Source organism: Manduca sexta, chromosome 17 (assembly GCF_014839805.1).
Source record: "Manduca sexta isolate Smith_Timp_Sample1 chromosome 17, JHU_Msex_v1.0, whole genome shotgun sequence".
Taxonomy (NCBI): Eukaryota; Metazoa; Arthropoda; class Insecta; order Lepidoptera; family Sphingidae; genus Manduca; species Manduca sexta.
This window is the reverse complement of record NC_051131.1, coordinates 4,374,535-4,653,496: the sequence shown is the minus strand read 5'-3', so window position 1 is coordinate 4,653,496 and position 278,962 is coordinate 4,374,535. Positions and strand designations below refer to the sequence as shown.

General features: G+C 35.4%; 16 protein-coding genes, 3 long non-coding RNA genes and 1 pseudogene across 65 annotated transcripts in view; 10 read left to right on the top strand and 10 right to left on the bottom strand.

Moving 5' to 3' along the window:
- The first annotated feature begins 2,517 nt into the window (after positions 1-2,517).
- Positions 2,518-18,204, top strand: LOC115445155 (receptor-type tyrosine-protein phosphatase N2). Of its 14 annotated transcripts, XM_030171319.2 has the most exons (24): positions 2,518-2,671; positions 2,793-3,018; positions 7,543-7,632; positions 8,638-8,691; positions 8,767-8,830; positions 8,976-9,110; positions 9,188-9,281; positions 9,358-9,487; positions 9,579-10,106; positions 10,174-10,320; positions 10,541-10,774; positions 11,425-11,527; positions 11,603-11,692; positions 11,794-11,873; positions 11,999-12,066; positions 12,185-12,400; positions 12,507-12,658; positions 12,856-12,910; positions 13,149-13,370; positions 14,764-14,961; positions 15,243-15,409; positions 15,932-15,985; positions 16,107-16,284; positions 16,753-18,204. In XM_030171319.2, exons 3-24 carry the CDS (start codon positions 7,548-7,550, stop codon positions 16,879-16,881), a joined length of 3,183 nt encoding a protein of 1,060 aa, XP_030027179.1. In that variant the 5' UTR covers positions 2,518-2,671; positions 2,793-3,018; positions 7,543-7,547; the 3' UTR covers positions 16,882-18,204. The 14 variants fall into 14 exon arrangements, with proteins under 14 accessions (XP_030027179.1, XP_030027181.1, XP_030027182.1 ...); XM_030171321.2 differs by having other exon boundaries at positions 2,518-3,018; positions 9,579-10,079; XM_030171322.2 differs by having other exon boundaries at positions 2,518-3,018; positions 11,425-11,482.
- A 1,227-nt stretch (positions 18,205-19,431) lies between these two features.
- On the bottom strand, positions 19,432-20,498 carry LOC119189543. The gene is made up of 2 exons (XR_005112460.1): positions 20,362-20,498; positions 19,432-19,684 (listed from the first exon to the last, which is right to left on the bottom strand). It is a non-coding gene; the product is annotated as an uncharacterized LOC119189543 (long non-coding RNA).
- On the top strand, positions 20,373-30,521 carry LOC115445167 (glyoxalase domain-containing protein 4). Its single transcript, XM_030171345.2, has 5 exons — positions 20,373-20,802; positions 21,794-21,843; positions 22,064-22,329; positions 27,503-27,658; positions 29,433-30,521. Exons 1-5 carry the CDS (start codon positions 20,713-20,715, stop codon positions 29,723-29,725), a joined length of 855 nt encoding a protein of 284 aa, XP_030027205.1. The 5' UTR covers positions 20,373-20,712; the 3' UTR covers positions 29,726-30,521.
- Positions 30,522-41,777: 11,256 nt separating this feature from the next.
- Positions 41,778-69,051, top strand: LOC115445157. The gene is given in 14 exon segments (XM_037439599.1): positions 41,778-42,101; positions 44,870-45,000; positions 45,002-45,041; positions 52,689-52,785; positions 53,447-53,503; positions 53,965-54,074; positions 54,334-54,558; positions 55,431-55,613; positions 56,439-56,614; positions 57,012-57,215; positions 57,412-57,636; positions 58,098-58,322; positions 63,341-64,642; positions 68,828-69,051. Coding segments are annotated over 14 exon segments (3,084 nt in total). The 5' UTR covers positions 41,778-42,053; the 3' UTR covers positions 68,889-69,051.
- Positions 69,052-69,109: 58 nt separating this feature from the next.
- LOC119189561 lies at positions 69,110-71,628 on the bottom strand. The gene is made up of 2 exons (XR_005112471.1): positions 71,471-71,628; positions 69,110-69,520 (listed from the first exon to the last, which is right to left on the bottom strand). It is a non-coding gene; the product is annotated as an uncharacterized LOC119189561 (long non-coding RNA).
- A 6,554-nt stretch (positions 71,629-78,182) lies between these two features.
- On the top strand, positions 78,183-103,977 carry LOC115445154. Of its 5 annotated transcripts, XM_030171312.2 has the most exons (29): positions 78,183-78,822; positions 80,045-80,106; positions 81,211-81,332; positions 83,358-83,487; positions 83,555-83,674; positions 83,755-83,848; positions 83,923-84,039; positions 84,127-84,371; positions 84,592-84,709; positions 84,779-84,911; positions 85,670-85,788; positions 85,857-85,969; positions 87,303-87,512; positions 90,209-90,320; positions 91,610-91,727; positions 92,974-93,119; positions 93,775-93,894; positions 94,340-94,444; positions 94,763-94,876; positions 95,227-95,318; positions 96,233-96,394; positions 97,047-97,205; positions 97,722-97,822; positions 98,384-98,570; positions 99,686-99,877; positions 100,276-100,381; positions 100,721-100,856; positions 102,926-103,086; positions 103,649-103,977. In XM_030171312.2, the coding sequence occupies exons 1-28, from the start codon at positions 78,655-78,657 to the stop codon at positions 103,072-103,074; spliced, it is 3,750 nt and encodes a 1,249-aa protein (XP_030027172.1). In that variant the 5' UTR covers positions 78,183-78,654; the 3' UTR covers positions 103,075-103,086; positions 103,649-103,977. The 5 variants fall into 5 exon arrangements, with proteins under 5 accessions (XP_030027172.1, XP_030027173.1, XP_030027174.1 ...); XM_030171313.2 differs by lacking the exon at positions 94,340-94,444 and having other exon boundaries at positions 78,184-78,822; XM_030171314.2 differs by lacking the exons at positions 78,183-78,822; positions 80,045-80,106 and having other exon boundaries at positions 81,224-81,346.
- A 72-nt stretch (positions 103,978-104,049) lies between these two features.
- LOC115445174 lies at positions 104,050-105,158 on the bottom strand. Its single transcript, XR_003938800.1, has 2 exons — positions 104,936-105,158; positions 104,050-104,610 (listed from the first exon to the last, which is right to left on the bottom strand). It is a non-coding gene; the product is annotated as an uncharacterized LOC115445174 (long non-coding RNA).
- Positions 105,159-107,036: 1,878 nt separating this feature from the next.
- LOC115445166 lies at positions 107,037-126,711 on the bottom strand. Of its 2 annotated transcripts, XM_037439747.1 has the most exons (4): positions 126,376-126,711; positions 125,000-125,091; positions 123,607-123,717; positions 107,820-108,589 (listed from the first exon to the last, which is right to left on the bottom strand). In XM_037439747.1, the coding sequence occupies exons 2-4, from the start codon at positions 125,044-125,046 to the stop codon at positions 107,887-107,889; spliced, it is 861 nt and encodes a 286-aa protein (XP_037295644.1). In that variant the 5' UTR covers positions 125,047-125,091; positions 126,376-126,711; the 3' UTR covers positions 107,820-107,886. The 2 variants fall into 2 exon arrangements, 1 of the variants encoding a protein (XP_037295644.1); XR_003938799.2 differs by lacking the exons at positions 107,820-108,589; positions 126,376-126,711 and adding an exon at positions 107,037-107,417 and having other exon boundaries at positions 125,000-125,044.
- On the bottom strand, positions 108,866-111,719 carry LOC115445159 (putative uncharacterized protein DDB_G0286901). The gene has a single exon (XM_030171335.2). It carries the CDS (start codon positions 111,671-111,673, stop codon positions 109,109-109,111), a length of 2,565 nt encoding a protein of 854 aa, XP_030027195.2. The 5' UTR covers positions 111,674-111,719; the 3' UTR covers positions 108,866-109,108.
- Positions 126,712-127,207: 496 nt separating the features above from the next.
- LOC115445172 lies at positions 127,208-128,102 on the top strand. The gene has a single exon (XM_030171353.2). It carries the CDS (start codon positions 127,257-127,259, stop codon positions 127,974-127,976), a length of 720 nt encoding a protein of 239 aa, XP_030027213.1. The 5' UTR covers positions 127,208-127,256; the 3' UTR covers positions 127,977-128,102.
- Positions 128,103-129,091: 989 nt separating this feature from the next.
- LOC115445162 (pescadillo homolog) lies at positions 129,092-131,915 on the top strand. Its single transcript, XM_030171337.2, has 6 exons — positions 129,092-129,297; positions 129,367-129,600; positions 129,815-130,186; positions 130,275-130,998; positions 131,157-131,368; positions 131,616-131,915. Exons 1-6 carry the CDS (start codon positions 129,274-129,276, stop codon positions 131,889-131,891), a joined length of 1,842 nt encoding a protein of 613 aa, XP_030027197.1. The 5' UTR covers positions 129,092-129,273; the 3' UTR covers positions 131,892-131,915.
- LOC115445164 (protein pelota) lies at positions 131,904-134,837 on the bottom strand. The gene is made up of 7 exons (XM_030171342.2): positions 134,601-134,837; positions 134,292-134,535; positions 133,654-133,908; positions 133,180-133,408; positions 132,877-133,069; positions 132,673-132,779; positions 131,904-132,372 (listed from the first exon to the last, which is right to left on the bottom strand). The coding sequence occupies exons 1-7, from the start codon at positions 134,639-134,641 to the stop codon at positions 132,269-132,271; spliced, it is 1,173 nt and encodes a 390-aa protein (XP_030027202.1). The 5' UTR covers positions 134,642-134,837; the 3' UTR covers positions 131,904-132,268.
- Positions 134,838-135,513: 676 nt separating this feature from the next.
- Positions 135,514-189,047, top strand: LOC115445150 (restin homolog). 23 transcript variants are annotated; one of them, XM_030171285.2, is made up of 20 exons: positions 135,515-135,747; positions 136,053-136,407; positions 168,700-168,762; positions 168,952-169,026; positions 169,904-169,993; positions 170,870-171,022; positions 171,222-171,458; positions 171,539-171,728; positions 171,802-172,021; positions 175,243-175,299; positions 180,897-181,037; positions 181,402-181,533; positions 181,858-181,878; positions 182,013-182,172; positions 182,244-182,600; positions 182,673-185,491; positions 185,575-185,714; positions 187,571-187,714; positions 187,935-188,113; positions 188,605-189,047. In XM_030171285.2, the coding sequence occupies exons 2-20, from the start codon at positions 136,179-136,181 to the stop codon at positions 188,649-188,651; spliced, it is 5,454 nt and encodes a 1,817-aa protein (XP_030027145.1). In that variant the 5' UTR covers positions 135,515-135,747; positions 136,053-136,178; the 3' UTR covers positions 188,652-189,047. The 23 variants fall into 23 exon arrangements, with proteins under 23 accessions (XP_037295510.1, XP_037295511.1, XP_030027152.1 ...); XM_037439611.1 differs by having other exon boundaries at positions 136,000-136,407; XM_030171284.2 differs by having other exon boundaries at positions 135,515-135,804.
- A 541-nt stretch (positions 189,048-189,588) lies between these two features.
- Positions 189,589-191,415, bottom strand: LOC115445173 (DNA-directed RNA polymerase II subunit RPB11). Its single transcript, XM_030171354.2, has 4 exons — positions 191,161-191,415; positions 190,996-191,085; positions 190,281-190,455; positions 189,589-189,709 (listed from the first exon to the last, which is right to left on the bottom strand). Exons 1-4 carry the CDS (start codon positions 191,211-191,213, stop codon positions 189,674-189,676), a joined length of 354 nt encoding a protein of 117 aa, XP_030027214.1. The 5' UTR covers positions 191,214-191,415; the 3' UTR covers positions 189,589-189,673.
- A 1,362-nt stretch (positions 191,416-192,777) lies between these two features.
- LOC115445168 (syntaxin-1A) lies at positions 192,778-266,249 on the bottom strand. Of its 6 annotated transcripts, XM_037439618.1 has the most exons (9): positions 266,009-266,249; positions 233,612-233,695; positions 218,337-218,436; positions 211,100-211,174; positions 205,977-206,233; positions 204,653-204,790; positions 204,174-204,284; positions 197,940-198,064; positions 192,778-196,809 (listed from the first exon to the last, which is right to left on the bottom strand). In XM_037439618.1, exons 1-8 carry the CDS (start codon positions 266,039-266,041, stop codon positions 197,981-197,983), a joined length of 882 nt encoding a protein of 293 aa, XP_037295515.1. In that variant the 5' UTR covers positions 266,042-266,249; the 3' UTR covers positions 192,778-196,809; positions 197,940-197,980. The 6 variants fall into 6 exon arrangements, with proteins under 6 accessions (XP_037295515.1, XP_037295514.1, XP_037295517.1 ...); XM_037439617.1 differs by lacking the exon at positions 197,940-198,064; XM_037439620.1 differs by lacking the exons at positions 192,778-196,809; positions 197,940-198,064 and adding an exon at positions 197,652-197,750.
- LOC119189564 lies at positions 247,344-248,399 on the top strand (annotated as a pseudogene).
- Positions 266,250-266,336: 87 nt separating the features above from the next.
- On the top strand, positions 266,337-268,383 carry LOC115442372 (GTP-binding nuclear protein Ran). Of its 2 annotated transcripts, none has more exons than XM_030167395.2 (3): positions 266,337-266,586; positions 266,952-267,401; positions 267,489-268,383. In XM_030167395.2, the coding sequence occupies exons 2-3, from the start codon at positions 266,976-266,978 to the stop codon at positions 267,702-267,704; spliced, it is 642 nt and encodes a 213-aa protein (XP_030023255.1). In that variant the 5' UTR covers positions 266,337-266,586; positions 266,952-266,975; the 3' UTR covers positions 267,705-268,383. The 2 variants fall into 2 exon arrangements, with proteins under 2 accessions (XP_030023255.1, XP_030023256.1); XM_030167396.2 differs by lacking the exon at positions 266,337-266,586 and adding an exon at positions 266,630-266,862.
- Positions 268,384-269,385: 1,002 nt separating this feature from the next.
- On the bottom strand, positions 269,386-273,080 carry LOC115442371 (elongation factor Tu, mitochondrial). The gene is made up of 7 exons (XM_030167394.2): positions 272,856-273,080; positions 272,088-272,291; positions 271,409-271,575; positions 270,851-271,094; positions 270,437-270,628; positions 269,858-270,224; positions 269,386-269,664 (listed from the first exon to the last, which is right to left on the bottom strand). Exons 1-7 carry the CDS (start codon positions 272,893-272,895, stop codon positions 269,481-269,483), a joined length of 1,398 nt encoding a protein of 465 aa, XP_030023254.1. The 5' UTR covers positions 272,896-273,080; the 3' UTR covers positions 269,386-269,480.
- A 704-nt stretch (positions 273,081-273,784) lies between these two features.
- LOC115442370 (zinc finger CW-type PWWP domain protein 1) lies at positions 273,785-276,491 on the bottom strand. Its single transcript, XM_030167392.2, has 6 exons — positions 276,370-276,491; positions 276,110-276,213; positions 275,499-275,686; positions 275,088-275,284; positions 274,388-274,961; positions 273,785-274,035 (listed from the first exon to the last, which is right to left on the bottom strand). The coding sequence occupies exons 1-6, from the start codon at positions 276,427-276,429 to the stop codon at positions 273,926-273,928; spliced, it is 1,233 nt and encodes a 410-aa protein (XP_030023252.1). The 5' UTR covers positions 276,430-276,491; the 3' UTR covers positions 273,785-273,925.
- A 416-nt stretch (positions 276,492-276,907) lies between these two features.
- The window catches only part of LOC115442368 (RING finger protein 10), a gene marked incomplete in the record, with an annotated part of 5,437 nt that continues 3,382 nt past the window's right edge, over positions 276,908-278,962 (top strand). The window contains 4 exon segments of the mRNA XM_037439610.1: positions 276,908-277,305; positions 277,606-277,783; positions 278,413-278,616; positions 278,890-278,962. The exon segment at positions 278,890-278,962 is cut by the window's right edge and continues 18 nt beyond it. Coding sequence (XP_037295507.1) covers positions 277,212-277,305; positions 277,606-277,783; positions 278,413-278,616; positions 278,890-278,962 — 549 coding nt within the window.

Sequence of the window (278,962 nt, the reverse complement as noted above, 5' to 3'; positions counted from 1 at the left end):
GTTGATTGATATCATTATGAGAAACCGAGGTAACCATGTGTTGTATCTCAACAGAATATTTTTTTTATAAATGTAGATACTTACACAAAATTTCCTTAGACCCTGACAATAATTATATTATAACTTATAAGCTGCCAATATATATGTATTCCTTGTTCCGTTTCGAGGCTCCGCACTGAGTTAACACTATAAATTGTAATGCATAACGTTTGAACTAAATAACTCAGGTAGAGAAATATATTTTAGAGGATGGGTGCCAAAAGTTGTGATATCGCAGGCTGGTAAGTGTGAGAATCATATATCGGCTTGAACAACATTGCTGTTGTAAAATTACTGGGCATTATAAGCCTATATAATACTCAATAACGTACCTGTAATATTTCATCTACCCACACACGCCAGTAAACCGCCATATTGATTTCTCATAGCATTATGAAAAGTGTAAACAATATTTCGTGGTGTGGTTGATATATGGACGATGTGCTATTGATCTGTACAAGCCTATGACTATTTATGTTATTGATAAAAACAACGAGCAAAAAATTATTCTTCATTCTTTGGAATAGACGTCCCGTTTTATACCTAAGTATTACTTATGTACTTAAACATTTTCAGAGATTGGAAATTGCAACTCACTCTCGTAATGAACAAGTGTCCGATTTCATAGAATTAAAAGTTACTTATAGGCTTTTATAGGTCACATTTATTTCACTCTTAATACTTTAAATTCTTAATTGAATCTATTTTAAGTAACGTATGCTGTATGCCCCTGTTCTGCCTTAATGCCGCGTCATGACTTTTGACCTTTAGGTGGGTGCTTCACAGTGGGCGTTTCATGCTTAAATTATAAAAAAAATTGGAAACTGAAACAGGAAAAGTAAATGTCATGTTGCATAATATTTTTTTTCTTTTCAAAATAGAATGTATATTTAACATGTTTGTAAGCATTTTACAATGATAATATTCAAGTACCATTGTGCAATAACAGATAAAATCGTAAAAAAATATTGGAAAACACAAATAACAATTATAAGCAGATAATTTTATTTAGAGATTTGTTTTTCATTCGGAATATTTTGTTTACAGATATCGGCACAGGATTTCTGAAGTAGGACGAATCGGTGGAAACTAGGACGAGTGACAGCCCTATGATCCCATAGTAGTGGGTAGACAATAAGTTCATGTTACATGTGCATTATGAAATTCTCTACATAATCTCGCCGGGGTGGTGTGTCATCTAGCTATTCTCATATTCGACGAGCGTATGTATCTAGCTGCTTAGGGCTTACGTAACTCCTTGATGCGCTCGATGCTATATAAAGATACATAGTATTTAAACGAGAACTGGATAGGACGACGGGTGGCCTAAATAGGTAATACAATTACAGCGATAGCCTAACAGGTATGCAATATTAGGTCGAGATACATACTTTTTTGCCACACATATCGACTTTTCGGATTTACGTATTCGAAACAATTATGTAGTAGAAGTATAAGTACAAGTATAGATACCTATATATTAATATTAATCGTAGCAAAACGAAGACTTTTTTTGAAAATAAATCTACATTCCTACCTAGAAGAATATGGATGAAGCTTATACCATGTTATTATTTGACGAAACGTGAGTCTTGCAATCGAACTGTTTATTGAGGGTCGATTTTAATATTACTTATCTAGCCTAGTAGTTTGTAAATAATATCGAGATACATAACAAGGGAAATTAAATGAGATTGTTTACTACCTTTTCCTATCTCATACCTATCGTACTTGATTACGAACGAGTAGAACGAACGATTTAGTTTTTTATTTTACCGCCTTATATATTAAATCTGTCTTGGCGAAGTTGGTATACCCGTGGCTCATGTAGTTTATTAAGGACCTAACATACCTCCCCAACATCCTAGGGGCTTCGCTATAACCTACTTAACGTCCTTTCAATAAGTGACCTCCGTGACCCCTGCCGCTTTATTCAGGCGACGATTATATGCCAGTAGTTTCTTCACTCTTAATGACATGTGTTAGCTATTAGGAAGTATACGTCGATACAAGATAACAATAAAAGCACTAAAATTACTTTTATAGTCAACAAGTCGCTGTAAATTTTAGATGTAAACGAAGACATAATGGAATTAGATATATTTTGTCAAGTCTGGGGAGGTCGTATTAATATCCCTCACGACGCGACGCAGGGTACCTTGGTGACAGCAGGAGTTAAAGGACTCTAGGGGATTATATTATGGAAAATTATTAATGTTTTCAATTATTATGAAGTTGTGTTTTATTAATTCCATTCCTAGTTATATAAAGCACTTTAATAATTACATAAACTATAAACCTGCTCATCAAATCAATTTCGAGTGAACAAAGCAATTCCAATTAGGAACATTTATTTGTTCACGAAAATGTAATTAGTTTATATCTAAACGTTTAATAGGTATCGACACTGTCATGGCTTCGTAACTACGTTATCGTAACAACGCCATTACAATGCAGGACGGTATACGCGATAACTTGACGCGTGGGACGAGCTTCACTACCTCGATCCTTTACAGTAACTAGTATTGTTTTACGAACATCAGTCTATATAGATCTTGCTTATAAAAGACTCTAGGCTAGAAACAGACATCGTTTAATGAATTAATATCGCGAGGAGACGGCTGTAATTGTGGTATGGCATTAAACCGTTAACGCGTTAGCTGTAATTAATGTCCGAGTGAAGTGCTTGAAGTGTGGAAGCTCTGAGAGTATTGCTAATATTGCGTTATCTAATGATGATCGCTGTATAACAGTGAGGCTCTGCGTCGAGCGTCGTTATGTAGGCGGCGAAGTGGCAGCGCGTGAATGGACGGGTTCGGGATCGATAGAGCTGAGTGCGCACGCCCGTCTGACATACAGCTGGTCGCTTCGCATCCGATATCAAAACGCCTCAACCAGTGTCTCAGTGCCTACTGTGAACGATTTTAGTGCATCTATTTGGTCACGGATATGCTCCGCTCGCAGCGACGGCACTAAACGGTTCGTACACCATTATTTTACTTAAGTTGCGAGAGGTCTGATAGTCGTACCGCAGTTTTCAGCGGCCGCCATATCTCGCCGTTAACGTGAAACCTGTTACACGACACCTAATAACAATTCATTAGTGCGGTGGAAATTTGTTTGTTTATCAAATGAAGGTGAAGGTTTTTATGATAAAATAAACTAATAAACGTTGGCGCTGTAAGCAACAATCCTGTGCTTCATATTCGTGCTGCCCCTGTATTTTATTGTTTGATGTGCTATTTATATAATCAAAATAATTGTAGATTTTCTGTGGATAGGCAGGTTTTTCTCATTTAATCCGTTGATGAAAGAATAGAGTTACCTTTAGGGTTGTCTATTTATAGATTTGTTTAAAGGTATCGTTGATTCGCATCTTAATTTATAATGGGACGAACCAATCGCGTGGGTGTAAAGGGCAGGGGTGCCTACTGCTTACGTTAGTGAATAAGCTATGCGTGCATACACTTTACATAGATTGGTACATTTCAAAGTGTATTGTAATGTTCAATGACAGCGATATTCATAAAATTTCGGACCCTGGTTTTTGGAAAAAGACTTTTCTTATTGTAGTGTCTTCAGGAAATCTTGGCAGATAATTGAAATAACAGTAACCAAAGCAAAATATTGTCTGTTGAGCATGGTATTAGAACAACAATTACAAAAAAAAAATAGGTATACGTTTTTATTGTCTTAAAATCGGAGAACGTGCCTGCCTTACTAATTACATATTTTTTTTCTATTTCTTGCCATATTTGATTCAACACTTGTATCATTTTATCTCTTTTTTCATGTTGCAGTGTTCTAGATTTTCGTATCCAGGCGTGATGTGTTAGGAACACGTTTAGAAAAATTACCTATTTTTATCCGTTTTTATGCCCGGTTACAGAAATAATTATATTATAAGGAAAAAATATGTATGTATGTAATTCTCTATTTTACATGCCTTTTTTGTCTATTTACCTAAAGTGGCTTTTAAGATTTTGATGTAAAAAGAATCTGTAATATTACAGCGGAAAAATAACATAAGGATATCTCTACACTTTTTTAGGTATTCTTATAAAATGTTAATATGCACAGTACCGTGTACGATAACGGAATCTTTGAAGGCTCAACTAATTTCTAAAATCTTCATAAAATTGTTTCATGAAATAATGTCATCATTATTAAATTGTAATATATCACTAAGTACATATTATAGAATAACGAATAAAAGAATAATAAACTGTAGCATGTTTCACACTAAAACACAAAAAATACCAAAAACATGGCGGGCCTTGTTAGGAACCGGGCTTTCTTCACACTACCTTATAGCTAATATAATAATTTTTTTTTTTTGGATATACTGAAAATCATAACAAGCTTAAGCAATACCTACTTTTCTTACTTTTTTACGTTCTGGGAAATCTATACTTAAGTATCTATAAATACATTTGATAGGTATTAATAAGATATGATAAACACCTACTAGCTTAGAGATCCTTTTCACATACGAGGTCTAAGTATATTAATATAAAGATAGCGTTATAGATAAAAATACTACGGTGTAAGAATCTTATTTATTTATTGAATTCTTTTTTCTTACCCTTAGTTTATATTTGGATAAAGGTCAGCAACTCTTAATACAATTATGTAGGTAATTCGCCCACGAGCTGTCCGCCCTCGCTGTTTATTTGTCCCGTAAATCTTCCGATAGCCTACAGTAAAGAACCGTGGAAAGAAGCCAAAATGTAGGTTGGGTCCGTATCTATGTGTAAAAATATTAACAATCAGCGTAGTTGAGATAAAACGTACAAAAAAAAGTTTATAAGGGTTTGTTATATAAAAATTAAGCAAAAAAATCTAATCCCTCATTTTGAGTATTGGTGACGAACTCGCCGAAGAACTTGGTGAAAAATTATTTGTGCGTGAATATAACCATGAATTATGAGTAATGAATACACCAGAATAAATGTACACACTTGTAACCGTAACTATTCGACTGTACTCGGGAAGTATCTAAATCAGGGATAAAAAAGCACGCACATGGAGTTCTTTGTACTCGTGCAATGGAATGCTGTTCTTGTTTCCTTTGAACTCTCCTTTTTTTGGATAATCCACTAACCAAACCAGCGTTTGGCGCTAATTTAATATACCAACCATGGGTTCTAGTGCTTCTACTACAGTTCCACCTGCATTAAAAGCAATGCGCCTGAATGCGCCTGATATCCCTTGGTCCCTTTTTTGTTTTTTATAAAGTGTATTCTTTACTACTACCGTCCAGCATGAAAGGGAAACTGACCGGTTGTATTTGGACCACTGGCTTTTCGAGCCTGCATTGAGACGCCTGGTGTAACGAAAAACGTCGTGCGGCTGCCGGGCCGAGTCTCTAACCCAGTGTTTAATCCTGTGTACTGCAATACGAACTGAAACACCGAAATTACCTTCTTTGGCGTACAATGGCGGCCTTAACCGACGCGAGGCCCCAGGCGAAAGCAAAAAAATAAATCTGAGGCAATAATTTGCCTCAGATTTATTTTTTTGCTAGTAATCCAAAATTGTAGTCTTTAAAACTATAATGACTTACACTTTGCCGCACTCAAAAAGATTGCCGGCAAGACCACTTTTGTGATCCCATGACATGACAGCCTTTTGTACATTTCTGGAACAAATATCTCCTCACAACTAAATTCTTCCTTTAGATATTTATACCTGCATTGAACATGCAAAATGCATTTAAGAAATTATACTGAGGTCCTTCATAATGCACTCCCTCTTACGTGATGGCGCATATACCTTTCAGACTCTTTTAAACTTTATAAATAAACTAATCAAACTAGAAGATGAAAAGTTACTCAACTAACTTTAAAGTATCAAATAAATTGCAGAAATTTCTTGCAAGTTAGTTTCTTCTACATAAATAACACTCTGAGCGCCCCTGTCCGTCCCTTCGGGCTAATTTATAAGAATCTAAGTAATTTATTTACTCGTAGCTCGTTCTCATTTACTTGCGAACGAAGCAGTTGCGAGATTTCCATGTAATAGAATGCAGCTATGTTCCTCCCACGCTGCCTCTTTTGTCACTTAAATTCACAAGTTCACAATCAGTTTTGAAATGGAATGGCACTTATTTAAATGAAAATTGTGCCGTTGCATTCAAAGCGTTATCATTTTTTGTCTTGATATTATCTAATTTTATTTTTTATCACGTCGTTTTCGCAACATAAAGATATCATTTCTTAATTTATTAAATACTAAAATGGGTACTAATTTTCAAATCTTATCAAGTCTTTTTGTCCTATATGAGTATATTACGCTCTTTCTATCCTTTGGTCACCCTCTATGGTCTACGGAACGCTACTACTCACCACACGTATTGAGTTATCAATTCTAAATATTACGTCGCGTGGGTCAGATTAGGAGCGTGTACAGTGTAGGGTCTAACCATAAATTTAATGTACCGTGTTATACAGTGTTTGTTAGAAATGTACTTACATCAACGGACGATGTTTATTCGATAATATTTACGTAGATAAATTATTTTAAACAATAAAATCTAAAAAGGTAATGTTTGTATGTAACTGCTATTATCATGGGCGTTGCTAGGAGAAAGTGTTGGGGTGGGTAGCGCCCAACCTAGAAACATCTTTGTCCGCTCTATGAAAAATCATACGCTTTGGGTCTTGCGTGGTGAAGGCTTTTCGTTAAATTCGCCGAGCTATTTTTTTGCTCCCGCCCCCTAGAGAAAAACTGAAGCTACGCCGATGAATATTATATCAAATAAAGTACACATACCTTCGACCTTCCTACAAATCTTTTCGTAAAAGGCAGAAGATGTTTTACGGTAGAGCGATGCCGATTTTTTTTTTATGTCTACAGTATAGATGAGACGTGTGCTATTGTTTCACTGAAAAATATCGTGAAATGCTAGTTGTTCTGTTGCGTTCCATATTACTATAGACAATGAGATAATCGAGACACAATCATGAGTTATAGATATTACGATACAGCCGTGACGCACCTACAGGATTTGTTTTTCAGACATACAAATGTTTTCATTACGGTGTAAATAGTATAAATCGCTCCTCAATAAAAAAATAATAATACCAGATACACTACATATCATTTTAGGTTATCTTTTACGGTATTTAAAAATTTTATTAATTTAAAATTAAACGCCGAATTTAAACGTGAAATGCTAAATAAATATATATTGAAACTGTTGGTTTCTAATTTTGTTACATATACTTACAGTATATAAGATTAGTCGAGGGACCTGTTAAAGGAGGGTATCCAGTATTCCATTTTTGTCCCAAATATTATAAAAGATACGACTGGGAGACATTTTCGTTATTTTTACTGTATATAGATATACTCTGCCGTGTATCATTTTTTTGCATGTATTTTGTTAGTTACATGCAAGCATAAACTGTCGAGTGTTTATAAAGGTCCCTCGTCTAAAAATACATTTTAAACAACTGTCCTGTTAGCTTCAGATGTCAATACCAGATATGATTCTTACAGATGTAATGTGCCGCCCGTCGTTGGGGCAGGCTCTATGGGCGCTGGCGCTCCTGAATGCGCTGGCGCCCTCGCACGCCGATGGGAACATAGGTATTTATGATTTAAATACAGTAGAAATCGGCTATAACGACATACCTGTTATAACAACCAAATGGCTAGGTCCTATCCAGAGCTGTATATAAACACTCTCTAACAAAACAAACGGCATATAACGATACCGGATGAATCGATATTTCGGTTTCAGCGACCAATATCGTCGGAATTTATTGGCTACAAGGACCAATGTCACTGAGCTAATATCGTTTGGATCTTTATTTTTAATTTGAGAAGCCATAATAACATAGAATGATCTAGTATTAGGTATTAGGCACGGTTTTTTTTTCCGCGTTTTGTCATCTTTAGAACCTGAGTGACTATGCAGTTTTTGCAATAAACTTTTTGTATTAGATTTTATTGTCATTTTATTTACAAACCACAAGTCCACAAGTATAATCAAATGTTTATTTCAATGTAAAAAGTATTATTTTTTATAACGACTATCGCACATTGCGATCAGATTAGGTGGTCCCTTAAATGTGTTAAGTATTTAATTATTGGACGATGAATCCAATATTTGACTATTTGATGGTTAAGTATACGGTTATGGAAAATGCCTGACTTAACTTATCTTACTCGAGTCATCTGGTACACAACTTATTCAAGGGCCTTAGTAAATTATAATATTGCCACATTTGATCGGCCCCATTGATATATCGAGGATATGGTTTTTTAAGTCGTCTTTTCGATGACTCAATTTAAATTGTGTCTGCATAAAGCATATACATTTTAGATCACACATTAGCTTCTTCGTCATCACTGTATTTTGATTTAACATCATAAATCGTAGTGAGACGTCTCGGAAACTCAATAGTCTAGATTTTCGTGAGTGCACCTCGCTAGGACAAATAGAAGGCATCCAATTATGTTGAAAGCATTTCCATTCTCGTTTCGAATTGTGTGGACGCATTCGTTTTGATAGCTCCATGTAGAGCTGTTTGCGTTTAGAAACATGATATAAACGAATGAGAGGCTTAACATTGCTATTTTTTTATACAGGTTGCTTATTCAGTGCACCATTGTGTGTAGAGGAGGTGGAATGGTGCTACGATGGTATGAATATTACTTACTAATATAATTTTCTGAGTCATTTATGTAAATATCTCTAATATAATTTATTGTCAATAGATTTTGCATTCGGGAAATGCATACCGGTATATGAGGAGGAACCTGAAGAAGGAGCACTCTATCGGTAAGCTTTTCCCTTTAAACTTCCTAAAATTTATTATACACTATTGACTAATGATTATTTGAATATAAGGGTAAGTTAAACACTCGTGATCAATAGTGACATTTTATAGCCAATTTAAAGTAGGACCTCATTACTTCCCCTTAAGGTATGACATGGGACCAGAGCAACTGCAGTGGTTCGAGGGCGAGCTCCAACGGCTTGCTACGCGTGGTTACCGATGGGAGCAGGCATACACGCAGTGCGTCTTACAAGCCATGCTCTACACGTTACGGCAAAACTTGTTAGTATCGCAATGGAATTTTTTTTTCAATATTGATTTATAGTGGGAAAAAATTTAATAATTTGTTTATATTTCAGAGATCCGTCACAAGTTAACACGAAAATATGTGAACATTTTGCTGACCCGAAATTGACCTCTAGCATATTGCAAGAGGCAAACGAAAATATTGGTGTAAGTGATAAAGTAAGTAATAAAATTGGTTTGTTAAGAAATAATTTAATACTATGTACATTTGTGTTTATTCTAGATTGAGCCAGCTGAAACAGCGTTTGTACGATTTACACCAAATTCTGCCCTCAGCGACTCTGACTTTGCGAATGAAGTTTACAATCCACCATTTTCTCCAGCAGGAAATGCACCTGTTTACGTTAGTCGAGGTATTAATTAATATTTAAATATTTAAATGATTATATCTTTTCTATTTTAACGATTAAATATCAAAATAATACTTAAATTTCATATTATCAGTGCCAGGAATTGAGGATAACGTCCCACTTGATAATGAAACTCCGAGCGATAAATTACGCGATCTGCTAATGACGGATAACGAAGACTCTCCCGTCATATTGCCCTTTGAAGGATTTAGAGAACGACTCCAAGCAGAAGAGAAAGCGATAGCTCGCAATGGCATGTCATCTCCTATAATTGAAAAAGAAAAGAAATCTACTCGTATGTCTGACATTATCACGCAAAACGATCCTAATGTCGGATATTCCGATGAAGAACGACTTGGAGCTCATTTTCGCAAACTAAAAAACAAGGTCCCTCCATATACGGCAGAGTATATAACTACGAATAGATTTTCGCCTCTTGATGAGGAAGTTCGATCAAATGCGTACAAAAATTACAAGCAAAGTTTTGCTGCCAAAAATTTCCCATTTGAATATGAAGATCCAGTCGATATTTCTGAACCAAGAATTTATTACGACGAAGACTCATCAGAAGATTTCCCTATAGATGCAGGAAGTGGTGAGCTGGATTCGTTTAACCTAAAAGGTACATTGCATTTTTTTGGTAAAATAGAATACTAAGGTAATCTTAATGAAATATATTTATGTTCCAGAAAAAAACAATGTAGAAGGAGAAGCAAAACATTCAAAAAATATGGAATACTTGATGAATTACTGGCAGGATGTAATAGATGCGAAAGCTAAATCTCAAGGTGCTCTTTACGCCGAAGGCGGTCCTCTAAGAGCTGAAGATTTGCAAGGTGAGTGACAAGCTTAGTTTTTAAAATGTTCTTAGACGGCCTTCGTGCAAAAAAGGCAATTTGTGTTGCTTCATTGCTTTATTTGCATTGTAGGTACGGTGGTAACATTATTTCGTTCATTATGTTATAAACCCAACGTACTAACATTAACATCATTCTTCTCAGTCACATTTTTCAGTTAACCAATGTTTTTTATGTTCGCCTATTTTGTTTCACATAGGCCCCTTAAATTCAAGAGATTCAGCCCGGATTCGCGACTCGCACCACAATCAAGGTGTTACAGATACCGACAATGTTTCAGGTGAAAATTACAAATTTTATCCTGAAGAGTTGCAAGATATACTTAATAACGAATGGGGCTTTAAACGTAGGGAAAGAGACGATGTTAAAAAGCCCGGGCCGCGTGTGGACGCGAAAACGTTAAAGATATTATACCACAATAAATCAGTGGCAGGTTAGTGTCGCGGCGGCCTGAGGTAGCTTTACTTAGATATCAATGTACCCTCAAACAGATACAGATGAAAGGCTAACGCTGCGTCGCAGCTTTCAAATTTTTCCTTTCTGGAATTTACACGCACTCAAAACTTTGTTTAGAACACTGCACTATATGTTTCCCTTAATAGCACATTTGGTTTCTTACACCACAATAGCATGAGGCTGTAACCCTCCAAATATATTGCCTATGTGTGATTTTTATAAATCTAAATGTCTTACTTTACAAATATTTATTTATTTTTACAGGCCTTGATTTTATGTTTATATTTTTGTAAATATCGTGATTGATGTTATTTTATTTCAAATCATATTAATGATCAGTATCATTAAATACGAGGTCATGCATTTCAATTTCTATTTATTTTCGGCTTTGTTCAATTATTGAGCATAGCTACGTATTTACTATATACATTTTTATGGATAATTATTAAAAATATTAATTATTGTCAGCAAAATGGTTTTTCTACGTGCTAAATTGTTTCGTCGACTAATTATGAATTTTGCCTATATTATAAAATAATGTGATGCATGTTCTACCTTCTCGATGTTGTGGAATGGTTTGGAACACACCTACAGCGATTAACATGAATTTTTGATCTTATATTGCAGCTCAAGGAGCCCCACACGCACAAAAAGCTGTAAAACATGGAGATCACGATCACAATGAGTACGATTATGACCCATCTTATGCTTATGTATTATTTAAAAATAGGTAAACGCTCAACATTAATTGTCATAATTACAAAAGCAACTATTTGTTTTTACACTAATTAAATTATTTTCTTAGAATTCTTACGGACTGGGACAAGGGAGTTTCCTTCATATCAAAGCTGGAAGAAATGCTCGGATTAGAGAAGAATACATTTACAAACCCAAGGTAGTAAAGATTGCGAATTTACTACTATTAATTGAATATTCAAATGAAGGTATTGATTTGAACTACTAAGTGGAAAAAATAATTAAATCTTAATCTTATAGGGTTGACCCCGGTGAAGTGACTTTTAAAGTGGAGAAAAATAAAAAAGGCTACGATGCTGTTGACGTTGCTAGACGAGTCAGTAAGTAATATTTTAATTTATTCCCAATCCTCTATCAATTACGTTGGATACACTATATCCAATGATAAGAAAAAAGCTATGATGCAAATATTTTGTGATGCAATTTATTAAATTTAACTTTTTAGATGACATAAAAGAGGCGCTGCGTATAGAGACGGGCGCGCAAATTTTATCAACGGGAGTGGGCGACAGAGTGAGTACTGAGTGCATTATATAGTTCAATATTAGAAAGGTGAAGGTGGTCTTCATTCACAGAAACAATATTTCTTATGTTCTTCAGTAAGGTACTTTCATAATATAACATTTTCCAGAGTAAACGTCCAGTTATCCGACACGCCGAATCTCCAGAAACACTAATCTTCGGTTTGGAATTGCCCGTTTTGCTAGCTCTGGTAGGGAGCTTTTCGGTCCTGGTAGTAGGCGCTGTGGTCTTTGTTATTCTGTTGAAAAGAGATATGAATGCTAAAAAGATGCGGGGATTGTCTTCTGCCGCTGAAATTGATGCAGAAGCAACCAGGGATTACCAGGTAAGATAAGAATATTTCGGACCACTTTGTTTGTAGTAATACATTGTTCCGAACATACAATAATTGCTTTATTATAATAAATAACAACACCTGATTCTAATTTGAGGAATTATGTCGCGCACGGATGTCTGGCAAGTGGTCTGGACAGCAGACAACTGCAGCACCTCCCCACCCTGCCGAGCCGGCACAACGCATCACCTCTCTGTCCCGCGACCCTGACGGCAACTCGCCTTCTACAAGATCGAGCACTTCTTCTTGGTAATACATCTCTATTCTCTAGCCATCATATGAGGCTATTGATTCATTAAATAAACTTCTCTATAAGATAAAAATTGCAATTGTATGCTAAAATAGGTTGATCGTATGAATAAATAAGTTTTGTCTGATGTTTAAGAAATCAATCTCAATATAATTAATATCGTGAATATTGCGACTAAGTACTCTTTTCATTTTAGGAGTGAAGAACCAGCCCTTACCAACATGGACATCTCTACCGGACACATGGTTTTGGTAAAAAAATATCAACAGTTTATATTAAATATTATTCACCGAAATAACTTCCTTATTATTAAAATATTCTGTAGAAAGAAATCTAGTGAGAGATACTTATCAAACTTTCTCAATATTCAAATGAAAAGATACCATTGAATATTAATAACTCCGTATTTTCCCAAGACACTTCCACGGTTAGATTTATATAATCCATATCAACGACTGTATCTACACTAATTATATTAAAATTCGCCAGGCTTACATGGAAGACCATCTCCGTAACAAGGACCGCCTAGAGCAGGAATGGCGTGCTCTATGCGCATATGAAGCTGAGCCTTGTGCCACCTCCGCCGCCTTGAAGGCAGACAACACTGGCAAGAACCGATATGCTGATGTCCTGCCCTATGACCACTCAAGGGTCACGCTGAATACGCTCTCTAACCACCTTGGATCTGACTATATTAACGCTTCTACTATCGTGAGTGTATCGATCTTTGTATTATTTTACTAGCTTCCGCCCGCAGCTTCGCCCGCGTGGATTTCGGGTTTCAAAAATGGAGAAGGTGCTCAATTTGTCGGGATGTTATTTTAATTTATGGTGGTATGCAGGTGGTCCGATTATCCGGTCAGGGTCTGATGATGGGATCCTGGTGAAATCGAAGGAACTTTTAACCATTAAGGTTGCACACGAAATGACGGAAGCTTAAAAAATGAAGTAACTTCTCCCGTTTTCCCAACATTTTCCATCACTGCTATGCTCCTATTAATTGTAGCGTGATGAAAAGTATACTATAACCAGCTCAGGAGTATGAAAAATAATTGTACCAAGTTAAGTTAAAATCCGTCGAGTAGTTTTTGTTTCTATAACGGTTATACAGACAGACAGACAAAAATTTTACTAATTGCATTTTTGGCATCAGTATCGATCCCTAATCACCCCCAGTTATTTTGGAAATATATTTCATGTACAGAATTGACCTTTCTACAGATTTATTATAAGTATAGATATGCAAAAGTAGCTCAAAAATTGTCCATACCGAAAACATGCATTTTAAAGTAAAACAAAAGAAATAATATCGTGAAGCCAACCAAATAACTAATGATATATTAAATTTTGTGACTGTTCAATTTAGTCGGGTCCGCGATATCACTTTTGTTGAGTTTCAGAACGCGACATTACATTATTATATTCTGTGCTCCAACGCACACTGCTTTGATGTTAGGAACACACTAACATTGCTTAGACAACAGTGAACTTTATGCAATAGCAATAAAGCTCAAATTGACTCTACGTATTAGTTAGAAAACGTTTGTATGGGAAATAGAAATTTGCTGTTTTGAGGATTTTCCCGGCAATTATTCGAATTTTTCTCACCTTTTAAACCTTCCCTAGACCTCCACGAATAATTCAAGACCAAGATAAGATAAATCCGTTCAGCCGTTCTCGAGTTTTAGCGAGACTAACGAACAGCAATTCATTTTTATATATATAGATTATGGGCATAATATTCATACGGTGGAGGGTAGGTTAGTGTTTGCAGTCAGCCGCTAGCTCCTGTGTTTCATTGCCTTTACAATAAGTACTGGAAATATTATAGTAAAAATTCTATTATCAAAAATAAGATTTATCTAAATATAATGACATTTTAACGCAAAAGGTATTTGGAGTTGTTCTACGTTATTTTCATTATGTACCGATGGTACAATATTATTAATAAAATACCTACTTAAGTTTTCATTTCGATTTGGCATATTTTTATTTAGGTAAATTACTTATCACAACTTGCGTTTACGTCACACAAATCCTAATAAAACAAAATAAACGATCACTAACCAATAGCATCACACTGTAATTTATCTTGTTTGTTCAGACCGACCATGACCCTCGAAACCCGGCGTACATCGCAGCAGCAGGCCCGCTGGCCCACACTGCTCCCGACTTCTGGCAGATGGTGTGGGAACAAGGCTCTGTCGTGATGGTCATGCTCACCCGCCTCACAGAGAATGGACAGCAGCTCTGCCACCGCTACTGGCCTGAGGAGGGATCTGAGCTCTACCATATCTACGAGGTAGGTTTTTATAGTCCTGTAAAAGATTATAAACACGTCTTAATTTATAGTAGTGTCAATAAAACCCAATCAACAAAAGAGCAATTGATATAAATCTGTATAATACTTGAATATACTTATTCAGAAATTATTCTACATGCTATTGACATTAAATATTAAGAAATAATGCCCACAAATTGATCTAATTTATTTTTTTATTATATTTTACTCTCGATTTCCGAGTGAAGTAATTCACTTCTTCATCAAAATTACGAATTAAGAGATACATTGGTTTTATCTAGGTTCACCTAGTGAGCGAGCACATCTGGTGCGACGACTACCTGGTCCGCAGCTTCTACCTGAAGAACCAACGCACCGGCGAAACTCGGACGGTCACCCAATTCCACTTCCTCTCGTGGCCAGAGAACGGCGTTCCATCTTCAACCAAGGCTTTGCTTGAATTCAGGAGGTATTCTAATCCTTAACTTTTATATACATACTTTGGAATGAAATTCTATCACTTTTAGTGCTGTAATGAAGAATGTGTTACGGCCAACATTTAGAGACTAAGATTTATTTTACGGAATGAGGCATAGGACAAATTTGTAACACATATACCTTACGTTTTTTTTAACATTTTAATAAATAAGTTTGTAACAGATATTCGTTAATGTGACTGACCTATAAAATACGGATCAATTATTGCCTAAAAAGTTACCCCTTGAACCCAATATGCGCAATAGCGAAGCAGTTCCGCCCGCATCAAAACTGACTCTACATTTCTTTATAAAGATTCTTTATTAAAATTACATTATATTCGTTAATGTGACTGACCTATAAAATACGGATCAATTATTGCCTAAAAAGTTACCCCTTGAACCCAATATGCGCAATAGCGAAGCAGTTCCGCCCGCATCAAAACTGACTCTACATTTCTTTATAAAGATTCTTTATTAAAATTACATCTGACTTGATTAAAAATCTTTTACAGGAAGGTGAATAAGTCGTATAGGGGAAGATCTTGCCCGATCGTAGTTCACTGCAGGTAAACAATTTTATTAATAGCGCTATATTTTTGTACTCTACTTTTTATACACGTCTTACAATTAATTTAATCAATAAAAGTAAAATAAAATATACATTTATTATATTTTCTATGCAAACAGTGACGGAGCCGGCCGAACTGGAACCTATTGCCTGATTGATATGGTACTGAACCGCATGGCTAAAGGCGCTAAGGAGATTGACATCGCTGCCACCCTGGAACACATCCGCGATCAACGACCCCGCACCGTCGCCACCAAGCAGCAATTCGAGTTTGTACTCATGGCTGTTGCTGAAGAGGTGAGTAACGAAGCACACATTGCAAAAACATGATTTTATGATGATAAATTCATAAATCTCCATGCTAATAACAATAGATGTAAATATAATATAAAAATGTAGGAAACGTGAGTGGACGTTGTTTTGAATGCGTATGTTAATAAAAAAGCCACCTTTGATAGTGCTCATGGTCAACTATCGGTGTAAAAAGGTTAGCCCAACCATTAGCAAGTCATCCTCCGTTAATTTTACTGTAGTTAGATGAACCTGTACTTCCACCTTGTTGGCCTATAGAACCGGAGATTTGGTTTCATTTCAAGTGGAAGGGCAATTCGCTATTAATAGAATAACCAGCGATCAAACTAAATTTAACCATATATTATTAACCAACTGGACAATCAGTACTCGAAAGAGGTAAAAGATATTATTATAAAACCACCAGCGGAAAATAGTATGCTTTTTATTGATAAATGTTTATTTTATTTTTAGGTACACGCGATCCTGAAGGCTCTACCTGCTCACTTACAACAACTGCAGGAAAAGAAGGACAAGGAAAAAGAAAAAGAGAAGGAAAAAGAAAAAGAAAAAGATGGCGCCGACAAGAAACCCGTTAACTGAACTACGCACCGCTTAAGCTCTCACACGAAATGTATTGAAATATTTGTGTTAAAGATAATGTTAGGCATTTAATATGGATTACGCTCCTAGTTGAGAATTTCGTTATAGGTATACTTATATCAAACATTCATGTTTCTCATTTGGATATATATTACTTTCCGCTTCGAAGTTCTTGACTCGGATTGTTTAGATTTATACGCTCTTGCATAATATATTTATGTTAGGAAAGGTAAACCGCAAAAAGAGCATTATTCATAGTAATGATCATAACTAAGTATATATGGAGTCTTTCGCAAAACTAAGCATTTATTTTTATAATAAGCTTTATCTTCATATGAGTTATTTTCATGTAATATGTAATATACATTTACAGACTATTTATATATGTATGTATAATGCAAATTGTCTAGCTTGTGTCCGAAATTGATGTAGTCAATTGTGAAGGTGTCTTTATCTTTACCGACATACCTGCATATAATATTATTTGCGGAAAACTATCTATGCACTTCATTAAGTTTAGAAGACTAAATATTTAGAATAAACAGAACCTGGGTACGGCTTGGAACTGTTCAATCGTATGTACAACGGACTTAATATCATTCATATATTCCTCCAAATGGTACTATGTTGACATTGACTTGTTATATCTTTAAAATAACAACCTTTTGAAGCATAAAATGCGCATTAGTTTATGAAATGATCTAGTCAATATTATCGTTGATTTAATTACAAAATATAATATTTTAATCGTGGTCGATGAGGCCTATTTTAGTAATTTACGTAATAGATATAGACAGCTTGTGGCATTTTAACTTCAAGATTCCATACCAAAGCAACCATAGCCATGTATAAAATATGCACCCTTGTGTTACTCTTTCTTGCTTTTTAATAATCATCTGTGTCATGTTAGATCTTGTTAAACATATGTTATACAATCAGTCTTTGTTACTTAATTATTTAGGAGTTAGCAATGTTAACTTAAATGAGCCAGGGCAAAATATTATGTCTATCCAATCATATCCTGAGATTAACGGAATACCTGAAATAAAATAATCAGCCATTATATAACGTGAAAAGGAATATTTACAGAAGCTAGTAGCAAATAATAGGGTACATACTTAATACATCTTATGTACGATATTTATATAAGATTATATTTACTGCATATTATGGGAAAATGTAAAAAAAATACCTACTTACGAAATTATAAAAGTAGATTTAGATTAAGAGAAAAATATATTTAACCGTATTTCTGTATGAAATTATATGTAGTTTTTATGTGAATGATTGAATAATGGATTTTGATTAAATTGTTTTAGGGAATGTGACAGTATCCTGATTGCCAAGACACACAAATCCTTTCTTTATCCACTCCTATGTAGCTGAGATGATATTCAAATATTCAAATGTAGGTGACAGACGTTATCAAAAATGAAATTGGCAAGATAAGATCTATAAACAAATGTGATGCTCGTGATCCTGGTAATTTCTACCGCTTATTTTGAGATATGCTCGTATGTCGATCACGTGGCGCCATCTTCCTCGCATCCTGTTGACGGATAACTATGCCAAACGTAACTGCCAATAACTGAGGTAATTACAATATTTTGCACCGGTAAGTGAAGGTTCCGTTGCATACACTATAAATGATGCATAAAGTATCATAGTGCACCATACCTTATAGTATATCATTTACAATCGTATTATTTTTAAATAACTTATCTACGTTTCACTACCAGGTAGCCAGGGGCGTAGCTACCGCCGTATCAGCCGTATCAGTGATAGGGGCCACCGAGCTTTGGGGTGCCTCTTGACCCATACCTACATTAAACTAAGCAGGCGCCCAAACAAATTTAGATATAGGGCACCTTTATGGCAAGCTACGCTACTGCAGCTAGCACTTAAATCTGTTTTTCTGTGGAAACGTATCTTGATAAATAAGTACCTACTTTTTATATCTCAAGCTTCACAAATCTAATCAAAATAAAAATATCAAAATAGTTATTAATCCAATTCCCAGTGGAAAAATGTGGATAAGTACTTTTTGGCAGAGCGTTGCTAGGGATTGACGTAAATACGGAATTTTCGAATGCGGACCGGCTGGCAGAAGCCAAATTAACGAAGGCACTACCTACATTACGCAAAGCCCAAGTAAGCACAAGACATTTTCTAGGGTTAGCAAATTAATCTTTGGGGTGGAGGCTACCTACCATACCCCCTCTCTCCATATCTACGCCCATGGACTGGTAGGTTATTCCAAGTCTCCTAAATAATGTTGCCAGGTCTGTCGAAGATAATGACCACGATATGTGGTGTATGAAATTCGGCGATCAGCCCGATTATAATACATAGAGGTTCAGGTATAAGGTACCTAATGCATAACACTGATAATGCCGATCGTTAAGATAAGTCCGCAATTAAAAGGTGAAAATATATAAGTGTAATAATAAGTATGCCGTATGATTAATAATGTATAAGAGAAGTCAGGACCAATATGGATGATGAGGATGGATATGGTGATTTCAGATGGATATCATAAGTAAAATCATCTTCAGTTTTTAAGTTACTATTTAATTTTGAAGCAATCAATCAAACAATTATAATATTTGTTATTAATAATGATCTATACTTATATTATTGATAACTCCCAAAGTAACTCTGTTACGCGTACACGACTAAACCACTGAACTGATTTTAGAAAATTTTAATACGAAGTAAGCTTTTTTTTCTTTATTTGAGGATCTTGGTCCTATTTTCACGGCCATGTTGCTCCGCACGTTCGCTTTCACGGGGGTTCACTCACCTGAAGTAAGATTAAACGATAAGAAAGGATTCCTCAAAATCAGATGATCTAGGTACCTACTTATTAATTTGCTTGCATATTTTGGCATGACTACGTTTGTGTAGCGTGACAAGGGTTGGCTAATACAAACACATCAGAATTTTGTGTGAGCGCTTTAGGCGCTCGCAACCCTTCTGCCATAAAAAGAAATAAACACTGTTCCCTTTTGGTACCGCTTTACCATTGAGGATTACTTGCAGTCCACCTCTCGCCAGCAAATGAATAATACCTACCTAATAAATGTGTGAATTTGCGACGCTCTTTGTAAGGTGTTAAAAAACAATTATAATTATAATTCTTTTTGACCTCACGCAAGGCAACTCAAACCTCTGTATTCATAAGCTTATTTTACTCATTGCTTGTACATGTGGACCAAAGAATAATAATATAAGTATATAATATAAAAAGTGTGAATATTTGCCGACATATAGCTAGAATATAAACCTAGCATTGTAATTTATATTCTTTGTTTGTCATTATCTTAGCAATATTATTGTTAATGCCATGGAACCAAGTTAATTATCAGTTCAGTCATGTGATAAGTACGTAATATGTAGGTACATAACAAAACAATATAACCACTTAAAAAACATAAAAAATCCATGGTACAGTCTATATTCTTGATGCATTCAACTTACAAGTTACAATACTCGCTCACCAATCACGATTCACCATTGAGTTTGTAAGTTGTCAGTTGAGGTTGACAGTTTCCAGTTGTTATCAAGCAAGGTCTTAGCCTCAGTCCTCAGTCTTAGCAAAGTTTGTCACTTGTCAGCTTCTCACCAGTTGTCACTGCTGACGTTTGATTTGACCGCTGACGTTTTTTATAAAAAAGTTTTATCTTCGGCACTTACTTGATAATTTTATTTATATTCGTCTGTGCTGTGTAACGTGTTAAAAATATTGTTCATAAATTAGCGCTGGCATAAACATTCGTGCAAAAATTTATTCAGTTTTGTAATCTCAGTAGAAGTATTTAACTAATTAAAATGGTTACTGGACGCGCCCTGCATTTTGTCTTCAAAGTTGCCGATAGAACCCTCACGGCCAAATTCTACAGAGAAATATTGGGTATGAAGGTAAGGTGGTTTTACCTGATCTATTTTACTTTTTTTTTAATATTATTTTTATGAAGGCCAAGGTCGCCTTGTCCATTCACTAGCAGTTATATTTTACAGTGTGAATCGACTAGGTACCTACTTAAAATAATTATTATGGCAGTAATAATTGACAAGAACTAATCTTGTATTCTGAATTCGTTTATTGTGTTTCGGTTACTTAGCAATTCAAATCTATGAGAAATACAATTGTTAAATAAATGATAACTAAAATGTGTACAGGTAGGTTAAAATACATTTTTACAATGCTTACGTAAAAGACAAAATTGGCACAAAAAAAGGATTCATTTTGCACCTAGATTTGCTAGATAAAATTTTATGAAAGAAAATATGAATACCTTTTAGTGATAGGAGTTTACGACTATTCTTATTAATGAAATCAAAATCCACTTATGTTGAAGTTTTCACACATAATGTGACCCTATATACAAATAAAGGGTAATAAGGTTAAAGATTAATTTATTTGGAATGTCGTATTTTGTTTCAATAAAACTTTTTTTTATTTACACAAAATATTTAGAGATAGATATCCTTATGCCTCATCTGTTTGTTTATGAGAACACGATAAACTCAAAAACTACCAAACAAATTTAAAAAAAATTTGGTTTGAAGATGAAATTTTCTGCTATATATTACTCATCATTTAGCATCTCGGTGCTAAATTTCATCAAGGTCTGTTCAGCTGTTCTGGTGTGATTTAGTTAAAATATTTTAATTATTATATTAATATAGATTAATTATCTATGCCTAAATTTTAAAACAATTTACAAGTCGGTTTTTCAAGCCCGATATTTTTAAAAAGAAAATACCTATTTCTGTAAATTTTTAGGTTTAACCATTCAACATAGATTTATTATAAAATGGAAACAAGAAAGTATTTATAAAATAATATGTGAAAATCATAATTTTAATAAATACAACCTTCTTTAGTAATTGAAATACTCTTTTATAGGTTCTCCGTCATGAGGAATTCAGTGAAGGCTGTGAGGCAGCTTGTAATGGGTAAGATAGAAATGTGATTTCATGATCTTCTAAATATAAATTTAAAAATTAATTACATCAGTTTCCGTTATTTTAATAATATTTATTATTAGGTTATGAAACAAATTCAAAGTAGCCAACAGAAATGTGAAACATTGATTTTTATTAAAAAATTGGTACTAAAAAGGCTCTATAAAGGGTAATTTTTTTATGAATATAACATCAAAATATTTTTTTCCAGACCCTATGCAAACAGATGGAGCAAGACCATGATTGGCTATGGGCCCGAGGACACACATTTTGTTGTTGAACTTACATACAACTATGGAATAACAGAATATGAACAAGGCAATGATTTCCTTGGTCTCACAATCCAGTCAAGTGAGAGTTTGAAGAGGGCTGCAGCTAACAACTGGCCCGTAAAGGAGCACAATGGTTTGAAATATGTTGAAGCGCCTGGTGGCTACAAATTCTACATAGTAGATAAACCACAACCAGCTAACAGAGGTGAGTTGGATTTAAAAAAAAAAAATTGTTTATCCTCGGAAATAACCCGGAAGCCTTCAACCCAAGATGCCTTTCTACAATTGTTAATGCTTACGTAATGGAAGAGAAAGACATATCCTAGGAATAAAATTACCATTAGGACACATTATTCTCATATTTTATCATACTTTTTTTTCCTATTAGCATCAACAATTGTAGGAAGGCATCTAGGCTTCAGCCTCAGGTCTGCTTAAAATTATTTAATATCAGAGTTTAGTTTTAAAATGAGCTGCAAAACTTATTGACTGTTTCATGATTTCTAATAATTTTGAACTAAAAATGATTTAACAGTTTTATGCACATTTTAGAGGTTGTTTAGTATATTGGCTTTAGTATAATATGTAATATTAACATTTGGTCCGATTTTTTTACTTTTTTTTTTACTAATAAATCTAATAGGCATTCTCCACCAAAATAGAAAAAAACTTTTTTTGATACGGAGACAATAGTCTAAAGGCGAGAACTATGTGTCAAATAGCGGAACCTCGCCCCCCAAATGCGAAACACTGTTCACATATTCGACTTCAATTAAAAACTACTTTATTGATTTATTTGAAAAAAAAAAAGATTTGAAATTTTGAATTTGTTAAGTTATTTTTATGACTGTATGTCTTCAGAATATGTGTTGTCATTATCCTTGTGTCTGACCACAAATGTTTGCACTTTATACATCTAAGTATATATTCCATTGAATTTGTCTGACATATATTGCAAATAGCAAGTCATGGTTAGAAGCATGTTATTTTTTTCTACTAAGCTGACAAAGCATTATGAAAAACACTCATAAAGATATTAATATGGTAAAATCTTATGACATTGTCTTTTCTACGTAGTAGTCCAAAGTAACCGGAATGCACAGAAACGGTATTCCGGTTCATGAAATGTCTTTAGTGTTGCGTAAAAGTAATCTTGTCGTATTCTAGATTGTAAAAATATACATATCTTTATTATTTCATATAAAAAAAATGTCCGATGTCTGCACACTATAGATATTGAAGGAAAGAAAAATATATAGGGGGTCTTTATTAGAACAACAGATTTTTTGTCTGTCTGTATGTTTGTACATTTATCACGTAAAAACTACTGCATGGAATCCAAGGCAGTTTTCACCCAAGTATTGGCAGGGGTCTAAATTAAAATATAGCTAGCTAGCTCTATTTTATCCCGAGAAAATAAACCGGGGCTTTTATCCCGGAAAAATATCTTTACGCGGGCGTAGCTGCGAGAAAGAGCTTATAATATTATATATTTTTTATGCATTTTAGTCTGAAAAAAATGTTATGATATTTATTTATTTCATTATACATATTTAAGGTGGAAAAATCGTTCCCATTCGTAAATATATAATAATATGCAACCACTGAATCTACCGCAAACAATTTCGCACATTGGCGATTATTAACCAAAAAGGGCATGCAGACGTTATGACTAGGTACTATTTATTAAGATTAAGATAACGAATATTTTTTAGGGACTCTGTCCAATGCTCACTCTGATTATGTTATACTCCCGAGTGTCGACATTGGGCCGTAAAACCGGTGAAACCAACATAACCATTCCACTGACTCCTGACTCCAAGTCGTGGTAGAGAAAACGCGTTTTTTCCCCGCAAAAAAAGTCACTTAAACGTGCCATGATGAAATCTATTTTGAACCGACTTCAAAGGAAGTTACAAAATTTTTCATAATTTTTTGGATGTTTGTTTAGCAATAATGTTTTACCTCGTGGTCTTAATTCTTTGTTTATAATCTCATAGTAAAGGAGTTTAAGATATTTCCCACGGTCCAATAGGTGGGAAGGTCACATAAAAGAATACACCAAATGCACGCCCATGCATCGGGGCACATTTGCCGCGACCCTGGGCACACAGTTCAGTGTTTGTACCTCATGGTTGCTAAATACACATTGAAGCCTCTAAGGGCTTGCAAACATTTCCCCTCCCTCTCTGATCTGCTGAGAGGGCTCCTTCTCCTTCCTCTTCTCTTCCTTCCCTGTATCCCCTCCCTTCTTCCTCCCGGGCCCTGTGACCGGATAGCTATGGGTCGCCAACGCACCGTCCGCTGGCACCCTTAGTGATAACGATAGGGCCTACTAAATCTGGATCTGGATCTGCACTGCCGTGATTGCTAAGCCGGGTGATCGCCTGTACCCCGTTAGCAGGGTACTCCCGGTGATAACCATGACAGCTCTGCAACAAAAAGAATATACTAAGTATTGTAGTCCCGCTAATGAAGACTTACGTCATCGTTTGACAATATAAATTAAATATTGAGGTGCGATAAGATCATCTCTCATGCTTTGATAAATAAACATTTCTATCTTTGATGATGTTTATCGCATACAGTGGTGTGTAGCCACTTGACTAGCAGGTTGCTAAGTATGATTGTGTCTGTCATGTGATCTCAGAGTGATTGTTGTATTGTTATTGTAAGATATCGCTGTTACAATGTAACATCTGTATGAAAATAGAAATGAAGTTGCTATTCTGCTACACGTGTCATTAGCCCTTTTCTTTTGTTGTGCACTCACTAAAAAAAAAGTTACGAAGTCCTCGAAAGTGAAGACAAATGCAACCAGGACACGCATTTAAGCCATATTCCGTCCCATAATGTGATAGAGGGCGAGCCCATCGTCATTCGGACACAAATTCCAAACTCCGGACTGATACCGAGCAGAAACACCTAATATCATATAGCCCGAATCGGGAATCGAATCCGCACCTGAGCGGTATCATACCGCCCACGCAATACAAGACGCCCTAGGCAGCCCCCTCGTATAGAGAGGCGTCGCAATGTGGCATTGCGCAGGGCAGTCGCACGCACCTATTTTAGTGTAACAAGAAACCGACTGTCTCGTATGAGTTGAAGGCCACCGCGGGTTTGGTGTAGAGTATACATAGGGTTAGGGACTCAGTCCAGTGTTCTCTCAGATGATGCTTACGAGAGTCGACATTAGGCCATACGACCGTTCCGCCCTGTGGATTGGGGGCGTTTGGAGAATTTCACCACGGTATCCCCTGCCTGTCGTAAAAGGCGACTAATAGGGGCCACGATGGGGGTCGTCGGCGGGCAGCAGGGAGCTGTCCGTCCTAGTGCATTTTTGTGCGGATGGACGGCAGTGTGCAATAGGCCTCATGCTGCCGTAGACGCCGAGGGCGTCCTTCGGTGCGCGGGGGCTCCTGAGCCCCTCCCTCCACAGGAGACTGGCCGCACTAGGCGGCACCGCGCAGGGGCGGCTGTGGAAGTAGACTTAGACATTTCCGTCAGAGGAAGCTCGCAGTCGTCCCTAATGCGCCGAAGAGGGCCACCGCGGAGTTTTAGTTGGTATGCGGTGCGTTGTACATATATAGGTTAGGGACTCGGCCCGGCGGTCGCCTGAAGGTCGACATCAAATCCGGGCGGCGCAATGCCGGGTCCGTAAGCCACGGTGACCCCAAAATAACCGCTCAGTCGCCCCCCACGAAAGCTGAGCGGTAGTCATAAGACACTTTCTCCGCGAAAAAAAAAAGGCCATACGACCGTTCAGACCAAAATAACCGTTCAACAGACCTCACAATATTGAAAGCGAAAACGTATTTACCCCAAGAAAAAAGTATTTTCTTTTTATTACTTTGTATGAGGAGACAGGTTGCTTTTCGCCTGATTGTAAGCGATACGACTGCCTATAAACAGTAGAAATACCATCCAACACCATGAATTACAAAAACACAACAGTAAAAGTAGACTGAATCAATTATTATTTTGATAGACCAAACATTTCTTCAATACTGGTAGTGTCTATTCTCCCTCTAATTCATTTACCTACATGGTTTTTCAAACAAAGCAAAAATGTTAGACTGACACGTTCAAATAAAAAGAAGCATAAACCTCAGATAAATCTACTACAAACATATACACGCGTTAATATCTATACAAAATATAGGTACTGACTAAATTGTTTCAATATTTATTTGCGTGCGTGTTGTGATATTAATGTAGACCTAATTCGGATTTTCTTTTATTATTCGTATGTTATTCCAAAAACAAATAGCAAAGGCATCCATTACACATTCAATTTATTAAGTAAATTGAAGGTGCGGAACCTATCAATTCCCTTTTGAGTACAGAATATAATTAATTTAGTAATTGTGTAGTTGAATTATTACTTTCAATACCCTTTGGATATCCCTACTTACATCATAATTACTATATTGCCGATAAGATTACATATGATTGATCCTTAATTGAACTATTTAAATATTGTAATCATAAAGAAATAACATCAAAAAGATTTTTTTTATGATAGTAAATGACTATCGTGGCTATAACGCGTTAATTGTGGAGCGCATATCTATGTTTTTAACACAACACTAATCCTATGTTTTGACACACGCCAGGAGAATGATATTCACGAGTAAAGATTTATGTCTTAACGACACAGTGCCGGATATATTAAATATATTTGTACGACAGATATCATTTTATTACGACATAATATTTAGTATTAGAATTCAATCTCTTCACGTGAGAATCACCTCCAGTCGTGTTAAAAAAAATCTACGTACTTCTGAAGGCACACGCACACACTACGTGTAAAACTGAGCAACAGCAAAGCGGCAAATCTCATTGCCTATAGCAAATAACAGAGGGTGTACTTCGAAAAACGAACGTCAAAACGTCATTCTGAAACGAAGAAATGACGAACTTCGAATTTAACTTCACTACCAAATTACTTCGGATCTGTCACCGTTCTGTAGCTTACCTTAGTGGTAGGATTAATTCCCCGTATATTTTTTTCTGAGAAAGCAGTGGAACTTTATCCTCGCAGATGATTTTAAAAAAAAGATGGCGAAACTCTATAAGTTCTTAAAAATTCCACGCCTGAAATATTGCGATGAACGGATCGGATTCGTCGTCGAATCCGGCATCGGATATGTAACACTTTGTAGTAACAAAACGTGTGATCCGTCATCCGAAACGACAGATTTCGGTTTTCGAAATAGACCCTCTGGTGTTCCAGAAAATGCGCCATAATAAATATTACTGTGGTAGCTGTTCCGACATTAGTCATATATCATCATAGTGCTATTTGATCATGTCCTAAATAATCTTAAATCGACATAGTGCTAATTTGTACTCTATTTCTTTGTTTTCAGACCCAGTATTAAAAGTGTCTCTAGCAAGCTCAAACTTGGCGAGATCTATTGCCTACTGGAACGGTCTATTGACACTGAAGGTGTACGAACAAAAACAGAAATCAGTGCTGCTTGGTTTCGCCGATGATCAAGCGAAACTTGAATTAATTGATATTGGTAAGTACAGTTTCGATGATATGTAGATTTTAATGCAGATTGTGCTGTGTATGGCGTTTATTTAAGAAAACGTTTGTTTCATTTTTATGGAATTAACATATTATAGATAAGGCAATGTAGGTAGTGTGGCTAAATTGATTGGGTACATTTTTGGCGCATCAGATCTTAAAATCTTTAGCTTATATCTGATTGGATAACTTATCTTATCTTATCTTTATATCATGTTATTTGTAAAGCATATAAAATTTTACTTATGATCGGACTACTAAGAAACAAATAAAAACTCATTGACCTTACAGACACATAGTTGACATAATTTTAAATTAACATTCCCAAAATAGTATACACAGTTTACTATCATTTTTTCACCATGTCTACTTACATAAGATTTATTATAATGAATAACCATGCGATTTGCGCGGGTTTCTTCCTAAAGAATAACCACTTGTGAGATAAGATAAACGTTTCAAACATCAATATGCAACGTGACAGACATACGATAATACCAGGGCATCGTTTTTAAATACTTATTTGAATATGTTAAAAATGTTTTGCACATGCGACAATAGACCGTCTCAAATTTGTTCGTTATTGTTAGATGTTTTATTTACTGCTGGTTGAATAGCAAATTTAAACGTTTTTAGATTTTGTCAAGCACAATAGAACACACAATTCACCATTCTACGTATTTGTTACTTTTATATGAGTTTCTAGATAAGACTTAGACAAAACAAGAGTAATAAATATATAGTACAAGGTGTTGCAGAATAAGGGTATCAACAATAACCCAACTACAATGTGTATTATTGGTTTTTAAGTCTAGAGAAAAAGTGTAAACAAATATTAATTTCTCTTAAATTAACGTTTAAATATTCATAACGTACTTTTGCAGTGCCTTAATATGTATACTACTTCCAATTTAGGAGAAACGAGTACACAGATACTCATTTCTGTATACTCATAACTGCAGAGTAATATTTCAAAAATAATCCAATATTCTTTTTGTAATTCTTTTTGTAGCTATGTAAATCATGCACCCATGTCAAGTTATTATTGATACCCACTTTTAACAACACATTGTATAATAGCAATCTTCTAATAGTGAAGGCATTGAGTAAAGGACTTCCTACTAATGTAGGACGCAACGTGAAATATGGTAATCAATTCAATTTCACGTTGCGTCGTATGCTAAATCATAATTTCTCTCTTATTTAACTATAAATTTTGGTTTAATAATTTCATTGGAATGTATCCATTAAAAATAATACAAAAGTATATATTTTTGGAAACTTATATTATTTATTGGCTGTATATTATGCAGTACATAGGCACTAAACATCAATTATAACAAAAGTCAAGCCAAAGAGCAAGAAACAAAACCTCTTAGTGATATTGTTGATATCGAAGACCGAAGTTTAGGGAAATCTTGAGAGACCTTAGTTTTATAATAAATGTAATAAATTAACGAGTTTGTCACCTGGTAAGTTAGCGAAGATATTGAATATACAAAAAAGAATCCGCGTGTGTTCTGCTGAAGTTTACTTTTGGCGAACTAAGTTTTGAATACAAGTTAGAAGAGAGAACATTTAGCCAAGCTAGAACGTCATAGTTATGCCCACCAAGTCGGTTTGCGTGCTGCACATAAAAGTAGCTGTACTGCAACTCTACTACGAAATATAAAAGCAAGTTGTTTTTACTCGTAACAGATTAATTACGAAGAATAAATGAAAAATTTTAAATACATAATTTCAATAAAATATTTATGCATTTCCAGGCGAGCCAGTGAACCACGCCAAGGCATATGGCCGCATTGCATTCTCATGCCCCTTCGACGAGCAGCCGATAATAGACAACAAGATCCAAGAAGCGAAGGGGACTATCCTGACGCCTCTCATTTCCCTGGACACGCCAGGCAAGGCGACGGTGCGCGTCATTATCCTGGCAGACCCTGACGGTCACGAGATCTGCTTCGTGGACGATGAGAGTTTCAGGCAACTGTCTCAAGTCGACCCGGCGAGTGATGCCGAGTTGGACAAGTTCATCAAATCGGACAAGTCGAGGGCTTAAACTTGTCACGTTATATCGCTTTGGTCAAGGGTACTTAGCTATATTCTTTGGTTTATGTCTTAAAATGTTTATACCCAGGTACAACCTGGTTGAGTTTCTGCTCAGTACTAATGCACATTTTGTTAACATATTTTTACTTTTATCACACGAAGACTATTCTACTTTTATATTCTTGAATTAAAAGCTCTTAATGTTTTTGTTAACTGCTTTATGTATTTTGAAAGTATTTTAATAGTAATTGTTGCTTATAAGTTATACCAGTCAAATACTCCATTATATCCCATTTATTTTTACCAGCAGCTCTTTAAGGGCGACCTTACTGGCATGAAATTAAGTCTAATTTTATAAATTATTTTTTTGACAGCCTTAATAATACATGGGTTTATTCCACGCTATTCATTAAATCCCAATAATGTGGCTAGTAAGCTAGTAGCCATAACTAAGCTAGTATTGTTATATCGGAGATCTTAAAATAAATTTAAAATTGAAAGGCTTCAAATAAATAGGTGGCATTGCATAACGAAATTTCAGAAATTTATTATAATTAATTTAATAAAAACTGAATATGGCGGAATTCCTTTGTAATTCGATTATTGGTAAATAATATTACTCCGTAGAACATACTAATCGAACCACGCAATATAACGAATTTATAGACCATTCCAGTAGACAAATAGTGGAGATTACCATAATTTTTATATTTTATGCATAATGTTATTTATGTGAAACTTATATTGTTCACGTGTATTGCAAATGCTGTACGTTTGTATATCACAATAAATTATATGATGTACAATAGACTTGTTTCATTTATTAAACAATAAATACGACAATAAAAATGATTTGTATTTTTGAAATGAGAACATAAAAAATTTAGCAATGGACAAGGAAAATCCAGTCCACATACTCGGCGAAACTATTAGGCTTATCGAATTGAAAGGGTAGACGTAAATTCTTTTGTATTTGTACTAAGTCGTCCATTGTCTCAAGTCATGTAAATCGTATCTGTTCCGTGTCAGTAGCAGCCCCGGATCTTGAACTTTTTCGAGGCAGAGAAAATTTTGGAAAGTGCCGCTTTCGCCTACCTATATTTTTACCTTTTTCATCAATTCGCGCCCCGCGGAAAATAATTTATGTGTTTAATGTACTGGACGTCTCAGAAGTCCAACTTGCGTTAGTGAGTTGTGTATTTGTCTGCCGAGTTTCAATTTGCCGCCCTCTGAATTCGTCGCCTGGGGTATGGACCACGGCTTGTCCTCTCCTAGATGTGATATATATGACAGATGTTTTGTGATTATAGAAAACTAAATAATTATTTATTATAATAATGGAGATTTTTAAGTGTTCTTACCAGAAATCCAAATTATTTACAATGAATCTGCCAGTCAAGAGTGTAGAGTTGCCCTCTTCTCGGCAAGATACTTGCAAATATTATGTTCCCGTCGGATCCTTTCGCGAAAATTTTGAACCAAATTCAGGGGACTAAAGTTTGAAAATAATCAGGTTAAAAGAGAGTCGGACCATAGTTTGTGTTTTGGTTCTTTTCCGTAAGTTCCAATTTGAATAATGATAATACTAGCCCTGTATTATATACTACCCACTGCTGAGCACAAGCCTCTTCTACTCAGAATCCGATCTAAGGGTGACAGGCGGGAAATTGCGCAGAGCGTCAAGGGGCGGCAAAATTTTGGGCGCCAGTCCTAAGCATAGGTCTCAAGGCGACGCAAAGCACTTTTGCCTTTTTTTTGTTTTCGTACAGAAAGTGATCTACCACTACCACTCAACCTGCATGGGGGCGGCTGGCTTCAGTGTGTTGTTTTTTTTTTTAAGTACAGACCCCGCTGTCAACACCGAGGGAAACTTACGAACGGTATACTGGTTCCCCTCGACGACTGCGGGACCCTGGAGGAAGAGGAGAAATAGGGGAGGAAAGAAGGGGAAGGAAGAGGAAGTGTTAGGAGAGGCGGAGTGAAGTGGAGCGGAAATGTTCACTAGTCCCTCATAGGCTCCTATGTGTTATTACAACCTTGGGGAATACACACTTAACTATTTACCTAGGGCCGCGACAAATTGCCGCGGGGGGGGGGGGGTGCAGTATGTTGAGTTTGCCGGACTTAGGAATGGCTGACCGGCAAACATAATTTAGATATTCACTAATTAAACCTAAATTCTACCGATATATAGGCTAAGGCAGTGACATATTATTAAAATATCAGGTGCAGTGAAGCCGCTTTGCCGAGCTCTGATATAAAAAAACAATTTATTGAGTTACCTCTGTGTATAAGCTGTTATTTCAATATGAGTGAATCGTGATAATTCATAAGTAGTCAAGTGTAAGTCTCTTGAAATACACGCCAAGTTGTTCTGTCCAGGGCTTGATATTATATATTATGTTAACAAATATTAATTAGGCGTGTTATTTATTTTGGTTCTCCAAAGAATTATACATCGCAATACTTTAATTGATAGATGAAGATTTTCACAAAAAAATTTAATGCACACGTACTTATATACACACATACTTTACACACACATTCTATATAAAAAATATAAAACGCTAAAATTAGTTATTAAGTTATTAAATAAATTAAACAAAGGCAAAATAAATCAGGTGAATTTTTCCTTATAATAATAAATGCACAATATTGTAGTTCGATATCTACTCGACTACTATCCAGGTAGTCACATATAGCGAATTGTTAATCAGATAGCATCTATTTGTTAACCAACGTTACGTAATTTTTCGTAATTGTCGATAGAGTATTCGTCAAATTAGTTCCAATAAAATCATCGTACATTTCCAAAAGTATTTACTTTGCGTGCAAAGCTACGAAACTGATATTCATTCATAAAATTAAATTAAAACCCAAGTGTTTACCGTCCGTGTTTGTATAAAACTCAAAGTCAAGGATTCGTAAATATTTTCACCGCAGGTACGTAAACACGATACTATAAATCGTAGTTTAGGTTTTGCGGCACCGATCGGTTACTAGTCAGCCACAACATCTAAATATAAAACTGGCGAATGTAGTAAGCGTCTGCCGAGGCGAATGACTCCGTATCGATCAAGACAGCCGGATTGCGTGACATCGGCTCCATTTGCTCAGGTTTTAGGAAACACCTCTGTACGACGGGCGTTTCAAGACACGCGAGAGTCAAGTTTAAGCATTTTTATGAGTTTCTTAGAAATCATTACCTTTTTCCATGTTATATTTGCTGGTCAACGTTCAATTTTTAGATTTTCCCAATTTATTAGAGGGTTATATTTCATTCGGGTACGCTGTTTTACTTTTTTTTAAATATACCTCTGTTGTCTGGGATTAAGATTTGTGCTCAATGTAAAATCTGTCGACATACGTATGTGTAGTTACTTATATACCATAATATGTTGCACAGGATATATGCTTGCATTAGTGGCCATTCTACCTACCTAAACGTTCAAGGATATAGACATAAATAACATAGAAACTGATTTCTCAATAAATATTAGTCATAAACTGTCAATGGATATAATCGAGGTAATAGCGTTTTCGCAACACTGCTAAGCCAATGTTAATATTATTATCCACAAATAGGCACTTAATTTACTACCACTGCAAAATTACCCCCAACAAACTTGTCTGTAGAGATATTTAATTATATTGACAATCATTCCCATCTGATGCGTTAAATAATCACTAAAGCTTCAACGTATTTCCCAGCATCGTTGAGTTCTTACAACTAAATTATAAAGCAAAACTATAACTTATCTAGTGTAGTCGGCGAATGTTATGTTTACTATCGTGTTTACAATGCTCATTGCTGTGAATTACTACGCGAATACGTGCTAATGTTTATCTTTTAATTGCAGATCTGTGAATAATGAACACGAATTGTATGCTAGCTTACCTACAAATCGGCTAACTAACGGTGGGTTGTTTTGATCGTTGTTATTTTATTGCTTACTAACTTTAACTCGCGACTCCGTCCGATAAATATTTCGACGGTCCCTACGTATGCTATCGAATCTGCAAAATTGCATTTTGCAGATTCAATACTTTGCGTATACTAATAGCACTCAGGAGTAATGTAGCTTCCTAATGTAAAAAAAATCGAAATCGGTTCAGTAGTTCCAGAAATTAGCCTGTACAAAAAATCCTCTTTATAATATTATATAGATTATGTATTGTCGCATTTTGCTATTGCTAGAATTAGGATGTTGACATATTAATTATTTGGTGTGGCTCGCACCTAGATTGGTGTGATTTTTTCCCGAATAAAACTATTTCAATCCAGAACATGATTTATCCATGTGCCAAATTAAAGCTTTGCACGCAGTTTGCGCATGAAAGAACTTTTTCAGACTCAAAGACTGTATTATTCCTTAAAAAGGAGGCGATTATATAGAAATAAGTAAATCAACACGAAGTTAAGGGACTATTTTATATAAAACTGAATTCCATTTCGTTATAATTAACGGGGACTCTTAAAAAAATTATGTGAATGCAGTAAGCAGCGAGCTATGTCTCTGTGAACCTCTTTCGCTTTGTCAGCAAATCTAAAAAGGAGTATTAAGAATTCCTATATTTTAATGTATCCAGCAGTAAAGGGTCCTTATTATACGCTTTTTTCTTTACAAAGTTTCCAAATAAGTACTATGAGTTATAACTATTAATCAATTGTGATATTGTCGACTTTTTTTTTAATTTTTAATAAGTCGCTACGGTTATCCGCGGACTTTAAGTTGTATCTGTTGTTATTGAGTCAAATCGAGAAATTGTTTTACGTAATATTTGAATTATAAGTTTGTTATCTGAATCTTATAAAAAAATTATCCACGATTTAATTGCAATTGCAACCTGTTTTCAGCGATGATACGTATAAGTCATTTACGTTATACTGCGTGTAGTTGTCTCTAAATTTCTTTAATATTGATTGGGTTTGCCCACTATATCTAAGACATTACAGTAATACCAAATGTCGGAATATCCTGTGACATTTTGTCATCGCAATTGTGACAGTGTGCATCCGCGGGAGCTTATATAATTTAATTCCGTCTATTTTTGTAATGATAGAGCTGTATTCTGTTACTGCATAAAATGGGCATGCATAGGAATGGACATTAAAATAGGTCATAAAGGTGTCCCGCATGTTATTTTTCCACTATGAGTTATGAAACTCCAAAGTTTTGCAACCGGCCAAAAACGATACCAACCATAGACAAGTAGACCTGATTCAATGCAAGTAGATACTTAACTTCAATTCTTTTAGTACACTGCAGCATAAAGACGACGGTAATTAAATATTAGGGGCCGTTCAAGTATTACGTAACGCAGTTTAGGGGGGAGGGGGCCTTGTAAAACGTGACGATGCGTTACAGGGGCGGGAGGGAGGTCTCTTGTTTGTAGGAACAAAGCGTTATGTAACATTTTTTTTTTTTATTTTAAAACAATAACAAAGGTTTTTTAGAGACTTTCCGGTATTTTGCGTAAAATAATTGTGAATATTACAAAAATATGGTCACTTTACAGATACATAACTTTTGAAGGGGGGAGGGGGATACAGGAAAACGCTTCGGTTTGAAAAATCTTCAAAATTTGCGTTACGTAATACTTGAAAGGCCCCGTACTTATAATAAGATTTTTGCAAAATGTCATAAAGAAAAATAGTTTAAATTAAATTTATATTCAATAATGATAAGCATATAAGTATTTGGGCGTCATGTCCAAAAGTTTGTTAATACTACCTCATGCCCGCGGTTCCACCAGTGTGAAAAAGTTTTAAAATGGAGCATATATTTTAAATTAGACCTCTAGCAATACAATGGTGGAAACTGCATTAAATTCCATGCAACAGTTTTTGCGTGATTCATTTAAAAATATGCAGATAGACTAATATTAAAAAAAAAATTGTTTTCGTTTCTATAGCTTTTATAAAGACCTCACACATTAGCATTTCTTCAATATCTATAATATACAAACATCTGCCTGTTACAAATTTATATATGTAGGTATACATATTTGGTTCCGGGATATGAATATACCATTTCTGAGATTTATCGTTGCCAATAACTGTTTCAGTGCCAAAATTATTTAGGTAAGTATAGTTTTAGCTTTCTCGATGCCAAATCAATATGAAGACTTCGACGATAGGTGTATTATTATAGGAAAATTTTATGCAGTTTTTTTTCTTAATCTAAATGGGAAACAGAATCCACCAGATACCCAAAGCACAGGAAGTGTACCATTTTTATGTATTTTAATATAATTTTTATATAACGCAATACCTATCAGTGCTGATGGGTGAATTTTTTCGAATGGAAGCTGACATAATATATACTTAGATACTTATATGCATTTGCAACTCAAGACGCATTTATTATTAGAAAATGATAATTAGATTTCACAAAAATTACGAAAGGAAAGCCGACAGGAATCGGAGTATATGGACTTTTCGCCACTGATACCTATTAATCGTTAAATTAATGTTAAAGTTTGTGAAAATTTTAGTAAATAATGATTTCTTGTGTTAACACGAATGTTAGCCTTCGTGGTCATGGCTGCAAAGTCTACGAAACGTCGGGAGAAAATTAAATACAGAAACCGCGATAAAATTCGAAAAATAGTTTAATTTGAATAAACTGTTTAATCTGCTATACACCAATTGATTACATCTTGATCATATCTTGGAATAATATAGGTTACTTTTACCGCGAAACGATGCATAATTAGAGTAGTTTAAAATACGTTTAGCAACAGAACAGATGTTGGTGTAAACCATTGGTGTAAACGATTTATCACGATTTGCACTAGTGCAATATTTCTTCTACGATTCTTGGGTCAAGCATTCTTAACACAGTTTTGATTTATCAATTTTTATAAATTGATAATAGTTTAAGCTCATTAACATTTTATATCAATGCGGTCATATCTTACAGTAGTATATTTTGAATAGAAATAGGTAATAGGTATTACAAATCGGATTGCTCAGCCGGCATGAACAATGTAACGGCTTGCATAAATTGCCCGACGCGATCCGCTGCGAGCTGATGTCTATCATTTGTGTGTATATTGCTCGTGAAACCATACCTTATACAACATCTGTTTGCAGTTAGGGATACTACCTCGCAAAAGTGCTTGCGGTTAGCTAGCAATTATGTTATTAAAGTTCGTTCTTAACGAATACTCCAACAATTAAGAGCGTGATGAATGGTCGGTAATTTCATGAAAGCTAGTTTTAGAATTATTTTTTGTTCGGTAGATAATATCTTGATAGCCAGTACGATATGCACACGTATGTAACGTGTTTACGCTAAAAGCACGCAAGTACGAGAAGTTTCGTATCATGTCTGCTTTATGTTAATGGTGTGTGAAATAAATCGCATCGACTGCATGATTTAACCGACTGCATCTGATAAGCCGTTTCAAAATCTAATTATCACGTTAACACTGCGTGCTTATCATACAAAGCCAATTAACATCGATAGGAAAACGGGAAAGTAATTCACTTCCAATTACGAAATCTGAGCCTTTATCGACTCTCGGGCCAATTATGATCCGCGGCTTCGATGGTATCACGTCGATAATAGATCCACGACCTGTCATAAATTTCATTGCAATCGAGGATCCGGCTGATCAATTCGCTCGGTGGCGCTGGGCGGGCGGTCGGGTGGCCGGGCGGCGCGCGGCGGCGATGCAGCGCGCGTGCGCGGGCGGGTGTGCGGCGGCGGGCGCGGCAGGCCGGCGCCGCGGCGGCAGTGCGCGAGTCGTCGCCGCCTGCCGCGCCGCCGTCATGGCCGCGCCGCGCCGCGACCGCTGACCGCAGCTCGACCGCGCCCGACGCCCGCGCCCGACCGCGCCGCGCCTCGCGCACCGACGCGCACCGCCGCTCGCCTCACGCGACTCACGCTAGGTAAAGTATCCGGCCCGGAACCGCGCCGAGCCGCGCCGCGCTGAGCTCCGCCGAGCCCCGCCGGTCCGGTGCTGGCGCGCGCTTTGTCTGCGGCGCTAGGGAGCCGGCTCGGGCCGCGCGCGCCGCGCCTCGCGCCCCGCGTTATCCGCCCGCCCTCTGCCCCACGTTCATGACGATACATAGGTAACGTTATCACACTCGAAACGGTCGCTATAATCCGGCCGGGATCTGTCTCACCACTCACCACACCTTTGATTTTCTGGACTCTATCCCGATTGGAAATTCTACCTCGGTGTCTACCCGTAACCGACGGTCGTGTGTTGCGCGTCCGACTGCTCCGATGCTCTGTCGGTTAGTCATTAAAACGTTCTATATTCTTAGGTGTACTAGAATGTAATTGCTTAATGAGTTTAAAGATTATTTTCCTAGTCGCCAGCTAGCCGTTGCGAGTTAGTGCTTAGATAGCGGTTCTCGGTTGTTACATAATGGAACATCGGGCCGTCTCATCGAGCGGCTGCTCGTTACCCGGGCACCTACGTTACGACACAACACTCTCTGTTCCTTATGTAGTTCGTTGGGTTCCTTCTTACCATTTTGCTTAGATTCTTTTTTTCTGTTTTTATTTGCTGTAATATTTTGCGCTGAAGTTTAAATACAACGAAACTAGCTTTGACCTTGTGAATGTTGAAAAACCTATTAAGCATACAGATACAATATAGTTCGGTAAAGTCCAAAGATGGAGAGAAGCAATCAATTGTGGAGGTCGAGCTGATAGTAATGAGTGTTAATTGAGTCAAAGCGAGCGAACGCAGAGCGCGCCCGGGTGGCGGGGGCCAACTTTCGACTGATTTGTGTCTGTGTTCATGGAAAGAGACGTCTCACTGGTGAGGCGCCTGTCCTTATGTGGGATTGTCGGAAAACCACCAAAATGTGAGGTATACTTCTTTTAACATTATAATCAATATTTTTCTAATTCACAGACTAATAAGATAAAGCTTTATTAATACGGCAATTACCTTTTTAATTAATAAAAATCATACAACAAATTTTCCTAAGCTTTGTTGATTTATTAGATTTGCTAAAGTATGATATAACCCAAGGTCGCCAAATTTAAACTAAATACTGCGTTCCTAGATACAGAAGTGCGCAGTTGCTACATCAACACTAATTAAGCAGATTACTTGGCTGGCACAGCTTTATTCATTAGTAAAACAAATTATAAGTAAACATAACGAGTTATGATTGAATTTCTTACAAAGTGTTACTTTATTTTCTTTTTACTTTATAGGTGATATTGGTTGCCGTTTCGTAATTCTGACCTTACATCCTTTTATGGAATCGAAATAACATGTCGTTGTACTACAAGTTATAGTTAATCTTGCAGTCAATATACCTTAATGGAACCCCCAAAAAAATCTTTAATTCCAGCACGAGGTTTAGCTGATATGGTATAAAACATGGACCTTGTTATTCACGGCCAATGCAAACGGCTTTTAGGCTTGCAATAATATTAATATATACAGTTATTGAAATGCAACTGATACGATCCAAAAAAGCAAGTCAGGTTTATCGATTGATTAACGATGTCAATAAAAATATCATTATTTTTAAAAGTATACCGCTAGAAGCACCTAGGTGTACTACAAACAATAAACATACGTTATCCGTCTACTGTTCAGCAATTCTCTTTCTGCTACTTTATCAGCCGTTATACTGATCTTTTCTTCTGATGCAAATAATATAGCTACAACTAAACGGCAATTAACTCTAAATTATCCCCGGACCACCGCTAAGGAAGAAAAGTTATATGCTCTTATTTTAAAAATAGTAAGTAATTCTAGAAGTTAGAATGTTTATAATGTATAGAGCAAAAGACAGCAATTTTGAAACCGCCATGAAATCTTTCCATTCTTAAGGAAATTATTCCGTTACACTAAGATAATTAAACATTAAAAACATTAAAATGTAACATTAAAAACTCTACACTATCGTTTCCTTTGGCAAGATTTTACGATTGTTATATCTTTTCTTTTTACAGCGGCGCAGAGATTTCCGGTTACTTTTGATGTTGCTAAATAGCTGCCGGACTCGTGTTCATGTACTTGCATCTTCTTATTTATTTACTCTCCATTTAGGACGCTGTTTTAACGTACACCTTTGTGAATGAAATGATGTAATATAGAATAGTCACGGTGTCGGCTGTTATTAAACCAAAGAAAAATATTTAATAGATCAAATTTTATATCATATTAAAAGTATATTTTAATATAATCACATCGTTTGAAAATGTCGTTTAAATCGTTGAAAGTGTATGAGCAAAATCTCATATATATACTTTTGCTTTGTTAATTGACTTCAAAGTATTCAACATCAATAATTCAGATTATTTCTGCAGAGACGCTATCGCATGATCTTAATGATTGGATTATTCATTGGTGCATTTTGTATTCTCATAGGGCAATGACTTGTCGGGAAGTCGCACATTCATTACTGTACCTAGTCGTAATATAACTTCAATGATTTTACAATATTTTCATGACGTGTAATTTTTTAACGGTATATGTAGCCATGCATTAGTATAATATTAAGTTTACGTTTACATCATCCTTCGATTAAACCTTAACGATTTTGTTCGATGTGCTCAAGTTATTTAGGTTTTTTGAATTAATAAGCTTCCACTAAACAAAATTAGAATTCAGTAATTTGATTAACAAGTATCGATCGGAGTAGGCGCATACCTTATAAAATACATGTACCCCGTTCAATTAAAAGTCTCGTCTTTTCTTAAGTCGGTTAAAAATAAACTTTGGCGCTGAACTGTTAAATAAATCGTTTTTCTTTCTTTCTATGCAGTAGAAATTTATTTTCCTTAAATAGGCCATACTGTTGTAAATCTTGGTGGTTACCCAATTTTGAATATGTTAAAGAAATAACAATGCCACACTAAAGTTGATTCGATTCATGGGTGAGTTCATCATTCCATTCGTAAATCTGTTATTATGAGTATTTGTTATGGTCAGTGACCTTCTACAGTAAAGTTCCCGTTTGAAGTGTATCCGACGAGTTAGTAACAGTAGCATTTTTTTCAAGTTGAGCAATTCTCAGTTCATTTTTGAGAAAATCAAGTCGGAATAATTTTAATATTCTAATTCATTCTTTTAAGCTGCTATTTGATATTGTAAGCCTATAATACTTCTAATTTTATGTCAGCAAACGGGATGCTCGATCAATGAGTGACAGCTTGTTGATCCTTCCAAGGACCTATAGCTGAGAAGCTGTATGTCCAAAACTAGCATAAATTCGAAGATCAAATGCAACTTCGATCTAAATAAGTGGGGTTTGGATATTGCATCGTAGTCGACAACATCCATTTGAAATCTTAGTCATTGAAAGTGTGTGAGCATTATTACTGGTAAATTAATTAAATATTCAAATTAATGTCGTTTAATTGTATGTTTGTATTCATACAAAACAAAACTGAATGGAAAATATTGTGGGCCAAAGGCATTAACATAAATCAGGGCTTTACATTCTACATGCTTGATACCTACATTTATCAAACAGCTGACAAGCAATTATTTACTTTATGATAATTATTCTTAACTAGTCTTTCCAATCACATCATAAACGCCTCCCCTTTACGTCGGCCCTATCTCATGTAGATCGTCTTTACATCTACTTTCCGGTACTCGCTGCGCCGAAGAAACTCATCGCCAGTATCTATTGTGTTAGTATTATGATTACTCGCCCTTCGTAGCACCTCGCAAAGCATTCCTACTAGAGTTTTACACTAAAGGGTGCTTGCTCTAGTAAACCCAACTGACCAGCAACATCTTCAGTAATCTACTGCACCTTAATTACTTCAACGTCGCAAATGCTCTTGAAAAGCTAATGATTTGCAGTAATAATTTGTTCTAAGATCTTTGAATTCATTATCGTTTCCTTATTTTCAGATCGTATACTCAAACTCACAATATAGCATGCTAGTTTATAATCAAGTCCATCTAAAACCTCTGTTAATAACCACTCAGGCCTCATACGACGCGCCCGATTTATCTCACTTATCTTAAGGTGCTTAAGCCTCCCAAAATTCTCCCATGACTGAAATTTACGACTAGAAGATTTTAGCGAACGCTGTCTTATCTGTTTTATCAGAGTATATTGTGAGTTGGTGCGCGTCTGTCGTTTGACAATAGCAATTTGTCTAGTGCACGCGCTACTTTGGCTGACTCTGTCCGAAACCGTGAATGTGTCGTGTTGTTCCTATTTGTGTCGTGTTTAATGATTTGCAGATTTATTGATATCTGTATTTAGAGTGATTTTGCGATGGTCATCAATGAGACGTGTAATTTGTGAGTCACGTATGATTAGTACGTTGTGTTAAATTGAAATGGTGACTTTAGTATTTTAAATAGTTGAGTTTAAAATAACCTCAGGAATGTCTTCTGTGGATGAGTTTGTCATCTCACCTGCGTGGTTGGCTAAGGTACATAGGGCTTAGCATTTTTTATTTACTATTACCATATTTAAAGTCGAGGCGTATCGGTTAAAGCTTATCCATGAAAAGTTGCATGCTTTATGCCCCTAAAAAGAATATAAAACTATCAAAGTATGTTAATATTTTGTAAAAATTATTAATCTCACTAACTGTAATATTTTCTTGTGTTTGTATCAGAATGAATTTTGCTGACCGAATAATCGTTTCAATGGAGTAATTATAATAAAATATAACGAAATTTTGTAATTTTTTTATGTATATGTTTATTTTTATATGAGTGATTACAAAGTATACATAATATTAATTCTAAAGTATATAAGTCACTTTATAGCGTTTACTCTCGACTTTGTACACATAAAACATGAGTTACCTATACTAATATATGAAGCTGAAGAATATTTGTTTTTTATCCCGGAAAATCTTTACTACGCGGAAGGAGCCGCGAGCAAAAGCTAGTGTTCAGTATAAACACAAACCTACCTCAAGAACTTTAAATGATACTAATGCAACATGCAAATTCATCAACCTAGTTTAAAACAAATATCTACACAGACCAACGATCTTAGCATACAAAGATGACATCTTGTGATGATTCATGAACAAATATATGCAATAAAATTTAAATCTAAAAACACTTATTTTTAACTGACTTCAAAAAAATTAAGGTTTAATTTCTGCATGTATGGTTTTTAAAATTTAAATACGTCGGATTATAGCTATACAAAAAATGAATTCCAAAAACCTGACCTAATATTCACATCAAAACTTATTCGGCTGTTCAAGTTTTAATAACCATGGAAAAGCAAAAACAAACACGCATTTTAAGCCAGTATTTAACATTGTAATAAATTATCATGATACATCGTGTCAACTATCGTTCATAAACTTTGATTTGACATTTATTTATGTTAATTAAAATTCCCCGGACGTATAGTAAAGTCGTCTCTAATTGTAGAATAGTTAAATGTTTAATTGCATGTAACCGATTATTGTAATATTTATTACGAACATTTTTGTGATGTAGTAAGTCACTTGCCTCGCAATTTTTTCGATCTGGAACTATCATAGCTTGGTGCCAAAGCCAGTGTCCTCTATGTTCTTTATGCCACAGCTTGGGTAGAGCCGTGCAAATGGCGGGTGATCAACTGGTTATAGCAGTAAATCGATTACTTCTCTTTTAGTGCCCTGGCCATAGAAAGTAGATGCCTTATGGGCCATTACGTTTGGTTACAAAGAACGAACGCTCTGAGAAAATACTGTTTGCTGGAATTAATAAGCTGAGAGAAAATTATACAAGTTTTGAGACCCCTTTTCTAACTTCTTATAATGAGTTGTTACATATTCGTGTTGAGAGTACCTTTAGATCACTTACCGCTTTTCTATGAGCGACCCCAATCACTTACTTCGATACATCGCGCAAATAGACTAATCGGAACTAGGCTTATTGGCATGCTTACAAATGACTACTTTTGATTAGTTTATTCTCAGGATCGACTTGAAGGTTTCGATTAGCAATGTTATTGGAAACGGCTTTGGTTTCTTTTTGCCAATTTTGATACTCAATGCGAATTACAATAATCAAAATAACTAAGATTTGCTACTCTTTGACATGCGATTGTATCTCAAAGATAGCAGTCCAAGCCGTTTCATTGCACTATGTTGCAAGTTTAATATCTAACCCGTTGATTAAACTAGATCTCTTGTCTACAATCTAAAATAGTTTGCCGTCGAAGATATTAGACTAGGTTGTTTATTTTGTGTTGATAATACAACTGTATACGTTGTCTTGAAATCAAAAAAATCATTCCTGGACCTTACTTCCTAACACAAATGTAATGATATCAATAGTTCATTAAAAAGGTCCATCTGGTCGTGGTGAGATCACCGTCATATTGTACATCTATGATGTCATAATGTTTTTTATTGAGCTATTGTAAACCCCATTCGTATTAGAATTGTTTGAGGCCTGTTCACACATGTACGCATTGTCGCCGCTAATGACATATTATTAACTACCTTTTGTTTTTTTTATAAGCAGTGAGCAAAAATTGTTGTAGTCCAGTTTGTCCAAAATCAAGCCAGTGATATTTAATATCGTAAAGTGACGCGCGCAGTAAAATGCCAGTAGCACTTTGTCTTTCAACACTTTGAGTGCATTTCCGAAACTGCATTATAAGTGTCACGTTTATTGCGTGCCTGCTTCTCTCCCGATATAGTTGGAAAAAAATCTCTCTACTATAAATCAGGCCTTGTATAACATCACAATATTACTAATGACTACTTCTAATGTATCCTTACATTAAAATGTACTCGGCAATATTGACCTTAGACACTTAATTAACACAATATCTTGATGTTTATAGTATTGTTAGCGAGCAACATAGGAAAAGCATTCTTAGTTACATAAAAACGAGCAAATGAGCATTAATGAAAGTTGTATATAAAATGCAACATTTATTGAATTATAAAACTTCGCGGTTTACTGCGCCGGAGCGATTAAACCACCAATTACTCATGCTCTCACAATGTTCTAGCATCAACGGTAACTTCCTATTGCATTTACTTACGCAGTACATGCATAATTAATTAAATGCATTTACGCTTAACTGTTTTACGGGCTGATCTCGTAAACGGACAGACGTGTTCACACAGGGAAAGCTAGTTTCGTTTTTATGAATTATTTATCATAGTTGTGTAGTAGACGTATGTGGTTTGGTTGTTGACTGATGTACGGCGCTCGATGCGCGGCGGCGCAGGTGTCGGGGGCGCAGCGCGGGCGCGAGCGGCATGCGGCCCCGGCGGCAGACGCCCATGGAGGTCGGCTAGCGGCGCGCGCGCAGCCCCCGCGCCCGCAACCCCCGCCCCGCCCCACCGAAGCCCATGGAACTCGCTGACGTGCCTCGACACCGACCCCTCGCCTTCGATAAGGTAAGTAAATCACCATCTCCCATATTATTATACAAAACAACTTCATCAAATATATTGAACTTCTAAATGTTTAACAACTCAAAACTATTCAATACTATAATTAAATCGTGGTGTATGATCTAATCAAGATGCGATTCCCACCATTCTCGTATCCATACAACTTTATTCTAAAGAAAATTAAATTAAAAACTACACTCCTTATATGTATTTTAACCATGTAAAGAATCCGATACTTCCCATAGTCATAACAAAGACAAATATTTATAAGAATGTAATCAGATTTAATTTGTCTGCGCCGGAATTCCATCTGCCGTGCCAGAAAATATCTAAAGCAATAATTGTAACAACTGTTTAAACCTTATTCGCACGCAGTTCGTCGCAAATTACCCAAACTCCTAAAATACTCAGTGCGATCTGTCTAATTTCTCTTCTGTATTTATGTTATTGAAGCACTTTACCTGCTCTTTTTACGAGTACGCCCACGTTTTGTGGAACGCTACTGAAATAGCTCTTCTGATAAAATATCCATCTGTCACTGTGTATACAAGTTGTTTTGAACTGTTTAATTATACGGCCCGCGTGGAAATCGGAAGTAAACAATATGTTGCAATAAGTAAATATAAACGCACAAACTTTGAGAAACTTGAAAAATGGTACTTATATTGGAAATATATTATGAAATGTTTAGCTGTGGTTCTAATTTAAATCGGTGCACGTTGTAATTCCTAAACTGGCATACTCAACCTCAATTACTCATGAGAAATGCATATATCATCTGAAAAAAATTAATAAATACTAAGGTGGAATAAATTACTACTTCAAATAACTACCTATTCCATAGTCACCTCATTAAAATTTTCTACAATTGTTAATGTTACTCTGTCCATCTGTTAAACTTTCATAGCGAAACAACTACACCGATTTCTATGAAATTTGATTCGACGTAAGATTCAAGCTCAAGCAAGAATATAACCAAATGTTTTCTTAGTTCCAAACAAAATTCCACGTGAACAAAGCCATGCGCAAAACTATTCAATAAACATGAATTAGTCTACATAGTGTGTCATGCCTGTCGAGTTAAGGTTTACTTTCCTGCTCAGTGGACTCAACTTTGACTGATTTTATGTGTTCTATGGTAATTGACATGTGTCGGCTCTGACACGAGCCAGTGGTCTTTGGCATAATTTACCGCGCTTGAGAGCCTAGCCGATAGTCTCAGAACAATGACAAGGTGGATGGAAATGGCGATCTCGATTATTGGCAAAATCACCGATAAATAAACGGTGGCAGCCACAATATAAAAGAAGAAGAACAATGACAAGTAGATAGACTGTCCATTTTATTGTTTGCATACAGATTTTCTCATCACTCTTTGCTGCTTCAGATATTTTGATGTTCTTTTTGGTGATAATCAAAACTTAAATATCTTGAAATATACTATTAAAATTCAAAATTAAAATAAAATGTTACATTTAAATGTTATTGCACGTTGACGATTTTTTTTAATAAATGTACTTGTTTACGTATAATAGGATTCAAGGACTTGACTGGGAAGATCTTGGATCTTCGAAAATTATACTAATTACCTACTTTAAACACAAAACACAAACTTATTTATTATTTCGTGTCAGTTATCAGTAAACATTGGTAATTATTCATCATCAAGGTCCTATTTCGCCTGGATGGGGCAGATGGGCAGGCTTCAACAGTGAGTCTCCATTTCAAACAGTCTTGGACATCGCGTTTGCTTTTGCTCTAATTCAGTGTTGGTTATCAATATTGTGGTACTCATTACGATCTAGTTTATCCATATTATTCGCTATAGACAAAACTGCAGCCTAGAATCTTATGATTACTATACAGCAGCAATGGGTATCGTTGAACCGTGCTTTCAGATTGCTGAACAGCTCGATGCTTTTAATTATTTATTTTTACACTCCGATGCCAGCCCCTTCTACTCGCGTCTAAAAATCAATAAGGTTCGGTTCCCCGACTGCTATCCTCGCATTTAACTAGTCTGTAAAGCATTCTGCTATAAATAATTCAGCTCGCTTTAGAATTGTCTGAAAAGCAGGTTCAGTGAAGTCACTTTTTTATGTCAGAATTAGAAAATGTGCTTATCATAAATCTTAACGAATGTGAAAATAATTAAATAAACTTATTATTAGGAATGTAGGATTTTTTAAAGCAAATAATTAATAAATAGACAATAGAGTTAAGTAGGAGCCTATGATCGGCACTCCTTATCAGTAATCACTATTGCCATAGAGGTTTTCAGTGAGTTGCCAAGCTTTAAAAGAAACGGGGACTCAGAAGAAAAGTCATACTTATTTTCTGTGAGACAAGCAGTGGCATCATCCACCTGGTTAAGACTTCAGACTACAGCATGACTGCACTTTGAATAATTAATTATCGTTCTGTTTCTGACAAAAAGTAAAATATCCGAGATAGACTTATGACACCAGTGATTCAATAGCATATTTTTTTATTAATATTCTATCATATTTACGACCTTTTTGACTTGGGGTCTAATTTCAATAGGGGTTATTATACTAAATAAATAGAGACCTTCAGATTTTCATCATTCATTATTAATTCCCAACTCACAATAATTTCCCAAATAGATTTTTTCAGATCCCGATTTTAAAATTGCCAAAAGCTAATATTTTAATGGATTCTGTTTTCAAAATTATCAAGGCTTATCCCGCTGAGCGGGTAAATGGTAATGCACAGATTCCTACGTGTAGATTTTCTCCTGGAATTCCCGGTTTTCACAGAATAGAATTTGGCGAAATAGGGAGGTTGTCTCGACTATCGACGGCTCGCCCACATTATCTAGTTGGTTCGGAAATAACTTTCTACATCGCCTTTAGATTCCAATAATGGTGTTTTATTTTGATGAATGTGAATGAATAATGCGGCTTCTAATTAAGATAGTGCTTTAATACATCTACAAATTCATAGTGAGACTGTGCAGATACGGACAAACAAAAAAATAATAGTAAAAGTGTGGTTATAGTTCATTTTCAGTGCATTTTTATCGGTAACGTACATTTTAATCCTTTTCAAAGGCATATTTCTGACTATCCTGTTTTCGTTTTTCATTTCGTTTCATTGAGGTTACAAAACGACGCAGCAAACTCAGAATCCCTTGCCAAGTAGCATATTTTATTTTCAATCTTAATCAACCATAGCCGTATGCACTGTATATGTATGAACTAAACAAACAATCTTTGGGTGTAATGAATCGTAAGGTGAAGGGTGCTGAGGGACGCGGGTGGTGCGGTAGAGGTGAGGGAGGCGGAGGGAGAGGGCGAAGACGCTCAGATGCGAGATGTGACTTACCCCCGCCCGGCGGCGATCGATTGTGCCCGTGACGTCACCGCCTTAGCCTTCAGCCCTGCTTCCACTACGAGGACGAACGAATCGTGGACACGATATGTACCTTTATATAACTAACATGAAGCCTGAGATAAGATATTATATTATTACAATTTTAGAATAACATTCTCGTGAAATTAAAATTAAAGAAAATTTGTGTCGTAAAATCAATTCTCCAATGCAGAAAACCTTGAGAATATGTCTTTTAAAACCAATCCGACTACGAGTCTTTCAATTCCCTCTCATCACAACCCACTTATTAACAGAAAAAATCACAATAATATTGCAGCGCACTCAATTTTATCTCGACTAAGTAGCAGATCAGCGTTCGATGGTTAGGCCTTCTTTATTGGCTCGAGGGTACTCCGCTGACAACCGCTGGGCCGGCCACTTGGGTCGACCCTCCACTGTCGACACTCGCCGAGATCTCGACACTCTCCCCGAGATCTTGAGAGCATGTTGACCTAAAAGGACATTGACGTCATAAGCAATCGATAGAATCTGAAGCTACCGATGGAAGCATTAAGTCACTTAACATTGATGAGCTTATGTAATCACTGCTGAGATTGCCGTGGCGATTGGAGGAGCGTAGTAAACGAATAAGGTTTAGATTAAATCAAATTTTATCGTCACGTTTGATTTTTATACAAAATTATTTTAATTACGGTCTGTAATTAATTAGATAGTATAATTTGGTTTGGGAGATAACATCTCCAAATATTATTGACAATTAATTGTTGTCTTCTTAACTGACCTCAGTTTACAATTAATTATGATTATAATAATTATTTTAATTAATTTTCTTGTTATCAATTTCCGTGCATCTTTCAGTTTTCAAAATGATAATTTTTCTCATTTAAATCAAGGTAAATTTTATTTCAATAATTTGATAAAGGTATAATGCGGTAAAAGAATAATGAAAGCGTCAGTGTTGATAAAATGCGAACGAGACACACGAGAATACTATTTCAATGGAAAATTTGATTTCATTCTAATTTTTCACTTCCTACACATTCCTTATCAAATAATCCCTATTTACTAAGATTAAAATAGCTTAACATAAATGTTTTTATAACATTTAAAACACATTATAACAAGATTCGGGCTCTTGGATATTACGTATATTAGCAAATAGAATGAGTATATTCATGTAAATTTTAAAATATTTCGTAGCTGTAAACAATTTGTGCTTGCTATTTATAAAATGTTTAAAATACTTTATGTAACAGAAAAATTATCACACAATTTACTAATATTCTTTATGTCGCTAAATCCTTTATTAAATATTATAAACATACAAAATAGTACATGAATACAAAATAGAGCTGACGTAGTTACCTGTCAATTGTACAACTTCAATGTTATCTATCTATATCTATCTATACTTATAATAAATCTGTAGAGAGGTCAATTCTGTACATGAAATATATTTCCAAAATAACTATCAGGGGGTGATTAGGGCGATCCCTAATCACATCGATATACTGATGCCAAAAATGCAATTAGTAAAATTTTTGTCTGTCTGTCTGTCTGTCTGTATAACCGGTATAGAAACAAAAACTACTCGACGGATTTTAACGAAACTTGGTACAATTATTTGTCATACTCCTGTGCTGGTTATAGTATACTTTTCATCACGCTACAATTAATAGGAGCAGAGCAGTGAAGGGAAATGTTGGGAAAACGGGAGAAGTTACTCCATTTTTAAGCTTCCGTCGCGTGTGCAACCTTAATGGTTAAAGCTACACAGAAATCATGTATGACGGAAATGTTCTCCTTAAAATTATGTAAAAAAATATCCCACGACAGCATATGTCTATCTTTTATGGTTGACTCACAATAACACGTGTAATTCCCGATAGCTTAGCAGTTCGAAGCTTTCTCATTATATTTGTCTACTCTTACGTTTATAACACTCTTAGTCATCCCTAATTAAAAAAAGTTAACATTATTAAATATTCCATAAAAAGAATCATAGAAATCGGTATAGAAACACCAAAGTTATACATGAAATACGCTAATAATAAGCCATCATGCGTGAATACTGAATCATGCTATAAGGATTATTTTTGTATAAATATAAGGTCGCGAACGCACAGGCAGGCGGCTTGCTTGGCACCTAGAGGCTAGCGAATCACCTAGCGAGTAGCTTCGTAAAACGAACATTCTCGAACGTTCGCGACCGGCTCCATTTTTGAAGTCCGAAATCCACGCGGGCGAAGCTGCGAGCGGAAGCTAGTTAAAAATATTACTCTGCCTGCCCTGTATAGAGCCACAAATAAAATAAATAATTTGCTTTACGGGAGCTACTTTTGCTTCTACGTTTTAATGCGTTGTCAGTATAAGGAATTATTGCCACATTTTACCGCAAAATGGCAAGTTTTATTTTATTGGTCAGCCTATACAAAGCTTCTACCACCTCGAACATTTTTCTCATAGAAAACTAAAATTAAGTAATAGAATTTCTGCATTATGTTGTATGTAAGCTTAATGCTGATATATATTAGGAGTTGCCCATTCCGTTCTTGGCATATTGGCAAAGGACCTATAATTCTGTCATTGCCTAAACTTACAGGTAATAATTATAATTTCCCACCAGGGGCCTTATTCTCTATCCCGCACGTTATTTTGACAGTGCGTAACAAGCACGTAACACAACGCATCATGTTTAGGACTATAGAAATTTGGCTTACAGAACATCATTCCACGCACATTTCTCGAAGATAACATGACACGGCCGCGTTACGCGTTTACACTATCTTACAGAATAAGGGCCCAGGCGACCCCCTTACGCGGTTGCCAGTGTAAGGCAAAATTTTCAATGAACAATATTGTAAACATAATTCCATTTCACGGCCATAAGCTATTTCAAATGAAAATTCATAACATTCTCACTGGGAATGTAATTAAACCAATGAAATTACACACGCACCCGACTCCATAGTGCCATTTTTCTTCAATTTCAAACACTTAGCGTAATTATTTGTTTCGTGAGTTGATTTGAAATATTTTACGTAAACTTGTATTTTCGTGGCTATACAATCTCGAAACCACCAAATACCACCAGATATCATGTACCTTGTCTTAATTTATGGCTTATCTCGTATTGGAACTAATGGAAATTAGTAATGACTACTTGGTTTTCATTTACCGTCATTTTCAATAAAGACGCCAATCGCTTTTTCTATCTATCTTAAATATTGACCAATCGGAACAGAGGTTTTTTTAACATGCTTGCAAATGAGTTATTTTGATTGGTTCGTTCTCGGAATCGGATTGAAGATTGAGATTGGGATCGTTTATTGAATAAGGTTAGTAGTATGTAATAATATAACCTCGGTCAAATATTCTCAAAGGCAATATTAATGCAACAATTTTTCAGAAATTACCTCTATTTTCTCCCCTTTGTGGTAAGGCTTGTGTTTATATTTATTCATTTATTATTCATTGGAGCATCAACAGTTTACGCATAGCAAACATTGATTAATTTTTTAAGTACAGTACTATTCTTATATGCTTACCAAATAAAAATGTACTAACATCATAAATACACTTATTACGAACAAACAGTAATATGACAGTATGATACTTAGAAGATTAGTGTTTAGGTTATTGTATGAAGATTTACAGCAAGATATACGAATAACTAAGACAAATCTGTGCCACAGAACTTAAAAATAGATCTTAACAACACTCATCTGCAGAGTGAGGCCTCCTCATATCTGAGAAGCCTTGGACGACGATGACATAACAACTTTAAATCTCTTCGTTAGAATGTAGCGAGAAACTCAACCTTATTTTTTTATAACTCTCAGCTGCAATAGTGTCTACCTACGTAACGTAAGCGGGATATTAAGTATTGGATATTAGAGTCGTACTTTCAAAAGCTATTTAGATTAAATTGTACAAATCAATTATAATAGCAAGTTGTTGAAGTATTAATAGAGAAGAATTATGCTTAAATATAAGAGTATCAAATTGGAGAATATAACTTATCTTAGGAAACGTAACCTAAAACTAGCTACCTAAACATTTATCTCCAATAGTTATTTCGAATGCATCAATGCGTATAATTTTTATATATTTTATTTTGTGTATTTTTCTGTCGTTTGTGAATAAATAAATTTTATAAAATTGCATAGTATCTTTTAATTCTACATCTTTTAGATTATTGAAATGATTTTAAAAGCGAAATCGCTAACAGAATTTAGGAAGACATAGAAATTTTGATAATGTAGAGATTATCTAGAGATGTTTGTTTTTCAGATGGAAAGTTTGATAAAGGAAATGCAAGACCCAGAAACAGGTGTACCCGTAAGAAGTCAAAAACTTTTTCTCAGCGTGATACCATCTGCTTTTATGGGTAAGGGAAGAAATAATATATAAATCTATAATCTAATCATGTACAAAGTAATCTATTTCTAGATATGCACAATTTACATCGTAATAAAACCATGGAACTAGTAAGCGGTTAGTTGTTACGAACATTCCTTATGCAGCCTGTCTGAAGAAGTTGATTGAAAAATCAATATCGTGTACATTCTAAGGTATTTACGTGTTCCACTACGAACAATCATCCGATAGGTTATTCAGGTTCACTATTCAGTTGTTCATTTGTATATTTTAAAAGAAATGAAATGAACTTCCTTTATTTAATAGACAAATTTTATTACGTAGGCAATTTTATAAAGAATTCTTATGACAATAAAAACTACTTAAAAATCTGATTGGTTCTGTTTGTTGCTAGAAAGAGATTAATTTCGTATACTCCGTAAAAATATATGAACTAAAATTTTAATCGAAAGTAGAAAACCTTAGAGCAAAAGATGTGATAATAAGACAGATGGTAATTTACCTTCGCCATCACCATTTCCATTGTCATAGACAACAGATCTACTGCTCACATATACTAAGATGTTACTTCAGTATTTTAATTTCCTAGACAATAGTAACAGGATGTTTAATCAACCAGCAACAATGTAATTGTATATGTATATTGCGTTTGACTACCGTTCATGTTTCAGGTTACGATCTTGTCGAATGGCTTATGGAACGGTTTAATCTTGACGAGACTAGCAATGGTGAGTGTTGCGTAGTGGGTGGCGGCGCGTGGGCCTGGTCCCGCCGGCGCACCCCAGTAGATTCTAGCTATAACGAGAAGCCCAAGTACCCTCAGGTGTTGATATGTAGGTAGTGCCATCACACTCGTTCGCATGTTTGTGTACGCTCTGACGTGTGCTATTCGCGGGATTATCTTGTGTGATGCCGTCAGACTCGATATGACCGCATTAATGTGATCAGATATTTTTGTATCCTCTGCACTTGCCGAATTATTGGTGCTTTGCACAACCTATGCTAAATAACAATACTACGGGTATACGACTTCTGTATTGAGACCACGTCAAAATTAAGAATTTGCTTGTTGTTTGGTCATACACAACCTCTGCTTCTCAGTCTATGTCGTAATATTCCACGCCTTTGGTGTTTCTATATATTTTAGTGTAAGTGATTAGATTTAATAATGTAATATTTTTCATTTCAGTTGAAGCAATAAACTTAGCCAATCAGCTATGCCAGTATGGCTACTTCTTTCCTGTGAACGATTTGAAAAATCTTGTCTTAAAAGATGACTCTTCTCTCTATAGATTTCAAGTAAGTATTTTACACCTGATATTAAAAATTACATACTTAAGTATTTAGAAAAAAAAATATTAATGTATCCCTACATCGATTACTCAGTTTTGTCTTAGCTAGTGTCAAATCCATTTGAAAAGCATTAAAGAACACAACTTAAAATGTATACTAAACTATAATGAACAATACCGAACAGTGCGGCATAATTATAACGACTGGCGAGGAATGAAAATCTGTCATTAATTGAATTCCTAAATAAATCTTGTCCTTGTTTCAGAGTCCATACTACTGGCCATGGCAAGCACCACGTGTGGCCGGCAGTGGGTCTGGCGCGCCCACCCTCGGCCCTGACAACGTGGAGTACGCCATCTACCTGGTGAAGCGCACGCTGCGCAACAAGCAGCGGCATGGACTCGACGAGTACGAGCAGGAGGCTCTCGCCAACCTCAGGAAGAACCTCTCCGCCAAGTGGGACTTCATTACCATGCAGGCGGAGGAACAAGTTAGTCGATAACATTTGTTTTCAGACCAGTACAAGAACATCATAATTGGGAAGTCATTAAAGAAACTATAAGAACTAAACCATTTAGGAAATAAAATAAACTATATCCCAACAATATATTTTACTAAACCGAATAAAGGCGTTATTTAAATGTTTCATTTTTGTTTTTCGAATTTGGCACAGGGGTAAGATTTCTTTAAGCAAAAGTTCGTCTGCTATCATTGTATTCTTTTTCCGCCGCCAATGGCATAGGCAGTGTATTATATCTAATTGAGGAGCATCATGATATTAACATTTTAACATGTCAAAACGCGATGCTGAGTCGATTACCGAAAATGATGCACACATACATAATCTGAGTACACAAAAGGTTCTTTCGTAGGGGATTGTTCCATTAGTCACTGTCCAGCTAAACTTTATTGAATGCCGAATACTGTGAAGATGCGTCTTAAAGCAGGTCAAGGCGATTTCGAACCATTCGCGGTGCATGTTTATTGTTTATATTATAAATTGCAACGTACAACTTTTTATTAAAGTTATGGGTTACAGCCAATCTCCATGTAGGAACTCAAATATTTGAACGAGTATTTTCTATATATTCATAATTTTCAAATATAAAATGGCTCTTAATAATACGTCTATTACATTTTTATGCAACTGATTTTTTTAATGCGTATTTTGGAAATCGTGGTGAACATAAAAATACTAGTTTTAACATTTTCAATTGATAATAATGAATTAACATTCATAGTGGACAGATCGATCGATCAAAGTTCTATATATCTTTACGCTTCATTCAGCATTCATATAACTTTGATATTACCTATTTATCTCGACTTTTGAAGAAATAAAACTAAAATCTGCTCATGCAGGTTCGCCTAGCCAAAGAGCGTAAGAAAGGCGACAAAATCGTGAGCGACAGTCAGGAGCGTGCGTACTGGCGCGTGGCGCGGCCGCCGCCCGGCGTGCCCAGCGCGCTGGAGCCGTGCCCCGTGCCCGTCCGCTCCAGGCAACCCAAGCCCAAGAAGCGGACTGTGCAGCAGCTCACGAGAGAGGTACTTCCAAACTAAACTCATTTTCTGACTTTTGTTTATGTTTAATACCGATGTTCCGAAGGCTTTTTTATCTTAATGGGCATGGGGCAGACTGAGGAGTCCCGTTATTTGATTCTACACACACACACATACACACAACATCACGCATTTATCCCCGAAGGGGTATGCTGAGGCGCAACCAGGGCACCTACTTTTCGCCAAGTGTGTTCCGTCCCACATATGTGATAGGGGCGAGCCTATCGCTATATCGGGCACAAATTCCAGACTCCGGGCTTACTGAGCAGAAAAACCCAAATATCGTTTTGCCCGACCCAGGATTCGAACCCAGGACCTCAGAGCGCTGTTGCACCGCGCATGCAATACAACTACGCCACCGAGGCAGTTATTTGATTCTAGGGAGTATTTCATCAATTTCTGCTAGCTTCTTCAATGTGCGGACGGAGCAACATGGTTTTCTATGTTGCAGCATCAGCTTGGTTCAGTTTATACGATCGGTTGCCTGTCTGATATAATTAATCTTATAAAAAATCTTTGTATGTTCCGACCAGAGACTAAGACTATTAACTATATTACCAGAAAAAATCTTAGTTACATAATACATTTTCTACTTTTATCTCTTGTATATCGTAATACCCACATTAGACTATCCTTTTACATATAATATATACTTGTATAACATTATAAACTGACTGCACAGCTGTATAACAAATAAATAATTCATTGTTATATTTCATGTAGCTGCATACACAATATTCAAAACTAAATTAAGTAGTATAATATCATACATTCCATACAAAGTTTCACATACGTTTGTAACTCTTCTAGATCGAACATCTAAAAGCGAGCCTGGACCGTACGCGAGTGAAGACTTCAATTGCCCTTGAAGCCCTTTTGGCCTACTCGGAGACCTTCGCTCCCTACGATCCCTGGCTCACTCCGCCGCAGCCCTCCAACCCGTGGGTCAGCGACGACACCCTATTCTGGCAAATTAATAGCCCTCTGTGAGTTGAACCTTCTTTTTCCTTACTTTTTTTACCCGTGTAATGTATATGTTAGTTCCTGCATTGTATTTTGTGTTAGCACTTAAAGAGTGAAACTGTATAATACATCTTATATACGCACTTAAATCCAAAATAGTAGTTTTTGTAGCCTGTATTGTTCCAAAAGCCACTTCGCACTTTGATATCTATAATTATGCTTGTTTGTATATTAGGTGTTCTTTATCCATTTATGATATTATTCTTACATACATATTAACATCTACGATTATATTTATCTTAATTTTATTGTAACGAATTTTAATTATCCGTGCTCTAAATCCAAAGAAAAACAATCTATTTTGAATTTTATCAAAGCCATTTGGAACAAGCCTGTTCATATTATCTTTTATATGCACAGAGTGGAGGTGCCAAGTGAAAAGCGGGTCCAGCGATGGGCTCTGTCTATCGAGGAACTAGTGTCCGACCCGACGGGTCTGCAAGAGTTCACGAGTTTCCTTCGAAAAGAGTATTCGCACGAGAACATTCGGTTTTGGTTGGCGGTGATGGATCTGCGCCGGAGCAGCACCAAACAAATACCGAAGAAATTGGAGGAAATATGCGAGTAAGTGTACATCAGTGACTGTGACCTATGGCGTGGTTAAACATTTGTATAAAAAACGTTATCAGACTCCGTAAGATGAGCCAAGTTCAGTCAAATTATTATTTTGACTTAGTATGGCATTATCTCTTTCTAGTGGCAGGTTATGCCTTTCTACCTTTACACCTCTATTTAAAGTTGAATTTGTCGGTGTTTCTAGAGAATTTCTGAAGCCGGGAGCTCCGTGCGAGATCAACATCGACGGCGCCACGGCGGAGCGCGTGGCGGAGGGGCTGCGCACCGGCTCGCGGTACGCGCTGGACCACGCCGCCGACCACGTGTACGGGCTGCTGCTCAAGAAGGACTGCTACCCGCGCTTCATCCGCTCCGATCACTTCCAACGGCTCCTTGCCGAGGGCAGAAACGTTCATCAGAAGAAAGCCAAGTACGTGTTCATTTACTTTTGTTTACTTAATACAACTCAACACAAGATCCGGATGAGTGCGAGTTGGTCTCGCGCATCAAGGGTTGCGTATAAACTAGTATTTTTTGTTATTAAAGTACATATTAACGGTTGTCTGATTTTACCAAATATTACGATTCTTAGTCAACGGGAAGTTAGTTTTGATTCCCTTGTAACAACACAGCATAATATGCGACATGAACGGTCATATCTTTTGATCGCGTTGACTTTCAAGTTTTTTTTTTTAACAACTGAAGGAACCCGAGTATATCATATAAATTTGAACTTGAAACCTCTACGGGTTGCTGAGAAAAAGTTTCTTGACACACCGACAGATGGACAACAAAGTGAGCCTATTGTTTGAGTTGGTATTGATTGATTACTGATATTGAAGCACGTAACCGTAAAAAGTAAAGTAACTATATTACAAAAAAAAATTGTAGATTTTTCAACTTCGGCGGTCAAGTGAAGAAGAAGCCGGGCTCGACGAGCGGTTCAGGCGGGTCGGGCGGGTCGAGCGGCGCCGGCCTGTCGCGCCGGCGCGGCTCGGACCGCTCGCTGTCGGGCTCCGCGCACGAGCTGGCGCTGTGCGCCGCGCAGCCGCCGCGCGCGCCCGACCCGCCCGCGCACAGCCACAGCCAGTCCAACCTCACCGACATACCCTTCAGGTACATACATAACACTTAGCTGCCTCGGCGCCGCTCTGTCGCGCCGGCGCGGCTCGGACCGCTTCGCTGTCGGGCTCCGCGCACGAGCTGGCGCTGTGCGCCGCGCAGCCGCCGCGCGCGCCCGACCCGCCCGCGCACAGCCACAGCCAGTCCAACCTCACCGACATACCCTTCAGGTACATACATAACACTTAGCTGCCTCGGCGCCGCTCTGTCGCGCCGGCGCGGCTCGGACCGCTCGCTGTCGGGCTCCGCGCACGAGCTGGCGCTGTGCGCCGCGCAGCCGCCGCGCGCGCCCGACCCGCCCGCGCACAGCCACAGCCAGTCCAACCTCACCGACATACCCTTCAGGTACATACATAACACTTAGCTGCCTCGGCGCCGCTCTGTCGCGCCGGCGCGGCTCGGACCGCTTCGCTGTCGGGCTCCGCGCACGAGCTGGCGCTGTGCGCCGCGCAGCCGCCGCGCGCGCCCGACCCGCCCGCGCACAGCCACAGCCAGTCCAACCTCACCGACATACCCTTCAGGTACATACATAACACTTAGCTGCCTCGGCGCCGCTCTGTCGCGCCGGCGCGGCTCGGACCGCTCGCTGTCGGGCTCCGCGCACGAGCTGGCGCTGTGCGCCGCGCAGCCGCCGCGCGCGCCCGACCCGCCCGCGCACAGCCACAGCCAGTCCAACCTCACCGACATACCCTTCAGGTACATACATAACACTTAGCTGCCTCGGCGCCGCTCTGTCGCGCCGGCGCGGCTCGGACCGCTCGCTGTCGGGCTCCGCGCACGAGCTGGCGCTGTGCGCCGCGCAGCCGCCGCGCGCGCCCGACCCGCCCGCGCACAGCCACAGCCAGTCCAACCTCACCGACATACCCTTCAGGTACATACATAACACTTAGCTGCCTCGGCGCCGCTCTGTCGCGCCGGCGCGGCTCGGACCGCTCGCTGTCGGGCTCCGCGCACGAGCTGGCGCTGTGCGCCGCGCAGCCGCCGCGCGCGCCCGACCCGCCCGCGCACAGCCACAGCCAGTCCAACCTCACCGACATACCCTTCAGGTACATACATAACACTTAGCTGCCTCGGCGCCGCTCTGTCGCGCCGGCGCGGCTCGGACCGCTCGCTGTCGGGCTCCGCGCACGAGCTGGCGCTGTGCGCCGCGCAGCCGCCGCGCGCGCCCGACCCGCCCGCGCACAGCCACAGCCAGTCCAACCTCACCGACATACCCTTCAGGTACATACATAACACTTAGCTGCCTCGGCGCCGCTCTGTCGCGCCGGCGCGGCTCGGACCGCTCGCTGTCGGGCTCCGCGCACGAGCTGGCGCTGTGCGCCGCGCAGCCGCCGCGCGCGCCCGACCCGCCCGCGCACAGCCACAGCCAGTCCAACCTCACCGACATACCCTTCAGGTACATACATAACACTTAGCTGCCTCGGCGCCGCTCTGTCGCGCCGGCGCGGCTCGGACCGCTCGCTGTCGGGCTCCGCGCACGAGCTGGCGCTGTGCGCCGCGCAGCCGCCGCGCGCGCCCGACCCGCCCGCGCACAGCCACAGCCAGTCCAACCTCACCGACATACCCTTCAGGTACATACATAACACTTAGCTGCCTCGGCGCCGCTCTGTCGCGCCGGCGCGGCTCGGACCGCTCGCTGTCGGGCTCCGCGCACGAGCTGGCGCTGTGCGCCGCGCAGCCGCCGCGCGCGCCCGACCCGCCCGCGCACAGCCACAGCCAGTCCAACCTCACCGACATACCCTTCAGGTACATACATAACACTTAGCTGCCTCGGCGCCGCTCTGTCGCGCCGGCGCGGCTCGGACCGCTCGCTGTCGGGCTCCGCGCACGAGCTGGCGCTGTGCGCCGCGCAGCCGCCGCGCGCGCCCGACCCGCCCGCGCACAGCCACAGCCAGTCCAACCTCACCGACATACCCTTCAGGTACATACATAACACTTAGCTGCCTCGGCGCCGCTCTGTCGCGCCGGCGCGGCTCGGACCGCTCGCTGTCGGGCTCCGCGCACGAGCTGGCGCTGTGCGCCGCGCAGCCGCCGCGCGCGCCCGACCCGCCCGCGCACAGCCACAGCCAGTCCAACCTCACCGACATACCCTTCAGGTACATACATAACACTTAGCTGCCTCGGCGCCGCTCTGTCGCGCCGGCGCGGCTCGGACCGAGGGCTGTCGGGCTCCGCGCACGAGCTGGCGCTGTGCGCCGCGCAGCCGCCGCGCGCGCCCGACCCGCCCGCGCACAGCCACAGCCAGTCCAACCTCACCGACATACCCTTCAGGTACATACATAACACTTAGCTGCCTCGGCGCCGCTCTGTCGCGCCGGCGCGGCTCGGACCGCTCGCTGTCGGGCTCCGCGCACGAGCTGGCGCTGTGCGCCGCGCAGCCGCCGCGCGCGCCCGACCCGCCCGCGCACAGCCACAGCCAGTCCAACCTCACCGACATACCCTTCAGGTACATACATAACACTTAGCTGCCTCGGCGCCGCTCTGTCGCGCCGGCGCGGCTCGGACCGCTCGCTGTCGGGCTCCGCGCACGAGCTGGCGCTGTGCGCCGCGCAGCCGCCGCGCGCGCCCGACCCGCCCGCGCACAGCCACAGCCAGTCCAACCTCACCGACATACCCTTCAGGTACATACATAACACTTAGCTGCCTCGGCGCCGCTCTGTCGCGCCGGCGCGGCTCGGACCGCTTCGCTGTCGGGCTCCGCGCACGAGCTGGCGCTGTGCGCCGCGCAGCCGCCGCGCGCGCCCGACCCGCCCGCGCACAGCCACAGCCAGTCCAACCTCACCGACATACCCTTCAGGTACATACATAACACTTAGCTGCCTCGGCGCCGCTCTGTCGCGCCGGCGCGGCTCGGACCGCTCGCTGTCGGGCTCCGCGCACGAGCTGGCGCTGTGCGCCGCGCAGCCGCCGCGCGCGCCCGACCCGCCCGCGCACAGCCACAGCCAGTCCAACCTCACCGACATACCCTTCAGGTACATACATAACACTTAGCTGCCTCGGCGCCGCTCTGTCGCGCCGGCGCGGCTCGGACCGCTTCGCTGTCGGGCTCCGCGCACGAGCTGGCGCTGTGCGCCGCGCAGCCGCCGCGCGCGCCCGACCCGCCCGCGCACAGCCACAGCCAGTCCAACCTCACCGACATACCCTTCAGGTACATACATAACACTTAGCTGCCTCGGCGCCGCTCTGTCGCGCCGGCGCGGCTCGGACCGCTCGCTGTCGGGCTCCGCGCACGAGCTGGCGCTGTGCGCCGCGCAGCCGCCGCGCGCGCCCGACCCGCCCGCGCACAGCCACAGCCAGTCCAACCTCACCGACATACCCTTCAGGTACATACATAACACTTAGCTGCCTCGGCGCCGCTCTGTCGCGCCGGCGCGGCTCGGACCGCTTCGCTGTCGGGCTCCGCGCACGAGCTGGCGCTGTGCGCCGCGCAGCCGCCGCGCGCGCCCGACCCGCCCGCGCACAGCCACAGCCAGTCCAACCTCACCGACATACCCTTCAGGTACATACATAACACTTAGCTGCCTCGGCGCCGCTCTGTCGCGCCGGCGCGGCTCGGACCGCTCGCTGTCGGGCTCCGCGCACGAGCTGGCGCTGTGCGCCGCGCAGCCGCCGCGCGCGCCCGACCCGCCCGCGCACAGCCACAGCCAGTCCAACCTCACCGACATACCCTTCAGGTACATACACACTTGCTCCGACTCAATAGCACTTTGCCTGATATTTGAATTCATAGCCTCACAGCGGTGTCTTACCACGCAAGCCATATGACTACGCCACCGAGGCAGTCAAAGTTGGACAAATCTATACTATTATATAAAGCTGAAGAGTTTGTTTGTTTGTTTGTTTGTTTGTTTGTTTGTTTGTTTGTTTGTTTGTTTGAACGCGCTAATCTCAGGAACTACCGGTCCAAACTGAAAAATTCTTTTTGCGTTGGATAGCCCTTTGTTCGTGGAGTGCTATAGGCTATATATCATCACGCTATACCCAATAGGAGCGGGGCAGTAATGGCTAATCTCAGGAACTACCGGTCCAAACTGAAAAATTCTTTTTGCGTTGGATAGCTCTTTGTTCGTGGAGAGCTATAGGCTATATATCATCACGCTATATTCAATAGGAGCGGAGCAGTAATGGCTAATCTCAGGAACTACCGATTCGAACTGAAAAATATTTTTGTGTTGCATAGTCCTTTGTGGAGTGCTCAAAGTTATATGTCATCACGCTATGACCAATAGGAGCGGAGCAGTAATGGCTAATCTCAGGAACTACCGGTTTCAACTGAAAAATTCGTTTTGTGTTGGATAGCCCTTTATTTGTGGACCGCTATAAGCTATATATCATCACGCTATGACCAATAGGAGCGGAGCAGTAATGGCTAATCTCAGGAACTACCGGTTTGAACTGAAAAATCTTTTTGTGTTGGATAGCCCTTTGTTTCTGGAGTGCTATAGGCTATATATCATCATGCTATAACCAATAGGAGCGGAGCAGTAATGAAACATGTTGCAAAAACGGGGAAAATTATGAGTTTTGAGAGCTTCCGTTGCCTGCGCTGCGTAAACGGTTAAAGTTATGCAACAACGATGTATGACGGGATTGTTTCACTTAAAAAAGTTCTAAATAATATAACAAAGTCCCCGCTGCATCTGTCTGCCTTAACGTGTTAAACTCAAAAACTACCTAACGTATTAAGATGAAATTTGGTATGGAGACAGTTTGAGACCCTGGGAAGAACATAGGCTCCCGGGAAACTACTATTTTTATAACGGAAAACTTTAGCCTGAAAAACTTTATAACGCGGGCGGAGCCGCGAGCAAAAGCTAGTTAAATTATATTATATCTCGAAAGATAAATAAAGGGGGAACCAACAATTGTCTTTTAACATTTTTACATATATAAAAATTTTAAGTTTAATCTATTTCAAAGGGCTTACTTATGAAATGAGTTATTAAAAAAACAAACCTTCTATACTGTTGCCACATATAAAATGTTTAAAGAAAGCAACAATATTTTTGCAGAGATCCCCTCGACGATGATACTGCGGACGTGCTGCCGTGGGAATGTTCCTCTCGTGAAGGAGCGTACGGCGCGCGACGGCGTCAGGACTCGGCCGCGGATTCCGGGAGCTCTTCATCGGACGTCAGCGCGGCCGTGTGCGTCGCGGAGCGGACGCGCCGTCTGCCGCAACAGAGCACGCTGGACGGCGGGCTGCGCGGCGCTCCGCCCCCCTTGCGGCGACTATCGGCGGTGGAGCCGAGGCACCTGGCGCCGCTGGCGTCTCCACCGCATTCTCCTCGTCCACCGCGCCCCGCCCCCGCCCCTCGCCCCGCCCCGCAGGCGCCTCCGCATCCGACACCTACTATCAGCGTCAGTTCCGCACCCGATGACGAGTCTGCTGATTCCCCGCCGTGCACCGGCTCGCCTGAGGAGCCGCGCTCGGTGGCGCATTCTGACGAGCCGTCTTCAGTGTTTGCGTCGGCTGACGCCACACCCACGGAGCCGTCTCGTCCGCCGATGAGACTCGTCGACGGATGTTTTTCCCCTCCAGAGGTCACCTATGAAGAAACAGCCAACGTGAGTGCTGCGGCAGACGTACGCTCACAGGCGGCAAACGAGTCCGCAACTGTTGTGCCGTCGGAGGACTCTTGCGACGACTCGACGGCCTCCGCAGCAGTATCTGACCGGCGAGAGTCTGACCGCACTAGATCGTCCGAAGATGAAGTCGACTCGTTGCGACGGACTGTATCGCGAGAAGCATCTATCACGAAGGAAGTCGCACCGCTAGCCAAACTGGCAATCAGTGATAAGGTTAACGATAACGCAACGAATGTTGATACTGAAGACACTGCTTCGCATTTGATCCAAGCCCCCGAGCAGGTGGCCGCTTCAGAAAATGTAGCGATTGAAGTGGTGGCGGTGAGTGAGAACGTGCAGAGCGTCCCGGCAGCGACGTGCGCGGCGGCGGAGTGTGAGCCCGCTCCGGCCGCGCCGTCGCTCGCCGACTGTGTTGCCTGGAAGCTGCCGGTGGTGCCGCTAGTGCCGGCGATGCCGGTGATGCCGGTGGTGCCGGCGGTGCCGCTGGTGCCGGTGGCGCCGCTCGCCGTGTGCGAGGACATCGGCGTCGACGACGACCACGTAGACAAAGTGCCTTCGACGCCCCCGCAGCGGGTGTCGGAGAGCGGCGCGCCGGCCGCGACGCAAACTATTGCTCACAGTGACGAACTCACGTCGGGCTCGCACTCCGACATTGTTAAGCGTGATAATAAAAGTGGCATCGGTGAACGCAAGCAGCGGAACGACATATGTCCGTGGGAGGACGAGTAAGTACTCGTGAGTTTAGTTTGTGCGTTCAGTAGTTCGCGCTGCGTACTTGTACATGCACCTTGCTCCTAGTGCCTCGTGTTACTTTTGCCTGCTTTACATCGAAAATAAGTCACTCGATGATTTTTTACACATTATTTTATATTTTTCATAATAATTTGAACATTATAGTTAATATCATAAAATTATTAACGCCGTACGGCCATTTAATCACGGTATATTAGAAACTTTAACATGGTTACGAAATTACTTGACTATACAAAAATATTCGTAAAATTTTTAAGCTGTGTCTATAGACAATTTAATTTAACTTTTTGTTTTGTTTTTATTTATTTATGAGTTGTTTTGTATATAAAGAATAAATATGTAGATAGGTTATAACATTTTCATAATATAATATTCATTATGGATTTTTTCTTTTTATTTTGTCACCGCACATTAGCAAGAATGGTAGTAGGTATGATTATTATTTTGTGCTAGTCACACATAACCTAATTTGCAATGGAGTGCTATCGAACAGCGCCGCAATATTTAATTTTCATAAGAATGTTTGATGGCATGGCATTTGTCAGGGAATGAAAGCTTCAAGGCATTTTGGCATCAATTACATTTTTTTCCTAAAGGACCCCTATAATCAGAATGAGAATGAATAATATTAAGAATCAGTTAAAAGTCATCACGAGCGACACAAAAAATATATATTTTTGATTTTATAATAAAATGATGTAAGTATTTTGCACGAGCAGTAAGTAGATACGAGGACAAAATGTAGAGTCAAAAAAATTAAGCCCAACTATCTGAGTAATCCGACATGAAGAGTCGACGAAATAATTGTAGGTATCGAATGCCGATACAATATCGATACTGTCAAAATACCGACGATAATAATAACGCTAGGCAATACAAATATCAAAAAACACGATTATAAATTTTAAGGGGTGATTCTTATTGAATAATATAAAAAAGCCAAATCTAAAATATTCGGAATATTTATTTAAATTGCAACACATTAATGATCAAAGAAATATGCAATATTTTTGTATGATTTTGCATTAGAACACATGATTTTTTTTTTTGTAAACATGGACGGTGAGCCATGTTAGAGGCCGTTCAAATATTACGTAATGCAATTTTTGAAGATTTTTGTCCCCCCCTCCCCCATGTAACGCGCCGAAACGTGTTCCTGTACGCCCCCACCCCCCTTCCAAAAGTTATGTAACTCGAAAGTGTCAATTTTTTTTATAATATTCACAATTATTTTACGCGAAATACCGGAAAGTCGCTAAAATACCTTCGGTATTGTTTTAAAATAAAAAAAAACATTTTACATAACGCTCTGTACGAAAGTCCCCTCCCGCCTTTGTAACACATCGTAACATTTTACAAGACCCCCCTTCCCCCCCCAAATTGCGTTACGTAATAGTTGAACGGCCCCTTAGGAACGTGGGTGCAACATTTCCCGTAATATTATTTTACGTAAGTATGTATCGACATTTAGCTATTATTTTTTCTTATAAAATACTATTAACAGACAGTTATATTTATAAATGAATAAATCAATTAAAGCCTTGGCGGTGGCCCAATTAGTATGGGTGCAAAAATAACTCACCGAATTAAAAACAAAATTGGATAGGTTACGGCGACACAGGCCATACTCAGCCTTTTTTCCCCGCAGTATAATCTATGTAATGTATGCCATTGAATTTGGGGAGCAGAAGAATGGTTATGTAGGAGTCTCCGGTCTTCCGACCTAGGTGACATGTAAATGCCCTCTGGGTTGGGTCTCTACCAATTTTATGTCTGCATACCGATTAGATCTGCGGTGGCCTGCTTCTGCGCGCATGAGACGGTTCCGGAGGTTGAGATACATCCGAATTCACCGGAGCCGCTTCCGCACAATGCAGCTTTGTGGCTCAACTCATTTGGGGCTCAGAAGTCCCCTTCCTTAATGGCGGCAACATTCGTTGAACTCAGGCCGCACTTACGCAGTCATGACTCCTAATAGCCCCGTTTTAGTCACCTCTTACGACAGGAAGGGGGGTAGCATGGCGCCATGCTATCACAGGTAGGTGATAGCATGGCGAAAATCTTTAAATGCCCCCATAACCCAGGATAAGATACAGGCTCAACCTAGTAGTTACATTAACGTTAACCTATGTAATTTGTTAGATATAATATAGGATAAAATAATTTCTAAAAAAAAATGAAATTAGCATATTTAGGAACATTATATTAATAAATATGATCAATATTACATGGTTGATTTCTTGTTTGAAAGATTTACATTGGTGGGCCATAACTGTATTACTGCACCTAAGTACAGTAAAATCTTGTGAAAACTTTACTATCAGTCGCAGATGCGACGCACGTAGTTTAACATGGTTTGGTAAAGTTTTATTAGGATTTTTGAAAACTGGACAACGTTAGGAAGCAAGCTATATTCCTACTACCTTCTGAATAGCGAAAGTATGTTGCATTAAATTATATGAAATTATAATTTTAATAATAGATCTAACCTAACACGGCATGACTCAATCAAAGGAAACATAAGGGGGACTAGGTATAAACTTCTAATGTTAATACATTGCTTGTTTAGCAACAAAAATCCAGCACAAATGAGCCGATATAACGAAGGCGGTATTAAGTACTGTCTGACAAAAAAAAAGCGTGTAGCAAAATTCTGTTCAGTCATGTCCGTAAATCCCGGAGGTCCAACGAATTTATCACCACTTTCCAATACACATACCCCCTCCTTAATGTAATGCACGGAGTTTGATTAAAAAAATGGTTAGCGTGCCGTTTTACTGAGGACACTACCCTGAATAGTTCTATGAAAATACCTATGCTGCGGCATTATTTATCATCGGAAATTCGCAAGTACTATAATAGCATATAGGTATATAATATTGAGATCCCCATATGATTTCATATAAGTAGATAGTAGACAACAAAAATAAAATTTTCTTCAGAAAATACGAAAATTTACGACACTCAGTAATCAGTACTGACATTAGCGACGGACGAGCTGGTCGGTCCCTTGGGGCGTCGAGATCTACGTGTGCCACAGGCTTTGACTTGAACGTCATCATGAACATAATAAGGCCAGCTGGCCTTATTAGGACCTAAAAAAGGTCACTGCCAGAAGAAGGGGTGCCGAATTTTTTTCGCCTAGGGCACCCAAATATGGCCGACACATTCATTTAATTATATTCTACGCTCTTCTACGCAGCTACTGGTTTCTTATTTGACGTGTTTGATATCAATCTATTGCGGTAAACCAATTGCGGTTTGATCAGTTTTCATTTATTTTTTATTTGTTTTTATACTATTATGGACTTCAAATATAGATATTTTGAATCGTTTTTACCTAACTGCGCCAACAGGAAGGTAAAGTTTGCCTAATACTGTGTGCATGATATTTTTGTTTTTCTGACAAACCTGTAACCAATATATATTTTATGCAATTTTATTTATTCCCGCTTGAAATACCTAAAACTGTTATAAACATTTAATTTGTAGTTAGTTAATTATATTCTACGCAGTCAGATTTATAATTTATAATTATTTAATTTATTATTGACATATATTAACAGAAAGTAATATCTCAGAAGCTTAATAATATTCCGAAATAATATCCATACGATGACGTATTGGGGTCATATCCTGTTTTATAAATAACTTAAAAGATTTGGCAGACATAGAGATCGCACGTGTTTTGTTCGAGGTAAAAACACAAACTGTGTATACTGCCATCAATCAAATGCCTGTTATTTGTATATTAATATCAAGGCCATCTAGGTTAGAAATACCGTGCAGTCTCATACAATCTTCCATGTGTTCGTGTATAGCTTTTATTAGAACTGTAATACAATGTTAACACATATTGTCTAGTGTTTTTCCTAGCTCTTTCATAAAACATACGTTATACTGACGTGACTTTTACGTGATATTTACAATCATTAAAATCTTGGTTAAGTAAACTCTGGCTGCAAATCTAAAAACAAAACAAGATATATCTAACAATTTTATAATTCATGGTACTATTTATTTAAAAAAAAACTTGTATTTGATATGGAAATAAATATCTGATATGGATTTATATGATTAATAGGGACCCTAAAATAAACCTGTTTGCCGATGGTATATCTGTTATTAGAAATGTGACGTTTATTTTTCTGTTTCAGGAATTCGTGTGAAAGTGATGCTCCATTTGTTAAAACTTACGCTACACTCGGTTATTTATAATTTTGTAGACGAATATCAACAATATTTTATTACACAGTGAATATAGCAACAGAAGTATTTAATTTTTTAACTTAGCTCTTGTGTTTTCATTATGACAGATTTAGGTGATTATTATGTAATTATAATGAATATTTTAAAGTAAATGATCGTTAATTATTAGAAATATTATGTGTTTTTATTCTTAAAACTCATATTTGCCATTAACACGATTAAAACGAATATTTTACATCAATAATAGTATATTTCCATACAACACAATAAATGTCAAAAGAAACCAATTAGTACACTATAATACTGTTTGTATAACTCACACAATGACCACACTCACACAACGTTTAAAATTAAAAGCATACATTAAAGACTGGGATATAAATTATGGTTTTAAAAGTAAGAATTAATTAAAGACTACTCGGCACACTCCATCTGAGCCCATTTGTTGTCCTGGCGGGCAGTTTGGTGGCACTACGATCATATTCCGTAGTGCCACTTCCGGTAGCGGCTGCGCGGGTTCCGCAGGAGCCTCCTCAACGGTGTTGCTGTCTCCGTTTTCTACTTTTACTTCGGCTTTAGCGGCTTCCTTCGCCGCTTCAACCTCATCAGGAAACACAATAGCGTTACTGTCAGCCATTATTCTGTAAACAAAATGTAAATTTTTATATATAATTGCCTAATTAATTTCTATTACCCTTCGTCATGTCATAACATTAGAACGACATAGCTGATTTCTTCCAACTTTTTATAAATTTTCTTATACTTCGTATAAGGTTCTTGCGGAAAGCATTAAGAAAACTGGGCGCGTTTGATGAATTTGAATTTAGCGGACAGCTGTTATTTTTTTGGATAAATATATAAAACATATTTAAAATTTCTTTGTGAATGTGTTACAGATTTCTCCTAAACCGTTGGACCGATATTTACGAAAATTTTCTATGTGCTTTCAGATAGGTCCCTGAATAGTTTAGATTCACAGTTGGATCCGACCGAAGAGCATGAACCCTCCGGACCATCGTAGTTACATACTTATAATATATCTACATTTGCTTGCTTGTCGCAAGACCTGTAAATTCCCTATAATAATATATGTCTACATATGCTAATATTTTCCTCGTCCTTGTACAGCGTCTGATTAACATTGATTTGATAAATAATGCCCGATAATTTGATCATTCAATAACAAAGCAATAACGTATATTAAGACCTTTATGAAAATTAAGTGCGGTATACTGCACTTAATTTTCATACTTCATTTTCATCTTTTTCATTTTCATACTTTATTTAGCATAAGCATTCTTTTGGATTTTTCCAATAAGTAACTCCTACATTCTGTATAAAACATATTCTTGGCTAAAACCTGCGTTAAGTTATAAAACTACTCATTTAAAACTTATTTTGAAACTGACACTAACATTTATGAATTCATTAATTTTGTAAAACAATAAATCAACAAGTGAAAAATCACGATAGAAAATGTGGAAAATATTAAAACATATACATTTTTTAACGATTATCAGCAATAATGAAAGTCCTGCATTATTATTAATCCAAAGAAACAATTATGGTTTTTATTGCCTGATTATAAATACAACATAGGTAGATTTCATAAAACAAAAATCATTGAAGAATTAAAATAGCAATAAGCAATAATGTTCTGTTAGCGAAAAAATATAAAAAAGAACTTAATCGGAAGCAGCAATGTTCACAAAAAATTACTCTGTTTACAATTCACAAAAACTAAATATTTTATCACGATAGATGAAGGTCGGCCTCGCCAGGGTCAATGACATTTATTTTTTTGTATTATAAATTATTTCCTTGTTACGCCTAAGTCACATGTACGTAATAATTCAATGATGTTACAATAATTGTTAATAACGTAACACAATTTGTGCAATTCTCAATGATAAATTATTGAGCTAAATACTTGATTGTATACCAAAAAAGATTATGCGTGATTAGAATTTATTTTGCCATTATTTTGTTTATTAACACGTATTTTCGTTATCGATATAGTTAAGTAGAGATAACAAATACAAATAAAACAAAATCCGGGTGGTAGTATGTATTATCATTCTCTCACAATAGTTTGATCTAAAATGAATATTACTTTGTTGCATTTTCTACTTACGATCAGTTATGGAAAGATGCCATTACTCATGGACAAATTTCTCTACATTCCCAAAATTTTTTTAAGACCAGTACAATATTTATGAAAACTGAACTTATAATCCAATAATATATTTGTTTACAATATAATTTGTATACTAAAATATTGCACATGCTTTTAATGGTGAATTCTGGAATATAGATAACGAAATATATTTAGGTATCTGCCATAACACACTGCCACACATAATTATATCCATAATGAAGTAGGTAAAGTGCACTTCGCTTCGTAGAACCTATTCTATCCTATGACGTGATAAAAGATAATACTTTGATCAAATTAAATTCTAATCCAGGTTAACTTACGTGAAGGGTTTATGATCTTGGGAATCAAACCAAGGGATCTAATCTTAATATAATCACTAAGTCGATGAATCAGGCATCTATTAAAGCCAACTGTAATAATAAAATGTACTCACATTTAATACGTTAAAATCACAATTTTGTTGCACGCACGTTCGACTCGCGCTCGCGTTGTACTGATGCAGACACCGGCCGGTTTTACTTTATATACTAACAATACCCCTTTGGTTTTATCGAACCTTTGACGTCTTACTGACTCATGTTAAATTATAGATAGATTTATCAACAATTCTGAAATCATAATGATAATTCCATATTGTAGCACCGACGCCAATCGTCCACACACCCCATTGATAAAAATATTTTTCTGTGACACATTTACTACTTCATAATCTTAATGGAGCTGATATGACTTCCTGGTAAAGCACGGATAAGTTAAATCAATCAATGACCTAATTTCACACAAGTTTGTAACAATTTCTGATGCATACAGAGTTTCTTTTGTATCACTAAATGCATATTTTAATACAATTATTAAATAGATTAAGTAGGTAAAAATTATTTTTTTATAATACTACTTATTAAGGATCATGTATCGTACAATTTTGAAGTATCACAATTTTTTTCATATTATTAGATCGTCGGTAGCATTACCTAAAATCAGTAGCGACAATACGAGTTGTGTTACTATGCTACACCAAATTAACTCAAAGTCACAGCTTTTTCTTGTGTTTCGTATAGTAAGAAATTTCCGGAAACCCAAACATACACTTAACATACCTACATACGTACGTAGTACATTACCTACCTATCTACTTTTCTTAATATCAACTTATTCTTGTCCTATAAGGCCGGCAGCGCATTAACGATTTTTCTGTTATTTCTTTTGTATGGGCAGTTAAAATCAGGTAACAGATGATCTGCTCATTGTTTGCCGGTCTATGCTATAAAAATATAAAATTATGGAACCCTTCTAGGTCCATGTAATTTTGAAATGTCCATAAAATCGTTTCATGAAAACATATACAGTAAAACTTCTGAATGAAATACAACACATAACAACATATACATATAATATTTAATAATATAACAAACAAGAAGTCGTAGTATATTTTTGCACTACAACTCAACAAAAATAGAAAAAAATAATATGCATGGAAGCCCCTGTTAGAGCCGGGCTTTCTTCGGCCACTCTACCTACTACACAGGCATTTTGAGATTGCTTTAATAAATGAAACCATGCGATTGCCTTCTTGAAAATAAAATTTACTTTCAGTCAGAAAAATACTTATACACATGCAATATTTAATGAGCTACAAAATGAAAAAAAAAAGAAAACTAAAACTGTGATTTTTGGCCAAAATATTTGTTATTCATGGATGATTTTTGGCACAATGTTAACAGGGGTAAAGACGAATATGTGGTTTCATTTAGTAACACAATATAAAAATGACCCTGTATATTGATTCTCGCTAAAAACTCTAAAGATAGGACATACCGACTTCAAAGTCTCACAACGAAATTTACAAAAAAAAGATAATTTATTAGAATTACCTATTTAGCGATCATCTGCTTAGGCCGTAGAGTAAATGTTGATCTGAAAAGTAATAATAAAATAATAAAAAACAGTATCAAAATCGGTCCATTCACCCGGGAGCTACTATGCCATCACAGAAACATACTTATAACACCCCTCTTTTTCCACCAGAAGTTAGAAAATAAGTCTTATTATAAGATTAGATAATAATAATAAAGGTTAAATAGACAAAAATCGTAACTAAACCCACCAGAAGTTCCCTTTATTAACGCTAAGTTAATTTCAACCAATACACTACATACTATTATAATTACATTTTAGTTCGTTTCATCTTTGCGTTACTTTTTCAAAGGAAACATAGAGTTATGTTGTATATTACCTATTATTAGAATGTTTATGCGGACACTTTGAAATAGACGCTTAGTGAACAACTCCTATGAGCCGGTCTTTAGGGCTTGCCATATTATCAGGTAAGTAGGTACCTAACCCGAAATCTAAAGTTATCTGCTAGGTATATCTATGTTTGGGAACATTTTTATTTATTGCTTCGAATGATGAGCCGAGCTTGCCGTTGGCCTGATGATGAGTGATACGACCGCCGATTAATAGTAGAAACACCTTCTAACACCTTGAATTACAAAGAATTGTTTGGTATTCCACTGCGCTCGCCATTCAGAAACATGAGATGTTGAGTCTTATTGTGTCTAGTAGTAACACTGGCTACAATTGGTAAACCACGAAATTATACTTTTGGTTATTACTTCTTGGAATGCAAACTGCGTACAATATGCTATCGGACTCGTTTTATTTAAATAATACAAATTGTCGTAAAGTAATTCGTTTAACAAATTTCTTTCAAACGGACACCGTGATCGGTAAACATGAAATTATGTGGAATACTAAAGAATCCCGTTTACACTCCGTATGCTTAATATAAACAGGATGTCACGTTAAAATATTCCAGACTACGCTCACTCGATATCTAAGCGTGGTTTATTGGAAAGATAACAAATCTATATACAGTTATGCAAATGAGGGTGTTTAAGGACACACAAGTCACATTTTACTTGAGTTCATATTAGGTTAAATATAACCGTTAGAACTGCGGATGTGGTAACGTGACAATGACGTGTCGGATCCGGATTCTAAAACGGGTTTAAGTTTAGTAAATGGAGGCGGAGAAAAAAAATTGAAGCTTTAATAGGACAGTCATAGGTCCGGTTTGTAGCGGCGTATTACCGCTAAATATCAGTTGGTTAAATAAAATATAATTAAAATTAAGAATCTAGTATATTTTTATCAGCTTGCATGGCCAATCCACACACGACGTGTAAAACGCACTATAGTTATCCCCAAAGGCTTCGGCTTCCGGGATCAGTCTGTGTACACTCATTTACGGATAAGTAGACCTAATGATGTCAACTGGTAAGGGACAGTAATCTCTCATCAATTTATATTTTCTTTTATCGGACACGACAGTGCTACCCAACTGCACCTGATGGTAAGTGGAGTGTGGTCCAATAGAATGTCAACTAACGAGAGAATTATGACTGTCGACACAATTATGCAGGCCTGTAGGAACCGGACATACACAGGCTGAACCCGGAACGCAACACACTTCCATGGGCCACTATAGCAGGTTTCAACACCTTGTATACGCTGGTCGCGATCCGGCCGGATATGAAATATATATCATTACCAACAAAACTATGACGCACTTAAACTTTACCAAGCCCGTACATTCATAAAATAAACCCGGTTTGAGAATCAAAATTATAGTCAGGTGATACGAAGCGGGACTTTATGTCTAATAATTATAATCAGTAATAATTGCACCTAAAAATATCCGTCAAGATATTATGGATTAAGACGTCTGTATATAGAGGTGTGGATTAATTTATAAAGTAAACAAACTTCTTGTTAATAAAAAGTATTTTTTTATATAGTAACATGTCTGAAAATAACACATGTCCTAATAGAAAATTAAATAAATGATAAATAAAGAATATAATGTATTAATATCATTACATACATACATTACTTACATTAATCAAGCTTATATTAGGCCATTGATGGGCCCTAAACGAAAGAATATTAACCCCCTCCCGAAACAATCAACTTTGAGCAATTGCACACTTTCCACACTTAGAGACGCGCAAGTTACGGGCGGGGTATCATGCAAAGATTTACGAATAATATCTTTAAAAAAAATAAATGTAGGTCGTTTAAAAAAAATAATCTACCAAATTATCCATATTAAATTGTTTTTTTTAATAGTGTTGGTAGCATAGATGTTTACTTTAGGTGGAGATGCACGAAATCGACAACTTTAATGGCAATTTTTTAACGAACTAATATCCACATTATAAAAAAAAAAACACAACCAAAGTATCATATATTTCTGAAATATGTTGTTTTTTTTTTCTATATGAATTATAAATTTTTAATAGATGAGTTCTAATAATACAGTTAGTGTGCCGTTTTAGGCCACCGTTGCGGGTAGTGCTTTAAGCTTTCAACTTCACTACCCGCGAAGTATGTCATTTTTGCTCAAGCAAAAATCGTATGCCACAGTTAATTTCTATCCATTAGACTAGTACTTAGATATTTTTGGTCAATCCTTAATTAGAATCTTATAATACAGGAGCTGAAGTAAGTTCCACCTGCAACCATATGCTTGCCAGGTGATTTTTTTATTAATTATTATATTATTTTGTATTCTGTTTGGTCGTATCAATAATTAAAATTGGCTTTGAGTTTTTTGTCTACTCGACCTAAGCTCGACTGGGGGCCCGAATTGAGATAGGGAAAGCGAGTCTAACCCTAGCCCAGTTTCGACTTAATTAAATATGGAGTCCCCTAGTACTTTCCTCTATACCTCTATTAATAAAAAATCATTGACTACCACAATAATTATAATTGATAGTCAAAATAGTTTTTGATGATTATAGTATGTTTTATTTTTTACACAATTACATATAAGTCTTCTCTCACACCGAACTGAATTGACAACAAGCAAAGAGGACAGTATAATTTGATATAAAAACAGTTTTACCAAAAAAGTAAACCGACTTCAAAAACCATTACAAACAAAAAAATAATTATCTTTAACGTGTCTATATGCACATTAAAAATGTATTTTTGTTTCATATTGATATTACATTTAAATCATTTAAAATATTTATATTGATTTGATGGTCATTGAACCACAATATAAGATGTTATAGAAATGCATAACGATTTAAAAATAAATTAATTAAGTACTACATATTTTCTATCGAAAGATGTATGTACGAAATCACATATTATGCTTTATTCATTTTGTATAAATATATACTCGTACTCTCATTTCATTCAAATAAAGAAACTGACAAAATTACTAATTATTTCATGCCGTGTGCTTGTAATGACTTGTCCATTGGCATTACACGATAATATATAGAGATATATAGCCTTGTATATATCTATGTTTCTACGCTATTTGAAAATGGCGAGTCAAAGTTGGTTTTAAAGAAAACTGCATAGCTTGGTGCGTATTCAATTTATTGGCAAGTTTTAACCGTAGAAAAAATCACGAATTCAAAGTAAACCGTTTATTCGAATACTTCGCGACACACTCCGTCTGCCGCCATTTGATATCCTGGAGGACAGTTATCAGGTACGATGATCACATTTGTAAAGATGTGTTGCTCACTTTGATCAGACGTGTTGGAGGTTTCCAAGCCTGTATGTGCGGGAGGCGCTGCGTATTGCATCGAATCAGCTGGACTCGCCAAGGTGAATGTCTGAAAAAAGGTAAGTTTTATTTACATCGGTGTTAGAGAAATAAAGGAGAATAGGGAAATTAAGGTCCTCAATGCAATTCTCTCGAAAGTTCCTTGTTTATTAAATGTACTGTTGCAAGTTATCGGATTTGGAAATATTAGGCACATTTTCTTTAATTAGTCTATTATAATTTTTATAAGACAATATGCGGAGGTAATTTTTCCGTCACCCTACAGGCGATTTTTGGGTTTACCTTGATCTATTACACTACCTCCAATTCCTCAGATAAGTTTATGCATCGTCTTATTATGGGAACGTCTATTCATTTTAGGACGGACGTTAGTTTAAAACTTAACTAGTCTTTACCGTCGATATTTTACCACACAAATAACTAGTTTTTACCATCGATATTTTACCGTACAAATAATAAACCGTGTCCCATAACAATATTCCTGTATTGCCAACTTTTTTTCCCATCCTTTTTTCCGTTTCAAAAAAAAATACTGCTTCAGTCGCAAGGTACGATACGATGCGACTCCCGTGTTGAGAACTCGGGTTCGATCCCGGCGCGGGTAAACTGATATTGGATTTTTGTATCAGTTCGAAATCTTCAATTGGTGTTCGATATAGCTATGAGCTAGACGTGATGAGTCTAGCTTATAGCGAATCATGGGACGGAATACCGAAAAGTTGGTGCACCGTGCACTAGTCGCACCTCTGCCTACTTTTTCGAAGAAAGTGGGTTAGGTAGGGTCTCATTTTTCACAATGAAGTCGTAATATACAGTATATTGTATACTTGATTAGTCATTAAACGTAAATAATATGTCGATGGGTGAAAGGTTCATTGATTTAAGCGACATTCTATTCGAAAATTATTACATAAGTTCAAAAAACACAGAAAACAGTGCTGCTTCTAAATATATCGGCCTGATTGCTGAATTTAGATGACCGATATTACCTAGTTCGTTCCTTTAGACTGTCTTCAGGCAAAATACTAACACGGTATTAAATGCAATCAATAACATGTAAGAACTGAGAATAAATCCAATAAGTACTAGTTGTAACCATAATATTATATTTAGTTAAGCATCCAAAGATATTTCGAGGATTTTCAGTCATAAATATACACATAAAACTACGCATTGGTTTTAATGGACATTAAATTCTGGATATTTTCCTTCCTTCCACACTAATATACCTAGTATACGCTTGGCCGAACGCAGCGTTAGTCAGATACTGACAATGATACATAATATTTGCCCATCTTTTACGTGTTGAAGCACAGGAATTTATCAATTAGAGTACTATGAGCTGCTGGCGTTGCAAAACGCAGTGTGAGAGAATTCACAACACTTTCAGCCTTGCCCAAATTTAGTTGCATTTGAATAGTAAGCAGCTATTGTGATTGCATTTGTAAAGATATGAAAAATTACGGTTTTATTAAATACGATGGATGCTTCTTCTACCTACCTGTGCGGGAGGAACAACGTATTGCTTCGGACCAGCTGGAATTGCCATGGTAAATGTCTGAAAAAGAACATGTTTATCGATTGAAAGGACTTAAAAACAAGTTACGAGACTATTCCGCCCTCACACCCACTATTACAAATTCTGCAAGTCAGAATCCACATCGACAGTCATTTATAACAACAAGTGGTGAAGTGTGAAGGGTTGACGGAAGTCAATCATGTATCAATATAAACGAATATTGACGCCATAATTCATAATATTGAGCAAATGAATGCTCTAAGATTTTGGGGTTTCATGCATCAGTTCATACATTATTCCACAATAAATCTTACTTCATTCACTTTTTGAATTGATAGTCAGTCAAGGTAGGTGATGGAACTATTATGAACTGAAGTTAGATTGATAGTGTAAAGGTACCGAAAGAACTTGGCGGCAAAAAGTAACGTTTATTTTGATAAAAAAGACAATATTATGCAATGACAATTATTTACCTTTCATTATCATTTCATTGTTTGGAATAATTTTGATGTTGACAAATTTTATATCGCGACACAAACATCAACTGTCAAAAATTTTATACGAGTCTTGGGAATTTATAATAAACTTAAAACCATTTATTTTTACAATATGGAATATGTTCCTATTTTATTGTTTCAGTGAATTTGAAATGCAGAAGAGTTTAAGTTTGGAAAAAGTAAGTCAATAATTTTAGTACGTGTTTCTAAAAAATATCACGTGCATATAACACCAGAATTGATTCCTTATAATTGGACAAATTCCCAGAAATTATTGATATGATTCCTAGAAATTCGTATTTATCGTCTTTCACTATCTGCTATTATTAATCGACATTGGCGGAATCACCGCGGTGGAAGCTACAATATGAAATAAGATCAAAAAGATTTACAAATAAATTAATGCGAATGTTGTACAAAAAATACTAGGAAGATCACTTCTTGTGTCAGTGTAGTCTGGACGAGAGTTTGTTGGAGCATATATTTTTTTCATGGCCCAATGCCATGGCCATGGTCAACTTTTTATGAGACCAACTGTACGCCATAATTAATAAATATTTTCAAGTTGTATCTCAATATTAGCCAATCACAACGGCCGTATGTCTACGCACTGCGAAGGCTGCCATGCCGTCAGCACCGATAAACAGACTTGTTATCACAGCAATGCTCCCTCCTTAGATAAATAACGTCTATGAATAAGAGGGTTAATCTTTAATCATAAATTTTCACCAGAGATAGGGCTGCGCCTAATTCAGTTTTATCACAACATGAATGGTCCGCCCCCGCCAGGGTAGTAGTATTATTTCAAAGAAATCTGCCGACTAGCAACAGTTTGCACTGTCACGTTTCGTGTGTATTACAGTCATCGATGTTACCAAAAGCTCTTCATAGTTGTATAAACCTAAGAGAGCTACTTACTCGCAGGTTAAATAGCTTTAATACTCTTAAATCATATAGAGGGACATATGTTGGCACTGGTCATAGAGAATGGACGAAGCGATATAGTTCACAAAGTTCCTTAATTAGAAATTTTATAAAAATCATAAGGAATTGTTGAAAAGGAAATACTGGAAATATATTTTAACTAAAAATGTATTCAAATGTTCCTAATATACAGACGATGTTTTATAATGGTATCGTAAATTTTTAAGGTTTCTCTGGAGTCTCTAGAATCCCCTAGTACCTACTTTACTGAATATTGTTGTTGTAAATAGATGCTTGTTTCCGATTGATAATATTATACGTATTCGGCAACATAATAACTACTATTAACTTTCAAGTAATCGCTATTTACTTACCACCAAAAGAAGAGAGAAGAACGAAACTGCGAACACTTTATTCATTTTGATGTTTTTTTGTGTGTAAATTTTAAAAAAGACTGTTCTTTTCGCCTCCCTTCAGGTTAATAATATAGAAGCGCTATCAAATGCAAGGAATAACACAAGCACTAATAATAAAACCGAGTAAGTGTCCATTGTTTAAATACTTACTAGTTGTAACCATGTCTTTGCTCATAAAACAAAATTATTACGAGGAAGTATTACTAGAAATATGGATATTGGTATATAGAAAATTACGCATGGGTTTTAATAGGTATTAATTGTGGATATTTTGTTTACAATCTTAAGCCAATTCTGGTAACTCTCGACGTGGACTTGTATGGCTATTTATTTAAAGTACTATTTTGTAAAACAAATAAACAAACTGACAAAATTACTCAATTTTCGACGTCATATATTGTAATGACATTTATTGGGATTTTACAGTAGTACTTAGGTAATTGATATAGGCTACTTAATAGTCGTGTACTCTAGGCTACTTGATAATAATCATGGTTAAAGAATGCAATATATTTTGAAACAGAAATTGTCATAATTTCTGTGTATGACTTAATCAGTTTTGAAGAAAATTGGTGTGCCTACACTTGACATGCGGCATGAATAAGTATAAAACTCAACAAATAAATTCCATTGAAAATTACAGCCGCGTTTGATGTTTTGCCGATGAATTCCTTATCATGTGTTGCAAAATTATATGATTCCCGAATATTAGTCATGTTTTGTATATTTTTTAGAGAAAAAAGACAATAAGGTACAGTTGATCAATAACTTTAGAGCTTCCTACAGAAAATTAAATATCAACTCTATAAATGTCAAGTTTTCCTGAAACATTAAATAGCCGGTACAACCGGCGAGGCGCCACGGTTTCACAGAAAATCAGAGTGACGTGGTTTCGCTGTCGCATATTTTACGATCAATGTCATATCCGCATTTTTTTAAAAGTTAGCAAGATACCATGGTAAATCTACCCTTAGTATGGGTTTTGGGGGTAGCTATCACCACTACGCAACCCACTTACTACCGCAATGAATAAACTATGTTTTATATAAAAAAAATCGTTTATTACTTTCAACGCATATCTACAAATTTATCCTGATAATAATTCGATCTAAATAAGTTTAAAGTGAGTGCGACGAATAAACTTTATTCTGATTATACAAGATCGATCCGGAGATTCGGATTAAGATCGTTTTTTTGACAAAAAAATAATACAGTACTTTATTTCAGTATACCGAAAAGACGGTACAGGCCTTATGGTAACATCTTCGAACAATATTATATAACTATAAAGCCTAAACTGTACAGAAGCAGCTCGTTGTCGGACCTAAACACGAATACAAGCGATATCCGTGAGTGACTATTTGTTAGTATGTTTTGTGGATTTTATTCGATATCGTTAAATGTATTTATAAAATCGGCTGTATAGTTTACAGTAAGATACATTTTAACAAGACTTTCCCGCCCTCACACCCACCACTACAACTCCTGTAAGCCAGGATCAGCAGAGGCACGCATTTTATGACACCGAGCAGTGAAGCTCGGCGAGTCTCAGGGAAATCTAATATGTCATTATCCCGCGAAGAAATGAATCAAATAGAAAGATAGGGAGCAGTTGGAAATATTAATTGTCCACTTCCCTCCATAGCAATGCGGGTGACAAAATCATGATCTAAGGAGGCGTTTTAACCTCAAAGATCATCATCACATTTACAACTAGATAAGCTAGTTATAAAGAACCACGCATAAAATTAAAAGAAAGAGTCGTCCTATCACATGAGCTGTTAGATTTGATTATAATAGGCATGGCAAAAACGCCGGAAAGCACAGAAATTCCGTCTTGTCTCTACAAGGTCCATGTAGTATACAACTCCAGATGTTGTTTGCATACTGTTTAACATGATGTTGCGCTCTTCATGCCAGAGATTACACTCCCAAAGTACGTGATGAGCAGATTGTTCAACTTCGTATCCAGGTGTAGAGCATGGGCACGCAGGAGAATCAACCAATCTAAATGAGAATAGTTTACCCTTAAAACTACCATGGCCGGTAAGGAATTGCGATACACAGTGGTCTATTTCTAGCCAAGTTTTAGTTAGGCGAGTAAGATACATTTGTTGGATATTTGATTCCGCCCGGATACCGACCACCAAACACAAGGCGTTAATTCGACTTAGTGGCCTACAAAACTGTCACGTTGCGGGATCAGTCTGTGTATATCCGAATTAAAAAATCGAGCCCCTTTTGCATGTGCCAAAAATCACGACACGAGGATAGGTATCGTTTCATTGTTATTGGCGGAGAGACTAGCACGTGACCCAGACGCTACTCTCTCGACCAACCACAATCATTATTAACGACGCGGACCTTTTTATCGTGTTGTTATCTTATTGTTTACACTAGTTAGGGCTTATTATCTCTTGTCAATCGATAATTACATTATCTATCTGGGCGCCTCTCTATTATCATCATTATTTTGTCTCCCGCTTTGCTATGGAGGGAAGTGGACAATTAATATTTCTAACTCCGTATCTTTCTATTTGATTAATTTCGTTGCGGGATACTGACCAATTAGATTTCCCTGAGACTCGCCGAGCTTCACTGCTCGGTGTCATAAAATGCATGCTACTGCTGATCCTGGCTTACAGGAGTTGTAGTTGTGGGTGTGAGGGCTGGAAAGTCTCTGGGCGCCGCTCTACTTACTATCAGGTACAGAGGGATCACTTTACCCTACGCGTATTTAAAAAAATGTGTGCGTAAATAACTACGAAAATTTTTATAAAGCAACTATGTATAATAATCGTGGACTGCTACCGAGGGCTTGTCACAAGTACATGTATGTGTTATTAATTATGTTGTATATGTTATTAATCTTTATGGCTTATGTATTAAATATAATTTTAAAGCACAGCGAAAAGGTTTATCTGGGTGGAGGTGGACGACATTTTTATTTATTTATATTTATTAATAAATAAACTTGGCCTGCTAAACTGTCGACAGCCTCTGATCATAAATCTATGTTCGTTTAATTTTCAATAACACAATTATTACGTTTATTGATACTTGGTTAAAATAAAACTTTTTTGCGGATTTTATGGCTGTTTTTATATTATATGCTCATTCTGCGTAGATCGGATCACCAACAGCTAAAATTAAAAATAAATATAATTGTAAAATGTAAACTTCGACTTTTAGGGTGACCAACACCTTAGTCCGCCCCATGACCACGAAGGCTACAAAGTCTAACAACTCTGAAAAAAAAAATCGCTATAAAATCCGCAAAATAGTTTTATTTTAATGTCATAACGTTCGCTTAAACAGAAGAAATTATGACACTTGGTTGTTAGAAAACCTTGTAAAGTATAATTTATTTTCAGATTTCGATTTTACTAAATACCCTTATCTATCTACCCACGAAAGAAAATTATTATCCAAAGCTTCAGGGGATGCGTATCACACTAATAAATTGACCCACAATAGATACATGTCTTGTAATTATAGACGAAAGTAAGTAACAATCCTATTGGAATGTAACTTTCGTATTCTTTCCGAAATAATATAATCGTATTTAAAGGTCAAAGAAAGAAGAAATGGCGCCAGAAACCTACGCTTCAAAGCTTGCTTCCGATTACATTCATAACATTCAAAGGAGTACTTTAGACCCAAATCTTTCCTCCGGTGTAGATAATTCAAGGTATAAGATCTATATTCGCTATTATCCTCAGCAGTTCAAGTTTTGATTCAAATAAATAATCTTAGTGAAATATATTGTAGTATCAGCAGTGGAGACCAATTAAATTTTCCTAGAGGCGCAACATTTCCTTTCAAGTCTACACCAAGCGGTAACCTGAAAGTCCAGTCAAATCAAGTAACATGATTCTTGATAAATAAATAATGTACAATTAAATAACTTGAGGCCCTCATCACTAATTTCAATTTCAGGTTGTATTCCAATCATCTACAGTTGGTGTTTTGTTAGCTGACCCCACACAGGCAAAAGTAAAAGTGAAGTTTGAAGGTAAAACAGCTGACGACCCTGACGATGAACTGTCGCAAAATGTTTGTAGTCCATTAATATAATTATATTATAATTGTTTAAGTTTATAACACTAATTTAACTATTTCATTATGTATATGCATTATAAGGATAATGAAAACTCTGATCCAAGAATACAATGTGGTGTGAAAGATACAATTAATTACCAAGCTAAGAATATATTAGGCAATGATCGCAGCCAGAAAACTAAAGTGCCTAGTTCAAGAGAAGACAAAGGGAAAGATCTCGTGAGTCTCGGATACACCTCAGCGGGACCGATAGACTGGATGCGCGTGCAGCTGCCGAAGAAACAAGACATGTTCCAAGAGTTCTACAGACGAATACACAATCACGTGTACGTGTACATTAGATCATATCTAAATCGACAACAATACGTTTAGTTTCGTTATCAATAATTTATCGCCAATATCATGTACCTAGTAGTAAACATAAATATAGTTATATCGGGTAGAGGTAATAAAAATGTCCCCTTTGTTATATTTTATCTGATAAGTACTATTCGATATCAGGGCTAGCTATGCTTAGTTATGAAATAATGAGTCCGTCTTTTACAGCAACACAGACACGATAATCCATATCGGAAACGAAGAATTTCACTGTCATCACATGGTCTTGCAAGTTTACTCTACATTTTTTGATATGAACACTTACAGAGAGATTGAATTGCCTCCCGTAAGCATAATAACTAGCATTATGATAATCTTAATTAAGAACGATGCTATATCGATGTTAATTCCATAGACTAGCGTGACACCAGAAGCCTTTCAAACATTGTACGAGTGGATGATCTTCAATGGTACTGAGAGCAATAAGGTTTTGAAGAGGGAAAACATTCTTGATTTGTTCGGCGCTGCGCAATATTTGTCCATTAAAGGTAATGTCAGCTGCTATACGCCGAAATATTTTTGCGCAATGGGACGAGCCCCGCAACGTTTGAACGTGTGTAAATATTTGCCGATTTTACAACAGCCGGTCGTGCAACGTATTTTTTCTTAGAACTATGTCCATCGATGCTCAATCGTTCTTTACATATGGCCATATGTAAAAAACTATTTCCAGGATACGAAGGAACGAGTTCCAGGATAAACGATGCATGTGTTTAAACTATTTCCTTTTTTAATCTTTTTGTTTGTGTCTGCGAAAAGTCTTATTTTCAATTTTATTTTCATCATTGTATATGTAGATATATCATAAGTGAACTCTAATTTGGTTTTAACATTTCAACAATAATTCAGGACTTCCCCGATTTTACAGTCTATGTACTCTACCACTACAATATATGAGTGATGAGGTGACCTTCATTTTAACATCGTAAACTTGTTCTGGATATAAAATGACAAAACAATAAGGTAGAACAATAACAAAGTCAAACTTATATACTGTTATTCCTAGTAATCTTTTATATCGTATGTTAGGATATCTTTTAGAAATAGAAGTAAACACCTATTATGATTATTGGATTTGAATGAAATTTGCTACACGTAAAACGAAGTCTTACTTGAAAGACTACTTTAAGTTCCTGAAAAATTTGCGATAAAACTTTAATTACAAGAAGAGATATGTACACGATCGGAGTAACAAGCAACAGCTTCTGTTGATATAAAATAATTAATTACAAAACATTCCCTTCAGACTTAGAAGATCAATGCTGGTCCTTCATCGTGAATGAAGATCTGTTTACAGAAGACACAGCTTTTGCGTTGTTCAAAGAAGCCAGATCGAAGGGTATTACCCCCGTTATGGATTTGATGGTGGGATACTTTCCCTATAACTACATTCGATGAAGAAACATTCATTCAAGAATACGATATGGTTACAGGTTCCTCGTGTGATGCGTTTCTTTCTGCCTCTGGTGGCGTCAAAAGATTTCCTTGAACTGGAGCCGGAGGAAGTTATGACGTTTTTAAAGTCTAACTACATATCAGTTACAAGGTTACTTCCTTGTTTACTTTTGACAGATCCATTATTTAGCTGTTATTGAAATATTTTAACGTAAATGACCTGGTATGTGGTCTTAGATTCACATTTCTGGACACGTGCAAAAACGGTTTTGCACACAATGTAAGTTAGTGATTCGAATCCTCCATAAAACACCACATTAGCTGAGCCTTAATGAATTCTGCAATAGCATTTAAGTGCTGTTATCATCCATTTGACGTGTATATGAAAACCATTGATCAATCACGATAATTACTCAGTTTCTGTTGATAACTCCAGTACAATTTGTAGTGCTATCGACGCAATTACTGCTTGCTCATTTTGATTTTACTACTAATAGTTAGGTATACCTGTAACGCCACTTTTGAAATGCAAATCAGCCTTTCTAAGCTATTATGTCTAAGTATCCAACGACAAAACACTATTTATACTATTGCAATTGGTAGGATCCATTTTTGTTTAGTACTTATGTTATTACGCCCGTTTAAAATATGACCATGTACATCACTTTCAATAAATTTATTTTTAATAAATTATTTCATTTGGATTTTTACACACATGAAGGTTGAAATTCTGTTTACTTTTGTTTCAAAATTACGGAAGATTGAAAACTTCGAATTTCACTATTAAATACAATATATTAAACTACTCGACAATACTATAAGTAAAGCATTCGAAATCCACTTTGGTTTCTCCAAATTCAATGCGTTTTCCTGGGAAAGACCTACGCACGTTTGTAAATCCTTAAGATAATATTGTATGAAATAAGTTGGAATAGGTAACATCCCTCATACGAGGCTATACTAAATGATTGGTATTTTATATATTATGTCCTTGATGAATGTTTATTCCATAATTAGGTACGTCTTTTAATGTACTTGTTTGCGAACAAGATTAATCGATAAACGAATTTTATGTTGCAAGTCGCTGCAATTTTTATTATAATATAATTTAATCAGTCGGCATTTATTATGGTGTACATTTTTCTTGTATATAAAACCTTATCACTTCCGTTACATCACTGCCGTGGTAATCAAGAGGGCAGTAGTCAAAGGCGGTGAATGTTTTATAACTGATTTGGATCATATACTTAAACTTATAACCTTGAACTTTCTTCCTATTTAGGTTTTATACATCTACGTAAATTAGAAATGCATTTTCTTATTTGATAAATAGCATTAAGAACGATAAAATAGTTAACCACGGAATAAAGCAGAACCGCCTTTACTGACTTACTGCCTTCTCGATTACCACGGCAGAATCACGGGAATTTCCATTTACGATGACCATAGACATCTCCATGTATACGTGCGATTCATTTTTCTAGCGAGATAGAAGTCCTCATGGCTGGAGTCAGATGGTTGTACGGAGACTGGCCCGCGCGCCGCCGGTTGGCTGTAGAAGTGATGCGCTGCGTGCGTTTTGGACTCATATCGCCATGGCAACTTGTCGACATAAAACGTAACCCTGATAACTCTGAAATATTGGAGATCGTCAACGAAACCGAAGTACAACAGATGGTGGACGACGGACTCGCGTGAGTATACATTATCTGAAGAGAAGTTTTTTTTTCATGACTGAAGGTCGTATCTGCTTCGGCAAGCCTTGATGGTGGTGCTGACGAGCTGCTTCCACTCCACCCTGTCATGTGGCTGCTGCAGAGTATTCATTATAATTGTAATAAATTGACGGTTAAGGAAATTATTCAAACCACAAGATATTATCTTCATCATGCGTGATTACAGTTCGCATGTGCAGTAATTATAGGTCACGAGCTTAGTTCTCGAGTCCTGATTCCCGAAACTGATCGATCCTGTACAGATATAATACACATATAATGTATTATACCTGTACATCTTTGCCAACATCAATAACCGCCTGGAAGATATGCGTTCGTCGTGTGACGTCAAAGTATACACATATGATGAACAATCCCAAATCACGCTGCCATCAAGAATGACGAAGCTTTGTATCCGCTTATTGATCGATTATAGGCAGGTTTTTCCTACGTTTTATAGATATTAATGTACGTAATTATGTTCTAGACTGTTTTACTTTATTCTATGTTGTCCTAAAAGAACTACGTAGAAATTATGTAGTAATTATGTATTGGACTTGTTTATACACTACTCGCGTGAAAATCGGGCAAAACCGAGGTCGTAGGATTTTTTTGTTTTTTTTTAAATTATAATCGATAACATACGTCTGGCTGTCGCATTTGTATTACGGTATGATTGCAGACATTGTATCTGTATGAGATCTCGGGTTGGATCCCTGGTTCGGGCAAAGTGATATTATATTGGGTTTTTCTACTCAATGTTAGCTCGGAATCTGGAATTTGTGCCCGATATGACGATAGGTTCGCTCCCTATAACATCATGGGATGGAATATGCGCAGCACAAAATGGGTGCAATAGTTGCGCCTCTGCCTAGACCTTGGGGATAAAAAGCGTGTGTATTACTGTGCACCATGCCTGTTATAGTCTATATACTTACCAATTATATTTCTTAAATTAAAATACCTAAGTGCATGGAATTATTTGAATGGGACATCCTAAGTAATAATAAAAAAAAGTAAAATAAATTTGGATCCGTTAAATATTCAAAATTTTCCACGCGATGGTCATGAAATAACTCCTTTACCGCGCAGTCAAATGTCTTCACTATAAACTTAATTTCGTTGTTAAGTTAAGTTAAGTTAACTTAAGTTTGTCGCAACTCATAATAATAATAAATCATTTCCTCTGAATATAATAATATTTTAATATTTACTTTATTATGCCAAAATAACTATAACATATGACTAGACCTATTACAAAACTTGGCACTCAGCTTCATAACATATTGTAGTTATTAGAAATGAGATAAATATTATTTCATATGACTTAAATAGATCTATAAGTATCATCATTCTTACATAATATTATTTTATAGACAATTGTTAATAGAAGGTCGCTCAGATGACGGTTAATGAATAATGACTATTAATTAATACCAACGTCATTCAAAATCCAAATATATTATAAAACAAAGTCTCCCGCCGCATCTGTCTGTCTGTCTAAACGCGAATAACTCAAAAACTATCAAACTGATTTTAATGAAATTTTGTATGGACATAGTTTAAGACCCTGGAAAGCACATGGGCTACTCTTAACCCGGAAAAATATATAGAGGAATTTTTATCCAGAAAAAAGTACTTGCCGCGAGCGTAGCCTCGAGTAAGCTAGTACAATAATTTATTATTAAATAATAACAAAGCTCTGCAATGTGTTCAACTACGCTCGTCGTCATGTCATGAGACATTAAATGTTATTTTTATTCCTAAACAAAACAATGTTTACATTCTGGATTAGTGAAAGAAATAGACAAGGTGGCGTTTATCCAGACATTCACATAAAATGTCTAGTCCACCTTGCTGACAGTGAAAGCTGATTTCATTAACGTCAATGAATAATGTGTAACAGATTAAATCAATGGCCTTGCAATAAAATGTAGCCTACACCTGTTTCGTGGTATACAGGTAATATTGGTTTAATAAATAAGTCGGAAATCTTTCGGATTCTTTCTGGAACGTCATAGTGCGACGTTTTATAAATCCAATACTTCCCCGGCCGAGAAAGACCTGTATATGACTACAAAGTGTCTACAATTTTTCCCGCGTTTTCGACAAATGACAATATTAAAGTGAAACACTTGGACTTTTTCCTCAAACGAACATAAACCCCACAATAACTAAATCCCACAGGTTGAAGTGATATAAATACAAAGAAATTTTATTACGTTATATGAATATTAGCAAATAAGGTAAAATGATGTTATATTTGAACAGCGGGTCTGCGTTCCTAGAGGAAGATATTATAAGTGTCATTGACCTAACTTTATCCTCCACGGTTTATATGCATTTTCTTACACTTATCTCCGAAAGGGTAGGCAGAGATGATTCCAGGGCACCCAATTTTCACGTTGTGTGCTCCGTCCCATAATGTGATGGGCAAGCCTATTGATAATTATCGGGTATAGATTCCGGTCTTCGGGCTGAGCTGAAAACGACAATATAATTTTGCCCGAGTCGGGATTCGATCCCAGGACCTCAAAACGGTGTTGTACCGCGGAACCAATAGAACTACTACACCGAAGCATTACAGTCAGTCTCAAATAAATGTATACGTTGACAGGAACACGTTCTATAATTTATATTTTGTAATTCATACATTGTGCACGTACTATTTTCAGCTACGTGATCATAAAGTATTGGTACGGCAACAATTCGAAGAATTATTATCATTGGATAGACGTTCTTGGACTCTCCGAGCCCGCTGAGAGGAATTGGATTGGGGAAGAGAAGGTCAGTAATTGTAACTGTCACTGTGTTTTATTTTACCTCTTTTTGTGAAAACGTATCCCAAAATGCATCAATATTAAAATTAGAAAATGCTACAAACGTGAAAAAAGAATGTCTTATGTTTTTTTATATTTCTATCTTGATGATGATGAAACACAACCAAATTTTGCCAAATATAATAAATTATATTGTGTCTTATGACGTACTTATCTTAAAATATTAGCTAAACCTATCGCTATGGCGGGAACAATTCTCAATTCTGGAAATTCTAATGTTATGTCTACTAAATAAGGTAAACATTTTTTTATTTTCTCCCACACATGCAGGTGTTACAACCTATACCGCCAGCAATAGACAAAAAGCTGATAAATGTAACATCAGTTATGAAAAAGTTTAATTAATATATTTTTCAAATTTTCGTACCTAGGAAATATCGATCAAAAGCAATAATCAAAGGTGGATAATTAATTGTATTATCTCATTGTTAGATTATTCAAAAATGCTCTACACTAATTAAAAGGGATTTTATAATTTATCAGTTAATCAAACATCCGATATCTTTGTTCGCTCAGATTTGTTTTTTGTATTTAGGTATTTATTTATGTACGTGTATTTTTTTTTATTGTTTTGAATGACGATACGCGCTAGCCTTTCACCCTATGGTAAGCGATACGACCTCCCATAAAGAGTAGAAACACCATCCAACACCTTGAATTACAAAATATTGTTTGGTTTTCCACTGCGCTCGCCATCCTGAGGCGAGATCTTAAGTCTCATTATGTCAAGTAGTTACAATTACTGCCTACAATGTCCTTGAAACCGGAACATAACAGTGATTACACACTGCTGCGTGGCAACAGAAATAGACATTGCAGTGGTACCTGCCCGGGCGAACTCTCACATATGAGCGACCAGTATATAACCAGTGCAATTACATGCGATTAAAGTAAATATAAATATCACCCGTTATTACTTATTAACACCCCACTGGGCTATATCTAACACCTGTTAAAAACAATGTTCGTAAATAATTAATGTACCTTTTCTTGTGTAAAATTCCTACTACGCAATTACTTTTTTAAAAAGTTGCCTATAGCATTAATCCAGGACATGATCTATCTGTGTACGAAATTTCATTCCAAACCGTTCATTGGTTACCGCGTTTACTTTTACTTTCGCATAATTAACATATAACATTAATGTGATATTAAATTTCGTTTTCTCTAGTCAAAATACATAACATGGTACGTTGGGCGACAGAAATAAACTGCGAATGTGTTTGTAATTTACAGAACCACGTGACGTACAAAGATTTCCTCAAATATTTGGAACAGTTTATGGTACCGAGAGACCAGATGTACCAGCAAATGGCGATGATGCAACCGCCTCGAAGAAATGATGACTTGCCCGGTAAATAGTGTTATACGATCGCATTAATCTATTGTTTTCTATATGCGTCATTTCCACTTAAAATATTCGTTGAATCGTCTTAAATAAACAATGTGTTAAACGCATTATTGCCAAGGAAAAATGTTTCTCATGTCATCGAACGTTGTTTACTGCACGTATTCTTGTTTTGGTTGATAAAATTTTTGTTGTAATTTTTGTTTTGTTATAATAACTGTAGAAATTATAAATTGTTAGATTTCCTGGACTGTTTAAACAATAGTCATAATAAATACTCGTAAATATCTGTGTCGTAACTTCATTGCGACACTGAAGGTTTTTTTTTTATTTTTGTGTCTTATTACATGATTTTTATTCCATTACTAAAAATGTTTTGAACGAACGAAAACCGAACTTTTGAGAAAGTTCCTTTGTACAGACGCACAGAAGTCGAACCTCATTAATTAATTATTGATGTGAAAATACTGGACTTCTGTTATTCAATTATTCTTTTATTTTATTCCTAATTATCTTTAAAACAACCTTAAATTTCACGATTGATAAATAATGAATGTTAAGGAAATAGTGAAAACAACGGTACATTAATAATTCCTGTTATAAGATAAAGCCCTTAAGTACAGGTCATTGACATGTTTGTAGTTTGAATTTGTTGCGCCACTTCTCCTTGACAGTAATAATATTTTCCGGAACGTTCAGCCTGTTTGACAGTAGTAATATTTTCCGGAATGTTCAGCCTCTTAACCAAATAAAAAGTGTTAACAATTCCTGTAAAGAAGTAAGGTTGAACTAAAAAACTAATAACATAGTTTTGTGAACATCCGTGGCAAAAGGTGAAATTTTCCGAAAAGGAACCCGACACAACCTGTATATACTAATGAGCACAAATGCCCTCTGCTAAGCGTTCTAATGATAATTAGATTCTACACAAATTCCTTTATTTTATTATAAATAGAGATGTATAATTGGAACATTATATATGAGCGATTAAGTCGCACATTGTTGAAACTTTGTTTTATACAAGTAAATTAAACTGAGTCTGGAAGGATGCTGACACTTATAGCTTAGGTCTTCCTATTTTAAGTACCAGATCATTAATTTAATAAACGTGTATTTAAATATACTTGTAATATAAATAAAATAAATAGCAAAAAATTCTACATACGCGTGACAAGTAAAAAAGGTAAAAAAATAAATTATAATTACAGATATAACTATCGTAATATTTTGTACATATTGCATTATATTTCAGGTAGTTTACGCGGGATAGACATGGACAAAATGGATATGCGGAGACCTAAAATGGACTTTCCTCTACCGGCCACATTAAAGGGTCTTACGGGAGATAAGGACAAATCATTTCCTACTATGAGTGAATTCTTTGAGAGCAGAAGAAAGGTGATTTTTTTTGCCTTTTGTATTCTCAATGTAAATTCTTGTTCTAAATAGTATATAAGAAGTTCTAATTAAATGGTTCTTATAAGGCCGGCATGATTATGTCAAATGACATGAGATAGCTACCTGGTACGATTCGTTATCATTCATTTAAATTTCATTGAATTTGAGGCACTAGAATATACAGGTAATGAGAAAAATTACCTTTTCCCTTTGTCACAAACTGGTAAAGTAAAAATATATACAAATCAAATTAAGAAACTCTTCTTTTTAATATTCGTATATTATTTTTTGTATATTTTTCTATTAGGTGATCTAAGTTTCATGATAAGTGTGGAAATTAAATAAGTTTTACGAATTTTATTATTTTATTTCTATTAAGAATTTTATCGCGATTTTTTATTTAATCTCCGGACTTTTCGAAAGCTTTGCAACACTTCATGGGCACGGGGCGGACTGAGGTGTTGGTGGTTCTAAAAGTGAATGTCACAATTCTACCATCAATTTTGAACCATATTTTAAAATAAAAAAGAAAAAAAAAGTATAATTAGTTGTTGTTTACGTTCTTCTTGATCTACGAAAAGAGAGCTCACTGTAAATGTTTAAAAGTAAATACGAATGGAGTATTGAGATAAAAAGATTAATCATTACATAACAGACGAAGGAAGGTACTCAATCACCATCGCCAATTAGATCTCCGCCAGTAGAGATGGAAATGCCCTTGATATGCGACCGTAGAAGAAGCCCTGAAATCAATAAGCATCAGAATCATTTTGAGGTAAACAAAATTATTCCTTATTAATAAAAAATCCTCTAAATCAAAAAATAAAAAATAATGTTATAATTCTTTTCTGGGATAGGTTTATTCAAGACGTTTTTCTACAATCACTAATACTAATAGAAAACAGAAAGTGTATAGAAAAAACATATCCAATCGATAATACTGTCGATAGGATACTCATACATATTTTTGGTTTCTCTTAACGTAAAGGATCGTAGAAAGGGGTCTTGGCTTGGCTTGTCTTGGACTGTCCCGAAGGGACCCTACTCCGTCTTCAAATAGGTAAAAGAGAAATGCTCATTCACCCGTACGGCTATCATAGCTTTCCTTTGATTAGAACGCCTATACTTGTAAAAATAGAATTCGTCTCCTTAGACGGAACAGGGCCCCCAGACCTAATCTATTTTAATATTAAATTCGTTTTGTTACTTTTTAAAAATAGGAGCAAAGAAGACAATTAGAACTACAGAAACAACAATTACAAAACCTTCAGGCGCAGCGTCGGAAAATTCAACAAATCCACATGTGCACTGTAGAGCCGGAAGCTGTAATTTATTTTTAATTATTTATTTACTTTCAATTTTATTGCGTAACTTCTTGGTCATTTTAGTAGATAGATTGACTGATTTCTGAAAACGTTTCCAATAGCTTTGTTCGATCCATCGCAAAAATTTACCAATCAGGACAAAGTTTTATTGACATATTGAAAAATAACTTATTTTCATTATTTTATATTCGGAATCGGATCGAAAATTTAGATTGAGGTCATATATTGACGGCCATTAAACGACAATCTTATTTAAGGTTTCAACGAAAAAACAAATTGAGATCATTTATTAATAACTGCCATTAAATCTTATTATAGGTCGCAACGAAGAAACAAGATCCAATGTTTGATTTACCTGAAAAAGATTCTGATTTAAATACAACGAACAGTGAAACCAGCAGTGGCAGTGCTGATACTAGTGTAACAGAGAAGGTAATCACCATTATTTACCATTGTTATGTTTATGACTCAGACAAAGAAACCTTAGTAACAAAAACATAGCTCTTTAGCTAGTAAGATTTTTATATAGAGACTAAACTTATTGGGGTTAGAGTATAATTTCTTTCGCCAATTTATTTGACAACTTTAAAATTGTCATTCGCCTGTTTTCTTCAATGTTATCGAAATACTAAAGTTTGTAATAAAAAGTTTGTAATCGGTGCTAAGAAAATAAGATTAGGCGCAGACACCTATAATGCTTTCTTTGCGAAATCTTGACATTTTGAAAATGTAAATGAAAAGTAGAAATAAATATAAGTTGCTGTAAAACACACGCTTTACAGAATCAATACCCTGTAAAAACAGAAGAAAGAAGGCATAGTGTAGCGGCTTCGTATTTGGCAGCTGCCACAGCCGCTTTGGCGGAATGTCAAAGGTTTTGTAATATTTTTATTTCGTAAAACTACAATTGTCTTTTTTCCCACTTGCTGTCGGTAAGAGCGCTGATAATTACACTGTGTACGATATTATGCATGTTCCTCTCTAATATTATTGAGAAAAAATTCCCGCAGTTGTTTCAGTAACACTTTCCTAATAATAAATCTCACGAAAAAATATTCAAAAACTTGTGCTAGCAATATACGATGCGTATGGGTACAACGCATATTTAATTCTTTTCAAAAATATTAATAACTCCATAATATTGTTACCTTTTCTAAAAATATTGCAATATTATCTATTACATTGTAATAGAACACTCAACTAACAAAAGGTCTTAAACTCCAAAAAGTCAATATATTTTAATAATATATCTGCAATATCCATATCCATACCCTTAGAATTACGAAGTAATTTGGGACAAGTAATTACAATATTTAGTTGTCGAATCATAGTTACCCTTTGTTTATAGTCGCAGTTACTCATATATTATATAAAAGAATAGTAAAATCTGCATTTAATATTTATGAATCTGGAAAAAGTATTTACGAATCAGTTATTAGAACGTCCTACGTTGTGGTAATTGATTCAGTTAGCTATATATTTTGTGCAAACTAGATAAATACATCTACCAAATTTCGAAATATATATATACCACTTAACTGACCGTTACAATGTTCTTCGAAAATCTGTATTAATTACCTACCTATTCCAAATTTGAAAAAGGTAGCTTCGTTTTTGAAGAAGTTATTATATTTTCGCATTAGAAATGCTGTTCTGAAATGTAGAATGCGTAGATAGCCTTGTATTCTTTGCTGCCCTCGCGTCGGTACATAAAATCACAATGCCTGATGCTATTAGCATTTAAATAGCAAATAATTCAATGATGACAACATCTATGGTATTCATCAGATCACCGCAAGCATCGTCAGCGCCTCGTCCCCAAACGACGAGCAACGCGTCCCGCGCGGAGCCGGCCCCGCGCGCTCCAGCCCCCATGTCACAGAACAATTTCCACAGCCCCAGGATATCGCTCTTCAATCAGTCGAAGGAGTCACTGGCCAGAATGAACATGTAATTTTTTTTTTGTTTCACAATCTGTTCCTAATAGTAATTGCGAGCAATATCTCCAGCAGCGGCATTTGACTTTACATCAGAAAAATCTTGCACCGCAGTAACATTTTTAAAACAATTTATTTGTCGTAGATGGGTAAAAGACGTGGCAAGGTTATTACCTTGCAACGTCTGTATAAAAAATTAATAGTTATAATAATATTAGTAAATATTTTTAAAAATTTTACAATATTTTGTAAAATTTTTAAAAATATTTGCTAATAATTACAATTGAAATTATTTTTTTATTGAAGTTTTTTCTTCATATCTATAACTAACTGTCCCCGCAACATCTTACGCCTGTATAACTTTTCCTTGTATCGATATTAATGAAACAAATATAGGTTTGTTTAGGAATATAGATTCTGCTCTCAATTATAATATCTGTCAATAATGAAAACAGTATGAAAATTCGTTCAGTAGTTTCGAAGATGTATGCTAACAAACAGAGAGAGACAGACAGAAATGAATGTCAAAATCGCTGATTTGTACTCTTCTTTTATCAACCCATTTCTTTTTTATTAATTGGCTTTAGACTACAGGCACACTGAGTTTTGCTTATCTATTATATTTATAGAAGTTATAAATTAAATTTCGTACATTTTTGCTTCAGGAATAAGTTGTCCACATCCATTCTCGGGCCGTCGAATAAGAAGTATATAGCGGAGGGTTCATTGTTCAATTGGGATCGCGAGACTGTATTAGTGTTTGGTGGTATCGACCCACACACAGATTATGGAGTAGGGCGGAACACTGGCAAAGATATATACAGGTATTTACAAACACTTTTTGTCTATTCGCGGTAATGGTGAAGCTCTATATATAGGAAATAGGTTAATTCTCTCTTCATCATAGCTGATATGTTATTTTCACAAAGCATTATGTCAATCTGCCTTGGTCGGGTCGTTGTATTACGGTATAATACCGCTTTGAGGTTCCGGATTCAAACCCTATCGGGCAAAATTATATTGGGTTTTTCTGTTTAGTATCAGCCTGGAATCTGGAATTTATGCTCGATATGGCGATAGACTCGCCCTCTAACCCATCATGGAACGGAACATATTTGGTCAAACGGTTGCACCTCTGCCTGCCATCTTCGGATATAAAGGCGTAAACTGCATGTGTGCTAACTAGTTAAAATTTCCCCCTGAATACATTTATATAGTTGAGTACAATTAAAATGATTACATATTTAGAATTATTATAGTTCAATAGTACGCACAATCGCACGCATACCGCTTGCTAGCCTTATACTTAGCATCATAGTATTTATGTTTTCACGTCACAGATTCGATCCGGTCACGAACGTGTGGGAGTACGTGGGGGATCTTCCCGAGCCGAGACATCACCACTCCGTCGCGTTTCTTAGAGGAAGAGTATATTTAGTTGGTAAATAAGATTTTTATAATTATTAAAGTGAAGGGAAAACGGGCTGATTGATGTAACTAAAGACTTATACCTGTGAAAACCACCAAAGTCAAAAGAAATATGCGTGCGTTGCTTATGAATAAAGAAAAATAAATTTGCTGACCGCTGCACAAGTTTAATTACTTTGACCAATATGACTTTGTAAATTCCGTTTAATGACTTTTTTTGCCGTGTGATACGTTTGTAAGCCTGACAAGGGTCGGATTATACAAACACAATGGACTTTCAGGTGAGTGCTTTTGACGCTCGCAACCCTTGCAAAATAAGCGACCATGCTGAAGGAAACCCAATAACGGGTTACCTCGTAACAATAACGGGAACCTAGGCTCAGGATGACCACTGGGAGAGAATGTAGACATCAGCAATTAGGAATTTATGGCTTAATATGATCTCTGATCAAAGAAAGAATTCTATATTTCGTTATACGACTAACCAATCCATCAACAATCACATAAGGCCAAAACTGTACTGAAAATTAGAGATGAACTAGCTCTAAATGATAAATATCATTACTTTATAAAGGGGGTGCCGATCCTCGAGAAGACGACGTGCGCGGAAAATCGGTAGTGGTATCCACGGTTTGGAGTTATGAACCAGTCACCAGATCGTGGTACAGCGAATCTGGACTAGCAATTCCAAGGAAGAACTTTGGATTAGTTGTTCACAAGATGGCGCTATACGCAATCGGTGGACAAGACAAGAAGGGCAAGTAAGAGAAAAAATTATAATGCAATACTCCGCAGGAAATATAGGCCTTAGAAAAAGTTTCGTTTTTGTGGGACGTTGCCATATCATAATAGTTGTTCTCTGGTCGTCTCACAGCCGTTTTCAATAAAGGATCTCAATCTTAATCTTCAATCCGATTCTGAGAATGAACCAATCAAAATAACTCATTTACAAGCATGTCAAATAAAATTTTATTCTGATTCGTCCATTTTTAAGATAGATCGAAAAAAGCAAATAGGTTCATTTAGTGAAAATGGCGGTTAATCACTCACATCAAGGTAGAGTTATGTTGCTGAGTAATCGACGGTCTTTCTATAGTTCGGTTTTATTTACAGTACGTTATTCCTGCTGCTGACCACGTAGCTGGTTTTTCCCGGCTCATGTGACAATATTGATTAGTTCAACAAAAATAAGTTTTGTTTTACGTCACGACATGTGATTCATTAGGAATTTTATTTTGCCATCATACGAATAGAATGAATTTACTATAACTACTGTCGCATACTTGAATATTAATGGGACTCTCTAATGTAGTTTTCATGTTTTAAGTATCTATTATACCCTCATGATAAAGTAAAATGTTATTAAAGATAAAATATAGTACCCAGATCGCTTTGCCCTATGTTATTCGATAAACTAATTTTATTGATTAACACTTTATCATTTGTACATACGCTCAACCACGTATTTTTCTGATTTATTTTATTTAGACAGTAAATCAATTTTTTCAACTACAATTCGTAAATCTAATTTCCTTCAGATTAATATTATGGAAAATTGGAAATGGAAGAACGCAGTGCTTTTTCTGTTTAAATGCATCGAAAAAGAGAACGACCCAATGGTGGCCTTGGGGGATGTGGGGAGGGGACGAGGGGTAAGGAACCGGGCAATTACCCAGAGCCTCACGCTATATGAAAGGCCTTGTGCAGTCGCTTAGCTGAAGACCTTTTTAGGTCATCACCCTTTCCACTTAAATAAAAAATATATTCAAATCGGGGACCGTTTTTTGTACCCAACCGGAGCGTCGCGTTGGGTAAGGTTCTGGTCAGTTTGAAAATAATTATTCAAACTTAAATAATCAGTTAACTTGAATACCAGGGTATTACGATCAGTAGAGAGGTTTGACCCGAAATCTGGTTCGTGGAGCGAGGTGAGATCGATGGGCGTCGCGCGCATGGCGGTCGCGTGCGCCAAGTACCGCGACTACATCTGGGTGGCGGGCGGCATGACCGGCGAGAAAAGACGGCCTGTCTGCAAGATCGTTGAGTGCTACAACTCTAAAACTAACGAGTGAGTGAATACAGGCATTCTAGTACATACGAATATACCTAATATGACTGCTTCGTTGCGAAGTGGTATGCGCGGTACGGCAACGCTCGGATATCCTGAGTTCGAATCCCGGGTCGGGCAAAGTGATATTTGGATTTTTCTGCTCAGTATAAGCCCGGAGTCTTGAATTCGTGCCTGATTTGACGATAGGCTCGCCCCTATCACATCATGGGACGGCACATACTTGGCGAAAATGGGTGCCCTGGTTGCGACACTGCATACCCCTATTTTTTTTCATTTATATATCAGACTCTACTATGTTTATATTTTTAGTTTACAAGTAATTACTAACGAATGTTTGTATTTCATACAAATAATCTTAATAGATTTCATTAAAAATCGTCTTTGACATTGCCCAGATGGACCGAAATACACAGTTTACGTTTCCCGAGGTGTTTCGCCACGTTGTTCGCTATGAACGACAAGTTATACATTATCGGTGGCGCCGGTAAAGTATCCGAGAAGGTAAATTAATTTGATAAACGAATGTATTAATACGTGTACTTACTAGGGTAATATACTTCATTACATAAATCTAGTAAATAGTCTATTTTCAAAGGGTCTCGACCTGGACACTAAACAATGGTCTTCCATGTTGTCATTATAATTGTAAAGGTAATTTGTAGGTTAGGAAAAAGTGTTGCACATTTTTTTTTATATTGTGTCTCAACATCCTGGGCTGAGCACGGCCTCTGCCACAAACAAATTTCGAGTAATGATTCTTCATCAATAAAACCAGAAAATGGGACAAAACTGAATCCTTCTTTTATTCATATTTGAAATCAACTTCTTCTCTTGAAACAGGAGAAGACAGCAAGCAGCGTGGGAGCAATAGACGCGTGGGACTGGAAAGACCGTCAGTGGAAGCTTGAGACAGAGATGTCGATGCCGCGGCACGGGCATGCGCTGGCGTATCTTGGAACACAGCTTATCATCATTGGTGAGGCGACTTTTCGAGCACTATCAAAGGGTATGATATGTATTGGTGGTAGGTCTCTCATATGTGAGAGTCCGCCTAGGTAGGTACCACCGCAATGTCTATTACTGCCGCAGTGTGTGAACACTGCTGTGTTCCTGTTTGAAGAACATTGTAGCTAGTGTATTTACTGGACATAATAAGACTTACATCTCATGTCTCAGGATAGCAAGCGAAGTGAAATAACAAAAAAAACTTTACTTTAATATTTAATTCAAGGTGTTAGATGGTGTTTCTACTGTTTATGGGCGGTCGTACGCTTACTATCAGGCGTACACCAAGCTCGTCTCGCCATTCAAAGCAATAAAATAAAAACTACCACATTAGACATTTCCAAGGCATCGTAATTACGTGATAAGTCGATTAAACACTAATTAATCCAGTATCAATTGTAGGCCATTACCTTGAATTGAATACTTAACAGAGTCCTACATACACCTTACCATGAACTTCAGTTACTTAGAGGATAATATATCCGAACACCAAATCATTACACTAGAATGGCTTAAAACATCTCCTATTAACTCCTGTCTACCGTATTATATCATTTGTCATAAGGAATTAAGACGAATTTAACTCGGTGATTTGATACTTGTATAAACACGCGAAGGCGTTGCAAATTTATACACTACAAAATCATTTGTGTAGATACAAAATTTATAAAAACTGCTGTCAGTAGTACAGGAGACCTTATAGTGGACAAATAACTATATAATACAGAAATGGTATTATTATTTTATTGTGACTAAATTGATCTTGCAATACAACAGTCTGCGCCATAATCATAACACCGATAATCCAAACAATGAAGATATCAGATTGATTCCGCTGGCGCCCGTAATTTTGAGAAGGTTACATATTTTATTAGATAAAACAATTGCACGTCGAGATTAGAACATGATCCATTGTATTTGAAAGTTTTCTTTATACAAATGATAAGGAAACGAATAATTTTCCTTGGTGTAAAACTTTAAAGTACATGTTTTTTTTTTACTTTTGACTGTTTAGACATTAAAAATATGAACATAAAATATTAAACGACATAACATAATATACAGATAACTTGTACTTAATGAATGTTTTGTTTTTCACGCGACTCCGCCTTCATGAATTAAACCACTTTTCAATTTCTATTGCACTGAATTAATGATGAGTTTTTGTAAATCCTTCTGTAGCCGATTCTTTATTCTTTACTACCTTGTAAGGAACCCGTGTCAAATAGGTTCCAATGATTTAACTTCTAATACTACTTGAGTTATTAATACTTACACATTTATTGTCATATAATTTAGAAAATAATTTAAAAGGGAATTTATAAAAAAAATTCAAATACAAGCTGCAGTATGCTCCTCTAGTTATGTCAATCATACAAATACATATGTATAAGTCTATAAAGAATATGTCATTACAATTCGCGAACGTGCCATAAATGTCGTTGATATAAAACAACATTTTTAATTGTTCTCTGAAATACATATTGTTTGTAAAAACATATCTATTGAACTGTCGCACTCTGAGCAAACAACTTGTTTACTATATTTGACCTTTTCATATAATGTACTTGATCATGATCGTATAGTATATATTCTTAATACAATACGAGAATACTTATCATGGAAAATTTGAAAGTTTAGTTAATGATTATTATTATTCTTTCATTTTTAATACCTTATAGATAATCAGTGAAAAGATCGTTATGTCTGTCTATTAAAAGAGCTTATAACGCATGAGCAATTTATAAATATAATGTGCAGTTAATCCATATAACAAAATTAAATACATTTTGAAATTCATCATTGATATTTGTACGCGACGCAGGCCACACATGATAGGACGCGTTAGATATATATTTGATCAACTTGCATATCTTGTATATATGTTTTACATATAAAGAAATTTTAAATTTGAGATAGTTATATTGTAAAACTATGCTATTATCAGCACGAGCAAGACTGCCACTTTCCACACACCAGCTTCCAATTACTTTAAACACAGACCTTCACCTAAAACAATCATGTTAATATTGTGTCCAGGTGGTGTAACCACGATATACATGCGTGCATTGAACAACGTAGAGTCCTTCTGCTGCGAGCGAGGAGCTTGGATCCGAGGAGTCGCCACGCTGCCTTCACCACTCTCAGGGCACGGTGCTGTCACTTTACCCCCGGCTTCCCTCATGTAACAGGATGTTTAGGTAAGACTGAAAGAATTGGACAGACCTAGACCTTCTAGAAAAGGACGCCCCATGTGCTTATATCCACGAAATAAATTATCTCTTTCAATGTAACTACTATATAGAATTTTTTTGTGTGGTTATGAACGCCCATAAAAATAAATCTTAAACACTTGTCTATTTTATCTATGCTACATTTTTTATAAATCTTTGCATGAGTCCTTGATCTTATATTTGGGTAGAAAGAAAAGATCATGCAAAGAGCGTTATATAAAAAAGTTATCCATCGGTTTAAACCGATGGATAACTTTGACAATACAATGAAACAGTGGTAGTATCTGCCTTTTTGTTCGCTGTATATAAAGTAGACCAATGTATCTATATTCAAGGCAGAAGGAGTAAATACTGTGCAGGGGTAAATATGTATCTCAGTTTTTCGTTTCTCCCTGTTGAATCTTATTTAGCCTTCGGTTATTGTCATTTGCACCTTAGACGTAATCTTTAGATTTAAGATCACAGCATAAAGATTATACTCGTTGTCATATTTTGTTTTATTTTATCATTTCAATTTTATATTCGACAGTTCACAATATCATCAACTAGACTCTTCTCTGTGGAGGAAAGGAATTTGGATAAACAAGCTCCAAATAGATTACCGAAAACTGAATATAAAGTTTTTAAATTATTATAATTCGTAGTATTTTAAATGATAAGTAAAGATATGTAAACGTTGTAGTTTATAAATTTTTGATGTCATGTTAAAGAAAGTAAATTGTGGTGTACATGTATTGTCTGTTGTTAGAGTTCTTTGTGCTTAATTCTTTATTCGTGTGAAAAAAGTATTGGAAAATTGCATTAATGTAAATATTTGTATAATTTATCAAAAGATAAAAATAAAGTTGTACGTCAGAACAGTTCGTTTTAATTTTCAAAAAAGATATTAATGTGGTTGTATATAATGTAAGTTAAAAAAAAAACAATATATCAGCAATGAGTTCACGTTTATTTTGTGTAACTTATAAATATCCCTTATAAATAAAACTCTCACTCTTCTTTACATAAAATGAAACACTGGCTAACATTCACACTAAGCTTATACAATTAAAAGTGGGTCTTACGCTAATATCACTGCACAATTTTAAATCACATTATAATATTACAAATACGAAGGATATGCTTTGTCCAAAACGCTGTTGAGATAAAATTTTGTTGTTAACAAATATATCTTATTCCTTTATATAAGTTCACATCATTAAATAACTTTTTACTATCGAATAAATATAATACCGAAATAGACATATTAATATCCAATAATTTTTAACAGTCTGATTATCTCACGTAGAAGGCTTTTGAAAACCTATATTATCATAGTTTTTAACTCGAGACGTTGATATTGCTTATAGAGACTTCTTATCAGTCCCATACTTCTCTGCAAACTCCAATTAGATCCCTTTCAAATCCAGGTTCGCAGGGTGGATAAGACTTGAAAAACAGCACGCTGTTTATCGGAACGAACCGCGTCGGCTTTAGATTACGAAGAACGTCCTGGAAATTAATAAAAACCATTGAATTGTACGTCAGAACTCAGGTATCTACTCTATACTCGAAGAAAAGAATATATTTTCATAATTTAAACATATTAAGATAGACTTTGAGGAAATGGTAGCACGGCTTGTCTTAAACAAATAAGATTATTTTTTTATTGGGGAAGATGCAAGAGGTGAAACAGGGTCGTGGATTGTGACACTCAGTGGTCTCTGCGGTCTCTGCCTACACCAGTGGGATAAGGCGTGCGCACAATTAAGTGGGATAAGGACTAGGAGATATTAAAATGTATCTATAATATAAAAGATATAAACACTGAACTCACAATGGGTATTCCATCATCCGAGGTGACCGGCTCTCTCATTTCATCATGCGTCATTTCGCCTTCCGTATGAACTGCGCCCCTTGGGTGGATGTGCATCCCGCAACACATCACACCACACAACAACACCAACAATAAAACAATTTTCGACATTGTTCACGACTTGAGATGCACACGTTTGCGTATCGGTATCTGAATGATGCTCGAAACATGCACGGCCGCTTTTTAAATGTAGAACTTATCTCTGGAGTACGCAGTCTTGACGTCACGACTTCTCAGTACGGGACGGCTTAGGTGCCAAGCCGACTGCCGAACATATGGCATGATGTGCATAATCTTATACGTCATCTATGTGTACGTATTTTCGATTTCCCAGGATTTGATGCAATATTATCAAACATTGCTAGGATTTTTAGAAAACGTTGACGATGTCTGGTTACGTAGTTTTGACGTAACTCTTACAGAGAAACTTTGTCCTCGAAAATATTCCTCTTAACGTTGAATTTAATAAAAAGTGTGCGTATTATAAATGGTAGTTAAATATAATTCATGCTTTCGAATTACCGTTTCTAAGACAAGGTGCTTTGAAGTTGATGTGCTGATGAAATGTAAAATGTTTTGAAAAAGTTGGTTATTCACTTTTTACTATATACAGAGAGGAAAATACTAAATAAACAGCACCGTCTTTTCAACTCTTTTTATGGACCTGTCAATAACACTAAACACTACAGAGATAATTGAAACCGGAGATATAAATGTCTAAACATATATATTTTGTTTCCTTGAATGTGTTATTCTGCACGTGTTTGTCTATAGCTTCAATGTATCGAAACGAAACATACGCAACCTAATTCTTCCTATTTTCCCATCTAGAATCTACACTCCATTGGAGATGGCTACATGGAATACCATGGGGTATTCCATGTAGCCATCTCCAATGGCGGTGTCAAATTACTCATGTTCTTTAGTTAATTTTAAATTTATCGGAATAAGTAAAAAATTTTAATCACCACCATTAAAAAATTTGATCTTGTTAGAATCGTGTCAACAGGAGTCAAAACTAGTGGTATAGATGTCAGTAAATATTTGAACACCTGGATATAAGACTTAAGTTTATCTAATTAATTATATAAATTAGAAACAAATAAAATAATCCATATTCTCTGAATCTGATTTCTGACCCCGTCCGACGGGATACGCGAGGGTAAATCCCATAACCCACAACAAAATATTGAAAGTAAACAAAGTTGATGACTCGAGCATTTGCAATTGCATATTCATTATTACAATTTAGCCATCATTTCAATCTAAAAGTTAGTTAAAATGTGAATAATTTCGTAATTTAGTTACATACAATTATCTCAAATATTTATATATTTTTACTTTTATAAAATGTACAATTATTTTGTTGCCAAATAAATAAAATAAAAATTAAATCTACAGACTCCTCCTACCCAGCATATCAATTTCATAAATAATAAGAACATCCGTAAGAATTACATAATGTACATTTATTTATACAATGTACTAACATTATTGTCTAACGATATTGATATCTAATCAATCGTATTATAGCATATAGTTACAAGTCTAACACGAATTCGTTGAATCAAGTGTTTACTTTGCTTACCCTGTCGCATGGAAGGAAACATGGTTTTGTTTGCCGGCATCGCTTCTAAGAATTAAAATCACGCCATTCGATTTTATCGTTACAAACTTCGAATACTGCATCTAACACGTCTGGTAACATTGACCTATTTTGCCACATTCCCAGATAGCAATTCGGCAAATTCTGCAATCTTTACCTTGGGTAAATAGGCCATTATTAATATCTTTTAATTTTTTAGTCACTATATAAATATTATCTATATCTTGTAAATGGGATAAGAAAAATATTGTCATCAATTACTTGACCGTTATAATTATTGCTTGTAATAGAAAAACTGCTTAAATGGTTGAAATATTAACAAGACTCGTGTACATATTATTAATCAGGATTACAGAATATCGGTAAATATTAACACATCGCTTCTAGACATATCTAAATTAGAATAATAATTTTTTTAATCATTATTTTATCAAAAACTCGTGTAATAAGACGACACTTGGAACAAACACATTTTTATTTATTTATTTTTAAGGAACAAACACATTATTAACTTTCTTACATATACAGAAAAACAAAGATTGACGTCTTACGTTTATTAACATGCCAAACTTGAAATAGTTATCTGATAATTTCCGATTATGATTTATTCTGACATTTGAAGATTTTGTACTACTCGATATATTGTAAAAATAAATCAATACGAACAATAATCTTTGTGAATTTTATCAAACAATTGTGCGTTTTATGATGTGAAAAAACAGTATTATCAATCATCGTAGTGTTCCCAATGAGATTCATTTGTTTTGGTTGTTCGTCGTCTCGTTATGCATTGTAGATTTGATCCCATAACTTCACCGGGTGGGCACGTTGACATAGCTGTTTGTACCAAAAAAATATTACGTACGTTATTTAAGCTACAGTTAGCATTCAAATATCGTAAAAACGAAAAGTGGTGACAGATGAGAAAGCTGTGAGATATTAAAAAGTCTGTGTGGTTTAAGATAATAATCATGTATACAGATAAAATTTATATGGAATCCCTTGGATATCACATAAATGGGATAAGAAAAATATCATCAATTACCAATAAATAGTAATTAAATGGATAACGTTGTGGGTTACACAGTTACTATTCACTGTATTAACTGTATTGTATTTGATTTAATACATATTGTGTAACTCTTTGTTATCCCAATATTAATAAATAAATACATATAGGTATTATGTAGGAATACACACATATAAATATCTACATACACTGGTAAGATAAAAACAAAGTCAAATTCACAATGGTTTTATTTAGAACACTTCACTAATACATTTTTACAAAAACATAAATGCAAAACTAAACGTCTCTAGAAAGTTCCATTTGAGGACTTTTAATTGAAAGTGTGCTTGTCATATCGGTTTGCGTTTCTTTATTCAAAGATTCCGTTAGTTTTTCGTGTACATTGTAGTGGTATTGTTGAGGAAAGATATTGATTTCCATAGTACCTTCTGTTATTGTCGGAGTGCAACCCAATAACAATGGTATAGAATTATAATCAGTAGTTATTCCTGACCGGAACAAAGCCATAAAAGGGTTGCTGCCAGAATGATGCGATATGGGTGCGGGATAAGACCTCTGGCTTTCACGAAAAAAAGGAAATGGCATTGTTGGTAAAATGTTATTCATTATGGCATCATGTTCTAATTGCTCAATAAAATCTTCTTCACTCGATCGAGTCACTCTGTCATTGGGAAGTAATATTCTTTCCTCTTCCGACATATCCGTATGGGATCTGAAGTTAGCTTCCTGCCTGGGTAAGACACTGGAAAAATGCGTTAGATGAACTGGAGGCAGAGAATTCATCATAGATACAGGCAGCTTGGAATACAAAGGGTGTACGTAAGGATAAATATCCACATCAGATCGTGATTGTTGCGTATATGGCGTCCATTGGCTGTACCATATAGTCGGCACTGGTATGTTCTTGCTCGATGGAATCGGATATTCATTATATAAAACGTTTTGCGGCTCCTCAGGCAATGTTGAATCATGTGAATACCTGTACGGCAATATAATATCGTTTAAGACTCCTTTTTTATGTAAATTACTCGAGGGTCCATTGACTTGAAGTGTCGTTGGGGCATCAGATGTTAGTTTATGAGCTTGTTTACCATTATCCTCTACGTTCGTTGTATCCTTTTTTTGCAAACTGACTAATTCTGTACACCGTCCAGAATCGAATAAAGTTAAAAAACTAATGATTACAATTATAGACACTAAAATTGCACTACATTCCATGATTAGTTTAGCACAAGTGATATAAATAAAATGTCAATTTCGAATAATGTCGTTTATTTTGCAATTCGCCTCATATTACTCTGTTCAGCAGTATGTTGGGTCAATTCAAATACAATCGCTTTATTATAAAGGTACGCATTCAGTAAATCGAAAGTCTACAAAAATGTAATTCATGAAATGTTTTACACTATTGTATCGTACAATATAATATTTAAATATTTAGTTTGTGATGTCTTACAGCATAAAATATATAAATAATTTTAATAGAAAACTGAATAAATTATAAAATCGTCAAGCTATAGTATAATCTTCCCGTTATCCGTTCCAAATCCATTACTGTTTGGTGTCCGAAATTTGTTTTGATTTTCTGTTTCGTGTTTGTTGGTGTTTTAATATTTGTGGTGTCCGAAATTTCATTCATTTTTTTCACCTCCCTCTTGTTGGGGAAGAAACTAAACTCGTCTTCGGTTCTGTATGCTGGCGAAGCGTATCCTGCAGGCAATGCTTTCGCCAAACTACCTGAAGTCACTGATGGAGAACAGCTCAGCAATAACGGGATACTACAGCCCCCTACATTGGCATTTGGGAAAAGCCCAACCGCGCTTGGAGACGCGACAGAACCAGCTACCGGTGCGAGTGGACCGTAGGCAGTTCTAGCACTTTCATGTGTCGGTTTCCAATGCATCATATTATTATCAGGACCGAAATTGACTCCTGCGTCTCTCATATTCATATGAAAATTAGGTTGTGCCATGCTATCCATATCTTGCGATTTTCCATGAGTCAAAGGACCATGAATTCTATTCATATGTGATGTATGGATGTGCGCGTGAGTGCTTGATGCATCAAAATTACTCGAAGATGTCATTGAAGGCATCATATGAGGCCCATTCATAAAGTGCGTGTTTAAAGATGGAGCCCTATTTTGAACGTCCGATGGAAAATCATCCATTCCATTGGATAACTTATGTTCATTGTTTGTCTTCTGATCAGAGGACCAACGCATATTAAATGCATGTTTTGAGGGTTGTTTCGGTGTATTATCATTATCAGACGATTTCATTCCTGTATGTAATTCTTTGTGTAGTGGTTGAAAATCTTGTCCTTGGATAGTCAATTGAGATTTAGGCATCATCTGTTCGTTTTGTCCCATTTTTCCCTGGAACTGGTTTATTTCCGTATCACCAAAAGGTTTGGCGATTGCATGCTGCACGTGTTGAGTTTCGCCTGTCATTGCATCATCATTATTACTCCTGGTTTGATGCAAAAGCTGATTTGATGGAGTAGTATCTAAAGTGTCAACAGATTTACCATGTTCTGCTTGTAATTGATTATTCTCATGAGTATCTAAACTATCATTATTTGTTGCGGATTTAGTCAATGTGTTCATATCCTCGGGTTTGTTTGTGTTGGTTTTATCATCATTGAAAGTTTTTACGACATCCTTGTCCAAGCAGTCGGCAGCATTTCTTGTTTTATCTGGTTCTGTTGATTTCATATGAATCTCTGGTACAATTGAATTAGGAGTCAAGATATCTCCATCAGTGGTCATCGTTTCACTGTTATTAATATGAAGGTCTTTTCCAGAACCCTGTTCCACATTTCTCATAGAATTAATTTTACTCTGTTCTGAGTCAGCGGTGTCAAATTGCTTTTTTCCATCAAAATGAATATCAGAACTTTTGCTTCGTTGGATATGACTGTCATCTTCATTTAAAGATCCAATCATCGTATTTGTAGTAGGGTTCTCATGAAAATTTGTTTCTCCATTATTATTTCTACCAAGGTTATCGTTGTTTGCATTTACGTGTGATTCTACGATGGTAGAAGCAAAACTATTCATATCATCGGTAGAATCTTTTCTTTCACCTTGATTGTTGGCCTCTTTTGCATCAAGCAATTTACTGTCGCATTGCTTGGGCTTATCTTGAGTTTTGTCGATCAATTCAATATTTCCTGCACGCATTTCATGAAATATTGGATGGCTATCGATATTGTCATTCATGTTAGGAGTTTGTGTCATTTGAAAATCATTGAAAGATTTAAAACTGTCTTCGATATTCCTTGCAATTTCTGAATTTTTTTGAATATTTTTCATAGCTTCTTTCCATTGAGCCATTCTTTCTTCTTCAGTTTTTGCTATCGTAACGTGAACATTGTGCAGTGAATCTGAATCTTTTGCCGTTGTTGTATGAATACTCATTGTTTCCATATCACCAAAATTTTTATGAATATGTTCAAGAACTTGTCTTGCAGCATCAATATCTTCATGGATGTGAGCATCAACGTCATCGTGTTCTCTCTGAGTTAATTTTGTTTCAGGTTTTTGTTCCATCTTCCTTAAATCCCTTTCTAAGTTTGCTATGGCTTCCTTAGCCATTTTCAGACTGTGCTTCATTTCATCTTCTGACATAACATGATCACCGATATCTTCAATTGTCGTGGTCCTCATTAAATCTGAAGATTTTGGTAAGATTTTCTCGTCACACAGTTTCACTTTGACTCTTTCCTTGCAGCTTTCACGTGAATTGGCCTGTTCTTTTTCCTCGTCAGAATCCCGATACAAATGATATCCAACTTTCTTTTTGACAATAATAGGCTTCTTAAAATTTAAACTTCGAGCTGTTTCAGGAAATGAATCCAATTCGAAAGCATGACTTGGTGATGTGTCGATATTAGAAAATTCAGTAAATCCATGATTACCGGCCGGAGACTTCTTCTCACGTAGCGTCAAATCTTCCGAAAAATCTTGTGTTGTCTTGAATTCTTGAAAGCCTTGTTCGTGTAGTGCTGGGGCTGCTATGGCGCCACACACCAAAGCAGTGAGCACCACTAGTGTCTCCATCGTGTTGACGATGGTTCGTTTGATGTTGAGATGAGTCTTACGCGGCTTTTATATGAATTTAATAAACGTTTCATACGAGTAAGTACAACATTACGTGCCCTTTCATACAGTAATTTTACGAATGCTGAGCCGACACATTTGATTCACAGCACATCGGAGAAATATTTGTGCCAAAATGAATTCCTAAAACGTGATTGTGTAGTATCGTTACTCACATAAATGTTCGAGAATTATTAAAAAAATAAATCATATACTTCTATCATTACTTGTACTTACATACTAGAATATTGATATGCCTATGTTAGTATAGATCGTAATTTACAGTAAATTTATTATTATACTCTACTTTATTATTTTTAACTTCCTTAAAAAATAAAGCGAAAAGTAATATGTATGACAATATGACATACCATTTAAACAATTATTATAATCTATATACTATTATATAAAGCTGAAGAGTTTGTTTGTTTGTTTGTTTGTTTGTTTGTTTGTTTGTTTGTTTGTTTGTTTGAACGCGCTAATCTCAGGAACTACCGGTCCAAACTGAAAAATTATTTTTGCGTTGGATAGCCCTTTGTTCGTGGAGTGCTATAGGCTATATATCATCACGCTATACCCAATAGGAGCGGAGCAGTAATGGCTAATCTCAGGAACTACCGATTCGAACTGAAAAATTCTTTTTGTGTTGAATAGCCCTTTGTTTGTGGAGTGCCCTAAGTTATATATCATCACGCTATGACCAATAGGAGCGGAGCAGTAATGGCTAATCTCAGGAACTATCAGTTTGAACTGAAAAATTTGTTTTGTGTTGGATAGCCCTTTATTTGTGGAGTGATATAAGCTATATATCATCACGCTATGACCAATAGGAGCGGAGCAGTAATGAAACATGTTGCAAAAACGGGGACAATTTATTATTTTTGAGAGCTTCCGTTGCGTGCGCTGCGTAAACGGTTAAAGTTATGCAACAATGATGTATGACGGGATTGTTCCTCTTAAAAAGTTCTAAAAAATATATTATAAAACAAAAGTCCCCCGCTGCATCTGTCTGCCTGAACGTGTTAAACTCAAAAACTACCCAACATATTAAGAGGAAATTTGTTATGGAGACAGTTTGGGACCCTGGGAAGAACATAGGCTCCCGGGAAACTACTACTTTTATAACGGTAAACTTTAGCCTGAAAAACTTTATAACGCGAGCGGAGCCGCGGGCAAAAGCTAGTAAATAAATATACAAAAACATGTATAGGATCACGTCTTTGTTCGTGCCATTCTACAATTTTATCAGGAAAGTATTTCCTAATTAAACGGCGAAGTAATATAATTAAAATGGGATGCATATTCACTATTTAAATGCATGTTCTGCTATTAAAATATGGAAATACGATACTTCCAATCGTATTTTCTGTTCTTGGCAATGATTTTATGAATACTATTTCTTAATTAACTAACTTTTGCCTCTGGCTCCGTCCACGTGCAAGCGTGTATGTATGGTTGAATACAAACCATCAGAGATTCGGATGAGCAGGGCGGTGTCGCCACCAGAAATTGGATAAGGACCAGCGGCTTTTCTGTGATTAATTTAATAGGTCCAAATATTAGACTAATTTTTATTCCATCTTTTAAGTTCATTAACGCACCGGCTTCACTAATTGCGTTGTGCGTATCAATAAGCCCTGGTTATTCCTGGTCAAATGATCCATTTCTAGATTTGCTGGCACACTAATAAAATATTTATGCTGGCGTTAGAATATATTTTATATCCGCCCTGATATCGGCCAGCGTACACGAGGTATTAAAACCCGTTACATTGGTCCACGTAAGTGTGTCGCGTTCCGGGATCAGCCTGTGTAGGGGAGACCGAGGAGGTTTGTGACAGAGGAGAGTTGTGACAAAGACGATTTCTCAGAACCTCCGACCGTTAGGGAACTGGCTACAGCGCACGATTGTTTCTTTAGAGACACACTACTCGATACTGTGAGCGCCAGTGGCGCACGGCCAGCGGTTTCGTAAGTACGACGTCCGCATGGAAAAAAAACTGAAAAGTAAGTTTTATATCAAAATTTTGATTGTATTTATATCGATACATGTTATGTCCAGGTGGATTTGCAATTTTTTCTTATATTTTGCGGTTTATGAAGTTTCAAAGCATGGCACTGTATTTTTGTGTTTGGATCTTGTTTCGAAATTAAGCAATATTATTTTGACCAGGTCACGATTTCTGGCACCTAGGAAAGTTGTGACAGCGTGTCACAACTCTCCTAGGCTAAGTTCATTTTCTGATTACCTTGTTTTTACATGCTATTTGCAATGTTTGTTTTCTATTTATGTGTATAAATTCGTTTGTTTTAATTAATTCTTACACCCTACTTTGACTTTAAAGTATGCGATAATTAAAATTCGTCTTTAAAATGATTTTTTTGTTAGGAACTTGTTTGGGTATGCGGTTTAATGTTGAATGCTGAATTATCTATTTATTGTTTTAGAATGCCGAATAATTACACGCAAAAGACTGATAGGGGCCTCGTTAGTGTCAATATTTATGAATTGGCCTTTGAAGAAGTTGCTAATAAGAGGTCAAAGTCTTCCAAATGCCGCATCCTCTTGCAATCTCAACTACATGTCTTTACATAGGTTTATTAAGAAGAAAAAGGCTTTTCAAGATAATGCAACTGATGTGGCTGCGTCTATGAGTTATGTCAGTCCTACGGTATTTACAGAAGACGGAGAAAATATATTATGCGATTATTTATTGACATGTGCAGCATTCAATGATGGGCTGACAACAAAAGAAACGAGAAGTATTTAAGTATTTTGCCTTTATGTTGGCAAAAAAATGAGAAGGCAGGAGAAGTGTAGCTCAGTACCAGATCAAATGCAAAGTGGGTCCAGTGTCTGAAATGCAGAGGCTTGTCTCACGAAGATTGCATTGGGGGCGAGCTGCGATGTCTGTCATTTATTTATTTTTGCTTATCAGACTAGATTAAGATTTTTGACTGATTTTAAAACGACTGATCTCATAAATATGCCATAAATACTTATAAAAGATTTAATGCTTGTTATGTTAATGTTTCATGTTATTGTAGTACTTATAATTCTGTCAAAAAATAAGTAAAGTATTTTTATGCAAAAAAAAGTTTATTTTGTTTATATTACATACAGGGTCATTTTGACATTGCGTTACTAAATGAAACCATGTGGTTTCAGACGAGTTTCATGAAGACGAGTATGTACTCGTCTTCATCTTTGTTGACATTGTGCCAAAAATCACCCATTAATAACTAATATTTTCACGAGTAATCCTGGTTTTAGTTATCTGATTTTTTGATCATTTTGTACTTTAATGCGAATATGGCGTGTATGGGGGTGTATTTCTGACTGGAAGTATGATGTTGCCGCTGCAACAAATTCTCTTAGAGTAGTAGTAGTGGCTTTAGGACGTGTAAAATTGGAATTGCTTTTTATTAATATTTATTTTGTTCGAAACTTATACTTTTTTTATTTTTACATCTACGGCTCAAGTAACTTATTGTAAAGTGTTATTTCCAAGTAGATGAGTATGTGGTTTCATTTAGTAAAGCGTTGTCAAAATGACCATGTATGTAAATGTACTTGTCTATCAAATATAATCCAGATACACAGCTGTCACAACTTACCTTTGTACCTGTCACAACTTACCTCGGTATTAGGAGAGTTGTGACAAAGGGAGTAGTTTCAGTTTTCATGGATTTTCTCAGAAATCATATACCTTTTATTTACTTTAATGACTGTTTTTAAAACGGTAAGGACTGAGCTATAATGAGGCATACAGTTCATAATCGTGGTATATTTCTTTCTTGAGATATGTTCATTTAAGTAAAATTTGTCACAACCTTCCTAGGTCTCCCCTATATCCGGTTCTAATAGGCCGGCATAAATGTGTCGACTGCCGAGGGGTGATCATCTCTCATCAATCAACATTGTATTGGACGCCACTCCATTTACCTTCAGGTCCAGTGGGATTAATTTGTCGTGCCCGCATAACAAAAAATATAATGAGCATTGTACAAATTGTTTTATGATTAAGGTGGTAGCTCAAGGTCCATTTTCATACATTTTGTTTCGGCTTTAATCTGGGTAACTAAACAAGTATTGGCAAGTAAAGAATTTAAATTCACGTCTAGTTAGTGATTAGTTCTCGCAGTTGAAGAAAAACGTAAAATAATTAATAATCATGGATATTTCGGCCTTTAAAATTTAATATGACGAAATTTTAAAGGCAGAAATATCCATGATTATTAATTATTTTTACATTTTTCTTTCAACTGCGAGAACTAATCACTAACTAGACGTGAATTTAAATTCTTTACTTGCCAATACTTGTTTAGTTACCCAGATTAAAGCCGAAACAAAATGTATGAAAATGGACCTTGAGCTACCACCTTAAGCTATTATACATAAAAATATAGACTGTTTGTTTGTATGTCGGAGAATGTAAAATAGTCACTTACAGTCGGAAGAGCGTTCCGGTATCATCCGGACAGTCAGTAGGACAGGTCAGCATAATTATTGTGAGTAATCACCGTAGAAGTATGCATGTCACTATTTATATACAATATAGCGTTATTTACTTTACGGGGTAGGCAGGATTATAACCATACCCACATTACGCCACATATATTAAATCCATATAATTATAATTATAAGTATATATTAAACTCGTTTCATTTTAACTTTAATTTTTACGGTGGTTGCTATCCGGGCGGTTATAAAATAAATCCTACCATCAGCAAGAAAAGAATATTCTGTCATTGTTTTCATCCAACAAAAATATAAAAGGCAAACCTGGCGCAATAACGAGAATAGAATTGCGCAATTATATTTTTATTAATTCACATTCTAGATAGCGGAAAGCGATCTTTCATAAATTTGTTGGTGTCTTCTTGATAAATTAATCGAACCCACTACATCTAGATTCTCAACTTGATTACAAACTCAAGATAAACAATTAGGATTCGCAGCTCTACCTATCTCTTAAGGACAGTGTGTGTGTTTGTGCGTGTTATTTAATTCAAAAACATTTATTATCACTATATAATAGTATGGTGAAGGTATATGTTAGAGATGTGACTATCAAAGAATCAAAATGTCCATAAAATAAAATACTATAAGGCTAGACAATGCAATGAGCCAGCAAAATAGATATTGAGTCGATACACAATACAACTCATTAAACAATATTTTGTTTGCTCGACAAATAAATATTAATATCCATAATTTTAGTAGGTTAAAAAAAATCGAATAATTGCCTTGTTTGTTAAATTTTATGATAGCATTTTAAGCTAGCGTGTTCACGGAAATTCAAAGACGCTAAATAGTAATTAATATGGTTTTTTTCGCAAAAAATACTTTTGACATCTCACAGGCCTCAAAGATCATTTCTGGTTTACCGGCAAACTAGACTAGTAGACTAAAATCTTGCAGTGGACCTCTGTGACCATTAAGAGATGGTTCTGGATATTGTGAAGACATATTTCTTTTTTTATTCTCCAACTCCTCCCTATTTTTCTATTTGACTAATTTCGTTGCGGGATAAAGACAAATTAGTGTTCCCTGAGACTCGCCGAGCTTCACCGCTCGGTTTTATAAATTGCGTGCCACTGCTGATCCTGGCTTACAGGAGTTGTAATGGAAGGTGTGAGGGCAGGAAAGTCTATTTATTAAGGATAGCAAACGGTAATACATTATAAATCTGTTTCATATATATTGTTATGGTATATGGTTATGCAATACCAGTATGTTTTAATGATCTATTTGACTCTTTCTAGTCAATCTCAGTCATGTTATGATAATTATAGATTTATAATTAAACAGTGAAACGGATACAGCATTTAGACATAATTATTGTCTACATAAAAATAAATTATTGGAAACGATATGTAGTAATTTTTTTTCTTGTTTCAGGATATAGTATGATGCAACTTTTTGATGAATAAAATATGTATTTACATAATTATTTATTGTTTTAAAACAAAGAAGTAACAAAATACTTATCATATAAGTAGTATGAATTTAAACATTGTCATGTCGTTAATATATTTTATTGCTCAGTTTTTTACAACCATTCAATTCCCGCAATGGTATTCGGGGATTCTAATCTGTTAAAAATAAAAGTATATAGATGGTAAATAATTTAATGGGTACTTATTTAACAAATTACCTTAGATATTAAATAAACTACACAATACATCTATTTAATATTTATGCAAACTAATGTGACTGGGCTCGTGCGTGGCTCCTGTATGATCGTGGGCAGCTTCCTCTTGACCATTCTCGTGGGCTCCCATGTGAGGATCCATGACAACTCGGTACAGGTTCGCTGATGCGTCGAACGGCGATGATACATGCTGATGCGGCTGGGCTTGCACTATCCGACCCTGGACTATAGATGGTGAACAGCTGAATAGCAGCGGGACGTTACACCCGCCTGAATTCGCGTTGGGGAAGACTCCGTACGCTGCAGGACCGGGCGCTGGTATCGGCATGGGGCCTATATGTGCAGGTGCGGTGCCATACGCTCCATATCGTGCCATCGGCATGTGATCTTGCGTAATGTGGTCCACGTCCGAAAATCCATGTAGTTCTTGCTCTTCTAAGGGTTCCACTGAGCGGTAGTGCGGTCCACCGTAGCCGTAGTGTGGGACGACGTATCCACCGTGTATCGGTACGTCGTGGTGGTAGGGTGGCCCGAATGGTGGCAGCGACGCGGCCGCGGCGGCAGCGGCGCACGGAGAAACATACTGGATGCCGTATTCAGAGCGCTTATCTCGAAACAAATCCTGTTTGTATTGTTGATTTGTCCGAGCTTCGTGTTCTGTAGGTGTAGAGGCTACCACTGCAGCCAGAGCCACGATTACAAACGATGTTAACAACTTCATCACAAATGATTTACTAACGTGCCCACTAAAGTTGACCTAACAACAATATTTATACAAATGTAGCAACTGTCGTTACGATCAACAATAAGTACTTATGTTGCAAACCTACTTTTATAAAACACAACTTGACCGACATAATTCCGCAAACTCATGTGCATCTGCGATGATTTTTATTACATGTTTGGATGATTCTATAAGGTCCAAAGTGCACACAGGTGGTGATTTACTGCATCCAAATACGGTATACTTTAATCAACATAATACAATTCTTAATACAGAGTGAACTCCTCAGTGTTTTTGAAAGATTTGTAATTTTTTTTATAGCTGACAGAAAACAAAGGCGAGTAAACTATGTAACCACACAGCTTAGACCTATGGTTATAGCACTTTGAAATTGTTCAACGAGACCCATAAATACAGTTGCAAAAACTCAGAAAACAAATTGTCAATTTATCCCTTAAGGATGCTAAATTCCATTGGACTCAAGTCTAAGAAAAATACTACGAAATATGTACCTAGTACATATTTTGTAGTATTTTTTTTCTTCACTAATAACATTGTCTAAAGAACCTAACGGGATAGCTCTCATTTTTGCACTTATAATTTTGTCTAATGCATTATGAATTTTACTCAATTTAATAGGGCTAATTTTCTTCATACAAACAGACAAAGGTTGGGACCCGGTTAAATGACCTGGCATTTTGATTTATGCTAAATTCTAAGACATTAATGTTTCAAAATCCTTTTTGAAAAAAAATATTTCGTTTTTTTATTTAATGGTCGCTAAGACCTGTAACCACCCAGGTCTACACGCCTGCCTTATCGTATTCAGGTATAACTAGAAAATGTTTTTATTAAAGTTTACATTGCCTCAAACACCTTCTCCAGAATGTCTATCCGCTATTAAACTGTTGTGTTTCTGACCGATTGACGTTAATTACTTATAGAACATCAAGTTCCTGACGAAGCGTTTTAGAAAAACCCAAAAAGTGCTCCTCCACCTGAAAATCGAACCCAAAACAAAACAATCAAAGTGCATAACAAATATAAGTACATAAATATATTCTCATAACAACGATCACTGTCCGTAAAGCATACAGGAAAAGTTATTAACTTTTTCCTTTCTTATTCTATCTGTACGCAAGAAAGACATTATATTTTATTATAAAATAATTAGAAACACATTTAAAAAATATTCCATCTCCAACAAAATTAAACTTGGAAGTATTATTATACGTCATATGTGTAGGTACGCACACAGCTGAAGAAAATACCTCGTTAACTTACATAGAATCACGTATTTATTACTCAGTACTTGAAATTGCTGTAATATTATTATAATACTAGCTTTTGCTCGCGGCTCCGCCCGCGTTATAAAGTTTTTCAGGCTAAGGTTTTCCGTTATAAAAATAGTAGTTTCACGGGAGCCTATGTTCTTCCCAGGGTCTCAAACTGTCTCCATACCAAATTTCATCTTAATACGTTAGGTAGTTTTTGAGTTTAACACGTTAAGGCAGACAGATGCAGCGGGGGACTTTGTTATATTATTTAGAACTTTTTAAGTGAAACAATCCCGTCATACATCATTGTTGCATAACTTTAACCGTTTACGCAGCACAGGCAACGGAAGCTCTCAAAACTCATAATTTTCCCCGTTTTTGCAACATGTTTCATTACTGCTCCGCTCCTATTGGTTATAGCATGATGATATATAGCCTATAGCACTCCAGGAACAAAGGGCTATCCAACACAAAAAGATTTTTTCAGTTCAAACCGGTAGTTCCTGAGATTAGGCCATTACTGCTCCGCTCCTATTGGTCATAGCGTGATGATATATAGCTTATAGCGGTCCACAAATAAAGGGCTATCCAACACAAAATGAATTTTTCAGTTGAAACCGGTAGTTCCTGAGATTAGCCATTACTGCTCCGCTCCTATTGGTCATAGCGTGATGATATATAACTTTAGCACTCCACAAAGGACTATTCAACACAAAAATATTTTTTCAGTTCGAATCAGTAGTTCCTGAGATTAGCCATTACTGCTCCGCTCCTATTGAATATAGCGTGATGATATATAGCCTATAGCTCTCCACGAACAAAGAGCTATCCAACGCAAAAAGAATTTTTCAGTTTGGACCTGTAGTTCCTGAGATTAACCATTACTGCCCCGCTCCTATTGGGTATAGCGTGATGATATATAGCCTATAGCACTCCACGAATAAAGGGCTATCCAACGCAAAAAGAATTTTTCAGTTTGGACCGGTAGTTCCTGAGATTAGCCATTACTGCCCCGCTCCTATTGGGTATAGCGTGATGATATATAGCCTATAGCACTCCACGAACAAAGGGCTATCCAACGCAAAAAGAATTTTTCAGTTTGGACCGGTAGTTCCTGAGATTAGCGCGTTCAAACAAACAAACAAACAAACAAACAAACTCTTCAGCTTTATATAATAGTATAGATTTTTCAAATTTATACAATCGTGTACTAGTGACTATGGAACTTAGTTAAAAGAAGCGGTTTTAAATTTGAGTCTTGCATCGCGTATAATGTTTACACGCGCCAATTAATTTTTTTACGGGTTAGATGATGCTGAGGAAAATTGCTTCGTATTATAGAGATTATCTTTCTCGAGTTCGTTCTGTAAAACAAGAGTGTTGTACAGAACGAACTCGAGAAAGACAGACATTCATAAATTAATAATATGTTAATAGCGTTGATTTTGCTTAGCGAAATCTTACAGTATCAATATGATAACATTTTTCTTTCAAAACTTATAAAAATAACTATATTACTGGTGGTAGGATATACATTATACCCGCCCAGATAGCGTAGGTGTTAAAACCCGCCATAATGGCCCACGTAAATATGTCGCTTACTGGGATCGGTCTTTGTATATCCGGTTCCAACAGGCCGGCATAATTGTATCAACTGCCGAGGGGTAATCATCTCTCGTCAGTTGTCATTCTATTGATTCCACTCCACTCACCATCAGGTGCAGTGAGGTCACTTTGTCGTGAACGTATCAAAAAAACTAAATAAATTTAAGTGTACTCATTTTTGAGTTAAGTATGTAATTCATAATTATTGGCACGTTTATAAAATCGTTATTTTGCTTACTTACTAATGTAAACAAAGGTCATGAGAAACAGCATACGTTACAAAATTATAATTCGTATAATTTCTCATACTTTACAATGACCTAGATAATCAAAATTGAACTCAAAATTTACATTCATAACATCTAATAATAATATTTCCGTATCGTACATTCGTGCAGGAAATAAGTATTATTGTGGTTGACAAATATTCACAGTAACACGACCTTTAGAAATGTGGCAGACGTCGTTTGTGATCAGAGCGGGCTCTAGCTCATGTGCCGCCCGTGTGCAGTCAATTTCTTCGCGACCCCTAGCAGTCAAAGTAATCCTTGATAAATTTGATACTTAAGGTTAAATCAAAAGTTATTGTATAAGGTAAAAAAGCTGCTCGCCGGCCTTAGCACGGGCGCAGGTTGTTTGATAGAGCCAGTGTAGCGAGCGATGTCTCTTTGAAGGTGTCGTGTCTAGCGCTCCCTAACAGACTGCGCCCGTGTGCAGAGCACACCCTGCACAATAGGTAAAGCCGCCTCTGCGTGTGATGCAATGTATTAAAATAATAAAGTAGGTAGGTACTTCGTACACATAAGTGGCACCAGACTCAATCACCTACCGCTATGTTCAATAAACGATCCCAATCGCTTTTTTCGATCTATCTCAAAAATTTACCAATCAGAATAAAGATTTTTTGGCATGACTACATTTATACGATTTATTATGATTGGTTCATTCTTGCAATTGGATTAAAAACGTAGATTGGGATCGTTTATTGAAAATGGTGGTTCTAGATAGTACCAAGATAGCTAGCTTACTAAAAATTAATAGTTAAATCCACTTTAAACAAGTACAAAGATTGTTGTATGTCTTTATAGTGTGTACACAATTGATATTTTTTGTCAATACACATCGTCATCACCATCGTCAAGTATAGGAAGTCTACTGCTGAATATAGCCCTGGCTTAAAGATTTTCAGGTCAGTCTGTTAGAAGAGGCCTGCATGCAATGATGCTGTTCATAATATTTTGCACGTGTGGAAGGCCGACTGTACGCAAGAGTGTAAGACGACTGCATCATACGCCGCACCGCGCGGAGGTCGCCACATGTTCTGAAAAAAGTCGGCAGAAAAAGAGGCCAACAAATTTTTTGTATCCTTTTATAGGCAAGGACGCAGGCTGATTTGCACAGCCCGGCTCTTGTATTTTGACTAAGACGGCTTAGTAGGTTGGTTACAAAATATTGCATAGATACACGTGTGGCGAACGTATTAACGAACAAAACCAAAACAATAGTGTAATTAAACAGTACGCATTGTTTTATCACCACTTTGGATGAGCTTAACTTTCATCGTAAATAACATAATTAAAGATTCAGTTATCGCTAACTGCTAATCTTTGACAAAAAATTTCTTCGTAAAGATAGTATAAAGTTTGATTTATTGTTAATAAATCATTTCTTAGAAATGTATATGGTATATTTTAATACGTAATTCAATATGTATTGCATAAAATATTTTTGTAAACGGGCACAACATTGACGACGAGACGCAAGGCGAAGCGGCGCTCCACCTAGTAAAAGGTAAAAGGTGCGGTATCGCGGTAGAGTATCAGTTGAGGAGATGATTATCATCGAAATAATACTATTTTTCGGATTTAAACGCGGTTTTCTATATTTTGATTTACTGATAACAATTATGCCGACCTGTTAGAAACAGGACATACACAGGCTGATTGAGGAACACGACACTTCATGATGCACTATTGCAAGTTTTATGCCATTTGTACGGTGGTCGATATGTCGCAAATAGATACAAAATAATCTACGATCATTTGTATATGGCATCTGAATTCGATTGAGCAAAAGGTTAAAGGCTATGATTGATGATGATGATGATGATATGATGGATGGGTTATCATACCTGGACATTGCTGCACTAATACACATCTCTTGGAATATTCGTCTCGTACGTACCCGGCAGCACACCGACAGCCAACGCGGCAGTCCCATAATGAGGCACATTGCACATCGCCTATATAGGTTTTTTTTAATTAGTGAAATGTGGAAAACGTTTTTTTTTTAAGGCTTAGACTAACTAACCTTGCAAAGCTCTAATATTTAAAAAAAATATTGAAAGATGATAAAACGACAACTGAATGTATGGTTTAATGAAAATTAAGGAAACAGCAAAATGTGTAATTATTTTTCTGTTACCAAGATTAATTACATCAAAGTTATTTCATACTAATTAAATTAACCAGTCACAAACTTTCCCTCCCTACCCTTTTACGTCTACTGTACTAGTATAACAATTTGCTTTGGTAAATAAAAATCTTTACGTTATACTTACTTAGTTATGACAAATTTAGTAAACATACATAAATATCTCAATATTTTTTAGACATCTATGTTTTTCATTGCGTTTATTTTTAAAATAATACTTATAAGAACTTGTAAACATTTCACCTAAGCCTAATGATAAAGCATTAGATAAAGTAAATCTTTGTATAGTATATAACATTATGTCGATACAATTTTTCAGAGAATTATTGTATAATCGGATCAGATACCGCGCAATACGCAACTTCAGGTTATTTCCAATCAAAAACATAAACAAAATGATTCTCTATAACACATTATCACTTACAGTTAAAATTACAAAGACAAAAACAATTATGATAAGTTGCTAAATACTAACCCCCTTATTCATAGACGTTTTTTATCTAATGACCGAGTAAGGCTGTGATAACAAGTCTGTTTCTCAGTACTGACGGCATGGCAGTCTTCGCAGTGCGTAGACGTAGGGCCGTTGTGATTGGCTAATATTGAAATACAACAATAATAACCAATCACAACGGCCCTATGTCTATTTCTCAGTGCCGTTGGGCACTGAGAAACAGGCTTGTTATCACAGCTTTACTTCGTCCTTAGATAAAAAACATTTATGAATAAGGGGGTTACTTTTTAATAATTTCTAGAGAAATTCTGTATAGGAGTTTTGAGGGTGTGTGAAGTCTATCAATCCGCTCTAGACCAGCTTGGTGGACTAAGGTCTAATCCTTCTCGATAATAGAGGAGGCCCGTGCACAGCAGTGGGACCAGTACACAAGGTTAATATTTTTATTTACTTAATTATTAATTTAAATAACTAAATGAATTTTCATAGTAGGTATATGAACCGCTGCGCCGTGAACTTTCGTAATAATTAAATTTTTGTATCTATGAATAAATAAATAAATAAAAATATAAATCTATAATGTATAATGGGTCTATAATATATTATTTCAAAATATACTGGTATGTTTAACTCTCACCTGAAGTTAGAAATATTAAATTCACGCAAGTAGGCGGACACTTCCATCCACACAATGAAAATTGTTCATGGTCTCTTAAACACATTGATGTTCTGTAATCCACAACGTTTTTCACGTAAAATAATAACAAAACATAGTGCCGCAGCATGTTCAAATAGAAATTAATATGAATTATTTATTGTGGTTTGTGTAATAAAACTGCAAACGGAATTGATTCATTTCTTTAACGTGTATTGTATAACAATAAATTGTATTAAGTTGAAACTTTTTTATTTGAAGATACTTTTATACCTTATAGTTTAGTTTACTAATATCAATACAATGTAATCTATACTATTATATAAAGCTGAAGAGTTTGTTTGTTTGTTTGTTTGTTTGTTTGAACGCGCTAATCTCAGGAACTACCAGTCCAAACTGAAAAATTCTTTTTGCGTTGGATAGCCCTTTGTTCGCGGAGTGCTATAGGCTATATATCATCACGCTATACCCAATAGGAGCGGAGCAGTAATGGCTAATCTCAGGAACTACCGGTCCATACTGAAAAATTCTTTTTGCGTTGGATAGCCCTTTGTTCGTGGAGTGCTATAGGCTATATATCATCACGCTATACCCAATAGGAGCGGAGCAGTAATGGCTAATCTCAGGAACTACCGGTCCAAACTGAAAAATTCTTTTTGCGTTGGATAGCCCTTTGTTCGTGGAGTGCTATAGGCTATATATCATCACGCTATACCCAAAAGGAGCGGAGCAGTAATAGCTAATCTTAGGAACTACAGGTTCGAACTAAAAAATTCTTTTTGTGTTGAATGGCCCTTTGTTTTTGGAGTGCTCTAAGTTATATATCATCACGCTATGACCAATAGGAGCGGAGCAGTAATGGCTAATCTCAGGAACTACCGGTTCGAACTGAAAATTTCTTTTTGTGTTGAATAGCCCTTTGTTTTTGGAGTGCTCTAAGTTATATATCATCACGCTATGACCAATAGGAGCGGAGCAGTAATGAAACATGTTGCAAACACGGGGACAATTTATTAGTTTTGAGAGCTACCGTTGCGTGCGCTGCGTAAACGGTTAAAGTTATGCAACAATGATGTATGACGGGATTGTTCCTCTTAAAAAGTTGTAAAAAATATATTATAAAACATAGTCCCCCGCTGCATCTGTCTGCCTAAACGTGTTAAACTCAAAAATTACCCAACGTATTAAGATGAAATTTGGTATGGAGTCAGTTTGAGACCCTGGGAAGAACATAGGCTCCCGGGAAACCACTACTTTTATAACAGAAAACTTTAGCCTGAAAAACTTTATAACGCGTGCGGAGCCGCGGGCAAAAGCTAGTTATTAATAAGTTAGGTAAATACTTTATAAGTACTCACATGAGGCATTTTCAGATGCAGAGACTAATTAAGAGTTCCGGATATGGCAGCTGTACCTATCTACTTTTCCGCAATAAGTATCAGTACTCATTAGAGGGCATTTTGAGACTTAATTATAAGCTTCCAGGGGTCGAGCATGCCACGGATATCTAACCTTATTTCTATATGAGTTATGCAAAACGATCCTACTTACTATGTACATGCAGATGCAGCGCTTAGCGTCCTTAATAGCGCCTAAGATTTCAAGAATTCTATAAGAAAGAAATCAATACCTTACTTTATTCCCCTTTTTTACTTCTTCAAAAGTCAAAGGTTACTAAATATGAGGGTAGTTACTCATTACCACTCTGCAAGTCTCGATATCTTTTTTAAAAGGTGCAGTCTAATCGATAAACATTTTAGTTATATTTTTTAAACATACCTACATATAATTCGTAAGTATACATATGTATTAAAATATTGTGTATATTACGTATTCATTTTTGAAATTCGTCAGGCTCTTTAGTTTCTATATATCAAAATAATGTTTTTTTCATTATTTAACTTTACGAAATCCTGGCTAACAAACAAACAGATTCATGTAACGTTTATCATTCAACTTCAGTTCCTGTTCATTCCGATAAAGTTTCTTGGATATAAATGCAATCAATGTTCGAGAATGCATCTATCTCAAGATATCAGTTAGACATGTCCAAATGATATCTGAAGATAAAAAGATTTTCCGTACACCAAAACGTGATCTTTCCTCAAAATATCCATCTGCCAATTTTATCAAGAGCATGCATCTTATCTCCTCCCAGATTGACCGCTTAATTACTCGCTGGTATAAAATACACGGGCACTTCCTTTAATGAATCATTGCAATAACAAATCATTCAACCATGTCAAAAATAATAAGTTTATTTACCTGCATCTGCCTAGCAGCAGCAGTAGAAAGTCATGTAGCGCACTGGAATACACCCAACCAACTCCATCCAGTTCACGGACTTTTTGTGAAACCATCATCGGACGGAACAACTGGAGATTTGTACGTAGCAGCGACGGAAGACACCGGAGTGAAGTCTCAATGGCTGACGGACCAGCCAGTCAACTTCCTACCAACAGCTGCCGCCTCCCAATCTCACCAGTCAGCTCTTCCTGTACCTTTTACAGGGTACCCTCATGAAGAAAGTTTTAACCAAAAACGAGCTGTGGTGAACCCTCCAGTTCAATATGCTTACGCGTTGCCGGTTCCCTCGGGCAGTGAAAGCGGCGCAGTGGCTCCGTATCCCTACGCCTTACCGACTGCAGCAATGACGTCAAGCTCCTCTGAGAGTTCTACTTCAACCTGCACGATGGATCCAGCTAAAGCCAACATTCAACAATACCCATTTCAATATTTCTATCCACAAATGATGTCCGCTTACGCGAATGCGCTAAGCATCCTAAAAGATGCTGGTCTAAGCGATGACACCGCCAGTTCAGTAATGTCCCAAACGTCGCCAATGTGGCCACCATACGGCTACCCCATGTATGTGATGGTTGATCCTAGTGCGTGGGCTCAAAGCCAAGCTACACCATCCAGCTCGACAACTTCAACCACCAACAGTGACAACGCTTAATAAAATTTTTGCTCATGTATTTATTCATATTATTATGTATTAATTTATTATAATATAATAAAAACAAATATACGTACTGCGAAAAGGGATATGGTTGTGTATGTTTATTTTAAAATGTTTTATAGGTGGCAATAATTTTAATATTATAATGATCGTTATTTAAGTAAGTGACTATCTTGTTAATACTACCCATGCTCACATTACACGGCCAAAGTTATAGATATAGTTTTATACCACGTCCACTCAGGTTTTGTCATGTGCTGGTCAGTGAAATGTCCCTGACCCTAGCGTGCATCATCCTTGTTGGGGGAGCTGCTCCCGACGCACCCTTGAATCCGGATCATCAGGAGTTTGTGGCACGTGTGAAAGACTCGGGCTGTTCCAAAATGAAGTGGTACAAAATTACAGCTATGTAAGTACCTAATATATTTTACCTTGCGATATATAAATTAGCAACATAACATATTTCTCCGCCTCATTATACAGTAACACCGCACAAGTACTAGATACATCATATAGTAAATATAGCGTGCACATACAATATCGCATACAAAATAAAACTTTGTTACTGTATTCATATGATTATAGTTACATGAAGCAGTTACCTAAGTGTCTGCAGCTTATTAGTGGGAAACAATTACTTACCCTGCCGCGCCGTACTTAGGAATTATCGATCAGGAATCAAACTCAAAAACTTACTGTGGTAACAGGTGTCGACCCAAGTTGTATCAGTGGCGGTGTGAATCGAGATGATAATAAATGTTGGAATATTAATTATCACAAATCATCGAGGCTGGGACCCGCTAAATAAATAATTAAATAACATAAGTGCTTAAAAAGGTCTTCAATGGCCCAAGTTGAAGAGCCGAAATCGTTAGATATATATCTATTTCAGCTCTTCAATGTTTTCTTCTCTTCTCTTCGTACATACGAAGACGTGCAATATTAAAAATATACTATGTAAAAATGGGACGGGATTTGAAGAAATAAAATCATTGGGGATAAGAAATTAATCGTTCCAGAGCAAAACGAGCGGCTTTTTCTTATTATTTTTTTTGCGGCTTGAAAACCCAAAACTTTGGTAACTACTTAACCTAATTTGAGGATAATACAAAACATCATCTGGCAACAATTAATATTTTATGTCATTTTTGTTAAATGTCAAATAAACTCTTGTCAAAATGATAGCTGTGTAAAAATGCGTGTTTCTATTGCGTAGATTTATAAAAATTACAATCAATAAGTAAAAAACATAGTAATTAGTTTAAAGTGCTTTAAAGAAACAAATTAACGCAAAATGGTTTCAAAAAAGAAGAAGAAGGTAAACTTTTCCACATTACATTTAACAACACGTGTTATGAGTTGGTTATAACCAAAGTTTTGTCCATAGTATTCGTCCGGAGAAGGAGCGCAATTTATGACACGAAAGGCTGCACTGAAGAAACTACAGCTAACCTTAAAAGATTTTAGACGTATTTGCATATTGAAAGGAATATATCCTCGCGAGCCACGAAACCGTAAACGAGCGCAGAAAGGTGCTGGCGGCATCAAAACTTTATATCACACAAAAGATATAAAATTCCTGTTACACGAGCCTATAATATGGAAACTACGCGAACTGAAGGTAAACAATTCTATTTTCCTTAACTCTTCATTTTTTATTGCATAATTGTCCTAGTGGTGTTAGTGGTATACTTGGTTTGTGAATTGTTAAATTCTAAGGTTGAAGCACATCAAGAACCACAAAAAAAACAGAATTAATGCTAGCGCAACTCTATTTACTACTTAAGAACAAAAATGTGTAATGCTGTTTATTTAAATTTATAATTAAATTCTAGGTTTACCAACAAAAAATTCGGCGCGCTCGTGCCATGAAGGAATATGGAAAAATGAGAAAATATTTCCGTGACTATCCAGACATTAACATTGACCACATCGTGAAGGAAAGATATCCAACATTTGTGGATGCACTGAGAGACTTGGATGACTGTCTTACCCTTTGCTTCTTGTTCAGCACTTTTCCATCCTTAAAAAGAGTTCCAAGAGACCAATCTATGTTGTGCAGAAGGCTCACTGTTGAGTTCATGCATGCTGTAATCACTGCAAAGGCACTGCGTAAAGTATTTGTCTCTGTCAAAGGATTCTATTATCAAGTAGAATTGGAAGGCCAAACTATAACATGGATTGTGCCACATCACTTTTCATTCCAGGTAAATTTAATATAAATTGATTCTTTTACATTAAACCAATTTAATATAATTCACTGTATATATTAACATCTAATATGTATAATTTCAGCCACAAAACAAAAATGATGTTGATTTTAAAATCATGTCAACATTTGTTGAATTCTACACAATGATGTTGGGTTTTGTGAATTTCAAATTATTTCACACTTTGAATTTGGTTTATCCACCAAAATTGCCAGCAAGTTTCTCTGCTGAAAAAGACAAGGATTTGATTGATGAACATACCTATGTAGCAGAGAGAATAGCTGCCATGAACTTGTCGTTAGCAAGAGTAGAAGGTGCAAATGAAGCAGAGGAACTCCCTGAAATTGATGTATTCCCCACTGAAGATGAAGACCCCAAAAAACTTGAAGAGGCAAAACTTGAAGCAGAAAAAGTTAAAAAATTAAAAACACTATTCAAAGGCCTCAAATTCTTCATAAACAGAGAAGTGCCAAGAGAACCAATGGTCTTCATTATACGCTGTTTTGGAGGTGAATGCTCCTGGGACAAAGATCACTTTGTTGGTGCTACATTTGACGAATCTGATGAGACAATTGCATATCAAATTGTAGATAGACCAAGTATGGAAAAACAGTACCTTTCACGGTATTATGTACAACCACAATGGGTATTTGATAGTGTTAATGCAAGAACACTTTTGCCTATCAACAAATATTTGATGGGTGCAGTATTACCTCCCCATTTATCACCATTTGTGGACAAGATTAAGGACCAAGTTTACATACCACCTGAAGTTGCACAGATGAACAATCCTGACTTCAAACCACTTGGTAAGTAAAATTTGGACTTTATTACTTCATAACACATAATATCATACTAAAGAATAGAATTTACTCTGAATGAAAAGAAATCAATTTATAATATCAAAAATATCCATGAAGCCTATTAGAAGGTGCTCATTCTCATTCACCTTATTATTTTATTACAGATGATGATCAATCTGGTACTGACATAGAAGAAGCCAGCGATGAGGACAAGGAGGAGGAAAGTGAAGAAGATTCAGAAGGTGATGCTGATGAGGCTCTAGCCAAGCAATACAGAGATGAAGTGGCTGAGGATTCCCCATCAGGAGAAGACAATGATGATGAAGATGATAATGATGATATGGATCCGCAGAAAAAGAAATTGGCCAAGGAAAAGGTATAGGTTTTATTTTTAAAAAATCTATGCATAGATTTTTCTATAACACGAAACAAAAAAGGATGTTTGAGATACAAAACAAAACAAGTATCATATTCTATTAAGACTGAAATCATAAAGTATTTATTCAATATTAACATTTTGAAAGAAAATCTTTTTAATTCCAGGATATTTCTTGCTAAAGAGAAGTTGTAAATTTTTTAAATGCATATTTCACTTGTCATTTTATAACTTTGTTTAATTTCAGAAAAAATCAATGGCTGTCACTACCGGCGTCACATACAAGGAGCATCCTTATCAAAAGGAGATTGAAGACAAACAAGCATTCAGATTACGTGAAAAGCTTGTTCGCAAGAAACACAAGAAACTATACAAGAGCATGAAGGCTGGTCAGGAAGAACGAAAGAAGGAAATATGGTTGCTGAGGAAAAAGAGGCGCCTACATGACGAGAAGGTCAAGGAAGAAAAGAAAGCAGAAAAAAAGAAGCAAAGGATGCAAGCATTTGAAGCAGCTACTGCCTGAAATTAAATAAAATTTGTAACAAAATAGTATTTTATTTGAGCTATTGCATATACATTGTATTTACATAATCGCAACAAATACATATTCAATACAACAGTAACTGACAGGGCATTACAACACAAAAACAACGAGGATCAAATGTAGCATTTGTCAATCATGAATAATTAATTGTATTATTTTTACTTAAGCAACTTACATAAAAGTTATCAAAAATAATAAAAGAAATCTAATTGAAGTTATAAATAGTCTTATAGAGCAACTTTGCTATGAGTATAGTAACAATATCTGTGTAATTAATAACGATTACAGTATACAGATCAAATATAATTACTACAGTATGTAACTTAAATTGTCATTTTAAATAATATTATATTTTACTAATCGGAATCACTTTCACTATCTCCATCCTCAGCGTCACTGTCTTCGAGCTCCGGCATAGGAAACCGCAGCACAGCTGCAATCCCCGTAAGTTGGTCTAATTCTGAAAACAACATGTAAAAATGTAATTAAAAACAATGCTTCAGTCAACTAAAACTATAGCCATGTAAGTGTAGTGACCATCCATTCTGAAGCCATTTTATTTTATTAATTTATCTAAACAGGTATAACCCCGAATGATGTTATTCAAACTTCAACTTATCATGGGCTAAAGAGTCTGGCCTTACTTAATCTTGCTTTAACAATTATATTTTTAGAGCCTTCATCACAGAAATAATTGAATAACCATTATTTATATCTGCTGTGTACTAAGAACTTGATACATATATCAATTACAACTTACGTTCACCAGACACATGCATACTGGAAAAAATCCTGACATCTCCACCATTCTCTCTGACACTATCTACTATTGCTACATACTCTTTCCTTTTCTGAATGTCTTGACATCTGCAAAAATCGGAATTATAAAATAATATGTCACATTTGAAGGACCTGGTGCAAAAAATAAAAATTACAAAAATGTAAGAAGTGTGAAAAATATTACCTGAATAGTTTATCAGAAATCATCAGAGTCTCAATGGCTTGTGCCTCATTAGCTTTATCTATATGCTTTTTTCCATAAAAAGCTTTAGCAGGTTCCAACTGTAACATAGTGTAGAAACTTTCCAATAATTTCACTTCTCCCGCTGCTTTTGTGTCTGAAATCTTGGCTAATACTGCAGGCTCTTGTAAGACTTCTGCAAACAAAATCATACACTATTGTCTTAAGCTTTACCAAAATAGATTTAGTGCAAAAAAATTCTTCTAACAGAAATTGTGTCATTGATTAAACATGTGCATAACAGACCTTTCAAAGAATGTTTAAAACCAGATGCTGCCTTAACTAATAAAAACTTTCCTCTGTTATCCAATAAAAGTTTGTTATCAGTTTTGATGGCCTGCTGGATCATGTAGTCAAAAAATTGATCTTTGACAAAGCCAGGTGATGCTATGATCACACACTTTACAATGTTGAAATCCACATTTTTTGGTCTCAGTATTGCCTGCATAACTGCATCATAGAATTTGTTTAGACCCTGAAAAACCCAAAAATAATATATCTATGTTATACATTCAAAACATAGTTTAAGTATGCAGTGTTTCTTTTACATACTTTACGTACCAATACCCTTTGATATGCAAAGAGAACGGTAATAAAAACACAAATTATTATTATTTTAATTATAACTCATTTGGATATTTAGTATTACAAATACCAATAATTATCAAAATGCTAATTGAAATTGGAATACAAAAAAACAAAAAGATAATGATCAATTACTTTCTCATGTTGTTGCACAAATCCTTTTCGTTTTCTTGGTATGTTCATATCAATCTTCGACCGCACTAATGTCATTGATGGTGTGATCAGACAGACATGTGCAAGCCCTTCCTGCATCACTACAGCAGCCACATCAGCATTTGTTGCGGGATCACAGGCTGTGTCGACTCTCTCCAATGCCACAGAATCCCATAGTGCCTTCTTTAATGTGAATTTTCTATTTAATTCCAAATCTAATGTATGATATGCCCCCATCTGTAAGGTAAATAAGTCATTAATATTTTTTTAATGGTTTGTTTTCAATTTATGTCTGAAAGCCCAGTTTTGATAAAAATTATACCACAATATACTAAGATAGAAATTATTAAGCCAAAACAAATATCTACTACACACTTCAATAATATTATTATATTCATATAATGATTAAAACCCACACACTTAAAACCTATTTGGATTTTCCAGTCATAAACACATTGTTCTGTAATAAATTATAACTTGGGTAAAGGAATATTAAAATAAATTATGATACAAAGGATGCAATATACAACTAACTACGCCTTTTAGTATTGATTGTGTTATGTTCAAACTACGTTGATTTCAAATAACCAATACACCAAACATGAAAAACCATTTCATACCTTGACATACTGATTCTCCACAATATTGCGACCTTTTAGTCGCAAAACACATGCTTGCGTGTCAAAATCAATGTTTTCGACGGTGATTGTAAGAGTGGTTCTCACTCTGTTGCTTGTTGAGGAGCCAGTCGAGGATTCCGTCTGGACCTTACGAACTGTCGATGCAGTTACAGCGTCTCCTTCAGCGATCAGGTTGAACGCGTGCCACATGTCCTCCGGCTCTTCCGGGATGAGCCCGATACTCCTAAATAAATAACAAAGATATAACATATTGTACAGAGATAATAATCTTTGTGAAAGAGAACTTACCCGCATCCATCTTTTTCAATGCTTTTAAAAATGAGCTTCATGTTGTATGATATATTATACCATAAGTTATTCCATTATATCTGTTAATTCATGAAAGACACTTGGTTTATCACAGTCTATTGCATGATGAAAACATTTGACCGTAGACCGCCGCGCCGCTTTGACTTTTTCACGCGTATTTTTCCTTTCATGAAATTTCGTGACTGGTGACATTTGAAGTGACAACTGACAAATGACATATTAAGTGACGTCATACATGTAGAATAAAAAAATGTACTTTTAATCCGGCAAGTCGAAAAAATAATCATAGTTGAAATTTATTTATTTATTTATTATTATAATTCAATGAAAGTTTACAGCACTTAGCCAAAACACTTACATCTAACAATATAATCTAACTCTAAATCTAACAATATTATGACAGCGATAACAATAAAATAAAATTCAAACAAAATAACTAAAATTATTTCCAACACTTAACTTACTAAGGAACATTTTAAAGCGTTTCTAAATATAACTTAATACTATTGTAAACTAAATAAAGTTGAAATAAAGTTGAAACTTAAAACTGCAACGTTTAACAATACTATTACAATGAATAATACTAGTGGTCAGTGGTCGCCCAGTGGTCAATATTCGACAGCAATTCATAAATTTTATTTTTCTACACTCCTCTATACGACTAATATTTTACTTTGGTGGCGCCCTCTGGGACTAGTTTTACACGTGTGCAAAATCCCACACTAATTTGATTTATACATTCCCAAAATTACAGAATTAAATTTATATTCAAATACATTTGAACACAAATTCTCTCTTCAAATAATTTTATTACGTGTTTTCTTTAAAAATAAAAAAAAAATAATGTCGAATTTTTTATAAAATAAAAGAAACAAGTAACGAAACGAAACGTAATTTTGAAGTTTTGAACGTAATGAGAGGACGGTCGCCTTCCAGTTTCTTGTGTATTTGTGATTGTTTTATGTTTCGTTTATAATTATATAGCGGGCTTGTTATTTTACGTACTACGTATATCGTATCGAATAATTTAAAATAGTGTTTAAATATAAATTTATGTACTGTAAATAATACGTGTGCAGTGATAGTGATAACGTCAACGGTCAAGCTCAGCTGGTATCAACGAGCGGTAAAATCTCTCGAGTTTTTCTTTGAAGCAGCACTTTTCGTGCTCTATTTCTTCAAGGTATGCCGTTAAATATTGCATTATGACACGCTTGTTTTAAGTATACACACAGTTTTATATGTGGAAAGGGAGCATTGCATGTGCTGATTTATTAACACATGTGATGAAATTAAAAACGAACATATGATACGCGCGACTTTTGCAATTTTTGTTTATCATTGTCCACAATAATAACACGAACTGGCCGTGATCCAGATTTTCCATCGTGTTATTGCGCGGGAACTTGAGATATTTTCGTACTCTATTAGTCGTACGATGATTTGAGACGCGACGTTTTTTAAAATATATCGCTATAAGTATAATTTGGTATAAATAATGTAAAACGCACGTAACGGGTCGGAACGGTTATTAAGTGTTAAAAAAGTGAATATAAAATGAGTGATACGCAAGATGTGCCGGATTCTGGACCGCCACTGCCAGCTCCGGCCTCCGTGGCGTCCTCCGACACCACGTCGACAACAAGCACAGCTACCACGAACAAGGCTGACTCCACAAGACCTTCCTCTCTGCCGAAACCCTCAGGGTTAAAACCACCAACGAAAATTGGAAGATTATGTTCAAACTCTGCACCGAAGCCAGCCGTGCCTATCTCTCCTAGAACTGGTGAGTCAATCTTCTCATTGTACTTGAATAAATGTTACATTGCATTTTTAGAACACTGGATAAGGTTATTTAGGTTCTAAACTCATATTACAATATTTTTATTAATAATACAAACTGCACTTGATTTTACATTTGAGTTAAGCTAGTGTATTATACTTTGTTGGGTGTTTTTCAAACTTTCAGACTTTATAAATAGCTATATTGTTGTGCTACATGCATCAATTAAATCATCTATGTTGAATACTATAAATGTTTCTTCCATATTATTTTTGTTGGGATTGTTTGCAATTTTAATAGCTTTCATATTGACTGCTATTGGATAAATGAACTAAATTTATCTCTTTAAAAAAATTCTGCACTAGTAATTTTACATATTAAATTTGCTAAATGATTTGTTCATTTCTAAATTACATTTATTAATTTAAAGGATCTATAATGCTAAATGAACTTAGTTCATCTATAGTATTATAAGAAGATCTAATGTTCCTGCACTCATATTTGTTGATCTTATTATTTTGTGGGATGATCCACTTTGAACAGATGTATATAAATGGGTTAAGAAGGAACGTAAACTATTCTTAGATCACATTGCATTGATGATTTTATATCGGATATATATACTGTAATCTTTTGGTGCTTACAATATTATTTCTATTCATTGTGCCATAAATACAAATAATTTTCATTCATTCTTGCTACTAGATCTATTTCATTGCCAAACTACAATTACATAAGTTACAATGAATAGACATTCTAATTTCTTGAGGAAGAAATCTATTCCCTAGATATGAGGCAATAAAAAATCTATTCTATTATACTATCATTTTATAAGCAGATTAAATATGTACCGAAAATATTATTGTAACAAAATGAAACTGTAACATTTTATTACTGATGTTACACAAATATGAAACAGTTGAGTTGTATTGCAATTGAGGATGTGTTACATCACGCAAACCAAAAAAGGTTGTTTGTGAATGCATTATGTTGCACTTTGCATGCTAAGTACGTAATTCCCCTATGTGTTAACATATTTTGAAGATAAGGAAAGTAACAAAGCAACTTTAGGAATATATGCGCGCCGCGTTAGGTCATCGCGGCTTATTATATCGATGAGGTGCTCAAGTCGCGTGACCTCAGTTGAGCCCGTTTTATTGGATTATGTGCCAGATATACGAAAATATTGGACCTTGGATGTATTCAAACTAGTTTTAGACTAATTAAAACTATGTTTCATTAAATACCTAGAGGTGTCCACTTAGTATAGTAGGCTCGTTTCCAGAAATGGGCCAGTACTTATATTATACCGATTCTAGGGTTATTATTATTATTATTAAGTATATCAACTAAGTGCTTAGTTGAATAAACGTAGCATTCGTCGATGCCATGATTTCTAACGTTTGTTTGGTAACGTTTATATTTTATTTTTATTGCGGAAACATTGAAGCGTTTCGAATGAAAGTAACCAAAACATTTTGTCGTATTCTTTACTTTTATTCTTGTGCCTTGGACAAGTTTCACCTGAAACTGTGTCTGATGGTTGATTCGTGTCGACCCGTGACTGTAGACTATCTATTGTCGGTGTCCAATTCATTGCAATGATCATCGTTTTCACTTTACCTTGCGTGATATAGCACATTTAATGTGCCATAAGTGTGTGTGTTTAGTTAAAAAGCGAATCAATCTAATCAAACACATTTCGACGAATGAACACTCGCCTATTCTGATGCACACGTGCGGGACTCTTGACTGGCAAAATTATAATTTTATAGCACTCAGTAATTTAATGACTACTTATGTGCTAAATTATACAAATATTCCTTAGTAGATAACGAAATTCCGCTTAATTTATGTACCTTGGTACGCCGGCGAACGAATACAGAATATTTAAAAAGACTTCCAATTGTGATGCAAATGGTAAACGGCTAATGTTATTTTCAGTCGCGGCGTAAAACGCGGCAGTTGTGACAAAAGGAAAAGTTGTCGGACGGGTGGGTATCACATACATAACTACTGAATACCGCTGTAAGTGTAGTATGTATGTAACAAAACACACATGCGTAGTGTTTGACAACATTGCAAAGCATGTTTGCCTAATCCCTCTTCTTAGAATTGCGTTATCTCTTATCAGTTACACCAGAGCTGACCCTGACATGTTTAATATAGTATGTGTGTCGGCATTGGCCACAGGTCCTCTCGCAAAAAATTAATAACCCAAGATCCAGTTTTGAAAAGTAAACATTGTTTATTGTTTTTACGAGTGATCATAACGTCGGCAAAAACTCGACTCCTGTTACTTGGTTACGTTGTATACCGGTTCTCGATCGAACTTCGAATCGAACTGTTTTAAAATACAATAACTTTTACATACCTTTGCTATATATTCACTTGAACACAAACTTTAAACATAGATAGCGTATATACGATTAGATAAAAAAATTGGTTTAGAAATTAAAAATTATATTTAATTTAAAGTTTTAATTGTTTATTTTTTCATTGGTCTAATCCTGACCTATCGAATCTAGAGTCTCATTGGCTATACTTACACTATTTAGCCAATGAGACCCTAGGTTCGACAACCAAGACATGGAGGCCCAAGTGCGGATTATTCAACTTCACATACGTGCATTGACCAAGAGTTCGCATTTAATCTTAATTTAATGCTCGTCCTCTTTAGTATCAAGGTACGGAAATAAATCAGCTGAAGTGTGGGTGCACCATGTACTGGATTTATCTGAAGCAACATTTTGGTTAAATCGTATATTCTACAATATTTGCTGTTGCAAGTTCTACAATCAAAAGAAGAACGCCTTGAATTTGCAATTTGTTTTGATAGTTATTTATTACCGGTTATCAAACCAATAAAATAATCCTAGCCGGATTTGACCTTATCAACACGAATCTTTGGAATATATTTACGCAGAGATTTATCTTTCCTTCAGCATTGCGGTCGCGCTAGGCAATGCTCGCAGTCTCTCAGTTTTAACAAGCAATTTCCGCATAGCTGCGATGCAATTGTTTCTTGGCCTTTACAAATCAATAGAGAAATAGCGAATGCTCAGGTATCGTTGATTTGCATCAAAATATTTTGAAAATCGTCGTGACGATGGTGTCGCTTAGATGTAAATCTATAAAATGATTGTTCATTATTAGATTTTTGAAACCAGCATCTAAATCCTATGCATGGTCGCTTCTTGGTTCATTATTTTTAATATACCTACCTGAGAATATTACAGGATGTATCTATTTATAATTGTAACACGAAATTAACAAACAGTTACCCAGCATTTACAAGCAATTAAATGCTAAGCAATTTCCCTTGAGGTTTCAAGGGTGCGCAGTTTAAAGTTTCGACAGCGTGTAACATTGCGGAATTTACTTTACGTGACTCAAAAATCGCATTTTCGTGTATTGTTTTCTGGGCTAACGAATGCGTTTAACCATTGTTAGCAATTCACTTTCTCCGTAGAGCGCGCGTGACGTACAACCGCGGTTTGGCGCCATTGGTCTTTCTGCCCCGTCGATTAAAACCGTCTTACTGTAATAATTTTTTCAAAATAACAGCAAAAAATAACGACTATCACGATGATAGAAGCGCGCGGTTATTATTTTTTATGATAGGTAATTTTTTCGGTTCTAATATTACACAACACACAATTACTCGAAAGAAATGAATGTGCCGATTAAACGCGAGTGCTCACGTAATGTATGTTCAATAGTATCGACATTTCGTAATCCTGTTAAAACACCCTATAAAGTTCTAATCGGTTGTCTAGTCGCGTCTGGGCTTAGTGCTTTAATGGCTTCATAATAGATGTAAACTTGCATATAGGTATAAAAATGTTCCCTATAGAAGTACTCTGTACAGCTAATAGGCAATCCTAACACGATGTAGGCCCATCGGCGATCAATCTAAACTGCCATTTCCTCTATGGAAGCGGTGCCGTTACCTTTGCGACCTCATTCGCTTCCCGTGACCACGGGTCATAAAGAGCGACGTTTGCCAATTTGCAATATTGTCCGTTTACGTAGTCAATTTTATGATGCAATCTTTTATCGCTTTTTATTTTATTACGCGTATCCGGTAAATGGGATTAAACGCCGCAAACGTAATTGAGTCATCAACTTTCATCAGTTCATTATGACATTAAATAGATAGGTGGTTCAGAACACTCGATATTTATAATTACTTTATCAAGAGAGTTAAGTTGCGTAGGTAATATGCCTTTCAAAACTTACGTAAATATTGATAATAGATTTTGATCATAATTTCCATGTTATAATAATTACAAACGGTAAGCATTATGTAATCGTTATCGGAATTTCATTGGGTGCTCTACATTAGCCTATTATCGCACGAACTGGTTGTGAAGACTGAACGTTAGCTCTTATTGTCGGCGGATGCCCACGTGCGAACGACAATTTCCAAACGTGTAATTTGAGCCCCACTTAATGACAAGTTCAGCGGCCATGTTTTGAATTCATCGCGACGAAAATTGGCTTGACACCCACCTATGTGCACCCACTGAATTAAAGATAAACAAGTATAAACAAAACTTTGAGTATTTCTAGAATGTACCGTAAGATAAGTAAGAGCATTGCAACTGGAGAGTGGTGAACAATATTGAAACTATTACGGATAAAGATATTTTGCAATTTGTATTATTTGTTGACATCGTTGTTATCGCGATATAGTATAGATAAATGTATCGCGTGTCAATTGTTACTTTATAAACAAGTAACATTCTTCGGATATCACGATGCAGACTGCACGCTCGACTCCGAACAATCTAATCTCAAAACTCATCACGTTCTATAAACCAGCCTTAACTTGGCATAGTCTTTCGTAACTGTTAAACAATGTTTATAGACAAAATTGTTTAATGAAATATCTTACAATTGTAAATTAAAACAATATGAACCACACGGGTTACAGACTAATCGTGATAAAGGCTGAAGTACTCCTCATAACTCCAGCAACAAATCAGTACTCGCATAACTTCTATACGAAATTCATCATAAATGTGGAATATTTGAAAAGAATTATTTGTGCATTAAATTTTTTCTTAATTTCCTTTCATTCGTGAGAGTACCTACTATAGTCGGCCGCATCGATCAATTCCCGTGAATGACATTTGGGGGTCAGGGTGGCACCGGCCATTTGCGTTATTGTGCCGTGGATGCAAAGTGCGTGATGAAAACACATTCCATTTGCGAGTAAAAGTTAACTCTTTTAGCGTGCAATCAATCACTTGTACGATTTATAGGTGTTGCATTTAGGTTTGTCAACTGTTAGATTGCTGTTATAAAGAAATATTCGAAAGTTACCCACGCATGCCTTTGCTTTATACTGTTAAAATTATTTGTATAATTTGTTTTTATTTTGTTTTATATACGTACGTAAATATAAAAAAGCTGAATAACGGGTAAGTGGCTCACTTGACAGTAAACGAAGATCTCTGTCCTATAACCCAAAGAAGACTCTTAGATGGTGGGTTTAGGGAAAGGGGGTATTTTTGCGCCTTTGTTTATTACTGATGTATGAAATACAATTGTTCAAGTTTGTCATTTAAAAATGATAAATGAATTACTTACACTCGGTACGTCTATGTAAACATTGTGGTTTCGAGATGTGGTCATAACTATTCTAATAATAATTGCTTGCTCATAGCTTTAGGTTTGTAGTCTAATTAGAAGTCAAATTACACGGCGACACAATTTTCTAAATGAGGACATTTAAAACTTTTTAAAATTTGAATTACTATAAATCCTTCAAAGTTGATGGAGTGACTCTGGACAATTTAAAACTGTGTCTAAAACATTAAAAAATTGCAACAATTCCTCATTCGTTTCTCATTCCTTATAATTATCTCAAACCAGCTAAATCGGATCAAGCGTACTGTTAATTGATAATAAATTAGTTCAATAATTGCGGTTAACTGCCATTGTATCGGTTTCAACGGTACCATATCTTACAAATGACAACGTTGAGAAACCCTATCCATCCAGAATCTAGATGGCGGATGGTACTTGCAGTCAGTACTCCAATCACTACTGACCACTCATACTAATATGCCTCCGAGTTTCGCCAAGTGTAGAATCCTGCAACAGGTTGTCGGCCTTGCTTCCATCGTAAACATTCTAAGTTGTGATAGGAAAACGTTTACACACGTTGTTTTACCGGCTAGTAAAATGTCAATATTATACAGTCGCACTTGAACAAATCGTTTGGTTACGTGCCACTCGCGTTATATTGTTTTAAATGTGAGTGGAAACATCGTATAAATATTGTTCTAGATGTAACTCGTGGCCCAATTCGAATACTGTTATAACACTAAATTCTATAAGGTGTGGATACTCTACAGTTTGCGTCTTCGTGTATAGGACAGATAGTCTTTTATGGACTTTAGATTTACTTGTATGAAGGCTTTTCAGTTTAATGTTATGTATGATTTGAGAATCAAATTGACTTAAGACAATTCTGATTTAAGGCCTCCCTTTAATGTGAGAAATTTATGCTGGCGTAGCCGCAAGGTAAAGGTAATTAAATTTATAATAAAAAGGAGCTTTTGTACACAAATTAGTCCAAAAATATTACTTTGGACAACAATAAAAAAGGAACATTATCGTAACTTAAAATAAAATGGAAAACGTTATGCTCGAGTAAACAATTACTCATTTGTGCTATTATTTCATTACAACGGTAGCAACAAATATCAGCGCTCGGTCAGTAAAAGGCATTTGCGAAATCCTTTCAAATAGCTATTTATCTATTAACATCTAGACATAATTAAGTCATAAGATAATTGTTACATAACCATCACAGTTGTGTCACGCTATCGGATTTAACCAGAAACAACAAGGTGAGATCATAACAGTGACATAATTTCGTCACTGCCTCGTGTTTAATGTGAATCGCGTTGCTTAATTAAACAAACAATGTGAACTTGATGCGGGGACAAATTAAGCAGTTTTGGTGTGAAAATATATTTTTTATGTGTTTCACGAGTTTGTTTTTTTGTGTGAATTAAAAATGTCACTCTACAATCTCAACATTTTATCGCTCTCTATACTGTCACGGAATTGTGATATTATCATTGGCTTGGGTTTTTTTTACAGGCATCACAAAGTTTCCTCACTTCACGTGATGGTGAACGGAGTATTGATATAGAGCAGCTATACTCTAAGTGTGTTCCGCGGAACCCTAGGGTTCCGTGATATCTCTGTCGGGGTTCCGCAAGAATTTAGAAAAAAAAATCAAAACACCTCTCTCTGGTCGCTCCGCGGCCGCGCGGAGACAAGACGCTATGAACGTTATTTATTTATTGATTTGTATTTGTAGAAACATGTGTTACAATAGCTGCTACAATATCTTATAAGTTTCGTATCAACTATTTTATACTTGTACAACCCGTTCGCTCTAAGTTTGCCGGTCTGTGGAATGCGCGTACTCTCCCCCACGTGACAACAAAACTTATAATGTGTCATAGTTTTACCCAAATATGCACGTACACAATTTTTATTGTTACAATTAAATAAAAAATATTTTTATATTATATTTTGCTGACGCTACTTTTCGAACATCATACCTATCGCCAGCGCCAAACTTAAAACGAGCGGGTAGTATACTTGTGAGCGCGCATATAAAAACAATTGTTTTATTGTAGGGTTCCATCAAGTATTTTGCTTCCCAAAAGGGTTCCGTCATTTAAAAAGTTTGAGAACCACTGATATAGAGTGTCTACTGACGAGAGATGATTATCCCTCGTCAGTTGACAGAATTATGCCGGCCGTCCTGTATAGTCGTAATCTACACCAGTAACAATTCTCTCGATGCAACTGAAATAGAGTTCAAAGACTTGACAAGTTGACGTGTAGAGCTGGTCACATGAGTAAGGATTTTGTGCAACGAAGGTCCAACTCCGAGTTTGTCCTTAGTTTCCTTTCCTTGAAAGAACAATATTGTTATCGCTTTTTTAAACAACTTTCGGAGTAAATCATCCATATTATAATTTAGCATTCTACGTCTCGGTACCATATCATCATATTACATATTAAGACAAACATAAACAATATTGCAAATGATATGGTATGTGTGTATGTATAGAGACTCTTGGGAACATTAAATGAATTCATTAAGACTAATTTATGTTCATTACTTTACGACGTATAATTCGTAATTGTTTTAAGTTACAAAACATATGTAATAAAGGACAACTTGTTTAATGAAGTAATTGTATTAAAATATTTCAAAATTTATTGCAGAAGTACGAATTTATCGAGTTGTGACTTAACACATTAGTACGGATTTCCTTTTTCTTTTTTCAATTCCGCTTATCACACTCGGATATGGAATTCAGGGTTTGGCAACTGAGATACAAATTTAATTAATAACATTAATTAAATAGGAGAGTTCATTAAAGCAATTAGATGATTGGAATAATTTATTTACAAATTTTCTCGGGAATTTCACATTATTTTCCATTGTTATAGAAAAATAAAACAACGATTTTATCGTTTATGTTTGATGTTTACATTTTATTCCAGTTTGTTTGCAGGCGTCCGATGATTTTCGCTGATAATACAATGGAATTCCCAGATGTGTTTGAATGCAGCGGATTCTTTATTCGTTTGTTTTAATTTTCATGCTGGCTGAATGTTATTAAATGATGAATGCGTGTTTACCATCCTTGAAGTTTCTAGAATTACGCAGTTGAGTATAATTACCTACCCGTAGGTAGATGGGTTACTAAGGTTCAGTTAAAGAAAATCGTGACGTACATTGGTCTCAACAATTCAAGGTCGCTGTTGCATTATTAATGTCCGCTAGTGATATCATTCTTGTACCTACACTGTTTTCATTCCCAGAACGAAGTATTAAAACGCCAACGGAATTAGGCTTTTAACACAGTTTGGTATCGATTTGTAATGTTAATTCATAACAATTTATCCAGTAAAATGTCGAATATAGAAAATACCTCATTGACGACGCTCAGTATTTGCTCTATTGTCAACATGCATAAATATTGAATATACCTACTAATACTGATGTGCAGGATACTTGGCTAGCAAGCGACTATCTTATATAGTGAAATCGACATCATAAAGACTAAATATGTATGTAAATACAAGAATACATGCCAGCATAATCCAAGCGACCACTACAAAAGCCAAGTCTCTCTTAAATTATACTGCGCTTCTTCCTCCCGCGCTCCCTTACCAGGGAAAAGGCAGCGCAAAATGACTACGTGTTCAGTTAATGTAACAAGGAAAGAAAGGTTCCATTATCTCTAGACACATAGTCTTTAATTTTCATCATTTTATGCCTCATCTGTTGAAGAATTTACTATTTATTTTGTTTTGTAACTAACTTTCGATTACGTTACGTCAGTTGCATTTCTAATCCAAAGTATTTGAATGCAATCTATTCTTAAGGTGCCAAGCCTACTAACGATCGTGTTTTAAACGTGACCCGAGTTTCCATTACTTGAGAAGGTCAGGCACAACCGCCGCACACAATCCTAGAATATTTACCGTTAAGTACACAAGATAGTTAAACAATCCAAGTCATGTAATATTAGGGCTGACGCATATTAGTTATTTATCCAAGTGCCAGATATAACAAGAGCGAAAGTTGTTTCCTGCTTATAATCATTTAAAATTAAAAACTTTATCTAATTAACATACGTATCTCCAATAGATATTGTGTAATCTCTATGCGCTTTCGAGTGGAAAGCAATTTTATCCCTTATTATAATAATAATTAAAACTGTTTGACTGATAAAATTACTCATAAGTTATGCTTAATCCCTCTCCTATTTCTTCCGATCCCAGATGAGACAATTGTGGAACGTCTAATCGTTATTATATGTAATGGAACCCATGATAATTAACTTACTGTCCCTGATTTTAGAATTCAGTCACACTAAATATTAGTATACCTAACCAGGCTATAATCGCATTCTTACCCTCATGAATCACTTGAAGTCGCTCTATTTCTATGGCAGTAGACGGAAACGCTCTACATCCACAACGTATAATAGAACAGAAAACCATTACGCGGTTTCCTGTCTGCCTCCCTGCGATGGCTAGACTGTAGACGCTTGTCGGGTTTCCACCCTGATAGTGGATATCCCACGTACGCGAACAAAGCGTTGCGCTCCTACATTTATAATGCCAGTTGCCTACGAATGGAATTCCCCGGCGGCTGGTGTGTTTCCCGTTTACGATAACTTTGATGTTTCAGACTAGAGACGACAAACATTCTAGGCTTGGTTGGCATAGTTACTTTGTATTCTGATGAAGTGGTTATGAAATAGACTATTCAGAATAAAAATGTGCAATGAGAGAGTAAAAGTATTTTAGAAATAAGGAAACTAAGAAAATTGTCTATTCACTGTCAACTCTTTGTGGCTGCAATCTTCAAAGTCATAAGTCCAGTTAGATAGAATGTTTTTGTGTTTGCATTGAAACTTAATTGTTGCAACAACCTCTTGTCCCTTTACCGCTTTTTTTGCAACCATTCTCCTTTTCGCGGAAGAACATTCCTAACAAGGAAATGAGTAGTGAAATAAAAAGTTTGTTAAAAGGAACCAAAATTCGATGCAAATCACGTTCTGATGTAACTCAATTCTGCGTTACATTGCTAACATCCTGGTCTTTCACCTGAGTGTTACCTGCCTTGTGATCCGATATTCCTGTAACTCTAGTATGTTGAAATCATTACTGGAAAGTGTTCCGGTCTGGTGGGTCCGCGCAGCTGTGGAAAAATTCTTAGATGTAATATCCAGTGTTATTTTTACAATGTGATTTATTGCAATTTTTGTATATACGCATGTTTTAAAAACTCTGCCCTTTAAATGCTATAAGTTATTGATATTTTGTAAATTTATCTCTAACTATTGTACGTCAAGCAAGTTTATAGCAAAGCTAAGCTTTTTAATGAATACATGTTTAGATAATATTTAAGTTACTGTAGCTATCTATCAGACTTTAACGGCTTTTGCGTGATTACTGCCCGTGTTTTCCTTTCATTCAAAGTCTAGAAACTTGTCCTTAAATGGCAATAAAAAGGTCATTGCAACACAAGGTTTGAGCAAATGGCAGATATTACTTTGTATCGTTCTGTTTTTAACATATTATAATGCTATTTTAAAATAACTGATAAGGAAATAATCAAAACATTTAATTAACAATTGTTTAATATAATACATGAATGTAATAGGTGTTGAAAAGTAAATAACATTTGGCCGTGAAACAAGCAGGATTCCAACGGTCACACTTCGCTGGACCGCGCTTAAATGTCGAGACAAAATAAAAATATCACTGCCCAATCGTGATCTTTGATAAGCTTTTATTAATAAATGTTGTTTTATAATTCGAATGTTTGCTATTGAGCAATGATTGAAGTGGACAATAAAATCTATTGTAAATTAAATCATTGCCACTTGTCTAAGAAACCTAATACAATGAAGAGTTAACAAAATAGGATCCAAATAGATATTTTGAGATTGCGTACAGACATAACACATAACTAATATTGGAAATTAAAAGTGCCAATTATTATAATTTGAACTTTTAATGTCTTAACAATAAGACTATTTTCCAACTGTGATATCAGAACTTTGCAGTTTATCATTTCCACGTCAAATGTTGAATGGAATGCGAAGTTATTGGAGATTTCAGCACAATGACCAGCTGCACTGGATTCTCCTATTGACCCTTTTATCTTAGGTTGGGCTGGACCGCTTTTGTTAACTATTAGATATGCCTACTTGTTTATATATTTCGTAGAATAGCAGTACCTTCAACATTTAGCAAGCTTTTGACCTTCTAAGTCATATTAACATTTTAGCATTTATAACTTTTGATTAATACCAGTTTAGTGTGTTTTTATTTATTCATTAACATGTTCGTATCTATCGTCAGTTTTCATCTCTTCAATATATACCTTAATGTTAATCTGCCCATAAACGTTCATCATTAAGAAATATTTTACAGTTAAATATATCTGATTCCAAGTAATGTTTGCATTTAAGTGCGATTTATTTATTCCTAATGACTGCTGGTTTATATATATTGATTAATAGTTCTTACGAATTGACTATAATTATTTATAATACGATGCAATCATTTCAAACGGCAAATCGATTATTTTTTACAACGTTATCTTTATTTCTGGAGTATGATTTATTGTATTTGCATGACGGTGTGCTAATATTAACTCCCGTGGCCCGTATCTAGCGTGCTCTGTTTAATGATTACTCAATGTATAAGCGTGATATAATGCAATATGCATTTTATTATGGTTTATAGATTCTTCATCGGTAATAAAATCTTCTATTTCCACCTTATACGTTGATTTGTCAGTTCCAGATCAGACCAAATAAACTTTAAACCGCTCTTTTATGACTTACTTTAAGCATTGATTCTGCGAAAGGCTGTTTGATAATTTCATATCACTTATATAAGGTAAGTTATTTTACGATATTCAAGTTGGTGGGTTGTCTCGGGGATTTCTCGATGACTCATGATGTTTTTTTACGTAACATTACTCATGGCATGTACTATATTTAGATTGTTTTTAAAATGGTTCCAGCGCGTAAATCAGTCGTCATCGTTGCAACAGCACGAACTTTACTGTATACGTGCCTTCACTTGTAAACACGAATGGTGGATCATGATTCCTTTGTGTTTCAAAATGCTACCACGATTGAAATTTTCGCAATTCTTAAATGAATAAAAAACCTCAAATTTGAATTTGTGAAAAGTAAAAAAATTAAGCAAAGGAACTTAAATTATTATTGAAATTACAATCTCATTGATTTTGATGAAAATAACGCCCTCTTGTGGAATTATCTGAGACGAAAGCTTAACTGTGCGTCAAAGTTTTCGAAATTTGACAGGACATTTGTCAATTTCTTTTAGAAAATATATCGGGGAAGCTCCCTGTCGCCCTAATGATAAATTGTGACGGTGTAACTTTGGCGTAGGTATTATCATTTGGTTTTATCACGTATAGGAAGTGGAGATATAGCATGTTTAGTTATTACTGGCTAGTCTATCGCAACTTTGATTCTGGTCACTGAAATTTCAGCTATAATATTATACTGTTAGGGTTTATTACTAATTTATTATTATAATTTATTTTACATCTGAAAATCCCTTAACAGTGCCGCGTGGAACAAGAAACTATTATTAATATTTGTCACGTGACAAGCGACAGAGATGCTAATGGTACCATATACATACTCGGATGTAAATTTGCCCATCCATAAGTAAATGTTGGATATTTGCCCATAATCACGGCATTTAATAGTTCAAATAGAGCGTATACTTTTGTTGTAATTATTCATATAAACGTACTTGTACGGAATGTGATAAATATTAAAGACCTAGTGACGCTACCGTGATTTGTGTATGAGAATACGCTACAAGTAAAGCAGAAATGTGTTTTATAATGTATTCATAATATACAGTAAATAATAAACGTATACATATTTTTCTTTTGGTTAAAATACCTTTTTATATCACGAAGCATTTTTATTTTTGCAAAACAATATTTTATTGATAGGTTGTTGGATATAAAACCATATAAGTAAATAATTTTATTTGGCGAAGGAGTTTTGGTGCCGCCAGAAATGCTTAAATGTAAGGTCAAAGCCTTGCCAAAATATGAACGCCAACTCTACTTTTGTAAAAATATGATTGTTTTACGCTTTTTTGTTATCTTAGGCGTAGGTAGATTTATTTTTTTATTGATTTGTTGTATACATGTTCTTTTTTAAGGTATCGTTCAATTCTTCCCCAGTAATGCACATTAGTGAAGTAAGAGGTAAATTAAGTTGATCTTGGCAACCAGACTATCATAAAATGCCGCAGAATGCCATCCTCTTCCAAAAGTCTTATTATATTTTTGTCGTGTCCTGGACTAATAAATGTATTGTAAAACCGGGCTAATAAACTTATAAGGCAATTTATCCCATTTATTTCTACGAAAACCTTTCAGATTTTCATGTCGTGAGAAAATAACTTGGAATATAAAAAAAGGTTGTTAACTTTCTACTTATAAATGATAACTGTCATGTGTTTTTTAATTATTATGCTTACCAGTGAAAACATTCATAAAAATTAAACACAGATTATATCTGTACCCCGCATAGATGCGTTGCGCAATAAAACTGTAAAGTGTCTCTGAAACTGCATATACACAAATTCTCACTCACCGCAAAGAGTTGCGCAAGGCAAAATGAATTTGATTTATATGCGAACCGTGATCATAACATAGTATTTTTACACATTGTGCTTTCACAAGAACATTCAGTGGTCACGGTTATTCTTTACATCTGTATTTCGCACTACAACAGCGTATTAAGTGTAATTCATTCCACTTTCAGCCGAGGCATGACTAACGCGTGGTAAAATTACTAAAAATAGCGATATTTAAAAAGTTTTGATACTGGTATAAAAATATACGAGCGTATTGTTATAATGCCTTCCTGTAATAATTTTTAATCTATATAAAGATTTTATTCATAATAAAAAAAAATCTCAATTTAATGTATGAGAAAAAAAATATAATGTTAGTCCTAGTTTCTTTATGCTCACAAATTGTTCATCTCTAAGTGATGAGAACTAATACACAAAAAACCTATTTTATGAATTAAAAATAATGAATACAAACTTCAAAACTTGATTAATGATCACTTGTACGTGAAAATGTAAATCTAGAGCAATATTCGCTTCAAACATCGCTCTATTATATTTACATCACACCGTGGCTTATTTACCCAGAGACCCAAGTACTTAAAAACGGTCTTATTCAAAGTCTCTTCAAGAGGATGCTTTACAGTGGAGTGGATTTTTCAAAAGCCCCCTACGTGCCTGGAGGGACTCCGTTTGACTTCATTCTCGCTGAAAAAGCTTCCCTCAGTCGCTGGGAACGATCCTGTAGGTAGGTAGAGAGAGCAATATCCTCCCGTCGGCGAATTCCTGCGCCCGTCGATAGTATATCTTATGAATAAATCTACGACAAACTCGCATTCTATTGGATATATTGCATAGCGTTATTGATTTTGTCGTATTTAGATTCTCAGAATGTTTTATGAAACCAGTTGTTTTTAAACATGCTTATATCATTGTTAAAGGTCATTTTAAAATTAACTTTATCATTTGTGTACAAATTGGCAGTAGATCTTTCGTATGCGAGAGTGTCTCTACCATTGTTAAATATATTTATAATGGTGAACAGCGGTGTGGAGGCAGTGTAGTATTAAGATTCGAAGCACTTGTCATTAGTAGCCATTACTGGGCATCAGGGGATTTACAATCGAATGTCTCAGAATCTAGATGACAATATACAAAGTTCAGTAACACGTACAGTTTTAAAATTCTAATTCTAGACAGTTTTGTTGCCATTTATAGCCCGTCTTGAAATTCAATTGCATAAAAATAAAATAAAAAGTCTGTCGAAAATTAATTTCCTTTGAATGTGTACATCGTACATGTTTTTAAAAGTACACCACAATGTTATTTGAAAAAGCAATTAAGAGATAAGGTTCACAATTTTGTTATCTCTTTCTAGTATACTTGTATCTAAATTAAATTTCTGTTTTTTTATTACCGTGTTAAAATGTTGACTCACAACTGCCATGTATATTTTCGACAAAATGTCATTACTTATAAGTTATAAGATTCCCAAATCATTGCTTGCGTTCTCGTGGCTAAAAGCCGTTTTGACTCCTGCGTACCGTCAGTATCAATAGTACTCGTAATCTTAAATCTATATGCCGACCCTTATGATGACAACGTTGTACATAGATAAAAATAACTATACAATCATGAAGCCAAGAAATTAAATAATGTTAAATGATTTCTTATGTTTACGCTAATGTCTGACGTGGAAATAAAACTATTTTTTCGGATTTTAACGCGGTTTTTTATATTATAATGAACCTGTGACCATGAAGGCTGCAGTATTCGAAACTTTGGGAGAAAAACATGATATAAAAATCGCGATAAAATCCAAAAAAATAGTTTTATTTCAATGTTAAACAATGTTGTAGACAAACATTATATGTTTGAACTACATAAAACGAATACAATCAACTCCGATATAATACAAACTAAACAGTTCATAAACAAAATGTATCGCTGTTTTATACGAACCTATCCTAGACAAAAAAATGGAAAAAATATCGGTGAAGTATTCCGCTATAACGGAAATAAACGTTTCCATTTGTAATAGAGTTCATTGTCGCGGCTTTTAAAAGCTTTTCTTGACCATTTTCAAACTTCGAACATTATATATTTTCGTGCTCGAAACTAATTTAAGATGTCTATGATATATTTAGAGAGTACTAAAGCTAATTATTGCTAGAATAATTATTATGTAAAATAAGTATGATTTTTTTGTGACACGATATACCTACACACATAATTTAATTTTTACTGTCTTTCAAAATTCCCTTATAATGCGTGTATTATATTATATATCATGTATGATAATTATGACGTCACTTCTGACTAAGATTGATTGTAAAATTAATTTTAACCAGTTTAATATTTATGTAAACAACATTTACTAACTTTATTTAAATATTAACGCATTTTGATATCAACTCTAATTAAATGTAAATTTATTTAATAATATTGTCCAATAAATTTATTGTATTCTCATTTATATCCAAAATCCTAAAACGTAGCCTCTCCTCTTTAATGTATGCACTCGTGGCATTTAGTTTAAAGTAACGACTTAGGTGCAAGCTTTATGGCCCTTTAAATTTAAGATGATATTTTGAGCAAAAACGTGATATTAGTTTACAGACGCTTCACTCGTTCGGAATTCACATAACTTAGACGCACCTTAGTGAAAGGAAGCTTGAACTTTATTGTCTGCCGTTGCATAAGCGTACTGACCGTTCGGAACTAAAACATGGATGCTTGTTCCTCCGTTGTGTCCAAGCTCGCTTTCCGTTTGTAAATTAACTTATTGTTAGGTCTATTGGACTCTTGGTCTATGGAGTGAAAGGTACTTGGATGCGTACTTGTTTGTCACATTCAGTTGTTTCCGACAGGCCCCTTGTAAGGTACAAAACGCCCGCCGGCAATGTAATGTCTTTCTTGACATAAACAATTATCTTCGCATGCCAGATAGCGGCAGCAGAATTATTTCGCCCAATTTTTCAAGGCTCAGCATTATCGTACATCATGATTTAATGATCGTAGAAAGGTCACGGGTGGATTGTTATATCTTTGGAATAAATTCTTACGTTCCATTTATTCCCGACTATAATGCCTAAGGGCCACATCCCGCCGGAGTCTGCCCTTTTGTAAGATAAAGTATGTGCGTATTAACAAAGGAGTTGAAATATTTCGCATGAGAATACATCGCGGCGATGTGACTCACTCGCATTTTAAAACGATACACAACTCGCTTTCTTTGACCGGTTTAGGAATCGTGCCCCGTTCAACCATGACAGTTGTTGCCGTCACGAAACAAACTAAGCGTATTAATTTGCTATATTTAACGTTCTACGTAATACCTATAAAGTGATAAAGTACACTGTCCTACGTTCATGTAAGAATTCGCAGCACGCACCTTATCGCTGTTATCTTATCACTATTTATAGAAAAGACAAGCAAATTCATTGTCTCTTGTGTTTTGTTGATAAGTTAAGTCAACTAAGTGATGTCAATATTTCTTAGTAAAATACACATTTAAGGGATAACACCAAGTAAATGTGTGTAAGGCCTGAGCGCAAATAGTTTCATTTTAACTTTGACGTAGTTGTCTGTTTTAAGCGTTACTAAAGTACTTACTGTCACTATTAGTTTACTGTCTTGAAAGTATATTGCAATTGTGGTAAACCTATTAAAAGATACATAAACGCCTTTAAGTCGAAACCGTGAGAAGCGCAACATTTGTTTGAGTCGCATTATGTGGCACTCCAAAAGCTATTAGTTCAATTTTATTATTGCCTACATCCCATCATAAACTCTACCTCCTTTCTTGTATTACGTAAAACTTTTTCATAATACTATTAATTTAAGTACACATTAATCAAAAGTACCATTAACTCATTTGGGTACTTATCTAACATAATTAAATTTCAGCATAAAATTCATATTTTCGCAATGCGGGATGATTTATAAATAACATTAACTCTGAAATAAACATACACAATAACGTCGCACTGCGAGCTTAATTTTGAATTTGGCGTTGTGCGAAGCCGGCGAGGGTTGGGGTGGCAGCCGCCGCGCACAAAACAAAAACAAAGTAGAGCCTTAGCCTTATCGAGGGCTCGGTGCGCCACCGAGGGCGGAGGCGCGGGCTCGGAGCAACCGTCGCCGCCCGCCGCACGCCGGCCGCCACTTCCACCAGGCGCCAGTGCACGTCCGGCGAGCGAGTCAATCGCGCGTTTCAACACACTGCCGTGCATCTGCATCACGCTACCACTACTGGCATACGCATTCCACTAAACTCAACTGGATTATTATTATATTCAAATCGGGAGAGGCTGCATTTTTGAAGACTAAGCGTTTGATCCTATAAATATGCCGGTCGAGACGAGAATTAGCTTCTCCGGTAAGTACAAACCCTACGTTGAAATTCCCTATATTCCACCCGTAAAATTTATTAGCACATTACAATGTTTAATTAAATTAACGAAAGTTTACTAATGTGCGTTATTTACCAAGTGTGTTTGTTCTTGTGAATCATTTTTAATGTAGGTTTAGTGATAACATGATATCGCAAACAATAGTCATAGTCTTCCCTTATTGTTTCATACAAATAGTAGTTTAAATTTAATAAATGAGATCGAAATAATTTAGTTCATTCATCAATCAATCCATAAAATAGGACGATACATTTTTAGTTAAGAAATAATTGGCTTTAACGTAGTGTCATAATTTTGGTCCTATGACCTATTCCAAAAGATTTTATACTTAGAAGGCATCTTCATTTAACTAACCGCAATATCTCGAACACAATATTGATAATAGAAAGACTAAATTAAATGTTCATATAATATTTTACTACAGTGCTTATATTCTAGACCTAATTTAAGTGCTATCGTAAACAAGTTTATATATTAGTGCTAACCGACCAGACGTGCTATGTGATCTAGATGTACAATACGTACCGAATACCCGATATAAGGTTATTGTGTTAAAACAATTTGCTGTATTTTGCATTACACTTGTTTACATTATCATCGAGTGTTTCGAATGTAGAGTATTGCGGCGAAATTGTAATTATGTCGCTGTAGTTTATACATATGTTTTTATTTTATAGTATGTCACACTTGTTTAATAATCGAAGTGGGTAAGTAGATAGCCTTTATAAACATCGATAATATTTCTATTAATTGATTTTGCAATAATACATACATACAATTTATTAATGTGTTGGTTCCAAATTTATAATTTCCCTGAGAAGATTAAACCAGAATATGCTATTATTACCATATGATTATTTTTCCTGTTCAGTAAATTTGTTCCAAAACTAATGATGGATATATAGTATATATAGGGATAGTTCATTTAAACCTATTTACTCAGTTTAATTTGTTATCTGGTTAGATGATGTATTCAAAATTTAAAAAATGCAGTTAGAATTCTAACGTATAAAGTTGATTTAATAGTTTTTCAATTTAAACATATCACATATATATTTTTATAATGTATGTATACTGTATTTATGACTTACTCGAATGTTTAGCAATATTAGTTTAAACACTACAGTGCGGCGTAGTAAAGTAATCTCATGGCTCTACATTGCCTTCGCAAAATTACGCCGCGGCAAGAGGCTTTTGCGTGTCTACTTAATACTGAATCTTACTCGAGTCTTATAAAAAGCCTGTTTATAGTAACAAGATATATGAGCATAAGGGATTTTACCTTATTTACGTATTTCAAGGTTGCTCTATCTCATATCAAACTTAAGCATTACTTACAAAATGTAAAAGCTATGAAATACATAAAATAACATCGTAATATATTTTGTATTCATAACATATGCAGAATATTTTTTACACATAAAGAAAATATAAACACGTTTATTAACAACATTAGGCATGTGATATTAATTCATTTTGGCTATCATGTACACCTAAATATATTTCTAAATTACATAAAATATTTTGCCATCGTTTTTCGAAGTTTCGCATTTTGTGGGTTTTTAATTATTTATCATCCATAAAAGGCAAAGAAATATTGTTTTATGCATCACGTTCAACTTCAATGTTTCCATTCACCTAATGCCTAGTATGGTAAATGGAAACCCTGCATGAAATCACTGCTATTGATCTGCGGTCACGGTGACGTCTCCTCATTCTATTTCAGAAACCGAACAAGTGGACGATTTTGTATGGACTTCGCCACAATTGTAGTTTCACGTTTAAATATAGACTATGTACATAATGTTCGTGACTGTCGCGTGATCTCACGAAGTTCTAAGTGCTGCTAAACATACATGTTCAAAACTACGACTCATGTAAAGTCTTGTAATGAACATTTCGAGTTAGTGTTACGGATCTGTGTTGATCACAATGATAATACTGAAAATGTAAAAGGTTAAAGATAAAATATATATTGAGAAATGACTTTGATATTTATAAATCAATTAAATGTTTTACAAAAGCAAATATTGCTTTAACGGTGAAGGAAAATATCGTGAGGAAACCTGCATACGTGAGAAATTCTCTATAGGAATTTTGAGGGTGTGTGAAGTCTACCAATCCGCACTAGGCCAGCGTGGTGGACTAAAGCCTAATCACTCTCAGTAGTAGAGAAGGTATGTGTCCAGCAGTGGGACAGTGTATAAATATTGCGTGTTTCAATAATGGTATTTTACCAATATAAACTGGAATTTCCAAAGGCACGCAGAGTATATCAGTGAAACTAAAACATTATATTATTGTAGTTCACTAGAGTCTTAACTATTTTCATGACGTATAACGTTTAAAGTCGTGTACATGAATTTTGATGAGTCCGAATTTTTTTGTTGTGGCGACGACGTTAATGTTGCTAAATTGTATATTTTTTCTCAATTATATTGTCGTTTCCAAACATAACTTTCTCTTATATGCAAACAAAATGAAGCATAATTTCGTGGCAATAGCCTAGATTTAAATTTTCAGTTGAGCTTTCTCGCGTAAGCCGCATTAAGCCAGCGTGGAGTGGTAAAGGAAATGCTTAATCCGGCTCATCCTCACAGGAGTAATAAAATTTCATATTCGTAAAGAGAATACATAAATAGTATTATATATGCATTACATACTATTTATATGTTTTAGAACGTACCTATATCAATAACAAACATAACTATATTATCGCAGTCGACTGCGTGATCTTTACTCGATGGTCTCTAAAACAGTTAACATAGATTAATAAAAAATTATATCAATATTAATATTATTGTAAAATGCTAATATCCATGAATTGTTTGGTTGTACTGCCTACAATTACATAATTTTACCTACATAGGTATATGCATTCTGATATGTGTCCAATTTTAAAAGACCTCGATTAGGGAAATTGCGTAACATCCACATAAGAATAAGCACATGGCTTCCATCGCAAACCACCCGCCGGAGGAGCGGCATCTCTCCCTGTGAGACTCGATTTGGGAGGCCAAATCGAACCCCTGTCATGCCTCCATGGAACGTCTGAGAACAGCAGTTTAATCAGTTTAACCATATTTAAATTCATTTATTCACCGTACGCGTGTAAAACTAGCAGTGCCGTTAGCCGTATATGCATTTTAATGCAGTCTTCGATGATTGACGCTTTATTATTAGATCGGTGTTGGTGGCCGACATTAGTTCTCGAAGCCATTTTATTGTGAGAGGTTCACCGTGACCGTCGAGGGCCGGTGCACTTGCGTATTCCTTAATAACGTAATATACCAACCATTACCGTGCTCAACGTACTTAGCCTTGTTTGGATCAACATGACATGGCACATCGCAAACCATAAGTGCATCATGCCCTTGATGAGGCCCCCATACAGACGTACTGACACGCACACGCTCATAATTCCATTTATTACCTAAACTAAGCTGCGTTAATGCTCTAACAAAAAACATATTACGTCGCACGTTAAAAATATATCCGTATCAACGACACGCCAGCTTTTGTTAGGCAAATTTGTAGTTAAACGAGCCTTCTGTTCATATCCAGTGTGTATTTACATTGTCGCTAGTTAGTGGTGCCTAGTTGCATAATAACTCAGCTTCTTTATTGTTACCATACTTCATAGCGTGACACACGTCATGCAAGTCTAACGTAGGTAATAAATAGTGGCTATGTTTTACCTACAGCTATTTAATTATTAACCGTGCGGTGCGATGAAAATATTACCTACGTAATGTACAAGGTCACCTCCCATAACAACTGAAAAGCAAAGAAACCGCAAAAAGTAATTCTTTTGGTTTGTCTTTTTACAGTCGGCCTCATCGCTAACTTGTTATTGTCAACTGGTTGTAACGTAAACGTATGTATTTGTTTTTCTCGAACATTCCGCCTTTAAAATACGAATATCACTGCGTCATGTTGAATAATAATCTGTGTCCTGCAGATAAGGTTAGCGCAATATGTAAAGTCTCATAAGTTCCGCCCATGAAGGATATGTACAGGCGAAAATAGACCAACTTCCCGCCTCTTATCCTTATCGGATATGTGCTCTACACGTTGGAATTGCTCAATTACTCGAGTTGGCATTGTTGTCGGTCAACCGTGGAAAAATTACTGAACAGGTGCGACCCGAGCAAGTTTGACGTGACTTCCTTGCACAACAAACGAATGCATCATCTGACAACGTTTGCCATTACAACAATTAGTTTCGCTTTTTGTCCTCTCGGCGTAATCGAATCCGTATGAGACGAGTTTTTTGAACAACAACAAATCATTAATTACATTGCCACCTTGAACCAGGGTTTTGATTTCACGTCGATAGCGATTCTTCTCGAGCGTATCAGACCGAACCAAACATGTCTAGGTAATCAATCGTCAGTCGGCAGCTTGTCTTACAAGTTATTTTTATTACAAAATTGAGATGTAACTTTGATCGAAGTTGATCGAATCCGGAGGTGCCACTCACGCCCACTGCCGACGTCTCGGAGACCTAATATCGCGACGTTATTGCACGTCTCTACTTATATGTTACATATATAATACAATTATGAGTATACGTGCATGTACTTAGTCGTGCTCCCTTTATCTAAGAATTTAATCTCAGCTCATAAAGAGGCGATCCGTGTCACGACGCCGTATCTCAGAGAATCCTTAGCATTAATGGCTGTATACCTCCTATTTCCATCCATCTCACGTGGCAATCTCGGCCATACACCTGTACGCAAAAGCAATGTTGGTTATTTTAAATGACTTCGCCCGGGAGCGTACTCATGTCAATCACTTGACCAGTTTTTGCTCTCGCGCGGCGCCATTTAATAAGTCGCCTAACTTAGTCATACGCAACGATCACGCGTAAAACTTGTTTTGAAGTAAGATTTTAATTTAACTTTTGATTTCCTGATATGCGTTTGACGGTAAATAAATCTGGAAATTTGCATATTTGAGGATATCTGAGTGGTTTATCGTGGGTTGTTTATACCAACCACGTTCGTTCGTACACCGCGTTGGCCTATGCGAAGTCACGTCTCGTTTGCAGTTTATCTTTCCTCCTGGCCGATGACTCTCACAGACTTAAGATTACTTGAATTTTATTATCGACAGTTGTATAGTGATCGCTTGAATTCTAATGTAGGGTGTACTTTTACAATATTAGATAATCAAGAGTGATGTAAACAATATTTATTGCACTGACTGAACTACAACTATGATATTTGTATATTATTATGCTATTAGGATTATAATATTATAATATGATTATGATTTGATATTAGTATTACTAAAAAGGATAACTTTTTGTAGACTCAAAACGTATTCATGGAAATCTATTGTATCTTAAGGGGTATGAAGTAGATATTATCCGGAGAATTCAGCCAAATGCGTATGAATTTCGACACATGTATATAGGTTGTACGAGTCGAAGACGTTTCATTTATTTATAGCCGTCGGCAGCCGGCGCCGTCTAGTCTACAAGGCGCTTATTGAATGATTCCCTTTGACCCGCCCGCTTCCTGCTATTGCACACCGCGTGCCAGGAACAAAGCATTTAACTTTTATAACCAACCACATTTATACTGAAGAAATTACTGGCATCTGTTTGCTTTAAACTTTCATTAGGCAATTTAGTGGCTTTCACGTTTAAACTCGTAAGTTCCACTCAACAAACGATAACCCAATAGCGTCAAAGTAAAACGCTATCTAGCGAGATTTATAACGCCTTCTTCGTACTCACGAGACCTTTTATTATCTAGGGCTGTACTTATTACTGGAAACTGAGTAATTGTTAGCTTTGCGTGTGATCAAACTTGCACAGTGATAAGCGTGAAATCGTGAAGTACAAGATATATTTTTATTAAATTTATCGAACGTATTATATTATTATTTTTATTATGTTGTCATATTGTACGATTTTTATGATATTGAAACAAATATTTTTATAATAAAGTCCGAATGGATTTTTATACCTCCGCATTTTTTTGGGCTTAGTGGAAAATATTGGCATGTTTTATTCAGGCATGCAAACAATCTCAATACTCCACATTGTATCTCATGAAAATATATTTCAAAAATAATACAATCGATGTCATACAATATGTATTTATGGCAACGTACCGGAATACGTTGTCTAGTTTTATTATCACTTGTATTTTATATTCCACATTTTCGAAAAAACTAGTTTTACCAATTATGAACGTGTTCAGTAGTCGAAAGTCCCCAATATCGATCTTGTTTGCTATTTAAATGCGGAGGCGTTATCGCCTTATTAATATTTTCAATCAACGATTGTTGCACACGTTCACCTTAGCGAAGCATGATGACCATTTATAAACGTGATAGTATCGCCTACGTTACTTCTCTTCTTTACTTAATCGCGTCCGGCCATTTTCAACTTGTTTATTTCAATTTTTTCCGTCATGTATGTACATGTTATTACATGTAAAAACTCTGAGATCTGATTCATTGTTTGTGATAATATGACTAAAGCTCCGGCAGACGTTTCGAGAAACAAATGCCCCCGAGCTCATAACTACTTGCTTAACTCTTAATATTGATTCTAGTCAGGCAATAAAAGTCCTTAAGTCTTGATAGGCACTATAATTGAGTTAATATTCTATCAACAGTCTGACCTTTCGTTGGTGGCGCAAATATAATGTAAGAGAAGGTCTTTGCCCTTCTGTTGGTCATGTAGGAAAGATGAATATGCAATGTTTAACATAACTGTTACGTCACTATGCTGGCAGCACTCCAAAATCTCATTATTCATTAAATATTATCAATAAGAATTAGTTTATTCACCTTTGATGTACTTTGCCAGTTTGAAATTTTGAAGACAAATATGATGTTGATTTGGAAAGGATTGCAGTTTCATCGTTTTGAATAACATCGATTCCACGAACGAAAAATATTATATTATCAAGTATAATGTTTGTGCTCGTCGGCTTACATGAAGTACTCAAGGTGTCCCGTCTACAACGTCTCTCTAAAAAAAATATTATTAAGGCTAGTTGACCCGACAGACGTTCTCCCGTCTTAACTATGAATTTGCAGCGCGCATTCTGTCAATCGCTGATAGTTATTTCAAACAATTGACAGTTATATAAAATTAATATTTTCGTTAAGTTTTCCTAATTTTTTTAATTTTCAGGGCAATTTTTTTAATTTTTTCTTTCATAAAAACCTTCTCCTGACAACAAACACAAAAAAAAATTAAATCGATCCAGCTGTTCACGCGTGATGGCGTGTCCAAGGGAAACAGGGATTCATTTTTATATATATAGATATTCCAAAAATATTTTATAACTAAATAATGTACATTAGGATGTTAATGACTTTAGAAACACTTTTTGGTACATTTATCGTTGTTTACACTCATAATGTAAGAAAACATTTGCATAATGATAAATTATTATCGTTTTATATTGCCAGACTGCTTGTTTGTCGACCTAAAATTAATTAGGCAATCTTGTAATCAATAATGACGTTGTTTTATTATTTTTGTGTCTTTATTATTCATAGCATAAGTATGACTAAGTACGCTATAACGATCGGTATCTTGATTATCGATAATATACCATTAATAAAGTAATGTGGTTTATCATTTCTAATAGGTAAAATATGTTAGAAATTTGTTCATACTCGGATACGTTCATTCTTAATCGTTGTCATATTTTATGGAAGCTATATAATTGCAGGATTACTTAGAAAAATGATATATAATCACTGGCATTGTTTACTACATTCCTTGAAAATTTAATATCATTTTTTCCATTGTATTAATCGTTGATATTTCACTCAAAATTATACAAAAAATATATAATTTGAAGCAGTATTCATTATGCATGTAGAACCATAACGTGAAATTATGAATATATTAGATATTTTATTAACATGATGTGTTTTCTAACTTTTATATTTTATAGATATTTTCAATTTGTTACTAGACTAGTTACGTGTTTGAGTCGCATACCAATACCGAACACAAGATTATGATCAAAATGCTCATACATAATATTATTAATGTTTAAAATATCGATTTGTTGTTGGAATATAGACAGATGCGTAATAAATGTAGGTTTAAAGTAGTAAATAGCAATCATTTGCAATTTTGACGACGATTTTATGCAGCGTTTTGGTGTAGGCAGTAGTCACTTAGTCGGCCAATGTAAATTGATTTATTGACAAAACACTTGCGTCAGGCCGCGTTAGTTTGTTTTAGTGGCACTCAAGTTCAAGGCGATGCTGTTGAACAACTTGGAAGTGTTAGATAATATCTAGTACGTGGAATTCGTACCAGGATCCTTTTGTTTATGATTAACACGCCAACAGAGATCTACAGACGTAAATAATGTTTAATTGTCTATTTTCTTGTCTTCGAATGCAAGTATTTAGATGGCACGTTTCTTACAACACATATCGAATGGAAAAAATTACGTCGATATTTGTCGACTATTTAGATTAAAAAACGCGTGGCCCTACGAAGTACGAACTTCAACGGTGCGTAAGTTGTGCACTGTATAAAATGTTCACATTTGACCAGTACAGGTATGTGACCATACCAAGACCCATGTGCAACACCGCTGAATCACCTTGTTTACTTAACTATGTAAGACGTGGTCGGCGCTTAAAGGGCTTGCCCCAGAATCTTGTACGTGTTTTCATCACGTCTCAGCAATGTTGATGTCATCATCTCGAATAGCCATTAGCATCGGCTTGACAGTATATTGTGTACGCCCGCTGTAGTCATTAGCGTGTGTATAATAAAATATGCAGGTAGAGTTAGCTTATGTGACTTCATTCGCCGAGCCGGCTTCTGTGGAATAATTTAGCGAGCAAGTAACTACGTAAATTGTTATTGATTTACCAAATGTTACATATTCTATTAGTACTCGTAGAATCACTGTCTCTGTTTTGAGAGATATTTCTTTATCTAGTAGTGTCAAAGAAAAAGTTATATCGAAAATTCCTCTTGAATTAAGTCAAAATTTAAATGGCATAGGAAAATATAGAATTGTGACAACGGTACACACTCGCTTTGTCCAACAAACTTGCCGCCAGGTGCTGCCTTTAAACAGCAAGTGAACCATATTACTGAATGCATTTGTCAGTGATAACGATCTGAGCTATAAACGTAGCATTGAGAACCAGCATACACGTTGCAGTGTTCAGTTTTAGCTTCGTGACTGGCTCCCCTTCTAACAACTCTCCTTGTAATGTCAATGCCATTTTAGTATTATCGTATTTGATAATACCACCAGTTTTTTGAGAACTCACATTACCGAATTTGCATTTTATTCTTCCAATTGTATTTTTCCTGTCTGATAGTGAAAGCTAAATAAATGCTTGTACGGAAATACAGTTTGATATTCATATTTGAAAACGTTTTAAAGCATTTGGCGTTTTGTTGATTAGTATTGTAAGGTGTATCATAAATTATATATCATTTGAATTATTCAAAACTTTTTTGAAAAAATAATATTGAATTAATTTTAGTTTAAAGTGGATTATTTGCCACCACTTAATTTTATTTTATTCAAGCATTGACCTGCTATAAATTTAGACTGTCGCGTCGAGAATTTTTAGTCAAACAAAAACAGTTTATTTAAATTTTATACCCTCTTATTTATTCTGTTTAGACAAATACTACGTTGTTTTTATGTTATTTGCGAATCTGGCTGGAAGCACGAATAAATTTGTTCTTGCTTCTCTATTCAATATTCCATCTGAATCCATTTGCAAGTTGCCGCAATTTCACTTCTAACTTTAGGTTGGCACTGTTATTACTCTACGAATTCAATTACTATAGAAACCGTTTATAACGACGATCGGATATAACATTCAGATTAGTTCTCTTCAATGCCGTTATAACCGGTGTTCTCTGCATATGATTGTTTCTGTTATATGATGTTGAACTCGTGTACAATTTACAAGTGATCATACTTTCTATATGTCAATTGGAAAGTTATGGCTTGATCTTCTCCATTCTTCGGCATGTATTGTACGCTTCTTTTGGATTAATTATTACCCTTTAAAGTAAGTGTTGACCTGTAATTAGCATTCCGTATGTAGTAGTGGCGCGGCTCATTAGGGCCCATTATCGTAGCGGGAGCGAACGTGTCCTGATTGGCAAACAAATTTCATACCATATGCGGCCCTACAGGACGACGTTGTCCGACCAATCAATTCAATTGAATTATTCATCCGTTCAGTGTATTGTATTGGGCATCATCGTCATATGTTGTATCAAATTGAACTAATTATACATTCATCAATTAATAACAGTATCTTAATGATTATTGAGTCATAACTGTTATTTATGGCCATGAACGTTCATAAATGAATTGACTATTTTAATGAAGTTATATTGTTTTAAGGATTGGAATCTCAATCGGTTTTTACGTATGATGAATCTTAATAAACGTATGCGAATGACATACGTGATTATACCCATATTATGTTTTGTTACCTCCGTTTCAAAAAAATATTTTGTTATAAAACAATCAGAAATTACAAAAAAATATATAGTTTCTCCAAATTTATGATGCGATGTGTGTTGCAAAACATAATGGTGTTTTTTTGCCGTATATGGATACGGTCCAGTCGTTCTTTACAGTTATTTTCCACAGAATACAAAATGCCATATACCATCTTGCAGCTCTGACGACATATAACATGAATAACATTTCAATAACATGCATATCAATAAACATAATAATATATACATAATCAACATGTCTCGTCAAAATTTTACTTACGATGATATTTCGACCAGCCAAATCGTTCGATGTAAGAACATGAATGTTATGCACACTATAATGGTCTTCATACCTGCTGCTGTTATATAGAGCAGCTGTTGCGGCCAAGTCGGCCAGTTTATTCCGATTTAAACTTTCAGTGCACCGCCTCGATCCACTTCCTCATTACGCGACTCAATTAGCCCGTTGATCTAGGTCTATGCCTTACTAAATTCATTTCATAGTTTCCAAATAGTTTCTCACAAATGAGTATAGTCGACCATTATGAAACTATTTCATGCATTAATTTCAGTCGTAACCTCTTGTGTATAACGATTAATCTCTTACGACAAAAAACCTAATCCAATCAATTACATGCGCGGAAAAAGTTCAGGAAATACGAAACTTCACGCCACGTCTCAACATCTAACCTTAATTGCTGTAAAATCATTTAACGAAGCTTTGGATCCACTAGTACTATTAGTTAAACTGTGTAATTGCCATTGAGAATTGCATCTGTCTTGCAACATGTGTTCGTTGCATCAATTTACTAGCATAACATGAGAGCGCTCCGCAAAATTGCCCTTAATTGATGAATTAGTGTTGCGGCTGGGAAAGTGATACCTCATTACTAGGTCCAATGGGAACGCAACGTAAAAGCGGTGGGTCAAGCCGACTTTATTTCTCGATATACGAAAATACCGGAACGTGTTTTCGAAGCACTCTTGAACTTGACCACAAAAAGCAATGTCATTAAAAATTCTTTGTACACGGTTCGTTGGCAAGCATCGTCCGCCATGCGTTAATAAAATGTACAAACAATGTTCGTGTTTGTTGTTCAATTACATCATTTTTGCGAATCGTGTAATTTTTCTCGTCCCCACGCGCGCTAAAAAGTTTTGTGTGGTTTTCTTATAGCTATTAGAAATCGTGTCAACACGGGCAAGTTTATTGCGATGAATTAGAGCGAGGTCAGAGTTACGTGTTATAGGCAAATAAATTCATGACATACATAATAAGTATAGATGACAACTGAAATTCATAACCCAATATACAAACACATAATGTTACTAGAAATAATAATATAAAGCCAAGACGGACCGGTTAGGAGAAAAGCATACAAGAATGAATGTGTTTTTAATGAAATAATTAATTTGATTCATGCACATCAAAACAAACGTCTTATGGCTTCTATATCCGTTTCCGGTTGTACTGGTTCCGATATAAGTACAACCATTACGTCAATGGATTCCGAACAGGAGTTATCGCCACTACATTCGATCGCCCCCACATAAAAAGGTATTTATGACTAGTGCAGATCAGTGTTATTGGCGTGGGATCACTTGTCTTGTACACCTGTTCGAACAAAATATGAATACATTATGTTTTTCAATACATTATCACTAAAGTTACCGCGTTCATATTTTTTTTGCCACTAGAGGCATTGTATTACACGATAGCTGTAATTTGTCTCCGTCGATAATATTAAAAACATCTTGTATGAATAAGTAAGAAGTTGTTCATAAAATAAATGTTGAATGTCGTTTTACCATGACAATGGAAGTCAGACGTTTAACTTGCAAACAGAATATGATTCTAATACATTTTATTAAAAATAGATTTACACGTTCAATACTGTTGTATAGAAGAACGTTTGATGTTTCTTTATAAAACACCAGTCTCAAAGCAAATTGAAGACAACGGTTTGTATTCGAATAAGTTCAATAATAGAGTGGGAGAGCGCAGATGTCAATTTAATCGATAGTAGGTATATAGCGCTTACAATCAATTGTAGTTATTAATAATTTATTCACGTCTATTCACGATAATTCGCGTAATAATTTTAATTCGACACACCTGACTCCAATTATTTTTATTGTTTATTAAATTGATGTCTTTGTTGAAGATCTTTAAGTAATGCGGTTGTGTCAAAGCGTAAGATATAAACGTAACCTACGCGGAAAATCTTCATTGTTATACGACGCAATGCGATCATATGGGAATTTTTATTATAGCATTGTGAGATGATGAATTAAAGTTAATTCTAATATTATGGCACGTTTTATCAACATCGTCAATTAATCATTATTCTTGTGAATCTTAAAATTCATTGCTTACGAAGCAAAGGCCCTATGTGGACTGTACACGAACAACATTTTAAGATTTAATTTTTGAACAGGAAAAAAACATTATAATTCGCGAAACAAACATTGCAGCAAAGAAGTGTGCATCAACGTTAAATATAGCCGTCATTATTCGCCCCGTGTAGGTGTCATAGGGTCTGTGTGAAACTCTTCATAGAACTTGAATTATGATGTGGAGTCCCACGCGCGGCGGCAAGGCCGGCGTGCGGCGTGCTGCGCAGTTGTCACACTGTTCGATGATTAATCAGCCTCCGGTCAAAAGTGCCGGACACGCTATGGGCCTGTATTAGCCGCCAGCCTCCGCCGACCTCCGCACGTCTCCACAGACGTGTCAATTTATATCTAGTGCTAACCAGTGCTATGAGTGTATACATGTTCCTTACAAGTCGTTAATGCAATTGGTTATCTTGTTCGGCCGAGTTTAGTATCGATCACTATTGTTTATTGCCAATAATTGCTGCAATTGATTGATCACAAGTGCTTATAATTGGTATTATAACGTTGTAACTCATGTGTAATGTTTTGAGATAATCCGATGTTATTTATTACGGTCTTCTGTAGTGCGTGAAAGTAATGTAATTTGAAATGTCGTTTTGTTTAACAATTTATTCTCACGTATCGACTATTGCAAACAATCTCAAGCAGACAATATTCATTTCTTCCATATTTTATGTATTTTCATACGAATGTGTCCATCTGTATCAACACAAAGTAAATGTTGATTCTGTCAGCATGTTTCTTTCTTTATTTTTTGCTTTATGTGTCATGTTTTTGTTGTCGTAGACGGCAGCTCCTCGGATACGCTGAGAAAGCTCAGTGACGACTTGTCCAGAAAACATTTGTCTGGTGAGTGTTCCGTTATACAGTGATCCATACCGCATGTAAGGAGAGAGCGAGCATGATACGTGCTTCCTGTCATACCTTTAGTACTGCACGCGCTGTCTATATATGCAATCAGAATCACCACAGTTTATGTCTAATGGTGCACATGGTCACTTGTTCATAATGTCGTTCTTGTACAATCCCACGGAGCAGATTTAATCGAAGCCGAGGAGGACGAGGTGTCTAGCAGTCAGCCGGACAAGCCGCGAACATATCGCAAGGCGTCCAGTAAGTCCATCATCACTTGTGGCGGAATGACCCATTATACTGGTGGAGGTTTATAGAAACTAAGTCATTAGGTGACGGTCACATAACGCAAGCCACTAAAAGCAACCTACTACGTTGAATGCTCTAGCGTGAGAAAAAAATAATTCCGTTAATACGTAACATTATGCAACATTTTTTAACTATGCTGTGAGAGAAATAGGTATTTTGGAGCATGACCGAAAGTGATGTATTAACGTGGTATAACAATAATAACATGAGATAACATTGTTAGTCGGTGTAATAAGTAATTATAGAACAGCATGTAATTAAAGTGAATATATTGATTTTGTAACTTCTAAAATTCGCTTTTAATATTACCAAGTAACTTTTTTAACAGGTTGTATACATAATGACAGTAAAAACGCATGCCATAAATAATCGCCTACGACTAATTAGATGCATTGTCTTTAAATCTAATAGTAATCATCGGTTATTGTTTTGTTTTGTGTCGTTGCTGAATAAACGTAGCCTATTCACGAGTAATGGCTTTTCTGTCGTATAATTGTTAAAGTCGTAAGAAGGCGTTCCATGCGTGTGCAAAATAGAATAACAATGAATTTGTATAGCCTGGAATGGATGTAAAAACTAATATGGACGTCATAACAGAGTATTTCCATTCTGATGTTAGTATTATATCTAATAACCGTACAGAACTCGGTAAAAGTTGGTTATAAATCATAACTCAAGTTTGCGCTGTACAACACTCGGAAACACGGCCAGTGAAACGTAAACTAAACCGTAAAAAATTAAGTAGCGAGCACGAAAGTTTGTTACGTTTGAGTAGCGTTGCTTGTGTTGTGGCTAATGTGCGTGTGTGTCGCTTTTTGTGTGGTCACAGCTAGCAGTAACTACAGCGGCACCTCGATGGACGTACTCTGGGAGAAACATCCGCGGCGGCTCAGCGAGGCCGGCCTCAGGAGGTCCTCAGGTAACCCAGCACCATCCGACATGATACTCTATCACTATCCACAATAAAGTGCATTCTTGTACAGTTGGGACTTTATTGTGGACATAATTTTGTCTAAACACGTAGTGTATCACCACTTCTTAGGGGTTGCCACATTTTATGCGTAATTTAATGCATCAATACTTTTTTCAACAATTAAATGAGACCGAAGTGAATAGTTCAACTATTGTTTTGAAGCATTATAATTGGCAACCCTATCACTGCTGATTATAGTATCAGCAGCTACACCGACCAGCACCCGGCCACTGGCTCTAGATACACCCAGCAATCGTATTGCGTTGTGCTTGTTGTGGCGCTTATGCACTGGTTGAAAGCAAAGCATGACTTCAGCTTGAATGTTATCGTTTATTACAGTTATCGTGTCGGAAGTCAAATGCAGTTTGTTGAATGAAGCGAAAGTTAATTCCGATGTAACGCGGTGATATGAATACAGGATAGCGCGTGGTCCTCCTCGAGGGCCGTTGCACTTGCATATAACGGTGCATATTCATGTGTTTGCACGCATGTCGTGCGCACAGAATAGCTAATGTGACGGCTCGATGCATATTCAAATGTCTTGAAATTTCTGTCCCCGTCGTTGCACTTTCTTAAGATGTTTTCACTTGATACATGAGAATTGATATTATGTTATATCATTTTCTCTACTTCTTATTCATGTTAGTTCTTTCATATTTAATATTAAAAACATATTGTCTTCAGTTCAATTTATTTATGAAGATTCAAGTCAAAGATATTTCTAACTAGCTTTTCGGTAATTTTGACAATAATATATCTTTATACTCTATTACGAATTCTTCATATACTGAGGAATTATAATGTACTCACTTGTAATTACAGATCACAGTGTCATTTTGACAGAAGACACTGACAGTTTCATAATCGGCGAACGCGTTTGGGTGGGCGGCACTAAGCCCGGCCAAATCGCCTACATCGGAGAAACACAGTTCGCCCCTGGAGAATGGGCAGGCATTGTGCTCGACGAACCTATTGGTGAGAACCTGTTCTCATTTATAATTAGTATTATTTTCCTTTGAAGTCTTTATCTAACATTATTGGTGAAATCGGTTTTATGTTAATTTATTTCATTATAATTAATGCAAAAATATTTTTTTCACTCCTTTTCATTTATTTTGTTTCGTTGTTCCGGTTATTTGCTCGTTGCTACATTTTGATTTAATTTCCCCCACAGGTAAAAACGACGGATCGGTAGCGGGCGTGCGTTATTTTCAGTGTCCTGAAAAGCGTGGTGTATTTTCTCGGCTTACTCGCTTGACGCGAGTGCCGCTCATATCGGCCACGCCGCACGATGCCTCGCCAGTGTCCGACGCGGGCAGCGTGTTCGAACGACCGCCGTCTGGCGCCGCCAGGCCTAGGCGCACACTCTCACCGAACGGAAGTATCCGCAGCATTGTCAGCAGCAAGATGAGTCAGTATATCACAACTATACATATTATTTAATGAGATCTACTCCCTGCTAAATAAAAGTCTTATCTCATAAATTTTTAGATGCTTCTATATCCACAACGACCAACGGAGAAGTTCGCACGGGTGATCGCGTCATAGTATCGAGTAGTCGAGGCAGCAAAGCTGGAACCCTTCGTTTTGTCGGGCCGACAGAGTTCGCTCCGGGTGTCTGGGCCGGTGTGGAGCTGGATGATCCGCTTGGCAAAAATGACGGATCTGTCGACGGGAAGAGGTAACCGAAGGTGCCATGTGACTGTCATGACAATGTATTCTCGGGAAACTGATTAGTTGGATTCATTTTTCAGATACTTTGAGTGCGCACCTCGCTTCGGGCTATTTGCGCCCGTGTCGAAAGTGTCGCGGTCGCCGTCCAACCGCAAGCCGGGCGCGTGCGCCATCCACAGCAACGGCAGGATGACACCGCTGCGTCGGTCCAACTCGCGCGAGTCGCTCACGTCGCTGGGCACGTCGATCGCGTCGTCGCGCGCGGGGGTGAGGCTCGGGGTGACGTCGCTGGGCGCACAGGTAGGCTAGCCGCGCGCGCGCTCGGCCTCGCCGCGCTCGCCGCGCTCCCCGCCGGCCGCGCCGCGCAACCACCGCAGCGCGCCCAGCCTGCTCGACAAGACGCTGCTCGTCAAGCACGTCGAGTACGACCGCTGCGCCATCATCGCTCTGCCGCAACCGCGCGTTTATTACGATATCGTGTTTCGATCGGACTCTAAATGCAAAGAGCTGAACCCGCGCCGCTGGGCGAGCGAGACATTGCCCAAGTCGTGGCGATGCTCGGAGAGCGTGCTCAGTTTCGAGACGCGTTCGTCGGGGCGGTCAGCGGTGTCGGGTTCGGGCGCGTCGGGTGTGTCGGGTGCGTCGGAGCGGTCGCGGCGCAGCGAGTCGAGCGGCGCGAGTGGCGCTAGTGGCGCTAGTGGGGCGGCGGTGTGGCGGTCGCGCGGCGCGGGCGGCGAGGTGGTGCGGTGGGGCGGGCGGCCGGCCGCCGTGACGCGAGCCAGCCGCGGGGTCGCGCCACCTACCGACATATTCGTTGAGATGCCGCCGCCGCGCACTCACTTCTCGGGCTTCGGGAAGAGCTACCATTTCTCTTGCGTGTCGCCCTTTCAGTTCACTTACCCATATGTTGTATACATTTAAATGTTTCTATCGTATAATCATACTTACTCGTATATTTACGTATTGTGATATTGTTTTGACTTGATGCAGACTGCACTTACTGAATTTTTGATATTTTTTAAGGAATGATACGATATGACTCACTTTCATGTATTATTATATGGAACTAAAGGTGTGACATGCAATAGAGAAGGAGGCTCTTGTAGAAAGCTTATCGTTGCATGGTTCAGTTTGAGTTTTATTTGTCTGTAGTTGGCACCCCCTTGGTTTGGCCCTTGTGTTTATATGTATATATTATATTTTTTTATTCGTTTTTGTTTTATCGATTATTATCGATTATGTTGACCATTCACTACTATTTTTAATCGCCCACTTGTGAATGGTCGCTCTCAGATTATTCATCTCATTAAGGTATCGGTTGTTAGATGCTTGTATCTTCATTTAGTTTCGTTTTAGTTTTTTAAAGACTGCAATAGCTATACATATCTATATTATATATTTTACACTGTGATATTATTTTTAAGGTTCTTATGGGACTGAATAGTTTTGAGATGTGTTTTGTGAAAATTAACATTTAATCGTTTTTGCGCATACTAATTCTTTATTACATAGGGTGTTGCAGATTGGCTTTCATTATTTACGCCGCGTAATATCAGGGATGACTTGTAACTTACTAGTAAAGTGGGTAAATTTTACGACTCTTAAAGAATCTCTGCCTATTCCGAGTATTTTTCCTTAAGTAGGTACACAGATATGTAATAATATGTTGATACATGTCCATTTATAGAATACTTATTCCAATTTCGAAAATTAAAAAAACAATTCAAATGTTATACTATCAAGATACAAATACGCTTTCCTACTTGTGACGTAAATATTGAATCCACATTTTGGGACACCCTGTATATTACACTTTTAAGTTTCATCAGGCATGGTGCTGTGATTTTAGGTATTCAACTATAAAAACAAACCATAGTATTTTTTTTTCATGAAAACACGTCATTGATCATTATGCATACAGAAGGCAAATATTAGATTTGTTTTAATTCTTTTAAACACAATTTCAAAATTAGTCCACTCACCATACACAAGGGTTTTTTCAAATGACTTAAATGGCGAAATACGATATTTTATAAGAGTTATTAATAAGATTTTGTACTCAATAAAAATAAGTTTCGGGAAGGCTATAAGGTTTTATAAAGGACTTTATGGCTTATAAGATAAGGTGTATAATATAAAGAATTAATAAACATTCACCAGTAATTTATATATTATGCATGAGGAATAATCATCAGGGTTCAAAATGAGTAAAAACGTAAGCTCATATCTCCTTGTATTTAATGCGACGATCTAAGTTGTGAGTCTGTGACCTTGCTTTTCTTGAGTTCTTGTCCACTGCGACACAGAGGTCGTCAAACTTGGGCAGACGCCTCGCGCGTCACGTTTTACTTTAAACTTAAAAATGTTTTATAATCACATATATTGTATGTATAATTTACATCCCGGACACTTAAAGATTCATTATTAAAATATCGTATTTACCGAATCAGTTAAGTCATTTGATATTAATCCTGCGAAAGCATTTCAATACCTAGGTTAATAGTTCAACAGCCTTATGTCTCAAAATTATTCTTTAGTATTAAAAAAATATAAAAAATGTCCACTTTGCAAAAAACATTCATTTATGAATTTTGCAAGGGGCCGTATCGCATATATTTTTTTAAAAAAAATACATGTAATATTTATCATATATTGTTTTAATCACGCTAAATTATAACGATTTCTTATGTTTACGCGTATGTTACACAAATACAACTACTTACCGAATTTTATCGCGATTTCTTATATTTGAATTTTCTCCCGACGTTTCGATTTTTTTACTCCGGCTCGTAAGTATGAATGCCGCAGTCTTCAGAAAAAAATTGAATTTAAAAAAATCGCGATAAAGTCCAAAAACTAATTGTATTTAGATTACGCCAATTTGCTAAACCCTGATATTGTTGCACTTTGAAACTAAGGTATTGAATTGTGAACATTTAATTAATACGTACATATGCCATAAGCACAGTTTACATTAGTTATACATACTTATATGCATAATTTTAGTGTTGGTTGTTTTTAGCTTCCTTTTTTGCATTTACAACAGATGACGTCACGCGTCACCTGTCGTAACTTTTTATATTCCGCTAGATGGGAAAAAAATGAGTTATTTACGGGCGGGTTTAAATAAAAATAAAATGGGAGATGATTAATGAGCAAGAATCTCTTACATACACACTATGTTGCGGATAGTAGAGGAATTTGATATTAAAATTCCTTGGAAATATAACGCCATAATATTATGCTAGGTAACTTTTTTTTGATCTCAGGTGTTATATTTCTCAACAGTTTTTGACTATACATTTTTTTGTCATAAAAAAACTACAATTTAAGTGCACAACCAAGCATCCAACAATCGATATCGATGAACATCGATTATCGATGTTTAATATCGCTAATCGATACAGTACATTATATATATGTATGTCAATAGTGTACCATATAGCGGAATAAGTTTGCAATAACGCGTGTTTTTTTCCTTTTGTTCGTTTTTCGCACTGTCACTAACGGCACGGCGGCAGCGTGTCGGCGGTCCGCGCGCCTCGTCCACGCCCGTATCGGCGAAGAACGCCCTGCAGGTACAGTACCCCACTATCGCGGCGCGGTAGACGCCACACCAACCCGGACGTGTGGTATACATCAAAATATTTTCCACTTTACAAGCATGTTCGTCTGTTTAGTGCTGTGAGTTGGATAGCGGCAGCTCGATTTCATTTTTGATTGTAGTATGTAATTTATTAAACTGTTGTTGGGTGAAGTTGGAATGGCGTCTCTGATATTTTACGTTCTGTATACTTCTATATTTCCAAATTATCGATATCAATACTCTCTTGCCACAACCCTAACAGGCCAATATATGTTTGCAACGTGGAAATGTGATTTTGAAGTTTAGCACACGTGTGGTGCTAGTGAGAACTCTACCGCGGGCCCGATATCGGGTAATCCATTATTTATAAACATCAAGCAGCTTAGCTTAAGTGATTTTTTTTTACTAATTGAATCAAACAACGAATTATTTTTCTTTTTGAATTGAATTGTAACAAACTAAACTTGACAGAGTTTTGTCTATGTTAATATAATTTGAACCGTGTGTTTACAAGTAATTTTATTAACAGACAATATTTGTCAATTATAACGCACTTAATAGTACAAAGAGAATATTTTTTTTACACGATCATGTTCCGATACGCCAGTACAAGCTTAGTTGTCAGCGAGACTGTGATATTGTTTCATTCTATTCGATTTTCGAAATTCATTTCTTTTTTTATTTCATGTTTAATTTTAACGACCAGTGCCTGTAAGTGTTGATGATATTCATTACAATAAAGACTCATTCGTCACGAGCATTCCTCTAGGTTAATGTCACGTAATATCTAATTAATGTAGCGTAACATAGGTATAGAATAGACGCTAATTGTTGTATTTGTACGAATGGTACATTAATATAGCGGGATATGAATATAAATAAAAATGTTTTGTATCTGATGTTTATTATTCCCTCCTGCGTCCTGTGAATAAACTTTATAATTAACTCGTTGTTTTATTGCGTTAATGGTGCTGTATTGGATGAGGCTTGAGTGATGCATGGTAGTTTAGCATGGTGTGAATTGTGATTAATATGAAACTATGAAAACAAATTTATCAACTATTAATCATTAAGACAAACCTTTGAATTATGCCCTTCCTTTCCTCTTTAATACGATATTATTTATTCAAAAGATTATAAGAAATTATACATCATTTTAGTAATATTCGGACGTTGTGCCACTTTCGAAGTTTTATTGAGATGTGAAGAAACGTCAACGAACTCGGAGGAGATCGTTGATATTGACACACATTCGTTATTACATAAAATGTGTTTATAAGTGTTGAGCGCATTAAATAACCTGAATGTGCCAATCATATATCAATTCAATTTATCAATAAGTAATCCAAATATATTTAAGTTTCGTTCTTTCTGGTAATTATTGAAATATAAAATTCATATCTTATTCAGTGAGTCTTGTTTTGTTTTGATCAAATTTACTTAACTATATGAATAAAGATAACTATGCAATATGTTGCAATACTTATTTTTTTTTACGTTTGGTACATAATTAATTATTATGAAAAGAATGACTTTTTCTCGGCAACATTGATTGTTAGCCTTTACTTATTTGTTTTTTTAAAGATTCTTCTTACGAAATTTTCCTCTTTCTGTAAAGTCTTGTATCCATCGACCTCTAGCTTCTATTAATCTCTATACCCTTATAGATAAGTTGGATGAATAATGATCAAGGAAATTAAACTATCAGCCTAATTAGCTTTAGGATTATTTAGATGAATCTAAGTAGTTTCATATTAATACAAGAGAATTTATGGTATGAGGTTTATAATATAATATTTTTACGGTGTATTACAAAGCTGGAATATCGCTTGGATTGCAATAAGGTGTTGGTGAGTGCATGCAAATTGTAAATATGTAAAATGGGAATACGATATTTCTTCTACTCCAGTACAACATTCTTTTAGGTGCCTTATTATTTAAAAAATCAAAATTTATTATACTTATATTTTGAAAAACTAAATAGATTCGATATTAATATAATGTTTCGTAAAATATAGTCTCCTTTTATATGGTCTTTCTCGCTGTTGTGGGATCGGGATAAGGCCTTTGCAGGCATGTTGCAGAAAATTTTGGATGTAGTTTTTACGATGAGCCGCCAGCCTAATATCAATCTCTACAAACTAATTACAGTCCAATCTTATAAAAAAACCAACACAAACTGCTTTGAAAGCTGAGACATGAATATACGGGGTGACGGTCCCGCAGTCCAATTATTTCATAAAATTCATATATCTTAATTAAATTTGGCTTAATTAATTTTAAAACAATATTGATCCAACATTAGTCCTAAGTTCTGGGATTACGCGTCTTTACAATAATTAATTCCAAAAAATAACATTTTAAAAGCTTCCATTAAAATACAAATTACAACATGACCTACAATAACATTAAATAATTCTAGAATAACATAAATTTATTGTAATGTTCTCATTCGCCCTATTCAAGGTCAATTAAGTACTTAATGGAGTTTCCCCATAAATTTCAATACCCATTCTTCTCTCAGTTATAATTAATCTATACTATAATATAATATCTAATTATTATATAACTAAAATCGATTTTGCAACATGCTCAAAAAGTTTGTGTCGCCGACCTCACAGTAGGCTCAGCGCAGGTGGAAGATGATTAGGTATACCTACTATTTACTATCTAAGTATCAGTGGCAAAGTGTGTAATTTTCCGAAAGGAAAGCCGACACAAAATATACGTACTAATTATAATTACATTTTAGGCCACTATGCTATAAGTATTAATTATTTATTTAATAACATAATTTATTTTGTACTTGCTTACAAAAGGGAAGATGGAATCGGTTTATATGGACGCTTCGCCACTACTAAGTATAACCGGTAGCAAAGACTTAAGCGGATCTTAATTATTACCTAATAATGCAGATTCTGTAGTCTATACAATATGTTTGGGAATTTAAACGCGGTTTCCGTATTTTTCTATATATCCAACCATAAATTTGAATAGTCTCGTGCAGATTGGAGAGCACCGTGTCGGTCACTGACAGAGTTAATTAGCAAAAAACAACTACAGAATACTTAAGTCATGTATACAATATAATGCACTTAATTTTTTGCTTGTATTATAATTAGCAGTTTGAGCTTCCCGCATAAGTTTAAGTCTATAATTCTGACATTGCAAGACTGAATTCTGAGGTAACTGAATTTTGGCGAAGTACTTAACTTATAAACTAATGAATATTATCAATTAAACTTTAAAATGCTAATTTTCTAATCAAAACATCAAAGGCAAGGACCTTAATATGTTCTTACTGTTAATGACTACTAATGCGAGGATTTAGATATTACATATATCGGGCCTCGAAGGTTTTGTTCAACACATAAAAAGCAATCACCAAAAATATCGTAATCATTTATGGAGCAACTCCAGGGTTGGCAAATGAATAAAAAAAACTTGTGGATTGAGGGTAATAAATACTTATATTGTAATAAAAGTATGTTCGTTCTAGAAAATCTTCAGATTCCTGTTTTAATTAAGAGATTGACTTGGATCTCTGACTGCTATCTGAATAGCTTCCCTTTGTATTTTTATATATCTTCTGGCATTATAGGTAACGCCTTTTCCCATCTGATATTTTTAAAATAACCCTCAGCCAAATTACCCTATGACTAATTAACTTTAAACTAATTATACGTATGTATTATCCTTGAAAACATTTTCACACAATTCTCATTTGGCCTATAAATAGCTTGTAGGTATATTTTCATACAAGGCGAGTATTACGACATGCCCGTCAAAACACCTAACTCATAAACTTAGGTGCGGCGCTTACGATAACCAATTTAGGTAAAGACTTAATGCACGATGTAATGAATCATTGTGGATGTGCTAAGTGGTCTAATGAACGCTAAAATCGATACTTATTGGATGCCCGCATGACGCTTAATGCCTTTGCCTTATCTTCAACAATGCTTTTCAGTTGTAACGCGGGCTACAGACGGGCTAATTTAATTTTGTGACTAGTAGTTATAAAATCAGAAAAGGCAAAAAAATAAAACGTGGTTAAATAATTATTAATGGTCAATTAACGCGAGATTTGTTTTTGAAATTGCGCACATACAGACGATATGTTAGGCGATGGATACTATATAACTTAATACTAAAGACTCCTATTGCTTATTTTATTAGCATGATCTATATTTGTTTATGGTGTAGGTAGGCAACGCACGTATTCATTTGCTTATGTTAACAATTAACATGTTACAATCTCTTTTAGGCTATGCGTCTTTTGAAACCATTATTTTTGTATTTAATAATAATATAATGTCGAAATATCTCATACGTGGTACGGATTGTGTTATTATTTGTTCTTATTATTCTTATTCTTATATTATTTCTTCAAACCTAGTCCTGGCCCATAAAATGTACTTACGAAACTATATTTTGGGGCACTATTAGAGATATCTCGATTTATCCCATTTTAATTAAAATATGGACTATACCGTATTTGAACTCTGGCCCTTTTTTACTTAAGTATATCTGCGAAATTTATATCATTTGAAAGTAATTACCGAATCTACAACATAAATATTTTAATTTATGTGTTATATATTATTTTTTTATATTGGCTCTATGATAATGCTGCATGTATGACTGCATGATAGCATAATAAGCAGTGCGGCGTTCATAGTTTTTAACACGCTTTTATTAGCTTGGGTTGTTAAAATTATAGAGATATTTTATACTACTTAATAAATGTTTAGTCGACTCTCAAAATCAATACTAACTCATTAAAATGTATTAGTAAATATTACTTATAACTCATGAATGTATTTATTTAATGACGCATTGTTATCGACTTTGACAGAATACCTAACCTAATCTAATCCTATAGAATGCATAATATACAATACCTAATTTATACATAATAAGATACCGGATATTTGCATATGCAAATGCACAAAACGCTAATTATACTGTGTATCGAGTTTACTATCGGAAAGTCAATGGAAAATAAATGTTCTATTATACAAAAACTAGGGTCATGAGAAACTAAATATATGAAAACATTTACCAACCGCAACGTCCAAACTCTGCCTCAAGGGGTTTCTGTGGAAATGGCGCCAATTTCAAACCCTGGCCAGTCAGTTCATGTGTTTTCCATCTACAAATTAATATTCATAGACAAACTTCACAAGTTTGTTTTAGGAATTAATGAAAAATATATTGTAATTTTATTGTAACAAAAATTACAATTGATTATTGTTAAAATAAACGTAACTTATAATCAATAGTATTTTGATTATGCATATTTTAAGTTTTAGTGGATATTTCGGCTTTTTCATATTGTATATAATACAATGTCTATACATCATTTTATCTAGGTATTCATTGTTAGTTCATAGTGTTAGAACTTATAACTGGTGTATTATGGAACATAATTCGTTGTTTGCATTCAAATTTTACCAAAATACAGCAAATTTTGTACAGGCATGTTTTGTTATAGATAAGTACTTAAATGAACGAATTAGCTACTTTTAGCAAATTTTATTCAGACAAATATAACTTTTAAATCAAAAAATATATTAAATAAAACAGGAATTGCTGAGAGAAAAGCAGCAACATCTGGAGCGGTTGATGCGCGAACGGGAACTTGAGCGTGCTGAAGTGGCGAAGGTCTCGCTGCAAGTGGACAGAGCCGAGACCGCACTCTCACAGCTTAAGAAGGAGGCAACACAAGTACGTTCCATTCCACGCTAAATGTATTTATAAAATGTTATTGTTCGCTTCATGATTTATTCATTAGGTACGAAAAAAAAGTTTTAATTATAAAATAATTTATCGTCTAATTCGTTGTGCGATGGTTAAAGGTTTATTACCTATATTTACCACGTGTGGTTGTAAAATATTAATTAATTTGGTTCCGGTCAATTTAATAAATACTTGTATTTATTTTAAATTGTCATTAATAATTACTTATAATCATTAATGGTTTCAATTAAGATACAAATATAGCACCTAATATTTGTTGTCAGCTCCGGAGTCAGTTTGAAATATATTATTGTACTAAAAACTGATATTCGATGCCTACGTATATTTCTAGGCTAACAACGAGAATGCTAAGCTCAAGGCGGAGCTGGACAAGCTCAACAAACTGCTGGACGACGAACGACAGAAGGTGGAGGATCTCATGTTCAGGAACGAAGAGGAGAACATCAATAAAGAAGATTACAATGTACGGTACATTCTATACAGCCCATTTTCACGTTAAGGAATGTTTAATACTTTTGCATGTCACTGTTCAAGCCCGGCAAAAGCTCTCAGATTATATATACAATACATCCTCTTTGATTTAATCAGAAACATTCCAAGACCTAAAAGTGGGCACGCATTGACTGGTCTAAACAGTCCTCACTGATTGTTAAGCATATAACACAGCTCTGAAGTTAAGCATATAACGATATACCTAGGTTTTAATTATCTATTTCCTGGGTATGTGATGTAGGTATTTACATTTTCAACTTTTTTAATGAATAAAATTACTTTGTATTTGTTACAGAAATATAAAGAAGCGATGGAGGTGAGTACATGACCGAGTTTTTTTTAATTTTATTATATCAACTTCTTTCTATCTATTAAACTCCTTATACAAAATATTTTTTAAATAAATAAATAACACACAGTAAGTACTCACCTATTTTAATTAATGTCTAGAACGAAAAAATCAGTCGAGAGCAGCGCATTCGTGAGCTGGAAGCGGAGGCGGCGCTCCAGAAGGCGCGCGCCGAGGCGCTGGAGGAGCAGCGCGGCGCCGAGGCCGCCGCCGCCACCGCCGCCGCCGAACAACACAAGGAAGAGCTAACCGCCGCTCAAAGTACGCACACTTACTCATAAAACATTATTTTAATCTATTATCAATAACATTAATACAATGTAACTTTTCAGCGTTGTCATCAGAACTTCAAAAATTATTAGATGAAGCTTACGCTCTTCTAAAAGAAAAGGAAAACGAAAAAGATTCGTTAGGTAAAAGTATGTCCGATGAACTAGCACGGGTCAAAACAGAATCGGAAAAGGCATTGAATGAGAGCAAGACTAAATTGGCAATAGCGCAAACGGAATTCGAAACTCAAATTTCTGTGCTGACGGCCAAATTACAACTAGCCGAATCAAAACTGGAAACCGAGAAGCAAACGTTGGAGAGAATAAATAAAGAAAATAGTCAAACTATCATCGACCTTAATACCAAATTGACACAATTACAGGCTACTGTTGATGATAAAACCCTTGAATTGAACAAAGGTAAGCTAATTAACCATATTTTAGACATTAAATAATTTAATTTACAACAATTAAAATACTATTATATTTTAGTAATCGCTGTCAATAAGGAACATGAAGTCCATCTTAATAAGGAAATAACTAAGCTAAAAATGGAACTAAGTGCCAAAGTGTTGGATTATGAACAACTTGAAGATTCCAAGAAAAAACAAGAGACAGCTTGTAAAACTCTGCAAGATGAAATCACACGCGTAAAAGAAGAATATTCAACAAAAATTAATGAATATGAAAGTTTGTTAAATGAAGTCACACAACAAAATGAAAAGAGTAAATCCGAGATTTTAGAATTACAACAAAATCTAAGCGCAAAAATTAAAGACTACGAGAAGTTACTTGCCGAATCCAACACAAATTCAACGTCCACTGAGAAACTAGTCAATGAATACAAAGAAACAATTCATGAAAGAGATAAAGAAATCATAAAACTCAAAGATGATTACGAACAAGCAACAGCTAACTTTAATATCAAGCATAGCAAGATCGCTGAAGAACATAAAAAAGAAATAGATGAACGTAATACAAAAATAGAACAACTTCTCAAAGAAATCGAAAGTCACAAACAGAACCTTGATCAGAGCAAACTAGAGTTCGATAAACTAAATTCACAATTTAATTTGAATGCCGATGAATTAAAAATTCTCAAAGAGGAAAATGATAAACTTAAAGAATTAGTTAATAAATTGACTCAGGACAATAATGACCTTAAAACAAAAATGTCTGCAATGGAATTGGAAATTGGAGAATTGAACCGACAACATAGCAGCGTGTTAGAAAAATGTGAAGAATTACAAAAGTCAAAAGAAAAAGTAGAAGCGGAATATTTGAACCTAACTGGACAAACTACAGATTCTAACGAACAATTTAATCAACTATCATTGCATTTAAAAGAAACAGAAAAAGAACTTCAAGACTTTAAAGATAAACACAGGGAGACTGTTAATAACTATGCTAGAACTGAACAAGAATTAAAACAAAAGTTATTCAAATTGCAAGAAGAGTCTTCTCTGGAGCAAAATCAACTTGTACGCTCAATAAGTGAAAATGTTGAAAAACTTCAAGAAGCTGAAAATAAGATCAAAGAATTTGAAACACAAGCAATTGAAATCAACAATCGCTTTAGAGATGTTCAAGTAATGAACGAAAACTTAAACGATGAAAATACCATTCTAAAAGAAGAAGTTGAAAGACTTAAATTAAAAGAACAAGAACTAGCTATTGAATATGAAGCAAAGTGTAAAAAACTTGAGATAGATATAGATAAGCATAAAGAAGAAATATCACTGTTAAAAGCTGAGGGTGCCACATCAGAAGTGAAACTTATGGAAAAAGTGGATCAATTAACTATAGCACAAAATGATTTAAACAACAAGCTTGAAGAAGCTAGAAAACACGAAGACTCCTTGCAAAAAATTCTAGAAGATATGACAACTCAATTGAATAATCAGAAAAGTCAACATGAGATAGAGTTAACACAAGTTAAAACACAGCTATTATCTTTTACCGAAGAGTCAAAGAATCAAAAAGAAGAAGAAGCACGATTGAAAGAATCACTTGAAGAAAAGCAGGTTCTTATCAAAGATCTAACTTTAAAATTAGAAATGCTAGAGGTTGATTTAAAATCTAATATGGAAATAGTGATTGAAAAAGATCGCCAAATAACACAAGTGAACGAGGAACTTGGGAAAGCCGTAGAAAGCAGGCAACATTTAGAAGAAACTTTCAATAAAGCTCAAATGGAGATTTCATGCTTAAAACAAAAATATGAGAGTCTTATAGCAAATTCTTCTACCGAAGAATCGCTACTTAAGGAACAGCTCGGCCAATTTGAGTCTTTAAAAAAAGAAAACACAGTTTTAACCCAAGAAAAGAGCTCCTTAGAAGCAAAATGCAATGAAATTCTAGGAGAATTCAATAAATTAAAAGAAGAATACGAGACGACTGTAAAAAATTTGGTGGAAAATGTGCGACTGAATGATGAACTTAAAAAAGAGTGTCAAGAAAAAGAAAACATTGTCAAATCTCAGGACAATATCAACAAGACTGAATCAAAGAAGTTAAGTGTATTAGAAGAAGAAATGCTTAAATTAAAAGAGCAGTTACTTTCAAAGGAAACCGCTTTGCAAGAAAAAGAAGCACAGATAAATTTGCTTAACGAAACATTAAAATCAGGTTCTAATGACATGCAACATATAGTAGCGGAAGCTCATGCGAAATATAATGAATTAAATGTAAAATATTCCGGTGAAGTGGAATCTCTAAATAAAACTATTAAGACATTGCAGAGCCAAATAGCCAACAGTGAAATACAGATGGAAGAATTAAAATTATCTAAGGAGAAAGTGACTGAATTACAACAGTTATTGGACAAATCTGATCAGGACATAAAACAATTGACTAATATTAATGAAGCACAAAAATTAAATTATGAAGATTTAAATAAACAGCTGCAATCTCAATATGATGAATATAAAAAAGAAAGTAAACACGTTAAACATGAACTAAAAGCTAAGTTAAACGATTATGAAAAAGAACTACAAGAATCTAAAGAGAAAATTAAAACTGAGACAGATAAACAAAGTGAATTGCAGCAAAAACTGAGCGACGCTGAAAATAGAATAACAGAATTGTCACAAAAACTAGAATTAATTGTAGTTCAACAAAGTTCTGATGCAGAAAAAGATAGCAAATTGGAAAAGCTATCGACTGAATTACAGTCTTCACGACAATCTTTAGCAGAGCATTTAAAAAATAATGAAGCATTAGTAAATAATCTAAAGGCTGACATTGAACGCAAACTTAAGGATTTGAAACAGAAAGATGATTTACTAACGAAGTTGCAAGAAGAAGTCAATGTAAGTCATTAAATTTTGTATGCACGATAATATTTAGGAGATAATCATGAAGTAGTCGTGTCACGTATTTTATTTCTTTACAGACCCAAAAAGCCAAATTAGAGATAGCTGAAAGAGAAAAGGTTATGTTGCAAAAGGAACTTGCAAAAGGCAAGGATGTTAAGGACAAAAATGACAATAATGCTGTGGGTATACTGGGAGAAGGTGATACTGCATCACAAAAGTAAGTACAGTTTTGAAAGAATTAATGAGTCAATATCAATGATTAAAGAGTATAGAGGATGGGTAATATGGTCACGTGACATGCGGCACATTTAATGCATAAAATGGCGCCGACTCCGCCCCTTACAATAGTGATATGCTAGTACCGAAAATTTTGTATCGACATCGAAGAATTAAAAGAGAGACAAACAAGCCCAAAAAGATCAAATACGAAAAGGGTTAGGTTCTACCATAATATAAATATAACGAACCATAATATAAACAAACAAACTGAAACTTATTTATAAGTAACAATTGTTAAAGAAAGCAGTACCTGTTGTGACAAACATCCAGTTGTGTTTGATCTATATTTGTATGTTGCACTATTCCTTGCTAAAAATTTAAGTTACAGATTAACATATTTACTTAATACATGATAAATGGAATAAGATAGCGTAGTCAGCAATTATTTGGTTGGTTTTATTTTATTTTATTATTATGCTCTTTGATCGAGAAACATAACCATGTTTCAGCAAACTAAAATCAATGAGCGTAAAGATGGTGGTTAAGATAATCAATTATAATAATTATTTGCAATAACAACAATATGATTATGTATCTATTTCCGTGCATGCAAAGGTTGCTCGAAACATAAGACCGCCAATTGTAAAAATATATCTTGCATTTCATCTTTATGTTGTTTCTTTTATGTTTATCTATTCTTTTATGTAACAATTCTAATTTTATTCATAGCAATATATTAAAGTAATATTACTATTAGGTGAAGTATAATAATCATTACTATTTTACTTATCGGGAATATTGTTGGAAAACAGTTATCTTTACTCGCGTTAATTAAACGTGTGGTTTATGCATATCTTCTCAAAATGTAAAGAAATATGTATTTGGTGTAGGATTCCAATCACGTCGCTCAATATTCTCAATTCATTTTGCCTTGGTTTTTAAATTTTTTGGTTATCTTAAAAAATATTCTAATTTCACTTAGTTTGTCGTTCTGGATAATACAATATTGATGTGTGCTCTAACATTCTTTCCAAAGACAAAAACCGTAACTGATAAACGGGCGTCTGTTAAAATATCGATATCAATAATTTCTAAACAAATCCACCCACCCATCCCTAAGCTCGTGTGTAAACAAACATAATGATTTTAATGTGTATAAATCACGCCTAAAAGGGTCCAAAGCTTAACAAACCAGATCCACATATCTTTTTAATTGATAAAAACAAATCCAAAAAGTAAATATACAAAGATATTTGCTAATTTTCGGTAAAAACAGTTACTAACCTATGAAAAGATATTTCGGGGTCTTTCTTGCGTGAATTCGATTTGCATCCTTTCACACAACACTGAGTCATTTTCGAAACTTAACAAATACACTAATAAACACACTGAACAATTGAGAATATGATTATATTACTTTAAATTCAATGTTTATGAAGATTTGTTTACATCGTCTGACACTACATGTACTTGCTGACTCGCCTGCAACAAATGGCGTTTCTGCCGCAAGGCGGTCCCAGTGTGTTGAAGTAAACGAAATAGTCCCATATGCGAAGAAAGCAATTATTTTTGTCTTTTTTGTTGCGTTACAAGTAAGCTTTGAGTAAAAGAGATAGACATATATATTGACAATTCTGCGTCGATTTGCCTAACATAAATATAACTTATTCATATAGCTAATTTTTGAGGCCTGTCCTCTTTATATTTAGTCATTGGTCAATATATTCTAAGGCAAAGTGACAAAACATCATTAAAGATACAAACAACTAAAGTAGGAATTTATAAACTCTGACCGTTGTCTACCCCAAATAAGAAGTGAGTTTTTGAGTTCTGACACACATTTATATTTTACAGGACGTTAGAAGAAAAAGAAATGTTAGACGGCCAAGTGAGTTTCCTGAACTCTGTGATTGTGGACATGCAACGAAAAAATGAGCAGCTAATGGCGCGGGTGCAGGCATTGGAAGGCAGTTCCGTTGTCAACGAGCCACCACTGTTGTATGTCTTTTTCCTTTGAGAATATTTAAAATTTCGTACTTGAGTCTTTTAAATAGCAGTAACACCACAAGAAATGTCTTACATCCTTTGGAACCACTAGATTTAATTATTTTTTCTATTTAAAATGTTTAGTTACATTTATTTATACATTAAAGGAAAAGGCTCAAATTCATGTGTGCGATACAATAGTGTATAGGTATAATGGTATTATACAAATCAGCAGTAACGGTCGTAGCAGACGCGCGGTGGCGCCGCGGCTGTTCTGCGACATCTGCGACGTGTTCGACGCGCACGACACGGAGGAGTGTCCGCGGCAGGCGGCCGAGCCCGACGCGCCCGCGCCCGCGCGCAGCAAGCGCTCGCCGCCCGCGCCGCGACCTTACTGCGATATTTGTGAAGGTAGGTAGGGTACGCTACTGACCCATGCTAAAATTATTTTTTTATCCAAATTAAGATAAAAATATTTAAAAGTACATTTTTAGTGAAACTGGTACTAATGCATAGTATCCCTAAGTGTTCCTGGTTACAATTGCTCAAGATTATTCGTTTTACAGCTGTTTTCAATAAACGATCCTAATCTCAATCTTTAATCCGATTCCGAGATGAACCAATCAAAATATCTCATATGTAAGCATATTATAAGAAAACTTTGTTTTGATTGATCCGTTTTTGAAATAGGTAAAAAAAATTGGGATCGTTTATTTAAAATGGCGGTTAGTAAAGTAACGTGTGTACCAATAATTATTCATCTAATATTTTTTTCTGTAATTATGATAAAGATAAGCAAATACAAATAACCATAATATCTAATCCGAATCGACTAGATAAGGTTGCATATTGATAAAAATTTTCTAAAACATGTTTTAACAAATTACCTTTGATTGTTGCAGTGTTTGGCCACGCTACAGAAAACTGTGATGAAGAAGAAACATTTTAATGTCTATTTATTGTTTATTTTGTTTTAATGTTACCGTTATTGTTGTTGACGTTTTGCCTGGGTATTATTTATTATTGTTTACCATGGATATGGTATCACTTGTTTATTAGTCAAATTCTTAGGCAATTATTATGTGTAAATAAGAACTATTTGTTCTCTTTTCTATTGAGTAAGTCAATTATGCACGTTATTTTATCAATAAATTAGGTGAATGGTATTATTTTTCGTTTGCATTATCTGGATATAATGCATATTTGAGAAATCACTTCTTGTAGTGCACAAATTGATTAATTTCCATCACAATCATGATTTTAAACATCTCTTATTGCATATTAATCAACTAAATAAACACCAAAATATTACAGTTTTATAAACAATAAATTAATTGGATAACAATTGTATTTTATTTCTTCTGTCATTTTACCCCCTTTTCATAAAATTGATTTAAATGCGTGTGTTTCATTTTTCCTTATGTTTAGTTCTGTAAGTATGTAAACATTAGTTTTGTCTCTCCAATGAGATTATAACCTTTCAAAGGGATAAATATGCAATGACATGCACAGTCGAATCGCCTTTAAACTTTTGTCTTATCTTGGATATTAGAAAAATATTTATATTTAGAGTTTCGAATTAGTACAGCCAATGTTGTGGTTGACCATACAAAGAGCCGTTGAGCAAAATTTTAAATTTCTTTTGAGTCTTGCAATCATTTTAAAATCTAAGCTATATATCAATCTTTCAAAATTAAGATTTCATTTGAGCACATTTTTTTTAAAATTATCCCCTAAACCACTGCGCCACTCGAGGGGTGGCTTTACATATAATTTAAACCGACAAGATCATAAAAGATTTTATCCTCCAGCAAAAAAACTCATTTGAAACCTAAGTTGTAAGAATATGTTTCCAATATTTTCATATTGTTGAATTAAAACACAAGTGCTATTTAAAAAGAATTTATAATGTACTTATAATGTAAAAATCTTTATGAACTATCTTAAATTTTTGTTCCATTTCCAACAAATTTAATCCAAGCCTTCCTTCTTCTCCTTTATTGCTTCCTGAAACATACAAAATATACCATATAAATAAATAAATTTAAACACATCTATGAAATATGTGTCATAAGGCAACCTTAAATCCCATTCTATCCTTATTCTTAAAGGTAAATAGTGTAGTATATTAAATTCCATAATTATAGGGATATTGGGGAAAAATATTAGTCATTCAACTTTAATATAATCTGTTACTCAATAAGTAAAGGACCATATTAGTGTATGCACACTTGCTGTTGCTAAAATATTATGACTATAAAAAAATAGCACACAACATATCATATAGTGTTAATACTATGACTGCAGCTCAAGTAGCAATTGTGTTTTTCATGCAATGGCTTATTGCCACACAACATGATTTTGTTATATTATTGCAAAAATATATATTTCTAAGTAGCCTTTTTGAACAGTTCCTATTAAGTGCAACTGATAGTGAATAGAACTTAATGTTATGCAGAAGTTTCATTTATTAAGCTGGTAACTCTTGAGTGAATCTTGGAGTGAGACTTGCAAAGGCTTAAAATTAACAAATGGTGAAAATTCATGTGTGGCATCCCTACTAATCTTGTACACTTACCTTAAATCTTTCTTCAAACAGGGACAACTCAGATGTTAAATCAGTTATAGCATTCATGAATGCTTCTTGTGGAGTATAGTCCGATGTTGTTTGTATTCTCAATACAAACTTATGTTCCAAGGGATGCGGTAATTTGTAGCCTGCAAACAACACCTTTGGGTCTTTCAGTAGTTGGCTGAAATAAATACATTTTATTATTCAACAAGACCTAATGAGTGAGAGGTTCATAAAACAAAAAAAAATTACAAGTTCAAATAATCATGTCATCACAAAATTCATCCTAATAATATACATGCAAAAGTATGTAAAGATGTTAGGAAAATAAAAAGTCATTCGATTTGGATAAAACCCAGTACACAGATGGGCCAAGTGTTTAGATTTTACCTCATGAAAGTGCAGTAAATTTCTTAACACACGAGAGATCTTGTATGTGAGCAGAGCTCATGAACTGATACAAATTCATCAGTTTTGTTGTATTTAATACATACTAGCTTTTGCTCATGGGTGTCTTAATATTAAAAAAATCACTTAAAGATTAAATGTCTTAGTCATAAGACATTTTTGTTAAACACAATGTTTTCATTATTTACCATCACAATAACAATTATTGTAATAGTCTTGTTTTATAATCCCTTGATATTTAACCTAAATCAAAGGGATAGTATTGAAAGATGAAGTACTGATGATATTAAAGTTGCAAATATACAAAACTTACTGTCTGATCATGTTTCCAAGTGTGTGGTCTTCTTTGTTGACTGTAAATATTGCCGCATTGGTCACTTTAGTGTCGTCTTCTTTCTGAACCCTAAAATAGTATGTAAATGTAAATAAAACTCATTAATCGATACCTTACCCTAATGAAAATTAGTGACAAACTTACTTTTTCTCTCCATCGTATAGTAAAAATGATTCGAATGTTGGCGGAGCGTTCATTTTATTTACTTATTTATTAATCCAGGATTATTAGTAAGTACCTTTGAAATGTACTTCCTACTAAACGTGCTGCGTAATATATTAGAAAGGTATTGTTTAACGTTTACTGAGACAAAACAATCTAAACCAAAATATAAACGCTGAACAACCGCAAATGAGGCATGAATAATGACAGTAATTGACATTAGAATTTTGACACTTTACAGCAAGATACAAAGATTATACAAACGTTGTAGATATCGAGTTGAACATCAAGTGTGGATGTTATAGTCTAAGATCCCGCTGCAGAATTAGTGCGCTCATCGAGTATATGTTAAAAACTACATTCTTACACATATTTATGCTTAGAAGAATATATAGGTATCTACTAGGTTGCCTATTAAAACTTGGCCGCAAATATTTTTAATTAAATTATTGTTAATTGATTTTTCGGAAAACATTTCATTCATTTGTTTTTCAAATAAAATATCGTCCACTTCATGACAATACACATAAAGACTCTGAAAAACCACGGTTGCCGTTGCGCACTTGGCCGCACCTCTTCGCAGCCAGGTGTAAGCAGGTATGACTATGATACATTTACTCGTTCATAATGTATATTTATTTGCTATACATCAAATTAAAGCTGATTTTTTTCTGTTGATCATGATACACGGTTGCCTAATTAAATCTGGCCGCAAATAAGGGTTGCCGACTCTTAAAAATGATAAATATTGAAGGTAGAGTGAAAGAGAGCTAGCGCGTTATATTACTAGTCACCTGGCTGCGAAGAGGTGCGGCCAAGTGCGCAACGGCAACCGTGGTTTTTCAGTCTTAATGTGTATTGTCATGAAGTGGACGCTATTTTATTTGAAAAACAAATGAATGAAATGTTTTCCGAAAAATCAATTAACAATAATTAAAAATATTTGCGGCCAAGTTTTAATAGGCAACCTAGTAGATATATATTCTTCTAAGCATAAATATGTGTAAGTATGTAGTTTTTAACATGTACTCGATGAGTGCACTAATTCTGCAATGGGATCTCGTACTATTAGGTATTTTCATAATATCAAAATTAGTAATTACCGTTATTATTCGAAATAGTAAAAGGTAAACCAATATTTTGTCCTTTATTTTTATTTCCTATTATACTAAAGTCATTTCCCGGATTATAAATTCGACAGAAACGACCTACGTATCAGTATAAAAACTGAATAAATTGCATTTATTTCCTTGATGTAGAATAAGTATAATACACCCACATTGTGCTAGCTAGTTATTTTAAGTCTTTATCACTGAGGATGATTTTTTATCTTTTTTCAAAAGGAACTCCAGTTATGCCATCGAAGCAGTTGCGGTGCAGGCGTGTTCTAAACCTTTGAAGAAAACCTTGCGTGAAGGTGGAGACAAGATTTTCTCGTAATTGACATGCAAAGTCCCTTTCCTCCTATTTGGACTCGCTAGTTAGCCTGGTGATAAGATGTTTGTATCCGACCGAACAGCGACAATGGTATATAAAGTGTAAAACCCATCATAGTCGCCGTAAAGATCAGCGGTACTTTTTGAATGCAATAAAACACAATTACAGCAGAAAACACCGTTTATTTTATAATTATGAGAGAATTTCAGATTGATAACCTACGTATAGAATAATATGACTATAAAACCAACCTAACTTCAATTTTACAATGTGTTCAGAATCTCACTGTAATCAATAATATAAGTATATAATAGCATAACAATGGTTGTATGTAATCAGTGTTCCTTTACAAGAAGATTACAAGACAATTTATTATAGAAGGAATACAATTTTTATATAAATTATGAAATATTTATGGGTACAACATCGTTTTATTAGAACGGCACTAAACTATGTATTTCAACATTTTCATCTAAACTAAACAGTAAAAAATAACACGATTTAAAATAAGTTAGAAACTCTAAAGTTTATTCCATATCATTCAACGTCAAGCAACATCAAAGACTCCGAAAGAACAAAGCACAAATTGTGGAAATTTGATAAATTACGAACATTTAACTACAAATCGAAGTCTAGCGACTCTACTCGTAAACAATATGTAAATATAGTGGAACATTAGAGTATCAGTGGGGTTTCACTTGTTAGCATCATTCGTCGACTTCTGTGCTTTACCGTACTGGAAATACAATCAAACTGGAGTGCTTGGGGCTCTATTGTGTGACACTGTAAACTGTTTTAAGTATAATTGCGTCAATCCTAAAGGAGCAACCAGAATTTTATTTTTATTATCCGTTAGCTATTATTATTATTAAACGAGATAGAGCGTGCCGGTATACACTACGCGACATTTTTGAAAGAGCACATTTGTTAATGAAATCTATTTAAAGAATCTAAGATTTAGAATTCAATCGTCAAAACAGTAAAACTGGTGTAAATTATTGTTTCAACTTTAGATCATGGAGATTCTTATAATTACATTTCGATTGTTCGTTGTTCCATAAATTCACCGAGACTATACTCAATTCAATCGTATCTGAGGGGAGATTAAATAGGTAATATAGATACTCTACGCCTGAACTACAAACTTGGATGTCTTTAATTGCTGAATATATATTTTCTTACTTGTAACAACGGTTATACAGAGATTTTTAAATTGAACATTAGGAGAGTTCATAAAACGTCATTCATTCAATATTGAATGAAAAATAGTCGAATAAGCTTAATGAAACAGCATTGCGATTAGTTTTGGATTATTTTTAACACTTACTAGCTATCGTCTGTTTATGTAATAAAACGCTATAAGAATTGACACATAAGTATATAAACTATACTAATTGTGTACTTATACAAAATTTGCAATCCAATCAACAATATGCATACTATTGATTATGAAAATATCTATGTATAATACGATACTATTGAGATCTGCAGACGCGCGTGCGCTTGCGCCGCGTCGCTCGTCTAAAGCGCGCCGACGAGCTCGCAGCGGCCGTCAGCGCCGCTTGAACACGTGAACTTCACTTATATGTACACTATAAACGTAAAATACGATTGCGATACAAGATTGATATTATTTGAACAACAAAGATCTTTAAAAGCTGACTAGAAGTTCGGTTACACCTACTCTAACAACTTATTTTACTTGCGGAGTGCGGTCCGCTGCGTCGCCGAGCGGTGGCACATTCGCGCTCCACGCATACGCATCTCTTGTGCGAAGGTGCTTCCGGTGAGTGACAACACAGAACGACGCAGTAAGCACACCACTGCCGGTCACTACTATTAACGATAAATTGGTGTCAGGTACGCGGCCTCGCCTCGAGAGACCAATTATTATACTTATATTAAACATGAGCCAAGATGCATCTAGCTAGTCAGCGCGATGAGTATGCGCGATGAATGCGCGACTGTTGCAGGCGGATGACACACGGGGAGGACGCAGGCCGCCCGCTCGCGTAACACAAGCGAAATACGGCCGCTGGCGATTGTGAACATGCATGACGATGTGGAAGGTCATAATGAAGCTATCGCGAGAAAAGGTATCACCTAATTTCTCTACTGTTACGAAGGCAACTAGATGAACTCCTACTCTTAGAGATAAAAATCTAATTATACTATAAATTTTTAAAATTAACATTGCTTCATGTTGTTTCATACTCGAGTGCCACCGAGGGAACGAGTAGTTAGTACAACACATACACGAGGAGACTGGGGCACACACCGCGGTCCACGACTCACGAGGGACTGGAGATTTAGTGCCGTTATCCACTCGCGCCTCTGTCCTCGATACCCACTCCTCAACAATATATCGTTGACGACACAATCTCTAAGAATAATTTTAATGTTATTTTCTTATAAGAAAAATGCTAATATATGTTGGTGCTCGAATTTTCACGTGATTTTTCTCTACAATTTAAAATTACAAACTGAAAATACTGTTCTATTCTTATATTGCTGAAGACTCTGTACTTCAAATTTATTAAAAAAGTTAACCTAGCTAAGAGGGCTACATTAAGTATTACTGTACAACGAAGAACATCTTAAAAGGTATCAAATTAAAATTTTAACATTCACGCAATTATTAATCTGATCGAAAAAGCGCCAAATTTTTGTTGTTATGACTCGTTTACACTATTATATTGAAAAGTACTCTTACTATTTAAAAATTACACTCACGATAACAATTTTATCATTATTATTATAAAGTTAACTAAACAACAACTGCATCTACTATCACACATTCGAAAGTTTAACACAATTTTACAATTGTAAATCGAACTTTATTATTGCTTCGGCGACGACACGCCGGCACGATATGCTTCGTGTGGGGCGGTGCGGGGCGGCGGGGGGAAGGGGGAAGGGGCGTCGTCTCACGACCAAACCCGGCCCGAACCGAGGCTGCAGGGGCGAGGCAACTGGACATCCAGCACCGTCAATACTCACCACTGACGTCGACTACACTCAATGAACAAGGAATCCCGTGAATTTAGACTGCTTGAATTTGTGTATATAACGACTTTACGTAGCTGCTAAGCCCAATAAAGGATAATTCCTTTGACGTATGATACCGTACATGGCCTAGTGTTTGGAACGCTCCCACACCACCTCACATCTCTACACTTCATTACATCCACCGAGTACTCCCCGGTCACGGCATACGACTCGAACCGGTATACACCAGCTTATAGTCGGTACAGTCACCCATCTAATTGTGAGGTAGAACCCAATGCCTTCACCATAATTCAAAATACTGTATACAGTTTCACTTCACTGATTGCTACGTCGCCTATAAGGTAGATACAACCAATCCCTCTTACTTATTAACGTTTTTAAAATATGAAATAACACAAGTGTAGGTAGGTTGATAAAATTAAAATTACAAGTTTAAAGCTAAATATATAGAGGAATAATTACAATTTAAACAACGTTAATATGAAAGGGAGAATTGCGTCAAAGTATATTAAATTAAGATAGACTAGAAACTAAAACTGAATACAATAAAGCGCATTGCTTGCGACAATTGCAATCTCTCTGTGCCACCGAGATTTTAGTTTCTAGCCTCAGCCCACTTAATATTAAATATAGCTATAATCACAGATATGGCATCACATCGATTCCATATCATGATGCTAAACAACGATCCTTAGTTAGATGAGACAGGTGATCGTGTTTAGGCATTGCATACACATGTAAGTTAGGAATGATTCAGTGGTTATGAAATATTTATTATTACACAGCTTAAATAGATGTTGCAAATGCATGAAGATACTATTTATAACAAATGATTTAACTAATGTATATAGATTATTGCTCACTATTTCCGTTCGTCTGTTTATTATATATTTCATATAATTCAGTTACGATGTAGCTGACTGCTAAGTAAATAAGACTACATTTCAGCTAATGCTTTGATAATATTGAAATTAACGATATAATTAACAATATTAATATTTAACATTTGCCCGAGAGTATAGATTTCGTATGAGGAATACTTGAGTACAATTTGAACGCTTGAGACAAAGTTCTAAAGATGAGTATAATGTATTGATAGATGATTCGCTCCATTGCTTCATGTCGGTTATCGCCAGGCGGAATGCAGGCACCAAAATATACGCGACTTGTTTCTGCGTGACGGTTCTGCAAATTTCAAACATCTATGAGTTTAAATTGCAAACATAATAATAATTGAACAGAGAAAATGTAACTTAATTTTTTAGCAAATATAATATTAGTAATCGACATTATCAATTTAGTTGCAAAATCTGTTTTTTTATTAAACACTGATTTTTTTGTTTTGCCTGACTAGATTATTGTTAGTGTAAAAAAGTTTTAAAACTGCACATTATTAATATATTCTTAATGTTGTTTTATTCTGTAACTACCTAGATTTATACATTTAAATATAATATAAGACAAAATATGTAATTGTAACCTAAGTTTAAGAAAAGTAATATAATTAAAAAGGTGCAAAATAACGAAAAGTGCAAGGATTATAAAAAAAGTGATAAAATATTATAATTTCCACAGACATTAATTTCTGCATAAGCTACAAATATGTGCGAGATTATATGAAAACGAAAAATAAAATAAATATCTATTGAACAATAAGAATTAAAATGTTTCATTGTTATTGTAAGCAGGCACGATCTACTACAGTATGCAAATGTAGATGTTTTAAAAATGTTATATGTGTATGCGACATGGTATACTGCTATAACTTTTCTTCTAATTTGTAAAAAATGTTCACTTAAGATTTTTAATAAAAAACAATTTTAAACCGCTGCAAAGAAAACAATACATATATCCTGCAATGGGTTCATGCAAATTTATAACCCCAATATTTTTTTTTTAATCTGGGCTTAATAAAGACTCTTTTTTTTATCCGAATCACTAATGAACTCTTGTCTAATGAGCTCGTTCGATGCATACACAATGCTAACTATGGATGCTTACTATGAAGCCCAGTAAGATTGCGCGTCAAACCTGCCCCCATGAACCGTTTAGAAGAAAGTGCTATACACGTAGCCGGTCGCAATGAGTCCGAGCACGAGCAGGCACAGCATTATCATTATCTTCTTCTGCACATTGGACAAACACAACAAGTATTAGTGACTAGAAGTGTCCGGCGGGCGTGTGCGGATCCGGATCCGGCCGCGCGTCACGTGTCCGACACGTGAGCGGCACGTGACCGGCACGTGGCCGGTTCGTGACCGGCCCGTGACCGGCACCGGCTCCGTCGCCGCCCGCCGCGGCGCCGAACCAATTACCTTTGAGCATTTGGCGAACAGACAGCGCGGTCGCGGTCCGCTCACACATTAGTAAAGTAGCTGGACACGTAGCCCACGACGACCAGGCCCAGTATGAGCAGACACACTAGGATCATGATCTTCTTCTGTGGTGGCGAGGTCGAGTGACGACGCGCGTTGGCGAGCATGCAACAGTACGCTATACACATGTCTTCGTGGCCAAGCGCCGCACTTGACTATCGACTTCTTTCACTCTACTCTTTAAATCTTACAATATTATAAATATGAATGATATCAGGTGATTCAGTTCAGGCTTCGTTAAGTACTTAGTGGGTGCGTCATTTGCCATGAATACTTGGGTAAAAAAAAAAATGAAATAAAATAAATAAATGTAATTTTCAAATTATAAACATATTTACAACATGAGTAGATTTTTCATTTACATGAATAATAAAAACAACATTTCAACTGTGCCCTTCGTTGTGAGGGTAACTAAATTACTTACATATTAAAATTTATGAAAATGAAAACATAACTCTCTATTAGAACTTTAACATAATTAAGTAATATGTCATCACTAACTATGATGACGATGGCAATAAATTTATGTCTCACAGTCTTTTTTAAATACATGAGTGCGTAATCTTATGGAACCTAAATATTTTGCAGATATTGTGTGCGTTTAATACATGTTATTTTGAGATATAAATATTTGCACATTGCATAACGTAATTTAATTTAAAGTCAATAATGAATACAATATTTTCTATAATTTTAGTAATATTATGACATCAAGATTTGAAAATGCTTATTTAAATGCAATTATTGTGAACAAGACGTAATGCAGGGCGGAACAGTATTGTGTGACTAGCACTGGATTTGGATATTATTTTAATATACATATATTATAAAATTGTAAAATGATTAAATCAAAATCATTTAATTAGTCAAAAGATAAATCATTTTAGAAGAAATACATACAATAAATAAGTTTCTATGTTGTATTAAATACTGGAAAAAAAGGAATTAACCTTTCTATAAATGTAGTTTCTCAAAAATTCTTTCTTAAATTTCCAAGGACATTCAAATGAGCATTTTGGACAAGTTAACACTGCACTGTTCGCCCCGTTTTTTTTTTAAATCTGGCAACATCGAATTTTCAAGAACCATAAGGTCAACAGTATTTTTTTTTATTTATTATTTGTATACTAAGTAACTCATTCGAACTTTTACGAATACAGATAAATTAAAAAATAAACATAATATGTTTACAGGGTACGCTAAACATTATAGTAATAATAATCAGTTAAATTGTGATATAGTTAAAGTTGTTTTACAACCGTTTTCATTACAAGAAATTAGAATAATTATTTGTAACATGAATAATTTTTACCGACGTGATCTACAGGAGGGTGTAGTTTTGAGATAAAGCATTAATAGCGACAACCTAAATAGCAGTGGTTACAGGAAAATTTTGGGAAAAACTCGTATAGTTTCTACATTGTTAATAATCTGAAGAAACACGATCGATTTGCATATAAAAAGATTTAAAAGATTTAGCATTAACTTGTCCCAAATTTGTAAATACGAGACATTTATTTAAAAAAATGAAGGAGTTTATATGTGAGTTCTTAAGAATGTTTTCCTTTAACTGTAGAAGTAAGTCACTGCCTTTAATGCCTCATCTCAAATATCTACTCTATATAGGAAATATTAAGACATAGTTTTATATCTTCTAGAACCCCACTGTCAACTAACGTTAAAAGCATTTCTTTTTATACAATATTTCAATTATTATAATTATAGATTTCATTTTCAAGTTTCTGCTAAAACATACATTAGAACATTTGATGATGCTTATAATGCAGCTTTAGAGTGTATTTGAAATGGAAAATACAGAAATCAATGAATCATATTAAAAAATATAGTTTAACGTAAGAATTAAACTTACACTAAGAATAAATACTGTTCAAAGAATTATTGTGAAGTAGTTGTATTGAATTACTAAAGATGGTTGCTCATAATCATTAAAAACTAGCTTCCGCCCGCAGCTTCGCCCGCGTGGATTTCGGGTTTCAAAAATGGAGAAGGTGCTCAATTTGTCGGGATGTTTTTTTAATTTATGGTGGTATGCAGGTGGTCCGATTGTCCGGTCAGGGTCTGATGATGGGATCCTGGTGAAATCGAAGGAACTTTTAACCATTAAGGTTGCACACGAAATGACGGAAGCTTAAAAATGGAGTAACTTCTCCCGTTTTCCCAACATTTTCCATCACTGCTATGCTCCTATTAATTGTAGCGTGATGAAAAGTATACTATAACCAGCTCAGGAGTATGAAAAATAATTGTACCAAGTTAAGTTAAAATCCGTCGAGTAGTTTTTGTTTCTATAACGGTTATACAGACAGACAAAAATTTTACTAATTGCATTTTTGGCATCAGTATCGATCCCTAATCACCCCCAGTTATTTTGGAAATATATTTTATGTACAGAATTGACCTCTCTACAGATTTATTATAAGTATAGATATGCAAAAGTAGCTCAAAAATTGTCCATAACGAAAACATGCATTTTAAAGTAAAACAAAAGAAATAATATCGTGAAGCCAACCAAATAATAACTAATGATATATAAAATTTTGTGACTGTTCAATTTAGTCGGGTCCGCGATATCACTTTTGTTGAGTTTCAGAACGCGACATTACATTATTATATTCTGTGCTCCAACGCACACTGCTTTGATGTTAGGAACACACCTACATTGCTTAGACAACAGTGAACTTTATACAATAGCAATAAAGCTCAAATTGACTCTACGTATTAGTTAGAAAACGTTTGTATGGGAAATAGAAAAATGCTGTTTTGAGGATTTTCCCGGCAATTATTCGAATTTTTCTCACCTTTTAAATCTTCCCTAGACCTCCACGAATAATTCAAGACCAAGATAAGATAAATCCGTTCAGCCGTTCTCGAGTTTTAGCGAGACTAACGAACAGCAATTCATTTTTATATATATAGATATAATCTAATTCCACAGAAAATAATAAAAAAAATAGCTTCAAAGCCTTGTTTTGTTCATTCATTATAATTTTATTTTTATTATGAGCAACTGCCTCTTAAAGTAATAATGACTAAGTAACAGCTCTTAGTTAAAGACGACTTAATTATCATATGTATTAAGACAGCAATGTATGATAATGGCGAAAGGTGAACTCATCCGAAAGGGAACGCAATATATAGCTACTAATATGTATAAATGCAGTTTGCATGCTGTTCTGATGATAATTAGATTCTACATAAAGGAAATCCGGCAGGAATCGCGTTAGACCTTTCGCCACTGTGTGAATGAAATTTATATTCAATTGATAGATACAGAAGAGTTTTATATAACTTGAATTTCAATCATATTTAAATATTTTAATTACACATTCAATAAGGTATTATTTACACAGATTTTGGTTTTTTATATCTGGTAACACCAGCGAAGCTAAACTTTATAATTAAATAACTTATGTACCTAACCTAAAGCACAATCTATGTTATTGCACTTTTCACATATTGTCTTCAAACTCTACCATAGAGGTATAGAAATAGACTTGTATATGAAACGGGAGACAACATTTATATAAAGTAATATTTGTGCTACAAGGTATCACGAGGTCCGTAATACTTGCTTGACATATTTCTCTCTAGGACTAGTCTGTTTGTCCGTCTGGCTTCGGTCTGTAGTGCCACCTCAACCCTAGGATAAACATGTCATACAAGTTGGTCTTTGTGTTGCATTGTATCATCATGTATTATGTACCGTGATTGGAATACTTACATATGCCACATAATGTTAGATCGAGGACAATTATCATGTATATTTGGCGCATTATGTGAACGCAAGCGAATACATTAAGATACATAATATTAAAAACGTAGTGTATACAAACGAATATCAATGTTGGATGCTTGTGAGAAACCAACTGAATTCATGTGTCCGTATCATCGGTGAGGGCTGACTGTGTGACGTCACTAGCCGGCGACGCCCGCGCCGCTTAGCTCAGCATGATTGCGAGAACTATTATTAATATTATCAGCGTAACAGACAGGCATATTATGATGAAGATTTTTTTCTGCAATGACAAAAGAAAAACAAACACAAAATAAAATATTTGCCGTAAATGAATATTTGCTATTGGTCACAAGCGGTTATATGATGTTAAAAAAAATATGGACTATATTTTGTCATTGCCTGATTTTTAAAGGCAAATTTGAATTTCAAATATTATAAGTGTTAAAAATTTGCAATTGTTTTTTTCTATAACTATATAAACATGCTTCTTTGAGTTGAGAAAAATATTGTTCTGACAAAACTGTATTGTGAGAAATTTTATTTAATATATTCTTGCTTTCAATACGTAGTAATGTAGTACAGTTTAATTAACAATTTTACAATAAGCTGTCTTGCCATCACCATGCCATCACAATCAGCGTCTAAACATCGAGTGCGAAAAGCACAGAAATGCTAACGAACGTATGCATAATGTGATTTTACGTTTCGTTCTATTATTATATTGAATTTTTGACTTAGACGATTTTTGGAATGTCGAAATTTGGACAAATTCCTTTACAAAATATAATAATGAACGAAACTAGCGAAATAGTGGAAATAACGTATTCTGATCAAGGAAAATATAATATAGAAGATACAATCGATTTTGTATATAAAATGGAATTTTGTAACTTCATGGCTTATAAATATAGTCAGAGAGCCCTATTCCGTCTACGTGGGAAAATCCGCCTTTTTGGAATGACAGCTGTTCTAATTGAAAGACGGCTCTCATAGCTATATAGATATTTCAGAGATTTTCCACTCTCATCTATATGGCTATCAAAGCTGTCCTCTCATTAGAACGATTGTAATTGCAAAAAGACGGAAGCCCCCGTAGACAGAATATGGCCCCTTGACTACACTGTCAGAGAAATGTAAGCAAGAGTTCGTTGATCAGCATACAATAATGTGCAAGTAAAGCTTATGTGACAATCAATACTGCCTCGTAGAGGAGTCATAAAATTATCACCTACATTCGAATACGTATTTTGTTACCTTAAAATAACATTCATAATTAACATTTTCGTTCCGGCATTTAATCCATGCAACGTGCACATAAAAGAATGTATGCGAAGAAATCAGTGCAAAATTATTTTGAAGAATCCAAAAGAACATTACGAGCCCTCGTGGGAACTCGATGTCGTTTAAGAGTATAGTGATAGAGATTATTATATTGTCGAGTGGGACTGTGACGCCTCATCCCCGTGTTAAGTTTGTTACATTGGATAGTAATTGTATTGGTCTGGCGGCGTTACCTTTCGCGCTTTGATCATGTATTGGCGTGCTTTACTGATCTCTTGGCGGCCGGTGTCGACGTAGTCGGTGGTTTGCGTGACGTGGTACTCGATGCGGTCGACGAGCTCGCCCTGCTCGGCTAAGGGCAACGCTGGGAGGGACGAGGACCGCGAGTGGACCAGACCAGTGCTTACGCCCGATTGGTTCATACGTATATTTGATACAATAACACCCCACAGCAATATATGTTACAGGAACCGACGATATAGAGGCTGAAGTGGAAGGTTAGATTGTTACGAGGATGTTGAGAACACGAAAACCGCAAAATAAAATAGCCACAAGAAATTTCCTAATCATTACATAAAAATAAACAGCAAACCGACACACGTGATTAACATATAGTGTTATTACAATTAGTACATAACTCATCAATATGTATATATAATATATATATGTATACGTAATACATAATACAACAAGAATTTGTTACAAAATACATGTTACAACATATGAAAACCAATGTTATATGCGTTAGTAACAAAAAGGCAAATTACGCACACACCAATGAAGTCATAAATTAGTGAAACACACAATCAAAACGTTAGGTTCAGAAGCCCATTGTAACCCAGTGTTATTTTGAGCATTATCAACAGTAAGAACACAACAGTCAAAGCGTATTTGTGTGAGTACATACAGGGAGTAAAACGAAAACAAAACATAGTGTGAACCAATCACCGGATAATCGACATGAACAAATGCATAATTTTATCGAACCAAATCATTCACAACATAATGTGACACGGGCGGGCAACGGAACGGACACGGAGTAGGGACAGGTCGAGGGGGGCGGCGGGACGGGACGGGGACAAACAAAAAAAACACTGATTAATAATGAATGAATCGACATCGGAATGACCACTCACCCGTCGAGCTTTGCTCTGATATTTTAGGGCCTTCTTCGTGTCTTGTGTGGCGGTTTGGACATAGTCCACAGCGTGTTCTACATGATATTCAATGCGGTCGATCATTTCACCCTGTATCCATAGGGAGAGATTTAGTGATTCACTACTTATATGCGTGCACTTACTCTTCTGAACTGTTTTGCACGCCCTTTGATACATCAATACTACATGCCCTTTGAATTATTTTTACCATCAGCGGAAACTCTTAGCTATAACAGCTTTACCATAGGCAGCTAGTTCATGGGTTTTTGGTACTTCCATCAGTTCATGAGCTATTAGAGCCGGCAATCAACTGAGCACACTATTACGTAGTAGGAGACTTTTTTGCACATAATTGAACCCACATTTGCGTACAAAAAAATCCACCACGTAGTATGCTCAAATTTTTCCAGCTCTGATATATATGTATATATGTTGTTAGTAATATAATGTGTGTTGACCTGGCTCTCGACGAGCATCGCCATGTCCATGAACATGTCGTGCAGCTCGCGGATGGATGTCTCCAGTTTGATGATGTCGGCGTGTCGCGCCTCGATGTCGGCTAGCGTCTGCTTCGCTTGCTGCGTCTCCATTATTATCTGTAATCATTGCATATCCGTATATTAATACGTGAAGGGTGTATTCTACAGCTGCTTTTTTAGTTTAGTTGTAAAGAGGGAAATGTTATTCGAGTAATTTTAAACGTCATATATATGTAATTAAGTGCAAGATTATTCTATAGAAATAGTTTTGATCATTGAAATTATTTTAATCACTTTCATGTTCACGAATTAAATTTTTTGGTCTTCTTTGTCAGGGATATAACATTTTAATTGGTACAATTACAACCACCAAAGCTTGTCAACTTCTCCAGGTCGCGAGTACTATGGCTCGCACTTGACCGGTTTTTTAATAACTATAAAACAAAAGAAAACATATTTCATTATTTTAACGAGACCCACGTTTATCGTTACAACAATGGAGCATTTAGTCAAGACCTTGTAATTACTCGGTTGTTAAAATATATTATAGATAAACAATTTATAGTTTATTACAATATAACAGTATTATCTCTACAACGTGACACTATTGTGTAATTAATTAAATAAATAGTTAATTTGTATTTATGTATTCCATTCCGAAAATTCCGACCCAGGGCTCGAACCCGAGACCCCGACACTGCAGTCGTGCGCAACACAACTACGAGACAGTCATTATTACACTTATCTTTACCATTCACTTCAATGAAACATACACATTTTTCCAGATATATTAATCGTATACTATTTGAAAATAGTGTTCACTGTTTACAGAGCCGTTTTAATTAACGGCTCAATACCGTAAGCAAAGCTTTGTATACAGCCAGCGGGAATGTAAATGACATGTATGCGTCGCTAACTATCTAGTTGACGCAGGAAGGTTCTTGTAATATGCAAGAGTTAATTTATAGCAAAAACATATCTGCTAACTAACGGTACTATATTACCTCTCGGGGTTCGTAATTAAGCAAAAACGTATAATAGGACGTCTGCCGGATGAGTGAACTGACCTCGTTGAGAAATTCTTATATAAAAAATAATGTGATGATTTTATATTAGTGACATTAAGGGATAAGCGTATTTTTTTTAACACTAATATTGAATGCAGATAATCGTATTCGAAAGATACACCACGTAGTAAAAAGATGACACACGTTAAAACGACCTGCAATTTCAGCTGAATAGAACTTCAGCTTCAATGCATTTAAGGTTGCTTTTCAATTGCTATAATAAAAGACCCACTGACCCCTTGAGTGAATACAGCGGAGTTGCCCTGTTCGAGCATCTCCTCGAGCTCGTCGTCGGTGGTGGCGCGGCCCGTGATCTCGAGCTGCCGCTGTATCCTGCTTTTGCACCGGTCCCTGTAGTCGGTCTGCGTGCGGTTGTACTCTGTCATCACCTCGACGAACTTGCGCGACAGCGTCGAGTGCTGTGTCTTTCTTATCCTCAAATCGGCTGACGATTTGTTAGAATGCTCCTCTTGTTCGATGTTCTGCTCTATGTCTGTGAATTTATTATTATTTTATTAATAAACACCATCACAGATGAACAATAGGGTATTTGATTATGTTTGATTTTGTGCATTTTTTAATATGTAACAGAAATTAGTATAAAAAAAGAAATCCTATGAAGACAGCATTAAAATTCGATAAGAAATGAGACAGTAATTTAAATTTCAAATAATGCTACGTGCAGGAGTGGGCGTGGAGTGGGCACATCACTCTATCTCTTTCTTTCGCACGGATCGTAATGCCTGCGGACGTCACATGCAAGTATTTCGTTTCTGTTTTTTCACACTAACGTTTAAGGTTTAAGAATCATTTATTTCTCATAAGATTATAAATTAATCACTTATTGAGAAAACTACTTAACATAGTTATTCTATACAGGCGAGCATTTTATAAAGATATACTATTGCAATGACAAGTAAATTATTAATAACAATGATAACTAAATTTACAAATAACAATTTCATAGACATGAATATACATTTTGTTAAATCAACATCAAAAATTATTCATAACACCCATCAATATAAATACACTTCAAATACAATTACAAACAGCAGAATCACATTTTGTGCAAGTCTAATAGTGTTTTGGTGGGTAATTTTGTGTAGGGTTACCCACCCGAAGCAGCGCGGCGGCAAAATTCCAATAACTCGGAATAACAATCTACATCGTAACTGGGCCAGTTAGACGAAACAATTAGTCAGTTAATTACTGATTATACTTCTAAAGTAAAATTATAACTACTGTATTTGTATATATTTTTTTTTTAGTTTAACTGTATAACATGTGTTTAATTTAGGTTTAAAACGTGACGCCTTAGGGCTTTTTTAAAAGAAGCCGTAAATCGTATTTCCATTATGTCTTTTGGCAATTTATTATATAATTTCGCTCCCTCAAACAAAATACTCTTGCCATAGTGAGTCCTGGGTGTACGAAGAACAATATTGTTGGTTTGCCTTGTTTTAATTTTTGTATATCCGTTCTTCTTGTGAATGTGATGCGACAATGAAGATCATTTGTTAATATTTTTCTTACTAATATTTATAGTAAGTGCTATATATGTGATTTTGTTTTAGGTTCAATAATTTAGTCTCTTTGTAAATTAAGTTGATACGTGTAAAGTATTTGTATCTGAACAGATTTTTTATTAATTTGTTTTGGGCTGTTTGTACGGTACTTAAATTTGTTTTATGGGCAGAACCCCATATTTCTGGAAGATAGTCGAGATTCGGTTTTATTAAGGAATTGTGTATAGTGTATCGTGTTTTTAAAAGAATGCAGTGGATTATATTTTTGAGTGCACCAGTGAGAGAAATAAGTTTCGACCGATTTTTTTCTAGTTTGGACTTCCATGTCAGTTTGCTATCTAATATCAAGCCGACGTATTTTTCATTTTCTGAAGTATCTAGTTTCACACCATTGATAGTCAGTGGTGGGTGTTCATTTATTCTCTTATTTAATGCCGAAAAGACCAGATACTTTGTTTTAGATTCGTTTATAGTAAGTTACGTAGAAACCAGTTTTGAACTGTGTTTAAATCGGCTTGTGCTTGTTGTACTAAAGTGTCTATGTTTGGACCAAAGTAAAATAGGCATGTGTCATCTGCATAAAGTGTTAGGTTTCCCTTTAATTCTATCTCATCCAAGTTATTGATGTAAGCTAAAAACAAAATTGGCCCTAGGATCGATCCTTGTGGGACGCCACACGTTATTAATTTGGTGTTGCTTTTATACTGTACAATTTGGTACCGATTATCCAGATATGATCTAAACATAGCCAAAGCATTGCCTTTTATCCCTGCATGTTTATGAAGTTTTTCAATTAGTATTTTGTGGCTAACGGTATCAAAGGTCTTTTTCAGGTCAATGAAAATACCCAATACAATATCTTTTTTGTCGATAGCGACCTTAATGTCAGTTATCAGATCGATTGTAAGAGATAATGTAATTAGATTTGGGTCTGAAACCGTACTGGCATTTGCTAAGAAAATGTATAGAATCTAAATGTTCAGATAGTCTCTTATGTATCACTTTTTCAAAAATCTTTGAAATAACCGGGAGTACTGAAATAGGTCTATAATTATTAGGGTCTTGTTTGTCGCCACATTTGTATATCGGGCTAACTTTTGCTATCTTGAGAGAGTTAGGAAACACCCCTTCTGCTAAACACTTGTTAATACATCTACTCAGGAGTTTCGATATAATATTATTTATACTTTTAAGTATTTTAGCAATTATGCCATCTACACCTGAACTAGTGTTAGATTTAAGATTTTTAATTATTTTATGGATTTCTTATTCAGATGTCATCCTTAGTTTTGTAAGTTCACTGGTATTTTTATGTTGCATATTATTTATAACATGGTGTTTTTGTGATATTTCATTAGCTAATTGAGCACCAACGGTAGCAAAGAAATCGTTGAAATATTCACATATTATGTACTCCTTAGTAACTAGTTCCGTACCAATTTTTAATTTAGGTACTGTATTTTGTTCTCTAATTTTGTTATTACTAAGTTCATTTATTAAGTTCCAGATTTTAATAGGTTTTACCATTACAATTTCTAAAGGCGACGTGGTAATATTCAGATTTTGCTGTTTGTATATATTTAAATGTTTTGCTTCTTAGTTCCTTTAATTTTAGCTTTATTACTGCGTTTACCAGATCACTTATAGATTTCTTCCACGTTGCATTCCTATTTTCAATTGCATTTATAATGTCACTGTTAATCCAGTCTTTCTTGGGTAAGTTTAAGATTTTTGTTCTATTGGATTTCTTGTGTTGTATTGTTCTTATTAACAGTTTTTCAAGAGTATTGTAATCACTATCAAAATTCGTAAACGAATCAGCAATAGACTTATGCAGGTTTTCATAGTTTACTTTCACATAATCAACTTTTCGGACAGGAATTGGATGGATTCTGTGTTTCTCAAAGTATATTTGTTTATGATCAGATATTGATGTTTCTAGTATAGTCAGATGGAAAGGATGATTTTGAAGATTAGTGACTATGTGATCCAGAATAGTATTTGTATCTGCTGTTTCTCTTGTACAATGTTGTTTATCTATTTTGTTCAATATATAATATCCATTTTGACGAAGAGTATTCTTATATTGTGCTATTTTTTTCTTCTTTTCTAACAGGTTCAGATTAAAGTCACCAAGTTTATATATAACACAGACATCCAGAAAAAATTTTCTTTACATGTACCCAAAGGTAATGATTATCATCTTTACAGTGATCTTCTACTAAGCTGTGCTTGATGTCGTTATGTATATAAATGGAAACGCGTACCCCCGACTTTTTGTTCTATAATTAAAATAGTGTGTATAATTTGGTATATGTAGTTTAAGGCTTCACGTTCCGATTTTATCCATGTTTCAGTTATTACTCCAATATGAATTTTGTATATAGCATGTAATGCACATTTCAGCTCATCCAACTTACCCCTTTTTAACGAGACTTCTTTTGTTTGTATACAAGATGCACAAGGACTTTTTATTTCTATGGATAGCTTTATAACTCCTTACCACTTGTTACGTTATAGGTTCATTACGGTAATTTAATTTGCTAGTTTTTATTAGTTTTTTGGCTTTGATTCTAATATATTCGGTAATCCGTTTATGTATTTTATAATAATATACATTATTTTTACGAGACTTAAGTTCCTCTTGGATCAATTTTAAGTATTTTTGTTGCTGTTCTGTACTGTCCGAGTAAATTTATATATTATTCAAGTTATATCTGATATCTTACGTAAGATATTTTTACACTCTTTTGACTTGCAAATATAGCCTTAATAGGTCTAGGTTTTCCCAATTGATGTCTACCTTTTCGTTTACAAAATTCAGGTGGGGGGCTGTTCGTATCAACAAGTTTGATGATTTTAATCGTTTCTTCAGTGTCGTATTTTTTCTTTCCTCCGTGTTAGTGGACTTTATTTCAGGTATACCAGTTACTATGAGGTTCTTTTCTTTTATAGCTCGTTCTTGTACTTCAGCCATAATACTTTCGTAATGTGCTACGATTTTATCACATGTTTTTCTTTCCAATTCTTTAAATCCTTTGATATCATTCTCTAAGGAGCTGATCTTCATTTCCGCTTCAGTATATTTTGTTTTTAGTTCAGATATTTCCAATTTAAGATTGCTCTGTTCTAGTAATATATTATCCGTTTTAAGTTTAATACTTTGTACTTGCTGTTTGATGGTAGTTGTATTATCTGATATTTTCGTTATATTGCTGTTTTGTGTTGTTGTAAAGTCTTGGAGAATAGATAAAACTTCCTTCCTGAAACCCTCAAAATCCATTTTCATGCTCCGATCATCTTCTGGCTGCTTTCGTTTTCAAAATGTTATTCGCGGTGTGTAGGACTCTTTTGGAAAACTGGGTTGTGTTTCCGAAGTTCCACTCGGTGTTTTAGGTGGGCTACATTGTAAACTCATTTTTTTAAATTTAATCTTTGGTTAGATTGTTAATGTCACCAGTCTGAAATATTCGTTGTGGTAAGAGTGAGATAGCCTGTTTGAATCTGTTGTAACTACTCCTACGATGCCATCCCCACGCCGTGCGGACAGTTGTTTGCAACCGAGAATCTTCGCTATTGTTGTTAGCTTTAGGTTGGTTTCGAATTAGCACTAATTTAATTTATTTGCAAGAAAATTGCGCACACGTCTACTTCGTACGCTCGCCACGGACGAACTCGCCTCTACTACGCAATTTCAATGGCCTATAGCTTGTAGATATTGCATCAGATTTCAATAATTTTTCTGTTTTAGAATTTATACGACGTACATATTTTATAAAAGTTAGAAAAAAACTCAAACACCCCATTCAGCTGATATAACGTTAACTTACGTTTTAATTTTCCTCTAACTTTGTTGGCAGTTTTCTTGACATCAGCCATGAGATCTTCTAGTTCATGCTTTGTTTCTGAAAATAGACAAATACATTGAGCGTTTTATGATACACATCTAATCACGTACATCCATCAAACAACAATAGAGCTAAGTACAGAGATCGTTTCATCTTAATTGTATTGCGAGGAGCAGGCTGAAATAATTACCACTATTACAACAATCGACCAAGACTTTGTCAGTACAAAAGCGGGAGTAAAAGTTACGCAATTACGTTACGAGTTGGCGTCTTTCTCACTTCTCTCAGTAGTGTACATGACCGAAACTTACTCGGCGACAAGTAATCGCCCTAATGAAGGCACCGAATGTTTCCTTGTTATATCGCTCTTCGTAATGCAATTACAACGTACGAAATATAATGTGATTAAAATCGGTTATTTCTAAAATGTAAGAGATGTTAAGGAACCGAAATAAATACATTAAAATAAATTACACACATTAATTTTAATATATTTGCTGCTCCATGAATTTGCTAGACATCTCTTATAGGTATGCATATTATGTATAGCTGGATTAAACTTAATTGTAAAAAGCTTTGAAAAAAAACTTTCTTAGTTCAAACAGCTAGACAGAAATGGTATCAGTCTTACAGAAAACAGACAAAGTAACGACTTTATAGTTGTATTTACTGCGGTCAGAGCAGCTAGAAGATGGCGCATTTCAATGCTAGTTTTTTTTTTTAGATAATAAAAAAAAGATAAACTAATTTATCATCGTTTAAATAGCTTATCCGCTTTCGTTTCCTTTATTTGTATCTATATTATTAACAATCTCTTATAAGAATCGTTCAAAATCTATAGTTCCTATAAAATATTCAATCACTTCCGTAGTATCAAATAAGTTGAAAATAGCCGACGTGAGTTTTGATCGACAACGGCACGAGATGAAAAGAAAATCATCTCGTTGCACAAATCTCCACGGCTTTGCCGATAAGTGCGGCCTCTCGCGGCGGACTCAAGAGCACGTCTCATAAAAGATTCGCGAACTTATCCATGTTCGAAAGTAACCCATGATTGTGTTGACTCCTTAACACGGGAGAGCTTTTATAAATATTCCGTTTTACTTTCACTTGTGATCGTGTATGTATTTGTGAATTCGAATAATTTTTTGACCAACCGTACATTTTTTATACAATAGACAATGACTTACTTGTCTGATTAGCACCTATTTATGAACAGTTGTTAAGTACTACCCAGAAACACAAAAAAAAACAAAAAAAGAACTTAACTGCTCCGATTATCCTTACACATTGTCACTCATGTTATTAATGTATGATCATAGATTACCTATTACTGATTACATTTGTATCTATCAATAATTAAATTTTTCATTAACAATACAAGAAAGTCAATTATCAATTTGAATAGTGGCTTAAACTTATCACAATCTTTATGAAAAAAGTGATTTACAGTTTTATTCGATAAACTAATCACGTTTTTCTATTTAAAAAATACAAAGCTGTGTCACGCAATATTTCGCTTAAGATAGGCGGTTTTAAAGCTTCAGTTGACTTGGTCACTGAAGTCACTCGCAACAAGTAAACCGTTTTAAGCCTTCATAAATAAATACCATGGAGATATCGCTTTGTTTCACAATGTCCAAGTAAATGTGTTACCGTAAAATATTATACCTACAGCTGACTCCTAACCAAGTAAGATGGTACTCAATTATAATATAAATAATAATTGATTATTCAATTGATTACCATTTATTTCAGAGCACAATTGGCAATGTCATTTTTGTATTTGATCATCCAATATTACATTTGACAAGTGTAAAGCGTTTACTGATACCTCGTAAAATAGGTGGTAACTAAAACCTGCCACATGAAGCCACGTTTTTATCAAAAACACTAGATGACAAAAATAAGGTATTGCCGGTGTTCGTTACACCATTTCCAGCTATGTTCCATAATTGTTCGGGAGAACAGTTTACCGACAATAATGCCGGTGAACTAAAGCCCAACTATTCGCTGGCTATTTTGTACGCTTTCAATACACATCAGTGGAATCCGTGCGATCGAGTCCAGTTTGATTCGCTACAGATTTGCATAACTTATTGGTCGTGTCTGCAGCCAAACACGCGCTTAAATTGACGATGAACATCCATATGTTCACTTATTGAGTTTGCTGTGGACAGTCGACACATTTTTATTTTCTGTACGGTTATCTGTTTTATAACCATAAAATAAGTCCCTTTTAAATTATACTAATATTGTTTTTTGATTAAATCATTGTTATAACAAATACAGGGCGGATATACAGCATCGAACAATAATTGAATTGTTGAAAAATGAGCTTCGATAAACACAAAACCGCATAGTGGTAAGAATTTCCCTATAATAGTATGCATAAATATTTATTATTTAATGTAAAGTTTATGATATATAGTAATTAATTATGTAACATTTTACATTTGTTTCGCTTAGCAAAACAGCAAAAACAAATATATTTCTGTAAATTTTCCTCAACTTCATAGCTCACCCTGGCCTGTACTAGATGTGAGCACTTCAGGGTACACGCGTAAATTCTTAGTTCTAAAGCCCCTTATGTCGTGTGTTGCGTGCGTAGCTAGAGCACACTCCCAACACAGTTGTTTCGAAGGACATTCCCCGGGGCGATATTATCCCCATAAAGTTCCAACATTTGAGAGTTAACATACGCTTGGTCGACTCAGTTTGTGCCATTAATGCGTGGTTTTGAGTATTCTTAAGGAACGATTAACAGTACGTGAAAATCACACGTATTACATTTTATATGCAGATATAAAACCGTGCGAAATCGAGTATCAAGACGAGGAACCAAGTATGTTATTTGCAGAATTTAGTGTTCTTTTAGTACCTTGTTTATCGTGAGCTTCGTTTGTGAAAAATAAAAATAAATTTCATACAACAGCAAACCCTCGGGTACCTGCGAGCACAGGATGTTACATTTTTGTAACAAGATATTTTATAATACGTTGTAAAAAAACAATAATTTTGTGTATAAAATTAACTGTAACCTATATCTAGAAAGTGTATCGTGAATGTTTGGTTTAATAACATTTTATACCTTAATAAGTAGCCACACAACTAAAATTAAGGGTTGAATAAATTTACATAGGGCCGGCTGATTATGAAACTTTATTAGGTCGTACAGAGGCGAAGTTAAATAATAATAATACAATGTGAGGGATACGCAGGATTTTAACTATTATCGTAGGGTTTTAGAAATTCATTTTTTTTTAATACTGAGCATATTTTGTACAAAGCTAATTGATTACGTACCTCCTTTTACGTAATAGACAAAAATATTATTGCGTACTTTTAGGTGCATGATATATCAAAAATGTAAGTCTCGCTTTAAATCACAAAATCTTAAAACCATAATCCTCAATCAACTGAGGAACTGACCGTGACAGAATATTTCAAAGATAAAGTTTTATCGTTAAAATCGTTAAATATTCAATAAGGGATTTTATAATTCAAAGAAAATTGTTCAGGAATAATTAATCAAAATTTTGTATAGTCGCTGAGAGAAAAGAAATCCAATATCCTGAATCGTTTCAACTTGATCCATTCTGTTTGATTATTTACAAGAAAAACGCTATATCAGTTTCGTCGAAATTTATAAAAATATGTCTGGAATAAACAAGATATTTTTAGCATAGGATAATATAATTCACCTGTTTTAAGAAAAGGTTTTAACTTAAATAGAAATACGCAAAAAATAAGTAGAATGTTATAGTAATCTTTATTAATAATATTTTTATATGTATCATGACAATCATTCATCAAGGATAACTACTAATAAAAAACACCCTTTGTAAATAGCAATCTTATTAACAGCCTAATTCAAATCAAAAGTGTGGCATAACATGCACATATGCGTTTTCCTATGAAAGTTTAACAAGAACGAGTGAACGAATAGAAAGCAGGACTATCGATATTCGATAGAGAACGTCACGAAAAAGCAACTTCAACGTTACATACTCGTAGCCAATCATCTTTCACTGTCCGTCGAGTCGAATCGATTCATTGAACACGATTCATTCATGACTATGAAAATACTATCATCTATTCGATAGCTGAAAGTTATGAAAGTTCCATTAATATTTAAATTTCTGTAGAAGTTACTGATATTGTTAGCTGTAGATAGTTCTTACAAATTATGACTGAAGTGTGCATATAATTTTTTTTTTTACGAATCAAACTTGTTCTTTTATTGTAATATCATCACCATCCCTTTGTAACAACATTCTGCTACTAGAAGCGGATTGTAGATACGACTCTACTAATGTAATGCTTAGGCTTTTCATCAATCACGCTAGCTGTTGACACATGTACCAACATGTCAGTAATTTGGTTTCTTTTTGTTTTTAACATAGCATAAAGATAACTTGGAAAAGGGTGAAGTTATATATTGGAGGCTGGATAATGAATTGAAGTTCTAACTTCTCCCGGCATTCTATTCCAGTCCAATATAGATTAAGGTGGCCTTTATAATAGTTTTTGAAATACTCTGTATTAAAATCTGAAAGACCTCTACATGGACACAGATAATTTCTAATATAAAATTAATATTAAAGATAACACAATACTCTTCTTTACAAAGAATTATAGGTACAATTATTTCAAGTACAAGATTTTTATATAATAAAATGTTTTTGTTTCATCATGACATACAAATTAACTACAAACGCTAAGAATTATGGCTCTTTAAGATACATCTCATGCTTGTGCAATTTACATTTCCAAGTCTATATAATTTCACAAACGACGAACAAAACCCAAAGCAAACGTCCCATTGTCATCGCGTCCAAAAATAAAACGCACAAGCCCTCTCCCGGGAGAAAGTAAAATCTGATGTTTATTTTTCAAGTCACGTACGAATTTTCACTAATACAATCTAATCCATACGCGATACAAGTATAAAAATATTTTAAGAAAATATAGGGCGGATTAATACAAAAAGAAATGATGTACTATGACTATAAGGGCACAAAGCCGAGCAGTTGTTTAACTTAATAAAGTGTTATCACGAGTTGGTACGCTATTAACGACCGAAACGATGGCTTATTCGAAGCTATTTGGGTCGGGTCGACCGCTAATCGAGACCATTCGTGACGTCGCTGCTCACTAAATACACTTTTGTATGTACTTCAACATGTCTGAGGGCTCAAGGTATTAGATTAAGTGACAGTATAGGAATACTGCACGTAAGAATAAACATGAGTGGCTGACCAGACATTAAGATAATGCATCATATCATCACGTTTATTAACAATTTGAGAGCAGTATTAACAAAAATAAAAAGCTGGAGTATGACGGCAAAGTTAATAAATTTTGAGAATTGGTTTAACATTTGCCGATTACCATTTATTATGCCACGATGCTAATTTCATTGTAAGAGTTATAAAATGTATTTTTAGCTAAAAATAACGTTTTGTGGAAAACGTTCGATACAAAGTCTTGTACCATAAAAAGTAAATTACACAAGGTCGGCAAAATAACATTTGTTGCGTCCAAACCAAGGAAGCATGCCGGCCGCCGCGCCGCGCGGTCGCGACGTTAGGTCAGTTAATTCGAACTAATCTCGGGTTAAAATCAACTACAAACAAGGCTAGCTAATAACTCGTCCGTCGGCAAATATACGACAGCCATATTTCAGCATTTTACCGTCAACTTTTAAAAATGCGATTTCTAAAATACCCAACCTCGGACCACGCATGGTCTAAGTTTGGAATCAGTGAATTTTTTCTTGATTGAAAGCTGCATTTTTTAATCGAAAAGTTATTATATCCATCATTCCATTATTTGTAAAGCCAGCAAAGTAACGTGTCGTAAAATATTGAAAAATAAAATAATATTAATTCTTTTGAAATAGAATGTGTAATCCCATAAAGATTTGGCTTTAAACGCTGTTCCCACGTGGGTGCTACGTATTAAATGTTATTGCAATAGAATGTGCAAGAAATAGAACACCATCCCGAGACATTAGAGTGAAAGTCAGACGGACGCCCCCACGTCTACGTAAATGCCACCAACTTCGCCCTTTAATTTACTGTGTGGGTTATTTTGCGAACTAAGTTGGACCAGCCCACGCTGTCCACGCCATGCGACACCAATACCAATAAATTTCCATGAACGTGGCCCACGAAGATGCCAAGATATATTTTTAGCTGAACAATATGATCAAAATAGAAGATTCTACAGAGTTAAAGTAGACGAAGCTCTCAGACACTGAAGAACTAAATATTTATAACTTTGAGTATATAATACAAGTAATATGTGTAATATACACATTCCTACATGCATTCAAAAAATAGTCGAATCTTATGCTAATGACAGTAAAATAAGGGCAAATATCAAAAATGGTCTTGGAACGAAGAAACTGATATTGTTAGTACCTATACTGTAAGTCCTATAGAATTGAATATACTTCCCGTTTACGAAACCCAAGGCGTGGAAATTTAATTAATATTTTATTTAAGAAAACATTTTCCTCTATACTATTTAGCTGTTGCTGGTAAGATTAATTATTTTCTCGCAGGTCACGCAACAATCTCATGGCTACTCGGCGATTTTAGTACTACGGGCTGCCGCTACGAAAATAGAAGGACCTATTACTTATTTCGGGAGCATTTCGTAGATTGTCATACTAGACACAAATCGCTATTTGCAAGTACATTAACTAGTATATATACATGTAAAAGTAAATAATATAAAGCGTTATATAACACTCATCTAATCAAAACTTGCTTAGGAGCAACTATACTAAGTATATTTTTAATGATTGTCGGAATAATAATAATACACAATTCCAGTTATAATGATTATTAAGTAATAAAAGATAACAATTTATTCTTATGTCTAATTTTAAGCTTGCTCTGACCACATGGCTACGTCTAAACCCAGCGTTAAGGTTAACATAATGCATTGAAATAAAAGTATATGATTGGGTTCACTTGGGTACATACTAGATATTTCACGTCATAATCTAATTTTATACTTCCAGAATATAGGCCGAGATGCGGCCACCCTCATACTTGAATAGCTAAAAAGAGTTGTTTTAGTGAAAATTATTTTCATATCCAATACATATGTCTTGTCTATTGTCTATGTTATAACTTAAGTTATACTGTGTGTTAATTGTAGCCTAAATAAACTTTTTTATCTATCTATCATATGTATGACTTACTCTCATCTGATTGCGGCGCTGATAGGATGGCACTATGCTTCTTCTTCACTTCTTCCACATTGGCTTGAATCTTGTCTATCATCTCTCGTATCTCTTCCACCTGCACAACAAACAAATTATTATGTAAATATACAATTCATTATGTAAACAATCTGACCTTTCGTCTAGAGAGGAAATAATTTTAATTTATAATTCATTCAACTCCATATTTGATAATACACTGAAGACGTTTTCGAATTTAATATAAGAAATAATATTGATTTAAGGATTCGTTGTGGATTCTTAGTTAGTTAATTGTGGGACTATCACGATGGGTATACGTAAATTTAAAACCTAATCGAGTATCAACAGGGTAATTGACGTCTTTTTATTTCAATACATATTAATATATCCAAAGTGTATGTCATCCAAAAATCTAAGGAAAAAAAAAAACGAAAATCACGTAACAAAAATGCCAAGACGAATGTCCGAAGGGCACACACCTCTGATTTTCTAAAAAATCATGTGTGTATTCTTTGTGAATTTATCGTTCGCTTTAACGGTGAAGGCAAACATCGTGAAGAAACCTGCACATCTGAGAAGTTCTCTATAGGAATTTCGAAGGTGTGTGAAGTCTACCAATCCGCACTAGGCCAGCGTGGTGGACTAAGGCCTAATCCCTCTCAGTAGTAGAGGAGGCCCGTGCTCAGCAGTGGGCAAGTATATAATACAGGGCTGATATTATTATTATACGTAACAAAAATTGATTTATAATATAAAGGTTTCAAATTTGGTAGAAGGGGTACGTGCCAAATAACAGTAATAGCAAACTGTGACGTCATCGTATGTCGCCGCCACCAATGCTGGCATAAGTTTATGTTTCTATGTATTCAGGAGAGGTTGGAAACAAAAACAACTCCGGTTGTTAAAGGATGCCAAATACAAAATCAGAAAGCATCAAAATTACAAACCTTATAGATGTTTTTTTTTATTTATTTAAAGCTCCCACAGGGTAACACGACAAAGGACATGTATGTAAATATTCCTTAATATTAATATACTCAGTATTCACGAATGATTTTTATAAATAACCTATTTCAATTGTATACATAACGTATAATATAAAAATAACAATGTTGCCTCCGATCTAGATACAAATATAATATTATATTTCTGTCTCAGCAGTTATGATATGGCGCCTTTACTTTGTCATCGATTTTTTCTTTTCATTACCGGACTACGAAGTCCGGTAATGAAAAGAGGTTTGATATTAAGACCCTCCCTGGAGCAGTCATGAACATTCGTTCCACACTTATAAGGCGCATGAATTATGGTCTGAAATATGCAGTTTTACAAATTATTCGTACAAAAAATTTATACAAGGTATTTATTAAAATATCAACTACCAAAATATTCCATATTAATTTGTCTGTAGTGCTGGTTGCTATTTGAAATAATAAATAATGTGTACTTTAGAAGATGCACGAATACGTCAATTTTAGTTACATTTTCATTGCGAAATTAATGAAACAATATTCTATAAAAAAAATCAACAATCAAAGTAAATATGTTTAAATTTTATCTGCATGTATAATATATTTCGAATAGATAGCTTCTAAAAATACGATTAGTGCGCCGTTTTCCTGGAGTGGATCCGCTCATATATGTATATAAAATCATAAATATGATAACTGGTTTTATAATTTATAATGAGACTAATATAATATTCAATTAATTACTTTTAAATAAACCAGTGCATTTCCTGTAGTCTAACCTAAAGTATAAAAAGACTAGTCGTTTAAAATTTGCATTAAATACTCCACGTGGGTGATATTTAACAGCAAACTCGTCTGATGAGATTAGTTTTTTATATCAGCCAATATTAATGTGGGCGATACATTATAAAAGTGATAATTGGAGTGGCTGTGGAAATATACACTCGTAAATGGATCATTAGAGTGAAACACGTATTAAAACTTTATGTGGAACATGACTGGAGCGAACGCCGGCCGTCCGCTGTATCTAAACTCATTAATAATTCCTGAAACTTCAGAAACTTGACCGCGAACTTCAGCTTGCTGGTTAATTAATCATTCGTATTTAATTTTTTAACGTTGCAGTGCAGTGGGCAGGCAGTACGTAAGCCGTTTATCTTTGTATCGGGCTCAAGTTAAAGAGCGCCTGTGAGTCTAGGCCGCGCGGCGACGGGCGCTGGCAGCCAGCCAACCAAACCTACAATCCGCCGTCGCCGTCGCGTTTTATAGGAAACTTTAAAATAAGGCCGACAGCCTTATCTTAAAACTTCGCCAGCCTTAAGTTTCACACACATTTTTTTATATGAGGCTCGACGCGACGTTCTCTTCCTGAAGTGCTTGTTTTATTTAACTATATAGTAGTGCAAGAAGCATTAATCTTATTATTCAGTAGACAATTTGTTGCGCGGCAAGTGTTGCTCGACATGCCTGATATCACGAACAGCAGCACGCGATGACCAGAAAAGCTAAATATGTGTCAGAAACCAAAATCACCTATTGCGTAAGACAGCCGAGTCATATTTGTATTCAACGTGTAATCTTTGAAGCAACATTAATTTCACGTAAACCGTTTCATTTCCTTTACAAAGTCATCACAAAATGTGAATAATCCTTTCAACAAAGGAAGGATATGAGGCGGCGCTCGCAAAACATCCGTACGACGCAGGCACGAACACCACATAACAAATCCACGGTTGCAATATTTATTCTGACGGTAGCCGCACGGTTTAATTCCGCCGGCAGATGAGTCCGCTTTTCCTCTCTGTGTCGAACGCAAAACTCGGTTTAAGGGATCACTGGCAGCAATCCAACCGCAGAACAAATGCCACTCAGCCCAACTAACACCGGTTTATCGACATGGTGCAACGTATTTTTATAATAGCTAGTATTTGTTTATTGAAAACTAAATATTACACGAAAATGATACGTATTATAACATATTTCATCAACGTCAATGCTTTTATTAAGCACTCATTATAAAAGGAAATTATTTGACCACAGCTAAATATTATTAAAATCAGTGAATTAGTAATACATATTTTCATTAAGTGCACTAAAAAACAAACATTTTATTAATCATATGTTATAACGTCACAAAACTCAGTGATTCACCGGTAAAAACGTTTATACAAACAACAAAGAAGCCCATTATCAGCAAAATATTTGCAACCACTTATTTACGTTTATCTTTGGAGACAGGTGCTAGCTGTTCTCAATTTACTCAACCAATTACGACAATAGATTCGGTAATGTTGTTACGTCACATTATTACGTACTAAACAATACATATTAGCTTTCGTATAAAATATTTAGTAACATTTTGGTATATTATATGGATTGTCGTATGTCGTTGCTTTTATAGTGATAAAAACGAACATATTTTGTATACAAATGTGTTATCTAAACGTGCACGCCTACATGAAAACTATATCATAATATAAGCTATAATTACCTACATAATTAATCATTATGAAGTATTAAGTAATACACATAAGATTTGATCATAAAAGATATCAATAGAAAGTCCGCAAATCGTTTTGATTACAGACCGAACGCGAAGTTCACGGCCGACATCCGTCGGTACGCGGTCGGCCCGGGTCGATAATATGAAAGCGGAATTCGGTTCAGCCGCGCGACACTCCACATGACTCACCAATTAATCAGATTACCGCGATAACCGATATCGGCGACACGCCAGCCGATAACCGTCCGTTTACCACACCGATATTAATAACAGTTTCTAAACTAACTACGCTAATGGCGATACGTTTCGTCTAGTGACGATGTACCGGTGGCGATGGTGAAATTTTTCAAAAGGTAACCCAATGCAAAATATATGCCTTAGTCAACATACTACGGTCATTTAAAAAAAAAATTAACACAAATCTAAATAAACCAAAAAGGGAAGCCGATAGGAATCGGATTGTATGGACGCATCGCCACTGCGGTGTACGTTAAGAAATAAGAACGAAAGACGTTTATTGTTGGAACAAAGATAAAAAATTAAAAACACTAAATCCTACATATAACAATAAGAATCAAGGTATTATATTTCTATGTCCAAAATGATTATTGATAAAAAAACTATTTGATTATGCTCGTAAGTTCAAACTGTTGTTTGTTGTATTTTATATGATGGATGATTTATGAAATGCTCCTTGAGAAATCAGCTATTGCTTTGTCCCTCCGAAGTGTCCGATAGCGCGATACGATCTCGTATTTGTATTAAAACTGTCCAACAATCATACAGAGCATAATATTTCAAACTTGGGCACTAACGTGTATTTTCCAAATCAGAAAACTCGTATAAATTTTGATTTCCCCGCGGAACACTGGATTTCATCCATTTCACATGCTACAACGAGAAAAATGAGGAAAATATTCTTCATAAAGGTTACCTCGTGTCGTCTGACAATTACAAGACTCGGCAAGTGTTAACTAAACACATGGTAAAACATTCATACAAGAGAAATCGCGATATCTACATGTCCAATTTTATGAAATTAAAATTAAATATACTGATTACTATGATGTGATTAGTGAGGTTAATCAGGACTTTTGAGCACCTGGCAATATTACCGGTGAACAATGTTTTGTTGGTTGTTAGTATTATTGGTTGGTGAACCACCAATACTGCTACTCTCAGACTGTTATGACAAGATAGTTGTATAACCATCGCAATCAAACACATCTGTTTATGCTGCAGATGAACACGACACATTGAGGTTCTACAAAATCCTTTTTTTGAATCTTCATTCAAGGAGCTTGATTGTTTCACTAGTAGGTCACTCCGTACGTACGCTTTCTGTAAAATGATATGTTTAATTATAAACATTGCTTCCCTAACACTCAAACTGTTACTCGTTAAACAGCTCAACTCAAAGCAAGATTACAGCACATTTACTAGTGAAACGGGTGTGTTTAACCCTAATGGTGTGCCGGTACACATGCCCGGAGTAGCTGAACCATTCTGATAACACTATCGAGTATGCGAGCGTGTGTGGCTGAGTATTTATTTATGCATGCATTATGCAGTTGTCGGGCCCATGGTTACACAAGCCACATTACGGCACGTCAGATAGCGGTTTAATCAAATTAAGCGCTTAAGTAAATGTGCGTACTAATGAAATAAGATGACGTACTGTGGTTCAGTATGGTCGCGTGGCGTCAATCGCACTGGATGTAAAGTATAATTATATCGAAATCTTGCTATTTGATTGGTACTATTGTTCGTTACCTGTATGTGTAAATAGATTGAACAAATTAAGCCTATTTAGAGCATTCAACGCATTTTCGACGAGTATTCCATCTACACATTAACCTTTAAAGGTTACAATACTAGACTTCTAAAACCTCAATATTGTGATGCAACAGTACGTAAGTTGATTTGCGTTCACAGACCGTACAAAACTACATTGAAAATTAGTAAAGAGTATGTGGAATAATTCAACCGCATCGCACCAGAGGCGTGCGGCGCATTACGTAGCCCGGCGGCTGTGCGCATGTGATGGGTAACAACAATGGACTTACTGCGTCCGCAAGCACGGTGCCTTTATGGCAGAGAGCTTGGCTCATGCACTGTAACTCCTATTCACTGACAGTAATTAATTGACAGACTCGCATAATTAATTCAGTGTTTGGACAGTTTAATGCGTAGGGATGTACACAATGACAAGAGTATAATGGAGCAGGTATGATATTAGTAAAACGAAATCAGAGCTTGTTTTAAATTTCAACGGCTATAAATATGCACTTATGGCAGGAAACAGACACATACCAAGGAGTGGCGTCATCAATACCATTACGGAGTTGATTCATCCAGTTGCTTAACTGAAACGCGCTTATTGTAAGCCAAGCTAATCCCTTTTTAGGAACTCCCCTGGGGTGAATGTAGCTCATAATTATCCAGCGAATCAAACGCTTACATGGATTAATTGAAAACGCTTACAAAATTACATTCAAGCACTCTCTTTAGAGTTCCAAGTGGTCTACGCGACTGATGTCATACATCTGTATGACGTAAGCGAAATCCCCATCGCGCTGTGAGCCGTCGGACGTCGGACGGCGGTCGTCGGGCGTCGGTCGAGTCGCCGCGCCGGTCGCCTGGACACGTCACCGCTCGAGTACATCTCCTACATACACACGCGATAATAACATGTAAATGAATCGTACGATTATGATGAATACCGAACACAGTCTGAATATTTATGTCATTCGTGAGTGTGTTGCGGATTAAATGGAAATGTATGTAAAATTCAAGTCACGAGTGGAAGCTGGCGACGAGGCGTGTATCTTTTTTTTGACGGAAATTTACTGACTTACATATAAAACACATCTTGAATACCCAGTGTTTATTATATGCAAACATTAAACGGATTTCCTCGCATTACAACTTAACATAATAAGGCTCGTTCCCACAATTTATCTAGAGTGCAATACACGATAATATCAAATGCATTAATGGATGCAGTAATGCTTCAAGCCTTTGTGAAGTATAATGTGGGAGTTTGTGTATAAATGGGACATTATAATATTGAACGTTTAAATAATAGCTACGACGGAAAGTTAATGAACTATAAATGTATAATACAAAGCAATTATATCATTATAATCTACCTATACTGTATAAACTATATCAAGTAAGTAAACGAACTAACAACATCCAAGATCATTCATCACGACACAGAAGAATCTGTCAGGCTAGCCGAATAACGAGTTCTTAGTTAAATTACGCGGCATAGACAATAGTGTAGTTGACTACGTTTTTTAAATTACATTTATCAAAAATGTATGTCATACAAAATATAACGGTTTTTTTCTAAATCCAGGCATTTATGAAAAAAGTTATAGAGCTTTGAATTTACTGAAAGGGGTAGCTGTCAATAACAGTAATAGCAAACTGTGTAGTCACCGTATGTCATCGGCCATAATGCTGCGTGCGTGAGAAAGAGCGCGATAAGCCCATCACGCCCCCACTTTTGATCAGAACATTTTTAATCTAAATAACAGTTTTACTTTCAACCAATTATGACGCTGATTTATCAAAAGAATTTGGTTTTCGCATTATTTTCTGTTACTTATAAAAATGTACGAAATCAGACATAGAAGAATACCCAATTAGACAAGAACCTACATCCCTCATTAAATGAAGTGGATGAATAAATATGAATGTATAAGGAAAATAAACTCTTAAATTAGGTTGAGGTGAATTAGAAAAAGAAACATAGCCAATAAGCTTCCCTAGTGTTCAAATCCAATTGACTTATGAGATCCGGAAAATGGAACATTAAGCATATACATGTGTGTTGTAATTTGTATGATATTAAATAAATCTCTATGAACTCTCATTTTCCATTTTTAACAATGTTGCGGGAATCCAAATAATGTACAAGAGAATGTCAAATTATGTTGGTTTAATTCCGAGGACAGCCTGTAAAGTGCTGAATTTGTAAGAAATTTCAACCTGAAGCCGGTCACGCAGAGACAACGCAAAATAGAATCGCGAAATCTAACATCAGACGGGTCAACGTCCGATATTAACTTGTGCCAAAACGTCACAGCTGTAAAGGTTTCTCTATAAAATAATTTATAAAGAACTTGTCCAACCTTTTTTAATACACTTTATTTCAACATGAGTAAAAATATACGAGGCCATTACCATTTTTAGACGTATAATATAAAAATGTTAAGTTTTTTGTATTAGACTATAGGTATATAGACTATAGGTACTTATCGTAAAACCTACTTATAATTATCTGCGAGACAAAGCAATGAATAATCATTTTTTTTCCTAGAAACTAGTCAGAAAGGTAGTGACTAAACCATTGAGATCACTCAAGCAAACGTCGACACTATACACTATTTATATCCGTGTATTTAGAAAAAAAAGAAACTGTACATACGATGCCGATACCTTTTCTACAGAAATTCGTAATAAATACCATAACTAATCTACACAAATTTAATATGCATCTACTTATCAGTGAATAAGAAAATATTTCGAGGGCCTGATATAGATAAAAGTACTCCAAAATATTATATCATTTCGTAACATGAATGCTGGTTATTTAGGGCGGTATTTTTTTCCAATGCCGCAATAGAACCCGCATTATTTATCCTGGTATAAGTCAACTATGTCGAGGAAATCGAAGAACGAAAATGATGAAATCTTGAGTCATATTTTCCTTACAAAAACAACAATATATATCATACTAATCAACAACGTGTTATCAGATATAACAAAAATGTAACTTTAAATTCTTTTTAGTTGTAAATAAATATTATTGTACGCACATGCTTAATTCGGTAGAATTTCGGTGCGGCAGGGCTCTTGTCTCTACCCGCCTACAATCAATTTCGACTAACGTCTCTGTTGTTGCATTTAATGCGGTAACTAAAAGGACATACAAGTCAATTTACAAGAAAAATTGTGGACAACAAGAACGCGACAATAAAACAACATAATTACCTATTTTTATAATATCCTTTATTATAAAGCACTATTTTATATTTATTACCATCTATTATAATAAACTCTATTTATAATTAAAGAGCTTTGAAAATATGCGCCAGAAGCTCCTGTCGTCGTCGCGTTTAATGTTAATAAGATTTTTCTCGTAATATTTATTATGGTCTCGTTTATTTATTAATACGTTGATACCACTTAACGCTTACTTCAATATAATCACAAAGACGGTGTCTTTAAGACTGTGTTGAGTGGCTCAAAGCTTTTAAATATAAACACTTGATGCAAATGAACCGGGGCAATTCTCCAGGTGAGACTCTAAATAGATGGAAGAATAAATTTCAATCAGTCATGCGGCGAATACTTTATGAATACAAAATTATATAACATAGCATCACGCCATTTTTCCTCTTCAAGACCTGGCTGATATGTATCTATAATTCGACAGCTTAGTAATTTTACTAATTGTTCTTTTATAGTCAGTTTTTGATTTGACAGTAACACTTGCTGTTACCGTTACTTATGTTTAAATTATGACGTCAGTATTGTGGCAACTCTTATGGCTTATATTTTAGCGACGTATGTGTTGTGGGCAACCCATGCCTTTTACTTTGGACATAACGTTTACAGTTCAAAAACAAACTGCGTGTAAAACTGCTTTGGTGAAAGCCTATTCGCACGACATCTAAAACAGGACAGATTCAAAATGCACTTAGCTCGAGATTGCTTCCATACAGCACTTTCATGCGCTTTAAGTAATATTTAGTACATTATTACCTACATACGACTTGTTGACTCTATTTCACCGAAACAGAATTTTAAATGCCTCCGGGCAGGGCTTAAAAGGGCACTTTAGAAGATGTGAATAAAAATGCTGTTATTTTACCAGATCATGACAGAAGAGGTGTACGGTTGTCACTGACATATCTAGTTTATAAATGTACTATGCATATTTGAGACTTTGTAACTTCTAAAAGACCAAAAAATAACCAAATCGATTGGAAAAAAAGAGATATCGTTATAAATTACTCTTGATTCATAACTCGTTTTAATTTTCCATACAATCACATATAAAATCGTATATAATTCAGTGCATCCAAAAGTACGATTCTAAAACACTTAGAAACACTTTTTAACGTCAACATTATTAACTTACACATCGAATCCACGTAGAGTCGCGGCTTCGGCACCATCCAACACGACACATATAGGTCGGCAGTAAATAGGAAAACTTTAAATTGTTTTTCGCTGTCGTCACCACCAAACTTTTATTTGAAACGTCAACAGCATTTATTTTGAAGAATAGTGAGTTGTTATTTAAAGTTCCGCACGTTACAAGTTACAATTTGTAACAAGAATGCTTTCATTTACAAAGACGTAGCTTTTACTCTGCAATATCGTGAGTATTGCAAATTAATTCCAGTATACAGCTGAAACGATCACAATGATATTCACAACTGGTCATGCCTGCGGGCCTTTTACTTTCGCCAGATTAATTCTTATAACGCAATAACTTATCCGTCAAATAAATCATAACCAACACAACAATAACGGTCATGAATACCGTCTCGAGATCGGGGTCGCTGTATTAATACACCAGCCGCCTAATTGAGGCATGTATTGTGATATTTGGCAATAGAATTCCGGGCTTGGACCCTAACAGAAATGAATTCGCCCGTTTCGCCCAATTAATTCTAATAACAAAACAGTCGTCGTGCGGATTTATTAAACGTGTACCTTTGCACGTTACGTTTCGCCGTGGTTGCGGTGGTGGGTATGTTTTGCTAGTGACATCAAAAATCATTTTACAATGACTGAGGGTGATTGGGCGTATTCATTTATGACATCAATGAAGATGATGATTCCTAAAAGCGGTGGGACTAAACGTATACGTACTGGCTTCTATATTATAGGTGACGACAGAAACTTTAATACGATGTTTAATTGATTTTTTTTTAAGTAAAACAATTTTACGGCGTTTTTTTTTTATTAAACCGATCTACGCAGAACGAGCTCACATTCAACTGCTAAAAATGTAAAAATAAAAAATATATCATTGTAAAATGTAGGTAGATATTGTAACTGACTTTTCGGGCGACCAACCTCTCAGACCCCCATGATCATGAAGGTTGCAAAGCCTTCGAAAAGTCGAGAGAAAATCATAATAAAAAAACTGCGATAAAATCCGAAAAAAGTTTTATTTCAATGTCTTAATAAATTATTATACCATTTTTGTATTATACTTTATCACACATGGCGGCGTCACAGCGCTACCATCGACTATAAATGAACTCTATATTGTCACACATTACGAAATCTGTACTTCACCAGGTCTCGACGAACACCTAGCATTATCCACGTTCCTTGAACAAGTATCTTTTCATGTATTACGTTATGAATTTTATATTACACTAACTTTATTCACGGTTAAACAAAAACATGAACATTTTACAATAAATTATGTTAGTACCTCACATCATGTTTACTATTTGTCATCAGTATTCATATTTTTAGTCGAAGCAATAATTAAAGCGCAAAAAGTCTTTTTAAATTTGTAATTAAATGTTGGTTATAAGTTACGTAGCACAAAATTAAACCAAAAATTTGCAGTATCCCAATTATGAGGACTGTTCTAAATATCCACAGTTGTAAAACTATCAGAATTTTAATAAAACGCTTTCGTATTCAAATATTCCAGTTATGACAACTACTACTATCGACTTAAATGAGGTGAATGAAACTTTAAGGATGAAATGAAACGAAACGTAGATTGAGTTTATAACACAAAAAACCGACTTAAACATAAAATTCACAAAACCTCCATACATTTTCAACAAATAAATGATTCATATTGTATTTTCTTTTCACCCCGATATAGAGTATTTTAAATATAAAATACGAAATTTATAAAGGAAAATAAATACTACATTATTATTGATCCATATCTGAACATAAAATTTCATGCAGTTAATCTATCATAGCGGTGGACTTTTAACATTAATAAATATTTAAAGATGGGTTTTGCTTCATGAGTGCAAAATGCAAATCCTCCTCTTGGCCGGCGACAATATGTTAATTAGTATTACCTCACGAGTTGTAAACATGCTGGCGTGAACCGCTTTTCATTTTTGCTCTGGAAATATTTATAATAGTACAATAAAAAATTATATTAATGTTGTTTAAATGCCTCTATATTTAATTCTCTAGGCACAATACTCGTTTGCCTCTAGTCATGAATATAGCAGAAAATTTTATGCGATCACAAAGATCTTAATAATCATAATTTTGATACAATAGGATTGCGAATTGATTTTCTAGTAAGAATACTTAAAACATTAACTTCTCGTCAATAACAACATTTACGACGTAATTCTGATTCTCGTTTCACCCAACATTAAGCATGATCAACACACGCGTATGCACATCACAATCGCACATAAAAGACTTGACTTGAAAGGTCGCGCTCGTTACTTCATTATTTAATTGGCCTAGTACAATTAAATTCTATTAAAGTGTGCCATTTTGCCAGAACACAACGGCATAATAGTGAAGGTGGCACAATGGGAAAACAATACCTGAGCAACAACGGACTGAAAGTTTTATGCGACCGACTGTGTAGATTGGAAAACTCATAGAAACGAGCCGCTTCCAGTAATGTTCATTAAACTCGCAGCCGTGCCTCCGCACCAAGTCGTCCCAACTTTTATAAAACAAATATTTTTATGTAAATAATTTTGCAGTACAAGTTTTACGAGTGTAATGAAAAAAATAAACTATTTCACGGCACGGTAGCTTTGCAGTTTAATCCGTTGGGATAACGCCAAATCTGACGGTAAATCTTTCAGTGAATAAATGTAGGTCGAAATCCGACGTTTTCTAGCCTGGGAAGGAACGGGGTGAGTTTCGTGTAATAGCTCGTATCGAATATTTATTTTTATGAGGCTGGTGCGGCGATGCTCTAAGTGACTGAATAAAACATTGTAATAAGTAGTGGTAGGTTTGATTAAGATTCACAGGAATATTTGATAGCCGTATGAGCTTTAAAATAGGTCATTTAGTGAAAAAAAAAAATGTTAAAAAAAAGAATAAATACTACATAATTAATTGAAACAAACGTACTGAAGAATAATACATACATAATCAGAAAAAGAAAAGCTAAAAGTGAACAAATATTATAGGTATAAATATTATCTTTTGTGATTTAAATTACATCAATTCACTGTAATAACCTACAACAAAAGAGGATTAAAAACAAGACTGTTCTACATATTATCTATTTACTTTTAAATTTTCCTTCCTTGAATGCTACATATTGGAAAAACATCCTGGTTTATTCCACAGTTTCGATATTTTAATAATACTTCTTTCGCAGGAAACAATAAGTTAACATGGTTCGATAAATTTCAACGTTTTACAGTTGATTTGTATTTGAAAATGACGATATCTTTTTTGTACTCGATTTATAAGATATAATAGATTTATGTCGAATAGATTTGTACAATTTTTTTAACAAATAATAGAGATTTATGTCAAATCGTTTAGTATTTCACGGCAACATCGTGACTCACAAGAAACAGGTATCCATCCAGACAATGCAAATAATTGAATACAATTCTTTGTTCCAAATTGGAGAGTGAAGCATGCCTCGGCATTTGAATTTAGTACTGCGACAGAATAAAGTTCCGTAAAACTGGAACGAATGTTACAAAACAGTCTAGTCGTAATGTCAAAGTTTCATCTGTGCTCTGGAGACTCCAAAAACTGAACTGAATTTTCTTGTCTAAACTGCATTTCGTGTCAAAATTATATATGAAGTAACTATTTTTATCCTGCAGACTTGCAGTCAACACAGAGGTCGTTCCATTTTACTGGTACAAAAATCACCTTATGTAATTCCCAGTGAGGTTTGACGCCAACAGAGCGCTGATTGTAAGGGAAACTTGGCTGCAACTTTGTGCAAATGCGTTACGTGAATGTCGTAAAGAGGAACAAATTGCAACAACAAAAGTCGTAGGTTATTCTTGCAAGGCTGTATTTTTATTATCCTCGCAGACTAGAGATGGTAAGTGATCAATCCTGAACGTTCAACCGACGGCCTACTGCAAAGTGATCATAATTTGGTAACGATATGTAGACAAGCCATGAATGCAATGCCATATACAAAATAAGTACTTTTTAGGACAATAAAGTAAGCCTATTAGAGGACTGACGTTGACGGATGCGGTTGATCGAAACCGAACGAAGCCGAAACGATCGAAACATCGAAATACACGTGAAGACTCATGAGTCTACGTATATTTCGACGTCTATCACGTTCACTCAATTCACGAATGTGTAATCGATAATTCGTTTGAGTAAATAAGAGGACACCACCCACTGAGACCGCCATCGGTCTCGTTACATCTAGATGGGTCAGAGACAGTGACGTCATATAGTCGCCTTTTACAGACGTGGATATCGAACGAACATAGCATCCAAGTTCGAGACACATTATGCCCATACAACTACAATATAACAAAGCAATTAATAGTCGTGCGCCGCTGTTGGCACATTTATTTTTTAGGTTATGTTGGCAATAAATCTGTTTCGAGTGCGCGCTGGGTTACAGAAAAAAATCTACATTTTCCTTTCAGAAATTATTGCATAGAGAACGACCCCGCAACTACGCTTTTAACCAGTTTAAAGGTATTGAAAACTGTGAGTAATTTATACCTCTAATATTTATAGTAAGATTTATAATTGCAGACTTACAGTAAACGCAAATGATTTGCTACAGTTCGTAAAACCTGACGCAAAATCATATATTTTTAGCGACAGTAAAATATACGATGGCGGCTATATCAGGCTATAAAAAATAAGTGTTCACATCGGACGCCATTTTGGGTTCAACATAATGATAATAAAAGTTACTTAGCAGAGTATGTAACTACTGAAACTCACAAAATATTAATTCACATAATTTTTTAGCCCATAAATATACCATGATTTATTTAATTAATAATAATAATTTATTTAATTAGGTCGTTACGACCACGAGCTTCTAATCCGTCTGTATATTTTTTATAAGTAATACAGATTTTTTATTGCAATAATTATGTAGGCACGCAACAGTGTTTTCAAAGTTTACGTGTATGTCAGTCAGTGTTAATAATTAAAAACAATTTTGAACTTATCGCGTCGTCTATATAAATGAGGTATCTAATGTATGTTTTTGCAATTATTCACAACCTTTGTTGCAAAATACTTAGCTTATACATTTTTAACTGAACTTTGTATTCATAAAATGTAAAGTGCTCAGGTAGAATGGTTAGAGCCAAGGAGCAATCCACCGCGGCAGTCAGGATCCTAGAGTGAAGAACCTCTCCACAATGCGTGTCGCGACTCGCGCCCAATGTCGTGTCAAGTAACACTGCTTTCCGCACTCATCCCTGCACTCGACACGACAATATTTCATTATGATCTTTATGGATTTTTAAAACATATTTTGTACTTAATTATTTTGTTATTTTCAGTAATTTTAGCGAGTCATATAAAAAATAGTAATACCTATGCGGGAACTATTTTTTGTAACGTGTTAAGATAAAAAAAATTGTCATCTCTTGAGTACTTAGCAATTTGTTTATTCATTGAGAGTAACAATGGAAGCAACCGTTACCTTTGCGTAAATAACGACGCTTATACTGCGGCAACTTTTATAGTTTTTACTTTAACAGATACTTTTACACGAACAAACCGGCTATAAATCAGTATCGGGTAAAGAATAGTAAGTCAAGGCGACGTGAACAAAGAACACTGACCTCACTGAAGAACTCATCCATGAAGCCGCCTTCGACGGCGACGTTGACGTCGTCCGGGCCGACATCGTCGTCGTCGCTTTGCGCCTGCGAACAATACAAATTTTAATTAACAACACAGCTTTTCAATTTACAACATGATTAAAATTATTTTGCTTTGTGAGTAGTTGATTTATGTGTTACCGGGGTATGTGTTGCACCAATATGTTCCGTGGTTAAATCTTTGTACAATATGTATTTCCATAATTAATCATACCCTAATTACTTTTTATACTTCATCAACTATTATTGCGTCTGTCACTATGAATCTGAAGCCAGTTATTATTGTGTATCCACAGTGTTTTATTCTATGTAAGTATATTAAAATGCCAATCATGTGCGGTATTGGGAAAATTCCTTATCCATTCATTAGAAAATAATGTTTAGTCCTATTATGTTTATAATTGTAAATATATAATTGTATAATTGATGGCGCTAATTTTGAGGTGCTTCTGTACTATTATAACGAAAATGTAATTTAAAATCATCAAAACAAATCTAGCTTAAAATAAATGATCTGACATCGTCATGCATTTTATATTGATCATTATGGATTTATACACATATTTAAGAATTTTATCTCCGAAAAGGCAGAGGTGTAACTATTCCACCTACTTTTCGCCATGTGCGTTCCGTCTCATAGTATAATGGGCGGCCAACTTATCCACATCGACCCGAGACTCCACGTAGTCGTAGTGTTATATAACGCCGCTGAGGCAGTATAGAGTCCCTTTAGACAAATATAATCTACAGCTAACAAGACAATAAACGGAACCTGTTCAAACTCATAAACACAATAGAATTTAAGTATTCGTATCGCATCCAGCTCTCGGAACCCATAAATACAAAATGTAATAAAAGAAAAGAATGTGCCATTTTTATATGTGTAATTTATTTTTTTTATTAGAAAATTGGTATACATGCGGCAGATGGTATCTAAATGATAACGGCAAATTTCTCCAGTTTTTGTCGGTCCATTATAAGACATTGGTTTCAAATCGGTTCAGCTAATCCCTAATGTGACTCTATAGCTACGAAAATTAATGACATAATAAGAACTGTCCACCTTTCACATTCATAAATAGTCTGTCTCGACTTAGCACTAAAGCAACTTTAGTTTCTAGTAATTAGCGTAACAGCCTCTGAGTTCTAAAACATTAACATTTTAAGTAAAAAGTAGCAAACGTATAAAATAAAAACATCCGCACGTCCAAAAAACGCAATTCCTTTCATAACTGGCAAAGGCTAACATAGAACGGAGCACGTAAAGCAAAATAGGATCCACTTAGTTGAGGCGAGCTGGCCATTATTCAATTTTGTTAGATATATATTAATTAACTACGTAATAAGTATAACATAGACTAGGATTTAATCATTAATAAAGTAACTTATTTGATTAGACAATTACCCTCTTACACATTTTGTGATTAATGCGAGATATAAATATTATTATTATTGTATAATTACTGTATGACTATGTATAAAGTCATTATGATTATTGTATAATTATTGTTTATATTAATTTATATAAAATTGTACGTTATTTGTGATCTATTATTATCAATAAGTAGATAACTTCCTGTTTCGTTTCCCCACTACTAAATTTTGTATAAAAGTAGTGACGAAAGCAAGATGGGGACATTAGTAGACAAACAGTGAAGACGGAAACTCTGCAGGAAACCGATTATAATCAGTTAAGCAATAAAGTGTTAGTAGAACAACCAAATAGTATTCTTTGGCGTCACATTTACTGAACAATCTCAGAAGTGGGATGCCTAAGCGCGCTCGCACAAAAACTGTCCGGCGGTATAAATCCACCAATAAACCGCGACATAAAAGATGGCGCCCGTGGAGGCAGCAAGACACGTCACCGGAAAATAGTTCGTCAGAAAGTTCTTGTGAAGAAATAAAATATAAATCAGGAAAGGCACCTACACCTTTTATCATGGAAAACATAATTACTGCCAAAGCCGATATTATACCATTATTTGATCCTGAAAATGAAATGTTTGTCTCCCAGTGGATCAATAAAATTGAACAACTTGCTTCCATTCATAATTGGACGGATACAATAAAATCTTACTTTATGCAATCGCGGTTGACCGGTATGGCTAAGGTTTGGCATTCTTCACTACAACATTATGATATGACATGGGAAGAATGGAAAAAACAACTCCTAGAAGCATTTCCTAGGAATATCGACTTCGTGGAATCTCTTAGAGAAATGCTGGCTAAACGGAAAACGCCGATAGAAAGTATGACCCAATATTTTTATAACAAAAATGCCATGTTAACACGTTTAGAGATCTCCGGTGAAAAGGCTGTAGCATGTCTTATAGATGGATTACCCATGCACATGCGACCACCGGCTCGTGCAGGAAATTACAGCAATCCGAGTGAGTTATACTCTAAATTTCTGTCCGTCATGGAGGAAATAAAACCAAAAAGCACACAAACGAGTCGTCAAGCAAGCTTTAATCCAACTATAGATCAACAATCTGAGTTGAAAGAAGTCAGGAAACCTATTCTATGTTTCCTGTGTCAAGGAACTGGTCACACAGTAAGAAGATGTCCTAAGAATTCCTATAACAACAAATCACCCTGTCCACATTGCGGCAAACACGGTCACCTCCCGGAAAGATGCTGGTACAAGCCTGGAACTTCACAATCAGCAACAGTGTCGACGAGCACGTTGAATGAAAAGCAAGAGACTGTAAACTTATTGAGTGAGGTAAATGATATATATTTTAAAACTATTATGGTAAATAACATATCGGCCCGTGCTTATTTTGATTCTGGGGCCAAAATTAATGTAGTTAATCGTGAGTTTGCGTTAAAAATCGACGTTCCAATACATGATTGTGACATGTTTATTGCGGGATTTGGCGGAACCTCTATTCCAGCGAGAGGATATATTTGTGTGACATTAACTATTGAGGATATAAATTTTGACACTAGATGTATAATAACGGATTGGCACATGACAGCTATGGATTTCATACTGGGCCAGCCTATAATAAACGACCCAAATATTGAATTCATTATAAGTAGTACTACGGTTAAAATTAAGAAAATAGATAAATCGATGCCTGAATTATTAAATAGGGATGTGCTTGAGCAAGATACAAAAATTTCCCTCATATGCATGGAGCACACAATCATACCTCCTAGTCATGTTATGATGGTGAGTGTGTCTTGTGATGCAACAGTAGATGAATTCGTTTATATAGACCCTTGTAGAAGATTTTTTAATACTACTGACTATACTATACCCTCGTGTTTGATAACTGGGGGGTTCCAAAAGCTCAATTGAAATATTAAATACATCTGCTAATCCACTAAGGCTATTGCAAGGACAGTTATTAGTTAGGGGGTCAAAGTGCATAGAATTCAAAACTAGTTCGTTTCAACAAAATGACCGAACAAGAATTGATATGTTATCAATAGATATCAACAAGATTCGTTGTGGGGTTCATAACCAAACAATCAAGTTAAAGTTACATGAACTTCTATCTGAATATAGAGATTGTTTTTCGGCAAACACTAGTGAATTGGGCTGTACTGATAAAATGAGTATGTTTATAGAGCTAAATTCAGACACACCCGTCTGCTATAGGCCTTATAGATTATCAATGCCCGAAAAATCCATAGTCAGAGACAAGATTGACGATTTGTTAAAGAACAATATAATAAGAGAATCGTCATCCGCTTACGCAAGTCCAATCATATTGGTTAGAAAGAAAGGGGGTGACTATCGACTATGTGTCGATTACAGAAAACTAAATAGCATGACTGTGAAGGACAAGTATCCATTACCTGTAATCGAGGAGCAAGTAGAAAAATTATCGGGCAAGCGATTTTTTAGTACCTTAGACCTTTCCCAAGGTTTCTATCAAATACCACTACATAAAGATTCCATACCTAAAACCGGTTTTGTCACCCCAGAGGGACATTATGAATTCATTCGTATGCCTTTTGGCCTAGCAAATTCCCCCTGCGTTTTTCAACGTCTCATGGATAAAATATTAGGAGCTTTAAGATTTGAGACTGTATTGCCTTATATAGACGACATATTAATACCTAGTGTTACTGAAGAACAAGGTTTGGAAACTCTCAAAATAGTTTTAGAAATAATAAGGGATGCAAAATTAACTTTAAATATAGAAAAATGTACATTTCTGGAATCTGAAATAGAGTATTTAGGATATGAGATTAGTGAGAAGGGAATAAGACCAGGACACAAGAAAATTGAAGCAGTAACCAAATACAAAGAGCCATGTAATATACATGAATTAAGAATGTTTCTAGGCCTCACCAGTTATTTTCGGAAATTTGTGAAAAATTATGCTATTTTATCTCATGACCTTTATCAATTACTGAAAAAGAATCGTCCTTGGGAGTGGGGACCACAGCAACAAACCACTTTCGATCTACTAAAGCGAATTCTTACCGACAGACCTTTACTAGCTCTTTACAATCCCAAAGCTAAAACTGAAGTACACACAGATGCTTCAAGCAAAGGAATAGCTGGGATATTATTGCAGAAGAGCAACGGTGTCTTAAGACCTGTCGCTTATTACAGTCGGAAAACGACTAAAGAAGAAGCTTTATACCATTCCTTTGAACTTGAGACATTGGCTGTTGTTGACTCCTGAAAAGATTCAGGATTTATCTAGCCGGAATTCAATTCAAAGTAATTACTGATTGCGTAGCAGTGCGTCAGACCTTTGAGAAAAAAGACCTACTGCCAAGGGTGGCTAGATGGTGGCTTAGTATTCAGGAGTACAATATGGATATTGAACACAAGCCTGGACTTTCTCACAAACATGTAGATGCTCTTAGCAGAACGCCTGTAAATACGATTGAAGTACTGGTACTAGATATATTGGATTGGGTTGTTTGTTTGCAAAACCGCGATAGTACCATTGGAGTAATAAAACACAAATTAGAAAACAATGTAACCGACCCTGATATAGCAAATAATTACGTGTTACAAGATAATAAATTGTATAGAAAAATTATAAACGACCAATTGAGGTTAGTTATACCAAAAGCAGCACGATGGAATATTATGCGGAAATATCATGATGATATCGGACATCCAGGACTAAAAAGATGTGATGAAATAGTAAAAGACAATTGTTGGTTCCCACGGATGACCAGGTTCATAAAAAAATACGTCAATGCTTGTATAGACTGCTTATATAAACGAGGACAATACGGTAAACCAGAAGGAAATTTACACCCTATACAGAAGATAGCGGAACCAATGGACACCGTACATATTGACCACTTAGGACCATTTTGTAAGAGTAGTAAAGGCTTTTCTTATCTTCTTGTTATGGTAGATTCATATACCAAATTTGTTTGGGCCAAACCTACTAGAACGACAAAGTCCTTGGAGGCAGAAGAAAAGTTATGTGAAATTTTTTGTTATTTTGGTTACCCGAGACGGTTAATATCTGACAGCGGAACAGCCTTTACAAGCAAAAGGTTCAAACAATTTTGTACCACTAACCAAATTAAACATATTGTTAATGCCATTGCATCTCCTCGATCGAATGGGCAAGTGGAAAGATTTAATAGAACCATACTGGAAGCCATTAACAAAAGCACATCTGATGAACGAGAATGGGTAAAATGTTTAGATAGGGTAATATGGGGAATAAATAACACTGTGAACTCATCAACTGGTTTTGCGGCTTATCGACTCATGTTTCACGCTAAGCGATCCAAATTTCAAGGTATATCGTCAAATCATTACGATAATGAATCGACAGCATCTCAAATTAAAGAAAAAGCTACACGAAATATAGAAAAAACATCAGCTTACATGAAGAAAAGGTTTGATGAAAAGCGAAGGAAACCAACGGAATACAAAATTGGAGATCTTGTGTTGTGGAAAGGAGCCCAGGGTAAAAACAAAGAATCCGTTCGAAAATTAAAAGAAAAATTCAGTGGTCCATATAAAATTAAAAAGGTACTAGGAAATGATCGATATTTGATAGTGTCAATTAAGGGTCTAAAAGGATATAAGAATTATCAAGCAACTGTAGCATCAGATGCTTTAAGGCGTTTTGTAGAAGACAACGGTAGTGATACTGACTCCAGCGAGTCACAGGTAGATAGCACTGAAGAACTTATAGATCTACTGGAAGGATAATATAGGAGGTATATTTAGTAAGGGTTAGTGTTTTACACCAACTAAATTATATTATAAAACACCAAATTTTATGGGCCGTCAGTCCAGACGATGATAAAAAGGACAGTCATATAATTAGGATAAATATGGGCCGTCAGTCCAGACGATGATAAAAAGGACAGTTATATAACTAGGATAAATATGGGCCGTCAGTCCAGACGATGATAAAAAGGATTAATATAATTAGGATAAATATGGGCCGTCAGTTCTGACGATGATAAAAAGGAATCATATAATTGGTATAATATGGGCCGTTAATCCTGACGATGATAAAAAGGATAACCATATAAATATAACAATGGACCGTCAATCCTGATGAGTAGGATTATTGTAATGAACAGATATGTAGTTGTAAACATGTATCAGTTGATTACGTATTACGATTCTTCTTTATGTCATAAAATTTACTTATATTTTATTATATACAGGGCAAACAATTTAAAGGCGGCTAAGAGCATATTATTAGCTCACATAGTTTAATTTGCGTGGAAGCAAATTTGGTCAGGATGGACGATCTGTTAGATATATATTAATTAACTACGTAATAAGTATAACATAGACTAGGATTTAATCATTAATAAAGTAACTTATTTGATTAGACAATTACCCTCTTACACATTTTGTGATTAATGCGAGATATAAATATTATTATTATTGTATAATTACTGTATGACTATGTATAAAGTCATTATGATTATTGTATAATTATTGTTTATATTAATTTATATAAAATTGTACGTTATTTGTGATCTATTATTATCAATAAGTAGATAACTTCCTGTTTCGTTTCCCCACTACTAAATTTTGTATAAAAGTAGTGACGAAAGCAAGATGGGGACATTAGTAGACAAACAGTGAAGACGGAAACTCTGCAGGAAACCGATTATAATCAGTTAAGCAATAAAGTGTTAGTAGAACAACCAAATAGTATTCTTTGGCGTCACATTTACTGAACAATTTATATGGAGGCAGGGCCGCCGGTGTGCGCTCGCAAAGGTCCGTTTGATGTGAGATCATGGGATTTTGGAGCTAACATTATTCATGTGATAGTTTGGAAAATATCACTTGATCCTCTGTATACATTGAATAACTTGAGCTGGTAGGTAATATATGTGAGTTAATGGCTTTAGTGAGCAGATGAATGTATCTTGAAGTCCCTTTTCTCAGATAAAGTCTATTGGAACACCTGATGTCGATAGTAAACACAATCTCGGCTCGGCATCGGCTCGGAGTGGAGTTCGCTAACTTCAATTAGTTGTTGCTACAGTTTGGTATAAATGTAGAGAAAAAAAGGAGAAACTATAAATTATAACGTTGCATTTCCTACAAGATAAAAAGATAACATTATCTTATCATAAAAGACTGATAAGTATAATCGAAAGATACCAACATAGTTTCCTAGCCTAATTAGAGTTCATTGTCGCAGTCTTGGCAAAAGGATATAAGCAAATTATCACGCTATCAAAAATGATAAGAACCAACCAATCGGGGGAAGAGCCGGTCCCGCGCAACAATGTCAGGACCTAATAAAGGACGTCGACCACCTATGAACATTAAAGTGGTTTACGATGTGTCCATTAGCTGACCCAATTACCAGCGTGTTTCGTAGTAAAATTATGAAAGCCGCGCCATTATTCGCGTGTGAAAGAGCAGGAAAGTATGCAAACCTCGTCTATTAAAAGCCGGACGCCCGGGTCGCAGCTTTATGCAGCGGTCAGGCGATGAATCATCGGCAATTAGAATTAAACTCATTTTAGTAATTAACGTTCATTTAACAGATTGTTGGATGAATAGCACTTTTGAATATAATGTTAGTATTAAACAAGGTATTTAATTAAATGTCAAAGTGTCGAAGAGTTTATTACAACAATTTAATTTTAGCTTACATAGCCATGATAAGATAGGCGAACGTCTGATCTTTATGTTACCGTTATAGAGACGTGTATTTATAGATGACCTTATAACGGTGGTAAAAGCATTGCCTATACTCGTATGCTGCACGTGTGGAAGATATCAACACCCACGTCATTATATCACAGCGTATAAATGTGACCAAGTACGCTTCCAATTTACGATATATCACCTACATATATTGAATCCTCGACGCCCACGCAGCTATCCTGATTTAACTTAATGTCATAGGAACGAAACGACTGATTGTTTTTATGAAACTTCCGTTTATAGGGTCCCGACTCCCGGTTTAAATTGCGACTCGACAATAAACCGTTATTGCTTGTCGGAATGGAAATGTGCGATGTCATATTTTAAATTACCTTCGCGTGGGAGGCGTGTATGAACCTTATACAAACAAATACATGCTATTACGTGATGAAACAGTTCGGGCAAAATATTATACCGCAATTAGCATACCTTTGTAATAACGATGTGTGGAAATGGATAACGTACATTTTTATTAAAAACTACATTCATCAATTTATTAAATGCCTTAATGCGATACTGTTGAAAATGAAAACAACATTACAATAAGCGCTAAATATTTATAGTTCACTTAAATACCGGCCTCATATAAAAATAATGAGCGTCTACTTAGTCGTTCATTTCGTACTAGTAATGTTATTGGAATAGCCACAGTATTATAATACTATACGTAACCGTTAAAATTTTCCCTGTGTTTCACACTAGCTGCAACACGACATTGAGATAAAAAGGCAATTTCGTTGATACGCAACGGTCGCACTATAAAAAGGACTCATCCAATTTGCTTGGAAACAATCTTTTTGTATCCAGGCAGTCTGTTAATTCCAAAACTAGACGGTCACGGCCGCTGGGCCAGACGAAGGGCTCTGACGATTACCATATCTCAGTTTTAGTCCGGTCAATTTAGACCAAAAAATGAGAGTGAAGTTACATAAAGTCCCAACAAGCTGAATTTCAGTGAAATTGTTCAAAATATAATTATAAACAATGTCTAGAAGTTCCCCATCATTCCCCTGTAAGGAAAAAATTTAATTCAAGGTCAAAGGTCAAAAAAATGAGTTTTTCGCGATTTTCAGCAAAACGGTAAGTTTTATCATAAAAGTACTTCAGACAAAAATTGTAGATCATAAAATTATCTATAAAAATGTATCAATACTTTTTTTCTTACGAGCCACCGTTTCTGAGATATAACGATTCAAAAAGTTATAAAAGTTGTTATCGTCATAATATGCATGAGTACGCCACGTATATACATCTAGAGTTGTAATATTTTATATAATATATATATATATATATATATATATATATATATATATATATATATATATATATATATATATATATATATATATATATATATATATATTAAATGTTTAAATATTTTTCTATCGGTCATTGTAACTTATACTTACAATATAAAATATACATAAGTTTTAACTACAAGAATATCAGGTAAAATGAAACCCAGTCCCTTAATCTTTAAGCCAGTGTAACTTCGAGACATCTGTCTTTTGTTCTATTGTGTGCGTGGCTAGGGTCTTATACCTGTTATAATAAATGAAATACTGTTAGTCTTGAGCGTCACTCTGTAGTGAAAACACGTGTTTATCCAAACCTATATTGTGCTGTTTTGAGTTTTATATTAAAAATGTCTGAATATTGTTTTATTTGTGCTAAACTTTTAACTGAAAGTGAAGTTGTTACTGTTGAACGTGGTATGAAGACATTAATTAATGCAAGTATCGAAAGAGCTGATGATTTTTCGGAATATCTCAAAAATCAGAAATCTGTGACAATACATGAAAATTGCCGTAAAATTATACTCGAAAGTCTTCTATTGCTGCAGCTAATAAAAGACAACGTGAAGAACAAGAAGCCAGTACATCCACAGCAAGTCCTCCTCGTACTAGATCACGTATCAGTGAATCAGCTTTTTGTTTCAAAGAACTATGCTTATTTTGTGGCGAGAAATTAAATGAAGAGAGTGAAAGAAGAAAATCCTCAGATTTTCGGCGTCGAATCAGCCAAGTAAGTACACTTCAATTTAAAGATTCAATTCTGGAAACAGCTCGGGCTCGTGACGATGCTTTAGCAAAAGCTGTTCTTGCTCGAGTCGAATTTGAATATGATTTAGTTGCTGCTGAAGCTAAGTATCATCGAGATTGCTATGCTAATTTTTAAAACCTTCCACTGGAGCTAAAATGGGTCGTCCTAAAGACGAAGCTATGAATTTGGCAATGGAGGAAATATTTACTTACATTGAAAATAGCGATGACTGTCAGTTCACTTTGAACGAATTACAAAAGGTTTGCAAAACTACGACTCTAGATAACAGAACGATTAAGCTACGACTAAAAGTAAAATATGGTGATAAACTTATTATCACTGAGAAATCGGGAGCATCAACATTCATATGCTTAGTGGATAATCATCATGATATTTTGAATCAAGCCTGGTACGAAAGAAAAAAATGAATAAAACAGAAGAACGATTGAGAGTCCTAGACGCAGCTGCAGCTATTATTCGCGAAGATATTCAAACCGCAGTATTTGATAATTCTAACTACCCTCCACCAAGTCGCATGTTTGAAGATTTAAATAATGAAATCCCAGAATCATTGACATTTCTTGTGGAACGAGTGATTTTAAAAAATAAACGATCAAATTTAGATCATTTAAAATTAATATGCACAAATATTTGCCATTGTATCATGACTGCTGTTCGACCAAGGTCTTTTAAATCTAAATTACAATTAGGCCTCGCAGTTTTTTCATCGAAGGTTCGGGTCTAAACGTCTTATACAAATCTTTTCGGCTTTTGGTTTATGTGCTTCTTATAATGATACAATAATGTACGAGGCAGCAGCAGTTTTCCATCGTCCTCCTCATGTCCTACCACCAGAAAGTGGCACTCTTATTCAATACGTTGCAGATAATGCTGATATTAATGTAAATACGCTAGACGGCAATAACACGCTCCACATAATGGGTATTATTCAAATTGTTACTCCAAAACATTCAGTTTTACTAGAAGAACCTATGCCACGAATAAAAGAAACTCTTTCAGCAAATGATTTCAAGGCAAAAGCTCATGTGCCGATACAGACTTATACAAATGACGGTGTAGTAGGCTACAGTAAAATAAATGTTAAAGATTTTGTTTATGGAACTGAAACAGTATCGTTGCTCAAAAAAGTTGATGTAGTATGGTTTTATGGAAAATGGAAAAATGAGTCTTTACCCGGTTGGAATGGTTTTATTGAACGTTTAACAAATAATCATACGAATTATTCTAAATCTCAAATTTCATTTTTACCATTTATTCACCAACCAGCCAGTAACTATAATACTATCTATACGACTTTACTTTGTGCATTAGAGAATGCAAAACGGTATGGCCACACTGTATGCATCGTGACTTTCGACCAGCCCCTGTATGCTAAAGCTCGAGAAATTGTATCAGCCGCACCTCAGGGCTCTGAATTATCAAAAATCATCATCAGACTTGGAGGATTTCATTTACTGATGTCTTTTATGGGAGCAATTGGTCATATTATGCAAGGAAGCGGCATGAAAGAAGTACTAGCAGAGATCTATGCGTCAAAAATCATTAGAAAAAATGCTGAATGGTCATGCTTACGCAAGAGCTGTTCGAGCTCATACACTACTTCAGCTTACTTTGGCAATTATAATATTAAAAGAAGTTGAAATGAATGACATAATGGATGCAGATCTAATCGTAAATATCGAGCATATATTAGGTAATACTCTTTCATACAATGATATTGAAAATGACGATGAAGTATCTGGAGCTTTACTTGATAAATTTAATCAAAAACTAAAAGAATATGAGGAACGAGGACCAACTGCAAAACTTTGGATTCAATATTTTTGTATGGTTTCCATTGCTAAAGAATTCCTAAGAGCTGAGCGTATGGGGGATTGGAAAGCTCATTTAAACTGCGTCAAAGAAATGCTTCCTTATTTTCACGCGTCTGGACATTTTCCTTATGCTAAATCTGCACACCTTTACTTGCAGGATATGGAACAATTACAGAATTTGATTGATCCTGAAGTTTACGAAAAGTTTTCAGGAGGATTTTTTACAGTTAGACGTTCAGACAAATTAAGTTGTGGAACTTCAACGGACATGGTAATCGAGCAGTCTATGATGAAAGCTATGAAGACAGATGGAGGTATTGCTCGAGGGAGAAGTACAAAAGAGAGCGTCATCAGTAAATGGGTTTATAGTATGCATGCTATGAATACAGTTTGTGACAAATTAGAAGATATCGCTAATGTTAGGGATGGATACGACCGAGCAGCATGTTGATGCAAGTGATTCACGAGTAAAAAAAGATGCTAGAGACATACGAAGACTTTTAGAGTGGTTCTCAACGCATGATCCTTTTCCAGAGGTTAACAAAATTGTTTCTATTGCGAGTGGTGTCGTTGGTGACGATAAAATTAATTGTTATAAAGCTCGTGAAGTTGGACTTGCTTCTATGGCAAAAATGACAGGACTGACATTCAATAATATTAAATTAAAACACGCTGATAAAGTTGTTCCTCTCTTAACTATGACTAGTTCCATAAAAGTTCATGAAGAAAAAGTACCTATTGACCCTGTATTATTGTTCCAACGCATGAGTATTACTGCAGCATTTCAAGATGAAATTGAAAAATATTTTGAATATGAATTAGCTCCCTACCCTTTATCGTTATTTGATGACATCGGGATGCGTAAAACACAGAAATCTACCATTTACGATTGTTTTGAAAAAGTAAATATTGATATTAACAACACTAATGCGACATACATCATTGACGGAGGATACTTACTACACCGCGTTGTGTGGGATAGCGAAGAAACATTCAACGTTATCTTAGATAAATACGTTCAATATGTACGTAGACATTTTGGTTCCAGAGTTACTGTCGTATTTGATGGCTATGATGATTGCACGAGAAATATCAAAGCTGCAGAACAACGTCGTCGAACTTTAGCAACATCTTCATCTTCTGATATTTTATTTGATGAACTTATGACAGTCCCAACCAGTCAACAGAAATTTCTTACAAATACCCACAACAAGTCTCGGTTCATTTCAATGTTGAAAGAAAAGTTTACGGCTGAAAATATATTGGTAAAACAAGCTAATAATGATGCTGATGTATTGATTATTGAAACAGCAATAGAGCAATTCAATTTGACAAATACAACTATTGTTGTTGGTGAAGATGTTGACTTACTTGTATTACTCACTGCTCGAACGCCAACTGAAAAACTATTTTTTCTTAAAACCAGGAAAAGCTCAGCATCAATCAGATATATATTCATCAAAAGTTTATTTACTTTAGTAAAGTGTAAAGATCATGTACTATTTTTACACGCAATAACTGGCTGTGATACGACATCTGCATTTTACAGGAGGGGTAAAACAGCAGTTTTCAAAATGTTTGAAAAACAAGATTTAATTCAATGTGCTGAAGTTTTTAAAAGAGTAATTCAACTCAACAAGAAGTTATTACCAACGGCATCCGCTTTCTTCTTTCTATGTACGGAGCTCCTAAAAAACTACCTGTTTAGATAAGCATCGATATGCATGTTTCGTTAAAAATACTAAAAATAAAAACAAGTTCAATTAGCTTGTCTTCCTCCAACCTCAGTTGCTGCTCACCAACATCTTTTTTCGAGTATATTACCAAGTTCAAGTGTGGCTTGGTTATCAGCTAGACCCTACAGACTGGGGTTGGAAGTTGGTCAACAATATATTAGAGCCAGTTCAAACTTTACTTCCACCTGCGCCGGAAAAACTGCTGAACACTATTTTTGCAACTGCAAAAGGGATGCAGTGCTAAATGTGGTTGCAAAAAAGTCGGACTGTCTTGTTCTTTGGCATGCACAAATTGTCAAGGCCGGTCGTGCTCTAATATTGAATCACAAACAATGGAGGATTCGTTTGACTCCGACGAAGTATCATGCGATACATCGCTATTGACGCAATTTACTTGCATCCAAAATGAAGATGAAGAAGAAGCAGGAGAAGAAGAACAAGAAGAAGAACAAGAATTTGAAACTTACGAATAAGACGAATAAACTTCAACACTTTTTTTTCATTTACATCGCTTTTATCTTTCCCAATCTTTGAAAATTTCCGTTATTTTGCAAAAGTTTTACATTAAACAGGATCACAACTGACCCGAGGAGTAGCCCTACTGGGGAAACCACGTTAAAAAAAACGCGCTAAGTACACTACCTCATAGGTGGCGTGGAAACGTGTGCATATTATGATAACAACTTTTATAACTTTTTGAATCGTTATATCTCAGAAACGGTGGCTCGTAAGAAAAAAGTATTGATACATTTTTTATAGATAATTTTATGATCTACAATTTTTGTCTGAGGTACTTTTATGATAAAACTTACCGTTTTGCTAAAAATCGCGAAAAACTCATTTTTTGACCTTTGACCTTGAATTAAATTTTTTCCTTACAGGGGAATGATGGGGAACTTCTAGACATTGTTTATAATTATGTTTTGAACAACTTCACAGAAATTCAGCTTGTTGGGACTTTATGTAACTTCGAATGTCTAAATTGACCGGACTATTTACTGACAATTTAATTCCTTTGCCTTCAACCGAGGGTACCTTATCGTTTAAACTTGGGAAAGGTAAAGCTCTGTAATGTATGTGTTACCAATAGTATTTTCCTTAAAGATTCCAAAGAATATACCGAAAAAAGCGAACAAAAATGTTGGGGAATGGTAAAATATATTGTAGACCGAAGTCTCAGAAAGCAGAAATGTTCTTGCGGTTTTTCCTAAATAGTTTCTTTCAAAATGCACATACCTTAGTCGACTATCTCGTAAACTATTTAACTCTTCAGGTATCAAATATTTTCAAGTCTCCACATTTAAAACGGGAAGGTAGTTTATTTCCTTAATATTAAATCAACATCTTTGAAATAATAAATGACCTGAATTTAATTTAAAATTATTCGAGATCTCGGTCACACGAACATGGCATAATAATAATGATCTCTTCTTTGGCTACAAAATACAAACAATGAAATAAAATCCAAATCATTTTTTTCCAACCGCTTTCATAAACATTTGGATAAAATAAATATCTGGCATTTAGGTCGCTGCGCGTAACGAACTGCCCCAATTTAATTAACTTGTATACCGAGTTATTGAAAAATAACAAGTGTTGCGCGAGCTCATGCAGCGTATTACATAAATCAAACGATCTGCCAATAGTTAATTAACTCGCACGCGGGCCGTACTATTTTCGTATTATGGAGTGCTGTGGGAGGCGGCAGGGAGGCACGTCACGTATTTCAATCGAACCCTTCTTTGATAACGTCAGCCGTATTGGCTTCCCGGCATAGGTTGCGCCCATCTCTGGTATGAAATTTTCGCACACACTTTTACCTCTCCTAGTAGAAGCCACGGCTGTGTCATAAATTATATCTCGGTAAAAAATATTCCAGCTGCAAATATACGGTTTTCTCGAACACACGGAGAGTCCGCATTGCGCTGGTTCCGACGGCGACTTTATTAATTACAAATTCGACGGTATGCTGTTAAATCTGTTCAAATTAAAACTTAGACGAGCCTTTTATTTATATAATTGACATCTACAGGAGCATAACATATTATACTAAACTAATGATCATCACAATAAAGGGTTTAAAACGAGATTAAACACAATATTTAAAACGAGACACGATAAGATTTTTGATGTAAAATTCCGCTTTTGTATCAAAGAGCCGTTTCATCCACATAATATTAAGTATATGTATGTATATAGAAAAAAGTACAAAGCCAACGTTAATTGTGTCTGTTCACATTTATAATTTAGCGGGGTTTAATTAAACAACGGAAGAACCACAAGGGTAGCCAGAATAACTCGGCCGCAACTCCAAAATCCCGTTACAACAGTTAAACCCAAGCGTATTCAATTTAATTGAACGACCGACTCGGTTATTTCCCTTATACATTGTGTGACGTGTTACTGAAATGTGCCAATTTGCAACATTTTGTAACGCGGGAAAGTTATTATCAATTTACAAACTCGGTCTCATATTTTACTTTCGCATGTAGTTATGTTACTAGTGAATTTATTTTCTCAATAAATAGCAAGGACAGATAGTACGTAACATAATTACGAGAAAATAGAACAAAAGAGCTATAACCTGATATTATAGCGGGAATATTCACATGTAAAAACTGGATAATAAAAAAACTTCCTAAAGAAAGAAACTTACTTTTTATGAAGAAACTAACTTCAATGATACCAAAATAATTTAGTTAATTTGACGAATACAAATCAAGTAGAAAAATTAATCAAGCAAGATGACTCAACGCATACCAACATCCCGCGAGGGATTTAACCGTAGAAGGGGATCGCCCACAACTGGGTCAATTCCTGGCGTTCCAAAATCTCGACACATAATTACAACGCTGTTGATCCGTAGTGAAGCATTCACAGATCGCAAGTCACCACTACTCACAAGTTTTTGACCCGATCCCGGTGACTTGCCCCGGTGGCTTGGCGTAATTATGTTGAGGAAAGCGTACTTGTTATTATGACTCGGCTCCGTTTGAACTTGCATAAAATTTATATACATATATTTAGTTATTAATGTAAGTTCGCTTTACAAATGGCCGGCCACGACGGTCTAGATCGAACGCCTACGGCGAAGTTTGCTCAAGGCGAATTTTAAAGGAACCAATTAAAGAAAAAATAATCTGAAGTTATAAGTTTCACCACGGTAAACTTAAATCGTATTTCAAATGAGAACTAAAGAAGTTTTGTCGTCGAATTATTTTGCTGATGGCGTCCTGTAATGTGATGATTTCATCAATAGTATACAATGTTAAATGTCACAGTCAAAACTGTTTAGCTTAACATTAATTATTACATATCTTATTCACCTTGCAGCTCTTGGTCTATTAAATCTAGCAAATATAAATCAAACTCTTATTAAGTACGGGAAGGTGGGACGCTGGCTAGACAATTTTACCTGACGCATATAGTTTTTCGCTGTACCGTAACTTAATATACGTTCGAGCGGAAAGGCTGATAAATTTATCGCCTCAAGGGAACCGACTATTTAGTCCAACAAACTGGCTAAGGGTTGCTGCTAGCTGATTTGCCTAAAAGCCCGAACGCTTTTATCTCGTGTATTTCACGACGGCTTTATCGCAATGGTGCTGGCTTAGAGAAATTCCAGGTGAAAGTTTAGCTTACAGCTACGGATGTAGGCAGGAATAATGTAAAAACTATGTGACTTACAAACACTAGCACTAGCTTAGTGAACGATGACTTTAAAATTACCTATTTTAATTTATAAGTTTTACGTACCATTAAGACTATAAATTCAATACGTACGTTTAGAAATGTTTAGACATGTAATGTCATAGCATTAAAATGACTAAAGATGCATATAGTCCATTGAAAAGTTACATTTGGGGTTGCGTTTTTTAGAGGACGCAATTTTATTTTTTTGAAGTGTAGGGGAGGTCTGTCTAAAGCTAAAACCAAGTTTGTGGGGTCGCCACCCTTGTCCCACGGCCGCCATCTTGAAAATAGGGGTTGAAATGGTTTTTACGATGTATCTCTTAAACTATTTATCTGACAAAAAAAATTGTATGAACATTTTTGTTGCAAATTAAATTCTCTCCAACTGTGGTCTAGTAACTTTTGTCGTAGAACTATAAATAAAACAGTTATAAGCGAAAATGTTAAGAAATTCACTGTTAAGCAATGTCCATTGCAACGTCATCAGAACGTGTGTTTATATGGTTCATAATACTTTTTTTTGTACTCTCATTAAGACCCAAATACCCAAGGGACCATTAGGGAACAAAAGATCATCTGCCTGCTATTATTATTATTATTTCTAACATCTCTTATTGTAAGAATAGCTGATAATATTGTGTTGAAGTTGTCGTAAGTAGGTTATTTATTAGCATTTTGACTTTTAAAAGTCTTTTAAAAGTCAAAATGCTAATAAAAAAAAAGTAGTTTTTACTAAAGTTAAAATCGTGTCTAAAATCATTCGAAATCGTCTTCACAATTAAAAACAGAATAAAATACATCCGCACGTACAGAAATATGTAGCACAACTAAAAGATATAAGTTGAACGACAACTTCAACATAATATTATCAGCTATTCTTACAATAACAGAGGTTAGAAATAATAATAATAATAGCAGGCAGATGATCTTTTGTTCCCTAATGGTCCCTTGGGTATTTGGGTATTAATGAGAGTACAAAAAAAAGTATTATGAACCTTATAAACACACGTTCTGATGACGTTGCAATGGACATTGCTTAACATTGAATTTCTTAACATTTTCGCTTATAACTTTTTTATTTATAGTTCTACGACAAACGTTACTAGACCAAAGTTGTAGAGAATTTAATTTGCAACAAAAAATGTTCATACATTTTTTTTGTCAGATAAATAGTTTAAGAGATACATCGTAAAAACCAATTCAACCCCTATTTTCAAGATGGCGGCCGTGGGACAAGGCTGGCGACCCCACAAACTTGGTTTTAGCTTTAGACTGACCCCCCCTACACTTCAAAAAAATAAAATTGCGTCCTCTAAAAAACGCAAGGTAAGGCCTAAAAAATGTAACATTTCAATGGACTAATAAGATGAAAATTGAAATGAATCTTTTCATATTATCACTTAAACCCGATAAAGCTAAATACTCTCTACAGATAAATGTAATGTAGTATTATTCGCGTTCAAATCAAGTTTCAGTCTTATTAAAAAACAAAACGATAACAAAAGTTACCCTAACAATATTATGAGCACGAAAAAGCACTTCCAGGAAAAGCTACAACTTTTATCGAAGTATCATTTCACACCTGATTGCTATCAAAGGAAAAAGCCATTTTATTATTGAAACGTCGTTCCATTATAGCCCTTATTTTCAACAATGTTCGGTAATTGATCTGTTTTTGGGGCACATCACATATTCTTTTAATAATAAATAGTCGAAACTGTATCTGTGCCATCGAATTCATCGATAGCATAATAAAATAGGATGGAATAATTAACGTACTTTCGTTATTACTTATTAATTAACAATTTATTATAAATAGCAATACATTACATAGTACGACCGCGATCACACTGCTTAAAAACGTGCGTTTATATTTGCTATATTCATACTTCATGGCATATTATTATGTATGAATAAAATTCTTTTTAAATTTAGCCTGTATAAAAAGCCAGAGGCTTAACGTCTGAACAGTCATACGTGACATTAATATAGTCCCTTTCGTCTTTTTGTAGAACAAGCCGAACAGTAAGCCATAACAGAGGTCAACGTGCAAGTAGACTCATTTCACGCACTCATGCAAAACCCAGATACGAAGTAGTCAACGTTGTTGGCACGGAGTTCTCGCCCTATTTCATAAATCGTAGCAAATCAAAAGCCACAGTTTCCACCACTTTACAGTCGGCTGGCTGTTAACCACAGCCGACGGTCTGCGCGCTGACACTGTCGCAGTTATATACGACCCCTTTATCTCAAGGTTGTTAATATTATTTCTGGAACTACGATATACACCCCACTAGATATTTTTGTAAAATTTTTGCTAGTCAAATAGCTTAGAAAGGCAAACTATAGTTCACTTATTGACCTCATTTCTTGCATTGTGTACCGAACAAAAGGAAAGTGTCTGATATTTTTATAACTCACTATAAACAGGATACTTAGCAGAAACGCGAGGTTTGTTACTTCATTTCGAGTTGTTGCAATAAAAACTCCATTGCAGTGACGAACAACGGGACGTGGACCAATAAAAAAGTTAAGCTAAAATGCAAGCAAGCGTGTGAGCGAGCACAATGGGACGACGAGCGTTGACGACCGCCGGAACCAGTAGCGAGGAGCGCTGCAGACCTTACGTAACCAGCCGGCAGCCACCCTCTTGCGACTCCGCCGCGCCCGCATTGACACTTCCGATACCCACCACCTGCCGCTCTATTTGCAATATGCATTGGATTTCTGCACGCCGAAATTCATCAGTATAGTGGGAGCCAGCTGTTAATTTATATATACTGAAATCAATGTTATTCAGTCAACACAAAGGATACACAGCAATTCTGTATGTGCACTTGAAGACCAGTTGATCCATGGACTTCCAACATTGGTCAATTTCGGCACATTCCTTGCAATGTTTAGAAGGAGATTGCAGATGAAATTTCAGGATACGTTCCCTACATATTTCTCATTATCAAACTCCTAAGCACAATAAAGTAAAAGGATCAAAATATTAACTCTTTCGTCGTTTAATTCGGATTAGCAAGATTGTAAGAAGATATGCCTAGTCATTGATATAATAAAATAATTGATTACTGTTTAATTTGGGATCCTCCTCCGCAGTTTTCTTCGGTTAAAGACATTTACGCGACTGGATTCGTGGGCTCAGCTAGTATTGTATAAAACGTAACAATATTAATATCGCTCGTGGGTAGTACCTCCCACGTATATCGAGAATTGGCAATTTTGTTTGTTGAGTTTATGATCAAAAGGTTCGTATTTGTTTTTACCTACACAGATTTCCAAGAGAAACCTACTACAATTAATCAGTAGTTCTTAAAATAAAGAAAGCTATTTATTGCTCGCGAGATGAACTTACCCGTAATCATTGTAGAAGTTAATATATTGCTAGCAAAAATATTATTGTTTGTCGCATCATGATAATATTATGTATGTATACGTTTTGGTAGCGTAAATACAAGGACAGACAGTTAATATAACATTATGATCAATATGGAAACAAACACATTCATATACTTCATTTATTATTTATGATGTGTGATAAGTGATAACAAATATGATTCATTAACATATTCATATGATAATAGATATGCCATTTATTTATATTCCGCTAGAACTTGAATATAAAGTTAATTAACGGAATTGATAATAACTAAGTATGTAGTAGCCCAAAGTGACATATATACTTTTCTTTTGTAATCTTAGTTGATGAACTGTTGCTGACATATGTTTTTTTTTTTTTTTTCTAATTTTCTTATATAGTAAAAGGATTTGACAATGATATTTTTTATAGTGCATGCTTGTGACATAAATGCTTTTTGAATGTGCTTTGTGAATGTTTTTTTATATTATACTCTTGAAGAAAATGTAATTTTGCATACCATCTTTTGGTTAAATACGGTTGCTCTGAAGAATCACATCTTTGGTCATCGTCATTTACCCATATTTGCAGAATAAATATATCTTTATTTGAATCTTTATTAAAACCAATGAATTACATAATAAAACAGATACATACGCACATAGTAAATAAAATCAGATCCGTGAAACCAACGAGCGTTCCAATACGAAATCCCGCCTAGTTTATCATCTGCGACAAATGAGCCCATGAAAGTCGCCCGACCATCCGCCGCACGTCTCCTGAATCCTCAAAACTCATTCGACCCTAATAAAAGGTCGTCTCTATACGAAAACACCGAATCACTACTCGTAATATTTTCGCGACAACGCTCCCTTGAACACAGACTGTGAAATTCAATGAATTCAGTTTTGACAACAGTTGGGCTATCGGGAATTTTAAGGGGTGTTTCCTTTGAAATTAAGGGTGTATTTCTTATTCGAAATGCCACCGTGGTGGGATAATTTAAACATTTTAACAAGCGTGTTCCGATTTCACATTAAATTCGTGTTTTAACTTACGAAGCTGCCACCAAGACCTGTTTGTACTAAATTACTGAGGGATGTGTCATACATTGTTGTCACAGCTTACTAACTAATAACATCAATCACACGTTGGTTTATAACATGTAGGGTGAATTATTAACTCCTTACGTACATATTGGATAGTAGAAATTCCAGTTGCCAATGATAGGTACAGATTAGGTATGAAGTGTATGTACAAAATCTTATGTTAGATATTAGTTACAAATGGCATGCATATTTATTTTTAATTACAATAATTTATCCACTTTTGGTAAACTTTACCTTTAATCAAATAATAGGCAATTTCGTATAATGAAGTGTGCATAAAGCTAGCGAACTGTTTAAGCTAGTAATGTCGCTTTCGTAATTATTACACAATTAATAAATTTCACGATTAACAAATACCAATTGAAGTTTACTTGTAATATGGGGGGGTTTATGAACATAAACTATGTTATGATCAGCATCAACAAACAATAATCAGAAAGTTAAATAAATTCTGACAAAATAAATAGGCAGACTATCTGTTGCTATTAAAAAATTCTGTAGGAGTTGCAAGCGGACCTATACATAGTCTTATTATTTATTATTCATTCTAAAATAACAACGCAACTCCAGTACGGACTACGGTCCACATTTATTAAGCTATAGTTCATATGCGTATTATATATTTATTTAACTCTAAAACAGAGCCTTGGTCAACCAACTTCTATAAGCACACTCAAATTTGATATAATACTTTCGCAACTTAGTGTTTTTATCACAATTGCGGATAACAAATTCTGTTTGTTTCAAAATATTTTTTATTTCTTTATTCTTTCTTTCGAAAACAAAATAACAAAAAAAAAAAACACTAATATTCTTTATGAAGTCTGCGAGTATTTGAATTGATCACATATTTGTGATTATTGACATTCCCAAATATACAATCTTACACTGTACTGCTTAATTAAATGAAAAATAGATATTAAATATTTGTTTCTTGAACATTAGGTCCTTTAAAACTTGCAAAATACATAATATCCATTTAGCGTGTAATGGCATATTTCCCTAAGTTAAATCTTTAGGTCTACAACGTGGTTGAAATTCACAATTCAAAAATAATTAACTTCAATTTCGTCTGTTCAATAATAAAAAAAAAAACATATTAGTAAACAGTCTATAACAGCAACACACGTTTAGATTTTGCTGCAAATTGACATAAATTACAGACATTTCTCATGCCATGTTTTGGCCGGAGTATTATATTATTACACTGCATCATTATTCCAGAATTAAATCTAACATATTACTATGCTGTAACTTTGTACTACACAGGAACATGTCGCGGCGCAGGTGTTAGAGATCGACTGTAGACAGAAATTACATTTTAAATTTCTGCTACGTCGCTCACTTCACTAAAGTGACTCGAACAAAATTACAATAATGAATACACCATTGATGATAAAGTACACAACAGATATAGATTTGCTTTTTTGTACTGGCACGGCCAAGTGACCCCACTGAACCTGATGGTAAGTGGAATTGGGTCACATAGAATGTCGACTGACGAGAGATGATTACCCCCCGACAGTCGACACAATTATGCCGGCTTTATAGAAAGAAGCAACTTAGTTTCCTTTAAACCACATCTTAAATGCTTCTGGCATTACACAACTGCATTCCAAATTGCAAGCGAGCGAATTCCCAAACAACCTGTTTCAATGGGAGACACGATTTCAATTCCACAAACTCCGTCTGTTCAACGCAGGCTTTGTGGCATCGGAACAGAAAATAATGGCATATCAATAAGGTGTGATATCACGGCTCCGTGGTTTTGCAAGTATAAAAACTGCTCCAACGTGGGCACAATTGCGTCATCTTTATTGCCGGCTGTTGATTCGAGTGCAAACGTAATCCTTCATTCATTACCTACGAAGTTTTTAAAAAAATGTACTCTAGTTTAACTCAATATGCTATCCATTTACAGAGAAGTTAACAATGTATCACTACTATACAATACGCGGTTTCATTGATTATGCAAAACTTGTGCTATATTCGCACTCACTTTGTCCTTGTAACAGCATGGCTCCTTTTGTCTTATTCTTCGACTCTGAAGGCAGAAAAGTTAGGCCACTACAATAGCTTTTATCTGAATGATTCTCATGTCAATAAATTTATGCTGTGTGACCCTGTCTATCGTATTTGCTTTCACAATGGTTGACTGATGAGATAGTTATCTGGAATATATTTTGTTTGATACTAGAAGTTATAATATCGTTAATTTAATTTAAAATTTTGTATCTTTGCCTTCCCGAATTACACACAAGCCTAAATAAGGTATACAAACCACAGCCTCGTGTCTCCAGCATTGATAATGCGTTTATATCCCAAACAATTTCCATCTGAATCGCCTTCCATTCTGTTGCCCACGTTCATTGAATTCCAGATGAAGAAATATAACCTATTTTAGCACTTTACTGTGTTGAAAAGCTGTTCGATAATATATTTTTTAATGTAGACCTTTATTAACACCACTCGTATATATTTACTATAATATGTTATTAACTTAAAGATCGTTGAGAAAACATAGATTTTATATACCACGAAGAAAACAACGCGACCCATCTATAACACTTTTTACATGTTGACCTAGTGGAGTGCAATTTTTCCATTTTCTTGCGTCAACAACCGAGTAAAGTGGGAGGTCCAACGAGAAAGAAAGGGCTTCATCGATATTTCCGTCTTCGTTTGATAGCAAGTTCATTTAACTGTAATTATGTTGCTTCAATAAGCGTTAAAGGATTTAAAATAGACAAAATGACTACATCGAATCAATGAAAATTAGGTATACTACAAAAACAATTGAATAGTTAATGAGATGGTAGTTTCGATAATTGCATCATTAAAAAAGCTACGTCATAACTTTATGCACAGACTCATAATGCACAACATCGACCTATAGAAATAGTAAACATCATGTGTAAGCATAATGTCGTTCAACTAAACGGATATGCGTGAACTGATAAACGGACGGATGGCTTACAAAATCATACTTTGTAATCCGATATTTACGCACACCTATTTGACCAGATAATTCTCTTTTCCAATAATATACAATTTTATATATAAAATCTTCACAGTCAGAGTGTTAGCGATGCTCCAATATTTAATTAACAACCGAGAAGACTATAAAGCAGGCGTAACGTATGAATTCGCGTTGTTATCTCCTATTATATTGATTCATTAAAGCAATTTGACCACTTAATCACTCTGAACTTTCCTGATTACCGTCGTTACGTTTACGTAAAACCGAACTGATAATGACCAACTCAACTGAAGTGAAGAGCGCACGCCTATTAATTTAACACAAACAAGTTACTGTATCCTTGTCTAGATAAATTTCATTTACAGGTTATTATTTAATACGAAAGTAATCATAATTTACCTTTTATTAATGTTTGAGTATAAACAAAATCTCTGGAAACCTTGCGTGGGGTATGTTTAGTTGGTCTAGATTTTCAGTAAGACTAATTTAACAAAAGAATAAATCGTGGTTAGCCTACTTATTGTAACGACTGTCTCGCAATAATAACGTGAAATAATTACCACGCAATTCTGTTTGGTCAACATCTTAATTTATAAATCATAAATTTGCTTGACACAGCCTTATACAACCACACAAAGTATGAAATGCCTATCAAATTACCCATTCTTATTAACTCCGAAATACCAACCCACAATAATTACACATCATTCTGAGAACAAATTTTCTCCTGTCGGTTGTAAAGGTTCACACCTAATCCCAAGTTCCAGTAAGGGCAGAAATATCTATCCAATTATGCTTTCTGGTTAATGTATTACGCTTCCGTGGGATCTTTCATCCTGTCATAATACTATAGGGGTCGCTTAAGCCCGAACAAAGAAATTCAAACTTTTGCCGAGTGCGATACTGATAAATTTTAAAAATTATTCTCCCCTCTTTTCTCCAAAGCAATTTTGAAAGTATTTGAAGTTTCCTAATCCTATAAACCATAATGGTGGATGAAAGGCCAAATATCGTAAAGACCAAAAAGGGAAATCAATATCTTACACATAATATGTCGACGAATTCGCAAATAATTTCTACTCATTCCATTTTAAGGTTGAAAGAAAATCTATCATAATACTCAATTATGATAAAATTGAATTTATACGCGTAATTTATTGATGCGCGCGTTGCAATGCACCATTTTCAATTATTGAGTTTTGCCTGTGTGTTTATTCATGCGGATTGCAAATCGCATACTCAAAATCAATACTGCATTCGTGAAGTGTATGAATTCTACATTGTGACGCATATTAACAATGGACTATCACATAAGCACAGCAAAATAGAATAGTTTCCTACGTTTAATTTTATATATAAATTTACATGTAACAGAAAATATCAATAAATATCTTCTGTGAAATCAGCGACTAAATTGATAGAATATAAAGCAGCTAGTCATATTCGAAATATTGTTGTTGAAAAAAGAATGGGCGTGGAAGGGTTATCGGGCTATCTCTTTCTTACACATGCAGCGTTATGGTCGGTGACACTCGTTGACGTCACAGTTTGCTATTATTATTATTTGACTGCTACCTCTTCCACTAAATTTCAAAGATTTATTATTTAATTATTATTGCGTGGTTTTTAAAAATTCATTTCATTCAAAAGTTTTTATAAATATATTTAAAAATGTAGTCAACAACACTATTGCCCTCTACCATCATTAATATAAGAATTATAATAACTTTATAAGTGAAAAATGGCTAGTCAAAGATAACGATCTAAGATTAATGTCGCGTCGCCCTCATTAGCAATTGCTTACAGTAAATTGACCTGTGGTTCACGAACCGTGCACTTTAGGTCAATAATTATCCTATTTTCGAGTTTCTGTCTTAATGTGGATCATTGATCAAACTTGGTTTTTCTTATTAAATGTTTCTTTAATAAAATGTTACTTTTAGCGATCGCTAGCGCGAAAACAGCTGAAAACAAGTATATTTCTACATCGATATATCAAATAAAATACTTTGGCATTCAGAAGCAGCCTACGAATTCAAAGTGGAGGCTTTTTTGGATGATCGCCAATAGTAATAAGACCGGCAATACATTAATTGTAAAAACAGCAATCGAATGGGGTCAGCGTCAGAAAATGAAAAAAGGAAATGATATCGCATATGTATAGGTCCTTAATTAAATACATCTAAATATATTGACTACAAAATTAGCTAAAATGTATTCGAAAATTATTTTTAGTACACTTTCATTTTATTATACGGCGAATTCTCCTAAAACATAAATAAATTTATTGGTTTGGCAAAATTTTTTTCTAACCAATTCAGTAGTTTAAACTTTGAAAATTTATTTGTTTTACTTTATTCTAGGATAGTCACCAGAGACCATTTTGATTATCGTTTGAAACTTGAAAGGGTTTCGATACATCTTTTAAAGTTGTTGAAAAACTCATTAGTTATTCGTCAAGGTCCTTACGGGATAAAGTTGAGGTTCAACAATTAGTTTCGGCCTTTTAGTATAGTTAGGTTTTACTAAGTACTTAAAAGGATGTTATAGTTTCTTTATTCGTCTGCTATGGACGAAAATATTATTTCGTCTCTAGATTTAACTGTACGTAACTACAACAAATCGTCATGAAGGTGTATCCATTTTAATGTTTCAACTACCTTTTTCACAGTGACCTAAATATTGTCAGTAAATAAAATACGCACCATTGCTTCGTGGAAAAACTGCACATACCGACACAAGCTCGTCAAATATTAATCAATATTGCGCTGCATAGGGCACTAGAAAAGAGCGGGCACGCGGCACTCGTCGACTATTGAATAAGTTGCTTGCGTTGTTTTATGAACTTTTACAAAAAAAAGCCAGTATTTAGTAAAAGTTATTTGCATGCTGACCGAGCGTACGTGAGCAACGCAAACGATGGTATGAATAATGCCCAGTTATGCATTCCGCTCACAACATAATCTGCACTGAATTCAATATTGCAGATATACTCGTAAACAGAATATGGATTATGCTTTTATCGACGTTCCATTTTCTCATAGTGTGTTTGCTAAGAAGTCGGGTAGTTATGTTCTATTTAAGTATTTGCTTGCTTTTATTCACTATTCTTTAATTGTTTCTTTTATAATAGGTACACGGAAGTCGTTGGGTAAGTTTACGACACTTTCACGTTGTTTACTCCAAGGTTAAACATAAGGTTAGTACTGTAAAATTTCGGCTTTTACTCTTTAGCTTGAATTTATTATTGAAATGATACATTTGTAGTTACATAACGCATAAGCATTTTAATTTAGTTTTATTGGTATATTAATAACGGTAATAAATAACTTCTATTCCGATTTGGATTTATTATTCAACTTATAAGAAATATAACAAACATTAGAATGTGCCTAAATAGCCTAATATTAATAATACGAAACTTATTCTTTTTTCATTTATACAGTGTACAAAGACGGCAGGTTTAAAACTGTTTACAAATCAAGTTCATTCATCGACAACCACGTGACACTGGACACAATAATCTAAATATAAACCGCGACGCGCTGTGAATCAGCTGCTCGCTAGTTATGCGATTGACGCTTCAACAATACCATTGGTACCATGCATTGCTACACTGTCAAGTTTTTTCGATTCGTGTTATGTGCGAATAAGCTTCCGGCAGTGAGCTTCACACGACGCTAAAGGAGATCTTAAGACGGGTTAAAGGGATTTGACGGAACCGGCCCTGAATATAAGATATACGTGAGACTACCATTTATTTGCATATTGGGTTGATAAAAATAAAATTGCTTAAAACAAAATTTCGTAACAATGAACCAATTCAAGTTTGGAAAAACTTTTCCAGTTATGAAATTTTGATGAGACAAGCTTAACGAAAACTTATTACAATAGAATGTTAGATAACTTTGTAATAGATTTTGTCGCTTATAAAGTACAGTCCAACGGAAATAAAATATGTAGCAACCAGTGGCGAAGGGTGAAATTTTCCGAAAGGGAACCCGACACAACATATACTTAGACACTAATATTACAACATATACTTAGGCATTAATTCGGTCTGAAAATCGTTTTAATTATAATACGGTTTTATTACGTTTTAATTACAAAGGGAAGCCGGCACGAATTCAGTTATATTGACCCTTCGCGACTGGTAGCAACTTGCAAATTTGTATTGGTAGCAGATAACGAATATGTTATAATTGCAACTCATAAACACAACGCATTCAGATTCGATGATGGGGAAATGATTAAGGTTGTGAATCTGACGGCCGCGGCCGACCAGCGTGAGTCAACTTTTGCGAAGGCCGTGCGCCGCGCCGGATACCGCCTCGTCAGCTGATAACACCATTTGCTAACTTGGTTAACTGTATCGTCGCGTACACATGAGATCACATTGCACGATATTGTCGATCGAATCGTTCTCAAATCATATTAATGCAACATTGGTACTGTGCTATAGTGTGCAGCTTTTTGTAATTGTTGGAGCGAACGTTGGGTGTGTTAACAAATATTTGGTATAAGGTACGATAAGATGGGATAAATAAAATCTGATTCTCATAATTAGAGATAAATGATGTAAATAAGCTAAATGATGTTTGACGATCTTCCAAGGATAAGTTAAGTCTGACGGGAAGAACCTAATGCTCACGCTTTGGGACTGGCGACTCCGAAACGCAAACCCTGCTGTATTACATCATTGCACTTATTGCACGTTATGATTTAAAGGTAAATTTAAAGGTTTTCTTGTTTCATGATTTACATAGCTATTTTATAATAGCCAGATTTTAGTTTAGTTTACTTACATTTTTATTTCGACATACCTTAAAAATTATAATCAGACAAAAATGTCAAGTTCGTGAGAAATTGCCTCCTGAGCTCTAGAATTGGAATTAATTTTACTGTGGTGTAGCTCGAGTGGTGAGACGTCCTTCATACCAAATTCGTCAATGGTATTTTGCGTTAGATAACACCTCGTCTATGCCCTTGACACAAACGATATCTTTGAACGACGGTAAGCACTCATGATCAGGAGTGCCCGACTTAAAAGCCTACGAAAACTTCATAGCTACTAAACAACTGTATACTGGCAATTTCACGTCCGTTGTATTTATAATAGTTATTCCTAGTCAAGGTGGCAGAGGATGCTGTAAACTAACCATAACCGACTAAATTAGTCACCACCACAACCGTCCTTATATATTTAACTTTCAAAATAACGTTCTTTGTATATTTTACGACTCGAAAAGCGAGAAACTATTTGCGTGTGTGACGTAATACCATTGTTACAAGGAAACATGTTTTTACTTTTAAGATACAGTATTTGAATCGTCTAAATGATGCAGAGGTAGTAGTGTACTTAAGATGTGAAGTCGGTATGGTAATGGATTCGATCAGTTTGAAATGAAATACTGGTGGGCTATATCAAGAAAATCACGGGTACATTGTGCGGGATTTATTATCCGTCAGGGGTTGCTAGTCTCGGCAATATATACACTTCGACCTATTCTTCCGGAACAAGTTTCCAATTTAAGTACAAAAAAGGAATTAAAGTATAAATACAAAATAAGCAAAAAAAGCATAATAAAATCGCGAAAACGGAAGACAAAACTTGGCATAACTACAAAAGGTGAAAAAACAATTCTTATCGTAAAGAACTTCCGAACACTAGTTTTCACAAGACGCCTTTATGTTCCGTCCGTGGTCGCGCAAAAAAAGTTTCAAATTACGGTTTACATAGGAGAAAACGGAACGCAGAGATTTAATTAAGGTTTTCATTGGCACTACTCTAAAGAGCAGCACTAAAAAGAAAATGGCGGCTTTTTATAGGTATTTACGATACTGGTTCCATCGAGTTCCTCTTGTCCAGAAAGAACTGATCAAAGCCTGTGTGGATCTTCCACAGTAGAACTGATTAATACTGCAGATCTTAACAACATTTTGTTTTTAATGTGACGAAAAATATACCTTTGCATTTGGCGTGAATGTTATCGCGCAAATGTTACGTATCAGTTTATTTAATCTCTGTATCTTTATATATCTTGTGGCTCTTACTTATCAACCACTTTGACAGAGTGATATGCATTATAATGTGGTTTTGTCTTGTCATTGCCTAATAGACAAAACTGTTTTGAAAGATTGTTTAACATAACATAAAAAATATACATTCCTGATATCTGAAGATCACTCCTGGTATTACTATTGTTCTTACAAATATTCAAACAATAAATGTAAGTTTTATATATAACATTTTTTTTTTTTTTTTTATATTTCATGCAGATATTAAATTGGTGTTAAATTTGTAGTATGTGATTATTTGAATAAAATACCTAAGGTTATTTATTTTGAGCTGAATTTTAATGAAATAGTAAAAGAAATGTGGTAGATATCAACAATATATATCCTTCTAGTTTTTAAAATATATACCAATAAAGATAAGGTGTTAGATAGTGGGAAGGGAGTATTACCATTTTACTTATATTACAAAGCAAAATTATATTTATTAAGATGTATTGGTCTAATACTTGGTTTAAATCTAGTTTTAAACACTGTATTAAACTGAAGTTTTTGCATAAGTCTACTATGGGATAACTTCAGGGCATAAAAAATCATAAATTGTACTTTCCATGTAAGATTCATATTTCTGACAAATGCATCTCATTATTGCATGAATTATTTAATTTCCTTAGAGACAAATTATTTGATCCAACATAATTTCAATGCTGTATGTTAACAATTATTTTTTAAGACATATCTAATATATTTTTAGCACTACACTGTCCGGGTTCCTTCTTTTAGAAACATTTAGGGTAATTTTAATATAATTTATTATGCAAATTAATTCACATGCTAAGAGTTCAGGCTTGATATGCATGTTTTAAATGTTTTCAATAATAAAGTATATCACAAATTATAATTATGATAATCTAATATTCATATATTTTATGTGATAGGATATGAATGTAACAGTTTGTGCATCGGTCTAAGTATTCATTTTTAACTATTTTATTCTTCCAATAAGACAAGAAATCGTTTTATTCTTTGTTCACGAATTTCTATGAAGTGAAATTGCAGAGAATTTAGGACGGCGGGGCTAGTACTCTGGTGAGGTTATCCAGCTGTGAAATTCTTACAAGGTTGCCAAGCCAAAAACAATGGCACAATGCAGATAAAGTAGGTATCCGGCAAAACTGCAGAACGCAACAAATTGTTTCGCTTCAATGACAGCTATCATTCAGTGGAGTCGAATCCGGGGTGGGGCGATGAGCACTAAAACCTTCAGAAAATTAAATACTCCCGAAAATATCTTTCTTCCGCTAAGTATAAAGGGATTAGCATCTATGATATATCTGGCTAAGGCAGAGCATGATTTCAATGCTATTTCCACACGAATTCGAGGTCATCAATAAGACCTTTGATTGTAGTTTTACGCTTAGAAACTAAGGAAAACTAACTTACCGCTTGAAGCGCCGCTAACCTGTCCTTCGTCATCCTTTACAGAGAATCACACACCAAATAAATGTTTTATCTTGTTACACAATCCCATTCACAGATATTTTCCTAACAAACGTCACTAAACTAAAGGACACGAACACTACGTTCACTTCACTCAAAAAATCGATACACACGAAACGAACAAAACTTTGCTACCATCTCATGTCTGATGTATATGAGTTGTAGATGGCGCAACTGTGCGCACCCAATGGTGACGTCAAAATAGCTGTCGGCAAAACAGTCCCACGAGAAAAGTCAATTAAATGATTTTAAAAATATAAAATATTAAAACTAGCACATTAAGTAAAAAAAAAATACTAAAATAATCTAAAAACTTCAATATGGTTTATAATTAAGTTTATTAATATTTTTTTGTCATATAGTAAAATTATGTTCTAATGAAACTGAAGAGTCTATTGACTTGTTAGGCATTGCGCTTGTCATTGTCAAGGAAATCTTCCGTTTGGTGAAGTGACGCCATTGTGAGCCGTAACGACTTGTGCTCACGACGAGTTTAATCTCAGTTTTCTTATACAATCCCGGTAATTAACGTTTATATTTTCAGTTATTCGCTTATTTAAGTATCTCTGGTCATATTTAGCATATTATTTATGGAACGGCTTTAGTAAATTGAGTGTTATTTGTGTTAGTGTCCGGTGCCATTGAGCTAAATTCCTGTGAGGGTGATTGAGCGCCATTCGGTGTAAAGTTAATACAAATTCAAGTTACCAGTTTCATTCAATTAGTATATTTGTGAAATCCTCCAACATTCAAACGTTTTAAATTGTTTTGTCTATAATATAAAAGTTGTTAGAAATGTAAGCTGTTAAATGTGGTGTTTTTTCTGGAAGCTACGTCATGGAATTAGTTCGTATATATAAATTTTAATTTTACTGTATTGTTTCAGATTTAAATCATATAATCCGCAATCATGGCAGATGATATGCCTACATTCAAATGCGTGCTCGTCGGCGATGGTGGTACTGGCAAAACTACGTTCGTAAAACGACATTTGACTGGAGAGTTCGAGAAAAAATACGTTGCCACTCTGGGTGTCGAAGTGCATCCGTTGGTATTCCACACAAACCGTGGGCCTATTCGGTTTAACGTTTGGGACACTGCTGGTCAGGAAAAATTTGGTGGTTTGAGAGACGGTTACTATATTCAAGGACAATGCGCTATTATAATGTTCGATGTAACCTCACGAGTCACCTACAAAAATGTACCGAATTGGCATAGAGATTTAGTCCGAGTTTGTGAAGGCATTCCAATCGTCCTGTGTGGAAACAAAGTAGACATTAAAGATAGAAAAGTAAAGGCCAAAACTATTGTATTCCACAGGAAAAAGAACTTGCAGGTAAGAACTCATTTTCCACAAATATACCACATGTAAATTTCAACAAATTGTTAACCATGTGTTGAAACATTCTTGTTTTTGTTTCAGTATTACGATATCTCTGCCAAGTCAAACTACAACTTCGAAAAACCATTCCTGTGGTTAGCTAGGAAATTAATTGGTGATGGCAACCTTGAGTTTGTTGCCATGCCTGCCCTCCTGCCTCCAGAGGTCACTATGGATCCCACATGGCAAAACCAAATCGAGAAGGATCTCCAGGATGCTCAGAATACTGCTCTGCCAGAGGAAGACGAAGACTTGTAAATATAGGTGTTTAAATTCTCAGTGCCCTTGTGATTGGAGGATCATGCAAATGTGTGTTCAAGTACATTGAACATAACTCATTGAATTAATTGTTTCATTCCATTAGGTATCAGGTTAACAAAAACCAGATTTATGTGAAATTAAATTATTAACCTTACAACCTTCATTCACTCAATTTATTTATATGTATAAGCATTTTAGATGTATTTATGGTTTTAATTCAGCCTATCTCGCTAAGTAGTATAATAATCTAAAATTGCCTTATAGTTTAATCTTAATGCATTTTTGTAGAGGAATATGCAAATGGCAGTGTAAAAACCAAAATTGATTGTAGAATTATTTTAAGATTGCAAACATGATACTTTTTGATGACAATGTTAGCTTGTAACAAATTATTATGTATTTGTAAGAACTTGCAATGATCGCCCAACACATGTTATGCTACATGCTGTCCTTGCAATGTTTTCTTTTGTTATACCAGTGTATACTCTGTAAAAATAGATACTTCATTTGTATTTACTGTGTGATGTAATCTGTAGCATGTACACAAGTATTTTGTTCAGTTCAGTAACTAGTTATTGTAATTTGTCATATTGGTCTTTTTTGTTACATGCGATGACTGACAATATTTCACTAAAAAATTGTGGTGATACTTTTTAATAAAGATGTGAAAACATGAGCTTTTGTTTCGAATTTCATGAGTTATGAAAAAAACAATATTCATCTATTGACTATTATCTAATGGCGGCTATCTGATCTAAATGTTTTCAGCAACCATCATAGACACCTAAAGTTAAAAAATCAAACATTTGTTTCTGCAAACATTCACTAGTCTGAAACAGGGGAGCACTGTAATAATTATAATTAATCCCTGGTAAAGTTGGACACAAACATGCATACAACTGATGTGTATTCACCTTTAATGACTATGACATCAGATTGAGGCTGTGAATACATGTAATATTTCCTTGTATGACTACACTATTCTCTATTTACTGGTCTGATTCAATATTCTTACTAGGTACTCTAAGCTATGTTACATCTAGGAAACTCTGAATTGGATTTTATGGAAGCCGAATTTGTTTTATACTTTTTGAATATAGGTAATAACTTCTACTGTAAATACACTAATTATTGACCGCTTATTAGGTTTTTAAAACAATATAATATCCGGCGCCGACAGGGATTAAGCTAGTCAGTTTCTATAAGGGACCTGAGCCCGATGATGAAAAACATGCTTCTATGTCATTATTTTAATAGTTCTGGTAGATTTAAGTTATTAGTGGTTAGAGGCCGCCTCACCATCCTTAGTCTTATCATACTCAACAATTCTAGTGTGGACTTATCTGGGCCCCTCACTATGACCACTGCAATGGCCACCAAGTTACCAGATGGTAAGTAATCTATACTACCCATATAAAACTAATTCAGAAGATTGATGAATGTACCATCCTTCAAAGAAAGTAGGGATGTGAGAAAGGTGGGGAAGTTTGATCCATAGTTTGTTATTAATTTGATTGTGATAGAAAAGCTGTGTTTGTGGTTCGCACCAGTTGCATTAATGATAACAACTTGGATGTACACCCACTACCAATTTATAAACACTGACTGTCTCATTTACAGCTCTTCAATGACAAACTGTATCTTAAATAATTTTGTATGGATAGTAAACAAAAAAACATCATTTTGGGCAGTTTATTTAATTGCCAGATTTAACATTTTAAATGCAATACATTAATGGGCCTACATTCCTAAATAAACATAATTCTAAAGTGTTCACTTCTTAGCAGCCGCCTTTTCTCGTGCCTTCTTTCCTTCCAAGAGCTTGAGTCTTTCTTCTTCAGAAAGATTGTTGTTTATCTTTGTGATCACTCCAGTGCCGAGGGTTATGTCACCGAGTCGCAGTGTAAATCTTTGTCCAGTCATGCACACCATGGGTTTGAGCAGTCGTAAATGCAATCTAAAACAAATTAAACCAGTTGCTTAATACCTGCATTATTTACTATTCTAAAATTAGTGCATATGTTTTATGCTGATCTTTACAAAATTAGTATAACTTTTTAAGCTCAATTAGTAATCTATGTTAAATCTAAATATACTAACTACTTTCCACATAATTCAAAAAGTACTCAGTAAGATAATATAAGACTTACGTAGCATCTTCACCGGGCATAATCATCTCCTTGTCTGGAATTGTGACCTGACTGGCACAGTCCCATGTCATAGAGAACATTTGCAGTTGGATGTAAGATGTGAAAGGTTTGGCTCTGCCACCCTCCTCCTTGCTCAGGATGTAAACCGCAGCTTCAAGATTGTCATGTGCCTTAGTAGTACCAGGTTTAGCCATGACCATACCGCGCCTGATCTGTTCCCTTTTAATGGAGCGAACCAAGGCGCCTAGCTGGTCTCCAGCCTGCGCTTCCTCCAGAGTTTTGTGGAACATCTCAACACCAGTAACAGTCGTCTTCATTACTTTACCGTGTCCAACAATTTCACACTCAGTACCCTTCTTGAGAACACCTAAAAAAATAATGTCGTGTAACATCAATATTCATTATTTACAGAAGAACACAATTTTTAAAGGCCTAAAAACCTTTTAATATACAACATCAAAAATATGAAAATTGGAAAATCAGTCAATTTCCTAGGTATAAGCCTAAATATAAAACTATTAAACTTGCATTATTTATGATAATGAACAAGACCTAAATATTATAATCTTTGCTTTATACCTCTGTACAAACGGCCAGTGATGACAGTACCACGGCCGGGAATGGAGTGTACGGACTCAACAGGCATGAGGAATGGTTTGTCCAATTCACGAACTGGAGTGGGAATGAACGTGTCCACTTCCTGCAATAGTTTAGTGATAGCGTCGGCGCCTATTTCAGGACTCTTGCCTTCCAGAGCACACAGAGCTGACCCTGTAAAATAATTAATAAAAATAAGAGCACAAGATAAACTTAAACTCATTTAAAAACGGATGAAAGTTGATGTTTTTATTCCAACTGTGGATCAATAATTTCAAATATTTTTATAACTGCGAAAATGACAATCCATATCTTTTTCATTTCATTCATTCTTTATATCAACTATTTTTAATATTAAAGGATATTTTTCTAAGACAAGTATCACATCAAATTTACCTTTAATCACAGGTATTTTATCACCATCATAGCCCATTTCGCTCATGAGCTCACGAATTTCCATCTCAACAAGCTCAACCATCTCCTGGTCTGCAGCATCCACCTTGTTGATGAACACTACAACATGCTCAATACCAATCTGCTTCGCAAGCACCAAATGCTCACGCGTTTGAGGCATAACACCATCTGTGGCTGCTACTACCAGTATGGCACCGTCCATCTGAGCTGTGCCTGTGATCATGTTCTGTGAAGAAAGAGAAATGGTAATACTATAAAGTAATTAAACCTTTTGATACTAATAAGTATAGTACATGCTCACAAATATTCCAGCATGAAATCTTTTAGGATAAAAGTCCCGCATTATATTTTTTTCCAGCCTATAGCCCACAGGAATAATATAGCTTCCAATTAGTGAAATATTCAAAATCAGTTTAATAATTCCAGAGATTAGCATGTTCAATCAAACAAACTCTATCTTTATATATTACTATACATAATAATACAAATAAATTAATGCACCTAAAAAGATTTTTATTATGTTGCTGCAAGCTTAGGTACCTTAATATAATCAGCATGACCAGGGCAGTCCGTGTGTCCATAATGCCTTTGCTCTGTCTGATATTCAACATGGGCTACATTAATGGTGATACCACGAGCTTTTTCTTCTGGAGCATTGTCAATATCTGCATAGCCCTTCTTTTGAGCTAAGTTAAGGTCTGATAATACTGTGGAAAAAGAAAATATTCCAATAAGAACCAAATAAGTTGGGTTTTATTTATGACCCATTTAAGAACTTAGGATACATACAAGCAAAGTACATGCCTCCAAGATCTTTTTAGGGTTTTTAATTGTTAATCTCATATTTAGCAATGGAAATTAAATAAACAACCAGGCTCATCCAACAATCTTGATAAATTTGAAAAAAAAAAAATAATTGTAAGTCCATCACAATATAACAGGTCGCTCATATTTTTTTAAAATTTTAGAATATGTTTATCAATATTATTTTCCAAACTGTTTCTTCAATTGTGTGATAAGTTTTGGGGATAATTAAACTAATAACAAGCAGTGCCTTCCGCTAGTGCCCATTGAATCTAATACACCATCAAAATAAGCTATATTCACAGATAATATTATATTTTACTGCATTGTATCAAACAATAACTAACATCATAAGGAAAAATATTTTTTCAAAATTGTTCAAATTTATGTTAATATTATACATGGTGAAACTTACCTTTGGTAATGGCGGCTGTAAGTGTTGTCTTTCCATGGTCAACATGCCCAATTGTGCCAACATTGCAATGAGGTTTTGTTCTTTCAAATACTTGTTTCTCTGCATAATGTCTTTGCAGTACAATGCTTAATGGGGTCAATCCAGGTAGAAGAGTTGTGTTCCTGATGTGAGAGCAGTGGCTCTGTTTTAATACTAATTTTAAAGCTGAAAAGTTATATAAAACACCTGTTTAAACAAGTATGCTTAAACTATACAAAAAATGTTATACACCAAAAAAATATTTATCTATCTAGCTGTATATAAAACCAAATATCTAATGATATTTTGTTTGTGTTATACGAAATGGTTTTATATATTTTTATTGTACTACATTAAAATAAAAGTCTACCGAGGTACTTGACCACTATGCTTGAGCATCATCTAATCAATAACTTAACCTCAAAACTGTGAAATAAAAATATATGGTAGAAAGAACCTTCACATCATATGCGAATGTTGTTATATACATGTAAGACATAGTAGAAACTATGTTAAGAACATTTAAAAGTAGTTTACTACAAATAAACTCTACGAGTACGTCAAATTTTGCAGCCTTTTACATAATCTCTTGATAAACCAGCACTGCATGCAAGGTTGCACAAAAAGAAATAAAGTAACAAATACGGCATGTCATAATCTTACAAAATTTAAATGTTATTTTCTAAATATAAGTAAATAGTTATTAATAATAAAATAATACGAATATATAAAGATAGTATGATACTTTACCTGGATTAACCAAACTTTTCACGAATGATATTGAAGCCATAATTTATGTATTTTTTTTACACCGAATGGTGAAAAATGTATATCGGCACACTTAACAAGGCTCTTAAAGTATTTCTTTTTCTTGTGACCTCAGAAATACAAGCATGCCAGATTTTTCCCCTTTTCTTCAAATACCGACTAGAAATAGGGAATGGCCGGGTACGATAATGGATGATGAAAATATCGATTTGCCGATAATTATTATTATAATAAATAATCACGTAAAAATTTATATTTTGATGGTTCAATATTAATTTATAAGTAACATCAAAAAGAATTATAATATATAAGTACCAGTTTTCCCACTGCAAACATAGTTTCAGCCTGAAATCTCATCTGCTTTTGCATTGTTTTTAGGACGAGTTGAACAATTGTATTTTTTTAGTAAAGTTATTTAAAAAAACTCAATAAACTATTAACAATTTTTTTGTATTGTCCTTTATTAATCAACTGGTTCTAGAAATATTTAAAATATTTTCATACTTCTACAAATATTTTTTCTGATAGGTATATGCGATTATCGATATTCCACTAGAGGTGATAAATCGATATTTTGGCAGTACCATGATTAGCGGCGTCACTGCTGATACCCTTGTGTTAAAACATTATATGTAATTATGTCTGCGGAAAATACTGGGCGTCGTTATGAAAACCAAAAATAATTATATTGCCTATAATACGCCTTTTTGCCTTTACGGCTAGTGACAGCTCCACAGGTCAGCTCTTAGATATCAGCTAGATAGTTTCCATATACTTAATTATAATTCTGTTTGCCAGCTAAACTCACTGAATCAAATCGAGTCGCATTTATTTGTCTGCTATACATATTCAAATGATAACGTAAATAAAATATAGAATAAAGGAATCGTATTTAATTAGCAAATTTTAGAGTAAGGTATTAAAAAAATATAAACTAATCATGTTACCTAAACATTTATAGTATCGACGAAACATGCTTTCAAATATCATTGTATGGTGGATAGAAAAGATAATTATAACAATATAAAAAACATTATGACTCATATAGACTATTACAAAAAATCAAAATCATCACTGGACGGTGAAGCGTTTCCGTCCTGTAAAAGTGGTAGTTGTGATGACTCAATCGCATGTTTTGGTTCTGAAATATTGGTTTTAGCATCTGCAAAAGATAGAATGATTGATTTAAATATACATTTTTATTGACCTTACAAACTAGCTAAGAAGTATCCCATTACTCGCCAATATCAGGATAATATGCAATAATAAAATAACAAATATAATTCGGGGAAAATTGGGGTATGGCCTCGGCTATCGCCAATACAACAGAAAGCTGGTCCACTAGTCCGTAACGGACTTAATGCTAACCATTAATATAACTACAACGTAGTTCTACTAAAATAATTCATTTACAATATAAGTAATCTGTTGTAAGTATTTCAATTTATGACCAGGCCCATAATAGCACGGCATTCCACACGCATATTTTTTAGTTTTACATAATTTATACTCACCGTTGCCAATCGTAGTAGTAAGCGACGGATTAACATCACTGCCTACAAGAACGGCAATCGAATCAGGCTCATTGTTACTCTTTTCAGAATTATGTTTTATCCGATTTGTCTCATTTTTCGGAATTGATCGTGTTTTCATAACTCCACAAAGCTTATTGCTTAAATTTTCGACTCGTGTTTTCTTATTTTTTGCAGTCTTCGTATTTATCACTGGCTTCCTCCTATCAACTTCATCTTCTGAATCAGATGAGGTCTCTATTGGGAACTCAACGTTGAATTTTCTCTTAAATATTTTTTGATACCTCAACAGGTCCTTTTGGTTTACTCTTTTTGGGCTTGCAATATGACCCTTATATCTTGTAAGGAAGCTATATTTTTCTAAACGATCTAAAAGCGGTAGTCTTACGGCATCATCAGCTTGAGTGATGGCAGCTTCGAGACGAAGTCTATATTTTTTTAATTTAAGTAAATGTTTGGATATTGTTTTATTGGCATTGTAAGGTTTTAATTGCTCTGGAGCTATCCATGCACGTGTCACGTCATGTACATCAAAGAATACAACGTTGTAATGTGTCTGCAAGGATGATTTAATTATAACAAAATGGTCTATATTCTTCAACCTAACTGCAAATTGAATATTTTAATATAAAAATCATGGTATATCAACACCTGTTATGTTTAAAAACAAAGCGAAACGTACTGGTATATCAGAAAATCCGTCAAGCCAATAAAACTGCTCAACGTCAGGACAATCATCAACCATGGCGGGCCACCACGGCCACCCGTTCAGACGAGCCCACACCACTGATCCCGATGAATAAACACTGTGGATTAGATCTTCTTCTTCACGGATATGAATCGGCGTTTCGGGTGCAGAGCAATCCGCTAATGCTTTGTCTGTAATTGTGGAAATAAATGTTAATTTTCTGAAAGAAGACTGGCTTTGAGAGGTGATTAGTATACAGGCTCATTTTCACATCCGAAACTTGCTCTCTTTTATTTTACATCTATGGCTCAAGTAACTTATTTTAAAGTGTATTTCGAAGTAGATATGTATGTTATTTCATTTAGGAGCGCAATGTCAAAATGACCCTGTATAGAAAATTAATACCTGTGTTCATCCGACAGTACCATCGATGGGGTAATTCAGAACTATCCAGAAGGTTAGGTAGATACCGCCAACGCTCGCAGTCATCGCATTGTACCCATATTCCAAGCGTGCGATGTTTCTGCAGCCAGAAAAGTTTTTGGCGGTGTGACAACCCTGGATCTGGTTGACTCAGCACTTCTTTGTATGAGCTGAAACAATGACTTCATTAATTAATTACGCTTTTTGTCACAAAAGGGAACTAGCACTGGTAATATGCATGGTTGTAATGTATTAGCAAATCGGTGTTCTTAAAAATCATAATAGAAGCGCCTTCATGTATAGGTATTACTTATTATGGATAGATAATTTAATTATACTGTAAAAACACGATAATCTCAAAAACTACCCAAAGGATTTTGATGAAAATTGGTATGGAGATAGTTTCAGACCCTGAGAGGGATATAGGCTTTTTTCTATATCCTGGAAAACTCTTTTATGCGTGCGAAGCCGCGAGCAAAAGCTAGTATTTTATAATAGTAGGTATGTACATAAATTTTAATAATAATAATGCCGCATTATGCCGAATGCATAATAATACCGCGAATTTTCTGTAATATGATGTGATTATTTACCTGCTTTTTTGCGAACTTGTATTTTCCGTATTTTCAGCGAATTGTATGCTGGATTTATTTTTATATATTTTTTCGGTTGGACATACCATGGACGAATTAGCAATCTGTAATATACTTATTATTACTTTCTAGACTCATTTTATAATATTGAATACAGTATGTACGTACTACGTAATAAAATTTTGCCAGGAAGCAAACAATAAGAGTTTTTTTTTATATTACTTTATTAATCAAGACGAGATTTTAAATAAACTTTAAACCTGGTTGGCTTCTTCAGTAGGTTCCTGCGTCTTTTCTGTTGGTATATCTGCATTTTCCATGTTTTTTTTTAGCAAATAATTAGATGGCTATTTCTGAAATAGGTATTTCGGTGTGTGGTTTACTTTAGGGCAAATAGAAATTGGCGCCAAAGACGAATCTACAACTTCCGGATTCTATTCAAAGATAATATAGAATAGAGCTATATCATAGTCTATAATATGATTTATGAGGTTTTATTCACTTTTACGAGTACATTGTATTTAATATTGACGATAATCAGATAATATTCATTTAAATTTGAAGATTTTTATTTATTTAACCGTTCTGAGATATCCAGAAAATTTGTAGGTACCTGACAAAACGATATCCTGTGGATTCGATAATCGATTACATTTTATTTTTAAACTTACATAGGTATTTGAAATGAAATCTATTTAACATAATCTTATGTCAAAAAATAATATATTATTCTAAAATATTTCAATGCAATAAACTTAGAAACGATAATATTATTGCATAACATTTATTTATGGTAATAAAAAAACGGAAGTGCGCATCGAGTACTTCGGCTGGCTGCCGGCTGGTCGCCATATTTGTGGCGAACTATACTAATTTCGGAATACTAAAGTTTTCGTCGATATCGGCGAAAGGGAGTATACAAATACTCCCTTTATTCTATTGCTAGTGTTAAATTTGTGTTTTTACCGTCAGGTAACGAGTATTTGTACAGGGAAAAAGATTTTTTTTCTTTGTCCAGTATCATAAACATGGCTTTCTAAAATGTCGGCTCTGTACGTAATTACGTTGTCTCCTTGCGGAGTATCCCGCTCAGCTTTTGTGGATGTTGGAGGAATTCAGAATGGACAAAAAAACATTAAATCGTTCAAGTCAATCTCAGTCGAGGGCATCAGCCATCGACTGTAAAAAGAGCACAGGTGAGTTGAATACCTACTTACTCTGTTCAAGGTCATGATGATTTTTCTTATGACAACATCAAACATCTGACTTGTATTTAGAAACTATTGCGTACGTAACCTAATAATATACAAGTTGGAGGTACGTATACTGTATATTGTAATTGGATAAAATTTTATAATATAAAGGACTTAATTTGTTGTGATTTTAATTTTCGTCATAAAACTATTGTATGCGACGTTTACTGATGTGTAAACATTACTAGAAGTACTACTAATCTATAAAATGGTTTGTTTATATCGGTTTTGTTTATACTTCAGAGGTAACGCACAAACCTTGGCCACGAAACAATAAGAAACGTGAAGGACCCAGCAGCACTCCAAAAAATGAACCATATCGCAAAAATGCACCTGCGCAGAGGGGTAGGGGACAAGTTGACAGGAGACCACGTCCTCGAGGTCCAGCTAATTACGCAGTGGGTGGAACACAGAACACCGGGTATGTTAATTTAAAAAAAAAATGCTATTTTTAATTAATTACGTAATTGACAAAATTTAAAAAGAGCATTAATCTTAATAAATTGATAATATTTCTTACGGATTATTCATGACCAGTAATACATCATAACTATTTAAAGAGGATCAAAGAAATTGTTTACCAGTAAGTTTTTATTTAGTGGAGTTAAGGAAAAAATTGTATAAGTTGTATCTGCTATTTTATTATATCTTATAGATTTTTGGTAGGCAAAGCTTTGGCTATGCCCCTGGCATTTTTTCAACTTCATGGATGGCGGGCACTGCTCACCAACAGTCAGGTTGCTTGGTTGTTTGCATACAAAGCAATAAAAAAAAAAATTGCGCGTTCTCCAAAAATTACAAGAGTCATATAAAGTTGATTGTGTTCAATAACTCAAAAATAAAGATAGGCATGTCTATGATCTGTATAATTACATTGTACATTATTATTTGAATGTCATACTGCAAAAAAATATTTATGTAATTTCTACTGTTGGTTTGCTAAATTAAGTAATTGAAAAATAGAAATGAACTGACTAAAATTTAAGGTTGTGTAATATGCCTAGTGTTTTGTAAAAAGTCACTATTTCAATAGTTTTGTGCAAATTTCAGGTTAGAAGATGAAGATGAGCCTGAGATTGGCTCGGTGTTTGTGCCTGGAAGCAAAAAGCAAAATTTGAACCATTTGCTGAACTTCATGTACCCATCACGTGGGGGCACTGAGCGAAATGAGCGTAGAGGGCCGCAAATACAGCGTCGTCAAATGCAACACCGCACTAACTATCGGCATGAGCATGACCTTTACCTGCGTGCTTAGTGAGTAATGTTACCTCCTGTATAAGTAATAAGACTGGTTTAAAAAATACCCATTAAGTATATGAATTAATTATCTTTGTGATCAATATGCACTTGTTTTTAGTTAAATAACATGTCAGCTTTAATGTGGTGTAAATATGTGTATTTATTTCAGTTTTGGAAGAACTGAAAGGAGTATATTGTAGCTTTAAAAACATTATAGATGTGAGTTATTCTGGAACTAAAAACATTAAAAGAAAGTATAGTTACATAACTTAATTCTGTTTTTATTAGTTGCCAATTTGTGGTGAAGGAAGATGGAGACTACAAATTGAATTTGCTGGATCCTGATGTGCCTATCAAATGG

Bases quoted from the DNA above. Each gene is read 5' to 3' on its own strand.
- LOC115445155 (XM_030171319.2), top strand. From the start codon at position 7,548: ATGTGCCGCCCGTCGTTGGGGCAGGCTCTATGGGCGCTGGCGCTCCTG. The intron at 9,111-9,187 runs GTTAGTATCGCA...TTTATATTTCAG, and splicing joins TACACGTTACGGCAAAACTT to AGATCCGTCACAAGTTAACA. The intron at 15,410-15,931 runs GTATTCTAATCC...AATCTTTTACAG, and splicing joins GCTTTGCTTGAATTCAGGAG to GAAGGTGAATAAGTCGTATA.
- LOC115445167 (XM_030171345.2), top strand. From the start codon at position 20,713: ATGGTTACTGGACGCGCCCTGCATTTTGTCTTCAAAGTTGCCGATAGA. The intron at 20,803-21,793 runs GTAAGGTGGTTT...ACTCTTTTATAG, and splicing joins GAGAAATATTGGGTATGAAG to GTTCTCCGTCATGAGGAATT. The intron at 27,659-29,432 runs GTAAGTACAGTT...ATGCATTTCCAG, and splicing joins ACTTGAATTAATTGATATTG to GCGAGCCAGTGAACCACGCC.
- LOC115445154 (XM_030171312.2), top strand. From the start codon at position 78,655: ATGTTGACAAATTTTATATCGCGACACAAACATCAACTGTCAAAAATT. The intron at 83,849-83,922 runs GTAACATGATTC...TTTCAATTTCAG, and splicing joins TGAAAGTCCAGTCAAATCAA to GTTGTATTCCAATCATCTAC. The intron at 93,895-94,339 runs GTAAACAAAATT...TTTTAAAAATAG, and splicing joins AGCATCAGAATCATTTTGAG to GAGCAAAGAAGACAATTAGA.
- LOC115445159 (XM_030171335.2), bottom strand. From the start codon at position 111,673: ATGGAGACACTAGTGGTGCTCACTGCTTTGGTGTGTGGCGCCATAGCA.
- LOC115445166 (XM_037439747.1), bottom strand. From the start codon at position 125,046: ATGGAAGTGTCCGCCTACTTGCGTGAATTTAATATTTCTAACTTCAG. The intron at 123,718-124,999 runs GTGAGAGTTAAA...AAACCTATATAG, and splicing joins TTTAATATTTCTAACTTCAG to GCGATGTGCAATGTGCCTCA. The intron at 108,590-123,606 runs GTATGATAACCC...ATTGCCGTACAG, and splicing joins ATTAGTGCAGCAATGTCCAG to GTATTCACATGATTCAACAT.
- LOC115445172 (XM_030171353.2), top strand. From the start codon at position 127,257: ATGTCAAAAATAATAAGTTTATTTACCTGCATCTGCCTAGCAGCAGCA.
- LOC115445162 (XM_030171337.2), top strand. From the start codon at position 129,274: ATGGTTTCAAAAAAGAAGAAGAAG. The intron at 129,298-129,366 runs GTAAACTTTTCC...TTTTGTCCATAG, and splicing joins TTTCAAAAAAGAAGAAGAAG to TATTCGTCCGGAGAAGGAGC. The intron at 130,999-131,156 runs GTAAGTAAAATT...ATTTTATTACAG, and splicing joins TCCTGACTTCAAACCACTTG to ATGATGATCAATCTGGTACT.
- LOC115445164 (XM_030171342.2), bottom strand. From the start codon at position 134,641: ATGAAGCTCATTTTTAAAAGCATTGAAAAAGATGGATGCGG. The intron at 134,536-134,600 runs GTAAGTTCTCTT...TTATTTATTTAG, and splicing joins ATTGAAAAAGATGGATGCGG to GAGTATCGGGCTCATCCCGG. The intron at 132,373-132,672 runs GTAAGTTGTAAT...TGTTGTTTTCAG, and splicing joins TATGCATGTGTCTGGTGAAC to AATTAGACCAACTTACGGGG.
- LOC115445150 (XM_030171285.2), top strand. From the start codon at position 136,179: ATGAGTGATACGCAAGATGTGCCGGATTCTGGACCGCCACTGCCAGCT. The intron at 181,879-182,012 runs GTGAGTACATGA...ATTAATGTCTAG, and splicing joins AATATAAAGAAGCGATGGAG to AACGAAAAAATCAGTCGAGA. The intron at 185,715-187,570 runs GTAAGTACAGTT...TATATTTTACAG, and splicing joins GGTGATACTGCATCACAAAA to GACGTTAGAAGAAAAAGAAA.
- LOC115445173 (XM_030171354.2), bottom strand. From the start codon at position 191,213: ATGAACGCTCCGCCAACATTCGAATCATTTTTACTATACGATGGAGAG. The intron at 191,086-191,160 runs GTAAGTTTGTCA...ATACTATTTTAG, and splicing joins CTATACGATGGAGAGAAAAA to GGTTCAGAAAGAAGACGACA. The intron at 189,710-190,280 runs GTAAGTGTACAA...TGTATGTTTCAG, and splicing joins TGTTTGAAGAAAGATTTAAG to GAAGCAATAAAGGAGAAGAA.
- LOC115445168 (XM_037439617.1), bottom strand. From the start codon at position 266,041: ATGACGAAGGACAGGTTAGCGGCGCTTCAAGCG. The intron at 218,437-233,611 runs GTCAGTGTTCTT...TTTGTTGTGCAG, and splicing joins TGGATGAGTTCTTCAGTGAG to GTGGAAGAGATACGAGAGAT. The intron at 196,810-204,173 runs GTGAGTGGTCAT...TGAAATTTGCAG, and splicing joins ATCAGAGCAAAGCTCGACGG to AACCGTCACGCAGAAACAAG.
- LOC115442372 (XM_030167395.2), top strand. From the start codon at position 266,976: ATGGCAGATGATATGCCTACATTCAAATGCGTGCTCGTCGGCGATGGT. The intron at 267,402-267,488 runs GTAAGAACTCAT...TTTTTGTTTCAG, and splicing joins ACAGGAAAAAGAACTTGCAG to TATTACGATATCTCTGCCAA.
- LOC115442371 (XM_030167394.2), bottom strand. From the start codon at position 272,895: ATGGCTTCAATATCATTCGTGAAAAGTTTGGTTAATCCAG. The intron at 271,576-272,087 runs GTAAGTTTCACC...CTTTTTCCACAG, and splicing joins TACAGCCGCCATTACCAAAG to TATTATCAGACCTTAACTTA. The intron at 269,665-269,857 runs GTAAGTCTTATA...AATTTGTTTTAG, and splicing joins ATGCCCGGTGAAGATGCTAC to ATTGCATTTACGACTGCTCA.
- LOC115442370 (XM_030167392.2), bottom strand. From the start codon at position 276,429: ATGGAAAATGCAGATATACCAACAGAAAAGACGCAGGAACCTACTGAA. The intron at 276,214-276,369 runs GTTTAAAGTTTA...AGTATATTACAG, and splicing joins CTACTGAAGAAGCCAACCAG to ATTGCTAATTCGTCCATGGT. The intron at 275,285-275,498 runs GTATTAATTTTC...CCACAATTACAG, and splicing joins GTACTGTCGGATGAACACAG to ACAAAGCATTAGCGGATTGC.